Source organism: Macaca fascicularis, chromosome 7 (genome assembly GCF_037993035.2).
Source record: "Macaca fascicularis isolate 582-1 chromosome 7, T2T-MFA8v1.1".
NCBI lineage: Eukaryota > Metazoa > Chordata > Mammalia > Primates > Cercopithecidae > Macaca > Macaca fascicularis.
Genome location: NC_088381.1, coordinates 94751279 through 95039636, shown reverse-complemented (window position 1 = coordinate 95039636; position 288358 = coordinate 94751279).

The following is a 288358-nucleotide window of genomic DNA, read 5'->3' as shown; positions in this document are numbered from 1 at the left end:
AGGATTGACTAAAAAGAAAAAACCTCCACAAACTATACATTTAAGATTAATTGAAATTCTGATGTGAAAAAATATATAAAAATATACTACAAATGTATTTAATGTCTTATCCATTTAGCTTTTGTTAAAATGCATCTACTCCAGTTGTATATGGAAAATGCCAGTTGGAAAAGTTGAATTATCACAGAAATAATTAAGAGTTCCAAACCACCTTAAGATGTCCCTAAAATTGTATAGTAGGGCAAATTCATTATTTAAACTTTTAATTTGCATCATCTATTATTTATCTTGATGTAGCAGAGATGTGATTCTGAAGGTCTACCATCACTGTTCTGAAACCTCAAAAAAAGCTGATGGAGCTTGGTTTACCAGGGAAGGTCCATCAGGAAGTGCCTCAGTGTCCATTTTACTTCCTAAACACAGCTGGATTTGGCACTGTGTGAATTGTAGGATGCAGATAACACACAGTTACCATCCCAGAGAAAAAAACTAAAATTTGTGCATAAATAATAAACTTATGAGATCACCAGTAGGTACTTTCACATTGATGATTCTTGACTAACCTCCATTACTGTCTGTGTATGCATGCATGTGGGGGGGGGGTGTGTGTGTGTGTGTAGGAGTTAATAGCTGCGTCTAATCTCTGCTGTACTGTTTCATTTCTCATTATGTCAGTGTTTCTGCACTATCCATGGGTTAGTTTCTTTAGAGAGTTCCTCTTCTAATTACCATATTATCATCAGACATACACTCCTTCCAACTTTTCCACATAAAAATTACACTATTCCTTTTGATGTTTTTATTTAAATATATTGTGTTTTTTTAGAAGTTTCTCTTTTTCAAAAGATAGGCATCTAGCTAACTCTATTTTACATAAAAACTATGTACATATGTTAGTCATTTTGTGGGATATATTTTAAGGCCCTTTTCTATCTCTGGGTATTTTGAGTCTATGAAAATCTTCCTGTAATATTTCCATTTTTTTCTATATAAACTTATGATGGCTATATAAGTGATAAGCAGCTTTAGACCGTATAAGAAAACAGCAATCACCAGGACATTTTACTCCTACGCTGAAACAAGAATTGTGCTAAACGAGGATTTAGTCACTTGGGACATAGAAGAGGTTGGCTGTTGTAATGTTGGGCACATTCATGTGTTATTGCACACATGAAAAAAGACCCTTAGAGGCAGGGTGTGGTAGAAGGGTGTGAGGTGTCAGATGTACAAGCTGCAAATTTCATTTCCAAGAATGGGATGATGGTGACCACATGGTTTTACTCTTTCTCCTGGAGAACTTTACAATTTAAGATTATTTAAAAAACAAGAATGATCACTGCAAATCATAGCACCAGGCCCCAAATTTTGATGTACTCTTCCAGTATATAAAGCTAATTTCTGTCAGTATTTTTGTAACCTTCAGTCCATAAAAATCTGGACAATCTTCAGTCCTTATTAATGAAGCTAAAACTTGAAGTATAATCTTCCCTAAATCCAAATCCAAATATATATATATATATATGTGTGTGTGTGTGTGTATATATATATGTGCATATATAGATATATATATATATCTTATATATGTGTGTGTGTGTGTATATATATCTCCAAATAAAGTGGGCCATGCTTAAATGGGTTCTAGCTCTTTTTTCAATGATTTAACCTGTTCAGAATCTAAGAAGTTCTAAGTATGGCTTATCTTTGTAACCTTGATGAAGTTCCTGAAGTTCCCTGAATCTGTACTGCCTTACCTTTTAAATAGACAAACTAAAGTCTTACCAATTATCACTCATTTTTAAAATGAAGTGCTAAGGTGGTTGGCACTCTATAAGCCTGTAATAGGATGCCATTTGAAACTCATCATTAACATGTATCCTTAGGGTATGCAGCTCAGACACTAGCAGTCCTTAATTGGACTTTATTAGACTTAAGGGAATCCAGAACTCTCTCTACAGTGAGAACAGCTCAAGTGCTCAAGTGCAAATCATGGAGTCGTAACAGTCAGGAGAAGGACAAAGTAACAATCTCAGGGCTTTAGGAATAGAAGTGATTACTTTTCCTGTTTCAGCAATCACATAATCAGGAATCACATAATCAGAATTCACTTGGGAGACCTAAGATAACTTTTCAAACTTAGGAAATATATTTATTAAAACTCCATAAAAACCACATACACACATAAACCCCCACAACTATGACCTTAATACAGGTTCAAAAAGTAAAATGATTATGCTTTTCACTGAATGAGCAAATGTGTATAATGTTCCTGAGGCTGACATTTAAAGCACAAAATTATAAATGCTAGAGATAACCTCCATAATTGTTTAGACTCTGAAAGTATACAGAAATATAGAAAAAATAATTTCACCTGATACAAATTTTGTGCTATACAATGAAGGACTAAACATAGGAGAAACTCTAATCAAGTAAGAAGAAAATAATAAATCCAAAAAACCTCCAATATTTAATTTAGTGAATAATATCAGGGCAAAGTAATGAATGGATTAACACTGGCTTAGCAATTGGACCAGAACTATCATTGTTAACGATGTGTGGTCACAAACTGAGTGGTTCTCTATATTAGCTTCAGTGCATAGCATGTTCATTAAGTTCTTTGTTGTTGTTGTTGTTGTTTTTTTGAGATGGAGTCTCACTCAGTTGCCCAGGCTGGAGTGCGATGGTGCCATCTTGGCTCACTGCACCCTCCGCCTCCCAGGTTGGAGTGATCCTCCTGTCCCAAGTAGCTGGGATTACAGGTGCCCACCACCATGCCTGGCTGATTTTTGTATTTTTAATAGGGATGGGTTTCATCATATTGGCCAGACTGGTCTCAAACTCCTGACCTCAGGTGATCAGCCCACCCCAGCCTCCCAAAGTGCTGGGATTACAGGCATGAGTCACCGCACCTGTTTATGTTCATTGAGTTCTAAGGAGTCCTACAAGTACAAATATTTGCAAATATAATCTATGACAAAGAAGAAATGTTTTAATGTGGCTAATTTGCTTGCAGTCTCTGAATTACAGACTTCACTCTTATCTGTATCCCTGTTAAAGTTTTGTATTTGGTATCTCTGACGAAGACTGCTCATATTCATCAATATCTTGTTTCCTCTTCTTCCTGGGCACAACTACATTTCCCAGTTCCTGTACATGTAGTTATGAAGTTGGAATTTTCTAATTCACTTCCTATTTTCTGGTCTCCTGATTGGCCAGTGCAATAGGAGTGAAAGTGATTTATGCCATATGGGATCTGGCCCTAACCTTTCTCAAAGAAACCCTCATGTCCTTTCTTTTTACCCACCCATGTAGCTGGAAGGAAAGGACCTCAAGACCTTACCATATGGAGTAGTCACATGACAAAATACCCAGACTACTGAGACTCAGTGTAGACTAGAGAGCAAAGAAACTTGGATTCCTGAGACACCACATAAAACGCAGCAGCTCCGGAGAGATGCAGACTAGGAACATTCACATTACACTGTAGATCTGTAAAAATAAGCTTCTTTAAAAAGACACTGAGATTTTTTGAATTTTGATGACAGTCTGTTTTATATAATACTAATATTACTGCTAAAACAATTTCTCATCCCTCTTGCCAAATATTGTTAGGAGTGATCGGATTTAGTAATCTACTTAAGCTATATATTTTCATGTTACATTTTTGTTTCTGTATTTATTTATATAGGTTCTGTATTTTTACTTTCCCAATATTGGTGAGATTCATCATTTCTTCGGTTTCCCAACAAAATCTCCCTAATTTGGGTTCTTAGTCTTCTTTTCTGGAATACTGCCATGAGATCCTAAGTGAAGCCTGTTTACAGTCTGCCTTTTGCAAATCATAGGTAGTACTGACTTAATCTTTGGACTTAATTAACCTGGCTTGAAAGAATCTTGGTTACCGCATCCCTTTTACCTCATATCCCTTCAACATGATGTTCTCTTTTAGTTAACAACCCTGCTAACTGCCCCTATCCTGAGTCTTGTTTTTCATTCTTTCCCCGTTTCAGAATGATGTTCTATTTTTCAGTTTGAATATATGTACTTTATGATCTTCATAAACTGTCCAGCACACCAACAGTGATAGATAACCTATTTATTCTGATTTCCTCTGTCTTCTACGCTACTTTGAATTATTCTCAGATTGCTTCCTATGTGCATTACAACAAATTCAACACATTTATTCTCAGTACCAACATCGTAAACAGCAGTGTATTAGTCTGTTTTCACACTGCTGAAAATGACATACCTAAGACTGAGCAATTTACAAAAGAAAGAGGTTTAAAGGAATCACAGTTCCACGTGACTGAGGAGGCCTCATAATCATGGCAGAAGGTGAAAGACACGTCTCACATGGCAACAAATGAGAGAAGAGAGCTTGTGCAGAGAAACTCCCCTTTATAAAACCATCAGATCTCGTGAGACTTATTCACTATCATGAGACTAGCATGGGAAAGACTCACCTCCATGATTCAATTATCTCCCACCAGGTCCCTCCCACAACTTATGGGAATTATGGGAGCTACAATTCAAGATGAGATTTGGGTGGGGACACAGCCAAACTATGTCAAACAGTGTTATTTTCAATAAAGAATCTTCAAATTCTAGTCAATAAATGACCTGCTTTTTCCACTTATTGGTTGCATACAGAATATATTACTGAAGTATAAAATATTCTAGAGACAATTAATTTACATTTTGTAAAAAAAAAAAAAAAGAAAAAAGCAAACTTGAAAAGCCATCTTAAGTTTGAAGATAGGGAAAGTTAGAAATGTCTGGTTTTAGTATCAGGGACAATGATTTACTATGCTGTTTATGATAGAGATTTTCATAATACTGAATTCTAAGCCTACTGAACTGTGGCTTAGGACACGTGGGATGGTGAGCCCCAAGCATAGAAACATTAGAATCAGAGAGATGTGGAATAAGATTCTGACTCTGCCATATGCTGGATAAGTAAATGTTGGCAAGTTATTTTATATCATTAAAGCTGTTTTCTTATATGTAAATTGGGGATGATATCGAACTTTCAGAATTTTTGTTAAGATTAAATAACAATTTGATAAGGTCATAGTAGAGTGTCTATGTGATATGTAGAAATAGCCAATAAATGTTACTGCCCATCACCTTTGTCTTAACATGTCATGTAAATTCAAACGTTTTCACATTTAAAACCAAGTGAATTTTAAAATAGGAAGGATACTTTTTCATCAAGAAAATTTTGAAATAGTTAAAATGCAATTTTTTTAAAAAAATTATTATTATACTTTAAGTTCTAGGGTACATGTGCACAGCATGCAGGTTTGTTATATATGTATACATGTGCCATGTTGGTGAGCTGCACACATTAATTCGTAATTTACATTAGGTGTATCTCCTAATGCTATCCCTACCCCCTTTCCCCCTCCCCACAATAAGACCCGGTGTGTGATGTTCCCCTTCCTGTGTCCAAGTGATCTCATTGTTCAATTCCCACTTATGAGTGAGAACATGCGGTGTTTGGTTTTCTGTTCTTGCGATAGTTTGCTGAGAATGATGGTTTCCAGCTGCATCCATGTGCCTACAAAGGAAATGAACTCATCGTTTTTTATGGCTGCATAGTATTCCATGGTGTATATGTGCCACATTTTCTTAATCCAGTCTGTCACTGTTGATTTCAAGTCTTTGCTATTGTGAATAGTGCTTTCATTTCTGCCCCATCTACTTTCTCTTCATCTTTTTTCTGCCAACAAATATTTAGTAAGTGATAACTATGTACCAAACAGCATAGTAGATGACAAGAGGAATTGTATTTGTTGTCTCTTGCTGGGTAACAAGTTAACTCAAACTGAATGGCATAAAATGACAATTTTTTTATGTCACTGTTTCTCATAGTCATAAATATCAAAGCAACTTATATTTGCTGATAAATGATATTTTCTGATAACTGATAACTGAGTGGTTCTGGTTTAAGTCTTTCAGAAGTCAAAATGCTAACTGGAGTTTCAGTAATAACATTGGAGCTTATCTGGATTAGATGATCTATTACCAGATTGGCTCAATCACATAGCTGGTGGCTGGAGGCTTCCATTCCTCAGTGGTTATTTTTAGGCATTCTTGATTCCTCAAAATGTGAACTTAATATAGTAATGGGAATGTCTTTACAACATACTGGTAGCTTATCCAAAGCAAGCAAGAACTTTGGGGGTGAAAATTACACTAGCAAAAATACTGTCATTTAGATTGCCCCTTTCGGTTCAAGCTGACATTGTCTCCATTAATATAAATGTTTTTAATCTGGCTTTTCTGTTAACTTTCATGTGCTAAAAGTTACACCAACAAATCTCTTTAATATAAGCCCTTTGGTACTTTAGACTTTTGTTAGGAGGTAATTTCCTTAAACTTCTTCGTAACTGTATTATTTTATTTAGGAGAATTATGAGAAACACCCTTAAAATCTTTAGAAAATTTTTATTTTTATTTGTTTTCCTACTGGATGGTGCTTTGAGACACCACCGCAGATCTTTATGAGGTGGTGGCAAATATTTTACAGTCACAACGTTGATTTCATCCTTACAGCATGTTTTCCTGGCAATGTTTGCCATCTGTAGAGGTTGAGAATTTTCAAAGCAATTAAGTCATTGGTCCTTTGTGTTTAAGGGTACTGACTTCATTGTTGTTGTTGTTGTTTTCTCACATTTTAATATAAGCATCAAGAAGAAACCAGGTGGCATATTCACCATTTGGTCTGGAAAACTCCATGGCTATATATCTCAGTTAACTAGGTATAATTTCTACTTCTTAATTTTTGCGTGTATCATTGTTGGTAAACTTTTTGCTGCTACATCAAAGAATCCCTTACTTCCCTGATCCCATAAGATTTTGTTAACTTTATTTTCAGCCCTCATGCATAGGCTTCTAAATTTCCATCAGTCTTTACATAGAGTTTCCTTAAGGTTCTTAAAGTCTTTATTAATTTTCTTTTCAAAGATCTACCAGTTTTTGTCCATTGCTTAATTCCAAAGTGGCTCCGGATTTTACATTTTTGTCATGGCAACACAGCAAACCACGTCCAGGTACTAAAATTTGTATTATGACTGATTATTGGAATTTACATCTGTCATTTTCACAACTTTCTATTTGTTAGAAGACACTCATAAAGCACAGCCCACACTCGAGGGAAGGGGATCTAAGCTCACTCTTTGGAGGGAGAATTGTCAAAGTATTTGACTTGTGGCCATATTATATAACACTGGAGGGTCAAAACATGAATAGGACACATCATTTTACTTCTAGGATTTCATAACTAGTAAAAAGTAAATACATAAATAAGCCTAATACAATATAAAATATACTCAGATGTATTAAATATTTTTAGATACAGAGGAAGAAATAATACATGTATGTGATTTGGATGAATTTGTAAACTTTAAGAGTGTAGAGCAATTCATAATTCAGAAAACTTGGGAAATGATATTCTAGTCAGAGAGAACAACATGAGAGAAGTTAGAGATGCATGAAAATCATGACTGTTTGGGAAATGCTACTAGTAGTCCATGAGAGATATCTCATAAGAATGTAAGTACTAAGGAGTCACAGGATATCATGTTAGTTGTTGTCCAGTTGTGAAGAGAATTATATGGTATGATAAGGTGTTTGAATTCAAAATCCAAAGATGATTGATTTTATAAGCATGAGATTGCTTTGAGGTTTCATGCATTATTATAAAATTCATGTGGCATTCTATGCTGTTCTATAATAAATCAGTATTTTATTTAAAAAGTTTACCCAATCCTTAAGTAAAATTGCCATTTCTGGAATAGGTACAATTGCTCTGGTTTGATACACACTTCATATGTTGCTGAATAAGTGAGCAGTCCAAAGTGCAAATGTAATCCATGGCACAGTCACTGATGCTGAGACATAATGAGTCATCTTTAAAGGGGGTTACAGACTCAGGTCTGTGTTTGAGAAAGTTAACTCTTGGGATGATGAAGACTATAACCTGCGTTTCGAGAAATTAGGAAAAGCATGTTGAATGTCATTGTAAAAGACCACTGATGTTTACACAGTAACAGTAGTTAGTGTAACTTAACAGAAAGAACATCTTTGAGAGACTTTACGGGATAATGGGTGTTCCCTGGAATTAACTGAATTATTTATATTCATAAAATGTTTATTTTCAAACAACTGGCTCAGATAACTATGAGCACAGAATGTTTTTCCTTCTGGGAGCCACTCACTCACTTTTTGGTTCATCTTGTAACAATCACCATGGGACAGAGCCATGTAAAACAATACAGACATAACACATTCTACACTACAGATTCTACTTCATTTCTAAATAATGACTAGCTATTTCCAGAGCAAATTTGGAAGAAATCTAATTAGATGAACTTACCATTATTCATTTATTTATTCAGCAAGGAAATCTAAAGGGTGTAATTTATGACCTTAAAATCGTTGTGTTGAAGACGTCTCAAAAGCTGGTTCAGAGATTAGATATTTTGCCTGTAGACTCCTAATCTACCAAACTCTTAATCCACAAGTAAAATTCAGAGAAAAATAATATTTATGCTGTTAATACTCTGTTTTAAAATAAAAATGTAATATGTTTTCAAATAAAATCAAAGTATACATTAGTTACATATAAAACTGGCCCTCCTTCTATTTCCATATCTTCAACTTTAGCAGTTTACTACTGAGTCTCAAAGAATTCAAGTAAAAAATTGCATCTGTTTCCCAATCCACTCTACAAACCCACTTTCAGATGTGACAGAGGAAAAAAACAGGGCAACTGCTGCTTAAATTCTGTTTTTTAAGAGGGTGATATAAATCATGTATACTGAGAAGATGTGGATGCTTAAATTCCTTAGTTATCTTCCATTAACAGTCAATTAGCCTGAGGAGAAAAATTTTAGTAGAAGGTGTGGGAGGAATTGTCAAAATGCTTACTGGAGGTGGATCAAAAAGTAATAATGATCTCCATGCCAAGACGCCTCCTACTCCCCAAATCCCCATGAAATTTTAGCAATCCCTGAGTTAAGCAGATGTGATTCTATATGCCTAAAACAGAGAAAATAAGGGGAAAAACCCACATAACTAGTAATTTGGGGGAAAAATTACTTGGTGAAGAAGAACCAACTTTAGCATTCTCAAATGGAAAATAACTGAAATTAAGCCAGAGAAAGGCCTTTACAATATTAATGGCATAAAATCAGAGTTAAAAAAAAAGTGTTGGTCTTTTATAAGTGTTTCAGAAGAGTATATTCCTTGAGAATTTCAGCATAGAAAATCATGTCGTCTGCAAATAGGAGCAGTTATATTTTTTTCTTTATGATCTGTATAATTTTATTTAATTTCCTTGGCTTATTGTACATGCTAGAACTTTCAGTACTGTGATGAATAAGAATAGTGAGCATGGCCATCTTTGTAGTTTTCACAATATTAGAGAAGCCATTCAGTCTTTCACCATTAAGTAAGCTGTGAGCTGTAGGCTTTGTAGATGTCTTTATCACGTTCAAAAAGTTTCCCTCTGTTCCTGGTTTGCTGCTAGTTGTTATATTAACAGTATTGGTTTGTGTCAAATGCCTTTTCTTAATCAGTTGATATAGTTATGCAATTTTCTTCTTTATCCCATTGATATTGTTGACTATATTTATTGATTTTCACATGTTATACCAGTCTTACATACCTGGAATAAATTTCACTCCATTCCAGTGTATTATTTCTTCTATACACTACTGGATTTGATTTGCTAATGCTTGTTGATCATTTTTGTATCTAGGTTTATGAAAGACATTGGCCTTATGTTTTTCTGCTCTCTTTTTTCTGGTTTTATTATTAGAATAAGGCCAGGCTCAAAAATTGAGTTGCAAAGTATTTAACCTTTTACAGACTCATTTAATACTCATCTTTTAAATGGGGTTAATGATCTTTTTTTTTTTAATCTGTACAATGACTATCATAAACTTTTATGTTAATAAAAATATTTAAAAGCAAATATTCTTAAAAGTGTTATTCTAGAAGCTGGAGAAGAGTAATTGCTCAACAAACATAATCCAGAGCTATTTATATTGAACTGATACCCAAAAGAGGAAAAGAGCTGAAACTCGTCAGCATCCCTCACTTTCATAGTCGACTGTAGAACTTCCTTCAGTCTTTATGATCCATCCACTTACAGGTTTTACCCGCAATAGCTATCATCTTCTATCATACTCTCCACCCCACCCAATCAATACTATAATTAGAACATCAAAAATTTTAATTTTGTATCACTTTTTCCAATAAATAAATATATCTAAATCTATCTAATGTGAAATTAGCAAGATAAACTGTCCAATTGTGGGAGTCTCAAATAAAAACAACTTAAACTATGATGTTAGAAAGATATCAAGAGAAAAATAAAGAAATTGAGATTGCAGATTCTTATAATTAAAAGTGTAGCCTGGGCCCAGCAACATCCGCATAACATGGGAGTTAATTAGAAATGCAATTCCCAGGCCTCTGCCTAGACTTACTGAATCAGAATCTATCTTTTAACAGAATCCCCAGGTGATTCCTATGCATATTAATGACTGAGAAAAAACATTCCTTTAGATAACAGAAGAAACAGAAGACAGAAATTGGAATATATGTATGTATCTTATATATATTCATTTTAGCTTGTCTTTTTATTCTCTTCATTGAGAATGTGGCAACTGTTGTGCTATTGGCTTAGCTTAGAATGGAAAAGAGAAGGAGAAGCTAAGCTGATGAATTTACTGCTAAGCTATTTAGAGCTTTTCTTTATTCCTTTTATTTGTAAAGTTTCTGATTGTCAAAATAAATAGTATTTATGGCTTGAAACTTAAGAAGTACAGTCATAAATCCTCGATTTCAAACTTTAAAGACATTAAGTTGCTTGGCAAGTACTTGCTATTCTTGTCTCCAAATAAATGAACACAAGTAAGGAAGTTGTTATTCTGCATTTTTGGGCAATAAATACTATTTATCGCTGTTGGCAGTTAGTGATTTCAAAAATGTGCTCCCTTTAGCTCCCCTAATCTTTTTATGAATGAGGCATAACAAAGAGAGATACAGGCAGTTTGGGATCTAGAAAATTGGAAGGAAAGTATAGAGATAAGATGTTAACAAATTATGTTAAAATATCCAAAATATTGTTCTAAGAATCTTGTTTTTAAAAAATCTAGGAATAATTAATTAAGTCACTATTGGTATGTTTTATAAAGGAGTTACAATTAAAATGTGTGATCTTAAAAATAATATAAGCTGTTATAGACTGAATTGCATTCTCACATTGGATTTTCTGTTTCAAATATAAACTTGTGTAATTAAAGTGGAATTATTGCTCAATTTTTCTATGCTCTCTCTTCCAATATTGCTTTTTTTATGCTAGTTTTCCAGATTAGGTCACTTCAAGAGATAAGAATTAGAGAAGCAAAGTTCACCTAACCCTTTGAGCCAAAATCTCTATGGAATCAATTCGCTAAACTTTTAGAAGAATAAACAGCTAACATACGTTATGTCTCTTCTGCACTGTTTGTGTGTGGGATGACAGGGCAGGGGGTGCAAGTGTAGAGTGTGTGTCAATTCTGTAACTAACTATGACCTTCAAATGGGACTATACCTCTGTAAATGCATGTAAACTGTACTATTTTGTTTTTCTTAATTCTTTTTCTGTTTAGTAAGTCTAAAACTATCTAGTTCTGACTACAATCTTTCTGCAAATGACCCTGAAAATACTTGCGTGCCAGTATCGCTTAGCATTTCCAACCACAGCCTCAGCAACATGCTGGGTGTTGATGGGTTTTTAATACTAATGATATCAACTTTTCTATCCTGCAGGGAATCAAAATCATACATCTAACTCCATTCCTATGGTGGATTTCTTTCTTAACTAAAGCAACGTATTCATGTCACTATAGACTCTCATACAGACATGCAGTATTTTCCTGAGAAATGTATAAATTGAAAATCCTGTACCTTGAGCCTAGTCTAATATATATCATTCTTTAAATGCACATCTTGAAGCAAAAAGAAAACATGACAATGACACTTCAGTGTTGTATAATGCTATGCCAATTTTAATACTCTTATGCAACTGCTTGCTTTATTTCTCACAACTCCTTTTTTTAAAAAATTGAAACCCAAGTTCCTTAAACTTGCTATATTCATCTAAGTTACACTGTGTCTCCAATTTTCTACTAGACTTGAGCCAATATTTTTAAAGCAGTGAAAACATTCATGCTATACATTTCAGTACATGCCTGTTAAGAATAATGAAACTATAGAATCTAGAAAGGAATAATAAAGATCATCTTGTCAAAATCTCAAGCAGCATCTTCCACACTAGATCATTATCCACACCAAATCAACATCCACACCAGATAAGAATCTGATCTCTTTGATGAGGAAGAGGTGGGGCCGAAACCTTACCAAGTATCCACTCTGTTGATGAGCAGTTCTAATGAATAGAGAGTATATCTTGATATTGAATACTTTTTGTGCCTTCACCCACTGGCTCTTGTAGCAGTAAAGAGAATAGTTTAATCTCTCTTCTGAATAAAAGTTACTAAAATATTTGAAATTTTGTATAGATTTCTTCTTTCTGTAGACTTATGATTTTTTTTTTTGACAGATTCTTAGTAGACAAAGTTCCTGGTGCATAGTAGGCACTTAACAAATATTTGCTGGATAAGTGACACCTTCTTCAGCTATGGCCTAGATCATGCAGAGTAGAACTAAATATCCCTTTTGTATGCTCAATATGCTTCTATTATATAGTTTGAATTTAGAATTATCTGAAAAAAAAAACTTGGATTTATCTTTGCTTGATTTCACTGCAGCCATTCAAAATTTATTTATTTGAAGAATTCAGTATTTCAGTGCATTAGCATGATTTTTAAGATGTATCATTATCAAATTCTATAAACACGCTTTCCATGCTCCTTCAAAATCACAACAAAAATGTTGAAGGGGCCAACTGTAGAACAATAAAGCAATAAATATCTGTTTGTTATCTTCTCAGTAGTATTTGTCAAAGAGCTCAGAATCTACTTGAATCACTGGAATTTACCTACTTGTCAAAGTTTTCTTTTCATTGTAACTCTCTCTCTCTCTCTCTCTCTCTATATATATATATATATATCCTTCTATATTATATATATACACATCAGGAGTTTGAGACCAGCCTGGCCAACATAGTGGAACCCCATGTATACTAAAAATACAAAAATTATCTGGGCCTGGGAGCAGGGGGCTTGTTATCTCAGCTACTCAGGAGGCTGAGGCAGGAGTATCGCTTGAACATGGGAGGTAGAGGCTGCAGTGAGCCAAGATTGTGCCACCTGCCAAGGTAATGCACCTGCCTCAGCCTCCCAAAGTGCTGGGATTACAGGTGTGAGCCACTGCATCTGGCCTGTTCCTCCTTTTAAAATCTTAACAGATAAAATAGCAGTCTACAAGGTTAATGTAATTTTTAGCTGTCTTTTTGTTTTAATATATCTTAGATCTTCTGATACTTTTATATTTTTGACTGGCTTATACAAAGAATTGCCTATCTTCAGTCTGTTTCTCTATTATTATTTCAATCTATGGTGTGGTGCCTATTTTTTTCTGCAAAGTGCTTAACACATTTCCTGACCAAGGTGGGAAAATAGGGTCTGGAGACAGGGAACTTAAGGTCGATTAACACTTCAGCTATGACAGGAAATATCCTCTCCATAGGGCATATGCTGAATAAATGACTTTATAACTTCACTTTCATCCTCTTCACTTACATAGGGCATACCCCAAGTAACCAATGGAATCCTCTAGAGGGTATTTAAACTCCCAAAATTTCTGTAGTGGGACCCTTGAGCCCCGATACTTGGGCCTGCTCCCACATTGTGAAGTGTACTTTCATTTTCAATAAATCTCTTCTTTCCTTCCTAGCTTTGCTTGTGCATTTTGTCCAATTCTTTGTCCAAAACAACAAGAACCTGGACACCCTCCACAGGAGACATATTTTCGCGAGACAGCCAGAAGGAAGAGGTAATTCCAAAGTTTGCGATTTATTTTTCTACTTTCTCCTTTTCCTTTCTGCTCCACACAGGGAATCTCTGTCCGTCTTATCCATTCCAACTCCGGACTCTTGTTGGGCAGCTCCTAAACATGGAGACAACTGCAGGTTTCTGGTCATGGCCAGTGAAACTAACGGGTTTCCACGTGGAGAAGCCTGACCGCCACTGCCCGATTTGCTTAAGGGATCTGGGTCTTGTTCATTTTATTTTCCCCTGTTTGTATTTCAGTCTTTCAGAGGCTGTTTCCTGGTAGCTCATCAGAAGTTGAGGACAATTAGCTGGGGTCACTCCCGGTATTGCATGAAGGTCTAGGAAGGAATGGGAATAATTGCCCGGACCAGAAAGGGGAAGGACTTTTTTTAAAAAAAAAACCTTTTCTGCATGATCCCTGATCCCTACCTGCAGGGCAGTTCAGAGCAAATCCACACGTTTCAGGTAACTTAAACCTTCTTTTCTTATGCTAAATTCTTCTCTTATTATACTCAACTGGCTAAGGACAAAAAAGCCCACCTGGCTTCCAGTTCTTCTCATTACAGTTCATGGCTATTCTTATGAAGCTCATAGTAGGCTCTGGAGTGAAACCTGCATGTGGTACTGGTGCCCAACCAAGGTCAGAGATGTCTGACACTCTAAGGTTAGTCCCCACAGGAAGACACTGTTAGAAATAAATTTTCAGTGCTGTAAAAGAAACAGCACTTGAACATAAATTTTCTCAGCAAGGCGATTTTAATTCTGTAGAATGGTGCATCTCACAGATGGAGCAATGCTAAGAGCACACCTGAACAAGGCAGGGGAAGGGGTTCTTATCCCTGAGGCAGGTAGCCCCTACTGATGTGTCATTCCCCTATTGGCTAGGGTTGGACTGCACAGTCTAAGCTAATTCCAATTGGCTATTTTAAAGAGAGCAGGGGTAGGAGCCAGGGTGGAGGGGTGAACTGTTTCTGCAGGAAGGATGGTTATGGAACAGGTGACTAAAGGTGACTCAGGTCAGAGCAGGTGACCAGGTGACTCAGGACAGAACAGGTGACCAGGAGTGACTCAGGACAGAGCAGGTGACCAGGGGAACAGATGTGAACTACTGATTAGAACTGGTGGGAGGTCGAGCGCGGTGGCTCAGGCCTGAAATCCCAGCACTTTGGGAGGCCGAGGCAGGCAGATCACAAGGTTAGGAGATTGAGACCATCCTGGCTAACACGGTGAAATCCCGTCTCTACTAAAAATACAAAAAATTAGCCGGGTGTGGTGGTGGGTGCCTGTAGTCCCTGCTACTCGAGAAGCTGAGGCAGGAGAATGGCTTGAACCTGGGAGGCGGAGCTTGCAGTGAGCTGAGATTGCGCCACTGCACTCCAGTCTGGGTGACAGAAAGAGACTCCGTCTCAGAAAAAAAGAGAAAAAAGAAAGAAAGAAAGAAAGAAAGAACTGGTGGCAAGGCTGTTTACTGAGGAGAACAAGGAAGTTAAACTTTAAACTGGAGAACAAAGAGCTGAACATACTGACTTACTGATTCTTTGAAGAGAAACTTAGAACCCACTGTTATTTAACAAGGCTCTGGGGGATCTGCCAGACCTCAACCTTTCCAAAGAGGACACTCTTGGCACAAGTACTGAGGTCTTATATTAGGCCCTCCTTAGAATTTTCTCTCCGAGTTGCAATACTGTTTGGCTCCAACATTGTTTGGAATCTGGAGTTTACTGACTAATGGGAAAGTGGAATGGCATTGCATGTATCCAGGCTTTTGTGCTGTGGTTCTAAGCAGGGTGCCCGGCTAACGTGTCTCACGCTCCTTTGGTGCTGTTTGGCCCCAGTGCTTACTGGAGTCTGGGGAGGTTTTGTCTTTAAAAATCAAACTGCCATGGAGACTGCTTTACCTGAAATTTTGTTTCACATCCTTCATTGAATTATCTACTGGGGCAAAAAAAGTAAAATCAACAAGCTTGTATTGCTATCTCATGGCTAAGGTTGCAAGCTATTGGATCTTTGTTTATGTGTGTGTATACATTTCCAGATGTATTTATTTGTATGTACACTTATTGTTATATGTTGTATCTGCCAAATTGGCTTATAAGTAAAAGAACACTCATAAATTAAGTAAATAAGTCTAAGCAATTTTCAAGGTCACGTGACTTAAGTAAAATTTTGCTAAACAAGCTAGCTTTAAAATTACTGGTGGAATAAAAATAGAAATGCTTTCAGAATTATCAGCATACATTTTGTCTGGATTTTATGTTTGTCTTTGCTAAATATTTTGAGATGTCAGTGTTTGGAAGGTTATAAAACTATAAACCCAGCCAAGACAAAATAATCTTGGTTTGCATGCTTTCTTTTGACCAATAATGAAGCTATGGAATTTATGAAATGAAAATATTTTTGGCCCCTGAAAATCACTAGGGTGAAGAGAAAATTCAAGCTGGGAATGCTTGGGAAAAACCTGCCTCCCATTCTATTCAAAGTCGTCCCTCTGGTCCCTGAGATGAATGGATATCTAATTATTATCTTTGGAAAAGCTAATCAGTAAATCAAAAGAATGTAACTTTCTCACAGCTACCTGTGACCTAGAAGCCCCAAACTTCCTCCCCGCTTCAAGCTGTGCTGCCTTTTCAGACTGAACCAATGTTCATTTTATATATGTTAACTGATGTCTCATATTTCCCTTATGAAAAGTGAAAGAAAAGAATGTAAATGTTATCAGTAAAATTTTTGTATAAATTAAAATCTTAAAGTTATTTTTGATGCTCATTTAATAATTGGGTCATTTCCAATTAAGAAAGGGTAGTGACATGGGGAAATATTTTTCTAAAATTGTGGAATTGTTCTTTTATATAAATGCCTATATCTGATAGTTGAGCATCTCTTGCTTTTTAGGGTTTCACTACAGTTTTATGTTTAATAAGAACAAAAATTCTAGTTAACACATAATTCTGCATATAAAATATGCCAGAAAGGGTTATGATAATAGTGAAAAAAAAGAATAATTTTGTCTAATTGTGGAGTTACCTAATTACAGATTTGAAAAGGTTATTTATGAAACAATGTAATAAAGAGTCATTAAGTAGGAAAGAAATATGTGGAAAGAGTTTAAATAATAAGATATTCTTTAAAACCTGATAGAGAATTGGAGACATTTGGCTAATTAACATTTTCATAGTTAAAGCCCTTACTCTTGACTAAAGTAAAATTAAAAAAAAAAAAAAAAGTATTGTAAATAAATGCATCAGTAGTTTGATAATTTTTTTTTTTAAATATAGTTAAGAATGAAGCTGGATTTAGTGTGGAGCAAAATTTCATGTACATGCTTGCATTGCTGCACACTATGTTTACTGTTTTGTGTGGACAGTGCTAGAGTCCTTATTGGTCATTTGCCTAAAGTGAATTTCTTGATTGCACAGGATGCATGATGATATTGGTGAACTTAAGGCTATTAATTATGTAACAGGAGCCAAATATTCATTATGTGGGTTTTTTTGGGTCCTAGGTAACACTGTAGCCTCCAGGGTAAATTGAGTAGGAAAATTTAGGGTTGGCTTTCTACTTATTATTTTTTTGTTTTGTTTTTGCTTCAAGTTTTCATATGTTTGTTGTTTATTCTCTTCTGGCTTTGCTTGTGTAGGCATATATATAAAACCATGATGTTTTCTAGTTCCTAGTGGAAGGCTTTTAGCTGGTTCTGTGAATATTTTGTATCCTATGCATTTCTGACAATTAAGCATTCATCCCATTTATCTAGAATTCCTAAGCTACCTTTGTCGGACTGGGAGGAATTAATGAAGTACATCAGCTTTCTATCCTTAAACTAGCTTTTTGGATTTTAGGCTTTATGATATTTTAAGTGTGTTGAGTATACTCTTAAAAATAGAATTTGTGTCACATTTCTGTCTCTGCCTAATTTCTCCAAAATTTGTAAACTATTTGTGAATATTCTTAATTTATGACAATGTGTTTGTTTGCATACAGTCAAGTAGGGCCATTAGGACTGCTCAGGGAGAGAGAACCCAGAAACCTGGCATGCTGGCAAAAGGGTAAGAATTTCTTACTAGTCAGTCTTTGTCCTCTTTCTCTCTATGTGAACTGATTAAATGAAAAGTAAAAGTCACTGTTTATCTCCTCTGTAAAGTTTTAAATTAATTAGTTAAATAATAATAAAAGCTTAAATGAAATATTTTGTCAGAAAAGTAACAAGTGCAATGCCTTTAGTTCATGTGACTTTAGTAGTCTTTGGGAAATAAACAGTTTTAAAGGTTATTGGTAAAATACAATTGTCTTCAAAATATAAACGTGGTCTAAATTGTGTTCAAATATTAGGTTTTCTAAATGTTTTGAGGTCATAAACTGCTTCTTTGGCTTTTGAAAATTATTTAACTTGACTATTTTCCAGATAGGTAAGGCCTGCGGACATGTGGAGGTGGTCACCACCCTAGCTATGCTGGAAATAGTCAAATCTTATCAGAACATAACTTACCAGGTTTTAAGTTAAAATTAAAATTGCTAAGAGCTGCCATTATAACATGCAATTAAAGCTACTAGAAACAGTTTTACATGCAAGGTGTGTAAGAAAAGTAGAATTTGTGTGTGTGTGTTTTGTAAAGATTATCGAATGTTTTGCTTCTTTAAAATTTCTGACTCATTATTTTGACAAAATAAATAATTTATGGTAATCTGGATTTTCAAAATCAAACATTAGTTTATAAAGGGCCCTTCCTAATGCCTGACTTTTTGGGTAAATCAGAGCACCCCTGAAACCATCCAGAAAAGAGGAAAACAGAATTATTTGACATCTTTAGGTATGTGGGATTGCCAAAATGATGTTCAATCTTCTTTAGGTCATATTTTTGTGAATAATACTAATATATGTTCCTAAATCATATGGGATTTTTAAAACTTGAATGTCTAAGTATATGCTACCAATTATAATTATGGTTATTATGTTGTTATTGTAAACTCCAGAAATAGCTGACTTTCATTGTATAAAGCTACTAACACAAGTAGAACAAAAATTCATTAAATACCAAGAAAATACTTGGTCAGATAACTCATCAGTAATCAGTGCTATGCACCTAATTTGAAAAAACAAGTGGTATGTAACAGGATATAAGGGTAGTGTTAATTAAACATGGACACATGGAGAACCAGGATGGCCACCTTTTCTTTCCTGAGACTTAAAGGTTTTATTATTAAAAATTTTGCATTTCATGACTCATCATGGAAAAGATAAAATAATCCAAATTGAATACATTGGTGTGATGACTTATAAATTACTAATATAGTTTATAACCAATCCTTAATCCTGTATTCCTGGGAAAACAATTAAAGCTTCAGGTACATTTGGTCACCTGGTGGGCCATTTAAACATTTTGTAAAGGGATTTCATTCAATTGTTATTTTCAGTGCATGTATTCTGGTTGTATAAAAGCTTTCCCATGCAAGAGGGCAGGTGTTATAACAGTAGATTTTTATGCTACAGTGTATTTTCACCAAGTAAAGAAGCTTTTTACGTTTTGAATCTTGTGAAAACATCAGAGAAAGACCGTTTTTGCCATACACACTACAACAAAACTTCAGGACCTTGAACTTTGGGTTCATAATCTCACAACTAAGAAGAGTCCCTCTACGCTCTTGGAACTGTACACCCATTGGAACTCTTAAGGTAAAACTAACCAGGGAAAACTCCCCTAAGAAGAAGATGGCATCCTTGATGCAAACAGCTTTTCCAAAGTTCACAGATTAAGACTTCTACTATCATGAAACTCTTATCTTTGAATATTTTCTCTTGCTTATGCCTCTATGACCAAAAAAAAGTGGAAAAGAGGTCTGTTATGTGCACTTATGGGGTGTACTTTTATTTGTGAAGAACTTTGCAGCCAGCCTTATACATGGATAAGCTTACACTTTGATAGATAAAAGACAAAGGACCAATGTAGGTAAGAAACTTTAATGGTACATACATTGCCTCATATTCAGTCAAAAACAAAATGCTGGTTCACTCCTCTTAACCCACACCATGAGTTAAAGAAAACACTGCCAGGTGGATTCACTCTTTTTGAAGGGCATCATTTGTTAAATCCTTTTCTCATGGTTTAAAGTAAAGAAGCAATGAATAGAAATGTATCTCCCATGATAGGCTCTGTAGAAAATTCTGCTGTAAAGTCTACAGTTATGCAACAGATTTTAAATTCTCTTGTGAAAGTTATGATAGAATTGACTGAACAAAGAAGTATCTATGCAGCTGCTGGCACTTGTGGCCTATGGAAAAATACATCAAATAAAGATTATAGAAATTCAGTGGGAGGGGATTAACAACGAGACTGCTTACTTAAGTGAGTAGACTCTTTATCTAACTTATTCTTTGATCTATTTGATTTTAGGAGGTTTGGCTTATGGAGACCTTGTGTGAGAGGCATACTCCAAACTCTTGGTATTATCCTCCTAATAGTCATAATAATAGTCTCCCTGATAGGCTGTATTCTCTCAAATGTTTTTGTTTGTTTGTTTGCTTGTTTTTGAGACAGAGTCTCACTCTGTCGCCCAGGCTGGTGTGCAGTGGCACAATCTTGCCTCACTGAAAGCTCCGCCTCCCGGGTTCACACCATTCTCCTGCCTCAGCCTCCCCAGTAGCTGGGACTACAGGCGTCCACCACTACACCTGGCTAATTTTTTGTATTTTTAGTAGAGATGGGGTTTCACTGCATTAGTCAGGATGGTCTCGATCTCCTGACCTCGTGTTCTGCCTGCCTCGGCCTCCCAAAGTGCTGGGATTACAGGCGTGAGCCATGGCACCCTGCCTCTCAGAGGTTTTAAATGCTTGCATGCAACCATCTCTAGAATGTCATATGGTCTCTCTTCAGCTGGAATAATGAGCTGAAAGAAATGTGCAACCATAAGGACACCATAACCTCTAAATGATGTACTGAAACTGGAAACCCAAAATGATGATAACTGAGAGTGACGCTAAGGCCCTAAGTTTTGGTTCACACTCTCACCTTAGTGAGAACCTGACCCAAAACGGGGAATTTTTTTTTTAACAAAATTCTGGGAGGCCATTGTTTTGGACTAAGCTCATGTACTAGGCCCCAACAGACCAAACCAAATCAAAATGGAGTCGTTTGTGCTAAGACTTTAAGGAAACAGACCAGGTTTTGCTTAGAACAGACCAAGTTTTGTTTTTTCTCCTGTAAATCTCCATAATGAATGAACATTCCTGACAGCATAGGTATCCACCCACTGAAGTTTCCATTACATCTTTAACCAAATTTATTTCCTCTTGCCTAGAGACCATCAAGCTTCAGATGATCATGCAACAAAGGTTCCAGCCAGTTGCAGGTGAAGACACCATCCCTGGCCATCAAGAAGCTAACCTGCCTCCACCAGACAGAGCAGGGTGAGAGTTTCGTGATCCCTAATAGGAAGGGACTACATCCGAAGCCAGCATGAAGCAGTTACAGACAAAAGACTATCGGTCCCTCTGCCTCCCATAAAGATTTATGGGAATCACATCTCTCAGCAGGGAATGAGGCAGGAGAAGAGGGTCTAGAGGCAAGGAACTTAAGGCCAATACATAATTCAACTATGACAGGAAATATCGTCTCCATAGGGCGCTCGCTGAGTAAATGACTTTGTAACTTTACTTCATCCTATTCATTTACATAGGGCATGCCCCATGTCCTATGAATGGAATCCTCTAGAGGGTATTTAAACTCCCCAAAATTCCGTAACTGTGCCCTTGAGCCCTATGCTCAGGCCCCTCCCACATTGTGGAGTGTACTTGAATTTTCCATAGATCTCTTCATCCCTTCCTTGCTTTGCTTGCACATTTTGTCCAATTTTTGTTCACGATGCCAAGAACCTGCACACCCTCCACTGGTGACACTGAAGTCCACATATCTGATGGTGGAGATTAATATCCTATTTTTCTGTTGTTAATCATGATCACTTTATATCATTTAGTAATTTTTTACTAGCTACCTTTTAGTATCTTTTAGTAATTTTTCAGGAATAAGCCAGATTAGATCTGTAACCTTTTGACTTTTCAGCAAGAGAGATACTAAAAAGATCAATTCTTTCTGTTTTAATTTGATAAAATTTCCAGGCAAAGCATGGCTTAGATTTTTTTCATTTCACATGTATGTGTTCTTTCACCGACACAATTTAGCTGGATGGTGTTTACTGTCATCCTAATAATCATCGCTGAGTTCACTTAGGTATTTATCTTGATTGGGTGGATGTGCTACAGTAATACATTAACCATAATATCTAAATTGCTTAAAAGCAACAGCACACTGCTCATGACATATATTCATCTAGGCTTGATAGTGGTAAGAGTCTCCTGCTAAACCTAGTTTCCAAGGACCTTTGCTGATAGAAACTCTATTACCTGGAATGTCACAGCTCACTGTGTGCCAGCTAGAAAATCACGTGGATCTTTTCTATGCTCTGTCTCAGAGGTGCTACACATCATTCTGCCCATGGTCCATAGCCCAGAACCAGTCACATACCCCTGCCTAATTGCAAGACTTGAAATACAAATGGGGTATTTGATGAGCAACATTGTCTCTGCCTTGTTTGTGGATTAGTTTGCACCTATATACTTACAGCCAACCCCTTTGACTAGAATTGTTACTTAAAAGCAACAGCCATATTCCAATTATAAGTACTATTCCATTGAATTTCCAGTAATAATAATGAGAAAATACCTATTTTTGTTAAAATACCAGGTCCTTAATTCATTTGTATAATTTGGTATATAGTGACTAAAGTTCTATATGCCAACATCTCTATATCTCTGTACGCACTTTGGGTGCATTTTTTCCACAATAAATCTTTACATGACATACCTCTGTCTTTTACAAAATCTAGTCTGTGTTTTGTTTGAGAATTCTTGTCTCTGATAATCCAGTTTAAAATTATTTTGCTCATATAAGAATGTTTTGTTGACTGCATTATTCTGAGTACTGCAAGATCTAATGTCTTTGGCAATGAGAATTTTAAAATCCTATTTTTAACTTTTCCACAGCCATCTGTTCACTTCTCACAAATATGTGTTCTTTCAAATTTTAACTTTCAATTGGAAGTGGTGAATATTCCACATATGTTCCTAAATACTTGTAGCTACTATTCCATTGACTAATTTGCTAATCAATATCACTAGAAAGTAGTCAAGTTTTATTTATTTATTTTGTATGAATTAGTTAATGTAGCAAATGTGCATTTAGCATTAACCTCATGCCACACATTATAATGGTGTCAGTTTAATTCTCCCCAACATATTTTTTTAAAAGTAAGAGTGTAGAAAGTAAGGTATGAACAGTTGATTGAATACATACATCTATTTTATTATCTACTGAATTCTGATCAAACGAACAGCAATATGATTTTTTTAATTAATTAACACACAAACGTTAAAAGAAAAAGACAGTATCACAATTGTGAAAACTGGAAAGCATTTAGATGAGAAAAATGGCTAACAGAGTCAATAACTCTTAATCATAAGTCCACAAATGGACAATTCAAAACAAATTTTTTTTTCTTTTCTGTGAATCATGAAAATAACTAGGCAATCCTAGACCATCCTAGCCTCCTTAGGCCAATCTAAGGAGGACCAGATGAAAATCTTTTCAAGAATTTCACCAGTATTCAAATCCCTTAATCAGTTCTGCTCAATAGGTGATTTCTTCTCCCCAATTTTTTTTTTTAAACTAGAGACTTATTCTATGGATTACAAAGTTCATTAAAAGTAATCATAGATTTTTCTTACGGGCCAACTCAGCATGTTATTTTAAACAAAATAACTGTGTGGGCATATAGACATATAAATGAATACATATGAGATATACTCAGCGCTCTTCCTTCTCTGGGTTTCTTAGGTTACTAAAACACATAAGCTAAATTTACACTGTCCAGGAAACATATTTAAGAAGTCTTCTGACTGGGCACTGTGGCTCACACCTGTAATCCCAGCACTTTGGGAGGCCGAGGCGGGCAGATCACCTGAGATTGGGAGTTCGAGTCCAGTCTGACCAACATGGAGAAACACTGTCTCTACTTTATACAAAATTAGCCAGGCATGGTGGTGCATGCCTATAATCCCAGCTACTCGGGAGGCTGAGGCAGGAGAATCACTTGAACCCAGGAGGGAGAAGTTGCGGGTAAGCTGAGATGACATCGCACCATTGCATTCCAGCCTGGGCAACAAGAGCGAAATTCCTTCTCAAAAAAAAAAAAAAAAAAAAAAAAAAGGTCTTCAATTAGGAATCTCAGTAGGCCAAGGGAAGAGACAAAGAATAAGAAGAAGTAAGAGAAAAGGAAGAAAGAAGAAAAACAAAAGAGAAGAAAACAAAAGAAAAAAGCCTTTGATGAAGCAACCTCAACTAAAACATTCAGTTAGTTTACCCGCAGTGAAGGACATTTTCTGTACTTTCCACATTCATGCTCAGCTCATTGCTTTTGACAAACTTGAGTCCTGCAGTTTTAAATGTAAGTACAAAACAAAAGAAGACTAGAAAGATTAGAAAGCTACTAATATGTAAATACCAACTAAAACCAAAAAGGAAAGAGAGAAGAAAGAGAGAGAGAGAGAGAAAGAGAGAGAGAGAGAGAGAGAGAGAGAGAGAGAGAGAGAGAAAGAAGCCGGGTGCGGTGACTCAAGCCTGTAATCCCAGCACTTTGGGAGGCCAAGATGGGCGGATTACAAGGTCAGGAGATCGCGACCATCCTGGCTAACACGGTGAAACCCCGTCTTTACTAAAAAATACAAAAAAACTAGCCGGGCGTGGTGGCGGGAGCCTGTAGTCCCAGCTACTCGGGAGGCTGAGGCAGGAGAATGGCGTGAACCCGGGAGGCGGAGCTTGCAGTGAGCTGAGATCCGGCCACTGCACTCCAGCCTGGGCAACAGAGCGAGACTCCGTCTCAAAAAAAAAAAAAAAGAAAGAAAGATTGATTTGAGAAATAACAGCCACTACCTATTGAGAAAAGGAAAATAAAAACACACATAAAATTACCATAAATACATAAGAGAAGAAACAGTAACCATGAAACAAGAATAAGATTCCTTGTCAAAGAAATATTCAAAAGTTTTAAAAGGTATTTTTATACATTAACATACATTTCGATGATATGGCTGAAAACTCAGTGAGTGTTGAAAGAAAATGCTAAGGATACTTCCCAGATATTATGGCAAAGAGACAAGCAGATGAATAGTACGTGAAGAAAGATTAAAATTAGATGACCTTATTAGAAGGTCCTACATCCAAATAGTTGAACTTCAAACAACAAAGAAAAAAAAAAGGACAACATCAAAATTTGAAAAGAAAATTTTTCCAGAACTCTAGGGCATAAGTTCCACATTAAACGTAGAAAGACCCACAGTAAGGCACATTATTCTGTCATTTCTGAAAACTGCTGACAAAGAGCAGTTCTTAAAGGATTCCAGGGAGGGAAAATAAGTCAAGAAAAGATCAAGATCAAATGGCAATGCTCCTCTACAACACTGGACATAATTTCTGAACCAAAATATTCTCTACCTGAAACTCTATAGTGACCTAACTTACCAACTATGTTTGAAACACAAAGAGATTTTAATAGACACCCAGTCTTAAAAATATCTTTCTCATAAAGATAATTGTATGGGAAACAAAAGAATCATATGATAAAATTATGTTTCAGAACACTTATTTTTATAAAGTAAATATATTGCCATTCTTTTACAGCCAAGTTTATATATAACTTTTGGAGCTTTATTTTGATTTCAAGAAAATTGAAAAATAATACAGTATTAATGGAAACTTTACACTTTTGTGGGTTTTGATTTTTCTATTTATCTTATTAGTAAACTTTCCTTTTACTCCAGTGTGTGTATTATATACACTGTGTATATATACATATTTAAACAACATTATCATCTCTATCATCCTCAAAGTTCACAAAACTCCCTCTGTATTAAGAAACAGAAAAGTTCATTAATGTTTTTGTAGCAAGATCTTACTAAGTAGGTTCCAAAGTTTCTGAGAAAGTGTCACCTTTGAATGCATTTCAAACACTGTTTAGACAGTGCGGCAAAATGTAGAATGGACTAATGGAAGCAAAGAAAGTCTGTTGGATTACTAAATTGATTTTAGAAAGTGGATAATAAGACAAGAGGAAAGCAAAACACTTAATTTCCCACAATATTCCAGGAGTATGAATTTTCCTTAGTTTTTCTTGTACTTGATATCAGTAATCTATATAGAAGTGGAAAAGATTATTGAAGATATTTGTTTAACTATCGAAAGAAAGACCAATGAGATTGATGAGTTTAGTTGTTTCTTTTTCTTACTCTGATATATATTAATACCTTTGATCAGGGATGGCGCAGACATATACACACAGAGACAATAAATATGACTAGATAAAATAAATAATGGATGAATGAGTGAAAAACGAGACAGGAGAGGGATTAAAAGATGATCAGGATGATGCAGAGGAGAGATTCCAGTGTAATAGCTGTGCTCAGGTACAGGCAGCAGATCACCTAGATTGCAATAAGTGAGAGAATCCTACAAACACTTTTTCATAAAGATGGAATTGGTAGAATACCTGATGCACCAGAATGCCTTGAGAAATAACATAAGCAGTAGGCAGAAGTTTAGGATTAAATTAGACATGCACAAATGAAAACTGAGCAAACAAAAAAGCAAAATAAACTCCAAAAGAAAAATGAAATAGAAAGTAGGAAAGGAAAAAGACCTATGCTCTTATTTTTTATAGTTGGGACTCAAAAGATAATATTTCAACACTAAAATAACAAGAACTAATAATAGAAGGTGATTATTCCGAAAGGAGTTGATTCTGAAAATAATCAGTTAGAGGAAATACAAGTAATTGTCATTGAGAAAGAATTACAGTGGGGTGCTATGTTTCAAAATAAACCTGTAGAAATATTTCACATTTCTGTCTATATGCAACTATAACTGATAAAAATAAAAGCTAATAATGAAATAAAAGAGGGTTGATGAATGGCCTTGTTTGCACATACCCACAACTTTTACTCCTTCCCCTCCCCCAGAAAGTGTGTGTATCCTCTTTCTTTGGAAGCAAGACCACTAGTTATCTTTTCTCCTGAGATTAACAACATGATTCTTTCAGCTTTCTTATGATTACAAACTTTGTTATTGTTCTATCAGAACTTGAGGTGCTAGTGTTTTTTTTTTGTTTTTGTTTTTGTTTTTAATTCTGGAATCTTCCCATGGCTTGTGATGAATAATCTATACCACTCTTTGACGCTCTTGTCTTTATACTTTCTCAAAATTTCCATCTGTCATGCTGCTAAGGATTATCATGCACATTTTTAGGATAACATTCCTTCTAGTTTTCATCCTGAATTATTTTCTGTATCCATTCTAGAAACTTTACTTGTAACACTTTAAATTTGTTTTCTATCTAGACATAGTTCCTTCCAAAGTCCACCTAATTGATAATGACAAGCAATAATAAGGAGTAATAAAAACATAGCAAGTATCTTTCAAGTCTTTGAAATGAATAGCTTGGTGAACACATTTCCTGGGGTTCAAGATTTCAAATCCTCTGTCTATCTATGGTCTTTCTCCGAAAGTTACATGCATGATATATTAAGAGTTTCTAGCAGTCAATTATCCTCACATTTACATCTCTCTGTCCAAATATCCTGAATCTCTTCTCACTCTTTTAAATTGCTCAATTAATATTTATTTATTTTTCTTTCCCCCAAAAATCTTGTTCTAACTCACTTTGTTCCCTAATAATTATCTAATCAGTTGTTAATGTCTAACTCTTATAGCCACTTTTCAACCTTAACCTGTCCCTGGCTTAACCTCTCCATGGAGTTTAACACTGGTAAGCATTACCTTTTTCTTTAAGTTCACACTGCGTAACTTCCAAGACACTGATTATTTTCCTGCCACCATGGTTATGTAATCTTGGTATTGTTGCTGGTTATTTTTCTTCTTTACTCATTAACCTTTATCTTTCATGAAATAATCCCACCTATCTTCACAGTTTTAACTACAACCTCCATTTTATTTATACCTTTGCATCTCAAGATCAAGACTTTCCTATGACTTCCAGGTGATTTGGCTGTCACACAGACTCTTTTTTCTCATTCAGCATTTTACCCAAACTGCTCCTCTGTATTAGTTCATTTTCACGCTGCTGATAAAGACATACCAGAAAATGGAACAAAAAGAGGTTTAATTGGACTTACGGTTCCACATGGCTGGGGAGGGAGGCCTCAGAATCATGGCAGGAGGCAAAAGGCACTTCTTACCTGGCAGTGACAAGAGAAAAATGAGAAAGAAGCAAAAGCAGAAACCCCTGATAAACCCATCAGATATCGTGAGACTTACTCACTATCACGAGTAGAGCACAGGAGAGACCTGCCCCCGTGATTCAGTTACTTCCTTCTGGGTCCTTTCTACAATTCGTGGGGATTCTGGAAGATTCAGTTCAAGATGAGATTTGGGTGAGGACACAGCCAAACCATATCATCTTGTTTCTGTGTTCTCTCTCCTGTTACAGAGACCCTTGGATCTGGGAATCATTCTAGTCTGTTCACTCTTTCTCACATGCCTCATTATAGGGTTAATACATCCTATCAAGACTTATCTTGTCTTTTCTCTATATCCACTCTTTTCCATTTCTACAACAGATGATTTAGGGTCAGTCTTGAGAAAGACTTGTAATTGGTATTTCAGCTTTACACCAATTAGCGGGATCCTTTAAACAAAATATTTAATCTCTCTAAGTCTCAGTTTCCTTATCTGTAAAATGGAGACAACAGTAGTGTCTAGAATGAAGTGTTAATAACATATGTAAAATTTCTTAGCGCATTTCTTGTCATTAATTTTACTCATAAAAGGTAGATGACTAGCAAAGATCTTTGTAAAATGAAAAAGAGGAATACAAAGAAGGAAAACTGTGAGTATGAGTTAGAATTGCTTGTAAATTGAGGGTCTGCAGGACATTAGCTTATGTCTCTTGAGGAAGCTTTCTCTCCTCACCTTGACAGTGGCCTTAATTCATCACATGATATTGATAATTTCCTTTTCTTTGAATAAAGATTTTCTAAAGTTACTTTCTTTATAGATAGATTACCTTTAGTAATATTTTCAAGTATTGTTTTTGTAACTTTTGCAACAGTTACATTCTTGCAGATTAGACTAGAAGTGATTTTCTGTCAAATAAATCTCATTTTCTCATTGAATTCTCATTTAATTCAGGGATATGTTCCTACCTTGCTGATGACAGTGTGCAGTAGAAGATGCCAAGACTGCAGCTTCAGCTATCATCAGCACAAATCAGGAAGAGTCAGCGATGCAAGCATCAGCTCTTCACATAACATTTTCTTTTGTGTTTTTTCCCAGGATGCAACAGATGTGAACAGCAGGGAAACAACTTTGATGTTTCTAGCAGAATTCCATTAATCTAAGTCTTCAGGGACCACAATCCAACTTTGACATTGATTTTCTAATTCCTTTTTGGCCAGTATTTGTAATGTGTATTGCCAAAGACTGGGTATACAGGTGTACACTGAATTAAAAAAAGAATATGTTATGGGAAATTGCATCTTAAGCCCCAAAGAAAAGAAATCAACTCAGAGACAGGCAAATCAACACTTAGAAAGCAAACTATACTGTCCTAAATATCAGCTTAATTTTAATATCTAGTGGCTGAAAAAATAACACCTTTGTTATAATTCAGTGTTATCGTGCTGTTTTCACGTCAATTACACATTGGTAAGAAAAGAGTGACAAGAAGTGCACACTCTAACCCTGTTCGTATCCATGTTGGTTTGATGTAACTTTTCCCTCAATTAAGGCTTTTTTAAATGAAACTAATTTACCCTTCCAAAATGTTAGTGGAAATGGTGCTTAAAGGCTCTGTAACATTTAGCAATCCCTAGAACATTTTAAGCTACTCTGGAAAAAAACAAAACAAAACAAAACAGAAATACTCAATGTTCTGCCCACATGTAGGCATATGATTTTCCCTACTGTCTCAAAGCACAGGAAATTTTTCATTTTACCCCCACAGCTTCAGCTAATGCATGTAATAGAAATGGATATTAGAAATCTATTCTCATTTATTGTTATACAAATGCAAGCAGAGAAAACAGTAAAAATCTGCAATGTCTGCACATTTCCTAGCACTCTTGCTTGTGGGAGAGTAAGAATTATTTATGGACATTCTTGCACAGCTCTAATATTTAAAAGACTACAAGTCATTCTTTTCCAAGAACTGCAGGTTTGAAAGTATCCTATACAGATTTCCATAAATTAACCTTCTTAAAAGTAAAGGGGGAAATGTCAGTTTTTACATGGATTAAAAAAGATTTATATGTGTGAGTTTGGCTTAAGTCTTTTATTATGCATTTCTTTTTACTAACTTACCACGTGACTTTATTTTTTGAAAAACATAGAGGTAGTTATCCTCCATAGTAGTAGAGATTAGAGACGAAAACATTCTGGTATTTCAGAATCCCTAAAAACTGGTGTTTGTGCTGGTAGTTCTTTGTTACTTGTTCTCTGCATACACAGAAACATACAAAAACAGGAAAGTAACAAGGTTTTTAATAAACTTGCTTAAATTTAAAAACCATATTCTGGGGATAGGTGAGTTCATATTCTTCTAATTAAAGAGTATGTTTCCAGGCCCACTGGAATAAAAGGTATTTAAATTGGCATTCGGCTTCCTCGATGATTATAAACTTGCTCAGTTCCTACAAAACATTCCGAATCACCAGTGGTGACTCACTTTTTAAAAAAATATTGAATTCTAGGGCTATGCAATATTATTCAAAATAAATCTGCCTAACCACTTGTCCTCAGGGACAGAAGTCATGTACTAAGGGGAAAAAATACCAGGATAAGCTAAGATAGAAGGGTAAGCTCTTCTATCTAAATTCATGCAATTGAATATTTGTGTACCAATATACTTTTCATAGGGAAGAAACTAGAAATTTCTGTAGACTAGGATATGAAAATACAGAACAGGTCAGTGAAATATTTGATAGTACTGGAAAGTGTGTAGTTGGAAAGAAGCAGCAATCTGGTTGAAGAAAGAGATTCTTATGATCCAGATGGCAGAAACCTGTGCTGACTGCCAACACCTTTAAAGGTGTCTGGGGAGGGGTTTGGGTGAAAGTATATATTTATAGAATTAAAATCTGTTTCTCATGGCCTTTCACAAGGAGAAACCTCATTCACTGTAAATATCAACCTTCAGGGGAAACTCCACGATAAGGTATTAGAGTAAAAGGGGGACTTCTCAACCATATAATTTTTCAACTATAGGCACATCATATTATATAGCATAGACTTTTTACCTAGCATATGCAATACAGGTATGAAATACAGATCAATCTTTTTATGATGTAGCCTGAAATAAAAAAAGACTGGGAAAAGTTACAAAACTTATCCCAATCCGAAGCACTTTTTATGCTTTTGTTCACCAACTTCCTTTGCTTTGCCCTTTGCACAACTCCACCCACAATTAAATCCCGTGCGAGAATATAAAGTTTTATCCCCAGTTCTTACTGCTTCCCTATAGTCAGTTACCACAGTGGCCTTACACCAAGCTGGCAGTTTGCATAGACAGTTATCTAAATAGATTTCCATCTTAGCTTCTGTGGTTACACTATAAGACAAATTGTTTGATATACCAATACTAATATTATATATGATACCATAGTTATATATAATACACCAACACTAATGAATACTACTATTTATTAACTGAAGAGGAATATAGGCTCAGTGTAAGATATGGAAGTTAGTTAGCATTTACCTATCTTCAAAGACAGTCACTTACTCATTCCATCCCTCTATTTCCCCATATGTAATTCACGCCCTTATTTAACAAGGGAAATGGAAATATTTGAAGATCACCTTTAGGATTAAACAAATTACTAAACACTGTACATTGTTCAAAGATATGTGCAATGTAAGTTTGAAACAGAATTATGCATATTCTAAGGGCAAATAAACATATATTTGAAGAGTGTCTGAAATCTAGATTTGACATTTGTAGAACTAAGGTAAACACAGGTGAAGTTTCAGTCTGTTTGCCTCTAGAATGAACACATTGGATTTGATATCTTAGTACAATTTCAGCTTTAACTTTCCATAATTCTTTGGTTATGTATTTTTTAAAAAGGAAAAGGAAATTATAAGCAAAGAGTAATAATAAAAACCTAGAATCACTATGTAATTTATTGTTAATCTTTTGAAAGTAAAGTTTCAGATGTAGTTCATAATTGGACATTTTAATTGCTTACTCCATATTATTAATTTCAGCCGTTACTGTTAAGAAATCAGACTTTACTAAGCAATGATTCCACTAATCATTTGTAGTCCAGAGCCTCACTTTCTTCACACAAATACTTGTGTTGATTTATATTCAAGCTTTCTAATAGAGAACATTCTGAGCTAAACAAGTTCTTTGTTTGGCTAAATAATTTATATACATGCTTTATTATTATAAGACTCCTTTGCCAAGCTAGTACCTTCCTGAATAGTCTATGTTTTCATACTGTCTTGGCATCAATACGATGTTGTCTTGTTATTTTTTTCAATCACAATGAGATAAGTGCCTCCATATAAAATGAATTCATAGATGGTGCTCTAAAAATCTCAAGTAATAAATCAAAGTAATACAAATAAGCTTACTCATTTGAGAAAAAATAAGAAAATAATGTAGTAATGTAGTTTTTCTTTTTTTCATCTTGCGTTGTGTTGGTCACTACTGCTTCCTCTGTTAAGTGAATTTAACATAATCAGATTTGTAAAGGATGTTAATTTGTGCAGACTACTTTGTGTCTTTCATATGAATAAAAACCTATGATAAGCAAAATGTTGTAAAACTAGAAAATATAGTCAGAATAACTTAAAATAATATAAAAATCTAATAGAGCCAGAATAATTATAAAACTAATTATGTTGGATATTCCTTGAGTTGGGAGTCTTATGAATACATGAATGGACAAAATAGTAATAGAATTGTTACTCTTTAGGAGATAAATTCTTAGGAATGTACAAGTAAAATAATAAGCCTTTGCTAAGCATTTACAAAACCAATCATAGTTGCATCTCTCTAGGAATTAAGGAGGCATCTTTAGTAAAAATCTAAATTTGAAAGTACTGGAATTGAAGCCATTTTCAGGTGGTGTCACCACCCTTAAATTAAAAATTAGAGGCAGGGCGGAAAAAGTTACATACTTAATGAGACAGATGACTGTCAACAATGCTCATAGTTATTTGAAATAACTAGAAATAATGTAATATACAATAGCTGAAATGGGAGATAACGTAGTCACAAAGGACAAACATTGGTGAACAGATTAGGATTAAGAATGTATCGTGATAATCTCATTCTGAAATCATAGACTGCTAGAAAAGTTGTTTTTGTTTAGTTTTTTTCTCTGAGTTCTTGAGTCTAAAATATATATGTTCTTCCTCATATATCTCAGTAGTAGACTTTGGCCTTGGGTCTGGGCCTCAGCTGAGTGTTGGAATGAGAGCTATTAGAGGAGTTGAAGATAGTGTGGATGACTGATGAGGCAATTTGCCCTTTCTATATCCACAAAAGCCTTCTTGAAGCTAACCTTCTGTCCTGAAAAGAAAGGCAGCAAAATCTCTGAAATGTGACATTTTCCAGATAGAAGATGAGAACCCCAATTATCATCTTATTCATTCATTCTTACACTCTTTTTACCACTCTCTTCTTTATAGTCACAAAAATCAGGTTTTGTTATAGTCTCAACAGACCAGCCAGTTACTAATTGTATCCATTCTCTATGTTTTATGAGGCAGATTTCTTCAAATTTCCATCTAGCCTATGCGTAAACCAGTTGCATTTGATCTACACTTTTAAATTATACAATTCTCTACTATGCTAAATTTCAGAGGGAAATGAAGCAGCAAAAGAGAATAGTTTGTGGTCAAAGAGTTTGCAGGGTGAATATAATTTGCCCCAAGTGAAAGTGGAATGAATATCCAAGAGATACTCATCAGTCTTTCTTTTTAGCTCTGCCTCTGACAAATGCAGATAGTATAGTGTGAACACGTTTATTTTCCATGTGACCTGGTCAGACACTTGGTAATGGCAGTAGCTGACATTTCTTAGGGAAAAATCTAACAACTTAACTTTAATTGAGTGCACTGCAAGATAGCCACCAACATAATTTTATTTTTCAAAGATTTCCCAGGATGGGAGAAATGCTCATAGACCTGACAAGCATAGTGATTGCTTTTCCTCTGGGTAATAAAACCAGCTCTATTTCTCTCATTTTGCCTGTAGTTCCTAAATGCAAAAGAAAAGCAATTATCACATGAAATGTATGCCTAAGGTTCTCTTCCTGCATTAGTCAGTAGGCATCTATTTCCCTTTCAATTCAGGATCTTTTGGAAGAAAAGAAAATTTCAGGCCATGTAAGATATGTGCCCAAAATATTTGTGAGATTGGGTGGGTTTCTTTTTAATCTACTTAATTTACTCTAACAGAGACAGAAGTCAGGTTTTTTTTCTAATTATAGCAAAAGATAGTCCCCTACACCTGTATTTAAAAAGAAAAAAAAAATCTTAGAAACAAGAAAAGTTCTGGGCATATCAGTTACCTTCTAACAGATATTTTCTTTCATATTTTGAAGATTTAAATTAAAACAAACATTTGAGACAGGTAATTAACTGATTTTGAGGATTATATACAAACTTCTTGGATTAAAAAAAGGGATATGTATTGCTTAAAAATATTTCATAAATGTTTCTCTTTCCTTTAAGCAGGGCATTTAACAGTGTATCACTATTTTCTAAATAATATACACGAGCAATAAAACAAAAAATGAAAGAAAATTACAACTTAGGTTTTAGATATTTCTATACTAAATATTGGGCTGAAAATTAAAAATAGATACCTCAAATATTTGGGGGGAATTAATGGGTTGGATCACTTAGCAAAATATTTGGTTTAACCTTTGGTATAACCTATCAGAAACTCAAATTTTCACTCACATTTAGCTGACCAATTTAGTTGGATCTAGTATGGATTTTGAATGTTCAGCACCAAAAATGAGGACAGGTGAAAAAGGCTTCTCAACAAACATAAGTTTAATGAATAAATAAAAAGGTTAATTAATTTTTAAAGTGTTCATGCAACATTTATTCAAGTATCTGCACACACTCAAATATATAACTATATATTCATCAGTAACTGTGCTAAATGCAGAGAAAACAAGATATACATTGTTGGCCAGGCCCACTGGCTCATGCCTATAATCCCAGCATTTTGAGAGGCTGAGGCATGCAGATCACTTGAGGCCAGGAGTTCGAGACCAGCCTGGCCAACATGGTGAAACCCCGTCTCTACTAAAAATAAAAATATTGGTCAGGTGTGGTGATGCACGCCTGTAGTCCCAGTTACTCAGAAGGCTGAAGCACGAGAATTGCTTGAACTTGGGAGGCAGAGGTTGCAGTGAGCTGTGATCACGCCATTGCACTCCAGCATGGGCAACAGAGCAAGACTCCGTCTTAAAAAAAAAAAAAAAAAAAAAAGTAAAAAAAAAACAAAGAAAAAATATATACATTGTGTTTGTTGCTGTGGAAATTATATTCTAGTAAAGATGGAAAATTGTATGCAGATACATTTTGAAATGACCAAAAAGTTACAAGTTTCAATAAGTTTCGTAAAAGCAATAAATGCGAGTGTTGGGCTGATTGGATGCTTTGCTTGGGGTTAGGGAAGCATTTCTCAGGAAGTGACCTCTAAGCTTGAGAGAAGAGAGACAGACCCTCTCATATTGTTTTATATTGTTTTACACTCAGAAAAAGAAAGAGAAGTGAAACTAAAGGCAGGTAGCCCGGCACCTAGGAACCAGACCCAAAACCAAGGAACCAGACCCGAAATCAGGCCTGGGCCTGCCTGACCTAAGCCTGGTAGTTAAAGATCGACCCTTGACCTAACAGGTTATGTTATCCATAGATTCCAGACATCGTATGGAAAGGCATTGTAAAAATCCCTGTCCTGTTTGGTTTTGTTCTAATTACTGGTGCATGCAGCCCTCAGTCACATACCCCCTGCTTGCTCAAATCGATCACAACCCTCTCACGCAGACCCCCTTAGAGCTCTGAGCCCTTAAAAGGGACAGGAATTTCTCACTAGGGGAGCTCGGCTCTTGAGACAGGAGTCTTGTTGATGCCTCCGGCCGAATAACTGCTTCCTTCTTTAACTCGGTATCTGAGGAGTTTTGTCTGTGACTCGTCCTGCTACAAGCTGAGACAGCTATATTATGAGCTGACTGGAAGAAAAGTAAAAGAAAGAAGAAAAGAAGAAAAGGAAGGAAAGAAAAGAAGGAAGGGAGGGAGGGAAGTATGAGTATGGGATGGAGAGAGAAAGAAAGAAGGCAGTAAGGAAGTAGAAAGGGAGAAAAGACAGGGAAAAGCAGAAAAAAAGACATAAGAAATAATTGCTAAGCCTGAAATATTGTTCCTCTGGAATTATTCTGTCCTAACAATATTTTTGTGCAATGATCATAAGGCTGAAAACTGATAGTCAGAAAATGAAAGGTTAAATAAAAAAACCTTTTGACAAATAAAAATATATTCAATTGTGAAAAGTAAAAATGAATACATGAAACATGCATCTCAGCAAACATTATGGAATTCATTTCTGAATATCTCATATTTCATGTACAAGAAAAACCAATCACTAGTAATTAGCATATGTTCATATAATAAGTGTTGCCAGATTTAACTATTTTCCTATCTTGATGATGTTGTAAAATTGCCAAGGACAATTTGCAAATATTTCCACAATCAAACTCCTTTGATGGCATCCTTGTGTATACCTGGGGGAACTATGTGGTAGGGAATAGTAAAGATATGTAGATATATAATTGTCAATTAGTAATAATACCAAATTAAGAGGTTATCTCCAGTAATGTACTATAGAACCCTGTCTCCCTGTCTACAGGATTAAGAAAGAAACATAGATGATGATATAGACATAATTGGTGCATCTATGACATCTGGAAGGAAGATAGAGCATTATTAGAAAGAAAGAATTTTTTTTTTTTTCTAGAGACTAACCTATTATGCACTTTTGTATAACTTTTATATTTGGTCCAGTTTGGATCCTTTTAAGCTATGAAGAATACTTTCAACATTTCTTTTATGTTACATCCCTTCAAACATTTGAAGAGAGGTATAATCATATTTACTCTCTTCCAGATTTATTATACACACACACACGTGTGTGTGTATATGAAGTGTGTATATGTATATATTGTGTAAAATAATGAATTTCACTAAGCAATATGTGTGTGAATATATGAAGTGTATATATGTGTAATATACACATATGTACACATAAGATACATCTCTCTCTCTATATATATACATACATATATATATATATATATATATATATATATATGTAAAATCTTCAGCTCTTGCTCTTATTCTTCACCATCTTGGTTAAGTTTCCCTACACGTATTTCAGCTTATCAGCATGCAACTTAAAGTGTTGTACCAAGAAATGAGCACAGTATGTTCATTCCAAGGATGAGATGGGCTACCTCAGGAGATAGTCGAGTTCCACAATATTCCAAACCTGTAGCTGGATGATGACTTGGTGCTCACTTAGGAAGAGGAACCTCATTTAGTTGACACTGTGATCCTTAAGGCCGCTACCATGTTAAACTTCATCCATCAACAATTGTTTAAAGAACTTAAAAATTTCATGTACATATGGTGAAACTAAGTATTGTATAATATTTTATTAATAATTTTGGCAGACAAGTGCTATTTTGAATCTATAAGTATAGAATACACTAGGAAAGAAAGAATCAGAATAAACAAACAAACTGTTCTCAATCATCTCTATTAAAAACTACCTGTGTTGACTATTTGATCAGGGTGACTAAATTTGTTTATGGGTTTGACAGAGCAGTTAAAACAATTTTTTTTAATGTTACTGAACTATTTCTAACTAAGATGAAATACTAGATCTCCAAAAACAATTAACACTAAGAAAATGTGACTTTTTTATAGAAATAGGTTACGTATGTTGAGTTTACTCTTTCAGTTTTTCTTTACCTTGATTCCTCTTTGAATTATGTTTCTATTCTATTGTCATCCTCTACTTAGTTTACATTTGCACTTATACCTTATCTTTCATCAGTGAAGGAATAAAGATATGAAAAACATGAATGATTCTATGTCCAACAGAATGAACAAAATGAGCATTTGGTGATCACACGAGTTCTTTCAGACATGAAGTTCAAGACAAACAGAGTTGGAATTTCACTAAGCAATTCTTGCAAACTGGATATTGCTAAAGTCAATTTAACTTGTGATAGTTAATAGACAGTCTTAGAATCATATATTAAGGTTGCTAGTGGAAACTAGAAGGTCAAAGGCACAGAAAAGATACATTATTATTCTTCTGTATGTGCTCAACGTGCACTCTCAAGAGCCATAGATTTTAAAAGTTCCTAAAATTCTGAGAAAAAATGAGGAAACATTCTAACAATCATCTTAAGATTTTCAGAATAATTTTGTACTATGGGTACTTGAGAATGACTGTGAATTGTTTGAGCAGAAAACTGATTATAAGATAGTTCTCATATGAATAATAATTGAAAACAGTCCAAGAATAATGCAGTTTGTCGATTAGAAAGTCAAATATATACCATGCATTTTACATACATAATTTCTTCTACTCATACAAATACCATTTTTATAGGGAACAAAGCTGACAGCATTTATTATTGTTGTTACTTGAAAAGGCACCCCTCACACACTCAAATGCCTCCAAGGGTAAAAACTACCCACTGTAAATAGAAGAAGTAAATAAAATTTGCTTTGCATTTCTTCATCAAAAAAAGTATTTCTGAGTTTTCGATATATCTTACTCCACATTTCTCTGTAGGTTTGCAGAATTTATATTTCTTGGGTATTTGTAAATAAATGTACATAAGTATATATTTGCATATATACACATATACTTTTTCAAAGTATTTTTAAAAATAGTTTTTATTTATTTATTTTTATAAATAGAGTGTTTATTTTGGCCACATTTGAGGATTGCAAGCCGGGAGAATAAGTTTAAGTTGCCCTGAACGTACTCTCCCTCAATGTTTTTTAATGTAATAGACTCAAACCATACATATTCCTTAGTGTTTCTAAAAATAAAAACTTTTTGTGCACATCTTCTAAATTAGTATGTACATGTAGATTCATTCCTTTTAATGAGAATAGTACATTGCATGGGTGTACTACGTTTTGTTCAACCATAATTTTAGCAAGTTCTAATTTGTATTTAAAGCAATACTGCAATGATGTTGTTAAATATACATATATTTCTATATTATATTTTTGTACTATCAATTTTATAGAACAGTTTGTTAATATTGCTAAGTCATAAAGTTTGAACATTTTTATGGATTAAAAATTGCCTTTTAAAATATTGTTTCTCTATATATCCTTACCAAATCAATATTGGAATAGCTTTTTCTTTCTACGCCTTTAAAAATAAACATCATTAACTTTTTATTTAATGAACATTTTTATTAATAAACTTTTCTTTTTAATTTTGTCTATTTGTTAGACAAACAAAAGTGACAACTAATCATTGCTTTTATTTAGATTTCAGAGAGATCATTTATATTATGTATTTTCAACAGGTGATATGTGAATCTCAATTTATAGATACAGGTTCTATGTATAAATACAGAAAAGAAGACAGTGGGATTTGTCCTGAGGATAGGATTTTTGACTGACATTTCAACAAAAGGCAGGAATTCTTAGGATCTTTCCCATTTAGTACTCTTTAAGAGGGGTAGATCTAGATCTTAAAACACCAATGTATATAGATTTCGATCTTTCCTGCCCCCCCATACCACAAATATCATTATTTACCCTTGAGATATTCACAATTTAATGAAGAAAGCAAGCCTCATATGTAAAACATAAACTTAAAAAAATATAAACCACTGTGGATGACATTGAATAGAGTATGTAGATATGGAAGAAGTAAATTAGGAGAAAGTCTGATGAGTTGCAAAGCCCTAAATTAACAGGGAAACTAAGGATTTGTTTTTGTTTTCAAATTACAGAAAGCACTTCAAGATCTTCATGATTATTCTTGTTATCATAGATGACATTATTAAAAAGTAAGAAAAATGTGCAATCATCAGCAAGTACGCTAAACTCATTGTGGTTAGTAAATTAGGAAAGATAAGGAAGCAAAGTTTACCACAAAAATAGAAACTGATAAAAGAAAGAAAACAACCACTTTTCCTTAATATTAGTCTCCAAAAAAGAGTGCAAAACAAAAGCCTTAAAGCTATGTGCAGCTTTAGGATTGCGACCATACTAACCATGTACTCTATCTCTGTTGCTGTTCTGCTGGCAGAACTTGACCTTAAGAATCACCTTTTAGAGATAATAAAAATGATTTATATGTAAATAAAAATCAGAAAAAAAAAACTTATGAGTTTCACACAAATAGTTTGTATTTTCAGAAAATTAAGGTTATTTTAAAATCTAATGTTATCTTATAAAGATTATGAGAAAATGTATATTTATTTGATTATCCTAGTTGCTTATTTGGTGGAGAATATAAGCACTCAAAAGCCAAAGCATGTGTAATATGTAATGTGTCCATACATGGACATAAATACACACACACACACCGAGTTTTAGCCACTGAATCTCTCATCATCTTGATCCCTAATATATACTCACAAAGTAGTCATGTTTATATATGGAGGGAATTTTAGCTCTATTTCAAAATAGAAGTCTTCTTGCTGCTGAATTTATGCTTGACCCTGAATTTATGCTCTGGGAAAGTGGTAACTGAAAAAATACCCTTCTGGAATCTCAAGTTCTTGTGCCTGAATATCTGACTTAACCTACCAAATACTATACCAAGTCCTTCTGGAACTGAGTGTTTGTCCTTTGAGCAAGGTCATTCAAGTATTGGAGTCTTGCAGCTAAATCCCAGTTCTGTGGCCAAAATTTGGTATTTCTAAATATTGTTAATCTTTACCACTTGCCATGAATGTTTTTTAAATGTTTAACAATTTGTGAGGTACGTGCGACGCTTTGTTTCATGTATATGATATGTAGTGATCAAGTCAGGGTATTTAGGTGTTTATTACCCAAACATAATACCTTTTTATTAACTATAGTCACTCTACTATGCTATCAAACACAATGTATTCCTTCTGTCTTACTGTATGTTTGTACCATTTAATGCAGTTGTCTCCATTCTGTCACCTACCACTCACCCTGCTCAGTCTCTGTTATCTATTTTTCCATTGTCTCCATGTGATCAATTGTTTTACCTCCTACATATAAGCGAGAACCTACAATATTATTCTTTTTGTGTCTGACTTATTTCACTTAATGACCTCCAGCTCTGTCCATGTTTCTGCAAATAACATGACTTCCTTTTTTTATGGTTGAATAGTATCCCATTGTGTATATATACCAAATTTTCTTTATCCTCCATTTATGGCCACTTAGGTTGATTTTTATATCATTGCTATTGTGAATAGTGCTGCAATAAAAATGCAAGGCCAGGAATCCCTTTGATATATTGATTTATTTTCTTTTGGATAGATACCAGCAGTGAGATTACTGGATCAAGTATGAATTCTATTTTTAGGTTTTCTGGAAATCTCCATGCTGTTTTCTATAGTGGCTGTACTAGTTCACATTCCTACTGACAGTATATGAATTCCCTATTCTCCACATCCTCACCAAAATCTGGTTTGTGTATGCATGTGTTTTTAGTAGTAACCATTCTGACTGGGGTAGGATGATATATCATTGTGCTATGAGATTCATAATGGCCTCTTACTTGCTTATCACCAATAGTCAAGGTGAAAAACAAAATCATATGGATTTTGAGCATTTTAAATGTAAGAAATTTAACTAACCAAAGATTATTATCCTAAACTCATGCTTTTACACTATCAGTACAAACTTTTCTTTTCTAACTTTATGGAGAGGTAGATTGCTTTAAAAGGGGGAACCATTTAAAGTCAAAGTAACAGATAAATGCTTTGTTTCAGTTTTCTTTTTTTTTTTTTTTTTTTTTTTGAGACGGAGTCTCGCTCTGTCGCCCAGGCTGGAGTGCAGTGGCGCGATCTCGGCTCACTGCAAGCTCCGCCTCCCGGGTTCACGCCATTCTCCTGCCTCAGCCTCCCGAGTAGCTGGGACTACAGGCGCCCACAACCGCGCCCGGCTAATTTTTTTTTGTATTTTTAGTAGAGATAGGGTTTCACCGTGGTCTCGATCTCCTGACCTTGTGATCCGCCCGCCTCGGCCTCCCAAAGTGCTGGGATTACAGGCGTGAGCCGCCGCGCCCGGCCTTGTTTCAGTTTTCAAAGCAAAGGCACTTAAGAAGCTTTAGTCTGTCAGAGCAGCTACACAAATTGATAATGTCCATCTGGACAGTTCTATCTCATGATTTCCATGGAGAACATGAAGCCATGGAGCCACAGAAGTGCCATGATGGCCAGCTCTAGGAGAGAAAGTTCAACACTTCCTTCTTGCACCTCTGTGTACACCTGCCCTTTGTATGTTATTCTAGGGGAAACTTCGTGGGTTTTCCTGGTGCACTACTCACCTGTGGAACCAGAAAGACACTTTTCTAGAAAGATACAGATTAATATCAACCTAATAACACAGCAGTAAAAGCTTTGTTGTATGGACTTAAACCTAGAGCAAATATGAAAAGCAAGATAAAGAAGACAGTGGGTGCAGGGAAAGAAAAGTGAGTTGGTGTTCGCGTGTGTTTAGCCAAGAAGCCAGGTAAGGACCATGTAGAGTGATGTAGGTTTGTATTAGCCATGAAATTCATACTGATCTCTCCCCCAAAATGAGCCAGAGTGTGCTTAAAATGAGAACTAAATAGAAGGAACATATTCTAAACTTGCGTAATACAAAGCACATGAGACAGGTGCCTATATAGATTTTAATTCCACCTTGCCCAAAGTATTTCATTTCAAATGGCTAATGTAGGCATCTCTTTTATTTTCAACACTAGTTCATTTATTGTAGGCAGTCTAACAACTGTCAGGTATGTTAGAAATAGTGCTAATATGGGCAAACACTAGAAAATCTTTAAAGCTTAACAAGAGGAAAATTTTATAGAGTGTGAAAAAAATCCTATTGCATTCGTATTTTCATTTTTCCCTTGGTGATTTTTATGTTAGAATGACTGCTGTGATTTTAATACTGACACATTCAGTTCACCCAGACCTAGGAGAGACAGTGATTAGAGTTTTAAAATAATATAAACTTTTTTATTAGAAAGATTTAAGATTGTCAGGAAATATTTAAGTTGCCGTCATTTTACCTCCAAGGCTTTATATTCAATGCATCTTTTTCTGCAAATGCAATTTATTGATAGGTTTGTAAAAAACACATAATTTATTATTTTTCATTATGTTTTTCCTGAGTTTGGCCAGTAACTAGATTTTTTCAACCTCATAAATAGTTCCTTATAAAATTCCAGTATAGTAGGTGGGAGAGGAGGATACAGAACACCCAAGTTTTTTTTTTGTTTGTTTGTTTTTAATCATATGCAAAATATTTCAGAGTGAAAACATTCCTAAATAAAGGATGCTACTGGAGAAATGTAGATGCACACATACCCAAAGTACATTTTTGAGCACTTGTTGTCCTAGTCCTTTCAGTCTTGTATAACAACATCCCATAAATTTGGTGGATTATAAGCAAGAGAAACATTTCTCATAGTTCTGGGCTTGGGAAGTACAAGATCAAGGTGCTGGCAGATTAGGTGTCTGGGGACGACTTACTTCCTGGTTCAAGGATGGCATCTTCTTGCTGTCTTCACATGATGTAAGGGACTGGCTAGCTCTCTGGAGACTCCTTAATAATGTTACTAACCTTGTCATAAGAGTTTCTGTTTGTTTGTTTGTTTGTTTGTTTGAGATGGAGTTTCCCTCTCGTTGCTCAGGCTGGAGTGCAATGGTGTAATCTCAGCTCAATGTCACTTCTGCCTCCCGGGAAGCTGGGATTACAGGCATGTGCCACCACGCCCAGCTAATTTTGTATTTTTAGTAGAGACAGGGTTTCTCCATGTTGGTCAGGTTGATCTCAAACTCCCGACTGCAGGTGATTTGCCTGCCTCAGCCTCCCGAAGTGCTGGGATTACAAGCGTGAGCCACCACGCCCGGCCTAATGGTGTAATCATCACCCAAAGGCATCACCTCCTAATACTGTCAACTTGGGGATTAGGATTTTAACATATAAATTTTGGAGCTACACCGACATTCAGACCTTAACCTGTGCGATGAATAGAGGTGCTTGAGGAAGAAATGGTGAATGGAGCAACATGTAAAACTTGCCTCTGACTTTCAAGAATGTATATTCCCATAAATTTAGAAATAATATCAGTTTTTAAAGAATGTATAAACTAATCAGAGCATTATATTTAAAAAAAGCATATAAAGTTACAGGAAAATAACAGTTTAGTTTAGTGCAATGGAAAGGATATTTGCTGCAGAAATTCCAAAATTATTTGGTTGGAAGAGGAGACTTCACAGAGAAGATGAGGTTTGAATTGGCTAGAAGAATGTTTAAGATACGGACAGGCTGATGTCAAGAGCAAGAAACTTTCTTCAGACTAGGCGGTGGGGGTGAAAGTACATAAGCCCAAACTCAGAAATGGACTCAAGGGAATTCCAGTTTTGTAACCGAAAGATGAATAAGTGGAGCTAGTGGAAAATGAGGCTGAATTAGTGGAGCATGTATCAGCTTGTTATTATGTTCAGATGCATGTAACAGAGACTCAACTGAAGTGGCTTAACTAAAGAATAGATTGTTTTTCTCACAAATCAAGGATTCTGAAAGTAGAGAACTCAGGGATGCCATGACAGCTTTTTAAAGCAGCATGAGATCCTGTATCCTTCTCTCTTTCTGCTCTGCCAGTCTTCTTACATCTTCAGCACTGTTGGTTACAGCAAAATTCCTGCGTTGCAAGCAGAGTATCTTTGCTCCAAGCAGATGAAGGGCAAAGAGAAACCTACATTTCCTGAAAGCTCCATGCAATAAACTCATCTGTCTCTCACTAGCCAAAATCATGTCACGTGGCCCCTTTCACATGCAAGGGACCTGAGAAATCATGTTCCGTTTTATTTTACTTTGAACTAACTACATTGGCAGACTTATACATTACAGAGGAAGGAATAAAGGAAAAGTGTATATGGGAAAAGTAACTTGCAGTACTTGCTTCCAAAGAAGTTTCAATACAAAAAAAAATACATGTAATGTGATAGTAGTAATGGATTATTACAAGTTCCTTAACAAGGCAATTTGGAAGAGAAGTAATGGGTCATAAAACTGAGCTGGCAGCAGCGGATATGGATAGAGAGAGGCAATCATGGAAGGAGGGAGGAGAATAACCAGCAACAATGCTGCAGTCTTATGTATAATGTAAGAACCTATTCTTGTGTGCTGATAATAGAAACATAGAAACAGTAGTGGAGATATTCCCATGGAAGTAGCTAATGAACATAATGCCATTTTACATAGGTGTTAAACGATAGGGAGAAGCAAAGATCATGCATGTTCCAACATGTAAAGTTTTAAAACAATATTTCTGAAACCAGTTTTCTGACTAGAAAACTAAAACAGAGGAAAGGTCAGAGATGTGTTCAAGGTCACAAAGCATCAGTGACAGCTTTGACCAAACTATATGCATATGAATGTATGCATGTATATTTTAATAAGAATGCATATTTTATACAATAAGAATATTCCCATTCTTTGCAATGCAAAAAGATTAGGAATCTAGTGTATAATATATTTAGTTGTTTTTTTTAATACTTCTTATATTACAATATTTTTACAGCACACTTTTGTTACCATAAGGATGTTGCTAAAAATTGCATATTTAGCCTGTAGAAACAAAACCTAAACAAGTTAAGACATGAGGATTCTTGTAAAAGATTAGAAAGTGAAGAAAATTAGTCTGTACTGGTACAGATTTGGAACTTTTCATTTGGATATTTGTCATAGAAAATTTACTATAAGCAGATACATTGTTATAGAAGAGTTATTTCTAAAGTCATTGTATTGACTCTTTGACAAAAAGCCATTCACACTTAACAATAGTTATGTACTAAAGTTTTACCTGTATTCACCAGCGCTATAGTGCTCACCCAATCTCTAAGACCCTCCAGACCCATTTACTCCAAAGAGAGAGGGCATTTCACAAATGAGATATCTGGCTAGCTATCTATATCTTCCTGCTACAGAATCTGACATAGGAAAGGATCACTGACTTCCCATCTTCCCAAACCTCTGTGCCAGCCACATTTTCATCAAAACAGACCTCTGCTATGCCCCAGTTCTAAGGTCTTTGTTTTGTTCTTGACAATAGGTCAATAAATTTGAGCCAATACATGTAATTTCAATAATGATTTAATATATCCTGTCTCTAGGTAATATTTTCCTTTTAATCATATTTTAATCCAATAAATAAAATGGGCTTTCAGACTTAGGAAGGTAGCAATTGCACATTTATTCAGGTACAATCACAAATTACATATTATTCATTTACACAATTAATAAACATTTCTAGATTATCTACCATATATCAGACATTCATTCTAAGAAAAATGCACAAGGTCCCTACCTACCCTCCTGACACTTAAAGTTTGGTGGGAGATTAAATGTTAACTACACAAAGAAATACAAAATTCCAAACTGTTTTAAATTCTATAATGTACAGGATTCTGTGAACAATCTCAAAGGTAAGACTTGGGGTAAGCAGAAAAACAAAGTGAGATTTGCTCATAAATGCTTTTATATTTAATACAAGTATCTTTTTTAACCAGAACCTCTAATTAGTGTGCACATCTTTTCCATCCCATTGTCTAGGATTGCATATTATAAAATTTATACGTTAGTATGAACATTTAAGATTTTCACCTAAATAGTTCTTTTCTTCAAATATGCCATTCATCAAGTCTCTGTACAGATTGAAGCTTATGGAATTAGAAACCGAAGAAATAATAGAAATAGGAATTTTTTTGTAATCACATACTGAGAAGAATAATGCTGGAGTTGATACAGCATATTCTAGATCACAGTTTAAAATTTTTTTCTGGAGTATAAGCTAATTTCTCTACATGTTCATCAGTGATGGCTATCATGTTTAGAAAACATATTGTTAAAGTTTCTAATTTTAAACGAATTTGGAGAAATAAACAAGAGGCTATGCCCGAGGCACAAAAATAATTAATAAGTTGCTAAATAGTTTATTTGAGTAACAGTAAGTTTGAAGGATTTGAAATAATTTAGCTTGTAGTAAAGAAAATCTAGTGGTAACGTATTAATAGTCTTCAAATGTGTAAAGGGTTAGTAAGCAGGGTATGGTAACCAGATATTCTTGATCTCTACAATGGAAATAATAAGTTGAAATTAAAAAAGAGCAGCTAAAGAGATCAAGGCTAGACATAACTTTCAGACAGCAAGGGAAAATGAATACAAAAGAAACTCTTGTAAAAGAGTTTATAAGATGTGACCCCCCAAAGGTCATAATGAAGTTGCTACCATGTGCCTGGTGTTGTTTAGGTACAGACCTGTTCATACGTCCCTCACACCTTATATCTCTCTGATGATTTGCATATACCATTCGGGACAAGATTTCTTGGGAGGAGATTAACTAGAAGCCAAACTGGTAATGATACTTGAACAGTCAGAGGAGAAAGAAAAGCAACAAATTTCAACACAATAACAATGATTTCACACTTTGTGCTCAGGACACAGAATAAGAGTTGAATTCAAAGTTAGCTGAGTTCATGTCTGAAAATGTCACTTCTTTACTGTTGAATCCAAGATTACTTGGAAGTTAACTCCTTCCCTAGCCACTAATATGGAAGAAATTTGATGAACTCTGGATATCTGAACAATTCTTCAACAATCCGGGACCTTGACAACACATAACATATGCTCTTCTAGTTGAGTTTTTTCCAAAAAAAATCTCGACACACAAAACTTATTTTGTTTCTCGTCCTTTGTAAATTAGTGGTGAAGAATGAAGTAAATGGGGGGAAATAAGACCATGAGCAATTCAGATACAACATAAGGAGATTAGCTACTATTGTTTGAAGCTTAGTGTTGATGATAATTATACTATTGTATACGTGTTTAACAGGTTATATGACAAAAATTGTATATTACTTTATGCTCACACCACTCCTATAAGTTCGGTACTTCCATTACCTCTAATTTACAGGTTAATAAACTGAGACTTAGATGACAAGGTAATTGATCCATGGTTACATATACAGTAAATGGCAGTCTCTAAACTGAAGATAGGTCCATTTGACTCCAGAATACAAATTCTCAACTGCTATGAAATACATTTACCAAAACCCCCAACATTTACTATACTCATTTGTAGAAGAATTTTCCAGGATGAATTTCCCTTGCCATGCAGATACTAGAAATATCTATTTATTGAAAGAATGAAAGCAAAGTAAAATTATAATATATTATCATCTGCTTAACAGTAATATTTGTCCTAAATTAATTAAATTTTGTGAAACTCAGCTACTTAATTAATACTTACCATCTGCCAATCCTTGAAAAGTCTTATGGAAATCGATTGAGATGAACGTTTTAAATACTCCAACGCATAACACAAGGGAAACATGGCAAGAGTTTACAAGAATGATCAAATATTGGGTAAGAATGAGCATTATAAAAAAGAACTGGATTTTTAAAAATGCATCAAATACTAATTATATAAAATATCACTATGCTTAGAATAATAAATAACTTTTCTCTATGACCTAATATTGTCTCCATAACCTTCTCCACATCGTTTCTTCACTATTGTTGCGGTCCTTGGTTGAGTTGATAGTTTTAATATTTGTTTGTTTATTATTTATGCTTATTTAAACAAATATTTTTAACCATGTTTTAATATTTATTTATTATTTATATTTATTTAAATAAATATTATTGTTCATAAAACTAATCTTACTTTTCATGTATCCATCAATTAATTACATTTACACACGATCCCTGGATTAGAATTTTTGAAATGTGGCTATACTCATACTCCACTTCTCAAAATTTCTTGATGACTTTCTATTGCCAGCATAACACATTATTATAATTACCATCACTGATATCAGCTTTATTTTACTGAGCATTTTATGTGTGCCAAAAGGTATGGTGAAACACTTTGTACATTCTATCTCACTTTATCCTCACACAGATGTTGAAATCTACATGTTGTTATCATTATTTTATAGATGAGAAACTGAGACTTACAGATGTTTCTGTAGATTAACAAGAACTTGGATTCAAACAAGTTTTGGCTCTTCTAATTTGAGAATAAACTTCTAGTTTTTTCTTCTGGCATCTAAAATATTAAACAATGTCTTTCAATGCCCTGAATTTTATGTAAGTTTGCAGCACTGATATTTCTTCAGCTTTAGTTAGTCTCCAAAATCCGTTCTTTTCCTTCTGAGTGAACAAAATTGAACATTTTTTTCTGAACGACTTTGTGTATATTGTTTGCAATGGGTTACTTTCCACAGTTGTTTAATTAGTTAGTTTATCTTTCTTGGAAGGCTAAAGTATTTTATGTTGATAAGATCAGTGTCTGACTCAAATATGACTTGCTGAAAAGAATTGTGTTATATTTGCTTTTGAATGAACAACAGAAATAGACTTAAATTATTAGCAGGACCTTACTTACGCCTTAGAAAATACAGTTAGTAAGAGGTAATAGATGTCAAATGGTTACTAAGAAGAGAAGTGGCATTTTTCCCTCGGAGTTTCTGAGCAAGCAGATACCTTTTTATCTTCCATGAGAGTTTCCAAGTGGTTCTATCTGAAGAACAGGAATGAACTTCAAGACCACTCAAAACTCATTTCTAATTATTTAATTTTGTGAATGAGGAATAAAATTTGGGCCCACTGGAATTAACTAAGAAGAAATTTGAGAGGAATTACAGCTATAAAAACATAACCCAACATTTTTTTTCTTTTTTATCTTTTTTCTCTTTCTTTCTGCCTTTAAAAAAATATTGTTATTGTTATTTTTGTTAGTGATGCAAGTGATTCAGTCAATTTAGAGAAATTTTCAAGGTCTGGCTATAGCTTATTCACTCACTTAAGTCTTCAGGGATGAATTTTACATTCCATAAATATTTTACATCCATATTTGAAATTGGAAAGAAAGAATGGGAAGAAAATGCTCATGTCATTTTATTGCTTCCCTCTTTTTGTGCAAGGCAAAAGCATAACCACATGAAATACTTGACATAGGAAGTAAATTAAGTATGTTAATATAGGTTGTAAAGATCTAAAATCATTTGTAATGCAGGCTGAGGCTATGAGAAAAGCAGAAGCTATTTCGCAGAAGCTATTTAACCTATAGACTACTTGCCTCTTTTTTACCTAGTGATGTTGCTGGGAGTGTAGTGCTGAATGATGATGAAGTAATACTAAATACAAACCTCTGCTGGGCTCCCGATAGGAAAGCATGCCTTAGTCACAAGTAATAAAGTAAACACAGAAGCTGCAAAAATCCATCACCAGAGGAAAACAATAATTTAAATGAGTGATAAAAAAGGCACTTCATCTATGCATAATAAGAAACCACTGAACAAAACAAATTATACATCACATCGGAATGGCTCACTGCCCAAAGAAATTGCAAACAGCTTATGATGAGAGAGAATAGAAAACCACAAAGACTCAGAAATCAAAGGAGAGTGTCCCTCATAAAAAGAATACCAATGCTCTGTCCCTGAAAATCCTACCCAAAGTATTTTGCTCAGTTGCATGAATTGTATAGAAGGAATACAGGGCCATTAGTGAAGAATGTTTTTGATGGTGTTTTGGGTAAGAGAACAATAGCATCAAGGAGGCATCTGTCATACACAAATATGTGTAGCAATGCATTACCTATATTATCTGTGTCTTCAAATTACTGTTTTCTTCTAGTGAAGTTCAGTCAGATCAAAATAAGTCCTGGATTTTGCTATTTAAAATGATATTTATTATCGATAACCATGGTTGTTGCAGATATTTTTGCCTGAAATATTGTAAGAGCCATTTCCATTATGGAAACTGAAGAACAGAAATATTTGGTAATTTCCCAGTCTGTGGATAAGTCAGTGTTCGTCCCTAAACAAAACGTAGTTCTCATAAACTCCTCAGATACTAACTGTTATAACACCATACTTTTATCTTTTTGTGGATGTGCTGTTATATAGAGAAATTATCACAATCTCAGTGTCTATAATATGAACAGAAATTTAGAAATTGGAAAATGTTTATGTAATTATACAATTAACTTTAAATTGATTTCCAGAATTAATGAATAATAATATAGAGTACTGTAATATATTGAGTTTAAGCTGTACTAGACAGTAAGATCTACATTAAGGTGCTAATTTATATCTATGGAGGAGATCATCAAAGGTGATTATTGAGCATGAAAAAAATAATGATGACCAACTGAAGAATTAAATTCCGAGAACTTTTATTATTTATTAACATAGAGAAAAATGTTGAGAAAAATTTCTGAGGAAAAAAGAAATAAATGATGCAAGGGAGTTAGAAGTAAAAGTAAAGCAAACTAACTAAAACATAATTGAGGTACAAGAATCCAAAAGTCATGAGGGTCAAAGTAAAGAAATGCGGGTTAAAGAACCTTCCAAAATTAAGAGACATCTTAAGTGATCTTAGTAACAACAAAATAAATGATGTTATAGCAACAAATGACTGTTTAAGTGTCCTTAGCAATATCTTGAAAACACAAAAAAAACAGATTAAAATGGCAAAATGAATACAAATGAATAACTCCAACTCTTAGTCTTTAGCTTCAAAACTGTGTGTGTGTGTTTGTGTGTGTGTGTGTGTGTGTGTGAGTGTAATAAATCTGTAATAAACTTGAAATACAAATAAGCAAACAAAGTAATATCAGCAACTAGAGGGTGAGAATGTCAGATGAGGAGGGAAGGTCAGCCCCTTTTAAACAGTTTCTTAGGGACTGGCAACAGAAACCCTTACCGTTGAGGATGAAGCAATGATTTTAGCATTGCTACAGAGACAGGCTACTAGCAAGAGTTGGGAAGAGCAATGAGGTTTTAAGCCCAGGACTCAGAGTTCTAGTATCTGGCAGCATCTCTCACTGTTCTCTATGACCCTTTGAGACAGGTTTCAAGAAACTAGTATGGCTTCAGAGAACTGATAGTGGAGAACTTGAAAAACAAGATGACTATACAACCAAAATTATAGAAGTATTATTATTAGAGTTACATGAAAATAAATAGTCAGAAGTGCTAACAAGGAAAAACTCTTTAGAACAATAATACAAATTTTAAAAAACTGTATATAATACAACTAATGGCTTAAAAAACAACACTGCATTTATAAAATTGTAGATATAAAATAAATGATTATGAACTTTGAAAATAAAAATATAAAGTTATTTTAATATAAAAACTATAGGTGCAGCTGAATAGAATTAGTAACTTAGAAAATTTAAATGGCAGTTTCTGAAAAACAAGATGGAAAAAAATCAGTGATTAACATAATTGAAAAGAAAAGTCAAGATTTACAGAGAATAGGTCTAAAAATCCCTTCTGTCATTCATGATGTAGAGAGAATTAAAAGGGCTAATATAATCAAAGGTATATCCGAATTTTTTAGATATAATATTTTTAAAAACAAAAATCCTCATCATTGAGAAAAAAAAAGCAATATAGAGGCTTTCAATTTTCAAACTTCCAAGAGAAGCAAAATATAAATCTAGACATGAAAAGATACTGCTTTAAACATTCTAAGTTGAAAAGTTATGTAATAGTAGAATATATACAACTGAAAATAACAACTAAAATAAATCTGAAGCATTTTCTAAAATTTAGAATTGAGGTATCAATCAACACATTTAAAAAGACATAAAAAATTGCCTATTCACTCTGATGGTAGTTTCTTTTGCTGTGCAGAAGCTCTTTAATTTAATGAGATCCCATTTGTCAATTTTGGCTTTTGCTGCCATTGCTTTTGGTGTTTTAGACATGAAGTCTTTGCCCATGCCTATGTCCTGAATGGTACTACCTAGGTTTTCCTCTAGGATTTTTCTACAGAATGGGAGAAAATTTTTGCAATCTACTCATCTGACAAAGGGCTAATATCCAGAACCTACAAAGAACTCCAACAAATTTACAAGAAAAAAACAAACAACCCCATCAAAAAGTGGGCAAAGGATATGAACAGACATTTCTCAAAAGAAGACATTCATACAGCCAACAGACACATGAAAAAATGCTCATCATCACTGGCCATCAGAGAAATGCAAATCAAAACCACAATGAGATACCATCTCACACCAGTTAGAATGGCGATCATTAAAAAGTCAGGAAACAACAGGTGCTGGAGAGGATGTGGAGAAATAGGAACACTTTTACACTGTTGGTGGGATTGTAAACTAGTTCAACCATTATGGAAAACAGTATGGCGATTCCTCAAGGATCTAGAACTAGATGTACCATATGACCCAGCCATCCCATTACTGGGGATATACCCAAAGGATTATAAATTATGCTGCTATAAAGACACATGCACACGTATGTTTATTGCAGCATTATTCACAATAGCAAAGACTTGGAATCAACCCAAATGTCCATCAGTGACAGATTGGATTAAGAAAATGTGGCACATATACACCATGGAATACTATGCAGCCATAAAAAAGGATGAGTTTGTGTCCTTTGTAGGGACATGGATGCAGCTGGAAACCATCATTCTTAGCAAACTATCACAAGAACAGAAAACCAAACACCGCATGTTCTCACTCATAGGTGGGAACTGAACAATGAGATCACTTGGACTCAGGAAGGGGAACATCACACACAGGGGCCTATCATGGGGAGGGGGGAGGGGTGAGGGATTGCATTGGGAGTTATACCTGATGTAAATGACGAGTTGATGGGTGCAGCACACCAACATGGCACAAGTATACATATGTAACAAACCTGCACGTTATGCACATGTACCCTAAAACTTAAAGTATAATAATAATAAATTAATTAAAAAAAAAAAAGACATAAAAAAAATTGAAGAAATCATGAGAAGCTCTAAAGAAAGGCTTTTAGGGTTCTAAGGAGAAAAGAAAGGCTAAGAAAAAGAATTATTTATAGAAATAATGACTAGAAATTTTGCGTAATTGAATAAAAACATAAAATATTAGATTTGAAACACACACAGGTAAACAGAATATATACCTAGGCTAGTATTACTATACTGGCAGACTCACACTAGCTGAAGGGAAAAGAGAGTATCCACAAATAGAAATCTACAGTGAAAGTTGATATTTAATACAAGAGTTCAGTAATAAGGATCTTCACAATTGGGTAGTTTGTGAGACAGAAATTGTGATCTTAAATATCTGAAACATCTGTTGGGAAATTTGGCAAATATGTATTTGTATATGCAAGTAATCTCACAGTTGATAGCTATATGAATGAATAATCTAGAACTGTCAGTACCAATATGAATGAAAATAGTTTTTATACAGAAGAACACTTATGTGTCAATGCAAATAAGTCGATGATCTATAAATACACGAGCCTAGACATTTAGGAACATTGTCTAAGTTAGTTTAGTGAAGTTTGAAACTGTATAGGGGTGTGTACTGTGAGGAAGGAGTGTGGTTATTAAAAGGTCAGCCAAAAAGCAAGCGTTACTCTGTTTTTCTCCAGCATTGCCCAGGGGAGGTGGCCGCCAGCCAGCAGATACAAATTTCTGCTTAACCTAACAGCCTCCACCCTGCAGTGACAACAGAAGCATCTGGCTTGTAGCACTCCATAGCCTCAGGCACTAAGGTCACTCAACCAATACTCCTTCCCAGTTACATTTAATTTCAGGGAAAAATGAAGAAATAAAAAAGACCAAAATGAGATGGGAATAATTGTTGAGGATTTCATTATTATTATTATTATTATTATTATTATTATTATTTTGAGAGTGGCACAGGCTCGTGTACTGGTTTAGGAGAAAAAAGTTACATAATGGATGGGTAAAGTCCAATGGACAGAAAGAAGATCATAGAGTTATAGCATAAGCCGGATGAAAGAAGGATAGTGCTTCCTCTAAAATTTGCAGAGCAGGAAGAAAATAGGAAATGAAAAAATAAAAAATGTCGTTGATGTTGGAGCACTTTGTTGAGAAATTTATACATTATATACATTGTGTTTTCTGAAAGCCAAGTAGGTAAATAATTACTTTGAGGAGCAGAAGAGACTATGAAGAAAAGAAATAATATTCTCTTTTTATAAATTTTTTTATTTTTTTATTATTATTATTATTATACTTTAAGTTCTAGGGTACATGTGCATAACGTGCAGGTGTGTTACATATGTATACTTCTGCCATGTTGGTGTGCTGCACCCATCAACTCGTCAGCACCCATCTACTCGTCATTTACATCAGGTATAACTCCCAATGCAGTCCCTCCCCCCTCCCCCATCCCCATGATAGGCCCCGGTGTGTGATGTTCCCCTTCCCGAGTCCAAGTGATCTCATTGTTCAGTTCCCAACTATGAGTGAGAACATGCGGTGTTTGGTTTTCTGTTCTTGAGATAGTTTGCTGAGAATGATGGTTTCCAGCTGCATCCATGTCCCTACAAAGGACACAAACTCATCCTTTTTTATGGCTGCATAGTATTCCATGGTGTATATGTGCCACATTTTCTTTATCCAGTCTGTCACTGATGGACATTTATGTTGATTCCAAGTCTTCGCTATTGTGAATAGTGCCGCAATAAACATATGTGTGCATCTGTCTTTATAGCAGCATGATTTAGAATCCTTTGGGTATATACCCAGTAATGGGATGGCTGGGTCATATGCTACTTCTAGTTCTAGATCCTTGAGGAATCGCCTTACTGTTTTCCATAATGGTTGAACTAGTTTACAATCCCACCAACAGTGTAAAAGTGTTCCTATTTCTCCATATCCTCTCCAGCACCTGTTGTTTCCTGACTTTTTAATGATCGCCATTCTAACTGGTGTGAGATGGTAGTTCATTGTGGTTTTGATTTGCATTTCTCTGATGGCCAGTGATGATGAGCATTTTTTCATGTGTCTGTTGGCTGTATGAATGTCTTCTTTTGAGAAATGTCTGTTCATATCCTTTGCCCACTTTTTGATGGGGTTGTTTTTTTCTTGTAAATTTGTTGGAGTTTTTTGTAGGTTCTGGATATTAGCCCTTTTTCAGATGAGTAGATTGCAAAAATTTTCTCCCATTCTGTAGGTTGCCTGTTCACTCTGATGGTAGTTTCTTTTGCTGTGCAGAAGCTCTTTAGTTTAATTAATCCCATTTGTCAATTTTGGCTTTTGTTGCCGTTGCTTTTGGTGTTTTAGACATGAAGTCCTTGCCCATGCCTATGTCCTGAATGGTATTACCTAGGTTTTCTTCTAGGGGTTTTATGGTATTAGGTCTAACATTTAAGTCTCTAATCCACCTTGAATTAATTTTCAATAGCTATTTGGGAACATGGAAGAAAGAGCTGATCAGAGAAAAATATGAAATACAAAAATGACTGAGGAATGCTAAAGGCCCACAAGAGAGTAGAGATGATAGATTTTAATAGCTTAAACAGCATCATATAATACTTCTCTAGAAAGCAGGTGTTTGTTTTAGCCCAAGGTTGGATTTGATTAGGGAAAGAAAAAAAAGGAAAGAATAGGAGAAATGAATAAATTAGGTAGACAGTGGTTGACCTGTCAAATTACAGAAATTGTACTGGATAAGAAATGTGAAACTAGATAAAGAGTGTATGTCTAGACCATGTGAAAATGACTATATCAAGGAAATGAAAATCCTGATGCAACCAAAGTGAGCCACTAAAGAAAGGTACAAAAACAGGAGCCTATGATTAAAAATCAGCTTCCCACACAGTTAATACGTGGCATTTTCTTGGACTGGCAACTCGTTTGTCTCATGTATTGATGTATCCCTACCACCCTACCACATAGTATGGTTACTTCCATATGATGACTGTTTAATAGTTATTTTTGAATATCGGATTTCATAGATGGTTTGGTCTTTTGTGTAGGTGACAACTGGATGAGCAGTTTTACAAAAATAAGAAGCCTTCACCTGAGAGAATTATATAAGAAACATTAATGGCAGAGTTGGATCAAGTTTTAAAAGATACAATATGGTGTATGGTTAACAGGCCTCTAGAGTAAATTTAAAACAATAAATTTGGCTATGTCACCACAATACCTTAGCAGTAGGAGACTACACAATAAACTTAATCATTGTGAATCTCCATTTTTCTCATTCATAGAAAGAGAGTAACACTTCTATCATAACATTTTTGCAAGGACATAATTAGATAATAATGCACATCTGCTTGTGTCTGGAATATATGACTGTTCATTATATGTTTGGTATTTTTAAATGCTCCCCAAATTACTGTGATAGAATCTATACCCCTTTTTATGCAATAACATTACTTTACCAAGACATTAAAGATCCCAAGTAAGTTTAAGTTTTGTAATTTGCTAACTCTTAAAGTCAAATAATTGCACCTACTGAAGATTCATAATGTATCACTTCATCTTTAATCAAGAAGAAAATGTTCATGGCAATGAAATTGAAAAGGACAACTAATTGTACACTGTACATATAGATAACTTTCACATTGTAAAGCCATAACACTGTCCATGTAAATCTTTATACCACAAGTTCACAAAACACTTTTGAAGAAATAACTGTGTGTCTTTTAGCTCTGATGTACCACATCACCTATGGAACATGGCATAGTGCCATTGGCTTTTCCAAAATTATCTCAGCCATTATAAGCAAAGAGACAGTGTCCTGACACTTGAAACTACCTTCTGTAAGTGCTGCTGCATTGAGAGAAAAAGTGCTAGTCTGGAGAGGAAAAGTGTAAGCATAAAACTGATGTCTCAATTCAAATTTTTATTTTAAGCTTCCCTTTTAACTACTTGTAAGCCATCCTGACTTTAAAAAGCAAAAGGATGTAAAGCATCAACTAAAGCATATTTAAGTTCTATTTTTCCTTCTGTCTGGCTAATCAAAAATGTTGTATGTATCTCAATAATTTCATGCCAAAAGAGCATGGACATATATTGGCAAATTCTTCTTAAGGGCTCATTCAGACTGAATCAGAGCATGATTCAAGATAAAAAGGAATTTAAAAATCTTTCCACTATGATCATTGGAATTAACTCATTCCTTTAATAGCCTTAATTCATGGTGGGAAACCCCACAGCTATGCAAAAAGTTCATACCTATAAAAAAAAATCCATAGGTATAAAAAAGTGTCAATTGTCAAGAAGACGTGTTTATATAAGGAGCAAACAAATAGGTTTATTAATCTTAAGAAGGAAAAACTCAATAGTGATAGGAAAGATATGAGAAGCAATCATTATGTTGATGGTGCATTAGTTTACTGTGCCATTTTCATTTCCAATTTTTCACCCTTCCTGGGTTTTGGGGTTACTCTGCACTCAAACTCCACTTAACACATTTAGAGAAAAATAAAAGCTAATAAATCACAAGAGCACACTGAAACACATAGAGATAGCTCATGTGCACAAGAGATGCAAAATCAAATAAGATGTTCTATTTTCATCCCTTTTACTCGGCATATATAGTAAAGCAAAACAGTTGGGTTCATCCAAACATGGAACATAATTCAAATTTTTCCATAATTTTTCTGAGAACTGTTTTGTCATGTAAATTATTGAGTGTATCTTTGCCTGAAATTAAAATGTCAAAGTATCACTTTTTATAGAATATTAATTTATGTTGCCTTTAACTGAAAAAGTCATCATACTGGAACAAAAAGAGACATTGTCAAAAATACAATGCAAATTTTCAAGAACTACCATAGTAAATCGTTTTTAAATGAACAGGCATTATGTTAGGTAGTTCTGTTTTCCTCCCAGTTTATTGTCTAACTCAATATATTTTTGAAAGGGAAAACAGAAGTATTAATAAAATATTTGCAATATTTTGTAAGGCACTCTGAAGACAGCACACAGTAGCTTTTAATAACATAAACACACATACAATTACTAATGCAACAGTCTGTTCATTATGGAAAAATAAGTTTTGTCAAACATCATATATGCAGATATCAGATATATAGAAGTCAAGGATATCTTTGCTTTCCCTAAAAACTCAGGAAGTAGTGACAAAAGACTCAAGGTTTCGTTTAATTTAAGGACAACTGCTCAACAAGGTGCAGCTGTTTCTGTAGTTTCTCAGGATTCAGTGTGTCATTCCCTCCACCCCACACTGTGGTGTGATGTGCTTTGTCATAATGACTGTGAGGCAAAACATTTTTTCCTTATCAGTTTATTATCAAAAATATTAAAAGGACTAGATTAGAGATTTTACTTAATTCAGCCTCAATGAAGATGTGTACAGTGTTGCAACAGGCAGGACATAGTATATTCCACTGACTCATGAGATAAATGGTGTCTTTGTTTAGGCCCCAAATTCTTTCAGCATCATCACTGAAGTACGAAATCGGCATGTCAAATTAATTTGTGCTCTTTTCACCTCACATTGATTAACACAAATTAAGTTTCACACTCATCACCTAGAGCAGTTAAGGAGTACCAAATTCCATTATTTCCTTCAACTTCAACTTCAATAATTCCATTATTTCCTTCAACTATAGTTTTTGAAATTTCTCTTTCCATATTTTTCTATTTAATAAATGCCTGTAGTGTTCATTTCAAAGCAATGATGTGAAATAAAGTTTCTCACAGCATGTCTCAGATATTCCTCAGTGTTGAAAGATGGTGTTTAGAAACACCTGTAAATTTCACAGCTAATAGTTTCAAAAGACGTACCCAATAATTAGTTAAACAATAAGTATGACCTTAAAGATTTTAAATATTACATGAATTTGCATCATGAAAACCCACAGGCATACTGCCAATACCTGGATTATATTCATTTACATAAAAAATCAAATGTAGATGTATCACATCACAGAAAATCCTAATATGTACAAAATATGAGGTTTTAAACTGCTTTTCCTACTTTAGGTAGTTTCCTATTAACTCAAAAGGGAGTTAGTGAAGGAGGAATTTTGCTGAGAGTCTATATTCCAAATGTTCTCATAGAAACTCTGTTTATGTTAAAGTTTTATAAATGTAAATACAGGGAAAATATGATTAGAAATCTATAATGATGCATATATTAAATAACGGGCTGAAAGAGAAATATATTTAATTAATACATGAATATATTTTTGTATTTCATCACATTATTCAAATAATGTGAAAATATTATAGTAATAAAAATTCAGATTAAGCAGCCTGTAAAGTTATAGAAACATTTTAGCAAACTTATGTAAAACAAGACTGCAAACAAACACTTTCTCTTTAATATTTGAACAGTATTTACTAATTCATTTCAGACATGTTCTCCTGTAGACTGAGAAATTTGTTTTCAAGAGAAGGTACGTGGGGGAGGGAAAAGAATAGAAGGGGAAAGTTAGAAAGGATTCCTGCAACGTAATAATGGTAAACTCCAAGATAGGTTCTAGTATGTCCACATCCTAAGCATCACAGTATTAATATTGTGGTTTATGACACTGTGTTTTGTGATTGATTCTGCCATCTTTCTATCTCAACTACAGTGAACACTAAATTCAAGGACCAAACTGGTGCCTTTCATTTACTCGGTTATCTGATCATTATCTGTTTCTCTCAATGTCTTACAAAATATTGATGCTCAAGAAAAATCCTCTGGATGTTTCTGTCCCTTGTGCTTTGTTATAGACTGAATGTTTGTGTTTGCCACCCGCTATGTCCATATGTTGAAACTCTAACCCGCAATGTGCTAGAGGCATAGTCTTTGGGAGCCAATCAAGTTTAGATGAGGTCATGAGCGTAGGGCTCTCAGAATGAAATTAGAGTCTTTATGAGAAGAGAAAGAGGCCAGAGCTCCCTTCCTCTCTCCAATGTGAGGATAAAATGAGAAGGTAACATGTAGGTATGCGAGTCAAAAAGAGGGCCATCACCTAGTACCAAATTTATTACCACCTTGATCTTGAACATCCTAGACTCCAGAACTATGAGAAATGTCTGTTGTTTAAGCCATGGTATTTTGTTATAGCAGTTTATGCTGTACATCCACTTCATGTACACAACTATACTACCCTATAATACCATGGGAATATTATTTGAAATATGACAATTAGTAGGAAATACCAACTCTAATACCATATTCTTGACTCTGCTCTTAAAGAAAAAATAACAATACAAAATGCTGTAATGTTTTCTGTCTCTTTTAATTGCAGAATATAGTCACTTACGTGTAAAGTGGACATTTTAATGACAAAACTGTGTAGGACACCAAAATATTTTTATTAATTTATATCTAATAACTATAATGTATATCTAATTTCCTTACCATGTTATTTTGTCTATTCATAATCAAATACTCATTATTTTAAGAGTCAAACTATTATTACAGATGTATCTGCAATTAACTGGTATATTTCAGTTTAATGTAGTAATTTCAATACCTAGAACAAGTCTTTCCATGGATTTCCGAGCAATGAATAAATTTTCATTAATGTACATATTAAGCACACCTTGATTAACTCTAATACTTTCTTAGACAGTGATTCCATACATTCAATGCTCTGTCATGGTCTCTCATTTTTCTCTCTGGCCATCACTGGGAGCCAGTTGGATGCAGAAAAATGAAACACCTCATGCAATAATATAATGCGCTAATAACATAAATGGAAAATATTCATTAAAATTCTAAGGGACATGTGGTCATCAAGAGTAGACTTTTCATCTTATGTCCCTGGAATAACTCACAGAGACTAGCATGTACTAAGTTCTTGGTATATTTCCTGAATTGGTTAATTAAGAAAAAGTAACAGGCACTCTACACAGCACAAAGCATTAAAAATAAAGTACATTGATGCAGTGGCTCACACCTGTAATCCCAACACTTTGGGAGCCTGCGGCAGGCAGATCACGAGGTCAGAAGATTGAGACCATCCCGGCTAACACGGTAAAGCCCCATCTCTTCTAAAAAAAAAATACAAAAATGGTAGCCAGGCACGGTGGTGGGCGCCTGTAGTCCCAGCTACTTGGGAGGCTGAGGAGGGAGAATGGCATGAACGTGGGAGGCAGAGCCTTCAATGAGCTGAGATCCTGCCACTGCATTCCAGCCTAGGTGACAAAGTGAGACTATGTCCAAAACAAACAACAAAAAAAAAAAATTGAGGGTCCAACTCTGGAAGAAAATACAGTCTAAGGAGGGGGGCTTATTCATACTGAGGACTAATCAAACTAATTAGTAATGATAATAAAATTCAGATTTTGATAAGCTCCCAAGTATGCTGTGTTTATTTCTATGCCAATAAACACCTGAAAGTGCTCTGCTCTTTCACCTCTAGTTGACCTCAAGGATCTGCACAAATTGGAAATGAAGGATAAGGCATAATTGTAAACTCCTGAAGAGCTAAGTTCGTGCCCCCAATACACATAAAGATCCCTTCTACAAAGATTGCGAGATTTACTGATTCAAGGAATTTGAGAAAGTTTCTGCACACTCTTTATTGACCACTAAGTTAACTGGAACAGAGACTTCAATGGCCACATGCAATGAAAAAATATAGACTTTAAAGAATTAGTCCAGGAAAGTCACTAAACAAACAGCAACAAAAAAACCTGGCGAGAAACAGGAATCTCTTTTCCAAATTTCACATTAGATTATTGCAAATGTTCATTTTTACACACACACACACACACACGTGAGACATGTAGATAAACAAAAAAGCATTACCTATACACAAGAAAGAAAAAACAAAGGAGTTAATAGACACTGTCCCTGAGGAAAATCAGATGTTGGACTTATTAAACAAATATTTAATTCTGCTATTATAAATACATTCAAAAAATAAAAACTAAAGGAAGCCATATCTCAGGAATTAAATGAAAGTATGAGAACTATGCCTAACCACATATATAATATCAATTAGGAGACACAATAAAAAGAACCAAGTGTAAATTATTTAGTTGAAAAGCAAGATCACTAAATGTAAATTCACTAGAAGTGCTCAACAGCTGATCTGAGCCAACAGGAAAAAGAAACAACAAACTTGAACATAGGTCAACTGAGATTTCTCAATTATTTCAGAGGAATGGAATGGAAAAAGAAATGTATATAATTAAGCAAGTGTCAGAAAACTGTGTGACACCTTCAAATGTACCAATCTATGCATAATGGTAGTCAAGAAGGAGAAAAAAGAGAAAAAGGTAGAAAGAATATTATAAAGAATAATAGCTGAAATTTTCCAAAATTGGTAAAGAACAGTAATATATACATTTAAGAAGCTCAAGGAATCCAAGTAATAAACTTGAAGACATCCACACTCAGACACATTACAGTCAAATTGACAAAGGTCAAAGACAGAGAGAAATCAAGAAGAAAATATCTCATCACACATAAGGGATCATCAATAAGATGAAGGACTGACTTTGCATTAGTAGTGATGGAAGTCAGTAGGCAATGGGATGATATACTCAATTACTGGATAAAAAGAGACTCTCAACTAAGAGTCAATAATTGAATTGTTTGTATTTCAAAGGATAAATACTTGAGGGGATGAATGCCCCATTCTTCATAATGTACTTACTTGACACTGCATGCCTATATCAAAACATCACATGTACCCCATAAATATATATGCCTACTATATACCCAGAAGCAGTTTTTAAAATTTTTTAAATGAATAAATAAGAATTCTATATCCAGCATTTAGATTCACAGTTTTTGTATTTTATTAAAATTAACTTGATATTAATCAAACGTGACTGAAGAAAGTTAATATGCTGTTTATAATCCCTAGGGCAACAATTGAAAAATAACCCAAAGTACAATACAATAAACAACAAGGGAATTAATATTAAGCATAAATGGATTAGGCACTCCCATCACAGGCAGAAATTGACAGAATAAATTTGAAAAAATAAAATGCCAATTCCTATCTACAAGAGACATGCTTTATAATCAAACATACAAAGAGATTGAAAGAAAAAGCATGAAAACCTGTATACAATGCAAACGTTAACCAAAAGAGAGCTGAATGGTTATATCAGGTTTAACATGATTTGGGTGTGTCCCCACCTGAATCTCACCTTGAATTGTAACTCCCACAATTCCCACATGTCATGGGAGGATCCCTGTGGAAAGTCATTGAATCATGGGGGTGGGTCTTTCCTGCACTGTTCTTCGTTTAGTAAATGAGTCTCATGAGATCTGATGGTTTGAAAAATGGGAGTTTCCCTGCACAAGCTCTCTCTTTGCTTACCGCCATCCATTTAAAATATGACTTGCTCCTCCTTGCCTTTCACCTTACACCATGATTGTGAGGCCTCCCCAGCCACATGGAACAGTAAACCCAATAAACTTCTTTCTTTTGTAAATTGCCCCATCTTGGGTGTGTGTTTATCAGCAACATGAAAAAGGACTAATACAGTAAATTGATACCAGTAGAGTGGGGCATTGCTGAAAAGATGCCCAAAAACATAGAAGCAAGTTTGGAACTGGGTAACAAGCAGAGGTTGGAATAGTTTGGAGGGCTCAGAAGAAGGCAGGAAAATGTTGGAAAGTTTGGAACTTCCTAGAGACCTGTTGAATGGCTTTGACAAAAATGCTGATAGTGATATGAACAGTAAGGTCCAAGCTGAGGTGGTCTCAGATGAAGATTAGGAAATTGTTGAGGATTGAAGCAAAGATGACTTTTGTTATGTTTCAGCAAAGAGACTGATGGCATTTTGCCCCTGTCCTAGAGATTTGTGGAAATTCGAACTCAAGAGAGATGATTCAGGGCATCTGGTGGGAGAAATTTCTAAGCAGCACAGCATTCGAGAGGTGACTTGGGTCCTGTTAAAGGCATTCAGTTTTATAAGAGAAGCAAAGCATAAAAATTCAGAAAATTTGCAGCCTGACAATAGGATAGAAAAAGAAAATCCCATTTTTTGAGGAAAAATTCAAGCTGGCTGCAGAAATTTGCATAATTAATGAGGAGCCAAATACTAATCCCCAAAACAATAGGGAAAATGTCTCCCTAGAATGTCAGAGATCTTCACGGACTCCCTCCTATCACATGCACAGAGGCCTAGGAGGTAATAAACATGGTTTTTGGGCCAGGCCCAGGGTCTCTGTGCTGTGTGCATTCTAGGGACTTGATACCCTGTGTCCTAGCTCCTCCATCCATGACTAAAAGGTGCCAAGGTAAAGATAAATCTTTGGCTTCAGAGGATGCAAGCCCCAAACCTTGGCAGTTTCTACATGGTGTTGAGACTGTGGGTGCACGGAAGTCAAGAATTTAGGTTTGGGAACTCCCTGTAGATTTCAGGGGACGTATGGAAATGCCTAGATGTCCAGGCAGATGCTTGCTGCAGGGGCGAGGCCCTCATGGAGAATCTCTGCTAGGGCAGTGCAGAAGGGAAATGTGGGCTTAAAGCCCCCATACAGAGTCCTTACTGGAGCACCACCTAGTGGAGCTGTGAGAAGACAGCCTTCATCCTCCAGACCCCTGATTGGTAGATCCACCCACAGCTTGCACCGTGTGCCTGGAAAAACCACAGACACTCAACACCAGCCTGTAAAAGTAGGTGGGAGAGAGGCTGTACCCTGCAAAGCCACAGGGGTTGTGCTACCCAAGACCATGGAAACCCACCTCTTGCATCAGCATGACCCAGATGCAAGATATGGAGTCAAAGGAAATCATCTTGGGGCTTTAATATTTGACTGCCCTGCTGGATTTTAGACTTGCCTGGGCCCTGTAGTCTCTGTGTTTTGGCCAGTTTCTCCCATTTGAAATGACTGTATCGCCACTGTAACTAGGAAGTAAATAGCTTCCTTTTGATTTTACAGCCTCATAGGCAGAAAGGACTTGCCTCGTCTCAGATGAGACCTTGGACTGTGGACTTTTGAGTTAACGCTGAAATGAGTTAAGCCTTTAGGGGACTGTTGGGAAGGCATGATTGGTTTTGAAATGTGAGGGCATGAGATTTGGGAGGGGTGAGGGGAGGAATGATATGGGTTGGCTCTGTCCCCACCCAAATTTCATCTTGAATTGTAACTCCCACAATTCCCATATGTTGTGGGAGAAACCAGGTGGGAGGTTATTGAATTATGGGGGGCAGGATTTTCCTGTGTTGTTCTCATGATAATGAATGAGTCTCGTGAGATCTGATGGTTTTAAGAACGGGAGTTTCCCAGTTGGGCGCAGTGACTCACGCCTGTAATCCCAGCACTTTCGGAGGCCAAGGAGGGTGGATCACGAGGTCAAGTTGTCAAGACCATCCTGTCTAACACGGTGAAACCCCATCTCGACTAAAAATACAAAAAGTTAGCTGGGCGTGGTGGCAGGTGCCTGTAGTCCCAGCTACTAGGGAGGCTGAGGCAGGAGAATGGTGTGAACCCAGGAGGTGGAGCTTGCAGTGAGCCGAGATCGCGCCACTGCACTCCAGCCTGGGTGGCAGAGGGAGACTCTGTTTCAAAAACAAAACAAAACAAAACAAAACAAAACAAAAAAATGGGAGTTTCCCTGCACAAGCTCTTTCTTTGACTGTCCCCATCCATATAATACGTGACTTGCTCCTCCTTGCCATTCACCTTCCACCATGATTGTGAGGCCTCCCCAGCCATGTGGAACTGTAAGTCCAACAAACCTCTTCCTTTTGTGAATTGCATAGTCTTTATCATCAACGTGCAAATGGACTAATACAAGGTTCAATAGACTTTGAGACAAAACTTTTACTAGAATAACATTTTATAATGAAAAGTGAATAATTCATTGGGAAGACATAACAATTAAAATAATCGTGTTCCCTGCAAAGTTTGTATTGAAACTTAGTCCTCAATGTAACATTATTAAGAGATGTGGCCTTTTGGAGGTGAATAAATCATAGGGACTCCACCATCATGGATGAGGTTAGCACCTTTATAAAATAGCTCAATGTTCAGGGATGCTCTTTTGCCCTTCTCCCTCAGCCATGTAAGGACATAGCAACAAGGTAACATTTTGGAAGCAGAGAGCAGTTCTCATCAGGCAGGAATGTTGGCACCTTGATCCTGGACTTCACAGCCTCCACAATTTTAAGAAATAAATCCATATTCTCTATAATTACTCAGTTTTAGGTATTTTGCTATGGAAGCACAAATGGACTAAGAAGTAGCATATATAGAACTAGCAGTGGATCTCCCAAAATACTAACAAATCAAAAACTAACATAAGTGAATAAATTAATAAATAATTCTACAATAATAGTTGGAAACTATAATACCTCATTTGAAATAATGAATAGGACTCTTAGGCAGAAGATTACAAGGAAATAGAAGACTCAACAACACTATAAACCAAGAATACCCAACAAACATCTTTAAAACCCTCCACCTAACAACAGAGAAAAACACATTCTTCTGAAGCACACCAAGAACATTCTTTAAGAAAAAACATATATTAGGCCATGAAACAAATTTTAATAAATTTAAAATGATAGAAACAAGGAAATAAAAGACTCAACACCACCATAAACCAAGAATACCCAACAAACATCTTTAAAACCCTCCACCTAACAACAGAGAAAAACACATTCTTCTGAAGCACACCAAGAACATTCTTTAAGAAAAAACATATATTAGGCCATAAAACAAATCTTAATAAATTAAAATGATAGAAATCATACAAATTAACATAAGAGAAATCACAAAAAGTATGTTCTAGCCCCAAAACAAATTGAAATAAGAAGCAAATTTGATAATTTAAACAATATGTGGAGATTAAACAATGCACTCAAATTCCCAATAGGTTAAACAAAAAGGAGATTACAAAATAGTTGGAGATGTATGAAGATGAATAAACAACATCCCAGAAGTTAAGAAATTCAGTTAAAATATTGCTTAGAGAAAAATTTATATTTATGCATGCATCTAAATTGAAAGATATCAAATTAATTTAACTTTCCACATTAAGAAATGAGAAAAAAATGAGTAAAGTGAACCCAAAGCAAGGACAAAGAAGATAATAATAAAGATTATGATACCTATGAATTAAATAATTAATTTAAAAAAGAGGAATCTGCAGAATCAAAAGTTGGTTTACTAATTTTTTATTAGATTTGACAAGAAAAAAATAGAAAATAATCAAATTATTGAAATCAGGAATTAAGGAGAAGCCACTATTACTGACTTTATAGAAATAGAAAATAATTACAAGAATACCATGATCAATTATACGACAACAAAGTCAAATAGAAAGTTTCCTAGAAAGGAATTAACAGCTGAAACACTCTCAAGAAGAAAAACAAAATCTGAATAAAACTACAAGAGGTTAAATTTGTAATTTAAAAGCTTTCTAGAGAGAAACCCTAGCCCAAGATGTCTTCACTGGTGACTCCTACTAAACATTTAAAGAAGAATTATTACCAAGTCTTCTTATTTATTTATTTTTTTTCAAATAGTAGAAGCACTAGGAACATGTCTCAAGTCATTCTCTTAGGCTAATATTATCCTAATAACAAAACCAGACAAAGACATCACAGAAAAGAAAGCTACACTCCAATTCTCCTGTGAGCATAGATTCAAAAATTGTCAATAAAATACTAGCAAACCAAATTTAGCAGCCTATTAAATTAATTATAACATCAACAGCAAACCTACAGTTAATATCGTACTTAATATAAAACTGAACAGTGTCCACCTAAGCTGACAACAATATAATGGTCTCTTCTTTCACCGTTCCTATTTAATATTGTACTGGAAGTCCAAACTAGGGCAATAGACAATAAAAAGAAATGAACAATATGCATATTGAAAAGCAAAAAATAAAAGTCTTTATTTGTAGATGATACGATTTTCTTTGCAGAAAATTCCAAATAAATTTGCAAATAACTTGGAACTAATTATTGAGTATTGGCAGGTCCCAGGATACAAAATCCACATACAAAACTCTATTGCTTTCATATCTAACAAAATATGCACAGTATCTCTAGAAAAAAAAAAAATCTATAAGATGCCGAAGAAAGAAATCAAGAATATCTAAATAAAAACTGCAATCCATCTTCATGGATTGAACAATTCAATATTGATAAATAAGACAAATTCTTCCCAACTTAATCTATACATTCAAAGCTATCTTTTTCAAAATCTCAGTTGCATTTTTAATTGAAATTGAAAAACTTATCCTAAAACTTATGTGGCAATTCGAGTGTTCCCAGTATAGCCAAAACCATCTTGATAAAGAAGAACAATGTTTTGATACAGGATTTTTTCTCAACCTCTTCACTGGTCTTTCAATGGGGTGCCCAGTTTACTCAACCCGCAGCACTCAACCTCTTGCAGGAGGGAGCGCTTCAGCAAGCGGGTGCAGGATCTGGCTGGCTGCTTTGGGTGCCTGCAGGAACAAGCTCCATGTGGGCACTGTGGCAGCACCCAGGTAGGGGTGCCTGTGACCCCTGCAGCCTCAGAGGTTGTGTTAAAGTGCTCTCTTACCTCTACTGTCCATGGACAATAGTGTGTTATCACCTTAGTGAGCCTCTTGCCTCATGTGATGAGGGACCCACCAAATGCAGGTACCCAGCAAGGATAAAGGACTAATGTGACAGCAGCCTTTCTTGGGTACCTGCATTTGGTGGGTCCTGAGCTCTTGTCCAGCATCCAAAAGGAATGAGGTTGTGTGGACACTTGAAGGATGGTGGAGGAGGATGATTTTATTTAGCAGTGGAAATGGCTCTCAGGGAAGAGAGGAGCTGGAGAGGAGATGGGACAGGCAGTTAATCTTTCCTGCAGTTCAGCTATCTCCAGACAGCTCTTCTCCAAAGTTAAGCCATCTGCCCTCTAAAGTCAAGCCATACCTGTGAAGTCAAGTCGCCTTTCTCTACTCAAGCTGTTTCTCTCTTCTAGCAACAGAGTCTGCGGTCTTTCATAGACACAGCATGTGGGGGTGGGGCAGGCCATAGGTAGTTTTAGAAAAGGCAACATTTGATTCGTAAAAAGACATTATTCAAAAAGAGCTAATTGTTAGAGAGCAGGCAAACAGGGATAGAAGTTCTCACGTTGGGTCAAGGGTTTCAGGCTTTTTGGCTTGATGGTGGGGTTTCACCAGGTACTCACCCTTGCCTGCGTCTATCAGTTTGAAGACTCACACTTTTCAATTATAAGACTTACTACAAAGCTAGTAATCAAGAAAATTTGGTACATATAGAAAGGACCATACAGGTGGTAAATATAGAAAAGCTAACATACATACCAATTTATGAACAATTGACTTTCGACATGGAGTCTGAGACAATTCAATCATGAAAGAATAACTCTTCAACAAATTTTCCTGGGAGACCTGCACACAAACACGCCAAAGAATCAACTTGTACCCTGTATCTCATATCATATGAAATATTAAGTCCAAATGGATCACAGGCCTCAATGAAAGAGCTAAAACTATAAACCTCTGAGAAGAAACCATAGCTGTAAGTTTTTATGATTTGGGATTAGCCAAAGAACTTTTAGATATGATGCCAAAAGCACAAGTAATGCAAGAAAAGGCAAATAAATTGAATTCCATCAAATTTTTTTTTTTATATTCAAAGGAACCATTGAAGATGAGAAAAGACAAGAGAATGATATCCAGATTATATAAAGAACTCTTACAAATTAACAATAAAAGTACAATACAATTTAAAAAGGACAAATATTTCTAATAGATGGTTTTCCAAAGAAGAAAAATATCACCATAAGTTCCAAAAAAGAGAGACAAATGATCCGTGGCCATGTGCAAAGATTTTAAATATTAGATAATTGCAAATACAAACCACAATGGGATACTAATTTCACTCAGTAAAATGGTTAATATTAAAAGTTAATAAATAAGTCTTGACAGGGTGTGAAGAAATTACAATCCTGGTACATTGCTTCTATGAATGTAAAATAGCACAGCTACTTTGGAAAAACAGTTTGGCATTTCTCCTAAATGTTAGACATGGAGTTACCATTTATACAAGCAATTCCGTTCCTGGGTATATATTCAAGAAAAATAAAGACATATATCCATACAAAACCTTGCAGATGACTAGTCATCATGACATTATTTATAATGGTAAAAACAAGGCAACAACCCAAAGCCTATTAACTAATGAATGGATAAATAAAATGTGATATACCCATGATGTGCAGTATTATTTTTCCGTAAAAAGCAGTAAAGTGCTAGTACATGCTACAATATTGATAAACCTTGAAAACATCGTAAGTGAACTAAGGCATTAACAAAAGACCACATACTGTGTGATTTCATTTATATAGAATTTACAGAATAAGTAAACCTATAGAGACTGTATATATTTGTGGTTGCCAGAGGCTGGGGGAGAGAGTTGGAGACTGAGTACAAATGGATATGGAGTTTCATTTTGGAGTTGTAAAAATGTTCTAAAATTAGAGCGGTGATAATTACACAGCTCTGTGAGTATACTGAAAAATCAAAAAGTTTTACACTTAAAAGAGAGAATTTTGCAGTTTTTGCATTATATTTATCTAGCTAGCAATCTAGCTACCTATCTAACTAAGGGAATTAGGTTCAGGAAGATGAAAGAAAGGCAGCTACAGCCTCTTACATTCCAGGTGAGATGCTCCTGTCATTGCTTCGGTCTCTGTAACTATGGAATAGCCCATTCCCTCCTTCATTCCTTGGCCATGTATAGTCAAAAAATGCATATTAATGACAAAATGGAGGCACTCTTACTTTGTCTGAAGAATGTATTTGTGAAATAAAATTAACATACATTAACAACGTATTAGTCAAAAAACAGCTTTTGAGCAAAAAATACTGCTAAAGAACTTGATTGCTTTAGGGTACCAGATGAAGCTGTTGGCTCCCAGGTTTGATCCACCAAAGGGAAAAGAAGCCAGAGACAAGGAAGAAAGACTGTATCCTCTCAACAATTCCAAAGAACTCTCATATCTTCCCAGTACCAGGCCTTTCAAGTGAACCAGAAAGACTTATGGATATGATACGAAGAAAAGATGTGTTTTGTTAAGGATACCAAGATGAAGAACAAATAAAATACAAGGCAAATGGAAAATGGGGGTCAAAATTAAATAAAGACTTCCAACACTGTGCTTCCTTGTAACAGACCCTTAATATAGCTCATAGCTACAGTGGTTACTGTCCTTGTCATGTAGCTTATGGTGAATTTCAGATCATTCTCCTTCAAACAGTGTTAAACGTATGTTAATGTATGTTGATAAAAATAATACTGTAAGTTATACTTTATAATTTAGATATTTTATATTTGTATTTATAATTTAGGTAACATACATATACCTTAATTATTGTTTTCCAATCAAGGTAGTGAGAAGTACCTGTGAAAATACCTTGACATATAAATTCCATAACCATATCCCAAATTCATTGAAGAAGACTACCTAGGCATGATGACCAGTTATCTGCATTAAGAATACAAATCATAATAATAATAACAAACTTGGAGTACGATTTTATGATCAGTCAGGTTTATAAATTACTAGTCAACATTGTGAAAGGCAAAACACACAAAAAGGATAACATGCAGAAGTCTAAAAACACATAATTTGAAAACTGCAATGTGTAAATTAAGAGTCTAAACAGAGAAAGTGGTTTGTGTGAATATACATGGCCAGGGAGTAGCAATATTGCAAATTTACCTAGATTTACTAAAAATAATCTTCTATTGGCTGAGCTCATGCTTTCCTTTTTCTTCAGTTTCCATAGATAGACCATAAAATGTAAGATTTGATGCTACATAATATAATACAGTTTGTTAAATTAGCTCTGAAATCTCTTCAAACTTAAGGGTCAATTAATAAATATTTCACTTTTGTATATTATAAATATTAGAAAAGACATAAAATTAAATCACTTTTAAATCTTCGTGTGTACTTATGAGTTTGGAAAATCATTTCACCCAGGGTGAAAACGTGATACGGAACATAGAAATTGCCTCTGAGGGAGCATAATATAGGTTTGTAGAGTAGGAGGAATATTTCATTTATATTATGTAAAGTTTTATAATTTTTTTTCAAAAATTCAGACTCACAAATTAGAGTTTTACAATTTTAAAGGTGTACAGAATAATAAAGGAATGAAAATCTAACTTATTCAAGAAAACCCATTAGATTCGCTTTTCTATTGCTAATCTGTAGCATAAGTTTAGAAGGTTAAAATGAATACATTTATCATGTTATAGGATCTGTGGGTCAGGAAACCAGGTACATCTTAACTAGGTCTTCTGTAAGGATGAAATTACTGTATTGACCTAAGATGGATTCTCTGGTGGGTCAACTGGGGAAGAGTCACCTTCTAGACTCACTCAGGTTGACAGAACAATTAATTTCCTTGTGACTGTATGACTGAAAGCCTGACTTCTTCCTGGAGGTTAGTTGGAAGTTGCCTTCAGCTCCTGTAAGTGTCCCTTGGTTCCTTGCCATCTGGTTCTCCCAAAATGGCTATGTACTTCTCCAAAGCCAGAAAGGCCGTATTATACAACATAATGACAAACATCACATTTCCATTTCATCACCTTTATCCTATTCTATTGATTAGAAGAAAGTCATAGGTAACATTTTACACTCAAATGTAGCAAGTCGCACAAAGATGTGCATGGGAACCATGGGTGGGCCACCTTTGAGTCTGTTTGCTGCACCCACTGACACAGCTCAACAAGATTATTCCTACTTCTCATCCTACTCACCCAGATTTCGTACATTCTGGTTTACCCTATATCTTACCAGGTGAGTTATGACTCAGTTTTCTGGATCTTCATGATATAGCAGATACTGTATTTTGGAAGAAAAGAATACAAATATTCATTTAGAATCATTTTGTGTCAGGCATTTTGGTCAGCACTAGAAGAAACTCATGTTTCTTACAGCATTCCTATAAAATGAGTAGAACAAGTTCTACTTTCTGATGAAAACTTGGACTCAATTATACTTTCTTGTGTGATATAAATAGCAAATTCTGGGGTGTGAATTTCAACCAATGACCTTCCTCAATCCAAAGGTTTTTCTCTTTCTATTTTACTATATTACCATATTAATAGACTGGGGGTTACAAACTAGTTTCATTTACTCCCCAGTTTGAACAAGACAGTACATGTTGAAAGAGGCAAAAATGAAAAGAATATGAAAAAATGGACAGAGATATTAAATCAACTCACATAAGGTTTCATAATAAGTACAGTTAATTCAGTTTATACTACATCTAATTACTTGATTGCAAATACTCAACTTAGACACTTAAGTTATCCCTTAGAAATGAACCTTTTTGATTATGTAGATAAATTTCCATGGGTATATATCACATTTGGGTTTTAAAAGGAACAATAAAAGAACACAGAGCTTTCTCCAAATAGGTTTTCCTTTGACAGTCACATGAGTAATAAAATTCACTTAGATGTTTCAATTTTCATTCATAATTGGCAACAGTAATTTCTACATTTCAGATTAATTACTAAGAATTTTCATTCCCCATAGGTGGCAGCATAAACTTCAATAGAATATTCATTACTAGCAATATTAGCTCAGATCTTCTTCTATAATAACAGCAAAAGTACTATTCTGAGGGTTTTCTGAGTCCACTGAGTCCATCTTTTGAATCTATTTAAAACTCTTAATGTAGGACAGTCATGAGTAATTTATTTTATTGAAAGGATAGGACTATAATTTCACATTATTTTTCAAGATAGCCATACCACTTAGCAATGAAAAAATGAAAATAAAGAACTAAGATTAAAAGTCAAAATTAATAGTGGTTTTAATTGATATGTTTGTGTGGTCAATATGCTACTCTTAGGATTGACAACATGAGGTGATTTTATATTGATAAATGCACTCACTTATTGTACATTGAATTCTACATCTTGTGTATATACAGTATGTACATGTGCACAGTACTATATATAATACTATGTATTTTGTTTTCTAATTGAATCAGAGCCCCTGACCTATACATATATTAAGTTTGCTCATTTCTTTGAATTTCCAAAGCAAAGAAAAGAAAGGTGTATGCTTGCACTTAAAAGAATGCCAACAGAGTCAATCAATTATAAGTGTATTTTTGCATCCCCTTGGAAACACTGGAGAAATTTTCACTCTCCCAAGTGTCATATTTAAATCCTACTTACTTAGATATTAAAAAGGAAAAAAAAAAAGAGACTTCAGTTGCTGTTAGCTTTAGGTTTATGTTCAATTGGAAAGATGTCTTGCCTTAGAGTGTTTTAACCATTTATTTATTCACCTATTTGCTGACTTTTTTATTATTCTTTTGTATAACATTAGCTCATGCTAATCCACTATATTCTAGATAAATGGAATACTTCAGAGAAAGCCTACTGGATTTTAAGTCAGGGGATATTTGAGCATATTTGCTTACCCTCAGGTGTGCCACTTTATGTTTCAAAAGGCTGGTAGCAGTTTTACCCTCAAATCCCTGCCTTTCATAACTTATCCTCTAGGATATGTTTCAAAACGAGGGTGTATATTGTTGACAAAGAATTAAACGTAATAATCAGGCAATTAACCAAGGATGTTTGCAGCACTATATAAAGAGACAAATTAAGAAGACTACCATGGTATCCAGAAGCCATCTGTTAATGAATGTCAAGTTGATGATAAAGAAAATTGAGTTCCCTTGGCAGTTGGTTTTTCTCCAGCTGCATACATCAATAAAAGAGCCATCACAGACAAATCTGCATTTGTTGTTAATTTAGAAATGCAGTAGATAGGCATTGAGAAACCTCTAGTGACAACTTTTGATTCTTAAAGTTGATGGTAAGATTCCAGTAAAAGTTATACATTGGGCCTTGGATTGGCATTTAAGACATTGTTAATAGGGTAAAAAGGAAATCAGTACAATTCTGATATGTGTGCCCACACACAAATACAATGAAAATCTATTCAGAGTATGAAAAAATGCGTGAATAATTTCTGAAGTAATCAACCATACAAAGCATAGTCAATCATTTACACACATCTCAAACATTTAGTGTGGTATATATCCTAGCATAAGTCTCATGATGAAGCAGTACCAAAAAGAATCATAAATTTCGGTGGTCTTTATACCACATCTTGATAAAGACAATATCAAAGATGTAAGTACGGTGCGCTTCAGAATGTTATCATTCTAGTGCTCAATGGAAACTTCAAGAAGTTAACATAATGTCTTGAGATAAGTTGGAATCTAGAGTCAGGCAAAAGTGAAGCTAAATTCACACTTCATTCTTCATTAGTTATATGACTTTAGGCATATTACTTAATCTGTTCTAGTGCATGTGTAATAAAGATAATGACACTAATAATAACAACTTTGCAAAAATGTTAATAGGATAAAATGAATTAATAGGTGTCAAAACTTCTACAAAGTAAAACAAAATATTTTATCAATGGTTTATTGAAATATACTAATTGCTGAGAACTTTAAACTTATTGTGGAAAAGTCACTGGGCCAAAGTTCAGGAAATCCAGCTTGTTCTTCTAGCCTTGCCATAAATTAACTATGTGATCCTGTACAAATCATTTTTTTCTGGACCTTAGTTTACTCTTTCCTAAATTGAAGTTGGGATGGTGTGGAACTTAAAAAACCTCTATTAATTTTAAAATCCTATAATTCTAAGTTATTGAGTTACAGTTCAAAAATAAAGGCAGAATATAAAATAATGAATTTGTATAAGAAGAAAATTTTCAAATCATTGCAATCTCTTGCATGTGTGTTTACTACTGACTTAAAAAATTAAACAGTGGGAAAAGTCTGCTTCTATCATCCACTTAAGATTTTCATTTCTTATACATAATTTTATTAGAATGCATTTAATTATAATTAAACATGTGTTAAATTTATTCACTTAAGACACCTAGTTGAACCAGATTAACTCAGAACTGTGTTTGACTTGTCCTGTACTACTAACTTTGAACTTTAGAATTGAAGAAGACTAAAAAAATCTACTTATTTATTCTCTATTTAATGGTTGAGGAAACATAACATAAATGAGAGATGACTCTAAGTGACAGATAATTGGTTCCAGATCCTAGGTTTACTGACTCCCAGACCACTCCTTTTCCACATCACATTTCACTATTTACATGTTTTATTTTTAATGATCTTGGACATGCATTCCATATCAATCACATTAAATGTTCCTGATACCTTATCTGGCTTTAAGTTAATTGTGAAAAAATTACCACATTTAGTTTTCTTTTATAACACTGAAAAATGATTTTCTTTTGGATGCTATCAAATGAAATTTGTTTTTGGTTTCTCACTGCCACTTTAAAAGGCATCTAGTGGAAGAGACTTCCCATGCCATTGTATGAAAACTCAGCAAGCCCTATAGTTTTCAGTTTACTCTTCACTCTCTAATGCACTACATTCGTTCTAGATTATAGCATACAGTTTTAATTCAGAAATATTAAGAGTTATTATAAGATAGTAACCAATATTTGACACTTCATTTAAAAATAAGACTCCTCTCCTTTTAGGCATGGCTGGTTTTTCCATTCACCTCTTTCACTAGTTAGCTGATGTTTTGAACCTAATGACTCTAAATGAATTTGGAATAAAATAAATACAAAGAGCAAGACTGTTGGCTATTTTGAATAGTTACTGCTGTTACAGTAGCAAGTTTGTTAAGTTAAAATTATAATATATATATACAATACATAGTAGAATTTGGGATACGGAGAATAAATAAAAAGAAGCAGATCAAAGTATAACACTGATTTTGACAAGGGAGTAAAGGCAAACCAATGAGGGAAAGAGTCTTTTTAACAAATGATGCAGGAAAACTGAACATCATGAGCAAAAAATAATATTTTAAAGAAGCATGTACACACAGACCTTATACCCTTCACAAAAATTAACTAAAAATAGGCACTTAATGTAAACTATATAAAACTTTTAGAAAATATCATAGGAGAAAATGTAGATGGCCTTGTGTTTGGCAATTACTTTTTAGATAGAACAATGATGAATAAAGAAATAACTAATAATTTGAACTTTGCTAAAATTTAAAACTTCTTCTCTGAGAAAGACGCTGAAAAGAGAATGAGAAGACAAGCCATCGACTGCGAGAAAATATTTTCAAAAGCTCTATTTGAGAAAGGACTGCTGTCAAAACTACATAAAGAAATCTTCCAACTCAATGATAAGAAAATGAAGAATCCAATTACAAAATGGCAAAATATCTGAACAGACACCTCACAAAAGATGATATATAGGTGGCAAAAGAACGTATAAAATGTTTAAATCATATGTCATTAGGGAATTGCAAATTAAATCAGCAATAAGATACCACCACACATCTATTAGAATATCAAAATTCCAAACCACTGACAACACAAAACACTGGCCAGGGTGTGGACCAATAGAAACTCATACACTGGGGGTGGGAATGCACGATGGTGCAACCACTTTGAAAGGCAGTGTGGCAGTTTCTTATAAAATTAAATATACTCTTGTCATACAATCCAGCAATCACACTCCTTGGTATTTAACCAAATAAGCTGAAAATGTATGTTCCCACAGAAATCTGCACACCAATGTTTATAGAAGCTTTAATCATAATTGCCAAAACTTGGAAGCAGCTAAGATGTTCTTCAGTAGGTAAGTAAATAGGTAGACTGTGGTACATTTAGGCAGTGAAATAATATTCAACACTTAAGGAACCTATCAAGTCAAGAACAGACAAGAAGAAAACTTAAATGCATATTACTAGTGAAAGAAGCCAAGAAGCCAAACTGAAAAGTCTACATAACTGTATGATTCCAACATGATACTCTGGAAAAAGCAAAACTATGGAACTAGTAAAAAGATTAGCGGTTGCCAGAGGTAAGGTGGGAGGCATGAATAGACAGAACACACAGGATGTTTAGGGCAGATAAACTACTCTGTATAGTACTATAATGGAAGATACATGTCGTTGTACATTTGCGAAAACTCACAGAATGTACACCAAGAGTGAAACCTAATGTAAACTATGGACATTTGTGAATATGATGAGTCTATGTAGCTCAGATTTTTTTAATGTGTGCTTTCGATGTGGGATGTTTATAGTGGTAAAGAGTGGATCAGAGGGAGAAAAGGATATATAAGAAATCTCTGTAACATTCTCGTGAGTAAAAACTGCTACAAAATATAAAGTACATACATTTTTACAAAGTAAAGCAGAATACTCTAATGATACATTATTTTAACAGTGCTGGCACAGAAAAATTAAAATTTTTGCAAGATAATTATATAAAGGGTTAGCTTTGGGTACAATCAGTTACAGGTGACAAAAATTTCAAAGTAAATGTTAAAATAGAGGAATGTCCTAAAATCGTAGGTAGAACATTTTTAAAAATTCCAGATTACTACTAAAAATATGAATTACACTACAAGATAGATAGAAAACAAAAGAAAAAAAAATCATGGATTGTAATTCAGGTAAGGTTATTCATTTCAGATGAGCTCTACACAATATCTAAAGAAAACGAATTGCTAACTGTTGTGATTTATGTTTTGTTGTTTCTTTCTAATTTGGTGCTAAGGTCTCTCTGTCAAGAGAAGAGTGGCCATAAACCAAGATAGCCACTTTCTAGGAGAGTTCTGACCAGGGGAATGTTAGATTCAAGTGTGTGAATTAAGTGAGACACATAAGGAGGTGAAATGAATGTGTATAAAATAGAAGAAATGTATTACTTACAGATCCCAGTGCTGTTAAAGGTGCCAACAGGAGACCAGAGGTATGTCTGGGTAGGTTGAGGGGAGAGACAGGGAGAGCCTGTAGAACTGTTTCTCCATTGAGGCCCATGGGTGTTACCTCTTAGGTCTTCCTCTGGGGGTTGTGGATTGGCTAGTTTAAAGAAAACATCAGAAAAGGGGGAACGTGCTTACATGATTCTGGTATTACCACGGCTGGAAGCCATGGGATGTATTGGGATTTAGTCTCTGGGACGAAGAATTGATGGGCTATATCACAACCACACAGGGAGAGGAAGCTTTAACTAGACTAGAGGTAGTGAGGTCTAGCTGGATAGCAAATAACTTACATCAGGCCTAAAAATCAATGCTGAAACAACAATTGTATTAATTAAATTTATGGAATTAACTAAAGAATAGATGATTACATCAAGATTACTCAGGTAAATGTGATTATTTGCACAATATAAACTAACATATATATACTTCACATCAGTAAATTAGATATATTAGCTCATAATTACTGAGCAAAATATACTGCATAGAAAAGAAAGTCTGAAGGTATCCTAAATGATTAGAAGCAAAAAGTATTACTTAGCTGTGGAGATTCAGCATGCGATGTTAACCCTCAAATCAGAATTAATAAGTAATATTTATTTAGAAGCCAATAATATAGTCAATCAGTGTTGTTAAGTAGAAAATGTATATCCTTCCATATGGATCATTATATACCTCTGTTATAGCACTTACCACAATATATTCCATTGCCTTATTTAAATATACACAGATCTCATATGGGAAGCATTTGTATGATGACACTTGGCACAGTGCTTGGCAGATCCTTGCATATCAAATACATGAGCAAATGAGTGAACATCTGGGAATACATAGAGCCATAGGGGATATTAAGAGAATTATATTATTTAATATTTTCTAAATTTATGCTCAGAGCCAGTCCTACACACTTTAAAAATATTACACAGCTTAATTTTTTAATTACTTATGACATAAGTATTACCATCCCTAAAATGGAAAAAAAAGCCATTTAAGTTTCTTGTGACAGAAAATTCATAAATTGCATCAAGCTTTATATATAGATATATTTATAGATCTAAAAATTTGCACTTCCTTTATACTACATACCTAGAAATTGTACAGTTTCACTAACACTTTTTAATCAGAAAAGAAATTTGAAAATTAGAAACAGTAAATGTTTGGGTTTTTTTCCCAGGAGGGAAGATTAGAGGCTTTTAACATGCCTCAGCCACTTGGAAATAGCAAGACGCTACATAAAGATCAAGTCTGTAAGCTTCACTTCAAGAAGGAAAAGGTAATCTACCAGAATCATGAAGGAAACCCCAGATACTAGGGAGGAGAATGTAGGCAAACATCCCTTATGATGGCATTTAACTGGTAAAAATGGGTGAAGCCCCAGTATGTGAGAGAGGCAGAGAGCCTCCTTCTGTGATTCATCTTTCCACTGAGGAGCCGAAGAACTCTAGCCAAGGTAGAGTATTTTGTTTCGCTCAAGCTGTGGAGCTAATCTGGGGAGGGACTTGAGATGCTGTAAAGGAAAGACACTAGGAAAAGCTGTAGACATTTTTCCAGACCCAGGACCAAGAGCAGGTCAATATTTTTAATCCAGGTACATACAACTCAGCCATTCTTTGGCCACCCAGTCGTGTGGCTGTGCAGGCATTTTAGTCTTGGGCTAGAGATTGGAGTGCATGATTGTGGAAAGCACCTCAACAGTAGGTGCTGGATTTGTGTTCTCCCCTGTCACGGGCCTGGGGTGAGAGGAGAGGTGCTACAGCTGTAGTTTCTCCTGGGCATCAAGACTAGCAACCAGGGCCAGCTTAGTGACCTGAAACTTGTCTCTGTGTGCCATTTCTGGGTGTCCAGCCTGTTCTCCTGAGATTGTGGTGCATTGGGGTCCTATCTCCCCAACCTCCAGGCAGAAATTCAGGTGTTCATAGCACTCCTCTAACTGGATCAACAGCCTGAGCCAACCCTCCCATCTGGGCATAGATTGTTATGCAGCAAGGCTCTCTCCACTCTGCACCGAGGCAGATCTCCAGGCATTCAGGGTACCTACTTGCCTGGTTCAGCAGCCTGAGTTGCCTCATCCTTCCTGTGTAGGGATCTTGATGTAGGGGTCCCCTCTTTGCTCCCTAACTAGCTAGATATCCAGGCATTCAGAGCATCTGCTCACCTGGGAAAGCAGCCTGAGCTCCACACACCCTTAATATGCAGATATCTGGGTGCAGGGGGGCCCTCTCCACTCAACATCCAGGCAGATCTTCAGGCATCTGGAGCACATGCTCTCCTGGATTACGAGGGTAGCTACTCTCATTTCCATGCAGATAACTTGGAAACAATGAGGTTTTCCAGCTCTTTGCCTAGGCATACCTGTGGGCACTTGGTGGCTGCCCATTGGATTCCCCCTTGGTACTGGTTCTTGTGCTTGCCATTGAAGGATATGTAGGTGGTCCGTTGCAGTCTGGCATGACCCATCTTGGCCCCCACCCCCAGGGCTGAAGAGGGATCTCAGGCCACTGTGCACTCCAGGAATCAGCTAATTGCCTGAGGCAACAGAGAGCTTCTTCCAGTAATGAAGGGTCTAGTATATACCCAGTCACAGTGGCCGCAGCTGGCTCTTACCCATAAGCACCATTTACCGGTTCGTAGGTCAAACTGCACAGCCAAAAATAAAACCTGCTAACAGAGTGCATAGAGGAGAAGCAAAGCCAAAAGGTCTTACAATTCTTTATGATCTCAGCGCCTAGCAAGGGAGTATAAGGGAAAGATAAAGTAAAAACACCAAAAGTATTATAGGAAAAGGAAGGGGAAAAAATCCTACCTGCACAAAAATACTTACAAAAATTAGAAGTGCCGGTGTCTCCAGATGACAAGGAAACAGCAAGAATTTTGGCACCATGAAAAATCGGAATGTAGTGATATCACCAAAGGATCACCTTCGTTCTCCAGCAATGATCACTAACCAAAATGGAAATGTAGAAATTATAGGTAAGGAATTCAAAGCATGAATTGAAAGGAAGCTTAACAAGGTCCAAGAAAAGGTTGAAAATCAATGCAGAGAAACTTCTAAAGCAATTCAGAAAGTGAAGGAAGAGATAAACATCTTAAAAAGAACTCAGAGCTTCTGGAATTGAAAAACTCCCTTAAAGAATTTTTTTTTTAAATTTATTTATTATTATTATACTTTAAGTTGTAGGGTACATGTGCATAACGTGCAGGTTTGTTACATATGTATACTTGTGCCTTGTTGGTGTGCTGCACCCATCAACTCGTCATTTACATCAGGTATAACTCCCAATGCAATCCCTCCCCCCTCCCCCCTCCCCATGATAGGCCCCGGTGTGTGATGTTCCCCTTCCTGAGTCCAAGTGATCTCATTGTTCAGTTCCCACCTATGAGTGAGAACATGTGGTGTTTGGTTTTCTGTTCTTGTGATAGTTTGCTAAGAATGATGGTTTCCAGCTGCATCCATGTCCCTACAAAGGACACAAACTCATCCTTTTTTATCGCTGCATAGTATTCCATGGTGTATATGTGCCACATTTTCTTAATCCAGTCTGTCACTGATGGACATTTGGGTTGATTCCAAGACTTTGCTATTGTGAATAGTGCCGCAATAAACATACGTGTGCATGTGTCTTTATAGCAGCATAATTTATAATCCTTTGGGTATATACCCAGTAATGGGATGGCTGGGTCATATGGTACATCTAGTTCTAGATCCTTGAGGAATCGCCATACTGTTTTCCATAATGGTTGAACTAGTTTACAATCCCACCAACAGTGTAAAAGTGTTCCTATTTCTCCACATCCTCTCCAGGACCTGTTGTTTCCTGACTTTTTAATGATCGCCATTCTAACTGGTGTGAGATGGTATCTCATTGTGGTTTTGATTTGCATTTCTCTGATGGCCAGTGATGATGAGCATTTTTTCATGTGTCTGTTGGCTGTATGATTGTCTTCTTTTGAGAAATGTCTGTTCATATCCTTTGCCCACTTTTTGATGGGGTTGTTTGTTTTTTTCTTGTAAATTTGTTTGAGTTCTTTGTAGGTTCTGGATATTAGCCCTTTGTCAGATGAGTAGATTGCAAAAATTTTCTCCCATTCTGTAGGTTGCCTGTTCACTCTGATGGTAGTTTCTTTTGCTGTGCAGAAGCTCTTTAGTTTAATGAGATCCCATTTGTCAATTTTGGCTTTTGCTGCTGTTGCTTTTGGTGTTTTAGACATGAAGTCTTTGCCCATGCCTATGTCCTGAATGGTACTACCTAGGTTTTCCTCTAGGGTTTTTATGGTATTAGGTCTAACATTTAAGTCTCTAATCCATCTTGAATTAATTTTCGTATAAGGAGTAAGGAAAGGATCCAGTTTCAGCTTTCTACTTACGGCTAGCCAATTTTCCCAGCACCATTTATTAAATAGGGAATCCTTTCCCCATTTCTTGTTTCTCTCAGGTTTGTCAAAGATCAGATGGCTGTAGATGTGTGGTATTATTTCTGAGGACTCTGTTCTGTTCCATTGGTCTATCTCTCTGGTTTGGTACCAGTACCATGCTGTTTTGGTTACTGTAGCCTTGTAGTATAGTTTGAAGTCAGGTAGCGTGATGCCTCCAGCTTTGTTCTTTTGACTTAGGATTGTCTTGGAGATGCGGGCTCTTTTTTGGTTCCATATGAACTTTAAAGCAGTTTTTTCCAATTCTGTGAAGAAACTCGGTAGCTTGATGGGGATGGCATTGAATCTATAAATTACCTTGGGCAGTATGGCCATTTTCACAATATTGATTCTTCCTATCCATGAGCATGGTATGTTCTTCCATTTGTTTGTGTCCTCTTTGATTTCACTGAGCAGTGGTTTGTAGTTCTCCTTGAAGAGGTCCTTTACATCCCTTGTAAGTTGGATTTCTAGGTATTTGATTCTCTTTGAAGCAATTGTGAATGGAATTTCATTCCTGATTTGGCTCTGTGTTTGTCTGTTACTGGTGTATAAGAATGCTTGTGATTTTTGCACATTAATTTGGTATCCTGAGACTTTGCTGAAGTTGCTTATCAGCTTAAGGAGATTTTGGGCTGAGACAATGGGGTTTTCTAAATATACAATCATGTCATCTGCAAACAGGGACAATTTGACTTCTTCTTTTCCTAACTGAATACCCTTGATTTCCTTCTCTTGCCTAATTGCCCTAGCCAGAACTTCCAACACTATGTTGAATAGGAGTGGTGAGAGAGGGCATCCCTGTCTTGTGCCAGTTTTCAAAGGAAATTTTTCCAGTTTTTGCCCATTCAGTATGCTATTGGCTGTGGGTTTGTCATAGATAGCTCTTATTATTTTGAGGTACGTTCCATCAATACCGAATTTATTGAGCGTTTTTAGCATGAAGGGCTGTTGAATTTTGTCAAAAGCCTTTTCTGCATCTATTGAGATAATCATGTGGTTCTTGTCTTTGGTTCTGTTTATATGCTGGATTATGTTTATTGATTTGTGAATGTTGAACTAGCCTTGCATCCCAGGGATGAATCCCACTTGATCGTGGTGGATAAGCTTTTTGATGTGTGGCTGAATCCGGTTTGCCAGTACTTTATTGAGGATTTTTGCATCGATGTTCATCAGGGATATTGGTCTAAAATTCTCTTTTTTTGTTGTGTCTCTGCCAGGCTTTGGTATCAGGATGATGTTGGCCTCATAAAATGAGTTAGGGAGGATTCCCTCTTTTTCTATTGATTGGAATAGTTTCAGAAGGAATGGTACCAACTCCTCCTTGTACCTCTGGTAGAATTCAGCTGTGAATCCATCTGGTCCTGGACTTTTTTTGGTTGGTAGGCTATTAATTATTGCCTCAATTTCAGAGCCTGCTATTGGTCTATTCAGGGATTCAACTTCTTCCTGGTTTAGTCTTGGAAGAGTGTAAGTGTCCAGGAAATTATCCATTTCTTCTAGATTTTCCAGTTTATTTGCGTAGAGGTGTTTATAGTATTCTCTGATGGTAGTTTGTATTTCTGTGGGGTCGGTGGTGATATCCCCTTTATCATTTTTAATTGTGTCGATTTGATTCTTCTCTCTTTTCTTCTTTATTAGTCTTGCTAGTGGTCTGTCAATTTTGTTGATCTTTTCAAAAAACCAACTCCTGGATTCATTGATTTTTTGGAGGGTTTTTTGTGTTTCTATCTCCTTCAGTTCTGCTCTGATCTTAGTTATTTCTTGCCTTCTGCTAGCTTTCGAATGTGTTTGCTCTTGCTTCTCTAGTTCTTTTAATTGCGATGTTAGAGTGTCAATTTTAGATCTTTCCTGCTTTCTCTTGTGGGCATTTAGTGCTATAAATTTCCCTCTACACACTGCTTTAAATGTGTCCCAGAGATTCTGGTATGTTGTATCTTTGTTCTTATTGGTTTCAAAGAACATCTTTATTTCTGCCTTCATTTCGTTATGTACCCAGTAGTCATTCAGGAGCAGGTTGTTCAGTTTCCATGTAGTTGAGCGGTTTTGATTGAGTTTCTTAGTCCTGAGTTCTAGTTTGATTGCACTGTGGTCTGAGAGACAGTTTGTTATAATTTCTGTTCTTGTACATTTGCTGAGGAGTGCTTTACTTCCAATTACGTGGTCAATTTTGGAGTAAGTATGATGTGGTGCTGAGAAGAATGTATATTCTGTTGATTTGGGGTGGAGAGTTCTGTAGATGTCTAGTAGGTCTGCTTGCTGCAGAGATGAGTTCAATTCCTGGATATCCTTGTTAACTTTATGTCTCGTTGATCTGTCTAATGTTGACAGTGGAGTGTTGAAGTCTCCCATTATTATTGTATGGGAGTCTAAGTCTCTTTGTAAGTCTCTAAGGACTTGCTTTATGAATCTGGGTGCTCCTGTATTGGGTGCATATATATTTAGGATAGTTAGCTCTTCCTGTTGAATTGATCCCTTTACCATTATGTAATGGCCTTCTTTGTCTCTTTTGAACTTTGATGGTTTAAAGTCTGTTTTATCAGAGACTAGTATTGCAACCCCCGCTTTTTTTTGTTCTCCAGTTGCTTGGTAAATCTTCCTCCATCCCTTTATTTTGAGCCTATGTATGTCTCTGCGTGTGAGATGGGTCTCCTGAATACAGCAGACTGATGGGTCTTGACTCTTTATCCAGTTTGCCAGTCTGTGTCTTTTAATTGGAGCATTTAGTCCATTTACATTTAAGGTTAAGATTGTTATGTGTGAACTTGATCCTGCCATTATGATATTAACTGGTTATTTTGCTCGTTAGTTGATGCAGTTTCTTCCTTGCCTCGATGGTCTTTACATTTTGGCATGTTTTTGCAATGGCTGGTACCAGTTGTTCCTTTCCATGTTTAGTGCTTCCTTCAGGATCTCTTGTAAGGCAGGCCTAGTGGTGACAAAATCTCTAAGCATTTGCTTATCTGTAAAGGATTTTATTTCTCCTTCACTTATGAAACTTAGTTTGGCTGGATATGAAATTCTGGGTTTAAAATTCTTTTCTTTAAAAATGTTGAATATTGGCCCCCACTCTCTTCTGGCTTGTAGAGTTTCTGCCGAGAGATCTGCTGTTAGTCTGATGGGCTTCCCTTTGTGGGTAACCCGACCTTTCTCTCTGGCTGCCCTTAAGATTTTTTCCTTCATTTCAACTTTGGTGAATCTGGCAATTATGTGTCTTGGAGTTGCTCTTCTCGAGGAGTATCTTTGTGGCGTTCTCTGTATTTCCTGGATTTGAATGTTGGCCTGCCCTACTAGGTTGGGGAAGTTCTCCTGGATGATATCCTGAAGAGTGTTTTCCAACTTGGTTCCATTTTCCCCCTCACTTTCAGGCACCCCAATCAGACGTAGATTTGGTCTTTTTACATAATCCCATACTTCTTGCAGGCTTTGTTCATTTCTTTTTCTTCTTTTTTCTTTTGGTTTCTCTTCTCGCTTCATTTCATTCATTTGATCCTCAATCGCTGATACTCTTTCTTCCAGTTGATCGAGTTGGTTACTGAAGCTTGTGCATTTGTCACGTATTTCTCGTGTCATGGTTTTCATCTCTTTCATTTCGTTTATGACCTTATCTGCATTATTTACTCTAGCCATCAATTCTTCCACTTTTTTTTCAAGATTTTTAGTTTCTTTGCGCTGGGTACGTAATTCCTCCTTTAGCTCTGAGAAATTTGATGGACTAAAGCCTTCTTCTCTCATCTCGTCAAAGTCATTCTCCATCCAGCTTTGATCCGTTGCTGGCGATGAGCTGCGCTCCTTTGCCGGGGGAGATGCGCTCTTATTTTTTGAATTTCCAGCTTTTCTGCCCTGCTTTTTCCCCATCTTTGTGGTTTTATCTGCCTCTGGTCTTTGATGATGGTGATGTACTGATGGGGTTTTGGTGTAGGTGTCCTTCCTGTTTGATAGTTTTCCTTCTAACAGTCAGGACCCTCAGCTGTAGGTCTGTTGGAGATTGCTTGAGGTCCACTCCAGACCCTGTTTGCCTGGGTGTCAGCAGCAGAGGCTGCAGAAGATAGAATATTTCTGAACAGCGAGTGTACCTGTCTGATTCTTGCTTTGAAAGCTTCCTCTCAGGGGTGTACTCCACCCTGTGAGGTGTGGGATGTCAGACTGCCCCTAGTGGGGGATGTCTCCCAGTTAGGCTGCTCAGGGGTCAGGGACCCACTTGAGCAGGGAGTCTCTCCCTTCTCAGATCTCAGCCTCCGTGTTGGGAGATCCACTGCTCTCTTCAAAGCTGTCAGACAGAGTCGTTTGCATCTGCAGAGTTTTCTGCTGCGTTTGTTATAGTTTACTGTGCCCTGTCCCCAGAGGTGGAGTCTACAGAGACAGGCAGGTTTCCTTGAGCTGCTGTGAGCTCCACCCAGTTCAAGCTTCCCAGCGGCTTTGTTTACCTACTTAAGCCTCAGCAATGGCGGGTGCCCCTCCCCCAGCCTCGTTGCTGCCTTGCCGGTAGATCACAGACTGCTGTGCTAGCAATGAGGGAGGCTCCGTGGGTGTGGGACCCTCCCGGCCAGGAGTGGGATATGATCTCGTGGTGTGCCTGTTTGCTTAAGGCGCAGTATTGGGGTGGGAGTTACCCGATTTTCCAGGTGTTGTGTGTCTCAGTTCCCCTGGCTAGGAAAAGGGATTCCCTTCCCCCTTGCGCTTCCCAGGTGAGGCAATGCCTCGCCCTGCTTCAGCTCTCGCTGGTCGGGCTGCAGCAGCTGACCAGCACCGATCGTCTGGCACTCCCCAGTGAGATGAACCCAGTACCTCAGTTGAAAATGCAGAAATCACCGGTCTTCTGTGTTGCTCGCGCTGGGAGTTGGAGACTGGAGCTGTTCCTATTCGGCCATCTTGCTCCGCCCCCTTGGATAACATATCCACTTAAAGAATTTAAAAGTACAATTGAATGCCTTATCAATAGACTAGCCTAAGCAGAAGAAAGAATTTTTGAGCTCGAAGACAAGTCTTTCAAGCTAACTCAGTTAAAAATAAAGCAAGAAGAATTTTTAAAAATGACCAAAGTATGCAGAGAGCTTCTGCCAGATATTATACGACATCACCAAAGCATTTAGTCACCAGATTATCCAAGGTCAGTACTAAAGAAAAAATATTCAAGGCAGCTAGAGAGAAAGTTCAGATGATGCCCTAAGGGAAACTAATCAAGCTAACAGCATTCTTCTTAGCAGAAACCTTACAAGCCAGGAGAGATTGAGGGCCTATTTTCAGAATTCTTAGATACAATAAATTTCAACCATAAAATACTGATGAAAGAAATTAAAGAGAACACCAAAAATTGGAAACATATTTCATGTTCATGGATTGTACGAATCAATATTGTCAAAATGTCCATACTACCCAAAACAATCTACAGTTTCAATGCAATCCCTATAAAAATACCAAAGACATTTTTCACAAAAATAGAAAAAAATCCTAAAATGTATATGAAACCACAAAAGACCCAAAATGGCCAAGGCTATCCTAAGGAAAAATATCAAAATCAGAGGAATCACATTATGTGACTACAAATTAATTACAGAGGCGCTGAGATCAAATTAATTACAAACCAAAATCAGAGGAATCACATTACCTGACTACAAATTAATTATAGAGCTATAGTAACCCAAACAGTAGGGTACTGTCAGAAAAACAGACACAAAACCCAATGGAACAGAATGGAGAACCCAGAAATAAATCCACACACCTACAGTGAATTCATTTTCAACAAATTTCCCAAGAACATTCACTGGGGAAAAGACAATCTCTCCAATAAATGGTTCTGGGAAAACTGTATATCTGTATGCAGAAGAATGAAACTAGACCCCTATCTCTTGCCATAAACAAAAATCAAATCAAAATCACATCAAAATGGATTAAAGACTTAAAACTAAGACCTTAAACTATGAAGGTACTTACTATAAGAAGACATTGAGGAAACTCTCCAGGATATTGCTCTGAGAAAATATTTTAAATAATACCCCACAAATAAGAAAGTCAAAGCAAAAATGTACAAATTGAATCACATTAAGTTAAAAACTTTCTGCACAACAAAGGAAACAATGAACAAAGTGGAGAGACAACCCACAGAATGGCAGAAAACATTTCAAAGCGTTCCATCTGTTAAAAGATTAATAATTAGGACACATAGGGATCTCAAATAACTCTATAGGAAAAAATTGTAACAATTCAATCAAAAATAGGCAAAATATTTGAATAGGCATTTCTCAAAAGAAGCCATATAAATGGCAGACAGGCATATGAAAAGACCCTAAACATCATTGATCATCAGAGAAATGCAAATCAAAACTACAATGAGACATCATCTGATCCCAGTTAAAATGGCTTATAGCTCAAAGACAGGCAAGAATGAATGCTGCTGAGGATGTGGAGAAAGGAGAACTCTTGTACACGCTTGGTGGGAATGTCAATTAGTACAACCACTATGGAGAACAGTTTGGAGGTTCCTCAAAAAACTAAAAAATAGAGCTACCATACGATCCAGCAATTCTGCTGCTGGATATATACCCCAAATAAAGTTAATTCGTGTATTGAAGAGATATCTGCACTCTCATGTTTGTTGAAACACTGTTCACAATATTCAAGATTTGGAAACAACCTGAATGTCCATCATCAGATGATCAAATAAAGAAAATATGATACATGAACACAAAGGAGTACTATTCAACTTTAAAAAAGAATGGCATTTAGTTATTTGCAACAACATGAGTGGAATTGGAGATCATTATGTTAAGTGAAATAAGCCAGGCATAGAAAGACATCCATTGCATATTCTCACTTATTTGTAGGATCTAAAAATAAACCCATGGAGATAGAGAGTAAGAGGATGTTTACTAGAGGCTGGGGAGGGTAGTGGAGGATCAGGTGAAGGTGGGGCTGGCTAATGGGTATGAAAAATAGTTAGGAATAATAAATAAGACCTACTAGCACAACAGGATGACTATAGTCAATAATAATGTAATTGTACATTTTAAAATAACTTAAAGAATATATTGTAACACAAAGGATAAATGCTTGAGGGGATGGATAACCTGTTCTCCATGATGTGATTATTATGTATTGCATGCCTGTATCAAAATATCTCATGTGCCGCATAAATACATACCTACTAGGTACACACAAAAACTGAAAAATGAAAAACAAAAGAAATTCCAACCAACAATTTCATAGAACACCAAACTAAGCTTCATAAACAAAAAATAAATAAAATCTTTTCCAAACAAGCAAGTACTAAGGAAATTCATTACCACTACACCAGTCTTACAAGAGATCCTTAAGGGAGTTCTAAACATGAAAATGAAACAATGACACCTTATACCATAAAAGCATACTTAAGTACATAGTCCAAAGGCACCATAAAGCAGTCACAAACAGAAAGTAGAATGCATCCAGCTATGAACTTCATGATAGTATCATAACCTCTCATATCAATATTAATCTTCAATGTAAACGGTCTAAATGCTCCACTTAAAAGACACAGAGGGCAAGTTGGACCAAAAAAAAAAAAAGACCGATCCATCTGCTGTCTTCAAGACACTCATCTCACACGTGATAACATCTATAGGCTTAAAGGATTAGAGAAAGCTCTACCATGAAAATGGAAAACAAAATAAAACAAAAAAACAAAAAAGAGCAGGGATTGGCATTCTTATATCAGATAAAATAGACTTTAAATCAACAATAGTAAAAAGGACAAAAAAGGGCTTTAAATAATGATAAAAAGTTTCAATTCAACAAGACTGAACTATCCTAAATATATATGCACCAAACACTGGTGAACCCAGGTTAATAAAACAAGTACTTCCAGAGCTATGAAAAGACTTAGACAGGCACACAATAATAGACTTCAACACCCCACTGACAACATTAAACAGATTATTCAGTCTGAAAACTCGAAATTCTGGACCTAAGTATGACACTTGAACAATTCGACCTGTTAGCCATCTACAGAACATTCACCCCATCAACCACAGAATCCACATTCTTCTCACTCACACACAGAACATATTCTAAGATTGACCACATGCTTGGCCATAAATCAAGCCTTAATAAATTAAAAACAAAATTGAACTCTTCCCAACAATACTCTCAGATCACAGTGGAATAAAAATAGAAATGAACATAAAGAAGATCTTTCAAAACCACATAATTATATGAAAATTAAACAACTTACTCCTGAATAACTTTTGGCAAAACAACAAAATTAAGGCAGAAATTTAAAAAATTTGTAATAAATGAAAACAGAGACACACTATACAAAAATCTCCAGGATGCAGTAAAAGCAGTGTCAAGAGTATAGATTATAGCACTAAATGCTTACTTCAAAAAGTTAGAAACAGCTCACCTTAATGATCCATCATTACACCTACAGGGACTAAAAATTAAAGAACAAATTAACTCCAAAACTAGCAGAAAAAAAGAAATAACTAGTATCAAAGAAGAACTGAACAACATTGAGACCCAAAAATCTATAAGGAGTCAAAGAAGCAAAAAATTGGTCATTTGACAAGATAAATAAGATCCCAAAACAACTATTTAGGTTTACAGAGAAAAAAAGAGAGAAGATCCAAATAAGCACAATCAGAAATGTTAAAGGTGACAGTACAACCAATCCCACAGAAATACAAAAGATCCTCGAAGAATATTGTGAACCCCATCTATGCACACAAACTAGAAAATCTAGAGGAAATTAATAAATTCCTAGAAACACAAAACGTCTCACGACTGAAACAGAAGGAAACTGAAACCCCGAGCAAACCAATATTGAGATCTGAAATTGAACCAGTATTAAAAGTCCTACCTACCAATCAAAAATCCCTAGACCAGATGCATTCACAGCCAAATTCTACCAGACACACAAAAAGAGCTTGTACTAGTTCCACTGAAACTATTCAAAACAATTGAGGAGGAAGGACTCTTCCCTTAATCATTCTATGAAGCCAGCATCACCTTGATATTAAAATCTGGCAGATACACAATCAGAAAAAGAAAACTACAGGCCATTATTTCTTTTTAACATAGATGCAATTATCCCCAACAAATACTCACAAGTCAGATCCAGCAGCACCTCCAAAAGTTTACTCACCGTTATTAAATAGGTTTTATTCCTTGAATGCAAGGTTGGTTCACATACTAAAATCAATAAATGTGATTCACAACATAAATGTAATTAAAAACAAAAACCATATGATCATCTCAATAGATGCAGAAAAATCTTTCAGTAAAACCCAACATCCCTTCATGATAAAAACTCTCAACACACCACCTATGACAAAACCACAGCCAATATCATACTGGTTGGACAGAAACTGGAACCATTTCCTTTGAGAATTAAAACAAGATAAGGATGCCACCATAACCATCCTTATTCAACAAAATACTATGAGTGCAAGCCAGAGAAATCAGGCAAGAGAGAGAAATAAAAAGCATCCAGAAAGGAAAACAAGAAGTCAAACTATCTGTGTCTGTGGATGATATGATTCTATACTTGAAAACCCTAAAGACTGCTAAAAGGCTCCTGGAACAGATGAATGACTTCAGTAAAGTTTCAGGAAACAAAATCAATGTACAAATATTAGTAGCATTTCTATAAACCAATAACATTCAAACTGAGATCTGTATCAAAAGCACGATTCCATTAACAATAGCCCCACACAAAAAATAAAACATCTAGAACTACATCTAACCAAAGAGGTGAAAGATTTTTATAGGAAGAACTACAAAATGCTGCTAAAAGTAAACATGGATGACCTAGATAAATGGAAAAACATTCCATACTCATGGATCAGAAGAATCAATATCATAAAAATGATCATACCATCCAGAGATATATACAGATTCAGTGCTATTTCTATCAAACTACCAATGTTGTCTATCAAAGAACTAGAGAAATCTATTCAAATTAATATGTAACCAAAAAGAGCCTGCATAGTCAAAGCCAACCAAGAAAAAAGAACAAAGCCAGAGGCATCACGTTACTTGAGTTCAAATTATACTGTAAGACTACAGTAAACAAAATAGCATTGTACTGGTACAAAAACAGACACAAAGACCAATGGAACAGAATAGAGAACCCAGAAATAAAGCCACATGCCTATGATCATGTGATCTTCAAAAAAGTCGACAAAAATAAGCAACAGGGAAAGGACTCTCTATTCAATTAACGGTGTTGAAATAGCTGGCTAGCTATATACAGAAGAATAAAATTGGATCTCTACCTTCCAACACATACAAAAATTAACTCAAGATGGATTAAAGATTTAAATGTAAGAGCTAAAAATATAAACATGTTAGAAGGAAAGCTAGAGAACCTTGGAAAAGAATTTATGACTAAGTTCCCAAAAGCAACTGCAACAAAAACAAAAATTGACCAATGGGACCTAATTCAACTAAAGAGGTTCTGCACAACAAAAGAAACTATCAGAGTAAATAGCCAACCCACAGAATGGGAGAAAATATTCACAAACTATGTTTCCGACAAAGGTCTAATATCCAGAATCTATAAGGGACTTAAACAATTGAACAAGCAAAACTAAATAACCCAATTACAATATGCGCAAAATATAAACCAATACTTCTCAACAGAAGATGTAAAAGCAGCCAAAACACATATGAAAAAATACTCAACATTACTGATTATTAGAGAAATGCAAATCAAAACCACAATGAGATATCATCTCAAACCAGTCATAATGGTTATTATTAAAAAGTCAAAAAACAATAGAAGCTGGCTAGGTTGTAGAGAGAAGGCAATGCTTATACGCTGTTAATGTGAATGTAAATTAGTTCAACCACTGTGGAAAGCCATTTGGAGATTTATCAAAGAACGTGAAAGAGAACTATTACACCATTTGACCTAGCAATCTCATGACTGGGTATATCCAAAGGAAAATATATCTTTCTGCCAAAAAGACACATGCACTTGTATGCTCATCACAGGACTACTCACATTAGCAAAGATATGGAATCAACCTATGTGTCCATCAACAGTGAATTGAATGAAGAAAATGGAGTACATATACACCATGAAATTCTATGAAGCCATAAAAAAGGAACGAAATCATATCCTTTGCAGCAACATGAATGCAGCTGGAGGTCATTATCCTAAGTGAATTAACATACAAATAGAAAACCAAGTACCATATGTTCTCGATTATAGGTTGAAAATAAACATTGAGTATTCATGGATATAAAGATGGCAACAATAGAAACAGGAGACTACTAGAGGTAGAAAGTGGGAGAGTGGAGTGGCAAAAGGTTGAAAACATAAGTATTACGTACTATGCTTAGTACCTGGGTGACAGAATCAGTTATACTCCAAACCTCAACATTATGCAGTATACCCAGGTAGCAAGCCTGCACATTTACCCCTGAATCTAAAATAAAAGTTGAAATGGCCTGACTAAAAAAATAGTAAATGGTATGACTAGTATAATATACACAAGAACTTAATCCAGACATTTTTGTACAAAGGAAGAGAATTGTAATTTAGTCTATACAGTCATGTGCTATTAATGACAGGGGTATGTTATGAGAAATGTGTTATTAAATGATTTCATCATTGTGTGAACATCATAGAGCATACTTACATAAACCTAAATGGCATAGTCTGCTACACATTTAGACTATTTGTTATATCCTGTTATTCCTAGGGTACAAATTTGTGCAGTATGTTACTTTACTGAATACTGTAGACAATTGTAACACAATGGCAAATATTTGTGTTTCTAGACATACCTAAACATTGAAAAAGTACAGAAAAATACAGTGCTTATAATCCTATAGAGCACTATCACATATAAAGTCCATCATTAACCCAAACTAATTATGCAGCACATGATTGTACGCTCTTTGTTTTTGGTATCTATTGAAGAACCCGGATTAATAATTAGTCTGCATTGGCAAGTGGCTGCAAACTTCTAAAACATAAAGGGTTAGCAGAGTTAGTAGAAATGGAAAGAAAAATGATCAGGGTAGAGTAAAAGCAGCATGCCAAAAAGCCTCCAGTAAGCAGCTGAAGTGATTAAGTTGTTGCTCTGACAAGATTTAGGGGAAAATGTTTCCTGGGACCTCCAGGGGAAGCCACAGAGGACTGTAGTGTGATGTCACCCATAGGGAAACAGTGAGATTATTATTACATTGACCTTCAAGATATCTACTGCATAAGTCTTTCCTGCCTGAGGCGGGTATCAATGATGTCTGCCATAAATACAAGCTGGTCGCTCTGATACGGGAGGTAAACAGGTTTAAAAGACAATGTTCTATTTTCTGATTTATTATAAAGTATGCAGAGATCCTAATAAGATAGAAGAAATTCTGCACAAAAGGCTGAAAAATATTCCCAGGATAAAGAAAAAAAAAACAAAGAAAGGTGCAGTTTCTATAGTTTTGACAAAAAATAAAGTCCTTTTTTAAAAGACATGGTTAAGAAATGTTTTAAATGAGTAAAATGAACAGTAAAGGGTTACAGGTAATTGCCCAATAATGCTTATTTTATTTTTTATTTTATTATTTATTTATTTATTTTTGAGATGGAGTCTTGCTCTGTCACCCAGGCTGGAGTGCAGTGACACCATCTTGGCTCACTGCAACCTCCACCTACTGGGTTCAAGTGATTCTTGTGCGTCAGCCTCCCAAGTAGCTGGGATTAGAGGCACCCATCACCATGCCCAGTCAATTTATGTATTGTTAGTAGAGATGTTTTTTCACCATATTGACCAGGCTCATCTCAAACTCTTGACCTCAAGTGATCCACCTGCCTGGGCCTCCCAAAGTGCTTGGATTACAGGTGTGAGCCATGGCGCCCAGCCCATGGTTATTTTAATAAACGAAACTAGCGAATATTAGCCAGACTTAAAGCCACTTATAGATAAAGAATAAAGATAAGGAGATATTACCACCTACAAAAAGGAATGAGTGGGGGTGACGCTTAACCGTTCGGTGTCTACTGTGATTGCTGTACCTGTTAAAGAGGAGAAAATGAAGGGCATTTAGGTTTGAAATGAAAACCAATAATCTCTCATAGGTCAAAGACAGTGCCATTAGTGGGTACATCTAGAATAGTAACAGGTAATGGGGTCTCATAATTTTGCCTTCTACTTATGTAATTTCTGCTTTGGCAATAAAAACTTCTGTGCATAAAGTCAACGAACTATATTTTAAGTGGCTCTAATCAACTTTGTCAGACTGTGAACTAGTTTATTTTAGGTTGAAGTTTAAAGTAGAAATCTTGGTTAAATTATTGACAAATAAAAGCTTATGTCATAGAAAAGAGAAATAGAAGTAGCTATCTCTACACAACTGGTAACAGATACAGACACATTTTAGGGAGAATCTAAAACTTCTGAAGTCCATATCATATAATCCAAGGCACAAAGGCAGAAGCTGGAATGACTTCTTATGTTAACAGAACAAGTCAGCAAGTACAACCAAAAGGCATACCTTAGCTTATTGCCAGTATAAGAACAGAGAGGATAAAATTATCTGTATCTTCTTCAAATAAACATTAAACTGAAAATAGCAAAATCAGCATGGAAAATGAACAATTCCAACATAGAGAAGAGCATAATAAAAGATTACCTTGGTATTTTATGTTATACCAACACTACTTAAATAACTGAGAGGTAAGAAAATAAAAGCAGTATCATTGCAGAATTACTGAGAATCATTGTTGACTATATTTTGGGCCTACGGTAAAATAGAAAATGTGTAAAAAGACAGGAAAATATTAACCCTGGTAGTTTGTTTGTTTCAGCTAAATCACTTTAGTTTATATAATAAGTACAAAATTTTCCTGACAAGAATTTTTTAAAGTAATGGGAAATTATAAGGACCTGGGTGAGTTAATAATACATTTTAAAAATATGTTTTTCTCCACAGATAGAGCTTTCTATTCATGAATGTGTGTTTATGAAAGTGTACCTTTTATGAAAAAGCTATCTGACATATTAGAAAAAAACACTTTTCAGTGTTTAAGAGGTTGAAATAGATGAACTCTAAGGCATCTTCCAAATTTTAGCACTATCAAGTGCTAAGAAATTGTCCTCATTGTCATTTTTATTATCATAAGAAATAATATTCATTATATGCCATATCCATATAAAAATTAATGTATACGAATGTAGGAAAAAAAACTCAAATAGACTGCTTTTGTTGAGTTTCAGAATAGGCTCTTTAGCACTGAAAAACATGAATGCCCAATCCTTTGTTTCTTTCAGTCCTAATTACATATCTACAAGTCTAGGCTTTAAAGTCAGCTAGAGCTCAGGCGAACAGAAATGGTGGCAAAGAATATTATCCTTAACTTTTATATAAAGTTTAGATAACAGAATTTTTAATGTATCGCATTATTTAGCAAGCTACATGTTTGTCATATATTTTAGTTGATACGATGCATAGGAACCTCTCACAATAAAAGGGCAAATGTTGTAGCTGAGTGTCACCTGTTAATCTTTCTCCACTCTACTCAAAGAAACACCCCCAGCATCAACACCTCCACAATAATTACGTCCCTTACAAATGAGTGGTTACAGTGCTATGGCAGGACACTGCATTGGGAAAAGATTAGGGAAATTTGGCTTATAAAAATTATAACAATTTATTCTGAGACTAAGTGAGAACCCACATAACAATCAATTTCTTAAGATTTTGCCTACAAACCAATCTTTTAATAAAAAAGAACCTCAAGTTACTGGTTACTAAAACATAAATTCTTATATAAATATAAATATTAATGTGTAGATTACAAACTTATTTTATCAAAATAACAGTATTTTCAACAGAATTAATGGAATATTACCTCTTATTGTTCATTGAAAGAATATACACAATAAATTGTAATTTTCCCTAACCAACTCTCAAAACAAGTAAACAAATATGCCAATATAGAAAACAATGAGTTGTTTAACATTCACAAATTACAATACAAAAATCCTAGTTACAGCTCTGGAAGTAGCTTGTAAGATTTAGTTTTAAGCATATGAACAATAGGAACAATTATTAAAACAAAAAAGTTCATTATTTCTCAACATGAATTATGAAGAAGATTATAAATAAATTAAGATATAGATTGGTAAGTAGGAAACAAAAAATATAGGCTTTAACTATTATACTGGAATTATATCACATAATAAATTTTGTGAAAAACTATGCTTTCTGAAATTACCAACAGCTTCCAGTCATACAAGTGTAATTGCAAGTTTCCATATACTATATTGTTGGGCATGATTAAGATTTCATATGTTCTTTATTGTACTGAGATAACCTGTAAAAGTTTTTCCAAGCCTACAGATGCAACATTTTGTCGAATATAGAGTAAGGCCTGTTTCAACCAGAAATGGTAGGTAGAAAAACAGAAATAAACATAAGGGAAAATAATCTACCATTGAATTAAGGAGACCATAAGAAGCTAAGGCTAAAGAAAATGAGAAATAGGGCATTTAAAAAATTGAATAGGCCGGGCGCGGTGGCTCACGCCTGTAATCCCAGCACTTTGGGAGGCCGAGATGGGTGGATCACGAGGTCAGGAGATCGAGACCATCCTGGCTAACACGGTGAAACCCTGTCTCTACTAAAAAATGCAAAAAAACTAGCCGGGCGAGGTGGCGGGCACCTGTAGTCCCAGCTACTCGGGAGGCTGAGGCAGGAGAATGGCGTAAACCCGGGAGGCGGAGCTTGCAGTGCGCTGAGATCCGGCCACTGCACTCCAGCCTGGGCCACAGAGCGAGACTCTGTCTCAAAACAAACAAACAAACAAACAAACAAAATTGAATACAACTAGGCAAAAACAAAACAAAATGAACAGAATGCCCCCTCACTATATAATAACAATAGCACTACCTTGTATTCACCCAGTGCATTTTATTTATACAAAGTATCTTCATAGAAATTATTGCTTTAATCCTCACAACAACGTTTCTCTGATATGAATTGGAAATAGATGGTATTATTTCTGTTTAATAGTGGATAAGAGTTGCTAAAATTCACACAGAAATTCAATGACTTCTGAAATAAAATAAGAATCCAAGCAATTGCAAATTTTAACTTATTAATCTATTTTCTAGCTTGCATTACTGATAAACACCTAATGTTTGAAATTTCTTCTCCCTATTCACTGAATACTTCACATTTTGCTGGTGGTATTCTGCTATTTTTGGACAGATGATTAGCTGCTAGTGAAAGACTTTATTTCTTTTTAACTTCTCAGCACTTCAGAGTAAACAACATTACATAAAAGACATGAACAAAGGTGCTAATACATTGGCTAAAAATACCCAGAAAACAAAACAAAAGACATTTATTACTTCTCCACTCTTTTGAAGGGCAAGTAAGTAATATATGTCTAAAAATCAAACTGCTGGAATAATATGTACTTTTCTATGACAGTGATTTAAAATATACCTATAACACTGCTTTTCATATTAGATTTTAAGTAAAAGAAGAGCTAGCATAAATTTCTCTTTCATAATAAAAGCCAGCTATTTCTTCTCAACTCAGGGAGGTCTTACTTCTCTTCAATGGGGTCATCACAGGCACACTTAAAGTAACCACTTCTCAAACATCATTTTGTAAAACTAAACCAAAACGATATTAATAATGATAATAATTTGCATGACTGATGACTTCAAGGCAGCTCCACAATCAATCAATATCCTCTTTTGATTGAGTGGAGTAATTGATGATTGTTAGACAGAAACTACGGTTTGGCTTCTTTTGGCAACAGCAGAAGGGAAACGAAAATATTAGCAGGGTAGGAGCAGCCCACGTTTTAAAGATTCCTGAAGTCTGCAGAAGGCAACGCGTCCCAGTAATTTTTAGCACAGGAAAGGTGCTCCCACTGTTCCCAAGCTGATAGCTCACCGTTAGCCATCGTGCTTCAAATGAAAATATTCTGGAACAGTCTTGAACTGACTGACTCCTAAATCAGACAGCCTGTCAACATCTGAAAATCAATGTTATCAGTAGCTCTTCCAGTGGGAGGATTACTTAACAGGGATATCTCCACAGTCATCCTTGGCACACCTGGTCACAGGAACACATGATTTATACAGCTGCCCAGTAGGGGTTTATGCTGAGAGAGATTTTGGCAGATGAGGCATAAAATTTGAAAATATGCTGCCAGGAAGACGAGTAGTATGAAAACCCTGTGTTCTATAAACATCAGCCTTCTGATTTTGTTAAGTCTTTACAGCTAAATAGAAAAGTGACAAAGTTGCTAAAAAGCATAAAAGGATGCTGGAAAATAAATAGATTAATGATGATGAGCTGGCAAAAACAAAGGCTCAACATTTACATATTTCATTGTATATTTCAGAATTGAATAAACTTACTGGCCAAGATAATATTGGACAAGAGACACAAGTATGAAATTTGCACATGAAAACACATTAGAGATAAATCCAGAAAACATGAACAATGGTATCTACACTGACTGCGTTCCACAGGTAAAATGGTAGTTAAAAATATAGGCATGGACTATCAGGGAAATTCACCTGGCTCTGCTTCCCTTCACACCTGAGGTGCTATGGGAAATTTGTTCTATTAAAAAAGAAAAAGGGATAGAAGTCATGAATTGGCTAATGTGTCTTCTGTGCACATTTTCAATTCATTACTCCTGTATCCAGTTACTGAATAATAACTTGAATTAGACTATCTACCTTGAAGAGATTAATCAATAAAAATAATCTTATAGATATGCCATAGCCAGTTTCCTTTTTCAACTTAATATTGTTTAAGTTGAAAAGGAACTTTTTAATGCCACTTTCTCTTTAACATTAATATTTTTAGTACAAATTAATAAAGAATACTAATGTATTGAAATGTCTTATTTTGTCAACTCAAGACTAACGATATATATCCACATGTGCCTTATTACTTTTTCCCAAAACTTCACTATTCTATGTATTATCAAGAGCACACATACATATTAGTAAGGACAATAGCTTTAGAATCTTATTTTAGGATCAAAATAGAAACTATCATACATGCAAAAAAGACAAATATTAAATGTAACTATTTACTAGTCAAGTAAAAAGTCTGTTTTAGTTGTGCCATTGATATAGAAATTAACACTTTTCAGTTACTTGTCAAAATAAGACGGTGAAATTTGAGTCAACTCAGCAGACTAGATGCCAATTGCTCCAAGAAACCTCCCAACATATCATTGTCAACTATGAGTGATGTTTCACTTTTCTGATGTCTCAGAGCAATTTATTCACATATCTTTTATGAAAAAAAGTATCTTTTAGTCAGTCCATATAATTCAACAGGGACTTTATCTTTTCAGGTCCTACAGAAATTTCTTATGGACAGGAGCTTATATGCTTTATTTTTTAAATTGCAATAATTTAATCAGTAATATTTTAAAGGAATGAATAGAGCAGTGCTATTCAGGTAATAAGGTACTGGTCAGTACTCCACTTCTCTGCTAGGGCTCTATATCAGCTTCTCCCAAGGTTGGTGGTTATTGGAAGAATTTGGTTTCTTGTGACTGTAGGACGAGGTTCCTGTTTGTTGTTGTTGTTGTTGTTGTTGTTGTTTTTGATATATTGTCCCTTTCATATTTAAGCAAACAGAAAACATTGAATCCTTCTTGTGTTGCCAAATTCTCTGACTTCCCTTTACGTCTTACTCTTCTGTGTCTAAGGTATTTGGGAATTATACTGGGCCCCTGCTGCTGGATAATCCAGGGCAATCTTTTGGTTTTAAACTCAACTGATTAGTAAGTTTAATTACATCTGCAAAGTTATGTTGCACATGTACAATAGCATACTTATAATCTGGGAATTAAGATGTAGAATCTTCTTGGGATACAATTCTCCTATTGTAACCAACTTGTCTAAAATGTCATCATCAAAGGTATATTTATTAGAATATGTAGGTATATTCTTTTATTAGACAAACATTCCTAAACATGTCAATACAGTTATTATTAACGTTCACATTTCAGTGTGAATTTCTATAGTCAGAATCTCACCTTTTAAGAATTCATTTTTACACTTCAGTAATGATAAATATAGAGATGAAAATATTAAGTGATGATGTAATTTTATACCATAGACAACTATTTCCCTGTAGAAAATTATAGAGAGTCCTGGGTGGAACACTTAAATGTGGCACTCTGGAAAGGGATGTTAGAAAGTAGAATGAATTGGACAGAGTATCTGACAAATCATAAAACAGCTTTCTTTCTTTCTTTCTTTCTTTCTTTCTTTCTTTCTTTCTTTCTTTCTTTCTTTTTTTTTTGATATGAAATCTTGCTCTGTCGCCAGGCTAAAGTACAGTGGCGCAATCTCGGTTCACTGCAGCCTCAGCCTCCCTGGATCAAGCAATTCTTCTCCCTCAGCCTCCCAAGTAGCTGGAACTATAGGCACGTGCCTTCACACCTGGTTACTTTTTGTAGTTTTAGTAGAGAAGAGGTTTCACCATATTGGCCAGGCTGGTCTTGAACTCCTGACCTCGTGATCTGCCCATCTTGGCCTCCCAAAGTAAAACAGCTTTCTTATCGGCTGGAAATTATAGTACTGAGCTAGCTACATTAACCGGTTCTTAGATTGACTCCCTCCTTTATCAATTACTCAAATATCCACCCCACCCTCTCTCTACCCACCAACCCCCACACACAAATGTCTACGTAGAAATACAAGACAATATCCTGGAGAGTTTCTGGAGTTGAGAAACTTGTTTTTTTTTTTTTTCCCCCTTGCAGCATTGTAAAGTATTTTCATAAAATAACAATAGAGGTAAATGGACATTTCGAATAGAAGGAAAGGTACAATATATAATTATTTCCAATGGTTTTTTAAAAAATTCCTTAACTAACAAGAATAACCTTGTCTATTCAATTATTGAATTGTATATTTAAAGAAAGAAATACTTTTCTTTGGTTCCAGTACTGAGTCCATGATAATCCAATCATAACCTTGACAGGGAGTAAAACCAATTTCTATTTCACTTTACTGCACCATAGTATCTAATCTTTTTCTATTGATAGTTATTCCATGCAATTTTCATTAGAAGAGTTTTAAACATCAGACTTAACACATGGAGGCTGCAGCAGATTTATAGCAACTCTTTCATATCTGGTCACTTCATAATTAGGTTATAACTTTACAAGAAAGTACATACAAGGCACTGGGTCACAGCTTTAAAGTTATAGAACCAATAAAATCACCCAGGGTGTATCATTATTTTCAAATGACTTATAAGCAGTTTCATTTTATTGCCAAACATTTTTATAATTCCTTTTCCAAAGACAAATGTGCTTGGCTTGATTTGTGTTTGTCTTTGCATTTAATCATGTTTGCAGTCATTTTTTGAATTTACAATTAATCCTTTCTACATTTATGTAACACTATCCTAAACATTTTTCCGTCTAAATTTATCTTAGTGGGTGATTGCTTATTGCATTTTTATAATGTAGTAATTATTATATATACATAGTGCTTCTGACAGAAGGTATTTTATAATTTTATTATTTAATTGCTCAAACATTTGCAAATAACACATTCATAAAGTCTAAAACATGTAAGCGTGACACAGATTTTAACGCTATTCAGAAAACTACTAGATTGAAAATACTTGATGCAAACATAAATTAGCATTTTACACACTCCTGGCCAAACTACTTGAGACCTGGGCCTGAATTTAGTTACCTACCCTCAAACAACTAGTAGCAAGATGCTGGTATATCCATACAGAAGGCAGCAATAGACTTAAGAGGCAAAAGTGTATGGTTTATTGTTGTTTACTATTGCTTTTTCTAAAGAAAAATAATGAAAATAGAAGTCTTAGAAAAACAATGGGGATGATAATGAGAAAACTGAGACCTAGTTGTAGTTCTTCCACTTACTAAGCACACCAGCACATCACTTAGCCTCTGGGTTTCTCTTTAGCATGTGTGAAAAAGTGAGGCTGAGCTACAGCTGCACCTTGGTACTTTCCAGTTTGGGAATTAGAGGAGTTTTTGGATTGATATGTGTTCTCCCTGTCCGTAAGCTATTGTCCTGTTGTAAAGCTGGCAGTTTGGAAGACAAATTAAACTTATTAGTCAGGATTCTCCAGAGAAACAGAACTAATAAGATAGAGATAGATATCAGGACAGTTAATATGATTTTTTTTAAAGTTTCAATAGCTTTAGGGGTACAAATGGTTCTTGATTACATGGATAAATTGTATAGTGGTGAAGTTTGGATCTTTAGTATACACTGTACCCAGTAGGTGATTTTTCATCCCTCAACCCCCTCACTCTCTCCCCTTCTGAGTCTCCAAAGTCCATTATAACATTCTGTGTGCCTTTGCATAACCATAGCATGGATCCCACTTATAAGTGAGAACCTGCAGTATTTAGTTTACCATTCCTGAGTTACTTCACTTAGGAAAATGGCCTCCCGTTCCATGCAAGTTTGTACAAAAGACATTATTTCATTCCTTTTTATGGCTAAGTCGTACTCCACGGTGTGTGTATGTGGGTATATATGCATATATATATATGTGTGTGTGTGTATGTGTGTGTATAAATATATATCACATTTTGTTTATCCATTCATTGCTTGATGGGCACTGGGGTTGACTCCATATCTTTGCAACTGTGAACTGCGCATATGAGTGCAGATATCTTTTTTATATAATGACTTTCTTTTCCTTTGGGTAGATACCCACTAGTAGAATTGCTAGATTGAATAGTAGATCTACTATTGGTTATTAGACAAATCTTCATCCTTATGACAGTATGAGTTTGTATTAATTTATATTCCCAACAACAGTGTATAACACTTCCACCGAGAGTGTATACGCATTCCCTTTTCACCGTACCCATGCCAACATCTACTTTTTTTCCCACTTTTCAGGGATAGTTATTCTCACTATGGAAAGGTGGTATCTCATTATGGTTTTATTTTGCATTTCCCTAAGATTAGTGATGTTGAACATTTTTTCATATATTTTTGACCAATTGAAAATCTTATTTTGATAAATGTCTCTTCATGTCACTTGCTCACTTTTTAATGGGAATATTTGTTTTTTCTTGCAGATTTGTTTGAGCCCCTTGTTGACATTTGCCCTTTGTCAGATGTATAGTTTGTGATTTTTTTCTCCCATTCTGTAGATTGTCTACTTATTCTTATGGTTATTTCTTTTGATATGCAGAAGTTTGTTAGTTTAATTACTTCCTGTGACTTTGTTTTGTTGCATTTGACTTTGGGGTCTTAGTTATCAATTATTTGGTTAGGCCAATGTCCCAAATAATTTTTTTCTAGGTTTTCTTCTAGAACTGTTATGACTTCAGGTCTTACATTTAATTCTTAACTCCATTTTGAGTTAATTTTTGTATATGGTGAGCGACATGGATCCAGCCTCATTCTTCTGCATGTGGCTATATAATTTTCCAATAACTGATGAAACAGAATGAGCAAAGTTCACAAAAAGGCACAAGATGACAGCAGAGATGACAGTAATTCCCTTCAGTGGGAAAAAAAGAAGTCCAAAGGGATTACGAGCCTATCAAAAATGATCACATGATCTGAGAGTTTGGATGAAACATAAATCATTTTATTAATCATATTATCAATAATATTAAACTATGAAAGTGATTAACTTAATGTTCATACTATTAAAGCCTTTCTATGCAATTGCACAACTAGGCAATCTTTACTCTTCATATGCAAGCCCAGCACTGACAAAGATACTGGTTACTTCCAGACCAAAGCTGAAGAACTGCTCCCCAAAGAAATTGAACAATATATGTGGGAGAGCTAGGGATCCTGGTGGAGGTATTAACATGTCAGAATTTTTCCACTTATTAATTTAATGTAATTCTTTGCTTTCAGAAACTAGAGTGAAAAATAGCTTGTCTATCTACTTCTTACTCACATGCCACTACAGGAAATGCTGAGAGCTAGTCCTCCTATGCAAAGGATAAAAATATTGGGGGAAGCTGACCTACAGAAAAACAAAGAAAACCAGTATCAGCCATGTGTAATATGATAAATACTTGGAGATGTCCCTCAGTCAAACATTAAAAGGAACCTATGAATGTGTACAACATAATATCAAAGAAACAGCAGATATCATCTCTACATATAATAAAAAATATTCCTAGATGGGAATAGGCAGCCTACAAAGAAATCAGTCTACCTTGGTAGCAAGACAGAAGGTACCTAGAAAAATATTAAATATTTAAAATTTTTGTCTGTAGTTGTCTTTTTTTTCTTTCAGCATCTGAAACTTCTATACTTCATTTGAGAAATCTGTTAATATGTGATTCTTGGGGTAATGTAGCAATTCATCCACTATTCTACAAGTCATTCTATTTGTAGTGATATAGTATGCATTATCCCGTGGTAGCAGTGTCATCAATGATATCTGTTGTCCAATTAGCAAATGAATGGTTAAAGAAAATATGTTATACTCAATGAAATAATGTTCACCCATAAAAAAGAATGAAATTCTGCCATTTGTGACAACATAGATGAATCTAGAGAACATTAAATTAACTGAAATAAGTCAGGCACAAAAATAGAAATACTACATGACTTCACACCTATGTGGAAGTTTTAAAAGGTGAGCTCATAGAAGTAGAGAGTAAAATAGAGGTTATCTGAGTCAGGGGAGGGTAAGGAGAAGAGGGATAGGAGAAGTAGGACAGCAGGTAAAATGTTACAGTTAGATAGGAGAAAAACCTTTTGGGTTCTAATGCACAGTAGGATGACTATAATTTACAATTATGTATTGTGTATCTCAAAAAAGCTAGAAGAGAGAAATTTAAACGTTCTTACCATAAGGAACTGATACATGCTTGAGGTGAAAGAAATGCTAATTACCCTGATTTGATCATTATACAAGTTAGCCACGTATCACAACATCACACTATGCTTTATAAATATGTGCAATCAAAAATAAAATTAAAAAAAATAAGTCTTTTTAACAAATGTTGCTAGAGCATTTGAATATCCATATGCAAATTAAAAAATTAAAAATAAAATATCTTGGAGTAGGCCTTTTATATAATAATTTACTCAAAACAGATGACATATTTAAATGTAAAATGTAAAACTCTAAACTTCTAAAGGAAAACATAAGAGATAGTTTAAGTGAACTTTGAATCAGAAAAATGTTCTTAGATATGATACCAAAAGCATGATTCCCCAAATAAAATATTGATAGGTGGGACTTTACCAAAATTTAATTTTTTTTTCTGTGAAAAACATTGTTAAGAGAATTAAAAGACAAGCTAGATACTGGAGAAAGATATTTACAAAAGTGGTGTCTCCCAAGGAACTTTTTATCCATAGTATAAAAGGAATTCTCAAAACTCAAGAAAACCACCCAATGAAAAAATGAGTACAATTTTGAAGAAACACTCACCAAAGAAGATATATCAGTGGCAAATCAGCATATGAAAAGGTGTTTGATATGATTAGTCATTGGGATAATACGAATTAAAACCATAAAGAGATAACAATAGGTTGGTGAACAACAATAACCAAAAGAATAACTTGACAAAGCTACATTTGCTGGCAAGTTTACAGAGCAGCCAGAAATTTTGTAGATTGCTGGTAAGAATGCAAAAATGATACAGCCAAGAGTTTAGCATTTTCTTTTTTTTTTTTTTTCTTTTTTTTCTTTTTTTTTTTTCTGAGACGGAGTCTTGCTCTGTCGCCCGGGCTGGAGTGCAGTGGCCGGATCTCAGCTCACTGCAAGCTCCGCCTCCCGGGTTTATGCCATTCTCCTGCCTCAGCCTCCGGAGTAGCTGGGACTACAGGCGCCCGCCACCTCGCCCAGCTAGTTTTTTTGTATTTTTTAGTAGAGACGGGGTTTCAGCATTTTCTTATTAAACTAAACATATACTTACCTTATGATGCCATGAGTTTTCTCCCTAGGAGTTTACCCAAAAGAAATAGCACTTTAATTCATTAAAATAGTTATAGGGATTTTTAAAGTAGCTTAATTTATAAGCTCCAACAATTAAAAAAAAAAAAAAAGTCTAAATACCCTTCAGCCAGTGAAAAGTAAAACAGACCCTGGTGAATCCATACAGTGAATACTACTCAGCAATAAGAAGGAGCAAATGACTGATACAAGTAATAATACACATGAATTTCAAATGAATTATGATAAGGGAAAGAAGCCAGGCTCAAAGAGCTACATGGTGCAAAATTCCATTTGTATAACATACTGAAAAAGACAAAACTATAGGGAATGAGAACAAATGATAGATGCCAGGTTTCAGAAACAGGGGAAAGGGTTGATTACAAAGGGACAGCACTAGGGCATGTTCTAGGTGAGGGATTGCCACATACTTTTCTTATTGTGGTATACACAACTCTATGCCTTTGTCAAAACTCATAGAAGAACTTTATATCCCAAAGAGTTAATTTTAATGCATGTAAAATTAAAATACATAAATTAAAATTAATGGGAATTTTCAAGCATAGTACATAAATGATTAAATGTTATCAATGATGAGAACAAAAAATCTTATGTGGAAATAGTAGAATAAGAAGTCAGCAGAGGTTGTATAAACTTGACTTAGAATGAGAAATAATATGGAGCTACATGAACTAACACAGCAACAGAAAACCAAATACCACGTGTTCTCACTTATAAGTGGTAGCTAAACATTGAGTACATTATGAACACAAAGAAGGGAACAATAGACACCAGGGCCTGTTTGAGGAAGGGAGGAAGCTGAGGATTGAACAACCACCTATTGAGTACTATGCTTATTACCTGGGTGGAGAAGCAATCTGTACACCAAACTCCTGTGACACATAATTTACCTATATAACTAACCCACACACGTACCCCTGAGCCCAAAATAAAACTTAAAAAATATATACCTATATTATTTAGAAATATTGAAGTAATGAAGAGAATTGAAAAAGAAAAATAGCTTTCCCTGAGGAATTATGGGAAGAGTTTTGTTCTTACCCCATCAGTCATGATTGAATTTTTAAAGTGTGCACATATAGCTTTTAGTAAAAATGAACTATCTAGTGTTTATATTTTATAAATATGTTTACAAAAATTATATTCAGTTAATATAAGGGTAGATAACATAGAGTAAATTTATCCTATTTAATAATGTGACTTAAGTAATTTTTATATAATCCTTCTGTGGTCTTCACAATGTGTGAAGATAAAGAAACTATCTTGTTTTTTGTTTAAAGTTGATTTCTGTATCTGTTATACCCCAGATCACAATGACTTTATGAATATTGTGACTAAAGCAAATAGACAATTGAAGCCATACCCCTTGTAGACCTATATTTTAGTCCTGTGTTTGTTGGTGTGTGCACCTTGCTCTTTTCCAATGTGCAAAGTAATCTATCTGGTCACTTGGGGAAATTCTAACAAGCAGTAATTAATCAAATACAAGATATGTGTCTCATATAATTACTATATGACATAAAGCTCTCAATACAGCAAAAACATATGGATCCTACTAGACAGGGCAGAGATCTCAGTAGGAGGCTGGTAATATAAGCTGCTGCTTGGAAGCATAGAAGAGATCTTTGTCCAAGCAGTTTAGCACATTTTTAAACTCTCAGGTAGCAAGTATTATTCTGGGCCTGATAAACATGTTCTTGTCCTTTTTAAATATAGTACTATTTTTCTCCTAGCAAAGATAGCTTACATCATGCGGTATTATTACATAATATACCACCATCATGACAAAAGCTTAGAAAACGTTCTATATTTATTTGGTATTTATTTTACAACCATGTGAAAACCAACTTTCTGTTGACTTTCATGCTTTGAAACCAAAAATTACCTAGTGATTCTTAAAAAGAGAGCACAAACTCCTAAAAGGCAAGCATTGTAAGACCTAGTGATCTAAAATCATTGATCTTCTTATAAAAACTTCAATTCTATTTTAGGGAAGGTACTTTTCCTTATAATTTAACATGTATTTCTGCATTTAGTACAGTTTCTGCCTATATTTGATAAATTCAGTTAATTTTATAAATCCAGAAGGAGGATCCCAAGTGTGTCATTATATACAAATAATATTTATTGAGAAATAATACACAGTCACCTTTATCCTATTTCTTATGGGGTAGGGCATGTTGATTAATATATCAGTGTTCCAAACATGTCTTTTTATTCTGAACAATGTTGCCATAATAAACTACAGATAGAAAGCTTATTGAAGGTGAGAGGAGAATTACATTTCAGTAAAGAAATAGATTTCATTTTAAGTACCCAGAGGGTTATTTTACAAAAATAATTAAAATAAATTTTAAGAAAAATACTGTTTGGCAATGGCCTTTATGTCTAGAATATTGTTTTCTCAATATAACCCCTATTGAGGCAAGAGTAATATTAACAAATGATAAAGTTTTACCATAATTTTTTCTATTTTAATAAACATATTTATAAAATGCCAAGTAAATTGAACTTTTTAATTCTCCCCCTATTTTATTTTAACACTGCAATGCTGTACTTGGAAAATGATCATTCCACAAACAAAGTCACTAATCATCCAAGAATGATTAAAAAGAAAAAGTTTTCTTAATTCCTGTGACCCCTAAGCTGAAGTCTTTGAATAGGAGATTAAAACTTAATTATTTGATGTACAAGTTCAATGTTATCAATCTGGCCTCTTTGCCACTTTGCAAGTGTAAATTGCTTCGTTAAAATAGGTGAATGGTCTCTCCTTTTCTTTTTTAAATAATTCACATGTTAAATTTCCAGATGAAAAATAATACCTTGACTAAATGCTAATCATACTTTTCTGCTGACAAAGATAGAATAAACCAAGAGATTACCTAGAATACTAAGGGGATAGCAGTATGCATAAATCAATACTGCCTCTACCCATATTACTAATCTTCTTTAGAAATAAAACACAAAGGTTTTTGAAAAACGTAGACCGCTTTGAGATAAGGTTTAAAGTACTCTCTCAATCTTAAAATACACTTTTCTTTACTAAACAATTTTAGGCTAAACTATTTTAAATATAAATAATAAACTGAAGCAAAGAAACAAAAGCCAGGACCTCCTCTGTACACCCCCACTACCCTCCATGTAATACTGTTCTATACGGGTTACCACATCAGCTTCATGTAGGAACTTCCAGAAATAGTATATGCATGCACAAATGTTATTTCACTGAAATTTTAACATGAAACTACATCTTGTATTTTTTTCTTGAAATACGGTTTACATGTTGATCCATATGAATGCATATGGAGTTGATATGTTAGAATATTATGTATGTTTTCTGACTTATTTAAATTGTTACTTATGATATATTCAGAAACAACGAAATCCCAGTCCACCTTTGTGTTCTTGCTTATGGTGACGTCACATTCCAGGTCATTTGAATTCTTCCCTGACGGTCAAGTAAAAGAGAACGGGATCTCGTGCCAGATTGCTTGAGTTCAAATCTTGGCGCCACCAGTTTCCACCATGTGAAATATATGTAAATTATTATAAATTGATGTAAGAATCCACTTACATTTCTGTAAAAATGCTATAATTATATCTCAAATTTTATAAATTATAAAAGTCATGAAAAATATTTACCACACTTCCTGGCAAGTTTTAAGTGTTCTATAAATAAGGTGTGAATATTAATGCCCTTGCTTTCAGGAGCCTTCTGAAACATGAGATAAATTCATCGTTACATATTAAGTTTTAAGTATATCCTCTAATAGCATGTATGGCTCTGGCCATGACCGTTTGAATGGATCTACAGAATGGATCATTTTCCATTCCTCCCCTTACAGTAGACAGAGATTTTTCTCTAACACCTGCTTGTCTGCTTCTCTACAAGGAGCAGATAGGTAAGTCTTGTCCCAACACTGAAGTACTACCATAATAATGACTGCACCCTCTTCACATTAAAAGCAGTAAGTTACAGTAGATCTTAAATTGCAGACTCAAACTACAAGACGCCGTATGTCTGTAAATAGTCTTTATACAAATATATTGCTCTAAATAGCTCAAGCACTCCAACTGCCTGGCATGCATTCAGATAACTTTTATGTATATCAGTTAACACCTTCTCTCTCCCTGTTCTGTGGATGCCGTTGTGCTCTGTAAAGTGACATGTCACTCTCTTATCTCTAGAACTAAATAGTCAATCCCTACTGTGCTAGCATTTGACTGTTCTATAAGTAAATGGGCATGGGCATTGTGCCCACCATTCCCTTCAGTATGCATATCCTACCAAGCAAAGATACAATGGAATCTAGGTCTCTTGTTCCTGAGTAGTCTCAGTTCCTGTGTGGCATTAATGTTTGAATGTCTCATAGTATTTTATTTATTTATTTATAATATCCATGCCTAAGGTGGCTATTATCCATGCCTAAGATGGCTATTATTATTATCCCCACCTTACAGAAAAAGAATCAAAAGTTTAAAAAGCATAGGTAACTTCCCTAAGGTCCAAAATCATTAAGGGGCAGAGCTAGTACTCAAACACAGGTTCCACTGACTTCAGGTCCCTATTTTTCCATCACAAAACATTATCTCCCATAAATAAGTAAAGAAGTTCCATGTGAAACTGATTAAATTCTGCAAGAGCAAAATTAACTAAACCAGATTTTGTTTTCTTTTCTACAAGGAAAAAAAACCCTGTATGTACAGGGAGTATAAATATTATATTATGCTTGTCAGTATGATAAAATGTAAAACACGAAAAGTGTTGACACGTTTTCAAAGCTATCAATCAGGGAGGTAACCAGGCAGTGGTTTACAGACCAAAGTTAGGCCTGCAAACACTTGAGGATCCCCTTACAAAAAAATAAATGTAGATGGCAACACAATAATATTTACATGAAGTGATGGAGGTAATAAAATTAGCACATTAAAGCCAAGGTAACTAATTTCTTTCACAACCTCTCTATTAGAATATTGTTTTCACCCAAAACAGTTTATAGATTGTGCTAATAAATACATGCATTTTTTAAAAGCATCACTTTTGCTCTGTAATCTAGAGAAAAAAAATGCACAGTGGCTAGTCCTCAGTTAAGATCACCCTTCCAGGCCACTGGACAAAATGGATTCAATGTATGAACTTGTTCTTATTAGAACTTTGCTTCAAATTAGTGATTCCAAGCTGTGGTCTAATCCTAGCAGTATTAACGTACAATGTTCCCATTGCCTTCACATTCATTTACTCATTTTATTCACACGCACGAAAAACTTTTGTTTTGAGAAAACCAATACTACCAATCACTTTTTTAAAAAGATAATAGCATTGGGCTGGGCATGGTGGCTCACACCTGTAATCCCAGCACTTTGGGAGGCCGAGGCGGGTGGATCACAAGGTCAGGAATTCAGTACCAACCTGGTCAACTTGGTGAAACCTTGTATCTACTGAAAATGCAAAAATTAGCCAGGCATGGTAGTGGGCGCCTGTAGTCTCAGCTACTCGGGAGGCTGAGGCAGAGAATTGCTTGAACCCAGGAGTCGGAGTTTGCAGTGAGCTGAGATTGCACCACTGCGCTCCAGCCTGGGCTACAGAGCGAGACTCTGTCTCAAAAAAATAAAATAAAATAATAGCATTGAATTTGAGGTTAATTAATTTACTCAACAATTCGTCTGCCCATTTTTGAGAAAGAACAAAATTTCTTAACGCTTAGCCAAGTGTTCTAGTGATAATGGCAATGATAGTGACAGAATAGGAACATCTACACAGTAATACTACCAATGACAATAGCAGCATCAGTAGCCTTGCATTTCTAAATATATATGTGAAATTTCTATGTCATGGTCTTAATAAGGATATTACCTCACCTAAACCTCATAAACAATGTTATGAAATGAAAATTAACAAATCATAAACAAATCTTAAACAAATCATAAAACTCAGTCTGGGAGGGGTTTAATAACAATCTTAGATCACATAGCTAGTAAATGGCAGTGTAAAAACATGATGTTTCATAGGTAATACTGTTTATCAGAGATCTAATTTATAGCTTAGCCCATGTGCTGGTCTCCACTAATTTTATTGTTCAAAATGGGATAATGTTCATGCTCTATTTAAGACATGAACAATTATCTCATTATTTTAACTATAAAGTCTGATATCATTATTCTCTAAATAACATAGATTATTAGTTTACCATTATTAAGGATGACGGGGGTGCTTTGATGTGGATATTTTCCACATCACATGAGCATTCCCTCATGTGATGATAGTAACAAATGAATGTGAGGGTTTTTTTAAATTAGGCAGAAGAACACTTTTTTCTTCATCTCCACAGGTTCTATTCTCTCTGTATTCCTCCCCATATTTCTTCAAGTCTTCTTTCATTCTCCCATGATCTCTCAGCACAGGTTGCTGATATAACCAATGGCAAATACCCATCTCCATCACAGTTCATTCAACAAACAATTGTTAAGAAACGAAAATACTTCAGTACTTTGTTAAGTGCAATGTATATAGAGATAAATGAAACGAACATGACATCTCTCCTTATAGATAAAAGCACTTATATAAGGACATTGACATTAATCAAATTCATTAATAATTGTGTTATGGCCAAATGGAAGGATGAGGAAAAAACAAGATGCAGAATGCTATGCGACCTTTCACAAAAGAGGCTCATGTAAACAGTAATCTCAAGAAAGGTCTCCCTGACAAAGTAATTTTTGGCTGAAATTAAAAAAGTAAGTAGGAATTATGCATACAAATAAGGTAGGAAACTTGCCCAATGGTCCTGTGGGAAGAAAGTACTGAATAAGGGAACTGAAGCTGAAATTTAGTAAGGAAGGATGAGAGTCCGCCAGGATAATGAATTAATCAAGAGCTATATACACCTTATTCATGATATTCACTCTCTTCTATCGTTAAAATAGATGATTGAAAACTGTAAGCAGGGAAATATTTTCTTTCTAAAAACCTACCCTGTGGTAGATGGAGAAATAATAGATTGGGTCTCCAATGTAGTCCCAAGACTATTTTTGAGGAGACTGGTTATAAAACAGTTACCAAATACCTAGTAAGACATGCTGGTAGCTAAAATTGGAATTGTCTCGATCGATATTTGAGAAATAGAGCACATGTTTGATACAGATTTAAGGGGTTTAGTCTGCACTATTGGTAATTTGTCAGAAGGGTGAAGGAGCAGGAAGTCTCAAGGGGGAATTCAAGTACAAAATTGGATACAAATTTTTGAGCTTTCAGAAGGATTAGAAATCAAATTTAAAACATGTTCAGTCTAAGATGCCAAAGAGAAGTGAGCGAGTTGAGAAACAAAACTGTATGAAACAGAAGACAAACATAGATAACCAAATTGTGGTATATTTATACTACTCAGCAATTAAAGGCAACAAACATTTGGTGCATGCAGAAAAAATGAATGAATCTTTAAAATGTTACGCTAAGCAAAAGTAGTTAGACACAAATCGCCAAATTACGATTACACATATGTGAATATCTAGGATCAAGAAAATGATTCTCTAGTAATAAAAACCAGATGAATAGTCACCTAGGGTAGAAAAGCATGAGGGTAGGGGGTGAAGAAGGCAGTTAAGGGGCAATTGGAAGCTGTATGGGATGGTGGAAATTACCTAAATCTGGATTAAAGTAATGGTTACAATTGTGTATGTTTGTATCAACAGTGACTGAACTCTACAGTGAAAATGGGTGCATTCTATTATACGCAATCTATAGCAATAAAGTTGATTTTTAAAAGACAAATATATGCTATCAGCTAATTTAATGCTTTGAAGTTTTTCCCAGAAATTAAAAAAGAATCAATCAATTTTAAGATAGGGCAAATAATAATGTTTCAGAAATAGAGGCTTTACTCCTAGGAATAATACTCACAAATAACACATAAAGTACAAATGTACGGCCTTACTGAATGTGCTGGGTGTTAACTGCCCTTACACTCCCACTTAAACCCAAAGTGGCATTTTGAGAGGCTGAGGTGGGTGGAACACTGGAGGTCAGGAGTTCGAGACCAGCCTGGCCAATATGGCTAAACCCTATCTCTACTAAAAATGCAGAAATTTAGTGGGGCGTGGTGGTGTACACTGGTAGTCCCAGCTACTAAGGAGGCTGAGGCAGGAGAATTGCTTGAACTAAGGAGTCAGAGGTTTCATTGAGCCGAGATTGGACCACTGCTCTCCAGCCTGTGTGACAGAATGAGACTCGGTGTCAAAGAAAAAAAAAAGTGCTTATCTTACTGATTATAATGATGATCATGATCATATTTCTGATTGCTGGATATAATTGAATAATCTTGTTTCTAGGACTATAGTAAATGATCTTTATTAAAAATGTTTAAAAGTTGTTTTTTATACGTAATTTGTCACTCAAATTATCTGCTTACTAACTCTGAAAAATGTTCCATATATTTACAATTGTTTCAATTCGGATCACATTAACAGTTTCACCTGTGTGATAGTAGAACTTCAATATTTTACTGCCCCATAGGAGGCTTACAATGATGATTTTCATGTACAGATATCACAGCAGATAATTTTATGACCTTTTAACTGATATCTTAAATTTACTTCATCTGTGATTAATAATTACAATGAGATATAAATTTTAGCATTTAAGCAGTACTCCTTAAAGCATTTTGGTGAGTTAAAACTGGATACTATTTCAGTTGGAATATTTAGCAGTGTTTTGAGAAGGCTTACATAGAATCAAATTGTTTCACTTTATTGAAACAGTTAGATTGTGTTTCTATTTAGGTAGAAAGCATCATCATGTGACCCAATACTGACTGTCAACTTGTGAGTGTCTCCCATGAAGAATACATCATTTGCTGAACGCATAACACCAAGTTCACTTATCTGTCAAAACACGGAGCCATCAGAGTTTGAAAAGGAGGATAATAAAATTGTAACACACCTGACATACACTAGGCTGCTGCTAGAAGGAAGCAATTGCTAGAGTTCAATGCTTGATTAGAGCACAAGATGGATAGGATTTGTTTGATTTTAATTTTTAGACTCTAGGGATATTTTTGCCATATTAACCACTGTGAATTTTCATAAAATAAAACAATGGAACCATGCCCAGAAAAGAAAATTAAAAGTCCAACTTTAATTATTCACACAACTTAACATGCAAAATGAAAAAGAATGACAGTGGGAAAATACAAGAAATGAAAAGGGAGAGCTAATGAAGATGTCTGTCCTGGTTAAAAACGTGTTTTGTAAAAAGAGGAAAATAAAAAAAATGTTTATGTAAATATAAATGTACTTTTCTTTCATGATGGTTAAAACTGTGTCATCTTGATTAGATTGAAGGATGCAAAGTATTGATCCTGGGTGTGTCTGTGAGGGTGTTGCCAAAGGAGATTAACATTTGAATCAGTGGGCTGGGGAAGGCAGACCCACCCTTAATCTGTGTGGGCACCATCCAATCAGCTGCCAGTGCAGCTGGGATATAAAGCAGGCAGAAAAGAAAAAAAAAAAAAAAAAAAAAAAAAAAAAAAAAACCTGAGAAAGCTAGACTGACCTAGTCTCCCAGCCTACATTTTCTCCCATGCTGGATGCTTCCTGCCTTGAACATTGGACTCCACACTCTTCAGGTTTGGGACTCAGACTGGGTCTCCTTGCTCCTCAACTTACCTATTGTGGAAACTTATGATCATGTAATTTAATACTTAATAAACTTATATACATATATATACATATACATATAAGTTTACATATACCTATACATATATATGTTTATTATATATATCCTCTTAGTTCTATCCCTCCAGAGAACTCTGACTAATTTTGGCACCAGAAGTGGGGTGGCTCTAGAGGAACAGAATATTAAGGATGGAGTTATTTTGTTAGTTTTGGGGTTTCTGGGGTTGGCTGCTTAACATGGTTAAACTCCAAAATGTTAAGGACTCAACTTCCAATAATATGGAGAACACTGACAGTCCTTGGTGTAAACTGTTTAGAGAGTTACGTGAAATAAGTGCATTTGACACTGCTGATTCACCGCTTGTGAGAGGCAAGAAGTTGGGCCACACGGCCATACGGCCCAGCATATTCAATGGTGCTTGAGGAGTCAGTGGCAAATAGGGATGCTGTTTGGAGCCTCTGGAAGGCCCCCATAGGTAAATCACAGCAGAGGCCTCTAGGATTTTGGAGCAAGGCCCTGTCATCTTCTTCAGATAACTACTCTCCTTTTGAGAGACAGCTATTGGCTTGTTACTTGTCTTTGGTAGTAAGCATTTGACTATGGGTCATCAAGTCACCATGTGACCTGAACTGCCTATCATGAACTGGGTGCTTTTTGACCTATCTAGCCATAAAGTGGGTCATGCACAGCAGCATTCCATCATGAAATGGAAGTAGTATATATGTGATCGGGCTCGAGCACAAGGCACAAGTAAGTTGCAAGAGGAAATGGCTCAAATGCCCATGGTCTTCACTCCCGCCACCCTGCCTTCTCTCCCCCAGCCTACACTGCTGGTGTCATGGTGAGTAACCTATGATCACCTGACAGAGGAAGAGAAGACTAAGGCTTGGTTCATAGATGGTTCTGCCCAATACGCAGAAACCACCCGAAAGTGGACAGCTGCAGCACTATAGCCCCTTTCTAGGACATCCCTGAAGGACAACAGTGAAGGGAAGTCTTTTCAGTGGGCAGAAATTTGAGCAGTGTACCTGGTTGTGTACTTTGCATGGAAAAAGAAAAGGCCAGATGTGTGATTATATACTGATTCATGGGCTGTAGCCAATGGTTTGACTGGATGGTCAGGCACTTGGAAGTAGCATGATTGGAAAATTTGTGACAAAGAAATTTGGGGAAGAGGTATGTGGATGGACCTCTTTGAGTGGTTAAGAACTGTGAAGATATTTGTATTCCATGTGAGTGCTCACCAACAGGTGACCTCAGTGGAGGAGGATTTTAATAATCAAGTGGATAGGATGACCCATTCTGTGGACACCACTCAGCCTCTTTCCCCAGCCACCCCTGTCATTGCCCAATGGGCCCATGAACAAAGTGGCCATGGTGGCAGGGATGGAGGTTACACATAGGCTCAGCAACATGACTTTCACTCACCAAGGCTGCCATGGCTACAGCCACTGCTGAGTGCCCAATTTGCCAGCAGCAGAGACCAACACTGAGCCCTGAATATGGCACCATTCCTCTGGGTCGTGATCATCCAGCTACCTGTTGGCAGGTTGATTATATCGGACCTTTTCCATCATGGAAAGGGCAGAGGTTTGTCCTCACTGGAATACACACTTATTCTGGATATGGGTTTGCCTACCCTGTAAGCAATGCTTCTGCCAAGACTACCATCCGTGGAATCATGGAATGCTTTATCCACCATCATGCTATTCCACACAGCATTGACTCTGACCAAGGCACTCACTTTATGGCTAAAGAAGTATGGCAGTGGGAGCATGCTCACAGAATTAACTGGTCTTACCATGATCCTCTTCATTCTGAAGCAGCTGGGTTGATAGAATGGTGGAATGGCCTTTTGAAATCACAATTACAACGCCAACTAGGTGACAGCACTTTGCAGGGCTGGGACATGCTCTGAATCACAGTCCAATATATGATACTGTTTCTCCCATAGCCAGGATTCATGGGTCCAGGATCAAGGGGTGGAATTTGAAGCGACACCACTCACCATCACCCCTAATGATCCAGTAATAAAATGTTTGCTTCCTGTACCCACGACATTACCTTCTGCTGGCTTAGAGGTCTTAGTTCCAGAGGGAGGAATGCTGCCAGCAGGAGACACAACAACAATTCTATTAAACTGTAAGTTAAGATTGACCCCTGGACACCTTGGGGTCCTCCTACCTTTAAGTCAACAGGCTAATAAGAGAGTTACAGCGTTGCCTGGCGTGATTGACCCAGACTATCAAGATGTAGTCAGTCTACTACTCCACAACAGAGTTAAAGAAGAGTATGCATGGAATACAGGAGATCCAACAGGGTGTCTCTTAGTATTACCATGCCCTGTCATTAAGGTCAATGGGAAACTACAACAGCACAATCAGGCAGGACTACAAATGGCTTAGACCCTTCAGGAATGACGGTTTGGGTCACTCCACCAGGAAAGAAACCACAACCTGCTGATGTGCTTGCTGAAGACAAAGGGAATACAGAATGGGTAGTAGAAGAAGGTAGCTGTTATCATTGATAACAGCTATGACCACGTGACCAGATGCAGAAACAAGGACTGTAACTACCATGAGTATTTCCTCCTTCTTTTGTTAAAAACATGTTTGTGCATGTATACACATGTACTAAGAAAATACCTTCATTTAATTTCCGTTTTCTTTTATCATGTGACATAAGATTTATTGACTTCATATTAAGATTTAAGTATTGTTAACTTTATGTAATAGCGTTTGGGTTGGGGATTGGTGGATTTTCAGTTGTACAAAGGATAATTATATTATGATAGGCGTAATTATGACCTTGTTATTGTCTTTATTTGAAGATTATGTATAGTCTCAGGAGATGTGTGTGGATTCAAGTTGACAAGGGGTGGACTTACGATGGTTAATACTGAGTGTCAACTTGACTGGATTGAAGGATGCAAAGTATGGATCCTGGGTGTGTCTGTGAGGGTGTTGCCAAAGGAGATTAACATTTGAGTCAGTGGGCTGGGAAAGGAAGACACCCTTAACCTGAGTGGGCACCATCCAATCAGCTGCCAGCACTGCCAGGATATAGAGCAGGTAGAAAAATGTGAAAAGACTTGACTAGCCTATTCTCCCAGGCTACATCTTTCTTCTGTGCTAGATACATCCTGCTCTAGAACATTGGACTCCACGTTCTTCAGGTTTGGGACTCAAACTGGCTCTTCTTGCTCCTCAGCTTGCTGACAGCTTATTGTGGGACCTTGTGATCCTGTGAGTTAATACTTCGTAAATATATATATCTCCTATTAGTATTTATATATCCTATTACATAATACATATTCTATTAGTTCTCTCTCTATATATATCCTAATAGTTCTGTCCCTTTACAGAACCCTGATTAATACATGTTTTACCATCAAAATCAATTCAGAAGAATCAGTAAGTTGAATTGTAACCCACACTAGAATTAGCAACAAAGATTTAAATAGCAAACTAGATAATTTTGTGATTATAAGATTGTTCATATTTCAAGATGAATTAAAGAAAAATAAAACACTTTTTATAAGCTTCGAAATAAAATAGTAATTGGTCTGCGACAAAATGACGAAAATTCAAGCCCACAGAACAAAATATTACAGCTGAGAACAACACAATCAATGTGATCACAAATCTGCCGAAGCCACAGAAAGAGTAATTTTCCACAGGTCTTTACTTCTTTAGTACAGATAATATTACTCACTCCTATTTATTCCAATGTACAGTTACCTAGTATATTTTAATGAGGAAAAAAAGAGAATGATTTCACTCTTTATTTGACGAATGAAATAAACTAAATATTAATTTGTTCGAGGTCCATTAGACTGTCTACATTGCAAAAGTTAGATGACTCTGTATGTGATTTTGCCAAAAAAAGAAAAAGAAAACATCATTTCTCTTTAGGTAAAATTCACTTAAATCTTCTCAGGGCTTATCCTTTCATTCTAAACGTCTATAAATAATTTGCTGTGTTCTTACTTTCACTTACCTTACATTTTACTGTGGGGAAACAGACGTGTAGACTGTAACTTCCTGATGGCAAAAATAATGTCTTTTTTTGTTTATATTTTTCCATAACTTGAGGCTGACAAAAAACTAGCAATAATGTACAATTATTAAATGAATGAATAAAATACTAAACATAAAACAATTGAATGACCAAATAGTCAAGGAATAAATAATTTCAAATCAAAAACATCTTTACATATGAGAGGTGTATCAGGGAATCTCCTTGACTCATTTAGAAGGCTTGTATCATACCAATAACAAAACCCCCAAAAGAAGAAAACATACTGACAAATCACACACTCATTTAGATGTAAAAAACTATATTAACAAATAACGAATTAAAACTAATTACAAATAAATGAATATTAATTTTATATGATACATTCAAGGAGATAACTAGATATTCAGTAAGTATAGTTTGGAACATAAATAGAAAAAATAAAAATTTTATCATTAATAATTTATTATAATATTTGATACAATTTAATATATATTCACAATTTTACAAACACAGCAAATGACGAATTGCAGGATCTTTCTTAATCATATAAAACATACATAAAAAATAGTCAGCATTATATTTAATAGTAGAATATAGAAAGCTTTCCTTTTAAGATCAGGAACAAGACAAAAATGTTCACTCTCATGACTTTTATTCAAAATTGTATTGGAGTACCTACTCATTAAAAAAAGTAAAGATTTAACTTAGCTGTATAAATATTGATAGAAATAAATGCAACTGACTTTACTCCAGACCAGATGATTTTCTATTCAGAATCCTCAGTGTTCACAAGTACATTATTGAAATTAGTAGTGGAATTTATAATATTTGCTAGTTAAAAAATGAACAAATTAAAAAAAAATTGAATCACCGTTTCTGATCATGATGCACTAAGACTCTCTCAGATAAACTCCAAATGAGAAAACAATATAAAATCTGCACATAATACTGAAAACAGCTATTTGAACAGAAGCAGAAAGGCTCTAGAAGTATGTGTTTCCTTGAAGGATCAAATATAGGTACCTAGATAGCTAGATAAAATTTCCGTAACTTGCAGCCTAGATTTAAGTATAGTCTACAAAATATACATGCTGGTGAGAGGAAGGAAATCTTAGAAATGAACATAGTTTTTCTGGACTAAGGAAACTGAAAACTGAAGCCAGGAGCTACAAATATAGAAATGGAATAATAAATGGGAAAAAGCCAGAGACAGGAGTCCCCAGACTTTCTACCCATAGCTGTGACTGACACTTAAAGCCCCTGTGTGGAACAGATTCAAGGAAATTTGAGTGAAGAAAAGGAGACCTGAAACGATCAGACCAGATTTGCTTCCCAAGAAGCAAAACTTAAAGATCAAGTACAGCCAAGAAAAACACCTACAAATGCACACAAAAAGAAAATGGCCAGACATCATGGCTCATGCTTGTAATGCCAGCACTTTGAGAAGGTGAGGTGGGCACATAGCTTGAATCCGGAAATCTGAGATCAGCTTGGGCAACATGACAAAATTCAGTCTTCACAAAAAATACTAAAATTAGTACGGCATGAAGGCATGCACCCGCAGTCCCAGCTACTCGGGAGCCTGAGGTGGGAGTATCACCTGAGCCCAGGGAGGCTGAGGATGCAGTGAGCTATGACCTGAGCATCAGAGTGAAAAGGAGAGGAGAGGAGAGGAAAGGAAAGGAAGTAATAATCTTCAGAGGAAAAAGATAGAATCAAAAATACACCAATTATTGATAGAGTGCTACCTAGATTAAGAAAGGCAAAAAGAGAAAAGGTCCAAATAAGTGTGATTAGAAATGACAAAGGTGACATTACAACTGATAATACAAGTTCCTCAGAGGCTATTATGAACATGTGTATGCACACAAACTAGAAGATGTAGAAGAAATGGATAGATTCCTGGAAACGCACAGTCTCCCAAAACTGAACCAAGCAAAAATCTAAACCCTAACAGACCAATACTGAGTTCTGAAATCGAATTGATAATTTAATAAACTACTAGCTGAAAAGGAGTCTAGACCAGATGGATTCACAGCAAAATTCTACCTGATGTACAAAGAAGATCTGATATCAATTCTAATGAAACTATTTCAAAAGATTGAGGAGGGACTCCTCCCCAGCTCATTCTATGAAGCCAGCATCACTTTAATACCCAAATCTGGCAAAGATACAACAAAAAAGAAACTACAGGTCAATATTCCTGATGAACATAAATGTAAAAATCTTGAACAAAATACTATCAAAACAAAACCAACAGCACATGAAAAAGTTAAATCACCGTGATCAAGTAGGCTTTATTCCTGATATGCAGGGCTGGTTCAGCATACACAAATCAATAAATGGGATTTACCACATAAACAGAATTTAAAACAAAACCCATATGATCATCTCAGTAGATGAATAAAAAACTTTCTATAAAACCTAACAACTCTCCATGGTAAAAAAAAAAAAAAAAAAAAAAAAAAAAACCTCTAGAAACTAGGCACTAGAAACTAGGCACTGAAAGAACATACCTCAAACTAATAAGTTCCATCTATGACAAACCCATAATTAACATCATACTGAATAAGCAAAAGTTGAAAGCATTCCCACCAAGAACTGGAACAAGACAAGGATGCCGACTATCACCACTCCCATTCAACATAGTACTGTAAGTTCTATCCAGAACAATCAGGTAAGAGAAAGAAAAAAAAAGACATCTAAATAGGAAAATAAAAAGTCAAATTTTCTCTCTTCACTAATGATAATATTCTATAAATAGAGAACCCTAAATACTCTGCCAAAAGGCTCCTATAGCTAATAAACTACTTCAGTAAAGTTTCAGGATACAAAATCAATTTACAAAAATTAGTAGCATTGCTTTGTGTCAATAACATTCCAGTGAAGAGCCAAATCAAGAATGCAATCCCATTTATAATAGCCAGAAAAAAATACACATACCTAAGAATACATATAACCAAGGAGGTGAAAGTACAAGGAGAACTACAAAACATTGCTAAAAGAAATTATATATGATACAAATGGAAAAATATTCTATGCTCATGAATTAGAAGAATCAATTTCATTAAAATTGTCATAACATCCAAAGATATAGACAGGTTCAACATGATTCCTATCAAATTCCCAATGTTATTTTTCACTGAACTAAAAAAAAAAAAAAAAAAAAAAAAAAAAAAACTATTCTAAAATTTATATGGAACTAAAAATGGGTCCAAATAGCCAAAGCAATCCTAAGCAACAAGAACAAAGTCTGAGGCATCACTTTATCCTTATTAAAACTATGCTACAAGTCTACAGTAACCAAAACAGCATGGTACTGATACATAAACAGACCCATAGACTATTGGAACAGAATAGAGAACCCAGACATAAAGCTGCACATCTACAGCCATCTGATCTTCTACAAAGTTGACAGTAACAAGCGATGGGGAAAGAACTCCCATTTAATGAATGATGCTGAGATAATTGGATAGCTGAGAGCACAAGAATAAAACCGGACCCCTACATTTCACTATATATAAAAATTAACTCAAGATAAAATAGACTTAAATGAAAGGCCCAAAACTATAAAAATTTAGAAGAAAAACCAAAGAAATACCATTCTGAACATCAGTCATAGTAAAGAATTTATGACTAAGTAACGAAAAACAATGGTAATAATAACAAAAGTTGGCAAATGGGACCTAATTAAACTAAAGGGCTTCTACATTGAAAAAAAAACTGTTAATATAGTAAATAGCCTACAGAATAGGAGAAAATAATTGCAAACTATGCATCTGACAAAGGTCTAATATCCAGAATCTATAAAAAACTTAATACAACAAGCAAAAACCTACTCCCCTCATTAGAAAAATGGGAAAAGGACAGGAACAGACACTTCTCAAAAGAAGGCATATGTGCATCCAAAAATATGTAAAAAAAAAAAAAAAAAAAAAAAAAAGCTCAATATCACTAATCATCTGAGAAATGCAAATTAAAACCATGAGATATCGTCTCACACCAGTCAGAATAGTTATTAAAAAGTCAAAAAATAGCAGATGCTGGCAAGGCTGAAGAGAAAAGGGAATGCTTATTCACTTGGTGGGAATGTTAGTTAGTTCAACCACTGTGGAAAGCAGTTGGGAGATTTCTCAGAGAACTTAAAACAGAAGTACCATTTGACCCAACAAGCCTATTACCAGGTATATAATCAAAGGAAAATAAATCATTCCACCATAAAGACAAATGCAAGCATATGTTCATAACAGTACTATTCACAATAGCAAAGACATGGAATCAACCTAGTTACCTGTCAACAGTGGATTGGTTAAAAAAAAATGTGGCACATATATAGCATGGAATACTATGCAGCCATAAAAAAGAACAAAATCCTGTTCTTTGCAGCAACATGGATGCAATTTGAGGACATTATTCAAGCGAATTAACACAGAAACAGAAATCTAAGCACCATGTGTTCTCTGTTATGAGTGGCAGTTAAACATTGAGTACACATGGATATAAAGATGAGAACAATAGTCACTGGTGACTACTAAAGTGGGGAGTATGCACTGGGTGCACTACCTGGGTGATGGGATCCTTCATACCCCAAACCTTAGGGACACGTAATTTACTCATGTAAAAAACCTGCACGTGTTCCCCCTGAAGTTAACAGAAAAGTTGGAAAGAAAAAAAAAAGAATCACCTGAGCCTGGGAAGTGGAGGTTGCAGTGGGCCCTGATCACATCACTGCACTCCAACCTGGAGTGATATCATATCTCAAAAACAAAACAAAACAAAATGAGAAATAAAAAAACATTGGAAATCTGAGAAGACAAGTAGAAAAAAGAAAAATCAAATACAAATTTTTAAAATGATAAAATAAATACACAGAAGAAAACACAGAAATTCATCATGACTTTGTGGTATGACTATTTTTCAGACAATACACAAAAAGGCGCAAATCATAAGGAAAAAATACAAATTGGAATTAATTTTTAAAATTTGTGCTTCAAAAGTCACTATTAAAGCAATAAAAATGTAAGCCACACACTGGGAGAAAATATTTGTGATACAAAATACTTGACAAAAGGTCTGAATTCAAAATACATATAGAACACTTTCTACTAAATAGTAGAGGCATAAATCACCCACCGGAATAAGAGATACAATATTTAAACAGATAATTCAGGAATCAGTATACGTATAAATGGCCAGTAAATACATGTGAAGATGTTCAACATTACTAGACATCAGATAAATCAAAATTAAAAACATGAGATAGTTGTACATACTCATTAGAATGTCTAGGAATTAAAATGATTGGCAATATCTAAGGCAGAAGTGAAACAATTAGAGTTTTATACATTGTTGATGAAAAAATTAAATGATAACCACTTTGAAAAACAGCTTAGCCGTTTTTAATAAAGGTTAACATCTACTTTATGGTCAGACCACATATAATTCAGAAATTTTACTCTCAGGTGTTGACGCAAGAAAAATGAAGATATATATCCATGCAAAGACTTGCATAGCAATGTGTATAACAATTTTAATCATTATTGTCTGCAAGTGGAAACAATGCAAGTGTCCATCAGCAGGTAAAATGTTAAACAAATTGCAGTACTCAAAAAAATGATATTGGTCAATAAAATGAATGAATTACAGATGACTAAAACAACATTAAAACATTCTAAAACATTATATGGAGTGAAATAAATCAGACACAAAAGGCTATTGTATAATTCTAATTAAGTGAATTTCTAGGACAGATTAAATTAGTCTATACTAGCAGAAATCATAACAGAAGCTGACCTGGGAAGGAGTTTTCTGTGTACAGAGTTAACTGTAATGGATCTAGAATGAACTTTGGGGGAAATTAAATATTTTAAAACTTCACTGGGATTGTAACTAGAAAGGGGCAGAATTCATTTAACTGCTAACCTAAAGTGAATGCATATTTTGTACGTCAATTCTATCCGAATAACATTTATTAGCATGTAACTCAGATTTCATAGTTGAAACTTAATATAATTCACTAGATTAACAAAATAAGAAGGGAAAACCATATAATCCTTTCAATGGACATAGAAAAATCAGTTGACTAAATCTTTCTTGATAAGTTTCAACTTAGGTATCCGCAATGGAGAGAATTTTAAATTTTTTAAAACAATAAGAAAAAATAAACATTGATAAAATAATTGAAGTAAACTTCAACCTGATAAAGGGCATCTACAAAACAAAACAATTCCCCCACAAGAAAAATCCTGCAGCACCAAAAACACTTAATGGGAAAATACCAAATGCTTTTCTTCTATGATTGGGAACAGTATAGCTGGGACGGTGCTATAAAATGAGAAAAGAGAATTAAAAATACAAAATTTGTGAGAGTATTTACCTCTTATTACACTTAGGTAAGGCTACTAGTGGACTTCAGAGATAAATGTCTGTTCTGTTAAAAAAATTTGTGGCTACATGAGTGCTTTTTGAATTGTTACTCTTTACATGTTACACACATTTTGGATATCCTTATGTGGATACCCTCTATCCTAGAAAAATATTTCAATGCCAGGACATTTTAATTGCAAAGTGATCATATTTATCTTAATTATATAATATTAGAAAAGTATTATATATAATTATGTGATACTCATCTCAATAAGATAACATATCATTAAGCACTAAAAAATCATAAAGCTTGAGTAACGTGAGATTAATAGGGTTTGTAGTAGACAGAAAATTTTTTATGAAATCTTAAAAGAATAATATGAAAGGTATAGATAGAAAGACAGACAGATAAATAGATAGATAGATAGATAGATAGATAGATAGATAGATAGATAGAGAGTTAGAATGGTATTCCAGACTCAATAGAAATTATTACCAGCTAGGTATATGTAAAATGTGTGTGTATGTGTATACACAAATACATAAAATTTGTTCTAAGTGTGTTAAAGACAGGAGACTTAAGAATAATTGAGAAAGTTGGGTCCAGAATGTGGTGGAAAAACTCAACATTTGTTAAAAATGTGAAGTTTTCAGTAAGCATGGGGAAATTTCAAACAAAGGATTATAATGGAAATCATTCTAAAGCTATTATCTTTTAGCTACCACCCAGTTTAACACAAGATTAACATGGAATGACTTTAATGCAGCTTAAATAAACACTTAATCTGTTTGTAAAATTGCCTGCAATCTTAGAGAATTAAAAATTAATATAAATAAAATATGGCACCTGTATTAGTCTTTTCTCATGCTGCTAATAAAGACCTACCCAAGACGGGATAATTTATAAAGGGAAAAGAAGAGGTTTAATGACCTCACAGTTCCACGTGGCTGAGGAGGCCTCACAATCATGGCAGAAGGCAAAGGAGAAGCAAAGGCATGTCTTACATGGAGGCAGGCAAGACAGCATGTGCAGGGGAACGGCCCTTTTATAAAACCATCAGATCTCATGAGACTCTTTCACTCTCACAAGACCAGCATGGGAAAAAAATCTGCCCCCATTATAGAACCACCTCCCTCCAGGTTCCTCTTATGACACGTGGGGATTATGGGAGCTACAATTCAAGATGAGATTTTGATGGGGGCACAGCCAAAACACATCAGTACCTAATAAGAGTTGAGGATCCTTTCAATCTAAGGATTAATACAAATAATATTTGAGTTGATTTTAATAAATTACTATCCCAAGTATTATTATGGTAGTCAATGTTGATAAAACAAATAAATGTATACATGGAAGCACATTCACACACATACACACATTAATGATGACCAACTTAAAAACCAAATACTTTATTTATTTGCCATGCTAAAGATTGTCACATAAATATGTTTTTCTGATTTTTAATATTTGCCTTAACTAAGTTCCAAATGGGTAAAAATAATAGCTCAGGATAAGCCAATTGGAAAAATGTCCCCAGTCTAGTCAGGCAAAGCAAGTGACTTTAAACTTGTTAGAAATAGTTGTCGCTTTTTCAATGGGGCACAGAGTATAGATTGGTAAGCACAACAAAGTTGAATTTTAGCTTATAGTTGTCCCTTTTTCAATAGGGTACAGCATATGGATTGGTAAGTACAACAAAGTTGAATTTTAGCTTCCACATACAATTTAACTGGAAAATTTTGTGCATTGAAATTGCACAAATCATATATTGTCCATAGTTGCCTATCTAACAACCCTCTTGGTGATTCACAATGCACAAGAGCATGAAAAAGATCTAGAAGTCTTATGCAAACATACTGATATCCTTGTCTATATGAATTATTCCCCAAACTTATGTTTGTAGAATATAGTAGGTACTCAATATATTTATTAAATAACAGATATAAAATAAACATTTTTTCTGTCACAACAAAAATTTACATACTGTGAAGATGGTATTCTAGGAAGCTTCCCTTAGCTCTTACCCACATTAAATAGTCCTATATACTTTCTACTACAAAAGTTTTTCAGATATTTCAAGGAGAAAATTATTTTCACAATGGTGGAAGTGATCAGCAATTTAACTTGCAGATAAGTAGAGAATTATTATACACTTTAAAACAGAAAAAAAAATGATGACATTGTGTGATAATTGGCTTATGTGTCTTCTGTGCATTTTTGTAAGACTAGAATTGCAAATGCTCAATGCTCATTTAAAACAGCAGTAGCAGAACTAAAAATACAAATAATTTATATTTTTGTACAGGGCTATCAAAATTTTCATTTTTCTTCTTCATCAGTTTCACAAAAATTAAATAATAGAATGCCAGGAGATCTTAAAAATAATTTGAATTTATACCAGACAACAAGGAAGCCTATTTTTAGTATAACTTGATTTTAGTTAGTATTTTCACAACAAAATAAAGTGTTTTTAATTGCTGCCCTCTACTTTTTTTGTATACTCTTAAACTTGCAATGTCTTTGTCAAGTTGTTTGTTTTTGTTTTGCTTTTGTTTTTGAGACAGAGCTTCGCTCTCATTGTCCAGGCTGGAGTGCAGTGGTGCAATCTCGGCTCACTGCAATCTCCACCTCCTGGGTTCAAGCAATTCTCCTGCCTCAGGCTGCTGAGTAGCTGGGATTACAGGCATCCACCACCACACCCAACTAATTTTTTTATGTTTTTAGTAGAGACGAGGTTTCACCATGTTGGCTAAGCTGGTCTCAAACTCCTGATCTCAGGTGATCCACCCTCCTGGGCCTCCCAAAGTTCTAAGATTACAGGTGTGAGCCACCACACCTGGCCTTTCTCAAGTTTTAATATTGGGCTCTGGTGGTCTGTTTTCTGAAAAACATTATGTACAATTGGTAAAACTTCTTCCTTAAATGTTTGGTAGACTTAATCAGTGAAAGCTTCTGGACCTGGAATTTTCTGTGTGGAAAGCATTTTGATAATTAATTAAATACATTAATTAAATACATATGGAACTATTCTGGTTTTCTATTTCATCTTGTGTCAGTTTTGGTAAATTGTATTTTTAAGATATATGTACATTGCATACAGTTTATATAATTATTTTCAGTAAGGTTTACCTTATTACTATTTAGTGTCTATGTGATGTGCAGTGATATAGCTTTATAATTTTGAAATTAAATTTTAGATCATTACATAGGATCAAGTGGAAAGAAATTTGAGTAATTAATTATTTCAGCTTCTAGGTATTTTCATTCCAAACAGATAATGAAAAAATGGTGTAAAGTTGCTATATGTATAAAATTTTCCATTTTATTTATTTTATGAGTGAGAAATTATTTTTATACAGAAATTATTTCTAAATTATTATATTTAAGAGCACAGTTCATTTACCTAAAGGCAAACTGTATTCTTTTTTATTGATAACATGTTTTCTGGTATGCTATATGTAATATTTTTTCACCTTTCACTGCTTTAAATTACATTAAATATAATGATTTCAATTAAAAATAAAAATTTCCAGCATCCAGTTGGAACTATAACTGGTGATGATAATGTGTAAATATGTAGGCAATGCCAGTATGATAAGCCAATATCTACTCATTTTAAATTGACTTAGCAATCAGAAATCACAAGTCATTCTTTAACAACAAAGCGAAACAGAAAACAAGTAAAAACCTCATCTATGGTGTATCCTATTCATTTTATGATAACTCAGTTAATACCCTTGTTAACTATATATTACCTTAACAGAAGAGATAGAGAGAGACAGAGAGCTTTAGCAGAATTCAAGAAAACATTATTAAATTATTTTGTAAAGCAGCAACAAAAAAAGATACATAAGATATTAGTATCCTTCATTTCTAACACAAGATGATCCACAAAGCTTTATGAATAGTTATCTTTTTAAGGCCTGTTAATAATTTGCACTCTTCGGGTTTAGAAACACATTTTCTTATAGAAAACGTGATAAATTTTGTAGATGTTGTTTCTCATAGAAGATGCTCAATTTTTAAACAAGCATGAATTTAAAACTTAATGCCTAATTCACACTTACAACAATGGCAACAAAAATCTGAAAAAAATCATTCTTCTGATGTTCATATTATCTCCTAATCATACAAATTACCTCTTTCCAAGTACTTCTGGGAAGATTAATATGACATCCAAAACAAAGTACATGAAATGCATCCAAGAAACAAACTACATTCATTCAGTATAAGGGACAGTGCCAAATTTGACAGGGGGTTGGCACTTAATACATGCCATTAGTAATTTTAGTATGGAACAGGTTTTTGTCTCTAGTGCTTTTACACTTCTGTATGAATGTAGAACTGAATTATTCAATGCCGAAACATTTTTTTCTAATACCTTGGGCTTCTTCTGTCATTGAACTCAGTGTTCAATGACATTGAACATTGTCATGCTAGGACAGGCCCATTCTTCTATTTTTGTGTGTGTGTGTGTGTGTGTGTGAAAAGACTTTTTTGGGGGCATATGTTGAGTTCTTTCCTAAGTTTTTTTCTGCTTTCTTTTGCATTTCATTTAAACAGTATATTGAATGATGATTTTTGAATTTAGAGTAAATCTTCATCTAATTTCTCTGATAAAAACACTTGTTGATCATCCTGCAGTAGGCAAGAACAAGATTAACTTCCAATGTAGTATTAAGAAGTTCTTATTCCTTTGTTATTAATTGTGCTTTCTCCAATATTTCTTAAGATTGGTCACCTGCCAGAAAACTAATAGAAGGCCATCCAAGAAAATTTTCCAAGAAGTGCATAAGTTCTATTTTTCACTGCAAAATAAAATTCAGTTAGAAATGTGAGCTTTTATTGTATTTTATATTTTTAGAAAATCTGTTAAAAATCTGAAATACCAATCTTCACTATCACCAGGAATTAAATCTAATGTTATGCAAATCCTTAGATAAAATCCTATGTCATCTTCATTAATAATCACTCTAAAAATAGCATTACATATGAATTGTGAATAATGTAGAGATGATTTTTTCAATCATCTCTATACTAGAAAAGTATTTAATCTTAGAGACACTAAATGGAATAAGCCACCCTTTTGTATTCCCTGTGGATTGAGTTTTTCTGGGGACAAAAAGAAAAATGTGCCTCTTCCTATGTCTCTATTAATAAACCAGGGTTATTGCTTAGGTTTGATGGTGAAAATATTTTGTTTATTGGTTACTTTGCATACATCTGTTGAGCACTTTTTGATGTTATATCCTAGGCTAGACACTGAAGATAAATGAAACACTAAAACAACTTTTCCACACTTGCTATACTGTTGAAAATAATCTCAGTTGCAAGTCATAGAAATTATAAATCAAATGGCATAAACAACAATGGGATATATTATCTCAGGAAACAAGAAATCAAAATGTCAGGCAGATTAAAATGTTGGTTAATTTATGGCGATTGTCAAGATCAAAGACTCATGTTTCTTTTATCTTTTTTGTTTGTTTTGTCAGCCTCAGCATGTAGACCTGTTCATCATGATCACACATATAGAACAAACAATATCCGATGAAGAGGTGATGTTTCTTCTTGACTACTTTTATACAAATGGAAACCTCCAACTTTAGTAGATTCTAACTATCACCAGTTAATATTAATAACATGTCCTTTCCTAATTAGTGTCCATGACATTCGGTTTTCCATGAATGATTTAAACTAATATTACAACTTCTTTTTGATCTGAAGACACTATGATGTCTTATTAACACATGGCCTTTTAATGGAGATTTCCACATCAAGCAAATTAGCATATGGTGCTCAGAAAGTTTCTCAGGCACACATGTTTCTTGACACACAGTTTTTCCTTTTCTTTTCTTCAACTTCTCTGCACTCAAGCACTGTCTATATTTTGAACTTCTTTTCAACCTTCAAGAGTCAACTTTAGGTTACAAACTAGGAACAGACATAACTATCCTTTATCTTCTAAAACAAAACACAAAAAATAAATAATGATATAACTGTGCATTATTTCGTTCTGATTGTAGTAAGAGTTGCTCAATATTTCAGAAAAAATTTTTTAACTGATGTAAATGTTGCTTATAATTTTTGTCACTAATACAATACACCTGCATTAGTTTAGATTTGTAGCAGACACATACAGAGTGTCTCTGCTTTGTTATGTCTTCCAGCAGAGCCGTGCTTTTGTATTCCATATTGAAATATTTTATTATAGATTATGTGTTTCTTTTTTAAAAAATGGCCGATCCATCATAAACTGCTTGCTTTCTGTGCCACCAGAACATAAAATCGGGAGTGTATAGAAGCAATCAATTATTATGAGAACATAGTAGAAATGAGACTGAACTTGAGTAGTTTCAGAGGATAGAAGAAATTTGCACATGGCTCATACTCCACTGTGTTGCCACCTTGCTTTCAACTCACACTGATGAATTTGTGAAGAGTTCCCTATGACAGCTTGGTGGACTAAGGAAAAACATCAGGTGTGATTTATTGATGGTTATACATAATAAGCTGTGACAGTACAGGTTTCATATGATCAGGAAGGACAGTAGTGAAGGAACATTATAAAAGTAGACAAATGTGAAGTGATATTTTTGATTGTCCACTGTTACTTAGGTATCATTAAATAAAAGTATAATACATTGCTTTATGGTAGTGTTTAATGTTGTTGTTGTTTAGAGAAACATTTAGTCAGAGAAAAATATGTTTGGAACATTAAGACTAGCAAGACTAAAGTAGGTACATGTAGGCAGATCTCTCAAAATGGGATTAGCTTGTGAATATATTTATTTCTCATGTAAATATTCACCAGAGAATATCCACCGCAGAGGAGGTTTTCCATAATCAGGCACAGTTTATACATGACTACTTTTTTACCAGTCACATAACATCCACTTAACAGGAGATTAATGGATTGAAGTGGAACATATCATGGTGGTAGGAATGTTGGTTATGGAAGAGCTTAACAACATAGAATTCCCCTCATCAGTGACAATAATTCCTCACACTGAGGAATTCAACATAAAATCCCCCTCATTATATTCTGCTATGAGCAGACACCAATGTTGAGCTCCCCATGGCACCAACAGTAAGGAATCTTCCAGTCAGCTGATGGTAGGTTGAAATCACTGGGTCCTTTTCATTATGAATAGGGAAGTAATTTGTCCTACTTGAAGAAGGTAATTAATCGAGATATACATTTGTAATAGTAATTAGTAATAGCCAATAATAACACTTCTACTTTGATGATGGTTGTCTCACACAATATTTGCACTAAATGTCCTTCTTGGGAAGTCCCTTCCAAGAGGACTGAGGCCTGATATCTCTATGATTTTCTTTTCAAGAGTAATAAATATATATGTGTTTTTCATTTCATTGGTGAAAGTATATCTTACTATATATTTAGCCCCTTCTTTTTACCATTCTAGGATACTTTAAATAATTTAAACTTAAAGTTATAAGAATGAAAAACGCAACACAAGTGGGTTATTGGAAGTGATGGTGAGAAGTATCAATACCACTTTTATCTCTTGGTCTATAGTTGCTTGACTCTAGGAGTTAGAGATGCAGCATCATATATTTGTCATTGTTTCAATGAACACCATATATCCTGGGATTGAGTGGTCCACCTCATCAGGATGCTCTTTCCAAGTTGGCACACTTTTTGAGCCTTTAGTAGGCCATTCTATTATTGTATCACACTGTATTTTATCACACTGACAACTTCTAGTTGGTGCTTTGCATAGTAAAACTTCTTTATATTGTGATTATATGACCATTATTCCATGTCTTTGCAGTAAAATGGTCCCTTTATAGAGGCAACATTATACGGGAATTTCATGTAAGTAAATCTAGCATTCTTTAAGTTCTGAGATAATGGTGCTGGCAGCAGTTTTATATACTAAGAAGATAACCTACATTCAGAGTTAGGGTATATTCTAGTAAGACTGAATTGCAATTCTCTCCAGGGTAGACAGAGGCCTATGTAATTAATTTGTCTACAAGTAGCCAACTGGTCATCCATAATAAACAGTTCAATATTGAGGGGTGGATTTGGTTCTCCTCTGATGACAGGTTATATATCACCAAAGACAGTCTCTCAATCAGCCTTAATAAGAGGACTAGGCCACTAGGTATATACATAGCCTCCATCCACCATTGACACTCTGCTCATGGATTTATTGTGCAAATATTATAATGGCTAAGAAGACAGACTACCTTCTGCCCATCTGACAAGTCATTTTGTGTAAATGATATTTGTGTGCCTTCTCTGGAATGGATGCTTCATGATGAGGATTAGAAAACATATACATTAAGAAAAAACTACGACCTTTTGTTTTGTGTTTTTTGGTCATCCTAAAAACTTTATAGTGTATGTTGTGATGTATTGCTCAGATACCCTTTTGAGGACTAAGGCTTTTTTCCTATCCTTTGAGCATTTCTATGGCTTGAGGCTCTCAGCTGAGTCACTTTCCAGGAATGGCTCTCAGCAAAAGTGTACAAACTTTCCCAAGGTCATTGTTTATCCTTGAAGGCAGTATTCAATGGCTGGTTAACGCAGAGGTATAAACTTTGGTGTATGTTAGGAAAACTCCAGATATTCCCAAAGACCTTTGTTGAGATAGACTTTTGCTGAGAAATTGTCACAGTTCAATTTCTCTTTTATTCAATACTACTACCTTCATCCCCAACATATGCCCCTGAGGCCACTACTCAATTAATTTAGTGAAAGAAAAACTCAGTCTCAGTCTCTGAAAGACAACATAAGACAGTTGGTGCCAGGAGTGACGTGAAGAAACAGACATGAAAATTGGATTTTGGTGCTATGTGACCAGCTAGCAAACCCTGGAAATGAATGGAATTTAAAGAGTTATCAGAACACAGCAGTTATGCAAGTTTTAAAATTTTTTCATTGGTAATAAATTGAAATGGGATGCCAGGGAAGGAAAGGTACTGGTAGGGGCAATATCCAAGCATTTAAAAAGTTCAGATAAGTACAAATTATGGAATCTATGGATTTGAGTGGCTTTCTGGGTGCTGCTAATATATCGTATCGTAGAAAGTTGATAAAGACTGAAAGTGATTATTTACACATTAAAGGCTTAGTCTGAAATCTCCAAGACTCTTCTTGGCAACATGCAAATAGTCTCTCATCTTTAGCAGCCAGAGGGCAGGAAAAGATAAGGATTTGACCTAGGAATTATCTATAATATTATCTAGAAGAATAGCTACTGGAGAAGTGTGAATTCTCAACTTCATTAAGTATGCTCTACCAAGTTCAGGTTGTTGATAGGGAGGAAGAGGGGTATTGAGAAATGAGGTATCTAGGTTAATACTTTCAAAAATCCTGAATCTTGGGATTCTTCTGAACCTGGGAGTGCTCAAAATGGCCCACTACTTCCTGTTATTAATGGTGAGTGCAGACTCTTGCTTAAAGATGAAATAGAGACCTCTGACTTGCAAGAAAGCATGCTCTCTCCCCAGAAACTACCCTCACCATTTCTCTGGGCTACTAGGCCAGTAAGTACAGTTAAGCTGATAACCTGATCAGGTAAGAGCTGGACCTACTAAGACAGGAAAGGAAATATAAGTGATGAAAGCTTCAAGATGCATCCATTACACACTGGCAGGATCCTGGGGAATGCATATGGCCTGAAGCGTGAGGATGCTGGATCAACAGTAGTAAAACTCAAAGTTGGAAACTGGAGAGCTTATAGTTATGGGACATTTCCTCATGGTACAAATGTATTACCTTAGCAAGACCTCCAGAATGTGATAATAACACCCTTTTAGGATAGTTCCCGGAAGTTGGAGAAAGTGATGGCTCACAGTTAATAAATAAAAATGCCAGAATTTCCACAAAAAGCAGTGAAATAAGAGATTAAAAGCCTCAGAAAAGTGGACATGCTTGATTAGATATGCCACCTAAGGTCATATAACCCACCAATTAACTAAGTTCTACAGGTGAGATGGGGGTGCTGGGGAGAGTCAGGAGACACTTTCTTTTTTAACCAAAACAATAAGTAACATTCAAGGGAAAGGGGCACCACCACTTCTGAGAATCTCACTGGTGATTCAGTGGTGTAAGACATCATAGGAGATGCTGTTTCAGAACAGGGATCCCTTATAGCAATGGGAATGATAGAAATCCTGAGTAATAGAGGCCAGATGGCAGAGCTTCAGTGTGTGGAGGTCAAAGTGGCAGCCAAAGAAACCTGACTCTTTGACAGCTATGGAAATAATAAATTACTATATTCCTACACACAAAATAATAGGCTTCCATTATAAAAACTGCACAATCTAAAACTGGGGTTCAGGAAGGATAGAAAGCCAATTTGTTGAAGGCCGCTGCCCCTAGAAATATCACGGTGTTTCTCTCAGGTTTTGACTTGAGCCAGTTTCACCGTTGAAACCCATTTACCACAGGAAAGACAGAGTCCCTATAAAGAAAGACCATGCAATACCACAGAAATTGAATAGAATAATGAATTTATCACTCTTTCCCCCAAAAGACCTATAGCCAATTTCTCAGATACACTGGACAAAAATGAATATTCAATAATTGAACAAAGGATCACACTATAGTGAGTCATGTTTATTCACTATATTGATGTCATCATGTCAATCTGACCAGATGCTGATATAATATCTTCAAAGTGAGAAAATAAATTATTGCCATTTGCACATTCCATCACTAGAAAATAAACCTTTTCAGGTTCGAGACATAGCATATTTCATATTTGGAAATATTACTCCAACAAATTTATTTGGTATCATAAAAGGTGACTAGTTCATGAGACACAGGGCAATAAAGTACTCTACAAGGTATTCAGTCTGTGCTCCTGGCTTTGCTGTTTGAGTCACAGAACCCCACACACTCTATGGTGTTAAAGGTATTGATGCTAAGGAAAGGTGCTATGTGGTATTTATATCCAACACCAATAAAATAATCTGAATGAAGATTCCTTGTTTTCTGGATGGAGCTTATGCTATTTTCAGTCAAAAATTATACATAATTTGAAAAACAGGTTTTGCTAATGAGTGCTGGTATTAATGGAAAGCCTGACGATGAGCATTAAGAGATCATGGAGCAAAACTTCCTATACTTAGCTGAGTTCTCTCAGACCAACGTAAGCAGAAGGATGAGCAGGTCTAGCAGCACTGTAAGAGGAATTTTGCAAAAGCGGCAACAGAGAACACAGGCAGATTGCAAAAGAAGGTGGTACAGAGTTCCATTGACAGCCAACACTATTGCACTGGCCTCTCTTTCAGATAACACCTGTAGTCTCATGGGGAATTGGGAGTAGAGCAGTAATTTAGGACCAGAAAAATTGAGGTCAAGCTCGAATTAAAGATGAATGAACTTGTATGTGTATGCTAGTCAAAAATGGACTGCTAAAGTCCTACAGTGCCACCTGAAATAGCTGCCAAAGGCAGAGATAAGTGAACTGCCCCTATATCTCAAACCAATGGAAGAGCATTTGGTAAGGCAATCGAGCATCCACTGTATGTGAGAGGAGAGAACCCAAGGTAAGAATATATGAATGGATGGGAAATGTCAAATGGCTTAACTAGTTGATCAGGAGCCTGGAAAGATGAATGTTGAAAGATAGGAAACGAAGAGTTCTGAGGAAGGTGTGCATTGATGGATCTATGAAAGCAGGGCACAAGGTATGAAAGGCTTCCTATCAGATGAAAACACCTATCCAAATAACATCTACTTATAAAAACACATTAAACTAAGATAGTCAAAAGCAGCCAGACTCTGTCATTGTCCACCCCAAGATGGTCACAATGGATTCACAAATGCAGTAGCCATGGAGGCAGGAATAGAAACCATGTATGAACCCAGCTGTATGGCTTCCCAATTTCCAAAGCTTACGGAGCCCCCACTGCTGATAAAGTCAGCCATGGAGACTAACTCCGAGTCTCTGATATACTATCCTTTAGGATCAGTTACTTGATAGCAAGTTTATTACATTGCATACCTTCCATATTGAAAGGAGCAGTGCTTCATCTCAAGTGGAATCAACACGTACAATAAGTAGGATAAGCTTCACTGACCGAAAGGCTTCAGAAAGAATCATAGCTTGCTTGATCCACTCACCCAAGTTCCTACGTAACCTAATGCCACATTAGAGCAAAGAAAGTGTGAGATTGGCATATGACCATAAGACCTTTTAATGCTATTATCTTTCTCACCACTGAGAGGTGGTGAGGGATGAAACTACCTTTCAAAGGTATAAATGAGACACCAGCTTAGGTACAATAACTTACAAAGATGGGAAGACATTTTTCAAGACTCCGTATTTATACTGAATCTATGACCTTTTTATGCTTCTATCTTCAATAGGTAGACTAAAACATGGGTTGGGTCACCAAGGACAAAAGTAATAATGGCCCCACTCACTTCAAAATTCCGTGGCCTTTTTCTGGGGAATTTGTACTTTCCATCCTCATGATCTGGGAAATACGAGTTTAGAGTTCCTTGTTCCTAGAGACATAGTTTCCCTGATGGAAGTAGCATAAGCCCCACTAAACTTCAAGCTATCCTATCGCATGACCACTTAGGGCTTCTTATGTGAAAAGACAGGCAAACAAGGAAAGGAATCATCAGTCTTGGAGGAATAATTGACCCTGGTCATCAGGAGAAGGTAGAATTATTATTAGATATAGGGGCTAGAAAGATTGTGTTTGGTATCCACATCTTTTTTTGCATACTTTGGTATCCATTTGGCCGCTTTTGAAAGTAAATGGACAAGTGCAATAGCTATGGCTTGAGAAGGGTAGGTTAACCAGGTGTTCAGACCTATAAGGGATAAGGTCTTGGTATACACCCAAATAGATGGTGTGGTTCTTCTCACTAATCTTCCTCTTACTTTCCAGGAAAAGATACCAATAAGAATCATGGCAGAACTGCTCACAGAACTTATGATATCAAATAAATAGATTAGAGTATTATAAAATCTGAACAATAATAAATGTTTTATTTCGTGCTCAGACCACTCCATTCGGACTGAAATATTAATTTCTTCATCTTCTGGGAGTGCTGATGGCTAAAAGCTCCCAGTTGAGTCTCTTTATGTATTGGATGTAGTGATTGATTGTGAATATCAAGAGAAAGTTGGGTTACAACTATATAATACAGGCAGGAAGGAATGTGTCTGGAGCCCATGAGAATCTCATCTTAGTTCTCTGATATCATGTGGTAAATTTAATGTAAAACTGTAATAACTAATACAAGTAAGAGTGCTAATGGCCCAGAAAGGACTGCTAATGACTTGGACTCTATAAAAATGAAAATCTTGATTTGGGTCACTTAGCCAGCTGCTGAGAAAACTCCCTCCTGGAACTCAGAATCGCCCTCAGTAGGCGGAGTGCAAGCTCAGAACAAAGAAAGAAGCAGACCACTTCAGATTGTTAAGTAGTCAAAGATTTATTTAGTTGGGAACTTACATATGAGGTGGGATAGGGTGATGACTAGGTAAATATGTGTGCTTGCAATGCATACCTGTCTAATCTTTTATACCATGAAAAGAAAAGAGAAAAGGACAAAAAAAAAAAAAGTCACTGATGATCATAAGTCATAGGTTTGCTTTCTTAGTCTATGTACTTTCTACTTAAAGGGATTGTTTGGGTTTCCCACAATCTGGTCAACATTCCTAAGTGGGGAGTGGAGGGTAAGGGAAGGGATGTTCCGGGAAGTAGCAGTGATTTGGTCTTCTGATGACTGCATCCTACAACTCGCTTTGTGGTCATGAACCCAGAATACATTTTCACAACACTCCACCCCTCCTGACTGGCCTTATATTCTTACAAGACCCTTCTTCCATGAGAGTACCTGGCTTCCCTGAGGGTTTTTATAGGGAGGATGGATGTATTCTTCACAAACTTGATGCCATATTGCATGATGAGTCTACAGTAACAATAGAGACACACACAGGAGAAAATGCAAAGCAAAAGAAGTAAGCATATTAACAAATGTTCCCACCGATTTCCCCAATCTCTAAACTAATGTGACAATAACCGTTCCTATAATGGGTGGGATCATTTATCTTTGATGCCATGTGATACGATGAGAGAAAGCTAGAGATGGAAAGGTAAAAATCCAGTAGGGACTTGTAAAGGTAGATCGTCTCCTCCAACGATTACGATGGTGGATTTGTTCCAAGTGGTCAAAACAGCAGCTGCCTGGGAAGGCTTCCCAGGAGAAGCATATCATACTTGCCTGCTGGGAGAGGTAGGAGTGTCTCCCATGTGATTACTCTTCCTGGACTGTGCCAGATCAGGAGCCTGATCACTTCTCCCTTACGCAAAATGCGAGTGGCCTTGCATTGGTGTCTCCTTACCTCAGGCTCAGAATCTAGCAGTGTGACAAGAGTCCAGGTCAGTAAGGTGAAGTCCTCTTTCCACTGTGAGACAAAGTATCCCATCCAGCCTGGCAGGGTAGTACTGTGCTAGTCAGTCTCCACTACAACGGGCTGTCTCCTGGCTGGATGTCCCAAGAGGTATTCATTGCCATAGTGCAATTAGTAGAGGCTGACTGAGCCAAGAACATGACTTTCTTTGTTCGCCATAAAATGTTTGCCATTTAGCGTTGGCTCATCTATCCTGCCACATGGAGAAATAGGGCCCACTGAGTTTTCATCTATAAGACTAATTGCTTGTGGCAACATTTTATCCACCCAACCAGATGTTGAGGTCAGAGTGGTCTGTAGTAGAAAAAATAAATCTTCAGAGGTTAACATAATATCATGGATGTAATGTGACCATGCAATGCTGGAGGTGGGGTAGGGGAGAAAACAAAGTCAAGACCTGGGCTACTATTCCATGGCAGATTGCAGAGCTGTGTCTTTCTGGTTTTATTTTGCTTTTTTCATCTCCCAGTGCTACCTGATTGGGCTTGATCAGTGAAGCATAGTGTCGAGGACCCTGCTGCATGCCCTGTGAAACCTTTTGGGGCAATGGGTAGGCTTTGCCACTGATCCTGCAGACTGGTCCTTGGTGAATGCGGACCTTTGACCTGGTATTTGAATAGAAGAGGAAAGGATACAACAACAGCAGCCAATATGAGCTCATTGGCCTTACAGGGGTTTTAAGCACAAGCCATAGTACCTCTGTCATTCAGCCTCCTATAACCCCTACCTAGAGTGAAAAACCTGGCCCATCTAAGATTCCCCAACACTGACAATCCAGACCTGGCTCCTGTACTCCCACCTCTTTCTTCCAATGTCTTTCTTGGGTTGTTTCTACTTGCTTCACATCTGTCTCTTACTTTTTTTTTCTCTTGTTTTTTTTCTTTAAACATACACTTTCATTCCCACGTGTTTGTGTGTGTGTGTGTGTGTGTGTGTGTGTGTCTCTATCTCTTGGCCTCTATGTCCCAAGACAAAGCACCCTTATTATTTCTAGTTTTAATTAACATATGTTAATTAGAATTTTATTTCCTAACAATCTTGAACTTGCATTCTGTAGATTAACATCATTTTATAACTTCCAGAAATGTATGCTTCCACAAAGTTCAATTTTTCATGTTAATTAACAGACCCCAAAATACAGTATTTAGTGTTTCTACGCCATATAAAAATAAGATACCAAAAGTAAATCAAATTAAACTATGCTCAGCAATTAATGTTTTAGTATTTTATCTTCTTTGGAAACTATCTAGATATTTGATGAATATCCATTATTTAATTTAACTTAGCAAAACTCCAAGACTGTAAGCTAACAAAGAGATGTGGCAAGCTATTTTTAAGTTGACATATTGTAATACAAAACAACACTAGCCATCATCAAGTTATTTCCTGTTAACTATTTTTACAGCATGTTTCATGTTAAGCAGTCATTGAGAAAGCAAGAACCTAATGAATTAAATACAAGATTGTAGAGGTTTTGTTTTCATTTTTGTTTTATTTCTGTTTGATATGTAAAAGTAATGGACACAGCACTTCCACATGCACATTTGTCCCTTGGTTGAACTCATAGTTTTATGATCCTAAACTCTTAAACATCTAATAGAGATAAAAGTTGTTTATTTCTTCTAGTATTAATTCCATCTTGAATTAGTATTAAATATTAAATTATCATTTTGAAGCAAGTCTTTCTACTTTGTGGCAAAAATTACTCTTTTTCCCTTAACAAAACACAAGTTTATATCTCATAGTTTAATTCATCAAAAACATGTCTTACTTTCCAACGAGTTCCGTATCTTCACTTCTGCTGCTAACTGCTATCTGTTATCTCTTGCACTGCCCATAACAGGGGCCACCTGACTGCAACTGACTTCTTTACTGCCTTGATATGCTTTTATCCTTAAAATAGGGTGATTGGCCGGGCGCGGTGGCTCACAGCCCGTAATCCCAGCACTTTGGGAGACCGAGGCGGGCAGATCACGAGGTCAGGAGATCGAGACCATCCTGGCTAACACGGTGAAACCCCGTCTCTACTAAAAATGCAAAAAATTAGCCGGGCGTGGAGGTGGGCGCCTGTTGTCCCAGCTAATAGGGAGGCTGAGGCTGGAGAATGGCGTGAACCCAGGAGGCGGAGCTTGCAGTGAGCCGAGATCGCACTACTGCACTCCAGCCTGGGTGACTGAGCGAGACTCCATCTCAAAAAAAATAAATAAATAAATAAATAAAAAATAGGGTGACTACCCTTTGGGGCCTTTTTAGAGCATTTTGTACTCATGCAGGTCCACAGGCATTAAACATATGGGTCACTGGTCCCAGCATGGAGGCAGCTAGCCAATCTGGATTTCCCCTCACAGATTCTGTATTCCCCAGGCCTGTTTCTTTGGTGGGCTCCTGACTAGCTCACCAATTGTTGGGAAAACTCCCTGCTAAACTGAGAACTGCCTTGTCTAAGTGGAGGGCAAGCTCGGAGCAAATAAAGAGGCAGGCCACTACAGTGGGTAGGTAGTCAAACATTCATTCAGGAGAAACTTACATACGAGGCAGTCTTGGGTGGCAGCAAGACAACGTAGATCTCCATACTTGCAATGCTTGTCTGTCAGTTTCTTACACTATGTATGAAAAGAAAAGGGGGTTGGGCCTGGTGGTTCACACCTGTAATCCCAGCACTTTGGGAGGCCGAGGCGGGAGGATCACTGGAGATCAGGAGTTACCAGCCTGGCCAACGTGGCGAAACCCCGCCTCTACTAAAACTACAAAAAATTAGCTGGACATGGTGGCACATGCCTGTAATGTCAGCTCCTCGGGAGGCTGAGGCAGGAATATAATTTGAACACTGGAGGCAGAGTTTGCAGTGAGCCGAGATCACGCCACTGCACTCCAGCCTGGGCAATATGGCAAGACTCCATCTCAAAAAAAAAAAAAAAAAAAAAAAAGAAAAAGAAAGGAAATAAAAGAAAAGGGAAAAAAGAAAAAAACAAAAAACAAAGTCACTGATGGCATATTAATCTATCTGTTTTCTTCTTTATTTACTTTCTACTTAGAGGAATTGTTTGTTTAGCCTATAATACAGTAAATATTCCCAAAGTTGGTTGGAAGTGGGGAGGTTATTCCAGCAAATAGCAGTTATCTTGGTCCTCTGGCCAGTGTATCCTACGATTCATTCTGTGGTCATGTACCCAGAGTACATTTTTATAATACTAGCCAAAGAATCATTACCAGCTGCAGTGTATACTGAGGGCAAAGGGAAAATGCAGCGGAAGACATTATTTTTGGAAGGTCACAGTGGTAAGATGCATAGTTCTGTCCCATGTGGGGATTTTGCAGAGCCTTATACAAACTCACTTTACCTTCATGATAGTATTTGCAGATCTCTCTGAGCTCTGCTTTGAACAATTAATTTCACAACTAAATGTGAAGACTTTTCAGATTTACTACAAGCATCAGTTTCTCCAATATTTCCAGATATTGCAACACAATTCTTCAGTGTATAGGTGTTGACTCTGATTTTAAAGATTCAATATTCAGTAACTTGCCTAAAGTTAATTAATTACAAAATACTAGAGAAGGATTCTTGGAAAAATCTGTTTCATCTAAAAACTTTTGCTTTTAATTATATTCTGCTTTAGAGCAACATGTAAAGCAGATAAATGGGTCATTTCTAAAGTTGAAACTGTGATGGATGCACTGGGGTCCACCACAGATCTGAATATATCTGAATGTCCAACACCACTGTGGTCTCCCAGAGAGCCTGGATATTATTGCACTAGAGTCTTTCACAGGTTAAACATTATGCTTAATGATACAAATAAAAGATAACAAAACATGCTGTTTTACTTCAAGGGAGCTTGTACTCTAGTGGGAAGATAGTTAATAAATTAACATAAAAGATAGTCATTGCTATAAAGTGCAACTTAACGGTAGCAGATTCATTTGGTGCATGGCAGAAGGGAAACAGAAGTGTACCTTGAGAAGTGAGATGACTTTACCGATGAGTCATGACTGAGACTTAACAAACGTTTATCAAATTATTAGTCAGACAAGAGTTGGGGAGTTCTTCAGTCATGGAGAAAGGTATGTGCAGAAGCCAAATGGCATGAGAAAGCTGGAATGTTTAGAGCAGAGCAAACATTACAGTATCTTGGTAAGGTGACAGTATCGTGTTCCTAGTTGAAGTAATCTTCCAGAGTGTCATGAATGTATAATTTCTCATATTAGGATGAGGGGCCACTTAAGCAATCAAAGCATAGAAATGGCATAATTTCACGTGGGAATCAGAAACCTAGCTCAGTAAAGATATTAAGTTGGTTAGTGGACAAGAAACAGGACAGCCAGTTGAGAAACAACTGTAACAATCCTGGTGAGAAATGGATAACAGATAAACTAAGGATCTAGACGGGGACAGGGGCAATGACAAAATAAGACATTTTGAAAGAAAAATGATGTTGAGTTTTAGACGTACTGACATGAAGGTGTTTCTGGAACAATCATGTGGAGATATCTAATAGAAAGTTTGATTAAAAAAAAAGAATAGACAGTTCTCAAGAAAATCTGGCTCTAGAGATGAGCTTTAAAGTCAACAATATTTAGGTAGCGATTATGTATTCTTAGGCATGGATAAAATCACCCAAGAAAGAAGTGAAGGATGAAAGAGGAAAAAAACAACTGTGACTAAAAAACAGTTTTAGAAAACACAGATATTTTAACGGTTGTTTAGGTGAGATAACTTTAACCCCTTCTCTAACTAAAGATTTCACTCCTGTAGTATTATCAAGATTACCAATGGCTTTTGAGTATTTCATCTTTTATAAATGTTAGTACCAGCCATTTTTTTTAGGGTCAAGGTCAGGAAAATAATAGTACAACAATTTAAATATTTGCTCTGCCCTGTCTTCATAGTATGGATTTATCTTCCCAATCATATCAGGGGCTACCCCATCTAAGAGGCAAGGGGTTACTGAATAACCAGAATTTCCAAACGGTGCGTTCCTAAGGCCACTTGTTCAATCTTTAATCCTACCTGTATGTCTGAGCAGGTAATCATAATTAACTGATAAATAATGTCATCACTTTTAAAATTAGTAAATTTTTAATATTGCTGCCAAAGCCACTCAATTACATAACTCTTTAGTTATAACAAAATAGTTTCACATACACTAGCTCAAGAGTTAAACCCTATTTTATTTCACTTTTCAAACCGTGCTCAGTTTTATTTTTTACCTAAGTTTAACAAAAAAGATAGGATGGAAACATGGGGAAGGGAAAGGTGACATGGAGAGTCTTCTTTGAGATTGCACGAACACAAAAAATGGAATGCATGTTATTACAGGCAACAGTTAACTGAAGAGGGAACGTTGAGTAAAGCAGAGGCCTCTAATGAAAAAGTAGCAGATATGGGGTAGGATTAGGAAGAAAGCATTTCAAAGAGGTAGAGGTCTCAATTTCACTTTATAATATTGGAATTTTCTTCAGTGAGTGCTTGTCTGGTACTGTATATATGACTATTGTGATAGAACTTGTAAAGTGATGTGAATCTGAATAGAGTTGGTGGCTGTGGGAATAATAACTAACAACAACAACAAACAAAGGAATAAGTTTACAGGGACAAAGCCATTGTTTAAAATGTCCGACATCTAATATATAGAATTAAAATCTGAATTCTGATTAAGTGTGGAAATAATTTTGATGTGAAAAATTATTGAATAAGAACAAAGTTTCTTCTAAGATGGTGACATATATGTTTTGAGTGCAGTGCAGAAAGTCCAAAGCTCAAGACATGCTAGATAAAAATAATGCTAATTATAATTAAATGTATTTGAAAAAAAATTTGGCATGTCATGGAATACTCTCTCATTTTCAGGATGTATAAGTGATCATATGTCAAAACCTGAAACAAAGACTTTAAATAATTGATAGTGGTCATTCAATATTGATTTTAAAATGTCACATGATCAATCAAGTTTATTATGTTTAAAATCTGAGAAACTTGAAAGATGATATTTGATTCAGATTAATGAAGTGTATCTGAATGCTCAATGACAATGTGCTTTATCAGTAAATCATTTGCTCACATGGCACTTTTTGTGAAGCAGTGTTGGATCAACACTGCATAATTCATATATCCCTATACACTCTTTGGTCCCACAGGTTTTGTGTTTGCAAAATTAATAAGTTGCAACTAGTTAAGATATTTAGAGTATTGTAGAGGGCATTAAAATATTTCCAAAGGAGGATATTTCAATAGGTTTTAAATAGTGATAGTATCATTAAAGTCAGAAAAGAAACTTTCAGAGTTACAATATCGAAGGCAGTAATACTTACTTGGATATGTTACATCATTTTTTTAAAGTATAATTGATCTAGAAGTAAAATCAATAGTATAACACCATACTAGCAGCCAACAATATTGCTGAGTAGGCCTCTTTTGTCAAGCCTGCTTGTTACACAGACAAGAAACAGTTGAACTTAGCACATAATATATTTGCATGCAAATTGTATTTTTAAAATTCTTAAAAATAGTTTATCTTAGGTAGATTAAGAATTACTTGCTTTAAAATTCACAACAATTTGCATATCTAGACCTTTAAAAACTGATGATTAAATGTCAAATATGGTCCATCTTGTACATGAGTAATTAAATCCACACCCTGGTTTATTGAGGTCTAACTTAGATGATTTTTATTATATTAAACCAAATACATATTTTTTAGTCAGGAAAAATATTCCTAATGGCAATTTGCTTCATATGGCTGTATATTACAGAAAAAGATAATTTCAGTTCTATATAAATTATTATTTTGAACCATTTTCCTCTGAAACAAATGATGTAGTGACATAGCAGAGCAGAACTACAAGGAAAAAATAACGTGAAAAATAAGCACATTATGTTCCTTTTGCTCTTCCATTAAAGGCTATGTTTAAAATCTCATGATTTTATTCAACACCACATTTTACAGTTAAAATATATGAGCAGGTCTGTTACATTCAGAAACAAGGAAAAAATATCTAGTGTTACCTCCATTTATAAGTGTTATGGTTTGTATCATTTATATTAAAAATATACACTGTAAAAATGAAATGCAATTGATGACCAAATGAAGATATAATAAATATTATCTGAGTTGAAATTAAAGAGTACTAAAATACAATTTAGTAAAATATCAAATATTTTAATAATAAAAATGATTCTTAATGTTTGCTAGTAAGCAGATCCTCCTGCACACTGTAGGTTGGAATATATATTAGTACACCTATTCTAAAACCATTTGGCAGTTAATGCAAGAGCCTTTCAAAGAACCTCCTCTTTGTGAGCAGGAAATTATATCTCTAAAAGCCTACAATAATAAAATAATAAAACCTGAGCTCAGGAATTGTGAGTAAGAGATATTAAGATGTTTGTAGAAAAGATGTGAATTAGATGCAAAATTAGAAATCGCAAATGTCTGACTATAAATAAATGAATAAATAGTACATCTAAATAAAGAATTCCGTGTGGCTATCTAAAATTTTATTTTAGAAGAATATTTAATGATATGGAAAATGCTAAAATACATGTAAAGTGCAAAAAGGAGAAAATAAAATTTCATAAACGGTATAATGCAATTTGGCAAAAAATTAAAAGAACAAAGAAATACACATATCACATGTACACATGCAAACAAGCTAAAAGAGTCTGAATCGACAGATGACAGAAATAGATAGATGATAATGACTATGGGTGGATAGATTGGAAGTAATTACACAGAAAAGCAACTATTTTCTGGTAGAATGATGGGTAAAGTTTATGTTCTTCTTTCTACCCTGTATAATAAGCATGTATTAGTTTTATTATTTAAAAAAGAACATGTTGTAAACCTGTAGGACATGCATTTTACTACATAATCATCTTACCATTGTTTAGAAGAGTAAGAGCACAAATTTAAACCTTAATACGTATTTTATTTGAAGAGAAGTCAGCCCATTCTCCATTTCGCCCTTCCGTTCCTGAATGTGCCTTTAAAACATGATCTATACATAAATCAGCAGAGTATTGTATAACCATTAAATAATGACATTGCAATTGCATGCCCTGATTCAAAAATAAAGTGTAAGTTAATAAATTCTTCATAAAAATGATACTATGTTCACAGTAGGGCACTACCGGAGATTGCTGGTTGATTAAACCTCCAGCGAGACACATTTGTTTTCTAGTTCTATACTTATTGATTTCGTAGTAATAACTGCAATGCAGAATTACTGCTTGCACCTACCTCAGCACAAGAAGTCCCGTTGTTTTTTTATCAGAACATTATGTTTCCTACTTTACTTTTCAATTTCCTGGATGTATCAAGAAAAACAAGTGAGTTAAAAAACAACAACAACAAAAATCAGCACCTGAGACTCCAATTTAGATCAACTAAAAGTAAAATAAATATAAAGGGTTCCCATGAAACTAAAAACAATGCTAACATATCAGAAATTCAAATTACAGTTTGTGCTGTTGACACAAAACTATTAATTTTAAATGTTTTTATTTCTATATTAGAATAACATCCAATATTTAGATACACTCACTTAATTTCCACATTACTGATTTTCTATAATGAGGCTTATAAAGGAAAAATGTTTCTATTGAAGCAAATGTGAATAGTCAACTTTATTCTTTCTTTTTTTGGTTTGCAAAAATATTTTGCTAATATACATTCAGAATCAATGTAACAAAATTCTACTTTCAGAGATATAAAGAATCAATGGTAAAAATTTTATTTTCAAATGACATGTTGACAGACATTTTTCTAACACGTTAGTATCCTAGAATATAATAGCAAGGTGACAAGTAGTAATAGTGTTGTTCGCCCATTCTAGATGTAGTTACAAAATGATTTGAGGAGACTTTTCACCATTTATTTTCCTTTTTTACATTAAGACAAAGAAATTCAACATAATTTTCAGTGCCATCAGTACAATGTTAGGAAATATAGACCATCTATCATTTCTAATGGTGTTTTAGCCTAATTTTATCTTTCACTTACTACATAAATTTGGAAATATTTTGGAGGTAAGTTGAGGTTTCTAAATAACCCCAAACCAATTTTATTTATACAAATTTAGATTAATACATTTCTTAGATCCTTACAACTCCAAATGGATGTTATCCTTTGTGGTAATTAGTGTAGGATAGGACAGGAAAACAACTGGACAAATATATAATAGATCAACACAACGAAAAGATATTCATTGCTTCTGTAGTACAGAGAATTTCCCAATATACGGGGATTGTCTACTTCACAAAATCATGTAAGTATCAAGACTGAGGGCAACTCCTCTAATGTCAGTGTAGAGTTTGCATGATTTCCCTGGGAATCATACTCCAAGTCAGTCAGAAGGCGAAATGAGCACGAAGGACTACATTTAGGAGGTGAAGGCCAGGGGAGGCCCATATTTGCTAAAAGGGAGTACCATCATATGCACATATCTATCTGAAAGGAAAAGTGGAAAATGTAGTCCAGGAAAAAGAAGAATCTGTTCCTGAGAGAACTGCAAGTAGCCATCACACAAGTTGGCCCTTCACCCGTGTGTACAACTTTTTCCATTGAGAAAACACCTAGTCCTAGCCAAGTGAGGCAACCTAGCTACCCTCCAGTTACAGAAGTCAGCTCAAAGTCCATTAGGTTTAAATTTTGTTCCGCTTGTTCTAATGACCTATGAATAGAAAAAGAAGTTAGGGATTCTCTCCCACCATGCTCAGTAACACAGCAAGAGCAAGATGAAAAGTCATATTAATGAAAGAGGAAAAGGAGATACAGAACAGTTCAGTTTCTAGATCTTGGCAGGACAAATCCTGCAAAACAAGCATCATGGAAAACCACTTTCCAGGGACATGGAGAAAGATTTTTTGTTTTTGTTTTTTAGTTGAGTCTGCTCTCCGGGGGCATATTCCTTTCTTCAACTGCGCCCTTTGCTCTGACATTTGGAATGTCTCTCTTTTTTTTTCTTTATTATTTTCAATGGCCACATACGACGTGGGTAATGTCAAGAACGCCCTACTTAGAAACTTCATGATTTGGACAGTCATCTTCTTGCTGGTGAAATTTCTGTACCCTAGGCTTTTTTTATGCCACATTCTCTCTCATACACACACACGCTCTCCTATATGTCACATACATACACACACACTTTTGCTGTTGTCCTATTATTCTTGCTCTTTTTAAAATTTTTATTTTTTTCATTTGTATGAATCTAAGAGGTGCAAGTGCAGTTTTGTTAGGTGGATATATTTCCTAGTGATGAAGTTTGGGCTTTTAGTGTAACCATCACGGTAATAATTTACATTGTACCCATTAAATAACTTTTTACCCTTTAATCCCTTTCTACTCTTTCAAGTTTCCCATATCTATTATTACACACCCTATGTCCATATTCTTGCTCTTTATTGGAGATGAGGGACTTTTTTAACTTTTAATACAACAACAGACTTACAGAAATTTGTAAAATAATACAAATTTTTCATATCCACATCACTCAAATTTCTGAATTGTTAATAATTTTATGGTCTGAAGCATACAACTCCATTAAAAATGTACATATATCTGATAAATTCCATATTCAAGTTATTTCTATGCTCCAATAAATGTTGCCAAATATTTCTTCCTAGATATCATTGTTAAAATGACTCTATCGAGTTGGCTTTCTTTGCTTTTCCTCTCCCTCCACATATGTCTGTCCTCCCTCTCTCTTTCCCCTTTAAGAACATATAAAACAATAGGACTGGATGAGAAGACAAGACATTTTAAGCTGATTTTTGTACAAACTGAAGCCCTTTGATTATACTGTCTTAATATGCCTTTGGTTCTCAGAGCATTTTCCAGTCTTATCTCCCCTTATTCAGGGTTCAGAGCAGTTCGGTTTTCCAGCCCTATGACGCTTTAATCTCTGGCTTTCTCTTTTGCCTTCAATCTTTGTTTAAAACCTGTTAATTCTTGTCTAAGCTCAGTTTTTTCTTATAACTCATGGCTCAGTGCAGCAAATTTCTTAACATTTTTACTTGTTTCAACTTTTCCCTTAGCTAAATGTTCAGGGGCCACTTAGTCTGCTTTCCAAGTAACTATGGATGACTTTCCAAAATGCTTTGCCTCCAAACATAGCCCAAATGTACATCTTTGCAACTTGTTGTATATATTACATAGTCTCCAAATTTGTTGTTGTTGCTGTTAGAGCAAAAAATTGCTTATGTTATAGCACATGTTATGTTTTTTCAGTCAGCACTCCATTTCAATATTATATTTCTTCTGCTAGTTTTGGTGAGCTGGGCTACGGACGGTAGAACTAAACATATAATACTTCAAGACAATAGCATTCTCATGTAACTGTGAACTTTCAGGTCAATGATCAAGCTTGAGGCGCTCTGGGGGTTTCTATTTAAGGCAGAAGGAAGGAAAAGCAGTGTGAAGGAATGCTCATGAGTTATTTTTATAGAATAGACTCGGAAATGTGCATACTACTTTCATTCCACTGGTGAATACTTGGTCACATGGTCACGGCAATCCTCAGGGGAATTTGAGAATATAGGCTTAGTTATGTGCCCAGGTAAAAAGGGCAGGTGGGCAAGTGCTTACTTCGCTTTTGAATTTCTCATAAGTGGTTGCATAATTCATAAAAAACCAAGTATATTATGGCATACATAACATACTGTTATGTTTTGTGTGCTGTTGACACAAAACTATTAATTTTAAATGTTTTTATTTCTATATTAGAATAACATCCAATATTTAGATACACTCACTTAATTTTCATATTGCTGATTTTCTATAATGAGGTTTATAAAGGAAAAATGTTTCTATTGAAGCAAATGTTATGTTATGAAAATACAAAAGTAGGTAAATAAAAAGAATAGTAAAAGTAAAATAAATTCTAAGGACAGACCAACAGTAGCCTCTTATTTTACAGTCATTTCATAATTTTCATTTTATACATTGAGAGAAAAGACTTCTTTGTTCAGTTATTTGAATGAATACATATTACCCAAATCGCTTCACATATATGTATTGTGATGATGATGAAGATAATGATGATGATGATGATGATTATACTGAAGACGACCTTAAAATTAGGATCAAAGTTTTTATATTTTGCTTGAAAGAGTAATGTTTATTTTGGCAATAAAAAAAAATAAAAGCAAAAACCTAGTAGAAAATGGAGTAAACTTTTAAGTTTCAATAAAACTTGAAATTATGATTCTCTGTGCCTTAGCTATAATTATGTCAGTCAAAAGTAAATATTACTTTCCTTTTTAAGAAAACTAATATATTTTAACAGTAGGAGGGATTTTCTGTTTCTATATAATCCATTTCTATTAAGGTTGTTATGTTTGCTTTTCTGATATAATTCAGGGTTTTGCTGTGGCAAGAGAAGAGAACATTACACTGCAAAGTATATGCCCAATAATGTATTTTTAATATCAAATCTTAGAGTACATGACATTACCTGTTTATAGCTGAAGCATCTGCAAGAAAATGATTTCATTATATACCGAATTTAAGAAAACAAACTATTTTGATGTGACAATGGTATTCCATGTGTAAACAAAAATTAGTGATAACAATTATATTTATTAAGTACTGATTATGTATCAGAACTTAATCGTTATAAAATAAAATACGGTTGATTCTATCATTATGCCTATTTTTCAGATAAGAAAATTGAGATGGCCAAGCGCGGTGGCTCATGCCTGTAATCCCAGCACTTTGGGAGGTGAGGCGGGCTGATCACGAGGTCAGGAGATCAACACCATCCTGGCCAACATGGTGAAACTCATCTCTACTAAAATACAAAAAAATTAGCCACGCACTGTGGTGTGTGCCTGTAGTCCCAGCTACTCGGGAGGCTGAGGCTGAGTAATCTCTTGAACCCAGGAAGCGATGATTGCAGTGAGCCAAGGTGGCACCACTGCACTCCAGCCTAGTGACAGAGCAATACTCTGTCTCAAAAAAAATTAAAAAAATTTAAAAAAGAAAAGAAAAGAAAAAAGAGAAAAGAAAATTGAGGTTTAATATATCATCTTGAGAGGTGACAATGTGTTAGCAGCCCTCACTCTCAGTGCCTCGTCAGCCTCAGTGTCCACTCTGGTGCACTTGAGGAGCCCTTCAAACTGCCACTGCATTGTGGGAGACCCTCTCTGGGGTGGCCAAGGTCAGAGCCGGATCCGGCTCCCTCTGCTTGCGGGGAGGTGTGGAGGAAGAGGTGCTGGCGGGAACCAGGGCTGCTCGTGGGGCTGGCGGGCCAGCATGAGTTCCAGGTGGGCGTGGAATCGGTGGGGCCCCACACTCTGAGTGACTGGCTGGCTGCCGCCACTGACCCCAGGCAGTCAGGGGCTTAGCAATGGGGCCAGCAGCTGCAGAGGTTGCGCTAGGTACCCCAACACTGCTGGCCCGCATGCATCTCACTCGAATTCCCACAGGGCCTCAGCCACCTCCCAGAGGGGCAGGGCTAGGGACCTGCAGTCTCCAGGTTCGAGCCTCCCTGCCCCTCCCACCATGGACTCCTGCGTGGTCCCAGCCTCCCCAACCAGCGCTGCCCCTGCACCTGTGCCACTGCGCCCAGTCCCTTCAACTGCCCAAGGGCTGAGGATTGAGGGTGCATGGCATGGGACTGGCTGGCAGATCCACCTGCAGTCCTGGTGTGGGATCCACTGGGTGAAGCCAGCTGGGCTCCTGAGTCTAGTGGGGACTTGGAGAACCTTTATGTCTCACTAAGGGATTGTAAATACACCAATCAGCACCATGTGTCTAGCTCAAGGTTTGTAAATACACCAATCAGTACTCCGTATCTAGCTAACCTAGTGGGGACTTGGAGAACTTTTCTGTCTAGCACTCTGTGTCTAGCTAAAGGATTGTAAACACACCAGTCAGCACTCTCTGTCTAGCTCAGGGTTTGTAAATACACCAATCAGCCCCCTGTGTCAAGCTTAAGGTTTGTGAATACACCAGTCTGTACTCTGTGTCTAGCTAAGGTAGTGGGGACTTGGACAACTTTTATGTCTAGCTAAGGGATCGTAAACACACCAATCAGCACTCTGTCTCTAGCTCAAGGTTTGTAAATACACCAATCAGTACTCTGTATCTAGCTAACTTAGTGGGGACTTGGAGAACTTTTATGTCTAGCTAGAGGATTGTAAATGCACCAATCAGCACTCTGTGTCTAGCTCAGGGATTGTAAATGCACCAATCAGCACTCTGTCAAAATGGACAAATCAGCAGGATGTGGGTGAGGTCAGATAAGGAAATAAAAGCAGGCTGCCTGACGCAAAAGTGGCAAGCAGCTCAGGTTCCCTTCCACACTGTGGAAGGTTTATTCTTTTGCTATTTATGATAAATTTTGCTGCTGCTCACTGTTTGGGTCCACTACAGTTTATGAACTGTAACACTCACTGCGAGGCTGCAGCTTCACTCCTGAAGCTAGCAAGACTAGAAACCTATCGGGAAGAATGAACCACGCCAGATATGTCGCCTTTAAGAGCTGTAACACTCATTGCGAGGCTGCAGCTTCACTCCTGAAGCTAGCAAGACTAGAAACCCATCGGAAAGAATGAACCACTCCGGATATGTCGCCTTTAAGAGCTGTAACACTCACTGCGAAGGTCTGCACTTTCACTCTTGAAATCAGTAAGACCGTGAGCTTACCGGAAGGAAAAAAACTGCGGACGCATCTAAACATCTGAAGGAACAAACTGCAGACACTACTTTTAAGAACTGTAACACTCACTGCCAGGGTCCGTGGCTTCATTCTTGAAGTCAGAGACCAAGAACGCAGCAATTCCAGACACAATCTCATTACTCAAGATCCAAAAATGGAAAAATAAAATAGTAAAGATGTCCATAGAGATAGATTCTAAACACCTACCTATGTGATCCTAAAATTTAGTAAGATTTATCAGTAAAACATATTTCCCAATTTTTTTTACGATTTAATCTGTACTAACATACTTCTAGGAGCTTTACATTTATTAACTCATTTAGTACACAACTGAATGAGGCAGGTATTCCTTTCATTATGATAGAGAAAAATGAAGCATATCAAAGTTAAGTAAATTGTTCATATTCACAAAAGTAGTAAAGGGGAGAGTTAAGATTTAAGCTCAGGCTGTTTGACTCCACCATTGGTGTATTTACATACTTAAAAAACAAATGCTGAGTCTCCTCCTGCTCAATTCCTACCAATAATAAAATTTATTACAAGAGTGATGGCATGAGAATGGGCAAAATGTTGACTTGCAAGCCATGTTTGTTAAACTGATTGTATTCTATTTCCTTTTTTTAAAACTCTTGGTTATAAATTAAACACATATTGTCTATCAAAAAATAACTTTTTATTGATCTGCCAACTTCATATATATTCACACCCTAAGGTCTATTTTACCAGAAATAATTGAAATTAATCAGTTGGATATAACATCCCCTCTCTAAAAACATCATTTTATTTTGGAGTTTAAACCAAGCGAAACAGTGCAATTTTTTTCCCTAAAAGAAAGTAGTAGAGTATCCCATTTACTTTTTCATTGATTTATATCCAAAATATTCAGAAGAGTAGTCATGAATAAACATTATATTCCCATTCCGGTTAGGGAAACTGAGTCATTGATGGATTAATTAAATAGATGACACCGTTAGTTTAAAATAATTATTTTAGGTCCAGGGATATACCATAAAAATATAAAACTATTCTGTTCTTTAGGTAAAGAAAAAAAATTAAATTAATTCATTATTATTCCTCCCCTAAGATGTCAGTTATAAAAAATGGGAATGGGATGGGTGATTTTAAGTGTCTTACTCCGGTATTCTACTACATACAACTTTTTTAAATGGCTTAAGAGTCTCTCACTAATGAGTACTAATGAGTACTACACTAATTCCAAAGTAAGGTGTCCCCTAATGGGTGTATTAAGCAACAGGAGCTGACTTCTGTTGCTTGGTTGGTTCATACTCAAAGCCTCATCTTCAGTGCTGGGGAGAAAAGGCTACTAAGACATACAAAAATTTTGTTTACTAAGCCTAACCCACAGGCTTTCCTGGGTTATGTTTTATTATTTTTACATTTCTGTCACCTTTACTTGGTTCCATATACAAGTAATATTTGCTTTAAAAAAAGAAAAAAAAAAAGGAAAACTTTACCTGAAGAAAAAAAAATTGTAATATGCACTCTTTTGTTCACAGACTGTTTCCCTTAGGAAAAATTCTTCCTCTTAAGATACAATGTGAAGAGCAGGATGAGAAATGGTTAATGATAATTTATTTCTGAACTACTTACCTAATCTAATGACAATGCCAACGACTTCAGAAATTTCAGCACATTCTTTTGATTCATTTTTTACTCTATCATTAATAATTACAAGTGGTTTCTGAATGAAGAATGGTGTATATCTTTCTGTTGACATATTTTCTCAACTTGTACTCCCAGATATAACATTTTTCAGTTCATTCCAGGCTTTCCACAGTCACTTCTCTCAAGGTCAAGAAAAAGATACAATAATGAGAAAATAGAACAAACAGCAGCTAATGGCAGGAGAAGTTCATAAAAAGCTGTAATGGCAATTCCACCCAGACAGCAAAGGAATGCAACATTTTCACTGAGCACTACCTGACAGATTCAATAATCAAGGGAAAGCCTTAATTGATGACACTTCATTAGCATAATGAGTCGAAGCTGGGAAAAGAGAGTCCCTTATTAATTAATCAAGCAAAGCACGAACTGTTTCAGTCTCCTACACTCTGCCATTTTCCATTAATCAAGAAAATGTGTATTAAACTCATTTGAAATCTCAGCATGTGGATTATCATTCCAAGGAAGAGCAATGGCAAAGAGATTTGCCCAGCTGCACACATCTGCTCTGGACTCACACATGCCTCTGATTCAGATTTGCAGGGCTAAAACCATGCACAGAGGGCAGAGAGATAGCAGTTCTCCAAAACATGTAAATCACCATCTCATTAGGAAAGCAAATAAAACCCCATCAACTTCAGTATACAAAAAAGAAAGAGACAAAAGAAAATAGCTTCATTTGCTTTTCCTTTGCCTGTTGTCCAAATCTCTATTGTGTGAAATATCATAAAATATAGACTGTGCAAAATATTTATAATATTCTGTCCAACATTCACACTTGATTCCAAATTCACTGGTTCCATGTATTCCATTGGGTCATGAGAGAAATGATTTTTGGTAGTGGTCCCTGGTACAAAGGAGTCATGTACCTTAGATCTCTGACTAACCACAAACACAGGTGTTGAGAATCAATGCTAATGAGGTTAACAAGCCAAGATCAAAACTGTGGAATCCCTACAGCAGAATGGACTTGAAGAGAGACTAAAACCAGAACTCCATAATTGTAAGGTCACTTCCCCACGATATTTCTTATAATCATCAGGTGAGAGGTGGCTGTCAACATATTAATAAGCTAAGGAGAATTTAAATAGAATTTTGGAAAGGGATCACTGCAAAGGAAATTTGTATACTTTTATTTTAGATACAGTTTTGACACCCACTACTATACTATGTAGCTTAGCATCTCCCCTTGATGAATCGGAAATTTAGTTTTCTCCTATACTGCAAGGAGTTTGGACTAGAGGAACTCTTAAGTGAATTCTAGCTCTTAAATATCATTAGGGAAAAGTCATAAATTCAAAGCAGGCAAGAGTATGATTTATTCAGCTAACTGACCACAAAAACTTTATGCAATTTAAGAACGATAGTGTAATCAAACTCCTCACTTGCTTTGTATCTACCTGTACCAGTGACCCCATGTGTTGTGGTGCCAATTGTGCATGTAGTGATAGTTTAACCGAACTCCATCCTTCCATCTCATATGGGTGCCATTGCTTTCTAAAACATTGTGTCCATTATGCACGATCCAGGCACAGAGGGGCATCCTTTGCAAAGACTAACTGTGACCAGTGTTCTGAATGTCCAGGCATGACAGCTATGGGAACCCAGCCATGTAAAACCAAGGTCAGTTGTTCTATCTAGCCTATATAATTCATATTTATCTATACCTGTTTCATTTCAAGATGGATTTGAAACATTATTGAATCTTAGTGGTTCCAGCATACGTGGAAGAAAGAAAACCTCTGATCAAACAGGACACAGTTGTATCCATTGCCTATTTGTCAACATTATTTTAAAGTGGTTGATGATCAAAAGACAAATTTACTTGACAGAAAAGTGACTCATCTAAATATGCTAGTGGGTGCATTAAGCCCAGTAACAAAATAAATTCACATCTGAAGCACTTCTGGCATTCTAGAACTTAAGTGTAGTGATATACAGATCACCAGTAAACAGCCATTACTGCACGAGGTGTTCTTTCATGTCAGCCAAATTGGTCCCAAGTGCTGATGTTAACTGTTTGAGCTCTAAGTGGGGATGGGCATTACCTCCTTGCATAGCAATAACCTGTATCAACTTGAAAGAGCTCAGCTTTGTAGTAAGGATGATTTTATAGTAATAAATTATATTTTGCAACTTGAAGATAGCTGAAGCCATCACCCGTAACATGAGATGATAACCGGGGATTGTATGTTCTCAGTAGCTATTTTTTCTTATAAATATTTTATTGATTTTTCAAGTCCACAAAGATTCCCTGTTGCCATAAAGTTCTCTTAATATATGCAATATACTTTGTTCTGTGCATACAAAATGAAATCCTCTCTCAGACAGTTTGGAAAACGGAAAATATGCCTCTTAAACACAGGATCTAACTACTTTTGAGTTTCATGTACTGACTTTCCAGGAAGATTTCCTGATCTTTTCACTAGATGTTGGATTTTCTTATAACATGCTATTATTTCCGTGTATGGGTATCAGTGGTCAGGAAGGAAACTTCAAAACTGATTTTAAAATGAGAAAATGCACTGTCTTTCGAAGTCAAAAGTTAGCAAAAACACACACACACACACAAAAGGAAAAAGAAGAGCAGAAGAGTGATTATTTTTCTTAGATACCAAAACACATCATATCAGAAATACATGCTTATTCCAATAAACATCAGACAGTTGCGTTTTTGTCCAGAATGGCTCTCCCCTGCTGTTGTCAAAATAATAAATTCCTATAAAAATTTAAGAATTGATCAAATGGGACCTAATTAAGCTAAAGAGCTTTCGCACAGCAAAAGAAATTATAAACAGAGTTAACAGACTGGGAGACATATTTGTAAACTACGCATCTGACAGAGGTCTAATATTCCAGCATCTGTAAAGAATTTAAACAAATTTACAAGAAAAACAAACCCATTAAAAAGTGGGCAAAGGACATGAACAGACACTTTTCAAAAGAAGACATACACATGACCAAGAAAGCATATGAAAAATTGCTCAACATCACCAATCATTACAGAAATTCAAATCAGAACCACAATAAGATACTATGTCATGCCAGTCAGAATGGCTGTCATTAAAAAGTAAAAAAGTAACAGATGCTGGGGAGGCTGCAAAAGAGAGAGAAAAAACAGGAACTTTTATACACTGTTGGTGGGAATGTAAATTAGTTCAGTCACTGTGGAAAGCAGTATGGTGATTACTCAAAGAACTTAAAATACAGCTACCATTCAACCCAGCAATCTCATTATTGTGTATATACCCAAAGGAATATAGATTATTCTATCACAAAGACACATGCACACCTATGTTCCTCACAGCACTATTCACAATAGTGAAAACATGGAATCAACCTGGATGCCCAACAACAGAAGACTGGAGAAAGAAAATGTGGTTCATACACAGCATGGAATGCCACGCAGCCATTAATCAACAAACAAACAACAAACAAACAAAAAACAAGACCATGTCTTTTGCAACAACATGGATGGAGCTGGAGGCCCATATCTTAAGCTAATTAACACAGGAACAGAAAATTAAATACCAAATGTTCTCCCTTGCAAGTGGGAGCTAAACATTGAGTACACATGGATACAGAGAAGAGAACAATAGACACTGGGGCCTACTAGAGGGTGGAGGGGGGGAGGAAGATGAGGACTGAAAAACTCCCTCTCAGGTACTGTGCTTATTACCTGGGTGATGAAATAATCTGTACACCAAATCTCTGCAACACCCAATTTACCTATATAACAAAACTCTACATGGACCCCTGAGCCTAAAAGTTAAAAAAAATCAATGAATGCAAAGCTCATTTAAAAAAAAATAAGAATTGAGATCAACTAAAAAGGCAAAACCAATGTCTTGATAAATTGATAGTGCAAAGTAAGGCTGAAGAATTGCTTGATATAAAACAGTGCAAAATAACAGAGCTATTTTTTTTTAATTCTGTAGATCATTAATTTAATAGATTTAAATATTTTCAAACTCTAAGGTGAATATACTTATTTTAAAACATGGGCCACATTTCTGAGAAGTGCTAAGTTTAAGGGTTTTCCCAGCAACTTACCCTTAAAATTATTTTATTTCTGAAAAAGCCAGTTATATTCATCAAGTATGGGCTCAGTTCTTGTTTTGGGAAGAAGCATTACCTTTGCAGTCCATTTGGGATGCAATTTTATCTGCCATGAAGCAATGTGATAAATACATAAATAAATAAATAAAATCTCATAAAACGTGCAATAATTAAGGTACATCTGGAGATAAATGATATTTAAAATGTACAAGTTTCCAGGGTGTTATTATTAGAGAAAGGCAACTTTAGAATAACCTTACAATACAGGAGAAGTAACAATATATTTAACTTTTATTTGCTATTGCCAATAAACATTGAAAAACATTAGGAAATGTTGCAAAGATAAATAATAAACTGCTTTAAGTAGTAAATGCAATAGGGGAATATATAGATGTGTATAGCAGTATATTTTCCTCTGGGTTCAGCCCATCATTAAACAAAAATATTGTACAGAATAGTGATAGGAGAAAACAAAAAAGAGCCTCATTCACAATTTCAAAACCCTTCATTTACTCAATCATACAGTACTTTCTGTAGTCAATAGGTAAAAGGCAAGGTTTACCATTACGAGCTATCACCTTTTAATATTTTCTGAAGTTCCTCTGGAAACATTTTAGTAAACAAGACAATTGTGGAAGTAAAAATTCCAGGTTGATAGAGACAGAGTAATGTCCAAGTGACAAAATGAACAAGTGATGTTGGCAGAAATTAAATCTCAATCTTCTAATTGCTAGAACACTGCTTCATGCTAACGTCTCATGTTGTTTTGCTTAGATCAACAGGTGTGCCTGATGATCCTTGAGTAGAAAACTGTAAGGATCGTTTATGTTATTTTAACATGGTTAATGAGAAGATGAAAGTGAATAGGATTTATATTTTTGATACTTTTTTTATGTTGAGTTCGGCATGCAAGACATTCTTTGAATAACAATCAGTACTAAGTACCACAGCCTCTTAGTAATTACAAAAGAAATAGAAAAATTAAATTTTGACCTATTTTAATAAATACCTTTATAAGGAATAAAGGTATAAACGTATTTACTAGAATACCTGTATAATATCAGTATAATTAATATCATAATAAAGGCATTAATAATAAAAAGGTATTTATTAAAATATCTTTATTCTTTGAACATATTATTATAGCAGAATCCTATAAGGTTATAACCAAATATGTGTATTGTATCACTGGAAAATTCAAACCATCTCTTCTTTGCATTGTAGCATAATTTGAGTTATTGTTTATAATTCATTGTACTTAAGAAAGCTCCCAAGGGATTAATGTTTTAGGGAGCACTTATTACAGAAAGTTTTTATGTCAAACTAAGAGCCAAAAACTTAAAACTAAATCTAGTTTGACAAAGATGTAGATGTTTCATTGATATTGTAAATTCTTCAAAGAAGAGCAATTAAAATTAATTTTAAAATTCTGGGATAATTTAGAACATTAATACTTCTAAAACTTATAGATGTATAAATGTTCCTAAACATACAGTCAGAGGAGTAATGAAAAGCTTAGAGGAACCAGTAAAGAGGTGATACAAGACCTGGAAAATTTCATTATCCATGATAAAACCATCTCTACTCCAAGCAAGCCTGGAGGTTAATGCCATTTATTTAATAATGTTGGTAATTTCAAGTCATATCACTTTTCTTTATGATTTTTACAAAGACAGTTATTCAGACTTTTATATTTTGGTTGCAGATTGAGAACAGCCTATGTGAGTATTATAATGTAAAGAAATTAAGAAAATGCATTCATCACATTTTAGAATCTTTATTAAAGTATACAATTAGCTCTAATTATTTTAGAAACTCTATTTAAAACATTTTATTTTAGCAGCTTTTAAAACTTGACTTTAGAGTTCAGAAGACAATTCAGTAGATTTCAACGATAACACTGAATTTTTTTAAAAAAAATTGTACACAGTTAAGTAAATTCTGTAAAAACAAAAACCCTAAGAAAATGGGAAATAAATCTAATATTGTGATAAAATAACTCAATGGGGGGGAGAGAATATCATCTGACCATATATTTAGTAGAATTAATAATAACTAGAATATGTGATGTTTAATCACAATCATATGTGTTCATTTTTTATTTTTTTAAATTTCTCTCTCCAAGGAATTTATGGTCATTATGTTTACAAAGTACCAGAAGATAGAATCACTAGCATCATGAGAGGAAAAAACACTGAGATTTCATTATCAAGGGGTATATATAAACCATCCTTATACACAGAGCACAATTTTAACTAGGATATGAAGAAGGTTCTACCAAAGTTAAGAATGGTAAAATGAATCTTCCAGAAATAACATCACGGGAAAATCCATGGATACATAACAGTGCTCCTAAATGCATTGTAAGCTATGGTTGTTTCTCCACATTCCACTTGGAAAAGGGAGGAAAGAATTTGTGTGTGTGTGAATCCATCAATGATCATAAGATTAATGTTTCCTCAGGTCCAGTCAATGACATCTCTCTTTTTGCTCCAAAAATGTGCTATAATCTTCAGTGTATCCTCCTTTATTGTCCAAATAAGATCAGTTAATAACTCCTATTGATATTGCCCCATCTCATCATTCATCTATATACTCCTTGTGATCCCACGGATATCTTAGTTCAGGCTGTCCTTACCTCTCTAGAGAAATAAGAAAGAGATGGGTAATCTCATAGGTCATGTTTGAGAGGTTGAATTCAGGGCACACCTTATTGATTTAATAGGAAGAGGGACACTTCCTTCAAAGTAACAGAGGGAAAATTAATGGAGATAGTTACAGATGCAGGTGAGTTGACAGTTTTGGTAATGGGAAAGCAAAAGAATATGTCTGATTAAATCTGATTTCTCAGTTAAACACAAAGCTTGGTCATCAGTAAAAGGCCAAGCGAAGAGAGAGACACGAATAGAAGAGGGAGAAAGAAATAACATCAGTGGTTGACTTGAGACCTGCTGAATGTTTTACACAAAGCAAAAAGCTGTAAATCCTAAAAGATACGTGAAACAGAACTTTTCCTTAAACTCATTCTTTTTCAAATTTGGTAACACGTGTTTTAGATATCCACTTTGATCCCTAGATGTCTTTTTAGAAGATGTAGATTCAATGGACAGAAGGAAAAGCTGTAAATCCTAAAAGATACGTGAAACAGAACTTTTTCTTAAATCTATTCTTTTTCAAATTTGGTAACACATGTTTTAGATATCCACTTTGAACCCTAGATGTCCTTTTAGAAGCTGTAGATTCAACAGACAGAAGGAATAACTGCAGATGAAAATATTGTTAAGGGCTCATGGTGATAACATATATATTGTTCTTCTATAGTCTTTCTAATAAAGAGGATGAGAGTTACCACATGGAAATTGTAATGGTAAACTACTCATACAGTTGTATTCATGAATTATATGAAAAAATTGTATTTATAAATTGCCTCAATAACTTTAGTTTTAAAACGGAGCATGTGCAACCTAATGCCATCTCTGTCTTGAATGACCTTGCCTTGACTAGGCCAAATGTGGATAGTCTTATCCTTCACTGTGTGCTTGACAAAGACACTGCAGTTTTCTCATTGCAGAAAGCATAAACCTCCACTCTTGGTCATAGCTGTGGATTGTTTTTCTTACTTTGAATCCTAGGTACACAAGCTAGCTTAGCTGAATTTATCATGAATTTAGAAATGACAACTATTAGAATGGAATGCAAGGGGAAAAGTGAAGCTACTGTATTAATAGAAGGAAAGAAGAATGACACCAGCGAGAGTCATGGAGTAATCTGTTAATAGAGTGATGGAATAGTTTTTGTATTAACAATATAGAGGCAGAAGCAAATGGGATGTGGCAGCAGTTTACTTTTTTAGAAAAATGCAGCACAAATTGGAGTCTAGTTCTCATGAACTTGGATTGAAGGTCAAGACCAGTCTATGAGGAAGTATAATTCGATGCTGCAACAAATAATGTTGACATACAATACATTAATCCTGTCAATTGCTGCAATGTTTTAATATCTGAGACAGAGACTACATCAGTGGTCTCAACTGCAGGTGACCTTGTCCCCTAGAAACAACTAGCATCGTCTGCAGACATTTTTGTTGTCATAACTAGGCAGGAGTGCTACTGGCATTCCCAGTGTACAGGACAGCCCCTCACAACAAATAATTATCTGGCCTAAAATGTCAATATCACCAAGGTTAAAAAACTCTGTTTAGAATAATGGTCAAGCTGCCGCAGTTGTAAGCAGATTAAAGAGTAGGTGAAAGATTTACCATTTACATGTACTCAAGGTTATTCTTATTTGATTTATGTTGCATTTTGCATGTCTTCACATAAATCACTGAGAACAATTCTATATTCATGTGACTAGCTGGCCATTATTTAGAAGGTTTTCTCTTTCCTCTTACCTAAAGACTGAACATTTTTTGGTCACATTGTTTGAACTTTCCCTGGAATTTTAAATCTGCTCTCTCCCTACAAAATTTCCCCCACTTTGTAGCCTGCTTTCTGCTTCCAACACAGTTTCACATTCAACTCTTCATCTGATTTCCTACTTTGTCCCAATTATTGCACATTCAGACACTAATAAGTAATTTTGATGTAGACACACCCTTATACTGTGGTTTTGCCATATTGCAAGATATGGTATGACAACTGCAAACACACCTCATTATACAGATGAGACATTTCACTAAGTATTATTGGAATAATGTGACAATGCTTATTGTATAACTAATATAAACACACACAGGTCTATTTTTTTCAGTCATGTTTTAGTGTATGAGATCATTTGTCAAATATAGTTTTCAGTCATCAGGGGACAAAAATACCTTGCCACAGTTGCCCACCAGTCCTGGAGAACAGTCAAAAGCTGCAGTTCTACAACCCTTTCCCTGGAAACACAAAGGATAATGTGTTTATTTAATTATGTTGTGCTAGATACTCACGGTATTCAGCTGTTTCCAACACATCTGCAGAATCATTATATAGAGTCAGTTACAGTAATAAAAACACATTCACACAGGAGATTTTTTTTTTAATCTCGAATCATATATCTCTTTATCCATATATATGCTTTAGATTCAGCACATGTTTAGATAATCCTCTTTGTGACAGCTTCTGCAACATCTCTGAGCGGAAATAAAAATAAGGAGAGAGCTTGGAACATTTTATTCCTTAGTATATAAAAAATTGAAAATGCAAAGCACTGAAAATTTAAGGATTTAGAACTCCTGATAAGTATAAAATCTTATTCAACCACACTATTTCAATTCTAGAGGGAAATAATAATGTAATAATAAATTAGTCTGTAGCATGTGGAGTAGCTTTAGAAAATAAGTTTGTTTATTCTTTTTCCGCAATATGCCATTGAAAGTACCTCTTCTTGATGCACTGTCCTCATTTTTTATTGCACAATGTTAGATTATTTATTGCTCTTTCAAAATGAACCAGCACTCATCATATATTTTCTGCATACTTTATTATGAATGATAAAATTTGTTTATGTGAGTAGAGTAAAAAAAAGCTCACATTTTTCATGATGAACTAGTTTTCTGGTAGAGGCATGGTTCTCGTTCCCTTAAAAAATTACTAAATTTGATTGCTCTTTTAAATTATGTCTCTGCTTAGCCCTAAATTTATATTATTATCTTTCAGCGTAAGGCACTGCATCATTTAGTACCTGTGCATGTAAGAAATACTATAGGAGAGAACTTTCTATCTATCTGGGGATAAGTTTCCCTAGTTCCCACATATCAAAGTAACAAGTGCAATCTTTTAAAAAGTGTGAGGATGCTTGGGAAATATCTCTATCTAGCTACATTTTTAAGCTATCAGTTGTGTGCAAAGAAAAAATAATTTATTTGTTCTCAGAGTCCCTACTGGCATTTTAAATTGACTTTTGCAGGATATTGTTGTTTCATTGACCTAAATTCTTTTCTTTGTTTCCTTCATGCACTTTTGTACATCTTTAAAGTAAATAAACTAGCGATGGTAAGGGAATAGTACAATGAGATGATCTGACTCCTAATAGTTGGAAATAAAAATAAGGTAAAATATGCATACAATAATTATTAGATGGTTTTAGATGTCATACCACCAGTGCTGTGGTTGTAAATAAAATGCATTTTCATGGAAAAAGACTCAGTACTTTCAAACGCAGAAGCCAATGTCACTTTAGAAAATCTCAGATAGCAGCTATGTAGGTGTTCTGAGTTCTATGACAGGAAAAACAAGGCAAGAGGTACTGAAGAGGGATTGGTAGCTGATTTAAAAGTGTTCTTTCTAAAGACAATAATACGTTTTACTCCAGAAATGACCTACACATATTCTTTCTTCTGCTTAAGAAAACACAATTTGGCCAGGTGCGGTGGCTCAGGCCTGTAATCTCAGCACTTTGAGAGGCCAAGGCGGGCGGATCACAAGGTCAGGAGATCGAGACCATCCTGGCAAACACGGTGAAACCCCATCTCTACTAAAAATAAAAAATAAAAATAAAAAAAATTTAAAAAAAAACTAGCTGGGCGTGGTGGTGGGCACCTGTAGTCCCAGCTGCTCGGGAGGCTGAGGTAGGAGAATGGCCTGAACCAGGGAGGCAGCAGAGCTTGCAGTGAGCGGAGATCACCCCACTGCACTCCAGCCTGGGCTGCAGAGGGAGACTCTGTTTCAAAAAAAAAAAGACAATTTACAAATTCAGTGCAGATTTACATCTTAAATCACAGAAACCATCTATGAAAGCAAACTTTGTTAACTTCAAGTGATGTCTCAGCAATTCTGAAATAAGGCTACCAAGCTCTCCTTGAATCCCTTACATAAAGACAGGCCAGTTATGTGTCTACTACTTTGAGTAACAAATCTATATGCCATAGAAACAAATATACCTAGAAACTGTAGATTAATGCACAAAATTATGTAGAGAATAGGCAAAGTTAAGACAAGCAAATGACTACAAATTCAGTTGTTCCTCCTCCAGAAGGAAGAATTCGTATGTCTTGGGTTCAACATGATTCAGCCCAATCTCTCATATTCAAATCATGAGTCCTATCAGACAGTGAATAGTCAAGGAAAGACTTCACTGTAGAGTCTTATCCTGTACAGACTGAAATAGAAAAAACTGACAAAATTTCAAAGCATGTCTCTACAAGACTTTAAACAAAAGCACTGTGTGTATTATTCGGAGGAGGAATAAGGAAATAGGGATTCTAATAGTTAAAATTATTTTCCTTGAATATTCTGGTTAGCCATGATTTATTGCACATGGCATGTGTCAAAGTACAAATATTCCTTAAAACTAATGAAACAGTAGTTCGAATGCATGAGATTTGAGTCTCCCACTATGTGTCTTAGACTTTGACAAGTGGTAGTTTGTCTTTGAAAAATGACATGAAAAGGAATAAACATTGCTGGTAATTCTCAGTTATACTATTTTTTCATGAAGAGAGAGATATATTTTTAATCAAGTTCAATTCCATAAATACTTTAAGCATATACAGACTCTGGTCATGCCTTCTTTCACAGTAGACAATGCCTCTTAAGAAGTACATGGTCTAGAGAGGGAGGAGAAATAGATCTTCTAAGAAGACAGGAACAAGAAAACGGCATCTAACTGCGCCTGGGAGGATCAAATAAAGCTTCCTGGAGTAATGGAAAGGAGAAAGAAGAGATCTTGGTGTGAGAAAAAAACATAAAACTGCAAAGAATTCAGTAGGCTTAGGTGAATTTACAGACCATTTTATTTTGCTTTCTTTTGTTTATTTTTAGCTCTTCCAAACAATTCTTTAAATATAATTTCTATTATTTGAGATATGCATGCTGTTTCAGTAATTAACTCTACATACAAAGACCTTCTCACAAACACAATGATTAGAAATTTTTATTCAGAACTCCAAAGCAACACTTGCGGAAGTTTCTTTATCGTAGATCAGTGGGCCCCAAAATAGGCATATGTAGGCTTCACCATGCATTTTACCTAACAGGTGGGAGGATTGGCTATATTTGTACACCTGGTACACTTCAGCCAGTTTTAAAGTTATGAATACATCTCTGTCAGTAAACACATTTTCCTTAGTTTCTGAGATGTCTATTTGTAATAGTCAGCTGAAAGTCATTGTCATCTTAATCTCAATGCTTTTCTCAATTGACAGAGAACAATTATGACTAAAAAAAATTGTACATGTGGAATTGTAAATTTCCCTGGCTGTAAGATGGTCTAGAGTAAAATTATGAGTAATTAATATTATAATATTTGCCATCATCTCACGGTTTGTGTTAGCAGTGTCAGTACTTATGAAGAACTCGATTTCCAACTTTATATCATGCCTATAATGAAAACATAAGTAATACCGAAATACAACTTGGACTTGCAGTGAAATAGAAACTGCCTAACAAAGGCAGGAAATGTGAATTAATATCTCTGTATTTCAAATGCTCAATACTGTTTTTTGGTAATTAGTAGTTGCTTCATAAATGTCTATTGAATAGACAAGTAAAACTATGCACATAAGCACTGTTTCCCACTCCCGGATAGGAGCATTTTCAGGTTGGCTTAGGAATGCTGGGTTATTTCTCCTCTGTCTTTATATTGAGTTTTTATTCATTTAATTCATGTGTTAGAGAAAATTGATTTTCTTGCCTGGTTTCTTAACTCAGCAGTACAGTTTTGACAATGCTGGAGCCTGGTGTTTTTGTTGATTTGTTTTTGTGTGCTCTGAATGGATTCCATTGGTTTGTTCTGTACTGTTTACTATTGTAACCTGAATTTCAATGAGAGTTTTGAAGTGTCACAAGATGTGTATGTGTTGTGAGTGAGGAGAGAAAGCCTAAGGTTAGTGGGTTTAATATTCATTATTCTTTACTTGTTTTACTAGACTCGTTTATGTGTATTATCAGAGATATGTTTTTTACATAACAATATCTGAAATGATTATGGTATAATTGCATAATTCTGGGGAGTTGTTTACACATTTGACATCTTTAAATGAGAAAGCAAAACTACCAAGCATCTGTTTACTCACACTAAATAATCTGAAATTGTCTGTCTTTAAAAATAAAGTCAAGCTCTTTGTATAGCTTTTTCCTCCATTATAAAATGTTTTTAGTTTTAATAAAACAATATTTAACAATAATTAGTTATTTTTATTGTCAAATATGACTGAGTCAAAGAGACATCACAATAATTTCCAAGAGATCAAAATGACAGTGGTAGATACACTTTTCCTGAATCTCTGCCCTGGTTTTGATTCCATTGAACTACGAGGTATAACAGAACAAATAACTAGAATTTACTAATTTGTTTTTTCAAGCAATACTTTTACATACATTTAGAAGACTTTGCCTATTAAAATGCCTTTATATCGATTCTGGTTGGTTTTATTCTATAAATGATACAGGACACCTAAAGGTACAGTGATATGATAATGGAAAAACACCATCAGAAATAATTGTTTAAGGAAAAGTATAAAGAAATATAGATCATTAAATAAAAAAGGAGGTTATGCAGCACATTACTAGGTTTTGGTACTAATTTCCAAGTTCCCCCAAAGTTTCCCAAGAAAGCATTCCAGCCACACGAAGGACACTTTCCACTAGACGTGAAGAAGCCCAGTTTTGACACTGCTGAAGGATATTTATACAGTTCCCAAGTCCACCCCACCTTCACTACGCATCTGTCTTGGGAATGAGCTATTTACTTGCTAATCAGAATGCATAACTGAAGCAAAACTAGTCAATATTATTTTTCCTGAAGCAAAAGTTAGTTCCTAAAGTCAAGCCTCCCCTACAATGTTTTTTAATAGGCTGGGTGACGCTATTAGCATTTGAAGCAGGATATTTAAATCCCTGGCTCCTGCCCAATAAATTCTAGTATTATCTTTTGGTTGTTTTGCAAGGAAAAATTATCTGATACAAAAAAATATCTGATTCACATTTGCAAGTGCCATAGATTAGATCAATAGAATGGAATGCCTGATAAATTCTCCTCTATCCAGTGTTTCTTTAAACAAACAAACAAAACAAAAACTTTTATTTTAGGTTCTGGGGCACATGTGAAGGGCTGCTACATAGGTAAACTTGAGTCTCTGGAGTTGTTGTACAGATTATCTCATCACTCAGGTGTTAAGCCCAGTACCCAATAATTATCTTTTCTGCTTCTCTCCCTCCCCTGCTGTCCCCCCTCAACTAGACTCCAGTGTCTGTTTTTCCTTTTTGTTCATGAGTTCTCCTTATTTAACTCCCACTTGTTTGTAAGAACATACCATATTTGGATTTCTGTTTCTGCATTTGTTTGCTAAGGATAATATTTCCAAAAAAGAAGAATTTCTACTTTTATGTCTTGATATGTTGTTGGGAAAATACTGCAGAGTTTCCATGAATCAATCTCGTTCATTTTTTTTCTTCTGCAAAAATTAGCTAAAAAACAACTATTTAGAAGGGCTAATAAATATCATATGTCATATATATTACATATGTACATATATTATGGATGATAACAATTAACAATGGCTGATGTAGCATATTCGTGGAGTGGGATAGAAATATGTGATTGAATATAGAAATAAAAAGAGAACATTATTACTACTATCCCCACCTCAGTAAATTCAAATACACTTCACAGAGGGATCTATTCTCTATGTGAATTTTTTTCTGAGAGTACCCTTATACTTCTGAAAAACTATAAATGTTAAAGTTGTTTAAGGAATTTCCTCATACAATCCATTATCTACTTATTTATAAACAAAGGGTTTTAATTTTGATACCTAGAGTCACGTAGAATGAATAGTCTACCTTTTCCAAGATAATCCTTCAAAAATTTAAAACAATTAACATTCTAATTTATTAAATAGTCCCAGTTCCTCCATTATCCCACATATAACATCATTTCCAGATATTTCTCCATTCAGATCCCTTTTCTCCAGATAAATGGCAAGCAGTCAATTTGTCTATTACTATGCAGATTCTCAAAGTGAACAAAATAGGCAAGACTATGTAATTAACACAGAATATTGTGGAGATGTCACTACCCATCTTCTGGATAGTACCAGGACTTCTACTGATCAAATTCATAATATCATTTGTGGTTGGGAAGTGTGCCTTATGGTTAACAAAAAATGTTACCAATTGATTTTAAACATTACATTTTTGTACACATAATAAATATTTTGAAAATTCTATTTGCAGTAACAATTTTTAATTTAAATGTTTCTATGTAAATGTAGTGCCTTATATAATTCTTTATCTAATTTAGTATGCTAATTTCATTTCATAATTCTGATTATTCATCCAATGTTTTGGGTATTCTTTCAAACTTCATCTTTTAAAATTCAATAAAATAACCTATGCTAGTTATGTACTTATTTTTATCTGTAAAGTTGTAATAATAATATCTATAAGTCATTAATAATAGTTTAAAGTTGAGCAGTGCCCACATAGCAGACCCTCAATAGCTATTAGTTCCTTCCTCTCCCTACTCTTCATTATCTCTTATACTTATTGCAGACTTCAAGATGAAGCTATAAGATACCACCACCAATTTCCCTCTAGATTCATCATGATCTACCAACAATATACTTGGAAATGGTGATTAATTAACTATTAATATGCCAATCTATAATTCATTCAGTCTACCAACTCTCATATTATTTTAAATATATTACAGTAGAATTTGATGACTTACAGAAATCAGATATATTATATCCACACCGTTCACCTCTTGTATCACTTTACCAATGAAAATCAACAACCACAAACATGGTTTGTAAAGATTTATTCTTACTAAATTTATTCAACTTCCTAAGTGATTAACAAATAATTTTTCTTTTGTTTTTAAATTTTAAACATAATATAACACAACATTACATAAATAACATAACAGAAGATAATAAACATGCATTGTGCAGTGACTAATTTCCCCTAGATTTTATCCTGCCCTTTTTCCATTTTGTAATAGAAACCAACTCCAGTTCTCAGGGCATCAGCAGTGCACACAGCTGCCCAGTTAAAGATCATATTTCACAGTCTCCTTGTACCTCCATGTGGACATATGTCTAAGTCCTTGCAAAAGGAATATGAATGGAAGTGATATCTGCAACTTCCATATCATTTCCCTAAGAGAAAATTACTTGCTTTCCCCTGCCACTCTGCTCCCTTACCCAAGGCCAGAAAGGGATGTGCTGCTAACCAGCAGCTCAACCACGTGTCAGGCAAACACCCTTTTGAAAGGTAGAGCTAACGTTAAGACAGAAGAAAGCCAGACGCCATCTTGACCTTGTGCAGAACCTCCTGCCTCTACACTGCATACTATGTAAACAGCAATAAACTTCCATTGTGTTTTCAGCTTCTGTATTTGGTGTCCATTTTTTTGACATCATTTTTTCCATTTTTTACATCATATTAGATTATATCCTAATTTTTGCCCCTATATAGTCAACATTGAATTTTTAAGCATTAACCTTTACCACATTTTGCATTTTACTTAGCAAAACAAGTATTTCAGATGCCATCAAATCATTTTTCTCCTAATGGTCATATTTTCCTCTCTTTATACACAGAGGTAATCACGTATTTGAAATCAGACTATATCTATTTGGCTGGACCAGACCACAAAGACAGGTAGGAGTGACTATTTATTGCTTTTACTCTGATTTGCTATTGACCCAAGAAACAAACAGCCAAAAAGATACACTACAAAAACTATGAATGAGTAAATAAATGCAGCTTCTCAATGGCTGCCTAGTTGTTCATAGAGTGAGTTAATAGTTTGATGAGGAATGTAGTCTGTATAGAATGAAAGATTTGCTATAATGAAGGACCCCAGAGTAGTTTATACCATTAGGCTTGAGAAGAGGAACATGTAAGTACTTAAGGTCTACCTGATACATTAATTTAATTTGCTGTATCACAGTTACATTCACCTGTGACTATATCATCAGACTTTTAAAATACTGAGCTGTAGAATATCCAAGCTTTATGCTTTTCTGACATTCAATAATATCTTTAAATGCTCAATCTTCACAACCTTTTAATTGGGTTCAGGGATAAATAATTTTAAAGTAAGGGCACCAAGTTACATTTCACTATAAGTCTGTAATACATTTAAAGCTAAATTAAATTTATATTATAGTGCAATGCAGTCAAAACTAGCAAAAATCAGGTAAAAATTCTGAGAAGAGTAATGATTTTACTATAGAATTTTTACTGTGATTTAAGGCACTCTGCTTTTTAGTATGCATAAAAATTCATTTTATATGCATAAAAGTCCATAAAACTGGACTTATATCATCAAAAGCAAGATATTCCCAAATGCAACACCTATGTTTATATCAACAAAATTAAGCATTAACAGTCAATACCAAAATAGTCCATCCTTTGATTAGTGTAGTTTCCTACTGAGGTTTATACTTTTACCACCTTTCCATGTTTTACCAAATCAATACCATTACATACACACACATATATATGTGTGTGCATGTGGGTGTGTGTGTGGTGTATGAGGTATATACATAGTGCAGTATTACATGTGTGTATATGTATATATAGTGGTGTGTATATATACATATATACACAAACACACATATATAGTGGTGTGTGTATAATGGTGTATACATATATATGTACACCACACACACATCTACACACACACATATACCACTACATATATATACACACATACTATACATACACTGCTATACATATACACTATAAACCACAACATATATACACATACACACATACAGCATTATATGTGTGCATGTGTATTTGTATATAGAGATATATAGTGTGTGTGTATGTGTGTTTGTGTGTGTGTGTATATATATGTATATATAAAATTTATTTTCTCCTGGTACCAAAAGTTGGTGATAAATGCTGATAAAGTGTTGGTAATACAGATTTAAGGAATAGTAAATGCTTTTTGAAGAAGAGTTTAATATATTAGCTTCACCAGTTCTCAGTATATGCTAGTGACTGGAGCTCAGACTTTACCTAACAGCAAAAACATCTTCTAACCACAGCATTCAAAAGTTAATCCCAGTAATTTTGTCTTAGCTTGTGATACCTTTGCAAACAGAGCCTTACATAAGGATTTAAATATTGCTCTGGTTTGAATGTATCCGCCAAATTTCACGCATTGGTAGTTTAGTCTCCAAAGCAACAGTGTTGGGAAGTGGAACCTCATGAGAGGCTCAGCCCTCATGAATGGATTAATGTCATTTTCACGGCAGTGAGATTAGTTATCATGAGAGTGAGTTTCTTATAAAAGTGAGTTTGGCTGGCTCTTCTTGCTCTCTTGTGTCCTCTTGTCCTTCTGACTTCTGCCATGGGACGACACAACAAGAAGGCCCTCACCAGATACAGGCCCCTGGATCTTGATTTTGAACTTCTCAGCCTCCTGAACTGTGCAAAATAAATTTATTTTCCTTATAAATTATCCAGTCTGTAGTATTTTGCTATGGCAGCACAAAATAGACTAAGACAAACATAAAGTATTTGTTTGGGAAAGGCATCTAGAGTACAGAAGTGAGAGGACAATGTAATGAAACAAAGAGGAAATGCAAGTGCAAGTGTCCTTTATTAAGCTGATTTCCATCATGAACAACTTTGGCTTAATTCTACTAGGGATGCTGTGATTGTTTCCCAGAATGTTTCCCAGGATTCTCTGCTGTTGTAGAGAAAGGAGAGTATATGTTTACCTCTCCTCTTCTTGTAGCATGTCTTTAATACCAAGCTAAGGAATTTCAATTTCATTTTATACATAATAATATAGTATATGTTGAGCACTATATATGTCACAAAAACTTTTCTAGGTATTTCTATGTAGTCTACATTTTAGGGGACCAAAATAACATTATTACATAAAGATATAATGTATATGAATACATAAATATTAAAAATAACATTAAATAAATTTGCAAAGTTTACCCAGTAGTAAATGGCAGGGTCAGGACTTGGAAATAGATTTTCAGTCAGGAAAAAGATGATACAACGAAATTAGTATAATACAAGAGAGTTTAATAAAGGGATAATCTATAAAAATATCAATATAGGATTAGTGCAATGCCCCAGAGATAGAAAGGGGGTAGGGGCTAGTTCAACTTCTGCATCTGAAAGAGTAAGGAGATGTTACCGGAAATTGGAAGGAGGGCATCCCATAAAGAAAACCACATGGTCAAGAGCTGTAAACTTTCAGCAGTGGGACACAACCAGACCAAGGCTGCAAGGACAGGGCAGGGAGAATAAACAATGTACAAGAAACTGAAGGATGTGAATGTAGTCCATGATACTTTAGCCTTTTGCTGCAGACAATAGCAGGGTGGAAATGAGAAGATGGTGAATCTGAATAGAATTCAAAATAAAAGACATTCAGTAGAAGAGGACCATTGAGTCCCAAAGAGGACCATTGAGTTTCATATTTTAAATCACTGTTATTAAACCATTTTAAAAGGAAACATTATATAATCTAAATATTTGTTCCAGAAGTTTTATCTACAAGCCAATGTATAAAAAATACTGAGTGGAAATGGGGAAAGCAGGTTGATTTACAGTGATTAAAGAGAGAGTACTGAGGACTTACAACTGTTGTTGCTGTCTGTGTGGACTGATAAGGATTACGCTGTATAGGTAGAGTCAATAATACTTGAAAAATAAGCTACGCATGTAAATATAAGACAAAAGAGAGCAAGTGAGTCATGTTTTAAGCATGCATACCTTGTACAAAATGACTCTATTAAATAAAGCAGAAAAAAATAAGAAAAAAGCAGATGTAAGGAGAAACATAATTATTTAATTTGGGGCAGACTGTATTTGAATATGCAGATGAACAATATCTAGCAAGTGGAAATGCAGAAATGTATGTAGAGGAAAGATAAGGATTTAGGATACAGATGAGGGAGTAACCTGTGAAGAGGTGATATTTAGTCATCAGTGAAGATAGGAAAGAATATTAAATATATAGAAAAGTGCTTTACATAGTGTGTACAATTTAGATGAAAAATTACATTCACTTGAAAGATCTAATAAATTCAATGCTGTACCTAATAACTTCAAATATATAAAGCAAAAATTGACAAAACTAAAAGTAGTAAATGAGAAATTCATCTTCAGAGAAAGACAGTTTAATCTATTTTAACAGTCAATCAGCCAAGTAATCTGTAAATTCATAAATGATTAGAATGATGCAAAGTAACAAATTTAATCCAGTCGTTGTACAGAAAAATACTGCTCCCAAGAGTGCAGCCTATGGATCCTTTTCAAGAACATTTGTGAGGACTAAACAAAACAAAACTGATTATTGCTGTTTCCCTGACATCATAGTTTTAAAAAAATATATTTCTACCAGATAAAGTGATACCTGTAAGGGGAAAGATTTTTAAACTTTGCGAAGATATTATGTGAGAATATATTTAAGAATTTGGGGCAGGGAATTTTTTTAATGGCACAAAAATCACAAACTATAGTACGAAGAGTGATTTATTTTACTAAATTTGAATCTTCTAATTGTATATGTCAAGAACACAGTAAAGAAAAGGATGAGAAAACCCATAACAAGAAGATTTTTGGCACATTTACACTGAAAAATATTAATAAGTGAAATATTTTTTAATTCCCATATATCAATTAGAAAAAGATCAACAATATACAAGAAACATGTAAAAAAAATGCACACAGAGACTGCACTCAAAATCATCAGCAAACAGAGAATAAACAATGAGCCACCACTCATACCCACTAGATTAGCAAAGATCAAAAGTCTGACATTACCATTTCTTGGCAAGTAGGGGGTCTAATGATGAACTCTTACATTATTGGTAGTTACATAAATTGACACCATGACTAAGTAAAACAATTTGTGATTATTTAGCAAATTTGAGCATGTATAAATGAGCAAACAATTTGATTCATAGATATTTGCCCCAGAAAAATGGTTGCATATGTGCCCAGGAACTATGTAGGACAAACCACATAGGGGTGTTATTCATAAGAGCACAAAATTGGAAATTACTTAGATTTTCATCAATAACACCATAGGTAAATTGTGTTACAGGAATCAATGAACACATTAGAACAGGAAAAATTACATTGGCATTCTCACCTTTGAAACTCAGCCATATTGTGTATTTCAAGGCACATATAGGTGGTCTGGCTGATAGACCCACCTAAAGTCCCAAGCTGCAGCCAGGCATGCAAGTGAATGAACCCTAAACTGAATTTAACCCTAATTTTCAAGTCACACCAGCTGACACTGAGTGCAGCAAAGGCAAGATGTCCCTGCCAAGCCCTTCCAAATTGCAGATTCATGAGCAAAAGGTTGTTATTTTAAATCCCTAAGTTTTGAAGAGGATTGATATGTAACAAAAGATAAGTGGAAAAGGAGGGCTTAAATATACTGCTAATATTGCATTTTAATCTGAATTGAAGTATACTGAGGTTTATTTAATGATTCATTACATTTTCAAATTAATTATTTTTTATGTTTAATACATTTTTCATGTAAAATAATGTGCCAGAAGGTGCTCTCCCATTTACAGTAGCAAGACAAATAGTTAAACATCCAGAAATAAACTGAAGACATATTCGTGTTGGATATAAAGATAATTTTGAAGTCTTGATATATTTAAATAGATAGAAAAATAGTGAATACAGTGCTCAGTTGAGGATGATAATATTGTAATGATTTTCATGCTCCCTGAATTGACCTATAAATTCAATGCAGTTCCATTGCATTTAAATAATTTCTGTTTTTTATTTATTTTTTAAGCAATACTGAAGGTTTCACAGATTACATTTGTTCATAATGTATCTTCAGTGTCTTAGTAGTTTTCTAATTTTTACTCAGGACAGTTTTTTTGTTTTGTTTTGTTTTTTTGTTTTTTTTTTTTTTGTGAAGATTCAAGGCCAGTAACGTAGAAAGTCCCCCGTTATACATTTCACTGATTGTTTCCTTGTGGTTATATCAAAAGGCTTAATTAGATTCAGGTTAAATATTTTTGGCAAAAATACTACATATAACATCATATTAGAAAGCCATAATATTACTTTGTCCCACTTTTAATGTGCTATGTTTAATTATTGCCATATCATTACCTGCAAAGGAAAGCTTATTCATTTGAAATAAAAAGTAGGGTAGGATTCAGTAAGCCCGGGCAGGTCAATGGCTCTTGCTGGCAAGAGCTAGTAAAGCATGTATAAATTACAGACAAGCAAAACAAAGAACATTTTAAAGGCATCAGAGTGCTGTGGAGTAATGAGAGCTAAATAATTTCCAGAAAGTGAAAAACTGGTCAGAAGTGAGCTGATAACTTAGGAACCTTTTGTTGCTGTTGTTTCTTTTTGTTGAAAATTTTCCCTGCTCCAGAATGGGCAGAAGGAGGCATCTGATGATTCTGAATGCAGTCTGTGGATCAATGCCTACACTAGGTAGAGGGTATCTTCTGGGGAAAGAAACATCTAGCAAAGCTTTCAACAGTTGCCATGGCCTTGAGTGGTAGAATTGGAAACTTGGAGAACCTTAAGACCACACAGAGACATCCTCTGAAGATGTACACTGAATTCAGAGGCTGGGTAAGAGGGAAAAACGTTTGGCTGAGAGTTTCTAAAAGTCTTCATATTTTACATGTTTAGAAGACATTCTACACATGGGGTATTGGGGAAACAATTGCTAAAGGAAGTGGACCTGAAACAAAATAGTCAAGAGATGAAAGCCTAGGATGGGATGCTGAATTGTCCCTGAGTTTGCACAGCCTCTTCACATATGTTAGTCTGGTCCAACTCTAGGGGGCAAGGGGAGGCTAAGAACCCAAGGCTGGCCCTCCTAGAGACCAGTGCTGGGGACAGAGAGAGCAGCAGGAATGCTGGCATTCACTGGAGGCTGAAGTGATAAAATGAACAATTTCAATAACCTCAAACACACAACCAGTCTCACCTCGAAGTACTGCCCAAATTATGCAGCCCTGTAGGGTGGGAGATTGAAAAGCTCTAAAGGTTAGGGCTGTGCCAATGTTTCAAAGCTGAGCAGAAATAGACTTGCAAAGCTCACAATCAAAATAGACACACACAAAAAACAAGGGCAATTCAGATGTAGAGTTATTCCTGCTCAAACGGTTACTCAGCTCCCACTCAGCTTATCCTTATGGATTGAGATGATCAGGTCATTTCCCTGCCAGAAAAAGGAAATAACTTTTTATCTTGAAAGATACTACCATCTTCAGTTCCCAATGTTGTTTTATAGATAGACCGTAGAATAAAATAAAAATTGTACACTTGTAAATAGACAAGATTATTTGAGAAATAATAAAATATTATAAGTAATGGAGAAATCTTGACAGTATCCTCTCTGAGATTGGGAATGAGAACAAAGAAACATGCTCTCATCATTTCTATTTGAAACTGTATCGAGGATACTAGTCAGCTCGGTAAGATCAAAGAAAAATATAAGTAATACAAGAACTATAAAGAAATAAATAAAACTGCCAATGAAATCTATGAACAGAATATACAAATAGGTAGATTTTGTAATTGCAGGATGCAGATTCAATATGCAAAAATATTTTAATAATTACATGTCAGCAGTAAACTAATAGAAGATAAAATGTTAAAATAGTATGCTGAAAAATATCACATACCTAGCCATAGATGCAATAGACCTCAACACTAGAATGTTACTATGAGAAAGTAAGGAACATCTGAATGATGATATGCTACATTCATAAATTGGAACACTTATCTTAAAAGTTCTATACAAAATAATCTATAGATTAAATGTATGTTTACTAAAAATTATGTTAGTTATTTCTGTAAAAATAAATTGAATTTAAAATTCACAGGGAATACAAATAGTCCAGTATGTACAAGACCTTCCTGAAGAAGATTTCTATTAAGAACTTAGATTGCTACATATCAAAAATCATTAGAAATCTATAGTAAGACCTTATGATATTGGTATAAGGATGAGCAAATTGAACCATTGAGCATAAAAGTCATTCCAGGAACAGCCCAAAATGTATATAGTCATCTGATTTATGACAAAGGGATACTACAATATAGTGAGAAAATAATAACCTTTAAATAAAGTTCCAGAATAATGAAAAATTGATATGAAAGAAAGTATATCCTGGGTTCTGCTTTAGGCCGTACTGTGTGACAGGAACTAGAATTATCTTCCCACTGTAAATACCTAGAACATGTGATAGAATATGTAAACAACTATTTTCTGGCCGTATAGGACTATGAAGCTTCCTGAAAGAATAAAATTAAATAAGTTAAATTTTCTAATACTCCAGGTTTTCTGTTTGGAGACATATTCTAAGCTTCAGACCAAAGAGGCAGGACCTGAACCGAGCCTAGAACTCTCACTGAGTTGAGGAGAGAGAGATGGGTTCAAGGAGATCATGGTGGTGGGAGTGTACTGAATTTAGTAAGCAGGTACAGTATTAACATCAGATAAACCAGGGTTCAGAAAAAATATTATTATAAAGAAGAATATTTCATGATAAGGAAAGGGGCCTGTTCATCAAAGAATCAAAGAGATCTCAAATGTGTATGAAGACAAAAATGACTCAAAATACACGAATTAAAATAGACAGAACTGAAAGAATAGAAAACTCTACAACTGTAGAATGTTTAAACACACTTCTCACATGGAGTGGTAGAACAATATAAAAAGAGTACAACACCATCAATCAACTAGACTTTATTGACATTTACAAAACGCACCAAACTGAACCATTTACATTATTTTCAAGCATACATGGAATAATCACCAAGATTCACGAAATTCTGAGTAATAAAACAATTGTCAATGACATTAAGAATGATAAAATTAGAAAATGTTCTGCGACAATGGAATAAACTAACAATAACAGAAAGACCTCTAGACAATTAAAAAGTATGTCAATATTAAACAGCACACTTCTAAATAATGCAAGGTTTAAAATACAAATAATTAAATGCTAATATTAAAAAATAAGAAAAACCTCAAGCCAATGATAATACTTCCAAATTAATAAATCATAAAAATAAAAACATGGATGAAGTTGGAAACCATCATTCTCGTAAAATATCACAAAGACAGAAAACCAAACACTGCATGTTCTCACTCATAATTGGGAGTTGAACAATGAGAACACATGGACACAGGGAGGGGAACATCACACACCGGGGCCTGTTGCAGGGTGGAGGGTTGGGGGAGGGATAGCATTAGGAGAAATGCCTAATGTAAATGACTAATTGATGGGTGCAGCAAACCAACATGGCACATATATATCTATGTAAAAAACCTGCATGTCGTGCACATGTACCCTTGAACTTAAAGTATAATATATATATATATATATATATATATATATATATATAAAAGAAAGCAAGATAAATCAGTGAAACACAACACAAAATAATGACACAGAAAATCAATTAAGCCAGTATTTTTAATTAATGAACTTAAATGACTATCTACCCAGCTGAAACAGGGTATCACCACAGATCTTGCAAATATTTAAAAAATATATATAACATATCATAAACAACTTAAGTGGCAAAATTGTTTAAAAGACAAAAGTTGCTGGAACCAACTCAAACACACACACACACACACACGTTTACAGTCCTATATTTATTTTTTAAACCAAATTTATGATTAAAACTTTCCCATAAAGAAAATTCCAAATTCTCATACTGTCTATCTAACTATTAAGGAAGAATTAATTCTAATACTATACACATATAAAATAGAAGGAAACATTTCTCAGCCTATTATGTGAGTCCTCATTACACTGATAACAAAGTAAACAAGAAAATACTAAATAACAAAACTAGAAAACAATATTCCTCAGAAACTTAGATGTGAAAATTCTTAAGAAAATTTTAACAATCTATCTTCTTATCAAAAAAATAGTACAGCAAATCCGTATGGAATATACGTCATGAATGCAAAGTCGGTATAACATTCTAAAAGTCAATATCATTCACATGAAAAGATTTATGCTAAAAATATGAAAATTTCAACAAGTATAAGAAAAGCATTTTACATAAATCAACACACATTCAAAATAAAAACCCTCACCCCAAAGTCACTGAGAGGAATCAGTTAGTATATGGAATCAGGTAAAGTCTTCCAAATTTGTTCTTTTTCAAAATTGTTTTGGCTATTTTAAATGTGTTTCCTTCCTAAACACATTTTAGAATGTTAACTTCTAAATGTCAATCAAAGGGACTGTGAAATTTTGATTAGGATTGTATTGAATTTATGGATCAATTAGCAGAAAATAGACATCTTAACATATATTATTTCAATTCATGAACATGATATGTCACTTTAAGTATTTTAAAATTTCTATTAGCAGTGTTTTTAGTATTAAATAAAAAGGTCTTGACATATTCTGCTTGATGTAATGCTTTTGAAGGTTATTGTAAGTGTTATTTTGTAATATTTCAGTTTTCAACTGTCGGTAGGGAAACAGTCTATCTCTGTACATTGACCTTGTATTCTGCAGCCTTGTAAACTCATTATTTCCAGTTGTTTTATTTAAGATTCCTTATTTCTATGCATAAAATTATTTCATAAAACTTTACTCCTTTATTCTCAATATGGATTCCTGGTATTTATCAAGATATTACAGTAAATTTTCAATTTTCAGTGCTCTGACTGAATAAAATTATATATTTTTCATAAGTAATATAAAATACACTATACTGGCTCCACTAAACATGAGTAACGTATCTCTGGACAAGTGGTTTTCAAATATTTTTATTTTATTATAGCCCAAAGTAAAACATATTTAATGTTACAACACAGTGCATCTACACACACATAAGCACACATAACTGAGACAAAATTTTCACACAGTATTTACCTTTAAAATGTGTAATAAACTGTAATAATTTTATTATATTGAATTATATAATATTGTATTCTGTTGTATTCTAAATTACTGCTAAAAATCCATTAAAATATCTGCTGTTGGGTTACAAATATCTGTAAGTTATTATAAAGTTTAAGTATTATAAGTTCCTCCCAGAACTGTCCCCACAAAGAAGGTAAACTATTACAGTGACCAAGCATACAGAATGTATTCATCCATTTACAGTCATTCCACAGATTTCTATTGAGTACTTGCTGTGTTCATTTCCTAGAGCAGCTGTAATGAAGTACCACGAACTAGGTGGCTTAACACAACAGAAATGTATTCTGTCATAGCTTTGAAGCCTAGAAATCTAAAATCAAGAGGTCAACAGTTACATGCTGCCTCAGAAGGCTCTAGGAAAGAGTCATTCTTTGCTTCTACCACTTTCTGATGGCTCCTAGCATAACTTAGCTTGTAGATACATCACTCCAATCTCTGCTGCTATCATCACATTGTCTCCTCTGTGTCTGTGTCCCTTTCCCTTGTATAAGAGCCTGAGTCATCAAATTTAGAGCCCACCTTTAATTCAGGATAATTCCATACTCAGGTTCTTTACTAATTGTATCTCTAGGATTCTAACTCCAAGTAAGATCACATTCTGATGTTCCAGATGGATCTGAAATTTGGGGGGATACTATGCAAGCCATACCACGACACTTAAACTTTTCTAGGTGATAGGACTATAATAATGAATAAGAGATGAAAAGTCTTGTCCTTATTCTAATAAGCCCCCAAGAAAACGGAACAAAATAATCAGTTACTTAGAAACCATTCCAAATGTTATCTAACGAGGAAAAAACTCATTACGACTCCAAGAGGAAAATAGAGTAGGCATCCAAGATAGGCAAATTATTAGTTCACTGAGCCAAAGGGTCCAAGTTCCAGTTAATGAATGAGCAGAGCGTCTTAGTTAGTTCAGGCTGTAAAAGCAAAATACCACAGGCTGTGAGCTTAAATAACAAACATTTATTCCTCAGAGTTGTGGTGGCTGAAAGTCCAAGATCAAAGAGTTGGAAGATCCACTTTTTCTGGTTGGGAGACGACTCTCTTCTCATCTTATCCTCACATGACCCAGAGCAGAGAGAGAGAGAGAGAGAGAGAGAGAGAGAGAGAGAGAGAGAGAGAGAGAGAGAAAGCATCTATGTCTCTTCATATGAAGACAGTAATCCCATTCATGAGGGCTCCCAGCCTCATGACCTAATTACCTCTGGAAGACCTGACTTTCTAATACCATCACATTGGGGGTTTGGCTTTCAATATATGAAGTTTAGGGGACACAAACATTCAGACCATGATGCAGAGCTAAAATTCAATGGAACCATCGAGACTACTTTGAAGTATATTTGGGCTAAGTGTACATAAAGGATATAATAAGCTCAAACTGCACATTTTTTTTATTTTTATTTTTTTCTATGTGTGGCTTGGCTTCAGTGGGGCTGCAGCATGCTCTTCCAGAGGTCAAAACTTTTGTGCACAAAACCAATCTTTTCTCTTAAGGAGATTGAGTTTTCAAAGGAAAATATGTGATCTTTACAATTCATAAATAATGCGGTAGGTCTCAAAATTCTGTGAACATCAGATTTACTTTTTGAAAAATAAGGATGTTTCATTTTACCTTCAAATTTCTAAATTAGGATCTCCACAAGGTAGGAATCAGCTATACATATTTTTGCAAAATTTCACAGAAGGCCCAGATAACTACTGTTTTAAGATTAAAAAGGTTAATAATTAAGAAAATGCCATTATATCAATCCTGTCTTTATTAGAGTATTTGCCTTGGGATTGTGTGCCAGAGTCACAAATTGAAAAGAATTTTGAGAAATATATACACTTAGGAATGTAACCTTAAGTAATACTAGTTACTGTGACCGGAAATATAAAAATATAAGCCTCAGCCTCTGAGGCAGGGGCTCACAGACTAGATTTAGCCAAAAGGAAAATCATAATGTCCTACATTTTGAGGTTATATTTTTAGCTTTTCTTCACAAATTTTTCTATAGAAAGAATATGTTTTTTATAGTCACATGTCTTAAGTTCTTCTCATTGGTTGAAATTCACTGTGATTAATAACCAAATTCTTATTCAATTTGAGCATAATTTTTTAAAAATTCTGAAGCATAATAAGCATGACCTCTATTTCTTAACCATATTTTATAGAAGGCCACTAAGTCTCCTACTCAGGGATGAAGTATAGCTTCATGTAACCTGCAGATTTTCTGATTTTGATGGTGATGGATCCCAATGGTTTCTTGGTTGCACAGATCTGGATTGTAGATCTGTATATTAAAAGTTTCAGACACTAATAATGTTATCTTTGAGAACTGCATTTCTATCATTATCAATAAGAATTCGAAAGTCATGATATTTCGTAAAGGCATTTTTGTGAAAATCCCACACCTGTTTTCACTTATGATGTCTTCTTCCTCATCACCATCTTAAACCCTTAAGGAAATATTTAACAAAACCTCTCACTGGTAAGACTTTTGTCATGGGCAAATAGTTAAATGATGCCAACTTTTCCAAAGCCAATGCTTGTTGATGCTTGCTCCCTGGCTGGCAAAAGAACCTTTTGCACAAATGCTAAGAGATTTGTTGGCTCCACTATGCACTATAATTCACCCTGTTATGGAGGAAAACAGCTGTTTTGTGATCATGCTCTGGACATTTGCCGTATTGGCTTACTGAGTTAAAAATCCCAACTTGCCTCTCAGCACTGCAATTCAGTCTCTAGGCTATTGGAAAGTGAATGGAGGAGAGACTTTTTGGACTTGCTTTTTTCATTCGATGACTTTGGTTCTCCTCTCTAACTTATGTCATGTTTTGTTAACTGTCAGTAGTCAAATTTATAAAAATGTATAGCAATAAATATATACTTTGAAATTTTAGGTCTCCAAATCAAGATAATCAAAGAAACCCCTAGTTGTTCTAAGTGAATCCCCTGTACTGCAATTAGTGGTGACATATAACATCAAAGGCTCATGAAGATGGTTTTCTCCCAAATCATGTACATAGATTATTGACAGGTGTCAGCAGTTGGTTTGCAGGCAATTTGAAGTCAATAAAAAGCCCTCAATTCCAATTATCATATATTTGTAATGTACCCAAATACAAATTGCTACAGGAGAAACCTCACTGAGAATGAGAATTCCTTCACCTCCACAAATATAAAACCTTATAAAATGAAACTACATTAAAATTTTTATTCTTAAGGGTTTTAACATTAAATACACAAGACACTTGAGAATTTTGTATAATTATGCACCAGCATAGCGTAAGCACATATACTGAAACAATTCACATGGAGTAGTCTATTTGGTAATTACATAACATCCCATATTCTTTCAATAATTTTAACTGCATTTTACAAGCAAGAATATAGTGAGACACATTGGGAAGAATAAAGAAATTACTTCTTTTCCTACAGATTCATCAATGTCCAGATTCCTTTGGATACAGCTACTATACTGTTGTGAGATTTCACTAATTCAACCATTACACCATGGAACAATTCACTAATAACTCACTAAGGATCATTAAACTTAATTTAAGGCAGTTAGTGGTTTATCAAAGGGACAAAACCATTAATTCCATCTCCAAATGGACTCACTGGGCATGCAGATTTGCAAATCCACAAATCCATTGTCTGGATGAGAGAGACATGTGCATGCATATGCATTTTAATCATTCAGCGTTAGTAATGGCCATTCCATTTAAAGGGCACAATTTCCATCCTGCTCTTTTTTCTTTATATTCAAACTTTCAGTTTGTTTCTAGGGGGATAATATTTTTAAAACTTTTATTAATAAATCGTGATGCACTTAAGAATATCTGTAAATTTTAAGAGCATAAGTTATTTTCCCAAGTGCTCTGATGGCAGATATAGATTACACCCCAGTTTCTTAGAAATTGTTAATCATTTTTATAACAGAAAATTGAGGTAGAAGTCACAATACTGAATACTTGTAATGAAAGAGTGGTGCAAGGGCTTTCTTCCAGTCTCCAGGAGACATCAACCATGCAAAGAAGATTGAAGCAGATCACAACCTGGAACCAGCACCAGGTCCATAGATGCTATACAGTTGTAAGGACATAAGTGTTTTCTTATGTATGTGCACAAAAAACAATTCCAGACACACATTCTAAATCCCATTTCCAGCACTTGGAGAAGAGGATTATCAAATAAGAGACGGATATATATATATATATATATATATATATATATATATATATATATACACATATATATATATATTTTTTTTTTTTTTTGTCACAGATTGCTGAAGATAACCTGGATGTGGGATGATATGCAGTTCAAGAGTTATTAATTTTTATTCAGAAAATTTACTTTGCTTACATTTATTTTGTGACAGAAGCATTTTTCTTTCTTTAAAAGTCTGCCATGGGTAGGGATAAATACAAGAATGACAATTTTTTAATTTTTTATCGTATTATTATTATTTTTTTATTATACTGTAAGTTCTGGGGTACATGTGCAGAATGTGCAGATTTGTTACATAGGTATACTTGTGCCATGGTGGTTTTCTGCACCCATCAACCCGTCTTCTACATTAGGTATTTCTCCTAATACTATCCCTCCCCTAGCTTCCCACCCACCAACAGTCCCTGGTATGCGATGTTCCCCTCCCTGTGTTAATGTGTTCTCATTGTTCAACTCCCACTTATGAGTGAGAACACATGGTCTTTGGTTTTCTATTCCTGTGTTAGTTTGCTGTGAATGATGGTTTCCAGCTTCATCCATGTCCCTGCAAAGCACATGAACTCATCCTTTTTTTTTTTGGCTGCATAGTGTTCCATGTTGTATATGTGCCACATTTTCTTTATCCAGTCTACCATTGATGCATTTGGGTTGGTTACAAGTCTTTGCTATTGTGAATAGTGCTGCAATAAACATACATGTGCATGCTTCTTTATAATAGAATGATTTGTAATCCTTTGGGAGTATACCCAGTAATGACATTGTTGGGTCAAATGATATTTCTGGTTCTAGATCCTTGAGGAATCGCCACACTGTCTTCCACAATGGTTGAACTAATTTATACTCCCACCAAGAGTGTAAAAGCATTCCTATTTCTCCATGTCCTCACCAGCATCAGTTGTATACGGTGTAAGGAAGGGGTCCAGTTCACTTTTCTGCATATGACCTGCCAATTTTCTCAACACCACTTATTAAGTAGAAAATCCTTTCCCCATTGCTTTTGTCAGGTTTGTCAAAGATCAGATGGTTGTAGATGTGTGACATTAATTCTGAGGCCTCTGTTCTGTTCCACTGGTTTATATAATATCTGTTTTGGTAACAGTACCATGCTGTTTTGGTTACTGTAGCTTTGTAGTATAATTTGAAGTCAGGTAGCGTGATGCCTCCAGCTTTGTTATTTTTGCTTAGGATTGTCTTGGCTCTACGGGCTCTTTTTTGGTTTCATATGAAATTTAAAGTAGTTTTTTCTAATTCTGTGAAGAAAGTCAATGGTAGCTTGATGGGGATATCATTGAATCTATAAATTACTTTGGGCAGTATGGCCATTTAAATGATATTGATTATTCTTATACATGAGCATGGAATATTTTTCCATTTGTTTGTGTCCTCTCTTATTTCCTTGAGCAGTGGTTTGTAGTTCTCCTTGAAGAGGTCCTTCACATCCCTTATAAGTTGGATTCCTTTTTATTCTCTTTGTAGCTATTGTGAATGGGAGTTCACTCATGATTTGGTTCTCTGTTTGTCTATTATTGGTGGATAGGAATGCTTGTGATTTTTGCACATTGATTTTGTATCCTGAGACTTTGCTGAAGTTGCTTATCAACTTAAGGAGATATGGGGCTAAGATGATGGAGTTTTCTAAATGTACAATGATGTCATCTGCAAACAGAGACAATTTGACTTCCTCTCTTCCTATTTGAATACGCTTTATTTCTTTTTCTTGCCTGATTGCCCTGGCTAGAACTTCCAACATTATGTTGAATAGGAGTGGTGAGAGAGGGCATCCTTGTCATGTGCTGGTTTTCAAAGGGAATACTTCCAGCTTTTGCCCATTCAGTATGATATTGGCTGTGGGTTTGTCATAAATACCTCTTATTATTTTGACATAAATTCTATCAACACCTAGTTTATTGAGAGTTTTTAGCATGAAGGGGTGTTGAATTTTATCAAAGGCCTTTCTGCATCTATTGAGATAATCGTGTGGTTTCTGTCACTGGTTCTGTTTATGTGATAGATTATGTATTTATTGATTTGCATATGTTGAACCAGTCTTGCATCCCAGAGATGAAGCCAACTTCATCGTGGTGGATAGGCTTTTTGATGTGCTGGTGGATTCAGTTTGCCAGTATTTTATTGAGGATTTTCTCATTGATATTCATCAGGGATATGTGCCTGACATTTTCTTTTTTTGTTGTGTCTTTGCCAGGTTTTGGTATCAGGATGACACTGGCCTCATAAAATGAGTTAGGGAGGGGTCTCTCTTTTTCTATTGTTTGGAATAGTTTCAGAAGCATGGTACCATCTCCTCTTTGTACCTCTGGTAGAATTCGGTCATAAATCCATCTGGTCCTGGGCTTTTTTTGGTGGGTAGGCTATTAATTACCACCTCAATTTCAGAACTTGTTATTGGTCTATTCAGGGATTCAAGTTCTTCCTGATTTAGTCTTGGGATGGTGTGTGTGTCCAAGAGTTTATCCATTTCTTCTAGATTTTCCAGTTTATTTGCATTGGATGCTTATAGTATTCTCTGATGGTAGTTTTTATTTCTGTGAGATCAGTGGTGATATCCCCTTTATCATTTTTTATTGTGTCTACTTGATTCTTCTCTCTTTTCTTCTTTATTAGTCTAACTAGTGATCTATATTGTTAATCTCTTCAAAAATCCAGCTCCTGGATTCATTGATTTTTGAAGGATTTTTCGTGTCTCTGTCTCCTTCAGTTCCACTCTGATCTTAGTTATTTCTTGAAAAGACAATTATTTTACGAGAAATATGTATACATCAATGATATGATTTGGCTGTGTCCCCCACCCAAATATCATCTTGAATTGTAAACCTAATAGCCCCATGTGTTGAGGGAGGGACCCAGTGGGAGGTGATTGGATCATGGGGGCAGTTTCTTCCATGCTGTTCTTGTGATAGTGAGTTCTTGTGAGTTCTCATGAGATCTGATGGTTTTATAAGTGTTTGACAGTTTCTCCGTCACACTCTCTACTTTCTCCTGCCACCTTTGAAGAAGATGCCTGCTTCCCCTTCCACCATGATTGTAAGTTTCCTGAGGCCTCCCCTGTCATTAAGTCAATTAAACTTCTTTTCTTTATAAATTATCCAGTGTCAGGGAAGTTCTTTATAGTAGTGTGAGAATGGACTAACACATTAATATTCATTAATAGAACACTTTAAAACAAATATTTTGTGTCATGACAATATCAGCAAAATAGGTTCACTTATTATATTATATAATGTGGGATTTTTGTTTGTTTAATAATCATAGTCCCCTAAATTCTCTAACTTCCTTAGGAAGGTCTTTTTGCCTGTCTCTAAAAACATGTCATTCTAAAAGAGGACTTCAGAATATATTTATATCTTACATAAAATAGCTACTGCTTAGGAGAAAAAAAAAATAAGAAATTACTTGTAGTTCTTCAGCTCCTAACTTGAGCCAATGCTTTAGAAAAGAAATGTGTTTGCTTTATACAATACTATTCACAACCAAATTATCCCAAAGTGCTTTACAAAGTAATTAGTTGGAGACTAGTATAAGAATATGCAGGCAAACATAGGAGCCATTAAGACACTCAGCAATAGCTCACACACTGCTTTGGAAATAAGAACCTGTTTTATTAAGAGTGGAGATGTTAGTTCAATTATAGAGTAATTTAATAGAATAATTGGAATTCCTTTGGGTCTGGTAAGTTTTACAGATCATCAAAAATGATAAACTAACTCTATATTTTTTTAAATTTCTAAAAATGTCCAAGTGTGAATTAAAACATGTATTTTCCCCCAGGTAATTAACTTACAAGATATGATTGGTATGAAGTTGATTTATAATGGAAAAACACTTCCGTGATTCTCTTCAAAAGATAAGTTACAGAATTGGTAAAGAGGAATTATTTCACAAATTCCTTTCTTTACCTTCCCCCATTTGACAAATGTTTTACTTGTATTTCTCTGAGCTTTATTTACACAGGGATCCAGAGAGAAATAATTTTCTTCTCCTCTCAAGGTGTTTAATCTGTACTCTTTCTTTATGCCACACTTTAGATCTAACCTCGTCCATGAAAAATTCACCAACTGAAACACCCAGTTTCTTGATTTCATATCACATTTCTTTTATTTGTCACTTAGCTTTAGATCACAATATTTTTATTATCATTTATATTTTGAGAATAAGATCCATGAGGATAGTAATAATGCTTATCATTTCACTGTATTCCCAATACTTTGAGCAGGAAGTGGCATAATGAGGTCCATGGCTTCCAAAGCTCATGCAGATACCAGTCTGGAGGAGGCATTGGCAGGAACAGGTCACAGGTATTCCCTACTTATCTAAGAAATCACTAAACCAGGATGGAGCAATTAACAAACAGCCAAACTTCTGGTGTCTACTCTTTCACAAGCCTGAGGCTTTTCTTCCTCACTCAGTCACGTTCCAAATTCCTTTGATCAAGCAGCCTTCTTTAGACACCATTTCACTCATAAATAAGCACTAATTATAGGATATGGTACCATAACTGCTGTCTTCAGCTTGTCAATGGCAGTCGACAGATTAGCTAAGCAGCTGTCCTATCATTTCTTGCCTTCCTCTGGTCCTCATGTCACAGCATGGACTGCCCCCAGCTGGCCCTTCTTTTTCCATAGGAGAAAAAATATTCAACAGGAAAGAAAGGATTAAAAAATATAATAAATAAATAAATTTAAAAAAAAGAAAAAAATATATATAAAACGGCAGTTGGATTTTTTACCTAACATGTATCATAAAAGATTAATGGACTTTTGCTCTAAAACTGTACTTTGCTTTTCACACAATTGTTGAATGTGCACAGGGGCCCTTGTTTGAGTGTTTACTAAATAAAGGTCATGAAAATAATGGTTTCTGTGGTATGTGTCATCAATTTTGATTTTTCTGTCACTTTTTTTACCTTGGGCAGGTGCCCACTTTGGAAGTCTCTTTGGCCACGAGGCTTTTTCTCGTAACAGGTGCAACCTATTATAAGCGAAACTAGATAGGTTCCATTAGCAGTTTGCAAGGCAGAGCCTACTTTTATCTCTGTGGTTGCAGTTTGCACTTCATTAGCCTGTCCTAACTCACCAAGCTATGCTGTCCTAGGCCATAAGTCAATCTATCAGATTTCAAGGCTGACTCCAGTTGCCTGGGATGAACCCTTTTATCCAAGCCAGCCCTCTTGTTTACCAGGGGCAGAAAACCAATTCAAACAAGGATATTCAGAAGGGATTTTATTAGTTCACACACAGAAGAGTTCTGGGTAAGGCTTGCCTTGCTCCTGGTGCTCATATGATGCCACCAGGACATGATTTAACTGAAGCACTTAACTCTGTGTTCTTCATGTTGCCTCCATTCTTTAATAGGCATTCTTTTCGTGGTGCCAAGATGAATGCAACAGCTTCAGCTTTATCTTCTTTGACCTTCAAGTTGTATAGTCCCAGTAGATATCTGATTACAACTCATTAGCTCTGACTATTTCAGGTGCTCCTCCCTGAAACAGTTACTGTGGCCAAGAATATGCAATGTCTAATTTCCAAAATTGGAAAAACAAACAAACAAACAAACAAACAAACAAGTTAGCCAGGTCTTAAAGTAGCAGAAGGATGGTTCCCTGGAGAAAGCTGGAGTCCTATTTGGGAGGCAAAGGGGAAGTATACAATAATGGTCAAAATGGTGTGACTGCTATATCACAAATAGGGTGATTTCTTTGTTCTACTAGAAGTTTGCTGCAATATCAATAACAATTTTTGTAGCTTAATATTCATCTATTTCCCTTTAGGTGGACTTGAGATAGAATTTGCACACATACTTACATAGAAAATATTGTCCTAACAGTCTTATTTACAAATTCTCATAGTAGTAAAAATAATTCTATATTCATATACAATTATATATATTACATACCCTAAATATCCATATAAAATAATTACATATAATTATATAAATCATATTCCAAGGGGATATTAATATTATGATTATAATAATCATATATAAATATTACATATAATCATATGTAATAGATCCTATATATATACACATATAATACACATATACACACATAAAAACAATTATTGTATAAATATTTGGATTGCATATATATAAGTATATATATTTAGGACATATGGGGCACATGGGCAAGAGGTATTTTGTCAGCTTCTAAACTCTAGAAGTCTTTGTGTGGTCAGTGACCTCTAGAATGGGCAGAAAAGGCTCTCTTAGTTGGGTTAAAGTTTTATGACATTCTTAGTGGGGTTAAAGTTTCATGACATTAGAGAATATCAAAATATTTCTTCCAACTTCATATTTATTTATTCAAAATATGTATGAGGCATCTATTTTGTGCCTGAAACTACATTAGCTACTAGGGATACTATAGGTCCTATAGCATAGGCTAGTATAGGTTCTGCCTTTGCAGAAATTTAAGTAGCGAGATGATATGACCAGATTTGCTTTTCGAAAAGATCACTCCCATCAATTTTAGAGAAGAGATTGTAGTACTGCCAGGAGCACATACAGGAAGACTAGTCAGGTGGTTACTTAAATAGCATAGGAGAGGAACAAACCTAAGTTTAACTTGACAAGATGAAGGTGAGATGATGTAAACTGGCAAAGATAGGAAGAAAACTTGAATATGAATTATTAATAACTTTCCAATAGATAAGAATCGAAGATGAGGTACAATGGAACATTAATGTTACCTCTTATGTAACTAACGTGCAAAAACTGAATGATTTGTTTACATTCTCTCTAATAAAGAATATTGAAGAAAGACCAGCTTAAGAGGCACTGAACATTTTTATCTTCTCCTATGGCTAATAGTATGTCTTGCAATCTATTTACCTCTGGGTTTATATTATTTTTACTCATAATTTTTATTGCTCTATTCAGTGAGAGATCGATACTTAAGAGTTTCATCCTTATTTTAGAGTCACCATGTTTAGATCTTAGTAGTATTTATTGTTCTCAGCCCACTTTTTTTGGACTGACTAACCAAATATTAGATTGGTGCAAAAGTAATCATCGTAATTACTTTACACCAGCCTAAAATGAATAAGCAAAGAGCTAAGTGTTGCAGGCCTATAAATACACTATCACATTGTATTCTATTTTATTCACCCTTGTCTTCTCCAGAAATCCTCTATCAAAGATAAAGTTTTGAGACTTTTCAGTAATAAACACCTTTAAATTGTGATCAGTTGCAATAACGTATCTCCTTTTTAGAGGGAAGATTTTAACCAGACAGGAAGGGGCTTGGAAATAATATTGGTGAATTTATTTTTCTGGAGTGAATAGAGAGGCAACCACATGCATCTTTTCTATTGTGGACATATGGGAAAGCTTGTTAAGAAAAGCCAGTTTTAACCTTTAATGTTGCCTTTTCCTTCTTCACCTCCAGCACACAAGTTCCATGTCCAACTATTCAGATTTTGTCTTGAAGACAGTTATTTCGGAGTCTTCCTTCCTTTTGCCTCTGAACTCCCAAAAGTATTTATTTTCTACACATTCATTTGACTTTATAAAAGGTTTATAATTGACCATATATTATACATTGGATTGAAAATTATATCTTGTTTTGTTTTTTAACTTTTCAAGTATTTGTCAAATTTGGTTAATTTTTTTGTGGTTTTTGTTTTGTTTTGTTTTGTGTTTAGTTCCAGTATTACCTTGGTCTTCTTTGTAGTCTAATCTCATCCTTTGCACCATCTTGACTATAGTAAGAACTTGCTTGGTTGTTAGGCTTCCTGTTAGTTGTTGCATTAATTTATTAGCTATTTTTATTCTCTCAGTAGTAAATGGTTAGACTTTAGTATTCTCTTTGACAGTGTTCCTCCCACCACTTTTACTTTATCTTAATGTTCTTTCTGGATTGGAGTTATTTCAAATCAAAAATAATTTGAACTCACTCACAAATCTCCCACATACCTTCAGAGAAAATGGAACCTAAAGCACATCCTTAGGTTTTTTTTTTTTTTTTTCTTTAATCTTCTGATCTTGTAATCACTAGAGCTCAAATAGTTCCCACATTACTCCATAAACTTTAGAAAAGCATTGATTTATTTTCTGAGTTTTGTCTTGCCAGACCTCTCATTTTAAAGACAGTTTCAAAAATGAGGCTCAGTTTACCTTAACACTGGCTCTTTCCTTGAGACATGTCCTACTGTTAACTGAATACATGTCAGGAGCATTGCAAACACACACAGAGCACTTTCTATTCTAATCATTTCATTGATCCTAGATGATTTTCTCCTCAAGATGACCTTGGGTAAAATAACAGTCTAGTCCTAGGCTAAAGGAATTGCAACATTTTCTAATGAAATATCTTAATGCCTGGATGTTTCTCAGTCCTGGATCTGCATGACATCACTTGAGAAGAGTGAAAAATATTTATGGTGCAACTTACTCCCAGATACTCTGAATTTAATAGACCTGGAGTAGTGCCTAGACATCGATACCAATAATCAGACAGGTTCGAGAAGTGCTGCATCAGTCAATAAAATACATATTCTTATTTTGTTCTGTTGTGTTTTTTATCAAAACAAGAATCTAAAGATCTAGATTCTAGTCCCTCATGACTCTACCAGTAATTACCTTGTGAATTTGGACAAATTATTTTACCTCTCCAGGTGTCAGATTTTTCACCTATAAAGTAAAAAGTCTGGATGAAATAACTTAATCCTTTGTTATGTAGAAAAAAAAATTCCGTTATTACCTACTAAGTTCTCTAGGCACAATAACTTCAGTTTGGAATACAACCAACATGAATCCGACAATGACCATAGTTGATAGTTTTCTAAGTGGCGTTTACAAGTAAGCAGCAGTGCATTTTCAGTTGCAATTAGATCCTTACTATAATAAACTTCCACTTCAGCCCAAACCTTATTGACTGTTATTCCAAACATTCTTTTATTTCACCATTCTACTTATAGTTAATTGCTCAATCAAGTAATTAAGTTGTTATATAACTCGAAGAATTTTTGTAGATGGAGATCAGGGTTGATTTCTCACATTTTAACCACCACATACATTTTTACCATATTTGGACAGGATGAAGTGGATAACAACAAGTTTAATTTAGCATAGGAAATAATAATGAAGCAGAAACCATGTCTGAGGAGATAGGAGGTCAGGCAAGTGGGCCGATGATATTTAGGGCAAGATGAGAGACTTACATCAGCACGTCCGTTTCTGGTCCAGGGAAAGCCACCGGTATGATTACCCAGATCCTGCAAGTCAGTCATTGATACCTAATGGTCCATCATAGAAGATGGACCAAGAACTGATTACTCAGATCTGGTAGACCTTCTGTACACATATTACTCATTTTGTATCTTTATATTAGCGGTAAAAGGAAAATAATTATTCACAATTCTATTACCTTACTTTTCAAAACTTCATTGTTGTTTTATATTCTAGCTCATTTCTCAATCCAGAGAGCCATTCAGCTTTCTCCTACATTTTAATGTCATCCAAAATGAGCAATGTCTTACCTTTCTCTTTCATTTGCCTCTCTCCGTCATAGTATTTCTCCCAAGCAGATAATATGAATCTCTGAGGCTTGTTGCATAAAGTATTCCAAGCTTTCTGGTTTATAAATTATGAAGCAGTTTGTATCTGTGTACAGATATTTGGACCCTATTGATTTGAATTAGTTGTCTATTATGAGCCTCAGTAACCCTCCTCTACCCTGTCTAGCTTTATTATTTAACTTTTTGAATTCAGCTTGGGGTCTGAGTGTCATTTGGAGTAAAAGAAAATTAGCAATTTGGGGGGATCTTATATTGTATTCACTCTGCAGAGCAGACTGAATATATTTTTAGGCACTGCATGTTTATAACCTAATTTTCCCTCATTACTTTACAGAGGTGACCTTGTTCTAATACCTTCGGCACCTGATGTTACAAAAGTGAAATTCTTTTCAAACCTGCTCTGTTAATGTGCTCCTGCTCAGAAACAAATGCAAGATAACATTAACATTCCTGCCACAAAATACCTGCTAATTTGCTTGCAGTGAAGATAGAAAGCTTTTCATTACATACCACAAACTGCATTTATGTAGAATGAGTCACCAGTCTTTTTGAAAAGCCAATGAGCATCTAATCTCTAATGCTGCCTTCAGCTCTAACATCAATCCTCCCAGTCCAACTCATCTTTTATCAGCTATTCAGTCTTTCTTTTTTAAAATTTCCATCCTCTTACAAAATTGTGTTGTTCGTCTGTCAAAACAACTTTGATTTATGTTTTTTTAATATTACAGCTTCAGAGAAGAAAACACACACACATACGAGAATATGCTATTTTCTTATTAAGGTCAGAATGAAATCTATGCAACAGAAAATGAGCAACTTCGTTTCAAACAAATGATGGCATTATTGAGTTTATAAAAATTGCATTCTTGATCTTAAATTCTGCTTGATATGCATCCCTCCATGTTAAGTTTCTCTTGAAACTAGTCTACAGAGAACTGCAGATTTATATGCCCTCTCTAGGCACAAGTGAAAAATAAAAAGAAAGAAGCTTGTAAAATCTTGTGTTTTTTCTAAACTCTATTGAGACAATGACATTTCATTGTTTTTTCTATTAATACCTTTCCCACATATTAGTGTGGATGGAGTCCTCTACTAGTCTCCTAGAACTTTCCTGAAGATTATTCCTGAGTTAATCTTGGATCACTCCCAATAAGGGAAAAGAAAAAGAAAAAGAAAAAGAGAACAACTGTAACTGTGCTTTAAGTATTGTACTTAACTATAGACATTTGCTAAACATTTTAAGGGATTTTTTACTTATTGGATATAAAATTTCCCAAGAGTTTTGGGGATTCAGGAAACCTCAACACATACTTCCCTGAGAATTAATTCTTTTGTACTGGAACAATTAGGTAGCAAGATAAATTGAACTTAAATTATAATCTTAAAAATAAAAAGTCGATAAAATTCAGGCAAAGAACCCGGGTATAGCAGATTGGAGATATTCTACTCATTTTGTTTTGGTGGCATATAATGCAACATTAATAGTTTTTTTTTTTTTTCTTTTAAACACCAAAAACATTTATCCTTCCAAACAGGCTAACAAGGAGGTATATCTTTGCTGTAAGCCATAGAGCCTGAGGTGATTATGCCCAATTTGTTGTATCCTAGGTCCTAATAGGTCTTCGTAGCATCCTGATGAAAAACACAGGTTAAATGGAACTCCAGGGAGAATTCTTCCTAGAATAAAAGCCAGTCTTATTTGACTACAGAAAAGGCACACACCTCTCTATCGTCTGATTGTTCTGTGTGATTAAAATTGAGCCAAAGACAGGATAGAACAGAGGTCACTAGCTGGTTCCAGCAAGTGACATTCAAATCACCAATACCAAAGGTGTTGGGATTTTAGAACTTCCCCCAGATGTTTCCTACTTCAAATTATGCTTTTTCTAGCCCATAATTAATGAACATGTACAAACAAAGACTATATGCAAAGGATATCTTTAATATAAAGGTTTCTTGCTTTTTACTTGTCAGCTTTCATAAAATTATTGAAAACATCCTATCCCCAGTTTTTCTAAATCTACATTCTTCTTTAAAAGCACAAATTTCCCCAATAAGAAAATAATTATTTTTAATATTATCAACTTATTAAAAGAGGAAAAAAAAACCACTTCTGAATCCTTTTCTTGATTTCTCATTTACTTACATCACATGTTTATATACCTTAATGAATAATATTTCAGTACATTTGATGCTGATAACAGCTGAATTTACTCTAAAACAAACAACAGATGATCTTTCCCTTCCTTCCTTCCTTCCTTCCTTCCTTCCTTCCTTCCTTCCTTCCTTCCTTCCTTCCTTCCTCCCTTCCCTTCCCTTCCCTTCCCTTCCCTTCCCTTCCCTTCCCTTCCCTTCCCTTCCTTCTTTTCTCTCTCTCTCTCTCTCTCTCTCTCTCTCTCTCTCTCCAAAGTCTCCCTTTTTCACCCAGGCCAGAGTGCAGTGGCGTGATCTTGACACTTCAACCTCCACCTCCCAGGTTCAAGTGATTCTCCTGCCTCAGCCTCACGAGTAGCTGGGATTACAGGTGTGCACCATTATACCCAGCTAATTTTTGTATTTTTAGTAGAGACGGTATTTTGCCATGATACCCAGTTCAGTCAGTCTCAAACTTTTGGCCTCAAGTGATCCACCCTCCTCCCAAAGTGCTGAGATTACAGGCGTGAGCCACCACGCCCGGCAACAAATTATTTTTCTACTGAGAATTTCACGTTTTCAAACACTCTAATTTCTTTGTGGGAAATTCAATCCTGGAAAATTTACATGACATAACAGTGGTATGCAAACTATAGCACTACAGATTTTCTGGTATGTTTGTAAACATAATTTTTATCATCCCTATACAGAAGATACGTAATCCTAAAAGGAAAACATTTAATCGGCTAGTGTATTACTAGCACTGGGGTGCGTTGGAAAGAATTTTTGTTCATAAGGCAAACTTCGGTTCAAAAGATTTAAGTTCTAATTGTGGCTACAATATTTTTAAATATTGGATTGGATAAGTCACATAATTCCCTTTAAAACATAGCTTTTTCAGTTACTGATTTGGCAAAGTAAATAAAACTAAATACAAGCTATAGTTTGTCCAGAAATAAACAAAGTATAATCTACACCTTCACGTTCTGATCTAGTGGAGACTCAGGTATGTAATTAGGCCTATGTATATGACACTGGATACATAAATGAAAGTTTGTAAGATTAGTGCAAGAAAAATGACATGACAAATACCCTTTACAAATGTTATTTAGACTAAATGAGAAGAAAGGAATTTGAAAACATACACATACTATGCAATTGCACAGTATTATCATCAACATCATCCTAATAAATAATCCCAGATCTGACAGGCAGAATTATGCTTCCAAAAGATATGCACATCGTAATAATCCCTAGGACCTGTCAATATGTTACATGCATGAAAAGAGGGGACTCTGTAGATAGGACTAAATTAAAGAGCTTGGGATAGAGAGATTACCCTGGATTATCTGCGTGGATCTAATGTAATCCTAAGACTCCCTCACAGTGGAAAAGGGAGGTGGAAGAGGACATGAGCATGATGAGATGTGAGGACTCAACCCACCAATGCTAGCTTTCGAGAGGCAGAAAAGGGATCATGAGCCAAAAATTGCAGATGGCTGCTAGAAGGTAGAGAAGATAGAAATGATTCTCCTGTAGACCTCCATGAAGAGGTCCTTCCAGGCAGCCTTTCTGATCCTTTCTGATATCTTGATTTTAGCCCAGTGATATCCATGCAGAAATTTAGAATAATTTGTCAATATATGTGATTTTAAGTCACTAAGTTTGCGATAATTTATCATAGAAGAAATGGAAAACGAATATGACAGGCACCAAAATTTTTGATGTCAGAATGAAGTAGTTCCTACAAACTCATCCTCCAAGAATGAAACATAGACCAAGTGGAAAACTACTCTGGGGAGGCACTAGATGACCGAGAAACACAAGGTGGAGTATGGGGCATAAACAGGAGCAGGGTGGATCTTATCCTAAGTGAGGAGAGAACAGAAAATAGACATGAAACATAACTGATCTATTGTTCACACACTATTAAGCATCTATAGTACACAAAATTGTACACTAGAAGTTTTAAGGAACACGAGACAGGTAAACTCAATTCATTTTCTTATGTGTAGAGTCCAGTTAAAGAAGGACAATAGCAATACAGGACAGCAGTATGTAAATATGATAATTGTAGAAACATAAGCACAATTTAAATAATATAAACTATGAGATCTCTGAGTCAACATATGAAAGTATTTGACCAAAGAATAGTAGTAAGCATAGGAATATGCAGAGGTAAAAGAAAAACTACAATTCAGACATAGTAAACTGCAGAGTAAATGAAAAGATTCCGAATCCCTATTTGCCACTGCAACTAGAGAATTTCAGTGCTGATATTTTTGTACATATGGGACTCTCATGAAAGTTTTTATTTGTAAAAAGAGATGTAAACTCTTTTCACAAAACTTGACAAGAACTGCAGCAATCAACAGGAAACCAGCGAACAAATTTATGCTTGAAAATTCCATAAATACTTTGTAAGAAATGTAAAATAAAAAAAGATATCAGTTGCAATGAGCCAAGTTCAACATTAATGAGGGAGAAGTGAAAGAGAAAAATGTGATAAATTTTAACATAATAGAAATGACAGGACTTGAGCATGATGAGAAAAGGGAGGAATATCGAATGACCCTAGATTTTTGTCTTGAAAGTCAAGGCAAATAGTAAAATTCCTATCTTGAAAGACAAGATGAATAATGCTGCCGTTATTCACGGAGTAACAATACCAGTTTGAATATATTAACACATTTAATCCTTATAACAACCCTATGTGGTGGCTTGTATCATTATTTCAGATTAATTGATGAGGAAACTGAAGCAAATGATTTACCTATGTCACTCAGTTAGGTATTGACAGCGTCAGGAATCAAATTCAGGCATTGTGGCTCTGGGGCCCCCCGTCTAGCAACTATTCTGCAGAGGATGGAGTAGTTCTTTAGAGAAAGAGAGCAACTTTCAATTTGGACATTTTGAACTTTCATTCTGTTTCACTTGAGCCAAATTAAGCCGAATAACTCTGTGTTACTCTTTGCTATCATTACGGACTGATCTCAGAACATTGCTGCCTTGTGGAACAAAGCTGACCCTGACATAAGATAAATCCAGATACCACTGTTACCGTTTGAATCAACAGGACATCTTGACTTTTGCAGAATGTAGTGACAAACTGTAATGTTATTTCATTAGCACTAAACTATAGCAACTGATTTAAAAAATAATTAGAGAGAGAACAACTTCCCTAGAGACAATCATGTCATATGGCGGTTACGAAGATATAATTTTGAACACCTAGTCTTATCTGTGTTATTGAGGTCTGTCTACTGTACTAAGTATAATTCCTAAGGAGTAAATAGAACACTAAATAAACCCCTGTAATAAGGAAATGTTCTGATTATACATTACTTGGCCTTTATACATCAAAAAACAAAAGTTATTTTAATAATTGTCTTTGATTTGTAAAATGCAAGCAAATTTCTCCTTAGGGTTTAGTTACCGAACTATCGCTGATAACCAGTAACATAACAGCTACTAGTTCCGATTTAGGTATGGAATTTCTAGTACATAATTAGAGATCTGCAAACTTTTATGAAGTCAAGAGAAGCCTCATTACCCATAGATAGTTGACAAAATGCTTTACCACCTGCATATCGCCTGTTAAATTTAGACCTAAATTGACAAACTATATTTTTTCTGTGGTGCTTATAACTCAAAGCCAAAACTTCTAAGACTACCTTGCCCTAGTTTCATTTTTTATTTTTTATTTTCCTTTAAGAAATCTTTCTCCATAAGAACCTTTAGAACTCTTGTGGAACTTTTTTTTTTTTTTTCTTATTTCTTTGCTGTTTAGAAATCCACTTCAGAGTTACAACTACGTGAAAGCTTTGAGATAACCACCACAACAAAAACAAAAAGTGTGGCATCAAATTGAATCTGACCTTCTGGCAGTGAGAATGGAGCAATCTCTTTCCTTCAAATCCCTTCAGCATTTGGTGAATCTTTTCATCCTAAAGAGCTGACTCTTATTGATTACTTTTGTGTTATAAAAGAAATACCATATCTGAAATACTTTTTATAACAAAAGTCTGGAGATTCTCAGCTACTTTGCTGAGAAGAATTCTCATGTTGAATAGGGTCAGTAAGTACCAAAAGAAGAACTGTAACCATTTGGAGAAATATATAAAGAGGGATATTTCATTTCCTTTGATTTTTGAAGTTGAGGTAACTCATAACATTGTGGCATATAGTATATTTGATTGTAGGATCTGAGTATATATGTCATAAGTAGACTGAAATGTTGAGAATATACTATTCATTAACTCAGAGGTGAGTTGATATGAAAACATTAAAATACTTATATATGTACTCATACATGTATGTTTGCTTTTCTTACCATATGTAAATTTGTTTTTTACCTAAATTTTCAAATATATGTGTAAGAACACTGAATACACAGATTTTTAAAAACATAATTTGGTATCATTTCAGCATTTTCCTTACATGTAAACTCTGAATTTCTGAGTTTTAAGTCCCAGGTGTCATTCACTCTGGAAGCTAGAGAATTGTTTTGGTAGCTCTTAGGTCACTCTGCTGCATCTGGGTCACTGAGCTCCGATCCAGGCAGAACAGAATGTTGCCCTTCTCCCAATGGATTTCCTTTTTAGTGCATGCTGCTTTTAATATTCACTTTCTCCCTAGGGTCTAACTGGGTTACACTCAAAGTCCAGTTCAGCACAGTAGACAGATTTCTGACACCCTTGAGGATATTGTGAACTACATTAATGTTTGATATATGGGTAAAGTTGTGAACCACATATAGAGCAGAGAAATAAATCCCAGGATTTCATTATTTTAAAAAGCCTCTCTCTAGATTTGTCCTTTAAGTTAACCATTAAAATAATTTGAGATAATTGAAGTTACTTAATTGTTAGAATGCTGTTATTTTTTTTCAGCCTTACCTATTAGGTGGGACCATGGCAAGGATCCCAAAGGCAGTACAGTAAGGAACCTGTGCTGTGTTCACTTAGTGTCTAGGGAAATATTGTTTAATTGTTTAATTGGGACATACAATGTCTTCATAAATTCTCTCCTAATGCTGATTTTCACACTCGGACTAGAGATATTCTAAAGTAACTAGTTATACAAAAGGTGCAATTAGTCTTAAAATAGCTAAAATCTATAGCAAAAGTAGAAGAGTCCCTATTGCAATTGCACTTCATCAACAACAACGTGACACATTAAAATCGTCAATTCAGAACTAAAATAATAGTAAAGGGGTTTTTTTTGGTGAGTAATGCTGAGGCATTTATTATAAAAGTGACAAAATGCAAAATTCTACACAAAAATATGAATACGTTTGATTGTACTTAACAACAAAAGTGCAACGTGTCATGAAAATTCTTGGAGTGATATTGAATAATAATCAGAAGACCTAATATGCATGTGGGTCCATACCTAAACTCATTACCATATAGGAAAAATTATGTTCTCTTACTAGAGAATTATACGACTACCTTTAAGAACAATATGAAGTTAGAAAAACAGAAATCTATTTAATTTTTTATGCAAAGGAAATATGAGATGGATAATTAGTTAAGCAATTGAGTAGTATAAGTGAGTACTATAAAGCAACCCAAAAATTAGCAACTGCAGGAAGACACCACCATCCCTGGGACAAAAGATCAATGAGAGATGATGGTGTTACCATAGCAGGAAGGTAAGACTGTCTAACAGATATTAAGGCCCACCTCTTGGCAGGCAAAAGTAGGGACCATGAAATAGGGGTGTCTTTGTCCACCCAGGCTACCATAACAAAGTACCATAGACTAGGTAGGTCTGCGACAACAGAAATTTATTTCTCAGAGTTCTGGAAGTTGGAAATCCATGACTAAGTTACCTGCAGATTCAGTGTCTGGTGAGAACCCATTTCCTGGTTTATGGTGGCACATTCTCACTGTGTCCTCACATGTTAGAAAGGGCAAGGCAGTTCTGTGAGCATCTTTGATAAGGGCAGTAATCGTTCACCTACCAGAGGCCCCATCCTAGTACATCACATCGATAGTTAGGTTTTAAAATATAAATTGGTGGGGGAGGGATAAAAGAGCACAAAATATTTAGGCCATAGCAAAGAGCTTTCCCTAAGGAGCTAAAACCAATATGAATGAACGGGCTCTGCAAGAAATGACACTGTAGGCAGAACAAGAGTGGAGTGATACCTTGACTTGCCTCCTACTCACACCTACTAATGTCTACCATGTGTTGAATGTAACTAGAAGTCAATCGTTATGAGAATTTATGATACAGAGCCAAGAAAGGGATGTGAGAAATAGACCAGCAACCAAGCAGGCAAGTAAATAGCATATGAATTATGAGAAATGAAAAAATAACTAATGGGTGCTAGGCTTAACACCTGGGTGATGAAATAATCCATAGAACAACCCCCCATAACACATGTTTACCTGTGTAACAAACCTGTACATGTACCCCTGAAATTAAAAGATTTTTTTAAAAGAAAAATTTAATTATCCCTAAATATCAGATCATCCACTCTCTTACCTGCCCTAAAGTTTTCATAGCCAGAAATGGTGCTGACAAATGTCTGCATTTATGATGAAACAAAATCCTGTATTCTGTAGTCTGATCACATTTTCTAATGTTCACTCATCTGGTCACCATTCTTTTCCATAGCTCTTCACTTGTAAACTTCATCTGGCAACTTTAATGACTATTTTATTTCATTAGATACAGAAGCTAAACATTACTCAAGCTCATTGTTGAGTGGTTATCTTCAAGAATGAACAAAAAGACTTGTTGAGATACCACAGCAGAAGCCTGGAAAACATACAGTTTTATCTACTTTAAGTATTTTTTAAGCACTCTGTCTATAGGCTTTTATGTTTCTCTTTAGTCTTGAGGAGAAAGGGGTATTTAGTTAATCAAAGCTGTTCTCATACAATAACTTCAAGCCATATAATCAGATTCACATTCTTTCTGCTTAAAATATCACCTTCCATTTTGCATAAATATTTCTAGGGTCCTAACTATCTGTCTCTGAAACCACATGAAAAGATTTATCACTTCCTTTCCTGGGAGGTAATAACAAATCTTACCCATATGAAAATGCCTTTAAAAACTATGCATATGTATACTGTTTACCTATATATACATATATATTTATACATATATGTATCTGCTTTCTATTTTATATATGTATATATGCAATGTATAGTATATATACACATATTGTACACACATATTGTACACATATTGTACATTGCATATATACATATATAGTACATAAAAGGGTGTATATATTTATATGTATATTCATAGAGATTGAGATTCATTAATTTATTTTTATTTATATATAATTGTACATATTTTTGAGGTTCATGTGATGTTTTTATACATGAATAAAATGTGTAATAATAAAATCAGGGTAAATGGAATATACATCACCTCAAACATTTTTCTTTGTGTCAGGAGCATTCAAATTATTCTAGCTATTTTGAAATATATACTAAATTATTGTTATGTATAGTCTCTTTTCCATACTATGGAACAATATAACTTTTTCTTTCTATCTTACATAATTTTTGTAGGTATTAGCCATCTTCTCTTCTTAGCCCCGCTACCCCTTACCCTTCTCAGCTTCTGGTAACCACCATTCTACTCTACCTCTATGAAATCCACTTTTAGGTCACACATATAAGTGAGAACACGTGATACTTGCCTTTCTGTGCCTGCCTTATCTGACTTAACATAATGATTTCAGTTTCATTCATGTTGCTACAAATGATAGGATTTTATTATTTTTGTAACTGAATATTATTCCATTGTATACACACACACCATGTTTTCTTTATCCTTTCATCCATTGCTAAAGCAATCCTGAGTGAAAAGAACAAAGCTGGAGGCCTCACACTATCTTACATCAAACTATAATACAAAGCCAACAACATGGCACTGGCATAAAAACACACAGAACAATGGAATCGGATTGAGAACCCAGAAATCAATCCCCATATGGCTGGCCAATGTATTTTTGACAAGGACACTAAGAACACACAATGGGGAGAGGAAAGCCTTCCTAATAAATGGTTCTGGAAAAATTGAATATCCATATGCAGAAGAATGAAACTGGATTCACATCTTCCACCATATATAAAAATCAACTCAAAATCGATTAAAGACTTAAAGGTAAGACCTGAAACTATGAAACTACTAGAAGAAAATTTTTTGAGAAACTACAGAACATTGGTTTGAGCAAGATTTTTTGTGTAAGAACTCAAAAGTGCAGGCAACAAAAGGAAAATTAGGCAAATAAGAGTACATCAATCTAAAAAGCTTCTGCATAGCAAAGGAAGCAACCGACAAAGTGAAGAGTTAACCTACAGGATGGGAGGAAACATTTTCAAACTATTCATCTGAGAAGTGATTAATAGCTAGAATATACAAGGAACTCAAAGGATTCAATAGCAAAAATAATAATAATGATAATAGAAATCTGGTTTAAAATAGGCAGAAGACCCCAACAGACATTTCTCCAAATTAGACATGCAAATGACCAACAGGTACATGAAAAAATGTTCAACATCACTAATTATCAGGAAAACTCAAACCAAAACTGCAATGAAATATTATCTCATCCCAGTTACAATGGCTGCTTTTGAAAAAATAAGTTAACAGATGCTGGTGAGGATGTGGAGAAATGGTAATGCTTGTATACTGTTGGCAGAAATGCAAAGTGGTGTATCCACTGTGGAAAATGCTCTAGAAGTTTCTCAAAAAAAAAAACAAAAACAAAAACAAAAAAACTGAAAATAGAGATTTATTTATTCTTAGGTATTGGGTCAGGCAATTGCGGGAGTAAGAAAGTTTGAAAGTTTTAGGGCAGTCTGGCAAGCCGAAAATTCTGGCAAGAGTTCATGCTGTAGTCCTGAGCCCAAAGGTAGTCTAGCAGCAGAATCCCTCACTCTTCTGGGGACTCCAGTCTTTTTTCTTAATGTTTTCAACTGACTGGTTGAGGCCCACCTACATTATAGGGGATCATCTGCTTTATTCAAAGTCTACAGATTTAAATGTTAATCACACCTAAAAAATGACTTCACTACAATCTGGACTGGCTTTTGACTAAATATTTGGGTACTATAGCCTAGCTTAGTTGACACATCAACTAAGCCATCACATTTTTCTTTTCTTTTCCTTTTTTTATTTTTATACTTTAAGTTCTAGGGTACATGTGCACAAGGTGCAGGTTTGTTACATATGTATACATGTGCCATGTTGGTGTGCTGCACCCATTAACTCATTTACATCAGGTATATTTCCTAATGCAATCCCCACACCCCACAATAGGCCCCGGTGTGTGATGTTCCCCATCCTGTGTCCAAGTGTTCTCACTGTTCAATTCCCACCTATGAGTGAGAATATGTGGTGTTTGGTTTTCTGTCCTTGGGATAGTTTGCTCAGAATGATGGTTTCCAGCTTCATCCATGTCCCCACAAAGGACATGAACTCATTCTTTTTTACGGCTGCATAGTATTCCATGGTGTATATGTGCCACATTTTCTTAATCCAGTCTATCATTGATGGACATTTGGGTTGGTTCCAAGTCTCTGCTCTCGTGAATAGTACCGCAATAAACATATGTGTGCATGTGTCTTTACAACTGCATGATTTAGAATCCTTTGGGTATATACCCAGTAATGGGATGGCTGGGTCAATTGGTATTTCTAGTTCTAGATCCTTGAGGAATCACCACATTGTCTTCCACAATGGTTGAACTAATTTTCAGTCCCACCAACAGTGTAAAAGTGTTCCTATTTCTCCACATCCTCTCCAGCACCTGTTGTTTCCTGACTTTTTAATGATTGCCATTCTAACTGGTGTGAGATGGTATCTCATTGTGGTTTTGATTTGCATTTCTCTGACCATCACATTTTTCTTTACCACAGTTTCCTTCTTTGCTTTTTCAGATGATCAGAAAACTTTTCCATTTGAATTGTATTGCATCATTATCTACTATAAAAATGAAGTGATATGAAATACTTGGGGACCATGCATTCAGAATCTATTATTCAATTAAACTTTGTTTTAAGTAAATTAATCAAAATGAAAAATAATGGGCAGTATTTCCCAAGCAGAAAATTCAGCAAAATTCCTGTAGGAGAGATAAATCAACTTATATTTATTATGAAATGCCCTGAAACACTAACTTGATTTTATAAAAAATTTGTTAAAGCTGAGATTTTTTAATAATGTATTTTGCATATCCTAATTTTTCATACATTTTACAAAATTAAACTTTAGTGGCTATATATATAAAGTATCAATTTTGAATAAGTAGCTAAATCAATATTTTATTTTACTATATGCATATTTTAGTAAGCTTACAAACCAATACTTGTACTTTAATTATTATTATTTTAAACTTTATTAATCATGACTTCACTTTATGGATGTTTCTGTTATATGTTAGCATTTTACTTTAGAAAATATTTTTTTTTTAGTCACGGTGGCTCACACACCCATAACCCCAGCAGTTTGGGAGGCCGAGGCAGGCAGATCACCTGAGGTCTGGAGTTCAAGACCAGCCTGGCCAACATGGCGAAACCCCGTCTCTACTAAAAATACAAAATATTAGCTGGACGTGGTGGCACACATCTGTAGTCCCAGCTACTTGGGAGGCTGACACATGAGAATCGCTTGAACTCGGGAGACGGAGATTGCAGTGAGCCAAGATTGCTCCACATCATTCCAGCCTGGACGACAGAGTGAGGCTCCATCTCAAAACAAAACAAAACAAAACAAATATATATATATTTATTTTGTTTTTATATAAATAACTGCTTTATCATGTTTTATAAATCCACTTTATAATAAAAGTTATATTAAAAATGCTGGCAAGGAGGTTATTTCATAGTCACTTTGTAGTTATTATTAATTAGATGCCATTTTTCATATATTAGTCTTTCAAATCTTACAATCTCTGCATCTCAGTTTAGATGCAAAATAATTATCTTTTATTTATTTTGTTTAGTATTATTTTAATTATTTTTCCTTGGAATATTTTATGTTCTTCTTTCAAAATTGAATGTCTATCAAGTTAATAACTTCAAAGTCCTTAATATTTTTAGTGTCCTAATCATAGAAGGAATGGTCTACAGATTGGCATGCCATTGGTAGATAAGTTTGTCTTGCCTTTTTTAATTAAATAATTTAATAAATATTTTAATGTTTTAATTATGAAACCAGACACTTTTAAAATCAGTATATTAAATTTCAAAGTTAGACTTAAACAGCCATGGATTTCCTGTCAGAATCCATATGCTGAGCTTATGTACAAGGAAAACGTGGATTATTGATAGTTTCTTTCCTGAAGGTAATTCTTTTCTCTATATAATGTAAAAAATATTTTACAAACTTCGCCTCATTAATTTTCTCAAGGTCCTTTAAGAGAATTACATATGCATGATTTCCATTTTACAGAATGTAAACTGGCCTGAGGGAACCGGGTATCATAGTTTTCCATTTTGTTTCTCATGCCACAGCTATGACCCACAAAACATTTTAAATTTACAGTGGGCATATATTTTATTTTGCTCTTCTGTCAAATTCTCTGAGTTCTAAACAAAATACGGTCTTATATGATTAAACAAAGAAAGTTTCAAAGTCAGAAAATCAGGCTTTAAGACACAGCTTTTCCATTTTGGCAAAATATTAAACCTCTTCAATTTTACATCTGTAAAACATCTGCTTTCTCTACAGTGCACTTGAGCTTATTACTGAAGCTCAAATGAAAAATGTATGTGAATGTGTTGCATAAATTGCAAATCATATAGATGGTAGTTGTTATATTACGTTTATATCCCCAACCACATGAAGCCCAACACAAATTTGTAAACTTGAATGTGGCCCAACACAAATCTGTAAACTTTCTTAAAACATTATGAGATTATTTTGTGATTTTTTTTTTTTCTTAGCTCATCAGCTGTCACGAGTGTTACTGGATTTTATGTGTAGCCCAAGACAATTCCTCCTCTTCCCATGTGGCCCAGAGAAGCCAAAAGATTGGACACCTCTGCTTTAAAGTAAATATTAAATCTTATCTACATTGGCATCCTTCAAGCCATAGGATGGGTATATTAGATGTGTCCACCAATCATTTACTGAATGCAGAACTGCATGTACATTATTGAAGACACTGTGTCAGGTACTGATCCTGGTGTTGACTGGTTGCATTTTTAAATGTGGTCATCCAAAAGACTTGTAGTCAGTAAATTCCTGAAGGAAGTGAGGGGGTAAGCATGTTGTTAACTGAGAAAAGAACACTAAGGCAGAGGTTACAGCAATGGAAAGACCCGGGTGTGGACTGTGCTAAGGATATTCAAGCTCTTGAAGGAGGAAAATTGGTCTGCAACAGTGTAAACAAGGAGAGGGTAGTAGGAGATGAGATCACAGGTGTTAAGGGAAGGGGAGATTAAGAGAAGCTTTTACTCTACAATTTGGCAAGAATTGGAGTGTTTCGTATAAGTAGAAACATATTGTTATTTTTTAACACTGTAGTGCCTATGATGAGAATATGCTACAAGAAAACCAAAGCAGAAGCAGTAAGACCAGCTAAGAAAAATAAGATGGTAGACTCGGAAATTCTAGTAGTGGGGGTGGTGATAAGTTGGACTCTACATATATTTTAAAGATAGAGCAAAAAAAAAAAATCTGTGATAAGGATTGTAATAAAACTACATACAAATTTGGGGAAAATTAACATCTTTGTAAAATTTAGTCTTCCAATGCATAAACACAGAATATCTCTTCATTTATTTAGGTCCATCTAATTGTTCTTAATTAGATTTGTAGTTTCCAGTGTAGAACACTGGAATATATTTTCCTGGATTTTTCCTCCAGGTATGTGATTATTTTAGTCATTATTATAAGTTCATTCTTAATTTATTATTTTTACACTACCTTAAATTGTATGTATGCGTGTGCATAAATCACTACATACATACACATAAAATATTTTAAGTTCTCCTGTAATTACTAAAATAATTAGTAATAAAATAATACTAAATGTGAAACAAGAAGATAATACAAGAGAAAGAGAAATTTTAAAATACTTGATTAAAGCAGAAGAATGAAAGAAAGAAGCCATAAACAAACAAAACAAAACAAAACAAAACAAAAGAGAGAGGAAGGAGACAGAGCGGGATGGCCAAACAGAACCCTCCAGTGATCATCCCTTCCACAGAAACACCAAATTGAACCACCATTCATGCAAGAAAGCCCTTCATAAGAACCAAAAATTAGTTGATCAATCATAGTACTTAGTTTTAGCATTATATCAAGGAGAGAGGCACTGAAAAGGGTAGTAAAGACAGCCTTGAATCACCTACACATCCCCCATGTTTTAGCAGTAGCTGCCAGACACAGCAACAGAATCTTCGGGAACGGGGAGTGCAGTAATTGTGAAAATTTTGAAACTCAGTACTGCCCTGTCACAGTGGAAAGGAACACAGGGCAGAATTCAGCCTGTGTTCACAGTGGGAACATTTAGACCACTCCTAGCCAAAGGAGAATCTCAGTGGTGAGAAACTTAAGTTCCAGCTAGCCCCAACACCACGGCCAAAGTGCTCTAGGGTTCTAAACAAATTTTAAAGGCAGTCTAAGCCTCAAAGACTGCCACTCCTAGGCAAGTCCTGGTGTTGTCCCAGGCTTCGAGCAAGTGAACTTGGGGTGTGAACAACCTAGTGGGACACCAGCTGAGGTAGCCAAGGAAGGACTTTTGTCACCCCTCCCCCAACCCAAGGCAGTGCAGCAGAGACCCTGTCTCAAAAAATAAATTAATAAACAAAACAATTGAACTCAAGGAGCTAGTAGAATGGTTACCAGAGTCTGGAAAGGGTAATGATTGGGTGGGAGAGGGGGACAACAGGATGGTAAATGGGTACAAAAATATAGTTAAAGAGAATGAATAAGGTTTAGTGTTTGATAGTGCAACAGAATGACTACAGTCAATGATACTGTACATTTAAAAATAACTAAAAGAGAATAATAGGAATGTTTATGACAAAAATAAATGATAAATGCTTCAGGTGATGAATACGCCATTTATTCTGATGTTACTACTACTACACACTGAATGCCTGTATCAAAATGTCTCATATACCCCATTAATATATACACTTACTATTTACCTATAAAAATCAAAAAGTAGGCCAGGCATGGTGGCTAACACCTGTAATCCCAGCACTTTGGGAGGCCGAGGAGGCGGATCATCTGAGGTCGGGAGTTCAAGACCAGCTGACCAACATGGAGAAATCTCATTTCTGCTAAAAATACAAAGTCAGCTGGGCATGGTGGCACATGCCTGTAACCAGCTACTCAGTAGGCTGAGGAAGGAGAATAGCTTGAACCCGGGAGGCGAAGGATGCGGTGAGCCGAGATCACGCCATGGCGCTCCAGCCTGGTCAACAAAAGAGAAACTCTGTCTCCACAAAAGAAAAAACAATAGCGTAAAGTAAAAATTAAAAAGAAAAACAAAAACCGACAGCAGCATAATAGACTTAAACACAATTATATAATTACATTTAAGGTAAATGTAATATGCATGTGTATGCAATATACATATATACATACACATTGTAAGATTTTATACACAATGTGTATATGTATAAAATGTGGGAGTTTTTTTGCATTTTCTTGCATATTTTATGTTTTATGGCCTTTACCTGGATTGGTCAAATATTTTTAATCATGCTATTTTTTCTGTTACTTCTCTTTATTTTTCCTTTAATGGCTACCCTAGATGTTTTATGTATCTTTGATTTATTACAGCCCTGTGGAAATTATTTGTTTTTACCACTTTTCAAATAATGCTGGAACATTAGGACTCTTTAAGCTATTTAATTCTCTTTTGACTTTTGCAAGAATTATATATTGTATAATTCTCTCTCTCGCTCTCTCTCTCTCTCTCTATATATATATGCATGTATATATTTACATCCAAAGTAATTATTATTAAATACTCGTTTAGATTTAACCATATATTTTTCTTTCCATTACTTTTCATTTTTACCTGAATTTTTGTGTTTCTGTCTCATATCATCTCTTACCTAATGAAATTCCTTTATTATTGCTTAATGTATAATTTCCGGTGATAATTTTTTCTTTTTTGTTGGAAAATTAATTTATATTTAAAGAATAGCTTTGCAGGGTATAGAATTCAAGTTTCCATATTTTATATACCCTTTTATTTTCTGCTTTATTTTTTAAATAATTTAAAAAGTATTTTCTATTTTATTTTCTAAAGGTCAATTGCTACTAGTGATACTAATTTTTGGAATAGAAAGTATTCTATTTATCTTACTGGCTTATATTAGACCTTGGTATCTGTAACTCTAATTTTCCTTGTATTCACTTTGCTTAGTTTATAGAAACTTTGTGATGTTTCAAATTGTTATTCATTGCCAGTTTTGAAAAATTTTCATAATCTCAAATACTGTTTTTCGTCTGTCTCTGTATCCTCCTCATCTAAAATTCTAATTACATTTATTTTGAACAGTTGAAGTCTCACATATATCTTGCTCTTTTCTTATTTTTTCCTCTCTGTTTTAAATTAAGGTGTTTTACATTTTCTGTCTTTACAATTTACTAATTGCGTTTTCTGCTGTATCTATTTGTTGATAAAATCATCCATTGAAACTTCATTTTCAGTATTTTTGCTTTTCCTTTCCAGATTTTCCAGTAATGCTGTTTTTCATATTATTTTAATTTTTGGTAAAATTCTCCAGTTTTTCATCAGTGACCTTTCATCTTTTTTTTGTGAACATGGTAAAAATGTTTTAAAGTTTTTGACTTCTTACTCTAATATCTGGAAGATCTTTGATAGTTTCTGTTGTCTATATTCTTTGTTTTCAATTATATGATCCTTTATCTTGGAATGTCTTGTAATTTTTTGTCAAAATTTTATATTGTATAAAAAAATTATTAAGGCTCCAGCTGACACTACTTTTCAACCAGGAAAGGTTCAACTTCTGATCTCCTAGGCAAATAGAACGTGCATATGACCTTGATCCATGCATGCACTGAATTAAAGTTTGAAAACCCCCAGCCTTTGGGTAAAGTAGTTAGGGTGAAGCTTTCCTGGACTTCAAATTGAAAGCTTGGTGTATTCACTGATGCTCCACTTCTGTTGATTTCTAAAATCTGAACATTGTAATTTCTGAATAATCCCATAAAAATATAAAATAAAGTAATAAATAATCAGAACAACTGGTTTACTTTCAGTTGCTTAGCCTTATACTCTTTGCATCATCCGATTTTGGCAAACACATTAGAAGAAATATCAGCCTTATATCTGGATCAGTATTGTTCCATCTCCATTACTGTATCCTAGTATCATGGCCCATAAATGCTTACGCTGTTTGTCTTGTTGTTGTTGTTGTTGCTGTTATTGTTGTTTTCTTAGTTCTGATTTCTCTTCTCAGGAGGGCCCTGTGAAAATGAGGCCTGGATTCTCAGCCTCCTGTCTTGCTTTTAGAGTAAGTAAATGCCTCCAGGAAAAGATGGCTGCAGATTGTGTGTTCACCCCTCTCTATTTTTATCTGCTTGGTAATTTTGCAATCCTGTTCCTCCAAGCCTGGTTGCTCTCTCTCCAATGCCTTTAAGAAAATATAATTTCTATTGTATCTGTTTTTTGCTACTTGTTCTGAATAAGAAGGTTGGTCTGCTGCATGCTATACCATCACATTCAGGTGTAATAATTTTGATCAAGATTGTATTCTTTCACATAATATTTCATTTAGCTTGTTGACATTTTGTTTCAAAAGTGCTTTGCATGTGATTTCCTGAAAGTAAAAAAAAATACATATTCTTTGTTTTTCTTGGAATGTAGTAAGTTATAACTTATCATTTTCTTTTCCATGGTAAGGTTTGATATTGTTTTGTTTTCTTAAATATTTCATATTATTTAACTCTGGAGCCATCAGATCCTGTAGCTACAGCCTTTTTTTTTTTTTTTTTTAAGACAGAGTTTCACTCTGTCACCCAGGAGGGAGTGCGGGAGTGCGGTGGTGCAACTTTGGCTCACCACAATCTCCGTCTCCCAGATTCAAGTGATTCTCTTGCTTCAGCTTCCTGAGTAGCTGGGATTACAGGTGCCCACCACCACACCCAGCTAATTTTTGTATTTTTAGTAGAGATGGGGTTTCACCACATTGGCCAGGCTGGTCTCGAACTCCTTACCTCAGGTGATCTGCCTGCCTCAGCCTCCCAAAGTGCTGCAATTATAGGTGTGAGCCACTGTGCCCGGCCAGCTACAGCTATTTTTAAGCCAGTTGCAATATATTTAATAGTTATAAGATTATTTAAATTTTATTTTTCATCTTTATTTTGTAAAATTAAGTTTTTTCTTAGAATTCCAGGAATAAACCTGTTTAAATTTTCAAACTCAATTTAATAAAGTTGCACATAATAGCTTTTAACTACCTTTTCTTCAACATCTTTATTATTTCTTCATTTATCTTTTGCCCCTAAACTTCCTATTTAAAGTAATTCAATTAAGTAATAATGCCATTTTAACTGAATTTAATTAGGCTCTTGCTCCTAATTCAGAATGCAATCTGAATGTCTTTTTGGCTACTGTATTCTCAGTACATATTAGATGCCTAAACACTAATAAATGAAAGAATGACTGAATAGATGAATGTATGGATGAGCCAATGCAGGTTTATCTCCTTGCATGAAGAATGAAAATTTCAAAAAATTATTTTTTTATTTATTTTTAATTAGTTCCCACCTATAATCCCAGGACTTGGGAAGCTGTGGCTGAAGAATCACTTGAGTCCAGGAGTTCAAGACTAGCCTGGGCAACATAGCAAGACCCTGCCACTGCAAAAAAAAATTAAATTAAATTAACTGAATGTGGTGGTGTGCACTTGTGGTCCTAGCCACCTGGGAGGCTAAGGTGATAAGATTGCTTGAGGTCAAAGGTTTGAGGCTGTGGGGAGCTATGATTGCGCCACTGCACTCTAGCCTGGGTGACAGAGCAGAACCTGTCTCTAAAAAATAAAGAGATAAATAAATATTAAAAAATCACTAATGTAAAATGTTTGAAGAGCTAGTTGTACCTTTCTTGTTTATATGTTTACCACTTTTTTTAAAGGATAATATCATTCCCATCGCTTCCACAAATTTATCTGTTTAAATATAAAAAAATCACTTAAAGGATGCCAGAATCTAGGTCTTTCTCTTCAGATACTGTAATTTAGTAAATGATTAAATGGTATTGAATCAATCAACTATTCTTTGTAATAATCTCTTATTTTTAAATGCCCTGTGCTTTTATTTAATTTAGAAAATAAATATTTAGCAGCAACTTTCATTATGTTTGAAATTAAATTTTAAACAAACCGGCATACTTCTATAAACTTCTCTGAAGTTTTCACAGAATTGCATTTTGGGATTTGAAGTATTTTCTCTGAATGAAATAAATGAAATCATAAAGCAAAGAAAGTGTGTGTTAAAATTTCTGCGAAGAGCAGTAAAAAGTATAAATCTATAATATTCAGTTGCAGAAACATTGGCATTATTTCAAAATTGAAAGAATCATAGAATTCACCTCCATTACCTTTACTGATTGATAAGAAGCAATAAAAATGTGTCCATTTTTTAAAACTTCCCAAGAAGGAAATTCATGCATTGCTATTGACATATTATTTCTCTATTCACTGATCCTCAGAATCTTCTCTAATTTAAAATAATCAGGATATGCCTCAAAGTAAACACTCAGACTTATGCAATAATTTTAAATAATGCTATTAATGCATACATGGCCAAGTAAAAGCATTTATAATATATTGTAGGCAAACAAAGCAAGTCTCTCAGCATTATATTTATGATCATTCTGCTGTGTGTGCGTCTGTGTGTGAAAATAGGTGATTGAAGCTTTCATAACTTTGTATTAGTTATGAATTTATATGGAATTATTTGTATTTTTAAAATATCTACAATAATTATGCATAAATCTTTAAATAATTTTATCATAGTTAAATATAACATTAACTTTTACTGCCACATCTCAGAAAAATAGAAATTTATTCTCATTATTCACCTTAAAAATTTTTTCACCATTTTTAAGAGTGTCTTGATAAAATTATGTCTTCTATGTAAAATGTACCTGAGTATAATGGAAATATATGTATGAAAATAAACGTGATTGGAACTGTAAAATGTATTTTTGTCTATTTCCTGAAATGTCAAAAATGTGAAAGAATATTAGGAGGAAAAAAGAGATGTGACTGATCATAGTAAGTAAATAGCAAGAAGTTAGATTTAAACTTAAATATATTACTCTGGAAAATACAAAGTCATCTAATTAAAACACAAAAATTTCCGACTAGTAGGAAAAAAAACACCTAGTAGGTGTTCAAAAAAAATTAAAAATTTAATTATTTGCTGTGTACTAGAGTTATATTTTCTACATGAAAACATAGAAAATGTTAATGTTAAAGGATGCAAAATATGTGCCATGCCTAATAATCAAAATTAAGTTTATACTTTATTAAGCAACACAGAAGTTTAACAAGAAGTGGCACTATGGACAAAGAAACATTCCATAATATCATACAACTAAACAGAGAAGTATTTAAAGACTTTAACATGCAAACATGCTATCCTCATAGCTGAAGAGCAATCCAACAAAAACATTATTACAGGTACAAGTAATGTGAGCTACGCCATTCATAAACTTAACCAATTAACCATATATAGATTATTAAACTCATCAGCTCCATGGTACTCATTATTTACAACCGCACATGGATGGTTTACCAAAATAAGCCATATGCTGGTTCATCAATATTGTCTCAGCAAACTGCAAGATTTTACAATCATAAAGTTCATGTTCTCTGATGTCAGTAGAATTAAGGTAGCAGTCAATAACAAATAATTAAATAAAAATCCTAAATGTTTAAAAATTAAGCAACATGCTTCTAAATAACTTATGGGTCAAAAAAGATCTAATAATGAAAAATTAGAAATACATGAGTTGAATGAAATGAAAGCATTACATATCAAAACTTGGAGAGATGCAACTAAAGCTAAGCATATACAGAGATATAGAGTTTAAGTGCCTAGATTAGAAGACAGAAAAATCATCAATCAAGCATTCATCTTAAGATTCTAGAAAAATGCTTTTTAATTAAATCGTCAGAATTCTAAAAATAAGAGCAGAAATCAATAAAATATAAAATAAATGTTGAAGAAAAAATCAACAAATTTAAAAGTTGTTCCTTTGAAAAGTCTAGTATACTTTAAAAACCCCTATTAAAGAGAAACAAGAAAAAAGGAAGATAATAAATCACATATGTTGAGAATTAATAAAGAATATCAATACAAGTTTTTCAAATATGAAAAAGGAATAAGAAGTTATTCTGAATAACTTTTTGCTAATGCATAATTATATAGATATTGAAGTTATTAATTTGTAATTTGTCACCCATATCAAACACACACACACGCACACCATACACACACATCTTCAGGGACAGAGAATGGCTTCAAGCAAATTCCTGCAAATATTTAAAAAAGAAATAACACCAGCCTTATACGACCTGTTTTATAGGGAATGAAAACACTTCCTAACTCTTTCTATGAAGTCATAACATTCTTGCTACGACATAATACCAGGAAATTTAACATAAGATCCTTCATAAACACCGATGCAATAATTCTAATTTGAATATTAGCTAATCAAATTCAGAAAAAATAAATAAGAAATTAAACCACAAACTAGTTCGATTTGCTCCAAGTATGTAAAACCAATTGTTGGTCATCATTCATGTTAAGAAAATATAGAAAACAATATACAAAATATAAAACAAAATAAATGCAACAGGCATGGGAAACATTGATAACATTAAAAATAGCTCATGACTAAATCTCCACAAACTAGAAATAGGTAAAAACTTTCTTAATTTGGTGAGTGGTATCTACAAATATCACACAACAAACATTTTAGCTAATGGTGAGATTGGAAGTTCTACTTCTGAGATCAGAAATTAGTCTAGGATGTCTGTTTTATCCCTTTTATTGAACATAACACTGAATGCCCTATTCATTGTGGAAGTACAAAAAAATGAATAAAAGTTATAAGAATTTTAAATGTAAGGCTGAAAACTCACCATTTTAGGCAACATGAGTGTATATGTTAAAATTCAGACAAATCTGCAAGCTATTAGAATTAATAAATGAATTTAACAAGATTGCTGAATGTGAAGATTGGCCATAAAATCTGAAAGCACACATAAATACACATAACAAATCATTTATTGATATTACATTGTAAGACATAAGCTCAATGATATCACATATATTTAATGTGTTGTCCTTCATTAGCAATACATAATTCCTTTATACTGTGTAAAATTCCAATGAAATATTTAATATGGTGTTTCCGTAAGTCCCTACAACTTTCATCTGTGATGAGTCACATTATTTCTGTATAATTTTCACTAAAGAAATCTTTACTTCAAGCATATCCTACTCTATGTTCAGTGCCTACTTTCAACGGTACCACCTAGTAGGTGTTCAAAATATCTGCCCACTGAATGACTGAATAGATGACTATAATGTTTCCCAATTTCTAAAATCTCTTAAATCTGTGCTACCAGGCAAATCACCTTTCATTTTAACTTGCATAAATTTTCTTTTTCAGAGAGAGATAAAAATTTTAAATGCCTCTTATCTTTTAGCAATTTTGTCTGTCAAATTTCCTTCTCCAAACAAGTAAACTCAGCAACATATTCCTTTTGCATTCCTCAGTTAGTGATGTGTAAAATAATTGCCAAGAGCAGAAAGAGGCAATATGGTATTGCTGTTAAGAGCAGAACACACAGATTAATTGTAAAACACATTGGGTTCCAATCCCAGCTAGCAGTTATATCACAATAATTCTATGAGCTAATGCAAGCTACTTTACTTTTTTAAGCCTGGGCTTGCACAATTAAAAATGGAAAAAATAACACATCTCTAAAGGCCACTGAAGATATTAAAACATGATCACTTATGCTAGCTGCTTTGCATAAAGCACAAATAATTTTATTATTATTATTATTACTATTATTACAAATCAATGACGGCACTATCCGTGTACATACTGCCCACTGGGAAATTTCATAATTTCTAAACTAGAGCTTAGGCAAAGAAGTCTTTTTCCAAGAGGAATTTTAGTAAACATGCTTTGAAACTGTAGCTGCATAGTAAGTGCATATTTTCTGCTTAGAGTACATTTTTTATTTGATATGTCTTGTGCAGAATAGGTAATGGAGAATATGGGGAGAATTGCTGTCCTTTCATTGACATTGTACAATTATCCTCGGAATGCAATGCATTCCCTGCTCACAAAAGTTTGAAGCAGAAGAAAAAGTATGTATCTTTTAAATGCACAGTCGTTAATTATGAAAAAGAACAAGTTAAAGCTTGGCTGCTAGGTTCTACCAAGTTCTACCGAAAACATTGAAGAGATGTGTTAATTGCCTGCTGGTTTCATTACTGTTCAATACAACATTTGGAGTATGTTGGCCTTTATTAGGCAATATGTTGGTCTTTAATGGCATCAGTCAACAGTATAGGTGTTAACAAAGAGAAAGTAAAGTTGGTAGAAGATTACACTCTCCAACACAGATAAACCTAATGCATTCAAATTTTTACACAAAATATAAAATTACATTTCTATGAGATTCAAAATAGCCTCAAAAATTACATTTTTTTAAAAGTATTAGTTGATCAAAGATAATACCCAAGATCATCTTAGGGTCAGCTTGAAACAGGAGAGGATGTTTGGTTATTCCCTCTCTAGATTCATTGGCTCTACCTTTGCCTAACAAAACCACGAAGTTAAAATATCATTGGAATTTCAAAAAAGTTTAAATAAACACATTCATAAAGCAAATATTTGTGTTGTGTTCGGGATTGTTTAAGCACTGGAAATGGAACAGTGCAAAACCTAAGAGCCCTGCCCTTCTAAAGTTTACATTCAGTCATCAAAATATGAAGTTCTAGAAATTTCTAAACTAGTATTTATGAAATTGTATAGACAGACTTTAAGCGATACTTATGCTTTGTTCAGACATGAATTATCTGAAATCCAAAAAAGTGAATCAAAGAAATTATTTCACAAGAACTCTTTGGGTACCAGGATTTTAAACTAACAATAATGATTCTTTAGAATCTTCCAATTATAAGGTACAAAAGAATATGGGGGTAAGCTTATCATTTTATTGAAAAGAATATCATTCCCAAAGATCACAGGTGCTGATTAATAATGGAATTTAAAAAATTATTCTATAGAATTGTTTCGAAAGTTTTTGCTGCTAACATTTTTGAGTGGGTGAAGGGGTGGCCTGCCCCTCCACACCTGTGGGCATTTCTCCTTAGGTGGAACGAGAGACTTGAGAAAAGAAATGATACACAGAGACAAAGTATAGAGAAAGAAAAAGTGGGCCCACGGGACCGGTGCTCAGCATACAGAGGACCCACGCCGGCACCGGTCTCTGAGTTCCCTCAGCATTTACTGATCATTATCTTTACCATCTTAGAAAAAGGGAAGTGGCAGGATAATAGGATCATCATAGCGAGAAGGTCAGCAGTAAGACATATGAATAAAGATCTCTGTGACATGAATAAGTTTAAGGAAAAGTGCTGTGCCTTGATATGCATATGCAAACATCTCCATAAACCTTTTTAGTGCATAAAGAGTAGTATTGCCACTAGCAAGTCCCAGCTTCAGCCCTTAGGCGGTTTTCTCCTTTCTCAGTAAATAGAACATACAATCGGGTTTTACACCCAGAGTTCCATTGCCCAGGGACAGGCAAGAGACAGATGCTTTTCTCTATCTCGACTGCCAAGAGACCTTCTTTCCTCTTATACTAGTCCTCCCCAGCACAGACCCTTTACGGGTGTCAGGCTGGGGAACGATTAGGTCTTTCCCTTCCCATCAGACCATATTTCAGACTCTCACATGGGGAGAAACCTTGGACAATACCTAGCTTTCCTAGGCAGTGGTCCCTGCGACATTCCGCAGTGTATGTGTCCCTGGGTACTTGAGATTAAGAGAATGGTGATGACTTTTAACCAGCAAGCTGCCTTCAGGCACTTGTTTAACAAAGCACATCCTGCACAGCCCAAAATCCGTTAAACCTTGAGTCACCACAGCACATGTCTCTTGCAAGGATAAGGTTGGGGATAGGGTCACAGATTAACAGCATCTCAAATACAGAACAAAATGGAGTCTTTTACGTCTACTTCTTTCTATATAGACACAGTAACAGTCTGATCTCTCTTTCTTTTCCCCACAAGTGGGAATTAGAATGTGAAAGCCTGAAAAAATAGCAGGGTTTTTTTTGTGTGTGTTTCTCTATTTGCTGGCTTTCTTGCTTGTTTTCTTGTTAAAAATCTAGAGCAACAAATCAAACTGGAAAAAAATCTATTCTCCAAATCCTAACTCAGCCTGGTCTTAAGGAGTCCTAGAACTTGAATTCTGACAAAAAGTTTCTGAAACTCAGAGTGACCGTAGTGTTCTCTGTATCACAAAATTTAACTGCAAAATTAACCATGAAACTCAGGTTATCAATTGGTTGTGTGACCGAATCAACAAGCGTTTATAAGCATCTATTAAGGTGTGCTTAACATTATGCTCAGTTGCTGTGAATATACAAGAGAACTTTTAGATAAAGTCTTAAATCTCAAACAGTTTAAGAGTTTACTTGGAAATTTATACCATATAAACTTCTTAAGAGTGTAAGATAACATCTTGCTTATTAAAGACTTACTGGTGTGACAAAGAATTGCAGAGGAGGGGAGATTTAATAAAGGCTTTAGGAATTAGAAAAGAACCCTAGGAAGAAGTGAACTAGAGAGCAGTCCATTGGTCTGGGTGGGATTTGTCCAGGCAAAAAAAAAAAAAAAAGAAATGGCCAGAACACTACAGAGAAGAATGGCATGAACAGAAATATGTAGAGAGAATGATTATGTACAATTGTAAGTGAGCAGATGGTCCTGAACCCATGAGCTGGGAACCCTTGCCCCATGTTGCATTAGAATTTCTTTACCATGATCCTAGTCAGCATATAGTTATCTTCAAGTCTTTTTATTATTTCTCATCTACGGATATAAATCTGGGTGCACATGAAAATAAATTTTAAATATATATTTTCCAAACACATTCTTCAGTATTGATTAGTCCTTTAAGTAGTATATATCTTGCCAAGGATCTCATAATTTAAGTATGAAAACAAATAATATGGAAAGCAAAATTGTACATGGGTTGAGAAATAATTTTATGAAATAGACCTCAAACTCACCATTTTTAGCCAAGAAAGTATATTATCTTTTCAGATAGAGTATACGATTTTGTACAAATGGTGAACATATCTTTCTCTCTTTCAATGGAAATTAAATAAAAGGACTGAAATTGCAGGCAAATATTTTTTAGAAAAGTGTCTTACCTATAGAGTTTTAACACACAAGAAAAGATTACTAAGGGGAATCATGATCTCTTAAATGTTTTAGCAAATATTGAGCTCTATTTCTAAAACACTGACTACAAACAAGGGGTGATTAAAATAACCACTTAAAATGAATACCTATGAACTCAGGGCTTCCCAAAGAGAATCTATAAGGGTGTTAAAAATATGTTCCTTGTTCAATGCTACAATATAGCTGTATTAACAATACAGTGCATAGTCAGTTATATTACATTAAAGTAACTTCAGTTTGGTTGAAAAGGGGTTAACACTCCAATTATTTATAACATTATCAAAGACAAGAAATCATTTCGCTTGTCAACTGAGAGTTGTCAGACACTGGGCAAGCATATTTTTGTTTTGCTCACTGCCAAACCAAAATTAAGAAAGCTCTGAAGGAAAAGAGTTCCACCTGTGGTCAAATGTTTAAAAGGACCATTACCAGTATCCAGATAGGCACATAAACTCAGTCTTGGAATGTGTTCCTTTGATGTCAGGTTTTTCTCTTGCCTTGATCTAGAATTGCAATTAAAAAAGGAAATGTGCTTAGCTTAATATTTTTGCTAGAGGCTTCCCTATTACAATATCCCACCACCACCTTGAAAGTATTATCTATTGTTCAAAGCCAGTACCAGTCATTATTTACCACTCAAAATCCATATTGTTCACCTTCTTTAGAAAGTACTGTGATTATTCAATTAATATGCTATATTGATTCAAACAGTTGAACAACTTACTGACTGATCTTCAAGCTGATTTTGAACTGGCTAGCATCTAGATATTGTAAAATAATTCAAACAAGGAATCACTAAAAGGAAATCTGTAACTTGCAGTCCACTTTGTGTAATGCCCAGACCCTCTGTTCCCCAAAGAAGACCACCAGAGTCCAGAGTCAAAGCCAAGCGGCAAGGATCTTTATGACAAGTTCAAACTTGGTCCCTCCATTACACAGCATACAAGAGGGCCCCGAACAATGCGAGTGTTTGCTTTTTATAGCCCAAAAGTTACAGGGGAACAAAGGAATTCTTTTGGTTCCCGCACTTTCAGTAAAACTTTGAACGGCTGTCTCCTTATCGGAGACTTTCTAGGTGGTGTTTGTACTGGGCCCAGGAAGTTTGAGAGATATGTGGCGATATGTGGTGAGATGGGAGGATGGGATGTGTTTGTACTGGGCTCAGGAAGTTTGAGAGATATGTGGTGATATGTGGTGAGATGGGAGGATGGGGTGTGTTTGTACTGGGCTTGTTTGTTTTGAGCCCGGGGCTGAGGAATGTGCCCGGCTCCTCTCATTTGCAATAGAGTTACTCCAGAGCTCACACTACTTACGTCTCTAAGCACATCTGAACCTCTGTGCAGACAGCATGCTTTGGCAAGCTTTGCTGGAAGCTTGCAGAGCGCGATGGGATACAAGCCATATCAGAGGTTCTACAGTCCCTTTACTAATGCCACTTAGGTATACAACCAGGATGCCACATTGTGAAACATCAGACCTGTCACAGAAATTGGTCCCTGTTCCAGCATCACATTACCCTGACCAGTACACCGGCACTCAGCACAGTTACATACTGTCAAGTCCACTGTTGTTTTGAGCTTCAGTTACATTGAATTATCTCTTCTCAAAGCTATTACTGATGACTTGTTAAATAAAACCAAGAATGTTAGGGGAAACTCCTCTGGTTTATGGAAATAAAAGTGGAAATAATATGTATTCAAATTCCCATTTTCTTTCAAAATCTTGCATCTAATTCGATGTTTATCTCATAGCAGATTCTGTAAATCCTTTCTGAAGCTACATGCTGAGTTACCTTGAGAAGCTGTGTTAGTTAGGAAGTATAAAGCTACCCAAGAATGCTGTATTTAATAAATCATGTTGTAAACACCCTGTTAGATTCCAAGTTAAGATTGCAACATTCTCTCAATACATATGTATTTCATTATTCTTGAACACTTAAATACCATAACTTTTTAACACCTTTACATTGACAAAGGTGTTAAAATTATCCTGACATAACTCTCAACCATCTACTGCTCCCTGCTACCCCACAGACTCAAGCCATCTCTAAAAGAGGGCTATTTTCAAATTATCATGGGGTTTCATCATTTCTCATATATATTGAGTTCCCAGGCTCAACATCCACACTAAATGGGATTTCTTACTTGAAATGAAATAATTTCAGCTAGTTGTCTTTAGTCCCACTCTCATGGAAATACATAAGATTTAATGAGCAACTGATCATTATTTCATATGTTTCAACATGATATTAGCCTTTCCCCCGTCTTCCCTTCTATTCTAAGATATTGTAAATGTCCAGATTGAGAGCTTGGACCAGCAGATCTTTTTCATATCTATCCTTTGCCTTTTACAGCATGTCCTTGCTGGCTGACCTCTTTTCAAATTTTGTTTTCCTCTGAATGGGCTATTGCACTGATGGCTTTTGGCAGCTTCCGAGTGCTAAACCTGCATATAAAATCAAGCTGTGGGGCCAGAGCCACAAAACAGGACCTACTTGAAATGAGTTTTTCAGCTTTCTGGTTACTGTCATATTAGAGTTTTAGTGCAATGGGAGAGGACAATAATTCATTTTACTTGATGAGAAAATCTTTATTTTCAAGAGCAACCGCTTGAGTGAATTCTTTTCAGATTGTCTTCTGGACTATATGCAGCACATATAGTAACTCAATACTCTCCTCTTACTCTAAATACTGTAGAGAGACTAAGCCAGAATCTTTTGTACCAAGTTTTGTATTAAGGTGTAACAAGTTACAACAATATTATGATACACTGATTATTTTCCATACAGAAAAGGAAACTACTATACCAAAAACAATTTGATACTATTTTCCCCTTGTAAATTTTTCTACTCTATCTCAGGAATGAAAACCCCAGTTCATTGCAGTTAAGAATATAGATTTTAGTGTTAACTCAACCTAGATTCATTTCCCAACTTTCTTTGAATGGCAAGAATGATTGTCCTTGAGCCAATTGCTTGTGTAATATTTAAACCTCATTATATTCATGTATAAAATATAATGGTGGTTTCTACCTTAAAGAATTTAGGTGAATTTAATTTATTGAAAATAAATTAATAATTCATATAATGCAGATAACATGATATCTGACATGCAGAGGTTCCTAAAATATGTCATTACATTTTTAATTAATTATAAAAACTGACACCTCTGTTGTCTACTAGTATGAGAAAACTGTGCCTGAGTAGCTTACCCTATTATAGTCACTTTCTCCTCTGAACAACAGAAATTAAAAATGTATGACATTTCCAGAATAGTTAAAGCAACTTAAATAGTTTAAGAATACAATCTACTCATCTGATAAAAGGCTAATATCCAGAATCTACAAAGAACTTAAACAAACTTACAAGAAAAAATCAAATAACTCCATCAAAAAGTCGGCAAAGGATATGAACAGACATTTTCCAATAGAAGACATTTATGCAGCCAACAGACACATGAAAAAATGCTCATCATCACTGGCCATCAGAGAAATGCAAATCAAAACCACAAAGAGATACCATCTCATGCCAGTTAAAATGGCGATCATTAAAAAGTCAGGAAACAACAGGTGCTGGAGAGGATGTGGAGAAATAGGAACACTTTTACATGGTTGGTGGGACAGTAAACTAGTTCAAACATTGTGGAAGACAGTGTGGCGATTCCTCAAGGATCTAGGACTAGAAATACCATTTGACCCAGCCATCTCATTACTGGGTATATACCCAAAGGATTATAAATCATGCAGCTATAAAGACACATGCACATGTATGTTCATTGTGGCACTGTTCACAATAGCAAAGACTTGGAACCAACCCAAATGTCCATCAATGATAAACTGGATTAAGAAAATGTGGCACATATACACCATGGAATACTATGCAGCCATAAAAATAGATGAGTTCATGTCCTTTGTAGGGACATGGATGCAGCTGGAAACCATTATTCTCAGCAAACTATCACAAAGACAGAGAACCAAACACCACATGTTCTCACTCATAGGTGGGAATTGAACACAGGGTGGAGAACATCACACACTGGGGTCTGTCATGGGGTGAGGGGAGCAGGGAGGGATAGCATTAGGAGATATATCTAATGTTAATGACGAGTTAATGGGTGCAGCACACCAACATGGCACATGTATACATACGTAACACACCTGCACGTTGTGTACGTGTACCCTAGAACTTAAAGTATAATAATAAAGAAAACCAATACAATGAGAGTTAAGAATTTTTTAAATACAATTTTTCAAAAGGCCCTTTTAATCTTCATCTTTACAGCTCAACAAATTACTCCAAACTTTGTGGCAGAAAACAACAAACATAACTTACAAAATCAGTGGGTCTACAAAAGTACACAACAGGATTGGCTCCTTTGCTTCACAATGTCTGGGACTCAGACGATCCAGGGCTTTAACAGCTGTTCTAGAGGAATCACTTCCAAGGCATCTTCCACATTTAAGTGTGGCTCAGTTGAGGCTGTTGAACAGAGCACTGTAACATGCCCTATACGTACAACGTGGGCTCCTTACAGCATGGTGTCTGGGTTCTGATAGAGAATACCCCAAAAGTGAACTTTCACAGAGCTGGTGTTCCAAAGGAACCAGGTGGAAGTGGCATGATCTTTTCTGACTGAGCCTCCTGTGTCACTTGGTGGTCACATCAGCTGTACTCTCCTAGGTCAAGGCAGTCATAAGTCACCCGGGCTCATGGAGAGAAGGCATAGGCCTCATCTCTCTTTACAGGTAGAGTTAAAGAATTTTGAGGCCGTATTTAAAATACCACACATATTCTCCACAAACTATCCTTACATTATTTTAATGCTTCTTATTCCTTAATTATTCAGCATTACTCAATACTCATTGTACATTGCTTTATATTTATTCTGGAGTTTATTAGACTTTGTAAAGTGTTATAAGACTACAGTAAATTTTAGACTACATCATCATATCTTCTTTTCGTTTGTATCTTCAAATAATTCCCAGCATTGGTCTCTCCTTACACATGGAAGATTTATTCAATATGCTTAAATATTTAGCAGTGTCTCACAAAAATGCATATGCATTGGCAATAATGATTAGCAACTTTACAAAATAATACTAGTGTCAGAGATTAGGGAACACATGATAGACACAAGCGTACATTCAGGACAGCCTGATTAAACCAAGAATTCCCCTAAAAAGGTTAAAAATGGAAAGATAGTTTTTATAACAGGACAAGAGTTTTTAATTCATTAAAAAAACTGAATTGGCCATCAGTTTTTGAATCAGATATTTTCTATTTGCTCCTATCACATGACCCAAATGAATACAGACAAAACAGAAGGGTTGGAATCTATCAGTCATTGTTTAAGGAAAAATTTCCACTGTATTTTGTTTGAAACACTCATGGTTGATTTGAGAAATAGCATCATTATGTAGTTTCACTATTTTACGAACACTTGGTCTATCATTCTAAATTTGGAGAAAGTTAGATTTTATTAAAGCAAATTTTTAAAAAATATGTATTTTATTCAAAATTGTCTGTTGAACACCTATTTCCTACTGTCCCAGATGCTATTAAGACAAAAATGAGTAGGATAAAATTCTGGCCCACACAAAGATTACTTCCTAGTTACAAAGATAAAGTAATTTTATAATAACTATAGAGTGTGATAAGTGCTCTGAGAGAGAAGCAGTCAAGGCCATATTGGGACATATCTTAAATGTTGAGATAGGCCGGGTGCGGTGGCTCAAGCCTGTAATCCCAGCACTTTGGGAGGCTGAGACGGGCGGATTACAAGGTCAGGAGATGGAGACCTTCCTGGCTAACACAGTGAAACCCTGTCTCTACTAAAAAAAAATAAAATAAAAAAACTAGCCAGGCGAGGTGGTGGGCACCTGTAGTCCCAGCTACTCGGGAGGCTGAGGCAGGAGAATGGCGTGAACCCAGGAAGCAGAGCTTGCAGTGAGCTGAGATCTGGCCACTGCACTCCAGCCTGGGCGACAGAGCGAGACTCCGTCTCAAAAAACAAAAACAAAAACAAAAAAAACGTTGAGATAAAAGAAACATTGTAGTGGATACCATGATGTGTTTTTCAAATTTCCCAGCAAGACTACAGGAAATATTGCTTTGGCTATGGGAAGTATTATTGCTAGACAGCACTCAACTGTCAAGCTATTTCAGGAGTTATCACCACTGAAGAGTCACCTTTTCTAAGGCCATGGCCCCTTCCTGGGGCAGCTCATATTCAAGGACTGTCCCAATTCTGAAGAACTATACCAGATTTGGAGCTCCCATTAGGATCAGCTGAGTTTTTTTTTTCTTTTGTTTAAGATATCTCTTTCCATCTAATTGTATTTTCTTCACTTTCCTTCCACAAGTACAGATTCCAAGAGCACTCGCTAATAAACCTCTGTGTGCTGATATTTATTACTGAAACTATTTCTCAGGAATCTCGAAATGCAATGTCATAAATGTAAAAGAGTACTTCATTAACCTACCAATAACTGTATTAGTCCGTATTCACACTGCTGATAAAGACATACCTGATACTGGGCAATTTACAAAAGAAAGAGGTTAAATTTGACTCACAGGTCCACATGGCTGGGAAAGCCTCACAATCATGGCAAAAGGCAAGGAGGAGTAAGTCCCATCTTACATGGATGGCAGCAGGCAAAGAGAGAATGAGGAAGAGGCAAAAATGGAAACCCCTGATAAAACCATCAGATTTCGTGAGACTTACTGCTAACCACGAGATCAGCATAGGGGAAAATGCCTCCATGATTCAATTATCTCCCACTTGTGGAGGGGTCCCTCCCACACACGTGGGAATTACAGGAATACAATTCAAGATGAGATTTAGGTGGGGCCACAGAGCCAAACCATGTCAATAATTGTTACAGGCCAGGTGTGGTGGCTCACACCTATAATCTCAGCACTTTGGGAGGCCAAGGTGGGCAAATCATTTGAGGTTCAGAGTTCGAGACCAGCCTGGACAACATGGTGAAACTCTGTCTCTACCAAAAATACAAAAATTAACTGGGCATGGTGGCAGGCGCTGTAATCCCAGCTACTCGGGAGGCTGAGGGAGGAGAATTGCTTGAACACGGGAAGCTGAGGTTGCAGTGAGCCAAGATTGTGCCACTGCACTCCAGCCTGGGCAACAGCACGAGACTAAGTCTCAAAAATAAATAAGTAAATAAATAAATAAATAAATTACTATTACAGAAACCACCTTCAAACCATCCCAAACATCACTGCCATGTTAATCTTCATGAGACACAAAACAGATCTTCTCAAGAAAAATCAAGATTCTCTTACCTAATGACTAAATTTCAAATTACTCCATGCTGGATTTGAAACCCTGATCTGATTGTTTGTGTCCTACCTTATATTTTAATTGCCCATTCTTTCCATTTATTTTATACTCAAGTAAACAAACTTAATTGCTACTATTGAAACTTTTTTCCACTTCCATGCCTATGTGCATGCAATTCTTCTGTCCTAATGTGCCCACAATGCCAAATCTTACCCTTACTCTAACTCTCAATTTAAAGAATCTCCATCCATCAAACTCACACTGACCTTTCCTTTCCCCACCACTAAGCTAAAATGGACTTCTCTCTCATCTCTGAACATCCATTGCATTCTCTCTGTGCTTTTCTTTTGAGATTATTACCCGGTTTATATCATAATTATTTAAAAACATGAAATCTCATTTTCTAGATCCTACATAGTGAGTATTACAAAGATATAAAGAATAAAGAAAAGTCCAGAGAGCTGAAACTAGAGGAGGAGAAAGAGTGATTAGGGGATGGAGTAAAGAAGTAAAAGGAGGAGGAATGGGAATATAGAAAAAAGAACCAGAGAATGGATAGCAAAAAGGAAGAAATGGTAGCACTTTGTCTTTCAAAGGAGCTGATGGAAAAAATACAGGCTAATCTACTCTTTTTTCTCAATATCAGTAACATTTTATGGCCGTTTCATTGTAGTTAAATAATAAAGACCATCATCATTTTGTACTTTGGCCAAGACAGTAATGAAATGGCAAGCTTTAGAAGTGAACTTTGAAATATGTTCCTATTAATTAATATACTTTTGTCCTTGAAGCTGAGATTGTACCCACATAAACCATTTTACTTCCTCTTGGGCTATTTTAGATACTATTACAGGGCTCTATGTTGCTCATTCAGGAATTTAGAAAGAGGAGCAAAGGACTTAAAGAGAGATTACTTTATGAACACTCTAGAGAATTAGAAACAGAGCTAGCTGTTAATATTCAGTAGACTCAGATAAAAATCTAAGACATGAATGCTTCATATCCTGGGAACCCAGAACCGTCTATACATCATGTTTCAATTCTTCCAGAAGCAGCACTCAGAATGGCAAATTGAACATTTAACATCAAATATTGGAACAGCTTTAATTTGAAAATAATTTATTGGGAATCAGCACAATGCCAGTTTGGGTGACAATAGATCTTTGAGTTTCTTGGTCCTATCCCAATCAGATTTCCAGTATGTATCACAGACAGGTACAGAATCACTGTGAGGCTCGTTCTCCCTGTATCTCCATCAGATTTTTTTTGGACCCAGAGACAAAAACTCCATGTTGGCAACATTGAACTCTAGCCAGGTAAAACTTTGTTGTCATAAGCACCTCAGGCAAAGCCATCAACGGTTACTTTATACTGTTTACAAAGTAAAATACATCAAGCAAGCAGTCATCAAGATTATGATAGCACCACGGATTGCTCCTTTCATCTGAACTGCCCTTTTGCCTGCTCCTAATTTCATTTAGTTTCAGCATCATTTCTCTCAGAAGTGGAGTCTGATCATCCCCAATAATTGATGATGCTGAAAGAAGTCATCTCATCAAAATCCTGAGCAGCTGTAGATTTTACATTTGCTGACTCTTTTGTGATTGTTATTATCCAGGCTACTGGTCAAAACATTTCAGAATGGTTGGACTATTTCCATCACGTAGTCTCAGCAAATTTCTATTTGAGAGCAGCTTGCTCAGCCATTATCCCTTCACTATTTCTACCTGTTCCTTAGTGGAGTGCAGAAAGTGCTGCACAGATCTTGGTTGTGAAGCAGCTAATACTTCTTAATCCAACTCTACATTCCAGGTCACTAAAGGTCATATCTTTATGGTGTACAGAAAAGCTCCTGTCATTTTCACTTGCCTAGGAACTGTAGTAGAATGGAGATAATACAGAATTGGTAGCCAGAAAATTTGAATTTAAGACTCACCTCTATCATTGCTCCCTATATCATCTTTTAAAAAAAAGCTGCAACATCTCTTCCTCTATTTGCTAGTCTAAAAGTGGGAGGATAGAATGCTAAAGTCATTAATATTTCACCTTTGTTGGGAAAATTAAATAAGATAATGGACATGGAATGACTTTCCAAATAAAGTTTCTAAATCTTTACAAACTTTTGTACTAAATAGCTAAATTAGTTCTGCAAACTTACAAGCTGTTTCTGAACCAGCATAACCTAAACTTAGTAAATTCCCTGGGTCAATTATGAAGGAAAAAGTTATACTCTCTTTTCTATTTCAGGATATAGATTTTTTAAAATTTTTTCCTGTGGAAGACTTGCCAAGCTTAAACAGCTGGTGTTTGTTAAAAAAGAAAAGTTAATTTAATAAAGTCAAATCCACGTCGTTTATAACCCATTTTAAAAGCACAAAACATAAACTGTTTTACTCTTATCCAGTAACATCAGATCACTGCTTCACCAGAAAGGTCAACTTGGAAAGACTTGCAGTTTCATAGCCTCTTCTCAAAACTACTCTCTGACCGTATTCAATGAGTCTGTTTTGAATAAAGTAAAAGTTAAGCAAGGACCAGTTTTTCAGTTCTATTCTAAGGCTTAAAATGGAGTGGTTGACTTGACATCAAGGAATAAATATATTTCAAATAAAGAATCAGAACTTTAAAGAAATTATGTGATACAAAATTTTCAAAAGTTCGTGTCTCTCAATATTTTCCAATTAAGCAATGATGCTTCTTCCATTTCGCTTTGGCATATTAAGACCCATCAAGTCAGAACAAGGACCTTGAATATCTGAAGTCCTCAGTCAGTGGCTGCGTTGTCCCCTCGGCCTGCTATTTTGTTCCCGGTGGAAATGATAACTTCCAGAATCTAGCAAAAATAATGCTCCAGAATAGCAGTGAGAGCTGGGCAAGCTGTGTACAGGACATGTAAGGAGCTTGACCATTGAAGCCAAGTGACTTAGGAGTCAGCAAACTGTGCCTGCAAACAAGTTTTCTAATTTTATTTCACAGGACAAACTAACAAAGTGGCAAAGTGCCCTTGATAGAGCAGATGATGGCAGAAGAAAACATTTAGGATACAACCTTGTTTGTTTTGTTTTTGGATAGGGGCTAAATCTTCTTCAAACTGCTTAGAGAAAGGTACATTTTAAAGAGGATCAGACTGACTTAAACATGTGGGAATTTGAATTGCTAAATTTCCTAAACACATTTCTCAGAGAAAAAGCACTAAAACTGATCTGTGCAAAGACATTTGACTTGCAGCAAGCCTTGCATTAGGCTCTGAAATATCTCACTCATGTGTGTTTATGGGTGTGTGTCTGTGTGCATGTATATATATATACACACACACACATATATATACATACACACAAACATGTATAGCATACATTGCATGTATGTGTAATATATACTTAAATCACATATATGTAATGTGTTATACACATATGTATATTTTACATCCAGAAAGTCTTCCCCAAAAGCAGTAGTATTTCACCATCTGAGTCTCAATACCATCACTGCCTAACTAGGATGCTTAATAGATCATAGTCAACTGTCTCATGAACGGAGATGGATTCAAGGCAGAGAAGAAATAAAGAAAAGTTATACTCTAAAATACATGCTAATCCTAGAACCTCACTTAACGACTTGTAATTTGTATGATGCTTTGATGTCTTATTGCCTCAATCTAAAAAAAAAAAAAGTAAACCTGAATAAACCTTTTATAATTTGTTAAAGTGCAGCATGAGTAATGTTATCATGAGTTGAGGGAAGCAAAACCCTAGAAAGATATGTGGAGGTGTCAGTAATTCATCAGGGTCAGCCTATTTTAGCACCTAATAATTTTTTCTGTGCTCCTTCTTTAGAAGAGAACAAATCAGAACGACAACACAGTAAATTCTCACAAGGGAAACCATAATTCTATTGATGTACTTCAAGATGGCTTTTTGTTTTCAATTCTGCAAAAGCAGATCGATAAAACTAATGCAGGTTCCCTCCTAAGATTTTTCTTCTACATTCATAGTTGGGTGACTTGATAACACAGGTTTAACTGATTCAGCACTGGCAGGCATAATGGAGCAAGCTTTTGCAGACAAGTGGAATATAAGAGGCAAAAAAAAAAAAAAAAAAATTTAAGCATGTGAATTCTTGAGGTAAACTACCTAAATTTGCATCCTAGTTCTACTTACTACTTGTGTGACTTCCTCAAGAGATTAAAGTGTTTCATGTTTTATTTACTTCACATGTTAAATGACAAGAATAAGAGATAACAAAATTAAATGAGACTGTCCATGTAAAAATCTCTTAGACATTGTAGCAGATTCTAAGTATTCAATAAATGTTAACTTACTGTTACTCCTATGGTATGACTCCAATGCACCAGGTATTGGTGCATGGGTGCCCTTCCTCAGCAGTCCCCAAACTTTTTGGCACCAGGGACCACTTTCGTGGAAGACAATTTTTTTTATGGATGGGATGAGGGGAGAAATGTTGGGGTTGAGGGGAGGTCTGTAGTGGGGTGATGGTTTTGACATGAAACTGTTCCACCTCAGATCAACAGGCATTAGATTCTCTAAGGAGTGCACATCCTAGATCCCTCACATGCACAGTTCATAATAGGGTTGGTGCTCATATGAGAATCTAATGCCTCTGCTGATCTGACAGGAGGCAGAGCTCAGGCCGTAATGCTTGCTTGCAGGCCGTTCACCTCCTGCCGTGCGGCCTGGTTCCTAACAGTCCTTGGACAGGTATCATTCAGTGGCCCTACAGTTGGGGACTCCTGTGTTGGGGACCCCTGTCCCTCCTAGATAACTCAAAACATGTCAGAAGAAATGATGTCATACAAGGAAACAAGAATCAATGCTTTTTACTTTCCATGAGAAAATGCATTTGAATGTAGATTTGGAAGAGTTTGGTATAGATATGTGGAAGGAGTCTATGAGGGAAGGGGAAGAGTTTGGAAAGGTTTCTAACAATTCCTGTCTATGTTTCTTTTTATTTGCTTCATCCCTAAGAGCTAACAGAAAAGGAAAATACAATACAGTAAGTCCTCACTAAACATCATTGATAGGCTCTTGGAAACTGACTTTAAGCAAAATGACATACAACTTGTCCTCAAATAACATCATTTCATTTAATGTTGTTTGATTATAACATTGATGAGAAAAAGATGGTTTTCTGATATGTCATTTGGCTTAAAGTCACAGTTTTCAAGAACCTATTGATGACGTTAAGTGAGGGTTTACTGTACATATTCTTAACAGGTTAATGGGACCTAAGAAGAAATATTAGCTTTCAGATGCTAACATTGTCTTCTAATGCTCATTTAAGTTAGAATTACTCTTCTTCGAAAAAAAATTCTCTCTCTACCCTCAACCGGGAATATACTCAGTTCCTTTGTATGCACTTAATTAAAATTGTAAGCTCTTTTCCATATGCTCTTTTCATGTACTCTCTGGAATGGTTCAACCCCTCCTCTCTGACAACACACCACTTAGGACTCTCTTTAGTATTAATTCTGATATCATCACTCAATAGCTGTACATCTTGAGCAGATAATTTAACGTCTTGCCTGTGCCTGTAACATAGCTTCTTGCCTATGTACTCATCTGTAAAACAAGACAACAGTTATTACCTGCTCCATAAAGTTGTAAGAGAATTAAAAAAAAAAAAGTGTGTAAAGGGCTTAGCAAATGAAAACTGAATAGTGAGTGGTAGCTGCTAGTGCCATGATTCCTATTTTGTTTTTAACTTTATTTTGCATAATTATGGTTTCTATGTGCTGCTCTTGCTCAACAACTGCTTTTTCTATGAAACCTATACTGGAAAATTGTAAGCTTCAATGCATTTTTATTATTCTAAATTTCTTAAATCTGTATGTCCTACATCACACACTCAAGCTTTGGAAAACTTTCAAGACAGTAAATTGTCCTTTTATAAAAATATCTATGTATGTTCATTTACATTTGTCAGCTGGGTGTTTTTGTTTTTCCCATATATTATTAAAAATATAAAGCATTCTTATGTTTTTCATGTTGGAATAATCTTTATATAACATAATAAAAATTGGACCATATAGCTTTATCGCTATGTATGAAATTTCTGATTAGGAATGTTGGCAATAGGAAGGTGTCAGAGGGAACTAAGCATGTTTCCAGGCCCAAGATTATAATTAAATGGTTAGTACAAATGGTATCATCAGCATGATGTTAACCATAAAAATACCAATAATATATGATGCATGATTTCTAGATAAATAACAAAGCTCTCTTCTCCTTCATACAAGCTTAACATGAATCGTAAGTCAATATGAATCTTCCCTGAAATCAATGATTAAGAGATTCAATCAAAAAGAGAAATGATATTTCTTTAACTATTGTTAATTAAAAAACTTCTTCAAGGCTGGGCGTGGTGGCTCATGCCTGTAATCCCAGCATTTTGGAAGGCTGAGGCGGCTGGATCATGAGGTCAGAAGATCAAGACCATCCTGGCTAACATGGTGAAAACCCATCTCTACTAAAAAATACAAAAAATTAGCCAGGTGTGGTGGTGGGTGCCTGTGGTCCCAGCTACTCGGGAGGCTGAGGCAGGAGAATGGCGTGAACCCGGGAGGCAGAGCTTGCAGTGAGCTGAGATCGCGCCACTGCACTCCAGCCTGGGCGACAGAGCAAGACTCCATCTCAAAAAAAAAAAAAAAAGAAAAAAAAAAAACTTCAAAACTTAGGGTATTGTCTTTAGCAATTCATATCTTATGCCTTTATGCCTTTATTTAATATATCTAGCCAAAGCTTCTACTTAATACTTCATAATAGTTCCCAGAGAATTGGTTCACTTTGCAAATGTGATTTCAATTATGTTTGAAGAGGACATTGATAGTGAGGAGCAAAAAGAACTTACTGATAATAAATTATTTAAAAAATTAATATATTTTTAGAGAAACTTTAAGGTTATAGATAAATTGAGCAAAAAGTGCAGAGAATTCCCATATACTCCCTCCCCTCCAAACACATACACAGTTCCTCCTATTATCAAAATCTTGCATTGGTGTGATACACTGTTACAATTGATTAGTCAATATTGATGCATTATTATTAACTAAAATCCACAGTTTATGTTAGGGCTTGCTCTTTGTGTCGTGCACTCCCTGTTTGTGCAAAGGTGTAATGAAATGTATCTATCATTGTAGCATCAGAGAAAATACTTTCACTGCCCTCAAAATCCTCCGTGCTCCATCTACTCATCCCTCCTTCCCTAGGAACTCCTGGCAAACCCTGATCTTCTTACTGACTCCATGGTTTTACCTTTTCCAAAATACCACATGTAGTAGGACTCACACAGTAGCCATTTCAGATTGTCTTCCTTCACCTAGGAATATGCACTTAAGAACACTCATATCTTTTGTGGCTTTATTTATTTTCATTGCTGAAGAATATTTCATTGTATGAATGCACTATAGTTTTAAAATTCATTCACTATTGAAGGACATGTTGGTTGATTCCAAATTTTGACAACTATGAATAAAGTTGTTATACTCACTTGTGTGCAGGATTTGATGTGGCCATAAGTTTCCAACTCACTTAGATTAATACCAATAAGCTGCACCATTGTGAGTTTCCATTAGAAAGAAAAGTTCTTGTTCCACATCCTTGTTAGCATTAATAGTGTTGGTTTTTAAATTTCAGTCATTTCAGTTTGTAGTGGTATCCTGTTGTTGTGTTCATTTGCAAATACCTGATAAAAAATGATGGTTATTTCTATGCTAATTTATGCTTATTTGCCATCTGTATATCTTCTTCTTCTTTTTTTTTTTTCTTTTTTTTTTTTTTTGGAGACAATATTTTGCTCTGTTGCGCAGGCTGTAGTGCAGTAGTACAATAATGACTCACTGCAGCCTCAACCTCCCAGGCTCAAGCAATCCTCCCAGCTTAGCCTCCCAAATAGCTGGGACAACACCTGCACCACTACACCCAGCTAATATTTGATTCTTTGTAAAGGTGAGATCTTACTATGTTGCCCAGGTTGGTCTCAAACTCCTGGGCTCATGTGATCTTCCCACCTCAGCTTCCCAAAGTGCTAAGATTTCAGGCGTGAGCCACCACTCCAGGCCTTGCCATCTGTATATCTTCTTTGGTAAGATGTCTGTTCAGATCTTTTGCTTTTTTTAAAACTTAAGTAGTTTCTTCCCTTTTGTTGAGTTTTATGCGCATTTTGGGTACCAGTCTTTTATCAGATATGTGTTTTGCAATCACTTTTTTATAACAGACTTTGTTTTAGAACAGTTTTACATTTATAGAAAACTCGAGAAGCTAGTACAGAGTTCTCCTACACCTGAAGCCAGTTTCTTCTGTTTTTAACCACTTAAGATGAGTAATAAGTATCACTTTTTAATAATTAGTCATCAAAAAACATGGAAATTGAAATAAGATCCAAACACTATCAGTTTCTTGATAGTGAACCAAAAGAATCTGCTGTGTAGTGACCCTGGATGCCGGTATTTGGAAGAACTCAGGTATTTTGCACTCATTGTCCACCTAACAGCAATAAAAATAATCACAACTTAACTTTAATTTTAAACAGTTTTTAAGTGATTTTAATATGTTTCTCAGAAGGAACTGATAAATGGGTAAGAGTGAACAAAATAAACGATCAAGTCCCATTCAACTCTGTGATTCCTGCTCTTCTCAACCTCTGTGTTTTAGGTAGAAAAGAACAGCCTAATGGAGGGATGTGTTACCTTTATTCATCAAAGGAACTAAGAAAAGTCCCAAGAGCCTTAATCAGGTCTTCACATTTTCTTACCACTGCTCATTCATCTATGAGGCTCAGAAAAGGGCTTACTCCCCTCAAATTCATCAAAAAGACTGGAGATAAATAAGATCTACATTTCCATATCGTTTATAATGTCTCTTTCTTCATTGCTTCTTTTTGCTAAGAGGAGATAATTTCAAGAATAATGTTTTTTTTTCCCACAAAAAAAAGAAAAAAACAGGATAACCCAAAAGATCACCATCTTTTGTTTTTTTTTGTAAATGCACAAGGTTTTGCTTTATGCTTACAATACCTTCTGTGAATACACTGATTCTTAAGTAAAATAAAATGCTCTGTGTTACATTACACGTGTTAAAATCTTAATCCAAGTATCACATTTATGTCAAAACTAATATACAGGCAAGGCAGTTTTGTTGTTAGGAACATAGACATTAAATTTATAATATCAAATCTTGGATCAGTACTAAAATTAACAAAACTTTTGCCCGTCTAATGTGTGTGTGTGTGTGTGTGTGTGTGTGTGTGTGTGTGCGCGCGCATACATTTCTTAACAGGATCAGCCTTCAATACTCAAAGCCATTTCTTTTCCTATCTGCTTATAATTTGTTTTCAATAAATGCTATCAAGCTATCTAATTTCTGAGCGCAACGTTCTTGAGACCTTGACTTTTCACATTAGTTTTACATTTGTCACAAAGGGTGTTTTTTTGGTAAGTAAGGCATTTTTGGCTTAAGTTTCTTATATATGATAGATAATATCTCAGCAAGATGTAAATGAATTTTAAATCATCATTCAGAGGTATAAAACAACTGTGTCCATTACAACATTCAAGACCTTTTTTTAGAATGTTTTATGTCATGTTTCAGATTAGGAGTTTAGTCTTGTCCCTCGAGTTAGTATTTGTAGCTCAACATGGGAATTTGTTATCTAACATTAATTTCCTTGGCATTTAGTTCTCGGTTTGTCTATGATGTATAGTTCTATCTTCCCTCCAAAACACTTCTAAGTCTTTGTGATATTATGTACAATGCTTTCGTTATATTTTGCTCTTTTCTGTGTGTTTGTGTGTGTATGTCACTTGGAAGGGATGTAGGCATTTTCAATATATTCAAATATTAAATAACCAACCAACAAATATGCATAAAACAATATTTGTAACCTATTTCTTTTCAAAATAATAAACAGTGAATTTTTAAATTTTTATTGCATCATAACATACATTCAGAAAACGCATGCATTTTGATGGGATTTCAAACACTGACAATCTCTATGTAATCATAACCCCAGGAATCCTCCTCATGCTTTCTTTCACATCCTGGGATGCACACACCACCTAAGGATTATTGCAATGCTGACTTCTTAGATTTATACATGTAACCTTTTCTCATATTTAACATCCTAGTTTTCAATGCTGTACAAATTTCATTTGCATCATGCATATATTCCTAGGATCTAGGAATGCTCAGAATATAACACATACACACACACACACAATATCATCTAGTTAGTTAATAATTAGCTACCTACTATGGTTAGCACAAGTTATGTTCTGTCAATACAAATAGAGAACCCCAAAAAGTGAAGTTGGTCAGATAATATACTTAAGAGCCTAGAATATTGTTGGCATGCTCTTCCATAACAGTTTACCTCACCTCTACAACATTTTGCCGCATGGGATATGGATGCAGGCTATTGTGAGAGAAAAAAAAAATAATGCTTGGGAGTTGAAACCCAGAGCCTGAGCATAGGATCTGCAATTCAGTATGACTTGAAATAAATCAATTAAATAAATTGCTGAGCCTCATTTTCTCTATTGCTGTAGCAAGTATGATAATGCATTCCTTCAGAATTTTATGAAGTTCTGATCCAAGGACACAATGAAAGTGCACTGTACATTTTAAAGGGCTCTGCAAACAGTTTGTTGTATCTTTGCATGTACAGTATGGGCTTTCTCCAGGGTTTGTGAGCACGGAAAGCCTTAGATGGTCACCCATGGATCTAGAACATCTCTTAGTGTTACAGAACAAATTTTGTCTATACTTGCATAGTATTGATCTGAAATAAAATTGCCATGGCATGAGCATCATTAGTAACTGATTTCTTAACTGCGCTTCCACCATAATACTTCAAACTTTCTTCAGAAATAAAAGTTCTGCTGCTCTTTGAAAAAAATTACTTTATTATTACTTATCTACATAAGATGCATTGTCAGTAATAAATCATGTTTTTCGAAATAAATAAGACTCTAGGAAATTTAAAAATCTGACTTAATTTGCTATTGAATTATTGTCTCCTGAATACCTAAACTTTCTTTCACTGGGCATGGTGGTTCACACCTGTACTTCCAGTGCTTTGAGAGGCCAAGGTGAGGATTCCTTGAGCCCAGAAGTTTGATACCAGCCTGGGCAACATGACAAAACCTTGTGTCTACAGGAAAAAAAAGAAAAGTTAGCTGGGCATGGGAAACAGAGGCTGCAATTAGCCATGTTTATACCACTGTACTCCAGCCTGGGTGACAAAGGGAGACCTTGTCTCAAAAAAAAAAAAAAAAAAGTTTTACTTATACTTTAAGTTCCGGGGTACATGTGCACAAAGTACAGGTTTGTTACATAGGTATACGTGTGCCATGTTGGTTTGCTGCATCCATCAACTCATCATTTACGCTAGGTATTTCTCCTAATGCTACTCTCCCCCAGCCCCTAACAGGCCCCAGTGTGTGATGTTCCCCTCCCTGTGTCCATGTGCTCTCAAAATTTCTTCATCAAAAAATTTAACAAGTGGCACATCCATTTTCAAAGCTTTTTAGACTTATTTTAACATCTATGGTACTTATGTATAAAAAAATAAATTTACTATATTGCCTATAGGATTTCATTCTATTGCATTCAAAACATAGGCTGTCATGGATAAAAAGTATGCTGAAATTATAATCTATACCATTTGTTAAACATAGAGAATGAAAAAAATTTGCTTTGTAGAAGAAGAAATAAAATAATGATGTAATTTTTTATGTTTAAGATGAAAATACAAATATCCTCTTAAAAGACAAACTTTGAAACAATACTGGCTGGTTTAATTCAAGATTTAAAAATGCAAACATGTCATCAATTATCACATGCTTAGTAGATGTTCAGAGAAGCTCTGATTATTATGCAGAAACTGTATAAAAAGACATTGGTACTGGTGATTTAAATTAGTTATTTCATTATGAACTGAGCATCGAAGGTCCTGATCTGGGTTCTGGATTCCTTTTTACCCCTAGATTTGTGTTCCCTTTTAGATCTGTGCTCTGTTTCCCAGTCCAAATATATGGGCTTCTGGTCTCACCATTGGTTTGGATTCAAACTCTTTTTCTGGAGCTAAAACCCTCCTGGTGTGTAGGGACCTAGACATTTGCCTTGCCCTCACCAGCTCCCAGTTCTTAAGGTCTCCACTATCTTTTTCAGATCTTCTAACTGCAAATTGTCCCATTTGCTGTCTTTCTTATTTGAAAGCACTAGAGACCCTTAAAAATTCTCTTTCTTAGGACCCAGACAGCAAAGCTGACTCTTGTGGATATTAACACTATCTTCCATCAAATCCATGCCTTTGACACCACAATTTGTAGACACAGTTTTCTCTAAAATTGGGCACAATATGTGCAAAGGGTAAAAGAAGTTTGAATATCTTCATAGACTTAAGGACTCAATATCTTAGCCCATACTCCAGGCATAGGCAAAGAACATGGCACTGGGACTGGGTGTGGTGGCTCACACTTGTAATCCCAGCACTTTGGGAGGTCAAGGCAGGTGGATCACCTGAGGTCAGGAGTTTGAGATCAGCCTGACCAACATGACAAAACCCTGTCTCTACTAAAAACACAAAAATTAGCCTCATGTTGAGGCACATGCCTGTAGTCCCAGCTACTCGGGAGACTGAGGCAAGAGAATCCCTTGAACTATGAAGGCAGGGGTTGCAGTGGGCCAAGATGGTGCCACTGCACTCCAGCCTGGGTGACAGAACGAGACTCCATCTCACACACACACAAAAAAAAGAATATGGCACTGAAGGTAAAATTTAACATGAACAGAGTTGAAGCATAGATTTTTCTAATCCATGGCACAGTACTTCACAATAAAATGGCTTTTAAGTTAGCCAGCCACCACCATTTATTGTGGGCCAGTTGAACACTTTTTGAAAACCAACATTATTCAAAATGAAGATACCACCAGATCTTGAGGACTATGTTAAGCCTGGCAACTGTAAAGGTTTCTGGTTATTTTAAGTTTTTAGATCAGTTTGTTTAAAAAATAGGAAAAATTAAGGAATTTTTCATGTGGATTATACATAGCAATCAAGAGAATTACAAAGGCAAGTAGGGCAAAGCAATATATAATATAGTGTTTAATTCACTGAGTTTAACAAGCAATGGGGTTAAAAACATAAGTCAAGAATGGAACTACACTTGATCTTAGAGGAAAAAAGAAAGACGACACTCAAGAAACAATGGGTTCATCTAATCAAATTTATTGTGGCAGAAATCAGTACGAACTTCATAGGACAGGAGGAAACCACTATAAACATCTCAGCATTGTAGGAAATTTAATTAACCCATGGAAAGCAGGGCTGAATTAAAGACCACCTTGAAGAACAGGAAAAGCAGATAATTTAGATATAGTCAAAGTATGAAATCAATGATAGATCTGGAACAAGTGAATGATGTATGTGTTTACATATTACATCTACTTTATTTATAATTTTCCCTCTGTTAAACTAATATCTACTAGTAGTGGTCTAGGTAAGTCAAGTTCAAATTAAAAGGTAATTGACTAAACTGTAAAGTTATTTGGAAGTAGTGAAGGAGGATGTTTAGAGCAGGGGCGGGGGGAGTGGCCGAACAGATGGAGACCAAGCCCTCTATCCCTGCTTCACTGCATAGATTTGGTTTATATGTTGTAATTCTCGTTGAATTTTGTTTGAAATGTGGTTTTAGCAGGTTAAAATATTAAAAATCTTAGTAATAGGTAATAAAATCTAGAGATGGAAAGGCATTTTTGTGTCCAAAACATATTTTAAGTTGACAGCTACTTGCCTCAAAAATTGCCTAGAATACACTTGGAACTTAACAAATATTTCATAATTATTAAATTACAGATATATCCTAACCCTTCAGACAGAAATTGATTCACCTAAAAGGTCACAGAACTTAATAAGAGATTTGAAACTAACCTACGGATCTCCTGCCTATGGAGATTCCCCTACATTTTTATTTCTGAACTTACATTTCCACTTTTCATATCATAGGACAGTATCATTTCTTGGATTCAAAATCATGTTATCCTAAATGCATCAAGTAATCCCAGAATAAAAATAGTTTTAAAATCCTGAATCAAATAATTAACCATTATCTCAGAACTCATATTTTTCAACAACAAATATCTTTAATTTATGTTCTAAATTTTTGTGGTCATTTCTAGTTGTTCAAAACTGATTTATTGACCAACTCCAGTACTTCTAACTAATCGCATTTCAAAAGACACAGCATCAACATTTCATGTCTCATTCGTAAAACTGTGTTAATTCATCACAAAGGTAAATTATTTTTCCCAATTTATTCCGGAATCTCTTTTTTTATTAGCACAGTGATTGTGACAGGCTTTGGCTATTGTCAGTCTAAGCCCCTCAAATCAGCATCCCTACTTAATGTGTTTTGTGAGACTTTTAATACTTCACAATAAAATGACTTTTAAGTTAACCAGCCTCCATAATTTATTGGGCACAGCATATGTGCAAGGCACTGGGCCAGATACTCCAGGAGAAACACCAAAGAAGATGTCATTGTTACACTTTGGAAAGAGTACCTTAGAATGTGAGGGAAAAATATTCCAATGATGAAAAGGCTTTGAAGTAATGACCATGTAACATATAAATGATGACAAGTCTAATTCAAAATTAAAACACGGCAGAGTGTAGAAGGGACATAGTGTGTAGGAGAGTTTATATACTGTTTCATTTTCAATTGGCTAATCCCACCAGCATCAAGCTCTCTATTGTTGTGAAAGTTGTCTGTATTTTATTATATGATGTTGTGTACTGCATGCCTACCATGCTGTAAGGCCTTTGGACTGCTGGACAATACTGCTTCTACATTCTCTGTCAGTCTTGAATTTACCCTGGTATATTCATCCCCTAAAATGTGCTTCTCAATCTAGCAAGCTTTCATTTCATTGCCATTGTTTTGTTGTGAGTTCCATGTTGGTGATGGTTATCACAAGCAAATCCAGCACACTCACTAACTCCTGTCTTTGTTTAAAGGAAAAATCTTATGCCTCAGATGAGTATCAAATTAGGCTAAAATTCCCTGTCAACACAGACTGAAAGACCAGAACATGAATTCTTACACATTTGTTCTGAAATTCACTTAAAACTTAGTGTTAATGTTAGATTCCATCAGAATAGTAAAGATACTGCCTGTTGTAAGTCATTATTTAAATATTATTTGCTAATCTATAAAATACCTTTTATGTTATCATATTAACACAATGCTTTAAAATGTATTTCATCTATGAGTTTATTAATCAGAGGGAGTGAAGGATTAAGGAAATGTAACATAAATGTCATACCAAGGCAAAGGAGCAAAGGTCATTTCCAGGATTATATATGGCAGTTCCTTCAGGAACCCATAGGATAGAATCATGTTTTAGTTCATTCAGGCTGCAATAACAAAATACCACAAATGAAGTACAACAACAGAAACTCATTTCTCACAGTTCTAGAGACTGGGAAGTCCAAGATCAGATTCAATGTCCAGCAAAATCCTGTTTCCTGGTTCACAGATGGTGACTTCTCACTGTGTCATCACATGTCTGAATGGGAAAGGCAGCTTTCTGGAGTCTGTTTCAGAAGGGCACTAATCCCACTTATGTGGGTTTCAGTCTCATAACCTAATTATTCCCAAAGTCTCCACTTCCTCATACTATCACCTGGGGGAGTTAGGATTTCAATATATGAATTTTGGGAGAATATGAGCATCCAGATCATAGCAAAGCTGCACGTGCATGGCTGTTTTAGCATGGAGGTAAGGTTTGGCAACTTAGTAACAGCCTAACCTTGAAAGAGTCAAGTCAAAGTCCAGTCACAGACATTGGAACACCAAGAAAGAAAAAAATGAAAAAAAAAAAAATATATATATATATATACACACACACACACACATGTATCACCATGGATTAGAAATTTGCCATTAGGAGGGCATGCCACCAAGAAAAAAAATGCCTTTATGTACATGAGTGATGAAAAACCATTTTTGTCATAGTTGAATCATAACATAAGAGATGGAGGAAGAGGAAAAGGAGGAGGAAAGGAAATCAAAAAAGAAAAAACAATATCCTTAGTCTTTTTCTGGTAATGGTTATTACCTAGTCTAACCTACTGCTAATCTGCTTATTGACTAAGAACCTCACAAACATTTACAGCCATTTACTCTTGGAGTGTCAACTCCCACCTGCAGGTTGATATGGCCCTGAGCTAAACTCCCAGCACTAACATTATTTATGAACTTTTTTCTATGTGCCCAAACACTGGCATTGAAAAGTATCATACCAAAATTTGACCTTAGTATCTTGTCTACAATATTGGATTTCTTTTACTGCCTTGGACCAATTCAGTGAATGACCCCTATAATCATAAATTTATAATTGACAGATAATTGCCTCTGATGCTCCCTTAATAACATTTTTTGAAGTTTGAGAAGTTACTTTTCACTTATAATTTATAGAAAATGATACCAATTTTCTATTTATGAGACTAATATAAGATTTTAAAAATAAAATCATACAATTTTTAAAAATTGGTTTATTTAAAGATTATGTCAAAGCAAACAGTCATGCACAATGTGTGTCTAAATTAAAGTTGTAAATTTGATGCACAAATAACCACAGTTATAAACTCTGTCACAGCTGTAGAATATCCTCCATGTGCCAGTCCCTGCTACCTTTTCATCTTCAGTATTTACTGTCTCTAATTCTGCTTGAATCTTGTGCTTCACTCATGTTATAATTCCTTGCACACTTACTGTGTTGCACTCCATTTGCCTTTTTCCATGCTGGTGGTCACCCTGTTTGGAATTATCTCCTCCACCACCACTATCCCTTCCCCACTTATCTACCTGGGAGGTGTTTCCTCTTGTTTTAAACTTCATCAGAAAATATCTCACTACGATGATGTTTTACATTTCCACAGTGATTCTCTCAAGTTCGTAATGTTTCAAGGTATGATTCAGTCTTTGTTTTTCAATCTCTGACACTTGCACAAAACCCGAATCAGAGTAGGAACTTCACAAATGCTTTTTGAATGAATGAGTGATTATTTTTTTCTGTAACATAAATTAATATTTATTATGCTAGAGACATAAGCAAACTTTGTCTTTCTGCCTTGGATAGCAATCCCATCCAAGATTTCTGTGGGCCATGTTTGTTTCCCAAATTCTAAACAGAGATCTATACAAATCCTGAGTGCTAACAGTCTCCAGATGTTGCATCCAGAAGCCAACAGCTCATCTTTATGGCCTATTCTCAATTCTAACTGCTTTCTCTTACATATCCTCTATTTTAAAAGAATCTCTTTAATTTAAACTTAAAGTATGTCAAACCTCCTGTCCTGCATTACAAGATGTAGGGAACATTCTTCCAAGTCCCGTGGCTTAATAGGTAGGTAAGCAAATGCCCCTTCCCCTTCACCATGCTGTGTGAAAGATTTGTAAGGATAATTTAGTCTAACACTCCACAAGGGTTTGGAGTATTTGCCAATGGTTTTGTTTCCTGGAAAAGAATTGTAGGTTTTAGCATACAGCCTTGCATAAATTACTTATAATTAGTCTTTGGCATTTAAAGCCAGGCAGCTTTAGCCTGAACATGACCTTGAATAGCTTCCTGATATCTGTAATATTTCCAAAAAAAAAGTTTATATTAATATAGTGAGATGGTTTCGTTCTCAGGGATTTTGTATCTCCTTTAACTTTTGCAAGACATCACACTGGTCCGTTCCATTGATGACATTATGCTGATGGAACCAAGTGAGCACAAAGTAGCACCAATTCTAGACTTATTAGTAACTCATATGTGTGTCAGAAGGTGGAAAATACATCTGACAAAAAGTCAAGAGCCTTCTACCTTAGCGAAATTTCTAGCGGTTCAGTGGTATAGGGCTTGTCAAGTTACCCATCTAAGGTGAAAAATAAGTTGTTGCATATGACCTGCTAACAAACAAAAGAGAGGCACAATGCCTAGTGGGACTACTTGCATTTTGGAGGCAACTTACTCTTTAGTTGGGTAAGGAATTGGCAACATATTTCTTAGTTACTCTGACTCGTTTACTGAGTGACCTCAAAAGCTGCTAGTTTCGCATGTGGTTCAGAAATAGAAAAGGCTCTGCAACAGGTCCAGGCTGCTGTGCAATCTGCTCTGCCAATTGGGCTATATAATCCAGCAGATCCAACTGTTGGGAGTATCAGTGGCAGACAGGGATGCCATTTGTCACCGTTGGCAGGCCCCTAAACATAAATCACAGTGCAAGTCCTTAGCATTTTGGAGCAAAATTCTGCCATCCTCTGCAGATAACTACTTTTCTTCTGAGAAACAGTTCTTGGCCAGATGCTGGGCTTCAGTTGACACTGAGTGCTTAACCAAATGCCACCAAGTTACCAGGGACCTGTAGTTGCCCATGATGAACAGGGTGTTATCCAAACCACTAAGCCAAAAAGTAAGGCATGCACAACAAAACTCCATCATCAAATGGAAGTGCTATGTACACAATCAGGCCTGAGCAGGGTCTGAAGACACAAGTACCCATATCAAGTTATAAGAAGAACTAGCCCAAATGCCCATGCTTCCCACTCCAGCTACACTACCTTCTCTCTCCCATCCTGCACCTATGGTTTCATGGAGAGTCCCTACGACTATTGGCAGAAGAAGATAAGACTGGGGCCTGGTTGATAGATGGTTCTGCACAATACACAAGCACTGCCTGAAAATGGACAGCTGTAACACAGCACCTCTTCCTGGAACATCTCTGAAGAACAGTGGGGAAGGGAAATCCTCTTAGTGGGCAGAACTTCCAGCATTACCTCTTTTCATGAGAGAAGAAATGGCCAGGCATGTTACTGGTATACAGTCAGGGACTTGGAAAGAACATGATTCAAAAGTTGGTGGCAAGGATATTTGTGAGAAAGATGTGGATAGACCTCTCAGAATGTACAAGAAATACGATGATATTTATGTCCCATTTCGATGCTTACCAAATGGTGACCTAAGCAGGGGAGGATTTTAATAATCTAATGAACAGAATGACACCTTCTGTGGATACCAGTCAGCCTTTTTCCCCAGCCACCTCATCAATTTCTGATGAGCTAATGACCAGACTAGCCATGGTAGCAGGAAAGGAGGTTATGCATGGGCTTAGAAACATGGACTTCCACTCTTCAAGGCTGACCTAGCTACACCCACTTCTGAGTGCCCAATTTTCCAGCAGCAGAAGCCAACACTGAGTCTATGATATGGCACCATTCCCTGGGGGAGATCCACCAGCTACTTGGGATCACTTCCATTATGGAAGGCATAGCATTTTCTTCTTATAGGAATAGACACTGTGGATATGGTTTTGCCAACACTACACACAAATATGACAAAAATACCACTCACAGACTTACAGAATGCCTTATCCACCATCCTGCTATAGCACTGAGCATTACTTCTGATCAAGGAACTCATATCACAGCAAAAGAAGTGTGGCAATGGGCCCATCCTCATGGAATCACTGCCCTTACCATGTTCTCCTCCATCCTGATGCAACTAGTTTAATAGAATAGTGGAATGGCCTTCTGAAGACTCAGTGATGGTGCCATCTAGGAGGCAATACCTTGCACAGCTGCTGTAAAGTTCTCCTGTAGGCTTCATATGCTACGGATCAATATCCAACATACAATACTGTTTTTCCCACACCCAAAATTCATAGATTCAAAATTCAAGGGATGGAAATGGGAGTGACATCACTCGCTATCACCCCTGGTGACCCTCTAGCAAAATGTTTGCTTCTTGTTCCTGTAAGTTTATGCTCCGCTGGCTGAGAGGTCTTCATTCCAGAGGAAGAATTTCTTCCCTAGGGGAAACAATGATCCATCGAACTGGAAGTTAGAACTGCTGACTGGCCCCTTTAGAATCCTCGTGCCTCTGAATCAACAGCAAAGAAGGAAATTACACTGCTGGATGGGCTAATTGATCCCAACTGCCAAGGGGAAATTGGACTGTTATGCTACTATAAAAGTAAATAAATCTATGTCTGTAATACAGGGAATCCCTTAGGGTATCTCGGTATCACCATTTCCTGTGATTCAGGCCAATGGAAAACTAAAACAATGGACTCCAGGCAGAACTACTAACGGCTGAGATCCTTCGATTGTGAAGGTTTGGATCATTCTACCAGGTAAAGAACCATTACCTGCTGAGATGTTTGCCAAAGACAAAGGGAATAAAGATTATGTAGTAGAGGCCTGTAATCCCGGCACTTTGGGAGGTCAGGGTGGGCAGATCACTTAAGGTCAGGAGCTTGTGACCAGCCTGGCCAAAAAATAAAGAAAAATACAAAAATTAGCCAGACATGGTGACACATGCCTGTAATCCCAGCTACTCAGGGAGGCTGAGGCAAGAGAATTGCTTGAAACCAGGAGGCAGACATTGCAGTGAGCCGAGATCACACCGTTGCACTCCAGCATGGGCGATAGAGCGAGACTCTGACTCAAAAAGAAAACAAAAAACAATATGTAGTAGAGGAAGAATGTTATAAATACCAGCTACAACCATATGATCAGCTATGTAAATGAGAACTATAATTTTTATGTATACTTTCTCCATATTTTGTTATACATATGTATGTGTGCATGTAAATAGTTTTGTTTTCTTCCCTTTCTTATTCCCATATGTAGTATAAGACACATGGACTTTATACCATAGTATTTAAGCTTTGTTGACTTGCATCATAGGGTTTTAGTTATGAGATATAAAGAAGAAGAGCAAAAATCACTCAAGGACTTTACTTCCTTTTCTAGGGGAGGTATCAGTGCATTTTCAGTTGTACACAGTGTAGTTGTATCACGTTTAGTGGTTTTATGACCATATTATTGTCCTTACTTGAAGATTAAGTAAGGCTTAAGGAAAAGTATATTGGTGCCAAGTTGATAAGGGTTGTATGTGTGATGGCTAATTTTATATGTCAGCTTAACTGGGCCACAGGGTGCCCAAATATTTGGTTAAACATTATTTCTGGGTGTGTCTATGAGAGTGTTTGTGGATGAGATTAACATTTGAATCAGTAGAGTGAGTGAAGCAGATAGCCCTTTCCAATGTGAGTGGGCATCATCCCATTCACTGAAGGCCTGAATAAAATAAAAACCTAAGTAAGAAAGAATTTCTTCACCACATTAAGACACACTAAGAAGGTCACTGCTGACAAGCCAGGCAGAAAGCCTTCAGGAAGGAACCTAATCAGGCCACACCTTAAACTTGGACTTCTCAACCTGCAGAACTGTGAGAAACAAATTCCTTTAAAGCCATCAAATCTATGGTATTTTGTTCTGGCAGCATGAGCTGACTAATACAAAATACATAAATGTCATAAACAATAAACAAAAGAAAAATCCTTAGCAGATCAATCAAACTACACTTGGTTTTTTGTCGTTTTTCTTTGTTGGTCTGTCTTGCTGTGTTAAAAGTTACTTAAAGAATGGTGACCTCAGCAGGACAGAATCAGAATGCCAATGTTTTACCCCTAATCATTCCTTTACACGTATGGAGACCCAGGGTAATGGATTTGAAGAGACAGTGCTCTCCTTGGTTTCATGAAAAACAAACAAACAAATAAAAACACTTTTTCCAAATATTTAGACAACCATTTAATCTAATTTGCAATATATGGAGATAACCACAGAATTGTAGTTCTCATGGAGTAAAATAGAGGCTCTAGAAGTTCTAAAGTAGTGGAAGAGAAGATTAGGACCTTAAGTTAGAAGAGTGGATTTAAAAGATGACTAGTCAGGAATTCTATATGAGTATTCCAAAGGAAGCTTCATTTGGTGCCATTTATTTCTCACAATATTAGATAAGAGTTTAGGGCTCCTGAGCACTCTTCATCAAGAACCTTCCCTAAGGCAATATTGCAGAGTCTGAGCCTTAATCTCAGTCAATCTACTACTTCATTACTGCAGTAGGTAAGATAAGGCCCCCCACAAGGATGTTCATATATTAATCCTCAAAACCTGTGAATAAATTATTACATAGAAAACAGAAAATGAGGTTGCAGAAAGAATTGGATTTGCTCATCAGCTGACCTTAAAATAGGCAGGTTATACTGGATTGCCCAAATAGGCCCAAAATAATCCTATGAGTTCCTAAAAGTGAATGAAAGAATTAGAGGATCGAGAGATGGCAGTGCAAGAAGAACTCAGGCTGATGTTGCTGGTTTTGAAGAAAGAAGGGAATCATAAGCCCCCAAAAGCAGACGGACTCTGAAAACCAGGAAAAGGCATGGAAACCAAGTCTTCCCTGCACTCCTTCCAGAAAGGAATGCAGCCCCAACACAGCGTGAGATCTGTTTTAGACTTCTAATCCACAGAACAGTAACATAAGACATTTGTGTTGTTTAAGCCATTACATTATGGTAATTTGTTAGAGCAGCAACAAAAAAATAATACAAGTACCAATGCCAAGTTTTTTTGTTTTTTGTTTTTTGTTTTTTCATTTTTGCTACCATGACAACTTCATGGAGAGTCCTTTTCCCAGAGCCACACAGCACAACTCATAGGACCAAAGGAAGTCCCTAGTCATTTAATAGAGTGATAGCCAGAAGACCCCACACTTGCACTTGGGTATGAAACTGAGCTCACTACACTATCACAGGGTAATCATAGTGAGAAAAGGACATCTCCAATTTTAAACGTCATATTTTGCTCTTGTCTCTCTACTACACAACATGCAAATCGCCTATATTTATACCTCTCTTATCCTTCTCTGCTTCATAATCGATGATCTACTGCCTCTCCATCTATCTATAAATGATGACTTGAAACGCTTTCTCTTCTACTTTCAGGGGCACTAGATTGATGTGATTACTCCTTTTCTTGACTGCATATTTAATTCTTCCCTCTGAAATGGAAACTTCCTATTTTGATGTTTAACCACAGTCAAGGCTTTTCTATCAGGAAACAATTAAAAAACAGAAAAAAACCTTCCTTCTTTTCCCTATTCTATGTCTGCCTGGTACCTTGGTGGGAAAATGCTCATTAATAGAAGTACTGCTACTTCATGAGTTCATTTGTTATTTCCCCCTTTTCTTCATTTAAGCCAAACCTGGGGTCACAGCACTCTTTAAGGTGATCAATGACCTCTACGTCACAAAATCCAATGGACATTTTTAGAACAATTGTCATCATTGATCTCTCCTCAAACACTCTTTTTATTCAACTTTTTACAAAGAACTATGCTTTCTCTATTCAACAATGTTATCTTTCTCTGGATTCACCTAATTATTAATACACACACCACAGCTTTGTACTTACACAAGGAAGCATTGTCTGATTAAGTATAATCCTTACATGATATAGTTATCTAAATTGTATTTTAAAACGTGTGTTGTGATCAACTGATTAATGTCTATCTTACCTATGGAAATGTAACCTCCTGGATTGTCAAGGCCTATGCTTGTGTTTGCTGAGACCAATTAAATCATTGATGAGAATGCAAACATATTTGTTGAGTAAATGATAAACTTCAAAAGGAAAAAATACACACATAGAATAAAGAGTGACAAATCATTAACACTGGGTAGTAATACATGGTAAGAACAAGCTAAGTACTTTATGACTTATTTTATTTACTCTTTTAAATGACCCACTGAAAATAATAGTTCCATTATACGAATGACAAAACAGAGATTTGGAGAATATAAATACATTTTCTGAGGCCTCACAAGTAAAAACTGTCAAAATAAAGAATTTAATTTAGATATATTTAGCCCAAATCCATGTTACACGGTTCCATACTGATCATGTCTTTGTTTAAATTTCTGATAATGTGTTCATTATGGACTTTTGCATTGATTTTGACTTTTTATAACACTGCACTAAACTATCATATCTCTTGATTTTTGCATTTTTGGTGACCCTTAAATATTGAATCCAAGGTAATGCCTTATTTGATTTACTTACCCCACCCTTGCCTGGTTGTACACAGTTTATGAAGAGTTTGGCCAAAATGTTTTTTCTCAAAGTAAGCTGTGCCTAGAATTAAGCGGTAGAAATCAGTGTTTCTGAGGGACGATTAGGAGAAATCAGTATTAGGAGAAATCTAAATCAGAAAGATGAGAGTAAATTTAATAACAGACTCCATTCCTCAGGAGGGTAATGACTTGTGATCTCAAATAGCAATGACAGGTCATTCTCCACCACAGACAAGGGCAGAAGAAGAGCAAGAAAGCTTCTCATTATTTTATATGCAGACCTAAAAGTATCTTTATGCCTGGGTCAAGAATCGCTTCCACCACACTCTGTTGGTCAAAGAAAGTCACAAGGCCAGCCCGGGTTAAAGAGAAGGGCTATGATACTCCATCTGTTGATGAGGGGATTTGCAAAGTTACCTGGCAAGGGGGGGGATTCTTTCATGTAAGAGAACTTCTCTCATTTTTTTGCAAATAGTCTACGAAAACTAGCAACAGCTGTGAATGAAAATGCTAGTATCATCATACCGTAATTAGCACTGAGTGAATTAGTTATTCATTTGTAAATCTTTGGCCATATAGGCGGCAAAGAGCAGTGTGTTATGGTGTTATTTTGTCTGTTGAGGCCTAATAGTAAACCTCACTTTGTTAATTGTGGAAACTATATGCCACAGAATTCTAATCATCTTGAGGGAGAAGGGATATTTCTCAAATAAGAGATACTCCAGTTTTCTGTTTATTTGTTTGCTTGCTTTTGTCTTGTATTTTTTATTGTTGCTTTGGTTTTAATATACATTTTTCTGATAGAAGAAACATCCATAACCACTTCTAACGCCCTGTCTACCCATTTAACAGACTTAGGTCAAGCTATATTTGGAGACATGTGATCATCCCATTTGAGCACAAACTGTCCCAGGAAAGGCCAAGGGTTGGGCAGAAATCACTAGACACCAAGAAGAGAGAATCTGCTGAAGCTCTTTCTAGTAAAAGCACATTCTCTGACAAACAGTTAAACATGTCTCCAAGACTATGTAAAAAGGTTTTAGACCCACTTGAGAATAGACCAAACAGATGATCTGTCTTCAACCTCCTAGATAAGGACAGTTTTCCTGTCTACTCCAAAGTGAAGGAATGAATCAGGAAAACAAGTTCTAAGAGGTGTTTACTTCCTCAAACGACTTTTCATTATTAATGGAAATTGTTATTGGAAAACTTTCCCCCTCTATGTATTGCTTGTATTTCTGTTTAAATTCAAATTTGAGCCAGCAGCTAGGGAAATAAGATTATCTGAAGTATATGGCAAAAATCTCATGCTGAAGCCTGATTTATCTAGAAGTGCAAACTCGGAATTATACACCTCCCACTTACTCTAAATTGAACTGCCCACATCTTTGCGGGGCGGCCCACAAGGTGTCTAATGAGTTATATGCCAGCACTTATTTAACAAGAAAAGAAACCAAATAGAGCGTAACTGAAACCTGGGTACATTTTGTTTTTGTTTTGTTTCAGAGAGCTGTCAGATATTTCAGTCCAGTCTTAAAGTTGTTGCTTCCCTTTATTGCAAGCCGACCACAGAATTTTAGTTACCTCTTGCTACAAAAGGTTTCAGTTTCCAGGGTGGCAGGAAGAATGAAGATCGATGGTTGCTGGGTCGGGTTGGTCATACCAATTTGTACTGCAATCTAGGTGCTGCAATCTCTGAGATTTGAGTTTAAATGTGTGCCTTGCAGCTTTAGAAGAAAGATGTGGTCCGTATACAGCTGTAGAACAACACCGCCAGTTTATTCACAGAACGAGGCATCCATCAGGCTTGTGCACATGGCCATTTCATGGGTGAGAGAAAAGAAAGGAAAAGAGAGGTGGGATGAGATAAGGCAAGAAAGGAGAGAAGGGAGGAAGGAAGGGAGACAGGGAGAGAAGAAGGAAGAAAGAAATGGGAAAAGGGAGAAAGGCAGGGATATGTTCATGTTGGTTTTCTTAAAATAGCAAAGTTACAGCTAAATCTTTCAGATAAGGCATGGTTCATTCAGAGAAAAAAATTATCTATTTAACATAAAAATAACAATATTATTCAATAAATGCTGTGCTTAATAATTTTTAAGTAGCTAAGCTCTGATGCATACTAAATAATAAATGTGTCCAATATTTTTACTAGAACTATTTCCAATTAATCTAAATTGATTTTAAAAAATCTTGCCTTTGAGACATGTTCTTTCTGATTTGCAGCATACTGTACCCTCCAATACTGCAATTTTAAAATATTTGCGTTTGAGGGATTTCATACAATTTACAATTTAAATTTTTTATTTCTAAATAATCACATTAAATTTGAAATGCAGTCCAGGCCCCCATTCTTATTTTATAAATGTTACAAACAAGCATTACTCAGTGTAAGAATGTTCTCTAGACTTGCAATTTAGCCATGTTCTAACTTTCAATGATTTAGTTTCTTGCTTAGCCCATGCGGTAACTCATACAACATGCTACTTTACACATGTGATTGTTCTTTAATTGCTCGTTTTCTTGTCCCATAAAACCCTGAGGAAAAACGGTAAGAACATCTTTTCTTCATAGTGGAGAAAAGTATCTACAGCTCATTTTCCAAACACGAAGCTGGCCTTTTCTTGAAACATGTGCATATTTGAACTGGGGGTGACTATTGAGAGGAGAATGGAGTGGCAAGCCAGAATTTCCCCTGCTTAACAACAGCAAGAAAAAGTAGTTTTGTTTGTTTGTTAGTTTCTACAAGACAAATATTGCAAAGAAAATATTCTCTTTTAGGTTGTTCATGAATCTAGGTTCAGTTAGTGAAACTGAATGCTAAAGTAATAAACTAAGATGATATTTTGGAAAGAAATAGTTATCTAAGATTTATTTTGTTTTAACAATAGGATAAGTTTGCATATACTATACAGGCTAATCATCTCCCAAACAACTTAAGACCACTGCCTTTGGCTCTATCATCCAGGTTAGATTGTTTTCAGATAGTAAACGCAAGTGGTCACAAGAGAGCTTAAAACCGTCATTGAATAGTTAAATAACTTTAATCCAGTTGAAAAATATCCTCCTTCTTCATTCAGTCCTGAAGAAGAAGAAAATTTAGGTTTATTCAGGTATCAATTAAATAATGATACTTTCAGATTCTATCACAATTCTATTTTCCATTCCAGAGATGAGGATAGTAAGGAACATATAGAAAGGGCATTTATTTTTGGTAAAGAGTCATGTTCAGTGTTCAATAATCAGTGATTCATGTTTAAGGAAACATCATAGTCATCAGCTTAGAAATATTTTCAATTGCCCATATGCTTCTCATTTAATCATTAGTCTGTACTTTCTGTCTCCAAAGAATCAGTTTAATCATATGATTTGATGATGCTAAGAGCTGTTTTAGGACCTTTAGCATCCCTAAATATGATAAAGAATATACATGTCCCATACATTTTAATTCAAACCATAACCAGCTAAACCATTAAGTATTAGGAATTACAACAGATTTCTGATTTTTCCAATAGATAAATTATCTATTTAACATAAAAATAACATTTTGATTTTGATTTTGTGTTAAATACAAAGCATGAAATAATTTTCTAAAATGATATGATGTTCTTCTTTGTTATTTAAAAATAACATTTGATTTCTGTTTTAAATATAAAGCATGAAATAATTTTCGAAAATGATTTAATGTTCTTCTTTGCTGGGCCCTAACCACAACCTGTGCCAGTGTGACAATGTCTCAAACATTAACACTCCAGTAGTACCAGGACTTTAACATTTAATCTCTGTTTCTTTTACCTCCATCTCCTTGAATATTTTGGTTAGGAATTATTGTAATAGAAACATTTGAATTACCTAATATAGTCTTTAAGCCACAGCCCAAATAAAGAAAAAAAAAGGTTCCCCTGAGATGGAATTGTCAGCTTTGCTGAGCATTCAGAGTAGCTGAGTATATGGTGCTACTCGGAATTAACTCTTTGGTTTTCATTAAAGCATTATATTGAATAAGTTAAATATCTTTGTCCTTAATTTAAAATGGTAATGAGAAACTGAAAATAAAAAGCCGTGCAATAAGGAATATCAGGGACATGCGTGTCAACATTAATAAAATGATTCTTTTTATCCTTGCTTTAACTTTGGCTTTATTCTTGTGGCCAAAAAAGAAACACTGCCATCGCGATGTAAAAAAGGAAGACTATAAATTGAAGCGTAATGATTTTAGAGATAAGTGTATTAGTTTATGTATACTTGGTACTGAAATTGAGAATCTGTTAGAAAAACATATTTCCCAAATCTATAAAAAGACGTATTTAAGAATTCTAACTGAAACCATTTCTTTCTTGCAATTATTACAGGTATTATATGAGACATGCTTGAAACAAATCGTTTTCATCAAGAATTATCATTACCTGATACCTTTCTTAGAGAATTTTTACCATGGTATAATTTTACTATATGGTGAGTTATGGCTCATTCTATGTTAGAACATTATCTACTAATATAAAGTGGCTTATGCTTACTGAAGCCTCCACATGAATGAGTGAAACGCATTACTTTCAAATATCCCTGAAAGATATAACAATCACCCCATGATGTATAGGAATATGTTGTCTTTAATATGATTACAAACATTATATGATTTTACATATTTTAGAGAAGTGTAATTAGAAAATAATGGTGTAATATATGACAGTAAAAATAGCTTATTTATAATTTGAGATGTTCGTTTCATCTGAGAAAAAACCTTTCAACTAAAACCATCGGGGGCTTAGAGTTGGGGCACAGGTAGGTGGATTGTATGGCCACAAGAGGGCAGCAGATGGTCTGAAACTAATGAACTGAGTTGCATGTGGAATGACCGCAGTTGTGAAGGTTTTTCAATAGAGAAAGAGTCGTTTCCAGCCTAAATGGGAAAAAGAAAGGAAGGGAGAAAGGCGGAAAAAAAGGAAGAAAGAGATCCAAGAAGGACAATAGAGGGAAACACAGGGATGTTTTAATAATTTTTTTAAAAAACAGGAATGTTGTGTGAGGCATGCTTCTGTGAGTGTGTGCACATCTGTGTGTGTATGTGTGTTTTACTAAGACTTCAGCTGCTCTGCTGCCCAACGCCAAAATACATGGAAATTCTAGTTCTGTCCAAATCTACCTCCAAAATGTGTAAATCTCCTCCCCGCCACACACAAAAAGAGCTTTTATCTATACAATTTATTTTTCTTGCATATCATCATTTTTTCTCTTCTGTGTAATTAGCCCTCCATTAAAACACTGATTTTGAAAATCAAGGTGAATAATCCACCTCAGGAACCAGAAAGTTCACTTTTTAAAATTTTATGTTTGATTTTTTAAAATAATTTATAAACACTCTTTGCCAAAGATTATTCTTCTTTAGCTATAATCAAGATACCGCTAGAGAACACGAGGTCTGCATACTAATTAATTGCTCACTGTTCTTTCCAAGGAACACAAGAACACATACAAAATAACTGACTAGTTTGCTTCCCTTACACAATTAATCTACCATTAAACTACCCTTCTTTTTCTCATTTTTGCCAGAGTAATATTGAATTAGATTTCAATTGCATCCAGGCTTAAATGGATATATAGCATTAATGGAGACCCTTAAAGGGAGGAACCTTACTTTCATCCTTACATCTTCACACGTCTTCATTCAATAGGTGTTACATAAATGAATACTTGGGAGGTCACACAAGAAGCATCAGTCCTCATCCAGTGCAAAGTCTGGATTATGAATCTCAGAATAGGTCTACCTCTCCACTTCTTCTTACAATTATATCAGACATCCAGATCTCAATATAATTTGACATACTGTATATTTTCTCAGGTCTCAATTTTCTGGCCTTCGAAGTCCAAGAGAAGAAAGAGAAAACATGTTTTCAATATGTCTTAATTATACTGAGCAATATATACCAACAATTATACTGCTAAACAACGAGATGCATATGGGATATACTCAATTTGTACTGCTTCCTTGATCAGTTATTTGCAAAGCTTTAAAAAGGAATGAAAGTTTTTATGACAAAATGTGGTTGTATCCTCTCTCGTTTGCACCTGTTTTCTATCAGGTATTCTTGGCTATAAGCAAAAAAATGATCAAAGGTGGGACATCAAAGTGGTAAAAAGGTTTCATAAAGAAAATGTACAATACATGGAGCTATAAATAGCTCATAGATCACTGTGAGGGGAGAGTAATGCTTTGTTCAAGTTCAGAACACTTTCTAACTCTGGGGAAAATAATGAACATTTATTTTATGCCAGGTAGTCTTCTAAGTGCTTTATATCTATTACTCATTTTAGTCTTAAAAGCAACCCTATAATTTGATTTTATTATTACCATATCAATTTTATAGTTGAAGAAAATAAGACCAGAAGAGTCAAGTTACTTGCCTAAGGTCATATAACTAGAACATGAAAAGCCTTACTGCAAAACCAGCCTTTTGTAAATGTTACAGTGCCCCAGTTCAGAAGCATGGGGAGAACATACAAGCTGCTTTGAATATGGTAGTGGCTTGTTTTCACCGCTTTTAATTAGGATAGAATTAGAAGTTTCGTAAAAATAACTAGTGGCTACTAGAATGAATGAATGAAAGTAATTGGTTAAGCCAGAGGAAAGGAGGGTTGCATGTCTCACAATGTCACTTGAGAACTTAGCTCACAAGTATCTAACATAATTTTCCAATCCTATTACACCTTCCATGTAGTTTTAAATTTTTCTATAATTTTTCTTTACAGTTTTGCCTTTGATGTATTTGCAGCCAAAATCCTAAAAGCAATGGAAAGATAACTGAACCGAGAGTCAGGATACACAAATTCTACTGCAAGGTTTTTCTCCTATAGACCCAGCTAGTCAAACCCTTTCTTTTTACATAATATTATCTATACGTGGCTTCGCAATATATAAAAATATGGGGTTGGGCAGTATGATCTCTTTTGGTTCTATTTAATTAAATAATTATAGTTCAGCTATGTGAATCTATCTTAGTTTCTTTTTTACTCATTCCTTTTGTCCTGTGGTATACCCTCGGAGAGAGAGCATGCTTGGTCATATAACCCAGCCCTCTGGCATGAGGATTCCAGAATTGTCTCCGTATCACAATTTCTAGCCCATCTAGGTGATCCAACTCTTTGGAAAATGCTTTTCTCATAGAAGAAATAAAACTTTTCATAATGATTTTGTGTCTGCATTGAGTGTCTGTGTGTGCCTGATTCTTGTTAGGTCAGTGAATTGGCCACTTTCTGTGAATAATGCTGACTTACTCTAAATTACCATGACTCCAAACTTCCAGGTCAAAGATCACTTTTCCTTCACTCTGGAATCCCATATTCAGTTAGATAATAAATCCAGCCACTTCTACCCTTAGATATATCTACATCTATATCTATGTTTTCTATATAACTATATATATATGTTTTACATATATTACATATATAACTATTTATATGTTATATATGTAACATATAGATAGACTGTGTGTGTGTGTGTGTGTGTGTATACATTTTTCCCCATCTCCTCTTTCTTATTACTGTTGTCATCATTATAGTGTAGACTCTTATTACTCTTCTGGGCTGTTAAATCTAATTGTAACTTATTTCCCATCCTTCAGACTCTCTCCTCTCTAATCCATCTTCCAGAGAGCTGTCAGAGAAATCTTTCTAAGTGTGACTCTGATCATGTTACTTCTCTCCTCAAAAATCTTCAGTAATGACCACTTTTTTTTTTTTTTAACCAAATCAAATGTGAGCACATGACAATGTGATTAGGGCCCTCTGGACTATGACACATAGACAGCACACTTTGAAGTGACGAAATGGAATTCAAGAAAATCTGAGCCATGCCCTGGACTCCAAACAATTGTACTCCTCCTTTTCTTCATTTATAAAATGAGATCAGACCAGCTAATTTTGAGGTCACCCTCTAAAAACCAGTATTTCGTGATTGTATCTTTTCAACCCTAATCTCTGTTTCTCTGCACTCAGTGTCACCGACATAAACAACACTATTGGTCATTCCTAGGATATGGGCTATATTTCTAATCAGCATGCTTGTATTCACTCTGCCCTTTCCGTCTAAACTGTCATTTCTATTGAAAGTGTCCATCAAAAATCTTGCTCATCATTAGTATTAGGCTCAACTATAATCCAAAAGCTTTCTCTTCTGCCCTCAAAGCTCTTATGAAAATCATTGCATTCTCTATATTTCTGTTGCTGCTCCCCTACCTAGGTTAAGCATGAAGTGGTTCTACATCCTTTTATCTCACTAGGAGCTTGCTAATTACAGGTTTTTCATAAAGAGAATGATTTACTGAACTATGAGACATGAAAGTCAAACACTATAAAAGATTTGAATTTTTGATAAGCACATGAAATGAAATTAATGTTTTGATGAAGGTGCAGAAGAAAGCTTACCTGCCTCTCAAGTGATGACTCACTGAGACCTACAGTTCTGAAAGGATCCACACAGCTTACATTCATAGAAAGGAGGAACATTCCCACATGACTTGATCTCTTTCATCAAAAGAACTCCTCTGGAGCAAATAAAATCTCTAAATAGTGTAGAATGCAGCCTTCAATGAGACTTTGAAAAGAAAGGATTTCTAAGAGTTAAGTTGACTTCTTAGAATATTAAAAAGAACTTACTTTTATGGAAATTCAATTTTAAAACTGAAAAAAGTAATAGTACTAATTTATGCACAATTATTTAATTAAAAAGTAAGAAATTGATACAGATATATTTTATTTTATTTATTTATGTATTTATTTTAGAGATAGAGTCTTACTCTGTCATTCAGGCTCAGCACAGCGGTGTGAACATAGCTCACTGCAGCCTCAAACTCCTGGACTTCAAAGATCCTCCTGCCTCAGCCTCCTGAGTAGCTGGGTCTATAGGCATGTGACATCATGCTCAGTTAATTTTTTTGTTTTAATTTCTTGTAGAGTTAGGGTCTTGCTCTGTTGCCCAGCCTGGCACCAAATTCCTGAACTCAAGTGATCCTCCCATCAAATCTTCCAAAGTGCTAAGATTTCAGGCATGAGCCCCCGAATCCAGCCCAAACATATTATCTTTAAAGAACTTGGGTGAAACCAGATGTTTTGTCCTTGTTAGAGAGAAAAAAATGAATATGAAACAAAGCTATTTAGATATGTGGAGTAATAAATATGTTGAATAATAAATATGTCACCTTTTGTCTCCTAATGATAAAGATGACTAAGGACCATATGTTTCGGAAACAATGTCTTAAATCACGATTTGGGAAAAGTAACCAAAACACGTCTTGGAAACATATTATTTCCCACTTGCTTTCCATAAAAGAGTAAAAAGTGTAACAATAGAAAATAAAACAACTCATCGTAAACAGAGCAAGAGAAGCTTCCCAACATTGTATTAAAATTGGTCATCTAGTTTTGAACAACAAAAAAAAGTTTGGTACAAAATACATAGACATACAGTACAAAATATTTTTATCAGAATATTTTCTTTTTTTTGCCTCTGGGGTTTCTCCTGCCTTCAAACCCTCTCGCAGCACTCTATCTTTCCTCCTTAGCCATAGCTTTCCATGATCCTCATGAACAAGGAGAGAAAAATGAAGAAAGAGGCCACTCTGACTTATCAAGTCTTCAGAAATTTTTCAAGTACGTGATGCTTTCCAGAAGCATAGGAGCAGAATAAATATCTCAGTTCAAAGGAGTGAATTGGATAGTTTTATTAGAAAATAAAATAAAATTCTTTACCTAACAAATTGAACCTCCCTCCCCACAAAAAAAGGTTCAGATATATTAAATTGTATTTAAATAAAATTAGAATAAGTCTGATGCTTCTGCCCAGGTAGTTGTAGCAAAAGCATTCTAGGCAACTGAATGGTGTAGAAGAGCTTTGGGTTTTTTTTCTCCAGCTTGTGCTAGCCATCCTTAAATTCACTTATTTATCTTTCAATCAAATATATTTTTAAAACTCCAGATGTACCTGACCGGATTTTGTGCTATGCCTTGTAGATACATGGATATATAAGATACAGCCACATGTCCCCACCCTTTCTATCTAATTGCCTTATGTTCCTTGACAAGTCTAGATCTTTAGGATGCCAATAATGGCTTTTCTGTGAAAAATCAACCAGGACCAATTGGTCGAGATATGGATTTCAAATCAAATTTATTCACAATGTGTCACACAAAACCTACATCTCGACTTACATTAAACTTTGCTTATGTGGTTGTCAATTCACTTGAGTAAATTTAAAACAGAAATTGTTCTTATATGTAAAGTGGTATGGTATCAGTTGAGAGCAGACTATGATAAATTAAAGATATGTATTTTAAAATGTAGAACAACTCCTAGCAAAATAAAACAAACCATGTTATTTACCAGATATGATAAATAAACCAATCAGAGAATCAGATTGGAATAATTAAAATGTCCTCAATATATAGAAAAAAAGGCAGAAAAACAACAGATGAGAAAAAAAATTAAATTAACCCGATGGTGGATATGAACCCAAATACATTTGCTAATAACAGCAAATGTAAATGATTTAAGCACCCCAAATAAAGGGGATATATTGACATACTGGATTAAAAAAGAAGCAACCGCTATTTGCTTTCTTTGAGAAACCCATTTCTAATACAAAGAAATAGATAGCTTAAAAGAATCTAAGCTATAAGTGTATAAGCACCCAGTAACAAATCTTCAAAATATTTAAAGCAAAATATGAAAGAACTGAAAGGAGAAATACAATCCACATTGTAGGTAGAGATTTCAACACTACTGAGAGAAAATAAATAATAATATGGAAGACGTGAACAGCACTGTCAACCAACTTGATCTAATTGACATGGAATACACCACCATCATCATCAGAATACATGTTCATTTCAACAGCACATGAAACATTTGCAAAGATATGTTTGACCATAAAACAAGTCTCAATAAATTTTTTAAAGATTTAAATTGTAAGAGTATATTTTCTGACCTAAATGAAATTAAATCAGATGTCAATAACAGATATATATTTTAAAAACTAAAAGTATTTGGAAATTTAAAAGCAAATTTAAATAACCAGTACTTCAAAGAAGATATTATAAATGAAATTGGAAAATACTTTGTACCAACTGAAAATGCAAATGCAAATATGTCAAAATGCATAGGATGATGCTAAAGTAATGTATAAGAAAACTTTCATTTTAACTTTAAATGCTTAAATTAGGAAAAAAAGTCTAAGATCAAGTATCTAAGTTTTTATATGAATAAACCAAAAAGGAAGAAAAACTAGAACTCATGGTGAACAAAGTTAGAAAATACTAAAGATAAGAGAGAAAACAAATACCATAGAAAATAGACAAAGAATGGAAATCAATGAAACCTTTCAAAGACTAATAAATTTGGTAAATTTCTTGGTACATTTATCAAGAATGAGAGAGAGAGAAGACAAAATTAGTAATATTGGGAATAAAATATATAAACCTTACAAATATTAAAAAGATAATAGAAGAATGATAAAAAATCTGTATGTTGATAATTTTGAAAACTTAGATGAAGTGAATTAATTCCTTAAAAGACATCCTACCTACAGTGTTTCAGAAAGAAATTGATAATTTGAGTATTTTTATATCTATTATCAAAATTGAGTTTTTAGTTAAAAACGATCCCACAAAGAAAATACAAAAAAAAAAAGATGTTTTTACTAATGGGTTTCCTCAAACATTTAAGAAAGAATGCTAGTTGTTTACACATTCTACCAGAAAATTTAGGAGGAAAAATTATTCAGTTAATTTTATAAAGAAAACATTACACTGATATGAAAACCAGGCAAAGACATTACAATAAAATAAAACTGCCCACCAATACCCTCATAAACATACTTGTATAAAGTCTTCACAAAATATTAGAAAAGCCAAACCAGAAATGTATAAAAAGATTGTGTCTTGCAGTTTATTTTAAGTATATAAGGTTGGTTTAAGAGTAAAAAATATCATTAGAAAACTAATAAATATGTTTTTCCAGTTTGCAGAATACAAGGTCAATATGCAAAAATTATTTATGCTTCAATACTCTGAAAAAAAGTGGAAATCAAAATTAAAACAAGAACATAAAACATAGCCTCTACAAAAACATATTTATGGGAAATTCGCATTTTGTAAGACATGTATACTGAAAACTATGAAATACTAAGAAAAAATTAAGAATCCAAATAATTGTTGATGAATCAGAGTATTCAATAATGTCAAAATATTTGTTTCCTCAAAATAGACCCCTAGACTATATTCAATTCCAATCAAAATTTAAGCATTTTTAAAAATAGAAAGTAATAAGCCACTCTAAAATTAATATGATAATGTAAAAAATAAGAAATAATTATAAGTTTTGTAAAAGAAGAAAAAAGATGAAAGAATTATACCATTTGATTTCAAGATTATTCTAAAGGTACAATAATCCAGACAATATGCTAGTTGCTTAAAGATAGAGATTAATGGAATAGAAGGAAAACTTCAAAAATAAACCTCCCAAAATATTTATGTGATTTTTGATAATGTCTGAAAGCAATAATATGGTAAAAAGACAGTGTTTTAAAAAAATAAATGGTGCAGAGATAACTAAATATCTATAAAGAAAAACAATTAAATCTTACCTCACACCACACACTTCAAATGGATTTAGATCTAAATATAGAAGCTAAGACTATAATACTTTGAGGGGAAAATAAGTGACTTTGGAGAAGGCAAATATTTCTTAGAGAGTTAATAAAAAGCAAAATCGTAAGAGAAACAATGAACAAATTGAACTTCATCTATTTTTAAAAATTCTTTTTGAATGACACTACTAGAAGACTGTAAAGACATAACATTGACTAGGAGAAAGTATTTGCAATAAATGTCTCTAAAATTGAGCCTGTATCCAAATATGTAAAGAAATCTTATGTTTCAACAAGACAAAAATATTTAAAATGGGCAAAATTGTGAACAGGAATTCATAAAACAAAATGCGTAAGAGGCCAGTGTACACAGGAACAGATGCTCAATATTATTAATCCCCAAAGAAATGCAAATGTAGCCCATTAGAAGGGCTAAAATTTAAAAGATTGTCCATATTAAATGTTGGCTAGGATGTGAAACAACTGGAAATCTCACATGTTGTTAGTGAGAATGCAAAATGATACAGACACGTTAGAAAATAGCTTGGGAATTTCTAATAAAGTTAGCATATCCTTACCATATAAATGAGCAACTACAGCTTCAGGTATTCTTTCAAAGTAAATGAGAACATAAATCCAAAGATTTATACACGATTTTCATAGTAGCTTTATTCATAATAGCCAAAATCTGGAAACAGCCCAAAAGAATATCAATAAATAAATGGATAAGGAAATTGGGGTATATTTATAGGAATATTACTCAGCAATAAGAAGATGCAAGTTAGTAATACAGTGACGTGAATGAATCTTTAAAACATTAAACTGAGAGAAAAAAAAGACAGATACAAAAGAATGCATATGATGCTACTATCCATCTATGCATTTTATAGCTTGTAAATAAAACAAAGTTAAAATTGCATCTCTAAAATATGAGAGCAGAAATAACATAACATCAGATCTCTATTATACAATACAAGTATTGTTACTTTACTGTCCTCAAAGTTAGCACCTCTATGATCCATCTAAAATAAGTAGGCTACAGCTGATAGCAAGCCAGTTCAATTAATAAACAAATTGATTATGGATAAAAATTTCCCAAAAATATCTCAAACCTAAATGATGCTCAGGATGTCATTAAGCCCATATTGAGAACATATTTTACTCTTTTCTCTCAAAGAAAAGACTGTTCTCCTTAGTAGCCTTCAATAATTAAAAGGCCAGGGAGTTTCAGAGGTCCGATTCAACCAAGGTAGAATGAGCCGACAGCCAAGTTCTTTGTATGTTCAGTGATGCCCTTGACTGACACGAGGACCATTCTTCTGTCAGCATTTAATAAATGGTAAACCACAGAAAACTAACCTCAATAATTGCAAGATAAAGTTGAGAAAGTTCAATTTTACTTGGAAGTAGAAAAAGTTATATTTTCAATCGGCAAGTTGTAAGAATAAGAAAAAGAGGACAAATATGTTAACAGTTCACTGCTTCCTATCCCTTTTTTTCAAAAGCTTTGGCAAAAAGGAAAATTTACCACTAATTTTCTGAGCAGGAAAAAGACACAGCAAGAAAGTGGCTCATGAAGCAGAGACTCTCTGAGTGCCTTACACAGTTCATCTATGCACACAGATTTGGCCTCTAATGAAGCCATTTACATGCAGATGCAGGCCCGAGTGTGTGGACACCAGTCCCAAGTCTGGGAATTGTTGTTTCATCTAATCAAAAGAAATTTGCACATGAAAGCCACATCCGTGTTCATTAACCCCACAGCTCTCTCAATATTGCTTCTCTATTATTCCTAACAAAATTGAAAACCTTCATATGATTAGGTACCCCACTTCAGAGCTTTATTTTCTTCCCACCCCCAACCCAAGACTGCATCTGAATGTAAAACTGAATGTGGGTCTGTAAGACTGAATAATTTGTAAACACATTGACTGAAAACCAACCTCGAGCACCTTTTTCACATTGATTGGCTTACACGGACACATCCTTATTATCATCACTAAAATAATATTAAAAAATACTATTCAGTATGGAAATCCCAAGGCAATAAGTTTTATTGCCAACTTTATTTTCATGTGCAAACAAAATTAAAATCACAGATGGATCTGGTAGCAAAAACTACTAACACATTACATTGAAATACAAAGGCTATAAAATAGGAACTTGCAACAAGTCCTAAAAGCAAAATTTATGGTTATTGGTTGGTGCAAGTTCATCACACACTTAATTATGTTTCCTGTCAATGGTGGTGAATGTTAACTGCAGAACTTGTGCCAGTGATCCTGCTGCTTTGCCTTCTTATAGGGGACAAACAAGATAGAAAATATTTGCAGCCATTCGTATTATCAAAGATGATCCTGAGGTTGGGCCTTTCAATGTATTTAATAAATGTATAGGAATAAACACACTGGAATTGCTTATTTTGCTGGCACCAGAAAATTGACTTTCTCTTTCCACAGAATTAAAGTGTAAGAGTAGCTTTGTTAATTCAATTCAGCAGTGACCTGCCAGGAACTCGGGGGCTTAGAGGCCAAGCAGATCTTCCTGCCCACTCAGTGTCTGGCCTTTTTGCTGAAGCTGCCAGCAATGCTCTTAATTAGCGCCAATTATGATTTTTTAAAAAAATGTGGACACCTGCATAATGTGAACTAGATGGGAAGTCCTACCACATTTTCTATCTTCTATCAAAGAGCTGTCAGGAGCTGACAAGTTTGGTTGTTATTGTTCTGTCAAGAATTCAGATTACTAGCCTAGAGGTATATTCTGTTATGTTGCATTTGTATTAATCTTCCAAATTATTTAGACATCTCTTCTTTTATTTTCTAAATCTTTATAGTTATTTTCAGAGCAAAACGCTGTTTATAGATCTTCTGTAAAACAAGCAAGCAAGCCACAATATGATACCAAGCTTTCATTGCATCAAATGACTCTAAAAATTATATAATTTAATTGTTTTAGTATTAACAAATTGGCTGTAACTGTGAAGCATCATAAGTCTTGCCATAGGAGGGTAAACTTTGGCTTAAAATGTCAACTATAATGGCACTCATTAAGGAAAGGCAAAGCTTTCAGCCCAGTGTTTTTGCAACGGTTTTCCATGGATATATCTCAAAGGCCACTCCAGAGGCTTAAGACAAGAAGGTGGGAGTCGACCCTTCACTATGGGGTTCTACTTCTGTGTAACTAGAAACCTACAGAAGATATTTTTTAAAGAAAGTTTCTGAAGCTGAAATAATTTGAAATCATCGTTATATGCAGAAAAAGATAGGAGGAAAAACAAGAAGGAATTATCTATTATCACTTATGAAAGTAAATGGAAATGGAAAATGGCATTATCACATTTTCTAGTGGTAACAATTCCCTCATGGAATTCATTTTACTGCTCCAGTTGATGGTAGAGCAGTAAAACAACTGGTGGATTTCATTTTCAATTGTTGCTTAGTCTGTAAGAATGTTCAGCAAGTAGATTTGTAAAAACTTTGGAACAGCCCATCTGTTCATTTTAAAGAATGAAGAAATGGAAGATAATTAGGAAAAAAAGGGAAGGGAGATGAGATACTGCTAAGCATTCCTTGTTTCATATTTGTAAGTTGTAGCTTTAAATAAAATCCTTGTATTCTAGAACAGTTTTTAGTGTAGAGAAAATTCCAGAGAAATTGGTCAAGAAATAAAAAATACATATTGTATTGCCGAGTCATTTCAGCTTTAAAACCTCTTGTAATTAAACATTTTATATGGATTCTCAGAATTCATAAATATGTAGAAGACTGCATTCAGTTATTCACTCATTCATTACCAATTATTAAGCAATAACTAAATGTTAGATGCTGCAGTTAGTTGTTCAAAACACATTCAATGGAAAAGACTACAATGCAGAGTGGTAAATTATTCGATAACAGTAGGCACAAAGTATTTAGGAATTTTCAGCTTAGAAATCATAGAAGTCTTTTTGATAAAATGATGCTTAAGGAATGAAAGTCAGTAAGTAGAGAAAGAGGAAAAGGGTAATTCAACTCAGGTGTATGGCTGAAAACATAGCTCATGCTTATGCATAAAAAGAAAGGAAATATTAAATATCAAGTCAATATCGCAGTATTAAAAATAATTTTCTTACATTATTGTTAAACTATGTACTATAGTGGAATGATAGCTATTCTACAAGAAAAGCACTGAAATGCTCAATATTGTCAAAGATTAAAAGTCATGCGTTATTTTTGAAGAAAAGGATGGCATCTGTCCAGTCTTATGTTGACTACAGGTATCTCTTCTGACGGATGTTTTACCAAGTGATAGCAAATAAAAAGTCTGAAGAGAGATGAAGAGGATATCCTACAATGAACAGTAAATTAACATCTTCATTGTTCTAAGCATAGATAAAAACTGAAACTATAGGATAGGAAGTCCTTGGGGTGAGGGGAAAGGCCAAGCTTCTCACAACAGTAGTCTATCATTTCCTGGTGTCCAGTCAACAGAAAACTAGTCTGAGCGATATTGCCTGAAAAATTGAGTTCTAGCCACAATTAATTTTAGGAGTCACTTTGTTCCAAAGCTTATTATCTGAAATCTACAGTGTATATAAAATAATTAGCATCACATAAAGTCTTTCTTTAAAGAAGAAATTTTCTCAATTTTATATAACTCAGTTTCCCAAAGTCATTTATTCCAGAATACATTGTTTATGTAACCCTCACACTAGTAATGTCCCATAGAACTGGAGGGTTTTTTTTTTTTGGTTTTTTTTGTTGTTGTTGTTGTCGTTGTTGTTGTTGTTTTCCAAAACACTTTGTGAAATTCTTGATTATATCTCAGTTATTTTCCTGAAAAACCATTGTGCACATAGACTGTAGGTCGGTAGTAGAAGTCAGTTTCCAAATATTCACGGCTTCTCAGTGTTGCACCCAAATTTAAACAGTAGTGTTTAATCCAACTTGAACTCTGCAGTTACCAGGGAAGTACCTGAGCTTCTCCCATGTCCATCACCTTTTAATATTCTATTTCAATGACTTTTTTGCCACATTTTTCAAAACATCACAATAGTTGACAACACTAACAATTGTCACCTTGAAATGTTGCCTTACTCTTTTTCTGCTTTCCTATGGCATTGAGAATTACTCTTCTCTTCCACCCGCTGCCAATTAACCATTTCCCATTGGGTTATTTGCTGTTTATTATCCTTAATTTCTGAACTTAAATTATTCTCCAAGGCTCAGGTTTTGGCATTTGTTCTTTCTGCAATCCATTCTTTTCATTATGTAACTGATCATCTCTAATAGCTTAACATAATACTTGATGATACTTAAATGCATATTTTAGCTTCTGCTTTTTATTTTTTCACATAAGCTCCACCTCCATATTTTGGGCACCTGTCATCAGTTTAAAATTTAGCAATTCAATACTAAAATCATTATCTTTTTTATCACTCAAAAAACTGACTTTTGTTACAAACAAATTTGTAGGCTCAAAATTTTGAGAGTCTTTTCCTTCACACCTACGTCCACCTAAATATCAAATCCCAATCACATTTCCTTCACCCATCTCTTCCTTGAGTTCCAATATCTTCTCAATATAAGTTCTATAATATATGGCTCCTGCTTCCCTTCATCTCAACTCTATACGCTCACTGGGTGGCCTTCCTAAAATATAGAGCTCTTTATGACAATATCCTGTGGAAAATTGTTTCATGGTTTTTTATTTTGTGAACAAAAACCCATGTGCTACAAGTTAATATATACCCTATGTATAAAGTTTATAAATCCAGAAAAGAACAAAGAAATGAATCACCCCAAATATCCCTCATCAAGTGATAACCAGAATTAATTTTTTTTTTTTTTTTTTTTTTTTTTTTTGAGACGGAGTCTCGCTCTGTCGCCCAGGCTGGAGTGCAGTGGCGTGATCTCAGCTCACTGCAAGCTCCGCCTCCCAGGTTTACACCATTCTCCTGCCTCAGCCTCCCGAGTAGCTGGGACTACAGACGCCCACCACCTCACCTGGCTAGTTTTATTTATTTATTTATTTATTTACTTATTTATTTATTTTCTTTTATTTATTTATTCTTTTTTTTATTATTATACTTTAAGTTCTAGGGTACATGTGCATAATGTGCAGGTTTGTTACATATGTATACTTGTGCCATGTTGCTGTGCTGCACCCATCAACTCGTCATTTACATCAGGTATAACTCCCAGTGCAATCCCTCCCCCCTCCCCCCTCCCCATGATAGGCCCCGGTGTGTGATGTTCCCCTTCCCGAGTCCAAGTGATCTCATTGTTCAGTTCCCACCTATGAGTGAGAACATGCGGTGTTTGGTTTTCTGTTCTTGCGATAGTTTGCTGAGAATGATGGTTTCCAGCTGCATCCATGTCCCTACAAAGGACACAAACTCATCCTTTTTTATGGCTGCATAGTATTCCATGGTGTATATGTGCCACATTTTCTTAATCCAGTCTGTCACTGATGGACATTTGGGTTGATTCCAAGTCTTTGCTATTGTGAATAGTGCTGCAATAAACATACATGTGCATGTGTCTTTATAGCAGCATGATTTAGAATCCTTTGGGTATATACCCAGTAATGGGATGGCTGGGTCATATGGTACATCTAGTTCTAGATCCTTGAGGAATCGCCATACTGTTTTCCATAATGGTTGAACTAGTTTACAATCCCACCAACAGTGTAAAAGTGTTCCTATTTCTCCACATCCTCTCCAGCACCTGTTGTTTCCTGACTTTTTAATGATCGCCATTCTAACTGGTGTGAGATGGTATCTCATTGTGGTTTTGATTTGCATTTCTCTGATGGCCAGTGATGATGAACATTTTTTCATGTGTCTGTTGGCTGTATGAATGTCTTCTTTTGAGAAATGTCTTGCAGATGACATGATTGTATATTTAGAAAACCCCATTGTCTCAGCCCAAAATCTTCTTAAGCTGATAAGCAACTTCAGCAAAGTCTCAGGATACAAAATTAACGTGCAAAAATCACAAGCATTCTTATACACCAGTAACAGACAAACAGAGAGCCAAATCAGGAAAGAACTTCCATTCACAATTGCTTCAAAGAGAATAAAATACCTAGGAATCCAACTTACAAGGGATGTAAAGGACCTCTTCAAGGAGAACTACAAACCACTTCTCAATGAAATAAAAGAAGACACAAACAAATGGAAGAACTTTCCATGCTCATGGATAGGAAGAATCAATATTGTGAAAATGGCCATACTGCCTAAGGTAATTTATAGATTTAATGCCATCCCCATCAAGCTACCAATGAGTTTCTTCACAGAATTGGAAAAAACTGCTTTAAAGTTCATATGGAACCAAAAAAGAGCCCGCATCTCCAAGACAATCCTAAGTCAAAAGAACAAAGCTGGAGGCATCACGCTACCTGACTTCAAACTATACTACAAGGCTACAGTAACCAAAACAGCATGGTACTGGTACCAAAACAGAGATATAGACCAATGGAACAGAACAGAGTCCTCAGAAATAATACCACACATCTACAGCCATCTGATCTTTGACAAACCTGAGAGAAACAAGAAATGGGGAAAGGATTCCCTATTTAATAAATGGTGCTGGGAAAATTGGCTAGCCTTAAGTAGAAAGCTGAAACTGGATCCTTTCCTTACTCCTTATATGAAAATTAATTCAAGATGGATTAGAGACTTAAATGTTAGACCTAATACCATAAAAACCCTAGAGGAAAACCTAGGTAGTACCATTCAGGACATAGGCATGGGCAAAGACTTCATGTCTAAAACACCAAAAGCAATGGCAGCAAAAGCCAAAATTGACAAATGGGATCTCATTAAACTAAAGAGCTTCTGCACAGCAAAAGAAACTACCATCAGAGTGAACAGGCAACCTACAGAATGGGAGAAAATTTTTGCAATCTACTCATCTGACAAAAGGCTAATATCCAGAACCTACAAAGAACTCAAACAAATTTACAAGAAAAAAACAAACAACCCCATCAAAAAGTGGGCAAAGGATATGAATAGTTTTTTGTATTTTTTAGTAGAGACGGGGTTTCACCGTGTTCGCCAGGATGGTCTCGATCTCCTGACCTTGTGATCTACCCGTCTCGGCCTCCCAAAGTGCTGGGATTACAGAATTGAGCCACCGTGCCTGGGCCATAATTAATATTTTTAATAGTACAAGTATCTGCTTTCAGCCTAATTTTCTAAAGAGTGTTAAACTTTTATGTGATAAATAATTTTCTAAAACATAAGGTTTCATGAGCATTTCATGGTCCAGCATGTATTCTAATTCATTTAACTGTATCACTATTTTTGGATATTTAATTGAAATTCAGTTTCTCAATATTGTCAATAATATTGTAGAGCACTCATTTTTAAATCACTTCTGATTTTTTTCTGCTAGGATGAATTCCTAAAAGTGGCAATTTTGAGTCAAAGAGTTTAAAAATTTTCAGAAATATTGAACCAATTTTTACTAGCATCAGCAGAATAAGGTTTCTCCTAAAAGGTCCCCAATTCTTTAGTCCTTGTCGTATAAATTTTAAAACCTCAGCCTGACTTTCAAAAGTCAATCTAACCCTATTTCACACTGCTATACATATTTTATCAAGACCATCATGGTTCCCTGACTCTCACTTAAATACAACACACTCTTTCTTGTTCTCAGGCTTCAACTTATGTTATTCATTTTTTTTAGAATGATCTTTCTCTTCTAGCTATACAAACCATGCTCATTCTCTCAAAGTCTTACTTATCTGACACATCCTCAATTGGCTTTTCTTCAGAAATCCCTTTCCCTTTTCTCTGGACTCGTATGTTGTCACCAGTTGTTTTGATTTTGATTGGAATTATTTATATAAAATATCCCTAAGTTTTAATTTAACTTTATCCTCCCTCTCTAAAATTAATAGTTACTTATAATTTTACAACATTTGGCTAAATATGCACATCTTACAATGCTTAGTGAATATATGTCAAATGAATAAAGAAGTAAAAGTTACTGAGATAGTAACTTAAACATTAATGAAACAGTCAGTTAATATTATATTTATTTTATTGACTAGTTCTTCCTTGACAGTGGAAATTTAGCAAGATCTTGCAAGAGGTCACCTTGAAAAGCTATTTTTGTAATATTTATTTTCTCAACTATCCTTTTCTTTGCCTTTGTATTTTAAGAAAAGTTGAAGTGATTAAATTACAATCAGATTTCACCCTACACCAACCTTAAAGTAAGTCATAGTGGGCACTCTAAAGTTTTCCCCCAAAATATGTTGTACTCTGAAACTGAGTACTCAGAAACAAGAGAAGAAATAAAAACAATGATGTATTCCTGGAAATTAGGAAGAGGATTTGTTTCATTGCAAAGCTTGGTAAAGTACCAGAATATCTTCCCGGAGATTCAGAATTTCATGACCATAATCAATCTTGACAATAACTTAACAATTAATGCTTACAACAAAATTAGAAAAAAAGGAATAGAATTTGATTTATAAGTACATTCGGGTTAGCAGCCACTAGAATATGGATGTAAGATTTGTTTTGACAGTTCCTTACAAGTTTGTGATACTTTGATAAAAATGCATATTATTGGCTCCTTCAATTTGGGTAACATTTGCCAGATCTTAGAATGATGCTGCTGACTAAACTTGTGATCTTGACTTTTTTATTACAATGAGATATTTTTAGATGATATTAAATTTCATTTAGTTGTACAAGACCTCAAGCTACCAATAAGAGAACACTAATTTACTCTGGGTCTTCTGATACAGTAGAATTTTAGGAAGCATTAAGCTTATATAATAATAGTTGTTAAGGGATTCCTCCTACCTCAAAATGATATTTCTGGCTCTATTATTTTTTTCAAAATAACTTTGAAATAAATATTTCAGACCATACTCTGCCTCATGTTACATAAGTTTGGTTATATTAAATGTCTAACTATACAAAAATAATGAAAAGAATAAAAAATAATCATTTAAGATACAAAATACATTCCAACTTTTATCTCATCAGAGCATTTGTTTTCATTTTTTTTTCTACTTATTTCTAAAATGCACTATGACTTTACAAATGGCTAAACACTTGGTTTATACTCTGAATGATTATCCATCAACATGAAGGGATCTGGAAGTACTTCTTCAATTTACAATTATTATTTATATCTAATAACTCAAAGGAAATAAGGAAAATCTAATTAACTCCACAAGGACAAAGAGACGTTTCAACAAGTGAGTGACCTGATGTTAAAGAATCAGAGATGGTACTTAGCCTCTGACTTTTCCAACTTCTGCTGTACTCTTGTGAAAATGTACATCCTTCACTGATCTAAAGCAGGGTCATAAAATATAATAGAATTAGGAAATTGTCGATACAGATCATAAAATCTTTAATCTAAAACTCTTTAATGGAGTTCTAATTTTTCATATAGACATTTTAGTTAAGTCACAATTTTACATTTTTAATCTTTAATAATTTATCTACCAGTAACAGTTGAAGATAAAAACAAAATACTCAGGAGAGCTAAATTTCTGATTTACGTATTTGGAAGAGTACTAACAGTCTATGTCCCAAAGATTTTGCAATAATTTTGCACGTGTTATCTTTTTAACTCTGGAAATATCACTGTGACTTAGATTATCTGGTCTTCATTTTTATAGATGAGGACAGTCAAGCTTATGTAAGATAGTTCAGTAATGTCGCAAAGAGAAAAAAAAAAACAGTTAATAAGTCAAAATCTAAGGCAGTGATTTAACTATTAATTTTAGGAAAATAGAGAATTTGCACTTTAAAAGTATCATGGAAAACCAACTGTAAAAAAGAGAGAATGCCTGCTTTGTTTTTGATGATGGACAGGAATTCTTTAACATCTCACAGATAATCTGAATAGGCTATGATCCCAGGTCCAAGAACTGAATCCAACCAGCACCTGTGCATGACGCTGAGTCATCTATGTGATACTTCTTGCTGCCTTGAAAGAACCCCATGCCTAGAACAGAAAGTACTTTGAGGGAAAGAATGGCATTGACTTGACCTATTCCCCAGCTGCCTGGAGAGTAGTTCACACACGTCTAAGACTGTTTGCCTATCCAAAGGAAGCTTTAGATGAATTGCTCATTCATCATCCCAACGTCATTAATTCAGGGTTGATCTCTGTGAGAGTGCTCTATGACTCCTCAGTAATATAAAAAAAGGCTAAAGTTATACAAACAAGACAACTCTGTCCTCCAATCTATTGTGTAAGAAAACTTACAATGTCTTTCTGTCTCTTCCTAGGTTGCTATGATTCCCTGCTAATGAAAAGATGAATAAGGGCATATGTTAATGAGGAATCAAGTGCAAATTGAATGTAAATAAAAGGAGGAACTTCTACTCATGAAAAAAATATTTGAAAGTGATTTCTCTTCCTCTGCCTTTTCCTCAGAATTAAGTTCTCATATTATTTTCTTTATTCCTCTAACAGAGGTGTTGAGAAAATAAATCATTGATATTTAAGATAATTTATGTCTATGTGTATGTGAAATAAGAAGTAAAACTGTTTAAATTCTTAATATAAAAGTTGTTAATATCCTCATTTGCTGTTCAATATGTTTGACCAGTATTTTCACATTTTTCATAATGAAAGACTGGTTTTCATGAATTTGTAAGTAGTCTTTTTTTTAACTTAGAAGCTACACAAGAAAAAATAATCTGAAATTTTCTAATAAAAAAGATTTAAAACAATATGCTTTTTCTGTGAGTCTCTTAATGCGTGCATATCATTAATTCCAAGTGAAAAATTGACTTTTTGCAAAATTTTTGTTTGTATTTACCAAAAGATGTGGGAAAAAAGTTAATTTCTTCAGAAGGCTACATAATCTGCAACATAGCTATTCAATTCTTTAATTCTTTCCCCACAAGGTTTTTAGTAACATCACTCACAAATACCAATTTATATTGATTATTTCTATATTAATAATCAAACAGAGTGAATGCATTAATATGCAATGGAGATGTGCCACAAACTAGATTACAGGTATGTTAAGTCTCCTACAATTTGTTATTTATGAACAAATAATTAGGCAAACATCAACAGATGACAAATTTGGTATTTACTTTTTACCTGAAGTGTTCATAAATAACATTGAAAACAAATACATAGTAATGCCTAGAAATCTTACAGAATCACCTACAATTAATTCAGGATAACACAGAAAGTCAAAATCATGAGAAAGCATTTGTCAGTAGCTAACTAGTTTCCTATAATGCCAAAACTATGGCTTGTCAGACAGATAACCATCTCTGAATAATGTAGAAGAAATGAGCTGTACAGAGATGCTGCCTTTAACGACCAACATAACAGTCTGATAAACAATATATAGTGACTTCTGACTTACTCCTACCCTGTCTTTAATACCAGACCTCGGGGAACTGCTGGAGACCGCCATCTCAATAAAATTCTGCACATAATAAAATGTCCATTTTCTGGCTTGAGATTGGAGTTATGGTTGCCATAGTGATATACCTTGCTTTGCACTTTGTTGATACACAAAGGCTTTGCATTTCACTATGGCAAAAGATAGCAGCTTGTCACTTATGTGATCTACGTAGAGAAGTTAATTTCAGGAGTTTATACTGACAGCTCCTATTTTCTGAACCCAACTGTACAATCCTTCTAATAGGGTCAGTTTTCCAACACCACTTGCCCATAGGTTTTGAATTATCCTCTTCTAAGACATGGTTTTTGTCTGGAAATTTGAGTACACTGGGAGTAGCCAGAATTTAGCTCAGGCTCCATCCCTTTAAGCTTTCACTGTACGCACTGACCTCTTCCCATTCATGAGAGCCAGGCCTTCTGAATTAGTCACAAATGTTTATAACCCCTGGAAAATAAATTATTAGGAGTCCATATAAATAAAGGGTTGAATAATTACAATAAATGTAAAGTTCTTTGAGATCAAAAATTAGGATTTTTGTACTTGCCTACAATATTTTCAGAATACTAATAATATAAATGTTGATTTAAAAAACTAAAAACTTCATGAATGCTTCATTAAGCATTTTCCTTTGACTCCTATCTCTATATATCCTCAATTTACACTTCCTTATCTCTCCATTGTCACACCCACCCACCTTGCCCTTGTGCTACATAAAAATGACATTCATGCATTAGAACATTGCCTCACCATTTTCTCTTCCTTCCCTTGAGCCCTTTGACTGGCAAGCTCTACTCCTGCCTCTGGATTCAACTTCTGTGACACTTCCTCAAGGACTTCTTCCTTGTTCTACACCAGTCTCTCAGTTCTCCTCCATCCCTGAAAGATGAGCGTTCCCTTGTACTTTCTCCAGTAGCAATCAGCACTTTTTGTATTTGTATTTTTATTATAATTTGTCTATTCATCCCTTTAATGTCTGTCTTCATCACTACACTGCAAACCACATGAAAACTAGAACTGCGCCTCCACAATAGGTCTCCTATAAATAATAAATGCTTGAGGTGATGAATATCCCAACAACCCTAATTTGATCATTACGTGTTGTATGCTTGTATGAAAATTTCACATACCCTAAATACATACAATTATTATGTATACAAAATAATTTCAAATAGTAATAATTAATTATCACTAAAGGAATGAGGAAATAAATTAATGAACTTATGAATGAATAAGTGAATGCCTTGAAGACAACAAAGAAACAATGAATGTCTTTGCTTTTGTTAGTGTATGTATTTGATTTGCTTTAATTGTAGCTTATCACTGCAAAAGCATTTAAAAATAAACTTCAATTGTTTCCTAATATCAGACTGAATTTACTTATAAAGAGAATCTTTTTCGTGTTATAACACTTATAATTGATAAGACAATATTATTTTCAGTTGACATTATGACCTAATTTAAAGATGAGCAATGAGTGTTGGAGTGTTGACTCAACACTCACTGCTCACTGCAAAAACCACTTGTATTTGGGGGCTCTAAGAAGAAACAAATCAAGCAAGTTCCCTGTCCTTCAGGTGCTTGCAATTTATTCTAAACCTCCCTGGAAAACACTACAGCCCTCCAAACAAAATAGACAAACATCAAAAAAAGCTTAAAGACAATGAGAAGGAAATATAATCATACATTTTTTTGTTGTTGGGTACATTTAAATAGAAACTTCCCAAGGACTCGTCTCTATCCCCCTGGGGCACTTTATTGTATGTCAGATATGGCTTGAGGTTATGCGGCAGAAAAAGGTATAATCTTTGCCCTTATGAAGCTCATATTCCAGTCAGGAACACAGACTGGAAGATAAATTGTTCTTACGCAACAGAGCCATGGCTCTCCCAGAACCTGGACAAAGGTCTGTGGGAGCCTAATTAGTGAATGGGCTAAACGACATTCTAAGACAGCAGTTTTATACAACAGACCACAAAGAGCTGGGTCTTCTTGAAAGATGAGTAAGCTATGTCAAGTGGACCAACAGGGAGAGGACATTATTAGGATAAGGAATTGCCTGGGAAAGGCAGGAACTCTTCATAGGATATGTTTTTAAATCAGCATGGCAGTCATGATTGAATCTTATTTTAATGAACAAAGTGTTATAACAGCAACTATCAAAGGATAAAGTAGAAAAAATCTACTTTCCAAAATTTCTCTTGGATTTCTATAACTGGTAATAATCCCATTTCTCACAATGCTAGATGTCTTCACCACAGAAGAATATTAATAGAGTGGTCATTGTAATAGACAAGCTGATACCAATACCAATACCAATTGCTTTTGGACATTGTTAAACTCACTCTTCTCCCCCAGTTAATTGCTTTAGAGCCAGCGACACTGCTGAAATGATGTATGTGTAAAACCATAAAAGAATATTTTCTCTGATTACTTACCTAGGAATCTATTGAATAGCCTACAAAGCCAAACAAGTTAAAATTTCCATTATATTGTGAGAACTTTGCAATTTGAAGAGATTGTCTATGTTTTAGGACACAGAAAGTGTGATTTAATATTCTCTTAGATTGAAGGATGACAGTTGGTCTTTATTAAATGTTGCCATCAGGGGAAATTTCCATTTGGAATGAAACTTAGTAGAATGTTCTCTTGGTCAGAAATGAAGGAAACTGGAGTTCGCATAACAATCACAAACAAAAACACTGTTTGATGTTCAGATATGCAGATTTTTGTCTCTGAATATTTGTGTATTTCTTAAAATTCTTGGAGACTGTCTGTATTGATTTGTTTCTGTGAATTTTACTCAAGATAGAATTTATGAACTTATATTTCTCTTGAAATAAAGCTGTTAATTTCATTTTAAAGCTACTTTTGGAATATTTAATTGTAAAAAGCATTTTAAAATAAATTGGGGTCATTTCTAATAATAAAACACAACATTCAGGCTGGGCACAGAGGCTCAAGCCTGTAATCTCAGCACTTTGAGAGGCCGAGGCAGGCGGATCACCTGCGGTCAGGAGTTCTAGACCAGCCTGGCCAACACAGTGAAACCCTGTTTCTCCTAAAAATACAAAAATTAGCCAGGTGTGGTGACGCATGTCTGTAGTCCTGGCTAGTAGGGAGGCTGAGGCAGGAGAATTGCTTGAAACCAGGAGGTGGAGTTTGCAGTGGGCCAAGATAGTGCCACTGCACTCCAGCCTAGGTGACAAAGCAAGACTCCGTCTCAAAATAATAATAATAATGATAATAATAATGCATTTAAAAAATAAAAAAAAACAACATAACATTCACAGACAAGAAATTCTGCCCATCTGTCCACTGTTAATGACATTTATGGACATGTAATATCACAATATTGGGATGGGAGCAATTTAGACAATGGAGTGTCTTCTTTATCTTGGTTTAGAAGGAATTAAACAATAAGTGGTAATATTTTTATATCATGTTAGAAATTGCAAACATCACAGTAATTTTGGATCTGTCTCTACTTTCCAAGAAGATTTCCAAGTGTCAAATATTGCAATACTCATATTTTAATGTTTCATAGGTTTTCAGAAAAGATTTGCTAGGTTAATAATGTTTGCATTTCCAAAATAATAGCAATTTAACTCTAGTTCTCTGAGAAAGGTTTAGATATTTCACGTATTTGTTTGTGGAGTTGGGCAGTTCAGACTAAAAACTTCACGTAGGCACCTCTAACATTCTGTAATTACCA